Source organism: Sinohyriopsis cumingii, chromosome 3 (genome assembly GCF_028554795.1).
Source record: "Sinohyriopsis cumingii isolate HCF-2022 chromosome 3, ASM2855479v2, whole genome shotgun sequence".
NCBI lineage: Eukaryota > Metazoa > Mollusca > Bivalvia > Unionida > Unionidae > Sinohyriopsis > Sinohyriopsis cumingii.
The window spans coordinates 148,871,102-149,159,459 of NC_142963.1; the positions used below are offsets into that span (position 1 = coordinate 148,871,102).

The following is a 288,358-nucleotide window of genomic DNA, read 5'->3' on the forward strand; positions in this document are numbered from 1 at the left end:
GTCAGACAAAGGTACAAGGATGGCCAGGACTTTTGCATCGAAAAATAATGCGCAAACTATTATTTTCTCTCGACTCTAGGTTCAAAAAAGTAAATCCATGTTTCATCACCTGTGAAACCTGATTCAGACGTTCCTGTTCACTCTCTTTATGTCAGGCGAGTGGCTGATTTTGGCCCACAAGATGAAATGTATCCGTTATTCACTCGTTTCAAGCAAAAATTCTTTTTATTTGATGCTCACATACGTTGGCTACCTAAAGTTTGTGTCACAGTGAATTAGCAGATTTCTTACGGTAATGTGAGCTGTTTACCGTACATGTTATGCTGTGCTATGTGTATCTGCGCACAACATTAGCTCCACATCAGATTGATAAAGATTAACTGATATTTCCAGAATAACAAACTTCAAGTTTCAAGGATAACAGACAGGGATTATTAATAAGAAAACAACCACAAGTAATTCATCAGTGTATAATTGCGTTTTTGTTTTTTTATTAAAACAGAAAATCAAAGGGAGGTAAGTATGTTCTGACCCAAAATAGTAGTTCCTGTAGTGACAAAATAATATTTTTTCACTACAGTGAAATATCAATATTATTTTAATTAGAAAATCAAGTCATTCACTGCTTAGCATAAAATAAAGTATGCTCTTTGCACAGTAGCAACATTTTTCTCCTTCTCCGATATTGTTACGTCAGAGTCATTGATTTTTGTTATGTCACATGCATATATCATAATATGTTCTCCGTGATGCACGTGCAATTGCATCTCATCTTCATCGGCTCTATTGATCGGCGTTAAAGTCACTGGCAGGTTTAATGAAATACAAAATGTTGAACAAAGTATTTAGAACGTTTCAAATACACCTCGTACATTAGTGTCAATATTAGGAAACGGTAACAAATGTATCAGTTTTAACAACAGTCGAAGAGAAATCGAAGAGCACACGGATTTCAAAGTATGATCTTTGCGCTGTAGTAGAATCTTTCTCCTTCACCGACGTTGTTACGTCAGAGTCATTTATCTATGTTACGTTACTTGCACTTATCTTGAAATATCCGGTTGCTGAACGTGCAGATGCATAAAACGTTTATTTTGTCTGCTGACCGGCGTTAAATTCATTGAGAGCTTCAACGAAGCATAAAGTTAGAGCAAAGTATTCTCGTACTTTGTGTCAAAATTAGAACACGATAAAAATATAAATACAATTCCAGCATATTAATTTCTACATTGCACATGATGCAGCCGTCTGTTAGTAATTTTGCTTCCATCTTTGCGAGATAAGGGCTGTTGGTCGATGAAAGACAGAAAACTTGCAGTTGATTACTTCATATATAAATAACAAAGAAAATGACTGTCAAAACTGTAAAGACAAGCATTACAAACATAAAGATAAAAAACAAAATTCTATCGAGGCAAAGTGCAACCTCTTCCCATGTAGGCTTTTTGGACCTCGTGTAACCACGACATGTTCTTAGATTGCAGCCGTTATCACTAGTTTTTATTGTTGCGTTCGTTGGCCTTGTTTCAGGTGACTCTACTCTCTCCAGCATGTTTCCATCTGCTTCAACCTGTGTTTGTTGTTCAGTCCCAATTTTTCTGGACTTGTGTACTATGTAGACAATCCAATCCGAAATCGGAATACTTGGTGATCTGTTACTGACTTGCACTATGAAAACAGTTTCCATCGTTATGCACGCACTCAAGATGATTTGGATCATGAGAAATACACTTAGAAGTGACACTGGACTGGACGTTTTGGGAATATTATCCTTGACAATGGTAAGAAATACAACATATGAAAGAAGGACTGTCACAGAAAATGAAATCCGCTCTCCAGAATTTGGAGGAATCCCAAAGACCGCCATATTAATGACATTCAGGATAATAATGGGGGCAATAATGATTATCAGGATAAATTGGTATTTTCTTTTATAATGCAACGTAAAATTTGACGCTTTGTACCCTTCTTCCTCCCAGTCGACGTTGGTCCGTTTTACAAGTTCCCATTCATCGTTTCCTAGAGGAAAGTGCTTAAATTGCGTAGAGAAAGACGTAGTGTGGTTCACTTCACTCTCCATGTATCCCCATGGTGCAATACTTATGTCGCACATTTGAATGTCAAACGGATAGTTTCTGATATTAATTTTACAATTTGTTTCCATCAAGTCTCCGGCGCTCCAAACCATGGAACCATCACAATACACACGTACCTCTGTGCAATAAGTACCAAACATTCGAAATTGTTTGGCAGGGTTAATCAATACGATTCTTGGTGTCCAAAGGAGACTTGGGTCAATTAATAGTGATGAAAGTCCATCGTATTCGGTTGCATTCCATTTTAACCGTTCGTCTCTCCAAAACATTGTTAAATATCCCGAGACAGACATGGTTTCTTCAACACTGTTTATATTCAACAATGCACCAACTGTCAAACTGATATTTACATTTAATGGACAGTTAGACTCGATACCTGGACGAACTCCTTTTATGTAGTTTTGGAGAAGATCACTGTACAGTCTCTCTGCTGACTTCTGCACTGACATAATGAAATTAAAGTTTACAAGTAGCGCTATAATGAGTAATCTCTGATCCATGTTTGCTTCATTCAGAAACTGGCAGTATTGAGATTGCTGAACTATCCACGGACAGAACTGTTTGTATTCTTCAGTAGATATTTCTAAAGCGCGTGACTGGATACGAGTTGGAAAGTAGAGCAGAGTACGATATTAAATCTCTCTTCAATATGTCATAAATTAAAAGAGAGGTACAACATATTCGTCAGCAGTCATTTTAATATTTATCTTATTATTGATCATGACAGTTATATTACGTGAATTAAATGACTGGAATCCATTAGATGAAGCTAAAATCAATATCATCATACAAAAAATCGTTGGATAGTTCGTCTGACTTAAAAATGTGTACGTCGAGTTTAGTCCTATATGAATATATTAGCGCTGTTTTAAAATCTTTATTTTATTGTGAAAACGCAATGATCAAATATTTGCGAAAGAAATAAATGGAAATGCACTTTGGTTTTTAGAAAAACAGGAAGGCGACCTGAGCCGAGACTTTCATCATAGGCCTCAACCAGCTACATCAATATGTTCGGTGTATTTAATGTGTTGATTGTAATGAGTAAAGTAAAAGCGATATGTTTAAAAGCATTTTGAAACGATTCTGTTTACTCTTAGCTAACAATAACCTGAATTGATACATTAGAATTTCGAATGGCTATATATTAGGTACGATGTGTCAAAATGTTTAACACAGCAAATTGAGGAAGACGAAAGGAAATTTGCCCCCACCCCACCCCCACCCCCATGAAATACAAAGCAGATAGAAAATAAGCTTTTCCAGATGTCGTGGATTCTGAGAAACATATTAAACGATTACATATCTTAAGAAAATCAACCACAGACGGTGCCAAACGAATCCCTTTGTCAAAGGCAAACATTCACGACAATACAACAAAGGCAAAATACTCGCAACAATATGACGATGTGTCTTTTTAGTTGTATCATGTTCAATTATTTAAGGAATTATCCCCTTATTAACGAAGCAAATACACCATTTCTGTAAAATGCTTGATGCATCTATCAGTTGATTTGTTTAAGTAATCATTTCGAAGCTCAGGAAAGTAATATCAACATAAATAATCAAGCCAGTATCATGTTTCAGAACCACACGTGTAACCATGTCCGCTTGTATCAATGATGAGCACGAATAGTCCTTTTATAGATTTTATCTAAAATAATAATAATAATAATAATAATAATATATTTGTGAAGAGTCCAGTTTTTATTCATCCGGTTTCAAAACCGCTGGGGTTGATCGTATTAATTGCGGCAGTTGCAATATCATTCTTATTCATTCCAAGTTTCTGGCCTCTCTGTAGGGTTGTATTTATTCCATTCGAAATAATTTCGTTTGAAGTGTGGATAGTGGATGATAAATGACCAGCCACAGGACTTCTTTCCAGTTCATTGGTCATTGAGCCAATCAGTGGTTTTTGGTTTTATTGTTCTTTTACAACCTTCTCTTTTATCCAATTGATAACATATAAATTTACGGTATTTATGTTACACGTTTGGTGAAAGTTAATTTCCTTTATATCATAATAACTTGTTGGGGAAAAATACTTCCAGAAGTTTAAACGTTCTTTAGCTCTAATCAAGTTTTACACTTGCTCATTATTTAAAATGCGATGTTGAGACTGATCTGGTGTCAGAAGGTGGGAAGATGATGAGAGACCCTTATGGTTTTTGGTATTCGTTATCTAGGAGATGCTCGACCGCTTTGTTATTGCCCGGATCGAGGAAACTGTAAAATAAGATTTGAAAATAATGAACAGAATATTAGAGATTTCAGCAGTCATATAATAAAACAACTTCAGCACCTACCCCCAACACATGTAAAATATAACCATTTAATCAATTACACAAACAAAAGGAATTGAACTTCACCTCTGAATTATTCACTGTCTGTTAGAAATAGAGTTTTTAAATTTATGCAGAATTAAGTTAGCCAAATTACTGCTTGTGATAGGTCTTCGTTGCCGCATTTCTTATTTTTCTCTCTCTCTCTTTCTTTTCCTCTTGCCTCTTTGGGTCATAAACCGTATTCGTTGTCGACTATGCTCTTTCCAATTTGCAGTACAGGTAATGGAACTGTTGAAAAAATAATATAATACCCAACTTAAATATATGGCAGGTTTTTCTTCTGGAATCAAAAATATTCCAACAATTTCACGTCAGATACCGTCTATGGTAATTCAACATAACTAAGCTATAGTCTGTTCGCAACCTAATACACACTCACAACACTATTACTATAAAGTAATATCTTTTATATCCACTACTCGCATTCCTAATTGGAACCATGACATAATTAGACCTCTTAGGTAACTATTACTGCGCCCCAGTGGTCTGTAAATCACTGTCAGTCAACAAACTTTCATAATGCTAACACCATCAATTCTCGGCTGAAAAGAATTCACAGCTTACTTACACAATGAATTAATGGACTTCACTGCATGTCCTTATTACCTAACTTTACTATTTAGTGATTCATGGACATAAATTTCCAGACATATACAAAATAATTTTTAAGCATACATGATACAAATCTTTTAACATAGACAGTTTACCCTCCCACAATTCGTATCAGAAGAAAGGCGTGAAATGCATATGCTACATGATTTCGATTAGATACAAAACCAGTAAAGCCGTATTTTTTCATACCAATTAAATATTGTACATCATTCTTACAATACATGAATCATATGAAATTCCAAATCACGTTTGTATGGTCATTTCAATAACTTAAGAAAAATTTGAAGCATGAATTTAAACTAATAACAAATAATTACAAACTTAGATCAATGCATCTTACAAGTATTGTAAGTAGTTGAGACCATACCTTTGTGCTTCCAGAGCCCTAACTCGCTCATCATCAGAGAATTCCCTCTGTCTCTTCTCTGGTATGATTTGTGATTTGAATTTTTAACAAAGCTTTAAAACAATCGCTACTATGCCTGCAGTGCCACAGCTAATAGTGATGTCAAGCACTGAGGCATCATGCCGCAGACATCTAGCAACATGTCCCACCATGTCACATTATCCTGACACCAGGCCAATCAGTCCTAACACTAACCTCATTGTGCTGGGTGCCCAGCAAGGCAGCTGTTAGTACCATATTTCTAAGTCTTTAGTATGACTCGGGCCGAGGTTCGAATCCGGGACCACTAGCATCCAAGGCGCACGTTCTAACCACTAGGCCAAAGGGCTCTTCTCTGGTTCCCGGTCTCCCAAATTTCCAGACCCCTTTCCTTTGACAGTTTATTTAATGAAATAAAGTACTTATTAATCTTTCTCACATTAAATTGTGGCATCCCTCAGAATCTAGAATGACTAACGTCGCAAAGAACATTTAGCAAAAACCTTGAATTCCGTCTGGGAACACGCACCCCATTTAGCTAGCCTAATCAGAATTATTTTCTCTAACCACCAAAACTTGTAACACTCCCATCGAAGTCAAAATAATCCTCTCCAGTCTGCCTTTGTTAATAACTATTCTGAAAATTAACATTTTATGATACCTGTTTTAAATGGCCCAAGAGTTTTCAAACGTTTTTGCTCTGGTTAATCTCAACCCTGTCATTCACTACACTTAACACTACATTGTCATATCTCTTAGACCATTATCAAATGGGCTCTAATTAAAATTCAATTCATGAACCAAAGAGAGCAGATTCAATCTCTCATAGTCAGCAATTTACTGCGTGTCAAGGACAGTACAAAAAAATGGCTACGTGTCACACTCACCATGACAGAATTTACTGTGAAACTCTCTGTACAAAATTTTGCACAATTACACTTTGTCTACATCACCAAAGTGGTTGCAAAAATAATTTTAAATCCATATATAATATAACACTGATCGCATCTTTATTTAAAGTTTAGTTATTCTTCTGACCTATCTACAAATATTGTTGTTTCATCAGCACATTTTGTTTAAAGTTCTTTTCCATTATTAATATTCCATTAAAGTTTTTCTTTTATTTCAAAGCATTGAAAAATAGAAACCAATAGGACGAGTTTGGATACCCTTGCCTTACTCATTGCAACTAAAAATAGAATCGAAAAAATCTTGAATTTCTAAAATACACAACAGCCCAATCATAAAACAATTAATCTACTTCCATATAGATTTACCCGTATTAAAATAAACAGAACACTTGTTATATTTTTCCAGAAGATGGTACAGTACTACCCACTTATGTTGACATCACTTATGTCGACAAGACATCTATGCCACTAAAAGCGTCTGCTATGTGTATGATGAAGGATTCTTAACATTTCACATGAATCCGCGAAACTGGAATAATATTCAAATATCCAATTTAATGGATGTAAACCAAAACAGAATAAATGGTGCTAGAGAAAAGCGAAATTGTTTGGTTATTATAAAATACATATTAATACGTGGGCAGTCAAACTGATTTAGTACATCGACTTGAAGGTAGGACGAACTCCTTTTTGTTATCATGCAGGAGAATGTCATTATATAGCCTCTCTGCAGACATGCGCTGGGATAAAGTAATGAAAACTGACAAATGAAGCACAAATCAATATTAATCGCGCAATCTTTATTTAATACTTGAGCTGGAAGCTCTTCAATCTGCCATAAATTAACAGAGAGGTACAATATATATTCATCAGCAGTCATTTTCTGGGCTCATGTGACATTTATCTTATTGATCAGGTCAGCATTATTATGTTAATTCTTCGTGTTTTTAAATGACTGGAATCCATTAGATGAAGCTAAAATCAATATCATCATTAACAAAATTGATTGATCGCCTGACTTAGAAATAGGGTATGTCAAGTTTCTTCCTATTTGAATATATCAGCGCTGTTTTAAAATCTGTATTCCATAGTGATAACAAAGGGGTCAAATATTTGCAAAATAAATCAATGGAAACCCAATTTATTTTTGTATTCCAAACAAAAAACAGGAAAGTGACCTGACCTGCCACATTCCTCATATGCCTAAACCAGCTACATCAATATGTTCGGCGTATTTAATGTGCTGATTGTAATGAGTAAAGTAAAAGCGATATGTTTAAAAGCATTTTGAAACGATTCTGTTTACTCTTAGCTAACAATAACCTGAATTGATACTTCAGAATTTTGAATGGCTGTATATTAGGTACGATGTGTCAAAATGTTTAACACAGCAAATGGAGGAAGACGAAAGGAAATTTGCCCCCACCCCACCCCCACCCCCATGAAATACAAAGCAGATAGAAAATAAGCTTTTCCAGATGTCGTGGATTCTGAGAAACATATTAAACGATTACATATCTTAAGAAAATCAACCACAGACGGTGCCAAACGAATCCCTTTGTCAAAGGCAAACATTCACGACAATACAACAAAGGCAAAATACTCGCAACAATATGACGATGTGTCTTTTTAGTTGTATCATGTTCAATTATTTAAGGAATTATCCCCTTATTAACGAAGCAAATACACCATTTCTGTAAAATGCTTGATGCATCTATCAGTTGATTTGTTTAAGTAATCATTTCGAAGCTCAGGAAAGTAATATCAACATAAATAATCAAGCCAGTATCATGTTTCAGAACCACACGTGTAACCCATGTCCGCTTGTGTCAATGATGAGCACGAATAGTCCTTTTATAGATTTTATCTAAGATAATAATAATAATAATAATAATAATAATATTAAAAATAATAATAATATATTTGTGAAGAGTCCAGTTTTTATTCATCCGGTTTCAAAACCGCTGGGGTTGATCGTATTAATTGCGGCAGTTGCAATATCATTCTTATTCATTCCAAGTTTCTGGCCTCTCTGTAGGGTTGTATTTATTCCATTCGAAATAATTTTGTTTGAAGTGTGGATAGTGGATGATAAATGACCAGCCACAGGACTTCTTTCCAGTTCGTTGGTCATTGAGCCAATCAGTGGTTTTTGGTTTTATTGTTCTTTTACAACCTTCTCTTTTATCCAATTGATAACATATAAATTTACGGTATTTATGTTACACGTTTGGTGAAAGTTAATTTCCTTTATATCATAATAACTTGTTGGGGAAAAATACTTCCAGAAATTTAAATGTTCCTTAGCTCTAATCAAGTTTTACATTTGCTCATTATTTAAAATGCGGTGCTGAGACTGATCTGGTGTCAGAAGGTGGGAAGATGATGAGAGACCCTTATGGTTTTTGGTATTCATTATCTAGGAGATGCTCGACCGCTTTGTTATTGCCCGGATCGAGGAAACTATAAAATAAGATTTGAAAATAATGAACAGAATATTAGAGATTTCAGCAGTCATATAATAAAACAACTTCAGCACCTACCCCCCAACACATGTAAAATATAACAATTTAATCAAATACACAAACAAAAGGAATTGAACTTCACCTTTGAATTATTCACTGTCTGTTAGAAATAGAGTTTTTAAATTTATGCAGAATTAAGTTAGCCAAATTACTGCTTGTGATAGGTCTTCGTTGCCGCATTTCTTATTTTTCTCTCTCTCTCTCTTTCTTTTCCTCTTGCCTCTTTGGGTCATAAACTGTATTCGTTGTCGACTGTGCTCTTTCCAATTTGCAGTACAGGTAATGGAACTGTTGAAAAAATATATAATACCCAACCTAAATATATGGCAGGTTTTTCTTCTCCTGGAATCAAAAATATTCCAACACTTTCACGTCAGATACCGTCTATGGTAATTCAACATAACTAAGCTATAGTCTGTTCGCAACCTAATACACACTCACAACACTATTACTATAAAGTAATATCTTTTATATCCACTACTCGCATTCCTAATTGGAACCATGACATAATTAGACCTCTTAGGTAACTATTACTGCGTCCCAGTGGTCTGTAAATCACTGTCAGTCAACAAACTTTCATAATGCTAACACCATCAATTCTCGGCTGAAAAGAATTCACAGCTTACTTACACAATGAATTAATGGACTTCACTACATGTCCTTATTACCTAACTTTACTATTTAGCGATTCATGGACATAAATTTCCAGACATATACAAAATAATTTTCAAGCATACATGATACAAATCTTTTAACATAGACAGTTTACCCTCCCACAATTCGTATCAGAAGAAAGGCATGAAATGCATATGCTACATGATTTCGATTAGATACAAAACCAGTAAAGCCGTATTTTTTCATAACAATTAAATATTGTACAGCATTCTTACAATACATGAATCATATGAAATTCCAAATCACGTTTGTACGGTCATTTCAATAACTCAAGAAAAATTTGAAGCATGAATTTAAACTAATAACAAATAATTACAAACTTAGATCAATGCATCTTATAAGTATTGTAAGTAGTTGAGACCATACCTTTGTGCTTCCAGAGCCCTAACTCGCTCATCATCAGAGAATTCCCTCTGTCTCTTCTCTGGTATGATTTGTAATTTGAATTTTTAACAAAGCTTTAAAACAATCGCTACTATGCCTGCAGTGCCACAGCTAATAGTGATGTCAAGCACTGAGGCATCATGCCGCAGACATCTAGCAACATGTCCCACCATGTCACATTATCCTGACACCAGGCCAATCAGTCCTAATACTAACCTCATTATGCTGGGTGCCCAGCAAGGCAGCTGTTAGTACCATATTTCTAAGTCTTTAGTATGACTCGGGCCGAGGTTCGAATCCGGGACCACTAGCATCCGAGGCGCACGTTCTAACTACTAGGCCAAAGGGCTCTTCTCTGGTTCCCGGTCTCCCAAATTTCCAGACCCCTTTCCTTTGACAGTTTATTTAATGAAATAAAGTACTTATTAATCTTTCTTAGATTAAATTATGGCGTCCCTCAGAATTTAGAATGACTAACTTCGCAAGGAAGATTTAGTTAAAACCTTGAATTCCGTCTGGGACCCCCCCTCCCCCATTTAGCTAGCCTAATCAGAATTATTTTCTCTAACCACCAAAACGTTTAACACTCCCATCGAAGTCAAAATAATCCTCTCCAGTCTGCCTTTGTTAATAACTATTCTGAAAATTAACATTTTATGATACCTGTTTTAACTGGCCCAAGAGTTTTCAAACGTTTTTGCTCTGGTTAATCTCAACCCTGTCATTCACTACACTTAACACTACATTGTCATATCTCTTAGACCATTATCAAACGGGCTCTAATTAAAATTCAATTCATGAACCAAAGAGAGCAGATTCAATCTCTCATAGTCAGTAATTTACTGCGTGTCAAGGACAGTACAAAAAAATGGCTATGTGTCACACTCACCACGACAGAATTTACTGTGAAACTCTTCTCTACAAAATTTTGCACAATTACACTTTGTCTATATCACCTAAGTGGTTGCAAAAATAATTTTAAATCCATATATAATATAACACTGATCACATCTTTATTTAAATTAAAGTTTAGTTATTCTTCTGACCCATCTGCAAATATTGTTTCATCAGCACATTTTGTTTAAAGTTCTTTTCCATTATTAATATTCCATTAATGTTTTTCTTTTATTTCAAAGCATTGAAAAATAGAAACCAATAGGATGAGTTTGGATACCCTTGCCTTACTCATTGCAACTAAAAATTGAATCGAAAAAATCTTGAATTTCTAAAATACACAACAGCCCAATCATAAAACAATGAATCTACTTCCATATAGGTTTCCCCATATTAAAATAAACAGAACACTTGTTCATATTTTTCCAGAAGACGGTACAGTACTACCCACTTATGTTGACATCACTTATATCGACAAGACATCTATGCCACTAAAGGCGTCTGCTATGTGTACGATGAAGGATTCTTACATTTCACATGAATCCGCGAAACTGGAATAATATTCAAATATCCAATTTAATGGATGTAAACCAAAACAGAATAAATGGTGCTAGAGAAAAGCGAAATTGTTTGGTTATTATAAAATACATATTAATGCGTGGGCAGTCAAACTGATTTAGTACATTGACTTGAAGGTAGGACGAACTCTTTTTGTCATCATGCAGGAGAATGCCATTGTATAGCCTCTCCGCTGAAAGGCGCTGAGATAAAGTAATGAAAACTGACAAATGAAGCACAAATCAATATTAATCGCGCAATCTTTATTTAATACTTGAGCTGGAAGCTCTTCAATCTGCCATAAATTAACAGAAAGGTACATTATATATTCATCAGCAGTCATTTTCTGGGCTTGTGTGATATTTATCTTATTGATCAGGTCAGCAGTATTACGTTAATTCTTCTTGTTTTTAAATGACTGGAATCCATTAGAATCCATTAGATGAAGCTAAAATCAATATCATCATTAAAAAAATTATAGATCGTCTGACTTAGAAATAGGGTATGTCAAGTTTCTTCCTATTTGAATATATTAGCGCTGTTTTAAAATCTGTATTCCATAGTGATAACAAAGGGGTCAAATATTTGCAAAATAAATCAATGGAAACCCACTTTATTTTTGTATTCCAAACAAAAAACAGGAAAGTGACCTGACCTGCCACATTCCTCATATGCCTAAACCAGCTACATCAATATGTTCGGCGTATTTAATGTGTTGATTGTAATGAGTAAAATAAATGTGATATGTTTAAAAGCATTTTGAAACGATTCTGTTTACTCTTAGCTAACAATAACCTGAATTGATACTTTAGAATTTCGAATGGCTGTATATTAGGTACGATGTGTCAAAATGTTTAACACAGCAAATGGAGGAAGACGTAACAAAATTTGCCCCTCTCCCATCTGTATATAAAATACTTAGCAGATAGAAATTAAGGTTTTCTAGTTGTACTGAATTTTGAGAAACGTATTACACAATTACATATCTTAAGAAACTCAAACCACAGAAAGTGCAAAACGAGTCCATTTGTCGAAGGCAAACATTCACGACAACATAATAAAGACAGAAAATCTCGCAAAAATATAATGTTGTGTCTTTCTACTTGTATCTTTTTTAATTATTCATGGAATTATTTCCTAATTTATGAAGCAAATACACTGTTTCTGTAAAATACTTGATGCATCCATCAGATGATTTGTTTAAGTAATCATATCGAAGCTTAGGAAAGTAATATCAACATAGATAATCAAGCCAGTATCATTTTTCAGAACTGCACATGTGACCCAAGTCCGCCTGTATCAATGATTAGCACGAATAGTCCTTTTATAGATTTTATCTATGATAATAGCAATAATAATAATAATAATAATAATAATATATTTGTGAAGACTTCTATTTTGATTCGTCATGTTTCAAACTGCTGGGAGTGACCATACTAATGATGCAGTTATAGTATGTTTCCTATTCATTCCAAGTTTCTGGCCTCTCTAAAGGGTTGTAGTTATTCCAGTCGCAATAATTTCATTTAAATTGTGGATAGGGGATAAGAAATGACCAGCCACATGACTTCTTTCCGATTTGTTGGTCATCTAGTCAAATCTGTGGTTTTTAGTTTTCTTTTTCTTTTACAAACTTTGTTTTGTTATCTAATTGATAATAAATAAATTTACAGTATTTATGTAACATATTTGGTGAAAGTTGATTTCCTACATATCATAAAAATTTGTTGGGGAAAAATACTTCCAGAAGTTTAAACGTTCCTTAGCTCTAATAAAGATTTGCATTTGCTCATTATTTAAAATGCGATGTTGATACTGACCAGGTGTCAGAAGGTGGGAAGATGATGAGAGATCCCCAGTCCTTATTGTTTTGCTATTCATTATCTAGGAGATGATCAATCACAGTGATATTGTCCGCGTTGAGGAAACAATAAAATGAAGATATGAAAATAATGGATGGAAGAACAGAAATTTGCGCAGTGATATAGAATAAAACAATATGAGCGACTCCTCCCCCCCCCCGTGAAATATTACAATTTAATCAGTTACACAAACAAAATGAATTGAACTTCACATCTAAATTCCCTTTCTCTTAGAAGAGTTATAAAATTTATGCGAAATTCAATTAGTCATCCTGTTATACCGATAATATAATCATATAATCAAGTGAGTGATCAAACTAAAATTGCCATGTCAGCAATACCAATCTTTTCCAAATCACTGTTGGTGATCGGTCTGCGTTGCCATATTTCTTATCCTTCTCTCTTTTCCTCCAACCTCTTTGGGTCCTAAACCGTCTTGGTTGTAGACCGTGCTCCTTCCAATGTGAAGTACAGGTAATGAAGCTATTTCAAATAAAAATATAATACCAACCCAAATGCTGGTGGGTTTTTCTTCTCGAATCAACAATATTCCAACACTTTTACGTCAGATACTGTCTATGGTAATTCAACAGAACTAAGCTATAGTCAGTTCGCAACCTAATACACATTCCCAACCCTATTTCTACAAACTTTTATATCCACTACTTGCATTCCTAACTGGAACTATGACATAATTAGACCTCTTAGATAACTATTACTGCACCCCTGTGTGCTGTAAATTACTGTCGGTCAACACATTCCTAATGCTAACACCATCGATTCTTGGTTGAAAAGAGTTCACAACGTGCTTACACAATGACTTAATGGACTTCACTCCTTGTCCTGTTTACATTGTCATATTACATACAAAGCCACTATATCTGCATTGATTCATACTAGTGAAATAGTGTACGCTTACCATCAGAGATTTCCCTGTCTCTTCTCTGGTGTGATTTGTGATTTGGATTTTTAACAAAGCTTTATCAATGTTTCAGTCATATCGCTACAGTGTCTGCAGTGTTGTTTATAGTGATGTCTGGCACTGGGGTATCATGCCACAAACATGTAGCATCATGTCCCACCCAGTCAAATTATCCCGACACCAGGCCGACTAGTCCTAATACTAACCTATTAATGCGAAACACCTAGCGAGGCAGCTGTTAGTACCATTTCTGGAAGCCTATAGCATGACTCGACCGGGGTTCGAACACACAACCTCCCACATCCAAAGTGGATGCTCTATCCACTAGGCTACTGGAATCGTATTTGGTTCAGGGTCTCCCAAATTTCCAGACCATCTTCCTTGGACTAGGACAATTTATTTAAGAAAGTACTTATTAACTTTTCTCAGAGTTAATTTCTGGCATCCCTCAGAATTTAGAATGAATAATTGCACAAAGAAGATTTACTTAAAACTTTGAATTCCGTTTGGGAACACACACCCCTGTTAGCTAGGCCAATCATGACTACTTTCTCCAACCGCCAAAAATTATAACACTCCTGTAAAAGACAGAATAATCCACTCCAGTCTGCCTTTATTAATAACTATCCTGAAAAATATTTTATGACATTCAAATATCATAAAATTTCCCAAATCTTTTTGCTCTGGTTTGTCTCAACCCTATCATTCACTACACTTAACCATACACTGACATATCTCTTATGGGTCATTATCAAATGGGCTCTAATTAAAATTCAATTTATGCCCCAAGTAGAGCAGATTCCATCTCTCATAGTTAGCAATTTACTGTGTGTCAAGCCCATACATCAAGCTTAATGGTTACATGTCATACTGACCATGATGGAAATGTACTGTGAAATTATCTCTACAAAATTTTGCATCATTACACCCTGTCTAATTCACCTAAGTATTTGAAAAAAATAATGTTTAATCCAGATATAATATAACACTGATCTCATCATCTTTTAAAATCAAATTTTAGTTTTTCTTCTGACCCATCTTTAATACTATTGTGGCTTCATTATATTTTAAGTCCTTTTCTATTATTAATATTCCGCTAATGCTTTTCTTTTATTTGGAAGCATTTTCCTAAAATTTCAGCACATAAAAATAGAAACCAAAAGGATGAGTTTGGATACCCTTGTCTTACTCTTTGCAACTAAAAAAAGAATTAAATAAATCTCCATTTTGTAAAACAGAAGACAGCCCAATCATAAAACAATTAACGTACTTCCATGTTAAATTCCCCAAATTAAAATAAACAAAATACTAATTTATGGGGGGCCCTGAGTGGCTGAGTGGTTTAAAGCAGTCACCATTCCAGATCACTGCCTTCACAACTCTGAGTGGGTTATAGTCTCAGGCTTGGCTACATGAGAAAGCTTCCCAGTACCTTCTTTTGGGTTGGTAGATCTTCCCGGCGTTTTCCAGGGTTCTTCCTCCACCATTTATACTGGCTGTCATGTAAAGCCTATCTTGTGCTGAAAAGTGGCATTAAAACCTACAACAACAACACTTATTTATATATTTCCAGAAAACAGTATTAAAATGTGTTTCAAAGCTTTTTCTTACATCTACACAGGGAAGGTCTTGCTTCTTGGCTGAAATAACACTCATATTTTACAATCCTCTTTCTTCCTGACCATCAATGCTCTACCATCCTTTGTCAGCATCGGTGTTTTACCATCCTATGTTGGCCTGATCATTGATGTTTTACCATCCTGTCAGCCTGACCACTGATGTCTTACTATCTTCTACTGGCCTGACCACTGATGTCTTACCATTCTGTTGACTTGACCATCAATGTTTTACCATCCACTGTTGACCCAGCCATTGATAATTAAGCATACTCCACATGACTGACCATTCATGTTTTACCATCCTATGCAGACCTAACCAACAATATTTACCATCTTTTGTTGGCCTAACCATTGATGTTTTACCATCTTCTTTTCATTGTACCATTGATTGTCTATTGAAAGCTGGTTTGTAGTAACTCAAGAATCTTTATTTAAATGTGTGGTGGAAATAAGTACACATTTGATTTTCTATAATTTACATGACGTAATCATGTCTTAAACCACAGAAAGTTCAATATTTATTGACATAAATTTATTTTTGACTATGGTACTCTTTCTAAGAAAAGCAACTGCCAAAAGTTTATTTCCATTTTATGACTAGAAGTCAAAGTTCAAAGAAAGAAGGACAGAGCATCAACAGATATGTGGCTAAAGAAAACATTAAAAACTCCACTTGTTTAAACATCACCATCTTGTTCAACTGACATCCACACAATAAATAAAAAGGAAATTTTTTGGCAAGCATGAGTAACTTTCCCATCATTTAAATTTATTTCAAAAAGTAATTCATATATAAATATTACAAATATCAATTTTGATTAAATTCATAGCACTTTTGAAAATATAGTTTTTTAATTAAAAAAAAGTAATTAAGCAACTACGAATTTAATAATCTATTTCTCATGTCACTATCAGTATTCAATTTTTGATATCAACTATTATCCTCTTCTGGCCAGTTTATTGAAATAGTCACATTCAAGCAAGATCTCACATGGTTCCTTGAGATTTTTGCCTAATGATGGTATGGAAAAAACCTTCCTTGTAACACTTTAGCATGGCTTTCCCCAAAACTAATAAAGCGATTTCATTGACTTAACACAGTGATTTCATTGGCTTAAAAAAAAAAAATTAAGTAATTTCATTTGTTTACTAAATGAGGTCATATCTTGACAGGATTGTGATGACATGATATATTTTTTCGTATGTATGGACAATTTCATTGACTTACTGAGGCACAACTCCTTGATCTCTTTCCATTTTCAAAATAATGTTCAATGATATCATCAGATGCTATCAAGTTTTCACTGCAATTTTGACCTGAATGATCACAGAGGCTAGATTAAGAAAATTCTGAGACAGAAATAGGCGTCTTTGTAATTTGGCTCCTTCATATAACTTGACCAAAGCAGTTTCTGTCAGTAACAGAGATCTTGAGAATATTTTTATCAGACTTTATAGCAGGGGTCTTAAACTCTAACCACCCTGATGGCTGCATTAGGGCATTTTTGATGGCCAAAGGGCTGCACCATCTTTGTTATCTCTCATGCACCTTGTGACACCAATCACTTTGTGGGTCACAGGATATGGGTTGGCGGGCATTATCATTATGTGGCCTGTGGGCCATGTGAGACCCCTGCCTTATAAGGTGAAAACAACTGTATATAACACCTTTCAACTTGTATGTCTCTAATACATACTTATAACATATTCCATTTTGTATGTCTCTAACACATACCTACAACAAATTCCATTTTGTGTCTCTAACACATTCTGTAACACCTTCCATTTGGTATATCTCTAACACATACCTGTAACAACTTTAATTTTTTTATGTTTCTAATAAATAATTAATATATATTCCATTTTTTATGTCTCTAACACCCTCCATTTTGAATGTCTCTAACACATGCCTGTGACACCTTCCCCTCTGTAACACATATTTGTAACCTCTTCCTTTCATGTTTAAAACTTCTTTAAAAAAACTCAGATCTGATCACAGTAGTCTCTGAATGAATGTGGTCATCTTATTGACTCACATAAATATCTAGGTCTTGAAAATAATCATAAAACAAATGGAACAAATGTGGTAAATGTTCTGGAGAAACTGACACCTGATTAAACTACAATAATTGAAAAACAACATGTAATTCTGTTTGGTTTTCACAGTGACTTTGCCCCTACAACCAGGCAGCTACAGAACACCAAAAAATGGAAGCAGGATACACATTTCTCTGGCATGTGTTGGTTTCTTTAAAACAGTTTAATATGCTAAATATAGAGTAGATCATGGCCACCAAGTTTTGGTTTGTGAAACAGATGATTTCTTTGATGTGCCAACAAGGCAATGTTGGAAATTTGTGAAAAGATGTTGAAATTAGAGCATATGACAACATTCTCCAATAATTTGTAACAAAGCCCCAAAAGTAATCATTGTGATTCAGTTTTGTTGCATGTACTGTCTTCTTCCTAAGATGCACTCTCATTATATTTTTGTGGCAATGGGTGAGAAGGTATGGGAATATGATCAAGTATACAACTTTTAAATATCCTGAAAAACTGGGTCACAGTGACCAAGTTCTGGAGCAGATTACACATTCATGCCACAATGCACCAATGGTTAAGTTTTATGTCAACAGAAAATTTTAATAAATCCAGGACTGTAGGTTATAGAAACTCAGTTTGATTATGCAACAAACATTCATCCAAAGATGTATTTTCTTCAAACAGTTTGGTGGCATGAGGTGACAAAGTACTGGAATAAGAGCACAGGCATAACTTTACCAATTTTTTAATAAATCAAAGTAGGTCACAGTGTTCCAATTTTGGTATGCAACATAAGTTCATACCATGATCCACTGAAATTTGAATAATTGACAATAATTTAAGAGCTACAACAGATATGGAGATAAACACAATTTTTGAAGAATTCTGCACAAATCCTAAAATGTACATTACAGTGCACCAGTTCTGATGTGCAACACCAGTCCATCTTAAGATGCACCATACATATAATTCTGGTAGCAGCTGATGAAAAGGTATTAGAAGTAATGCTCACAGACTTGTTAAAGCAATTCTTTATAGACAATGAATGTGGGGCACAACAAACTAAACTTAGTAAGCTAAATATACTCAAATTGCATCCACAGTGCAAATGTAAAGTAAACAGAAGTAGTACAAGAGTTACTGCATGGACAAGGAGAATGAGAAGACATATGCACAGATCTTCAGATACATGGATTCATGGGACAGAAAGGTTAAGTGAACCCTATAAACTGCCTGTATCTCAGGGACCAGCTTATGACACTAGTCAAAAGTCTAATTTCACCCATCTTCGCTAGCCAAGGTTTCAATATCATAATTCGATCTACAACTTGGCATATCAAGCAGATATTTCTGTGCTTCAGGTCTGAGAAATTCATTGGATGCGGCAGCAAGCTACCGCATCCAATCAAAATTAAATTGTTGAAATCTAAACACTATTCATAAATTATTGAGAAGAAGGGAGCACATAACTTGAATGGACTGATAAATAAGCAATTTTCCACTGCCAGTCTGTGTTTGTACCAAAACCTTTCATTTAAATATGCTTGTAATTGCTTCTCTCTGGTACATAGTCATTCTTTTTAGATGTGAAACTTAGTATTCTTTTGAACTAAATTACCTCCACCATTTCCAGCTGATGTACAATGCACCTGTGTTACACGCTTCTGGTTAGTTGACATTACATATGTAAGGGAGGCAACTCATGATATCTAATAGATGTTGCTAGGACAAAACACTAAAATATCTGTTCGATCCACCAAGGTGTAGTTAGGGTTATCATATCAGAACCTTGGCTAGCAAAGATGAATTACACCTTCATGTGACCTTGACCTGTGATCCACCCCTATACTTTTAGGTGATGTAGAACACTGCTTTGACTCACTTCCTACACGACTCCACCCTGTGTGAATAATCGCCACATTGTAAAGTAGTACCATATTCAGACACCTTATATATATATATATATATATATATATATATATATATATATGAGTAAATGTTTCATTGATATGTCTCAAATAATTATAAAATTGCAGCACAGACACAAAATGATCACAGAAAATGTACAGTGATCTTTGAGAACTGAGAAAGGTGTCTGAATATGGTACTACTTTACAATGTGGCGATTATTCACACTGGGTGGAGTGGTGTAAAATATCTCACATTATAACAAGATGGAATGGTCATAACAAGGTTAAAAAATTATACAAAATAATTATAATTCAATGCATGCATCTAATTGTGGCTACATGCCATGTATATACAATCATTTACAAATAAAGCTAATGACAAAAATTTCATCTTCAGTGATTATATTTTCAAGAAAATTTACAACGGACAAATGAATTATACAAGGCCAGTAAGCCACAGACATATCAGAAAGACTCTATTAAAAAAGTTTAATAACTATTCACATCCATATAAAAAAATGTCTGCATCGTCAACATCATCATCACTGAAACCCCCAATAATATTTTTGATGTTGTAACCTACTGATCAGTCATGTGTTAATTTGGCAATCATCTATGAGTTTCCATCAGTCATGTGTTAATTAGGCAATCATCTATGAGTTTCCATCAGTCATGTGTTAATTAGGCAATCATCTATGAGTTTCCATCAGTCATGTGTTAATTAGGCAATCATCTATGAGTTTCCATCAGTCATGTGTTAATTAGGCAATCATCTATGAGTTTCCATCAGTCATGTGTTAATTAGGCAATCATCTGAGTTTCCATCAGTCATGTGTTAATTAGGCAATCAACTATGAGTTTCCATCAGTCATGTGTTAATTAGGCAATCATCTATGAGTTTCCATCAGTCATGTGTTAATTAGGCAATCAACTATGAGTTTCCATCAGTCATGTGTTAATTAGGCAATCATCTGAGTTTCCATCAGTCATGTGTTAATTAGGCAATCAACTATGAGTTTCCATCAGTCATGTGTTAATTAGGCAATCATTTATGAGTTTCCATCAGTTATGTGTTAATTAGGCAATCATTTGTTTCCATCAGTCATGTGTTAATTAGGCAATCATTTATGAGTTTCCATCAATGGTTTACATACGATTTACGCATACAAAAGTCTCTATTCAGAATCATCATAATATGCTGCCATTGTCAAATTCTGTATTCTCTGGGAAGATTCATTAGAACTTATAGAAAATTCAGATAATTTCCTTTCTGAAATCTGTTTCCTCCAAAGAGGATCCCCTTTAGCCCAGGGCAAATCTAACATCAGCCCTGCTTGTATTATTTGATCTACTACCTCATCTCTGTACAACAGCCCACCAAACTTAATACTCTGAAAATAAAATGGGACACATATCAGAAACAAATGAGAAAAATTTGAAAATTCTTCAAAGAGTTAGTTTAAGGTAACTGTATTTAATTATCTTAATGACAGTCTTATCTTCTTGTAATATTGTAATATTCCTATAATAATTACTACTACTACTACTACCACTATTAGTTCTACTAGTACTATCATTATTGCTACAGCTAATATAATTACTGCTACTACTATTATTATTACTATAACTGCTATAATTGCTACCACTATTACTACTTCTATAATTACTACTACTATTACTACAACAACTACTATTACTATTACTATAATTAGTACTACTTGTACTACTACTATAATTGCTATTACTATAGTTACTAATTCTACTACTACTACTATTACTACAGCTACTACTATAATTACTGCTACTATTACTACTACTAAAATTACTACTACTACTACTACTACTATAATTACCACTACTACTATAATTACTAATACTACTACTAATATAATTACCACCAATACCATAATTACTAATACTCCTACTAATATAATTACTACTACTATAGTTGCTAATTCTACTACTACTATTACTACAACTACTACTATAATTACTACTACTACTAATACTATAATTACTACTACTACTACAACTACTACTATAATTACTACTACTACTAATACTATAATTACTAATACTACTACTACTATAATTACTACTACTACTATAATTACTAATACTCCTACTACTATAATTACTACTACTACTATTACTACTGCTACTACTACTATTAATACTACAACTACTATCACTATGACTATTTCTACTATTACCACTACTACATCTACTATTACTACTATTATTACTACTACTGCTATTACTACTACTACCACTATGACTACTACTACTATAACTACTACTATGACTATTACTACTACTACCACTATGACTATTACTACTATTAATACTACTAATACTACCCCATCCTCCATCTTATTTCTGATCTTGAAAAACAGTTGGAAACTCATCAGAGACCAAACAAATGAGCAGATAAGCAAGAATACAGAAGACAATTATCAAGCAGTATATAGGTTTATTTTATATTTCATTCTTGACTAATTCAAGCTTGCTAATTAACATTGTACAAATTCAAAACTGACTTACATTTCTTCTTCCTTCGTGCTCTAAAAAAATCTCTATGGCCATTCCTTTCCCTGGAAGTTTATAAAATAATTTAACCTGAAATGGAAAAAACACTTTTACTTCATTACTGAATGAAAAGCAGTAACAAGGCACAACAACAGGCTCAATATAGGTCATACTAGAAAGAAAGCATTTTCCATCCAAAATTTTTGCTTTACTCCAAAACATAACACAAAAAACGGTCCATTTACAAAATATATTGAGAAATAAAAGCCATTTTTTTAACTATAGAACTGTGCTACTTTTACTCTCTTAGGAATGGCAAAACACTCCTAAAATCCCTCGCAAATAATATTTTACAATGTTTTTATAAGACATTATATTTTCTGGCCAACACAAACTAAAATAACTAGATAATTAATATATAGCCCATTTTGCTAACAGTTAAAATATGTTTGATCACCTAACAAGCGCAAGAAAGATACAGCAATACATGTGATGTTTCCAGAACATCATCCATTATAATTTATTTTCTTCATTTCCGGAAAATGTTCCAAATATAAGCTGTAAGAAAAGTTTTGATAACCTTCAGGGTTTCTCCCACTTTTGATGCTAAATCTGTTCAAATCAGTAAATGATCATGACAATCAGAGAAGTATCTAATGTTTGCTAAATTTGTAGTTTAATTCAGAAGTGTTCATGACAATCAGAAAAGTATCAAATATGTGCTAAATCTGTAGTTCAAATCTGTAAGTGTTCATGACAATCAGAGAAGTATCTAATGTGTGCTAAATTTGTAGTTTAATTCAGAAGTGTTCATGACAATCAGAAAAGTATCAAATGTGCGCTAAATCTGTAGTTTAATTCAGAAGTGTTCATGACAATCAGAAAAGTATCAAATGTGTGCTAAATCTGTAGTTTAATTCAGAAGTGTTCATGACAATCAGAGAAGTATCTAATGTGTGCTAAATTTGTAGTTTAATTCAGAAGTGTTCATGACAATCAGAGAAGTATCTAATGTGTGCTAAATTTGTAGTTTAATTCAGAAGTGTTCATGACAATCAGAAAAGTATCAAATGTGTGCTAAATATGTAGTTCAAATCTGTAAGTGTTCATGACAATCAGAGAAGTATCTAATGTGTGCTAAATTTGTAGATTAATTCAGAAGTGTTCATGACAATCAGAAAAGTATCAAATGTGTGCTAAATCTGTAGTTTAATTCAGAAGTGTTCATGACAATCAGAAAAGTATCAAATGTGTGCTAAATCTGTAGTTTAATTCAGAAGTGTTCATGACAATCAGAGAAGTATCTAATGTGTGTTAAATTTGTAGTTTAATTCAGAAGTGTTCATGACAATCAGAGAAGTATCTAATGTGTGCTAAATTTGTAGTTTAATTCAGAAGTGTTCATGACAATCAGAAAAGTATCAAATGTGTGCTAAATCTGTAGTTCAAATCTGTAAGTGTTCATGACAATCAGAGAAGTATCTAATGTGTGCTAAATTTGTAGTTTAATTCAGAAGTGTTCATGACAATCAGAAAAGTATCAAATGTGTGCTAAATCTGTAGTTTAATTCAGAAGTGTTCATGACAATCAGAAAAGTATCAAATGTGTGCTAAATCTGTAGTTTAATTCAGAAGTGTTCATGACAATCAGAGAAGTATCTAATGTGTGCTAAATTTGTAGTTTAATTCAGAAGTGTTCATGACAATCAGAAAAGTATCAAATGTGTGCTAAATCTGTAGTTCAAATCTGTAAGTGATCATGACAATCAGAGAAGTATCAAATGTGTGCTAAATTTGTAGTTTAATTCAGAAGTGTTCATGACAATCAGAAAAGTATCAAATGTGTGCTAAATCTGTAGTTTAATTCAGAAGTGTTCATGACAATCAGAGAAGTATCTAATGTGTGCTAAATCTGTAGTTTAATTCAGAAGTGTTCATGACAATCAGAAAAGTATCAAATGTGTGCTAAATTTGTAGTTTAATTCAGAAGTGTTCATGACAATCAGAGAAGTATCAAATGTGTGCTAAATCTGTAGTTTAATTCAGAAGTGTTCATGACAATCAGAGAAGTATCTAATGTGTGCTAAATTTGTAGTTTAATTCAGAAGTGTTCATGACAATCAGAGAAGTATCTAATGTGTGCTAAATTTGTAGTTTAATTCAGAAGTGTTCATGACAATCAGAAAAGTATCAAATGTGTGCTAAATTTGTAGTTTAATTCAGAAGTGTTCATGACAATCAGAAGTATCTAATGTGTGCTAAATTTGTAGTTTAATTCAGAAGTGTTCATGACAATCAGAGAAGTATCAAATGTGTGCTAAATCTGTAGTTTAATTCAGAAGTGTTCATGACAATCAGAGAAGTATCTAATGTGTGCTAAATTTGTAGTTTAATTCAGAAGTGTTCATGACAATCAGAGAAGTATCTAATGTGTGCTAAATTTGTAGTTTAATTCAGAAGTGTTCATGACAATCAGAAAAGTATCAAATGTGTGCTAAATCTGTAGTTTAATTCAGAAGTGTTCATGACAATCAGAAAAGTATCTAATGTGTGCTAAATTTTTGTAGTTTAATTCAGAAGTGTTCATGACAATCAGAAAAGTATCTAATGTGTGCTAAATTTGTAGTTTAATTCAGAAGTGTCCATGACAATCAGAGAAGTATCTAATGTGTGCTAAATCTGTAGTTTAATTCAGAAGTGTTCATGACAATCAGAAAAGTATCAAATGTGTGCTAAATCTGTAGTTTAATTCAGAAGTGTTCATGACAATCAGAGAAGTATCTAATGTGTGCTAAATTTGTAGTTTAATTCAGAAGTGTTCATGACAATCAGAGAAGTATCTAATGTGTGCTAAATCTGTAGTTTAATTCAGAAGTGTTCATGACAATCAGAGAAGTATCTAATGTGTGCTAAATTTGTAGTTTAATTCAGAAGTGTTCATGACAATCAGAGAAGTATCAAATGTGTGCTAAATTTGAAGTTTAATTCAGAAGTGTTCATGACAATCAGAAAAGTATCAAATGTGTGCTAAATCTGTAGTTTAATTCAGAAGTGTTCATGACAATCAGAGAAGTATCTAATGTGTGCTAAATTTGTAGTTTAATTCAGAAGTGTTCATGACAATCAGAGAAGTATCAAATGTGTGCTAAATCTGTAGTTTAATTCAGAAGTGTTCATGACAATCAGAGAAGTATCTAATGTGTGCTAAATTTGTAGTTCAAATCTGTAAATATTCATGACAATCAGAAAAGTATCTAATGTGTGCTAAATCTGTAGTTCAAATCTGTAAGTGTTCATGACAATCAGAAAAGTATCTAATGTGTGCTAAATTTGTAGTTCAAATCTGTAAATATTCATGACAATCAGAAAAGTATCTAATGTGTGCTAAATCTGTAGTTCAAATCTGTAAATATTCATGACAATCAGAAAAGTATCAAATGTGTGCTAAATCTGTAGTTCAAATCTGTAAGTGTTCATGACAATCTGGCAAGCATCTCATATTTGTTGTGTTGCTACATTGGATTATTTGGAAACTAAGTGCACATCAATCATATTTAAAAATGAGGCTGTATTAATCTTTACTGATTCAGCTAGATTTACAAGATAAAATTGTACGTCAAAGACTGTTAGTCCAAGTTTTCTCTGACCTTTCCTAACCCCATTTTAGGTATTTTGACATTCATGTTGAGGTCTGAGTCATAACAAACTGCCTCCTTAAAAGTTGGATTCATTACATAAAAAACAAGCAGCGTTAGCATAGGGTGGCCAGTTACTACCAGGTCTAGTAAACTTAAATGATCTTACACACATGAAATTGATAAGATGATTTATCTCCTCAGAAAATGCGTGTATGCCATTTATTTATTGACAGATAGGACAATACTGCTACATAGATGAAATCTGAAGGCTTCTTCCCATTTGCCTTACTAGTCATATGACCCAAATCTCACAGCCTAGACATCCAAGACCTTAGAGGTTCAGTAGTCATGTGATACTAACAAAAACAAAAAGAATTTTCCAAAGCTGTACAAAAAAGTTTGGAAATATTAAATGATAATCGCGTATTTTTAAAATAGAAAAAAGGCTAACAAAACGACATAATTTTGAAAACATGTTTATTCCAGAGACCACCAGAAACCTGTTGCCATTCCAGGAACCTGGAAAAAGCCAGAATCGTCACGTTTGGAGTATGTCGATCCAGTAGTCATGTGATACTAACAAAAAAGTCCACTGACCTGTAGACTCTGCTTGATGGATATGCAATTAACTAAACATGTAATGAATGTTATACTCACAATTTCTGAGAAGATGAATCAGCTTCCTATCAATTTCATATGGGTAGGGCTTGAGGTAAAGTGGTTTAAATTTGCTAGGCTCGTTAAAAAGTGACCACCCAATGCCAACACCACAGAGTTTCTGCGAATAACAACTTTTCGATATGCAATGTGCTCTGACCTCACCCACCAGTATAAAAATATCAAAATTGTGAAAATAAATGGGGTGGGAAAGGTTAAAGAAAATTTGTACCAAAACCTGTAAAACAGACTTATTAACTTGTGAAGCCACTGCTGTAGTGATATAGTCATCAAAATACCTATATGATTAACCATACCATCTTTAAACGATTAGAATCATGGAGACACAGATTAATATCTATTGCTAAAACCTGCACAATACCTTTACTGATATATATTGGTCCCCCTCTTATACTGCCAGCCCTTCTGCACTGGGAAAGTGGCCTTATAAGATGGATGGCCTTTCCAGAGGGGGACTAAATTTTTGTGAGAATTATATGTAATGTATATAGTAAGAAAGCTACATGCTTCAAAACATTTAATTTCTTCATTTAATATCTTCGTTTTAAAAGAAACATTAATTATTAAAAGGTTCTTCTTGTTATAATAATAGACTTATTTCAACTGAATATACATTATTAGTTCTTATTCCTGGTGTAAGCGTGATAGGCGAGCGGGTACTGTTGTCATGCACATTGCAAAACCACTCAAAAACGTAATTTAGATCTTGGTACGTACATAATTCTCTTTCCATTGTTTATTTGAGTCTTTTCAACATGAAATTGTTCAGCAAGTCCTCCTCCCCACCTCACCTGATGTCGCCAAGTAGAATAACCGACCTTCTTCTAAAATAATGTCTCCATTTATGTGATGACATGTTAATGTCTGGTAATGATTTATTTGGATGTTGCTAACTGTATGTGATTTAATTATGCAGTCAAAACTTTTGTCGAGTGGACGAAATGCCTTCTTGATAAAGGAAGCAATAAATGTGTTATCGTGTGATTTTTCAGTCTTTGTCTGGGACCTTGATCTGTTCAAGGTTAATGCACAAATCTATTTTTAGCCAATGCTAACCCTGTTATGATCTTGACAATTACGTCCTATTGTAATCATCAAAGACATGAGCTTGACAGATGTGTGAAGCCTAATACTCTATCAAAACATTTTTGAGCCCATTTCCTTTAAACGTTGGCTTTTATAGACAATAATATAATATTAATCTTACTGTTACATGTACTTTATTCAAGACTTCTTTCAGCAACGGAAACTTAACATTGGGAGACATGTATCAACGACAGAGTTAATCTGATTACTTACCTTACGTCACGATGTGAATTAATTATTGGTTTTGGATACATTTGAAGAAAAAAAAATGTGGTAGCTCCTGAGGGGAACATTTTACATTTTTGTACATATATGCTGGCTGCTGGTTGCAATAGAGGGGTAGCCATTCTCGAGGGGTACTTTTGAATACAAACTCATCGGTGCCAAGGGATCCTGGCCATAAGAAGAGGGTGGCCACTGGTCGGGGGGGGGGCATTCAAGAGGGGGACTATTGTTATGATTTATCTTCCCACCCTGCTTTCTCTGAAGTACAATGAATACTGCCTTCAATCATCTGTGCATGGAGTTACAATACATATTTACCAGTGTGAATGAGGTCCTTATCTTTATCTCTTATTAAGTTATTTTTTTCTTTCTTCTGGATAACAAGCAGGCTCTAAAAAAATGCTTACTGAGTCATCTTTTTGAAAGTCAATTTCTGGAGAATCATTGTTTTGCTTGTGAAATCATGGTGAATATTTTCAAGTAACCTTGGTAGTTTTCTAAAGCAAGATTTGTACTTCTTAGTTACATATGACTTATAATACTTATGAAATAAAAGTGTTTTGTGGGAAGGACTAGTCAAGATTCAGTATGATTAGTAAATTGTTCTGACTTTACTAGTCCTTCTGGCTACCAGGAAAATTTTGTTAAATTCTAGGCTTGACTGAACCACTTAACCCCCCCCAACAAACACACACATAAGTTGATATCCATCCCCTACTTAATGTTTCAGAGTTCCCTTGGTAACTCGCTCCCTCATCCATCCCAGATTCTATGTTTATGGACCGCATTATGTGTGAGTTATTGAGAAAGAGGTCTATATTGTTATCCTGGTGAATGAATGCAAGAAAACATTTTTCAGGAAAATATAAATTTTTACCTTTCTTATATCTATAATATCTGCCAGGGGAACAAGGATATTCTTTCGTGATGGAACTTTTGTTCTCTCAAAACATAAAAAACTGAAAATCAAAGACACAAAAATGCTAAGATTAGAACATAAGTCTATCTAATTACAGAATCTACATAAGTCTATAAATTACAGAATTATACTAATTAGCTGGTATACTTAAAAAAAAAATGTCATGGATATATGTATTTAATAATTATATTAATGATAGATTATTTGTAGCAATGGATCAAGTCAATAATTACATTATTGGTAAACTATTTGCAGCAATGGATAAAGTCAATAATTACATTATTGGTAAATTATTTGCAGCAATGGATAAAGTCTACTTAACACCTTGTCATTATTAACAATTTTGTTCATTACCACAAAGATAATTTGGTATGAAAATGTAAAGAGAAATACATTTACTGAAATAAAAAAATCTTTCAAATTATTGTACTTCACCTTCATAAAATCTGGATTATGTGAACTATTTTAGCAGATGAGAACCTCAGCAGCAAATTAGGCACTCATTCTAGACATTGCCTAAATGGCAACATGTTGTGATATTGTGACTAAAGCTGTAATTTCTTTGGATAAAAGGATAAGCTAATTTAAAGTTTAAAGAGATAAGCTAATTTAAATTTTAATGAGGTAAGATAATTTTAAAGATGTAAGCTAATTTAAATTTTAAAGAGGTAAGCTAATTTAAATTTTAAAGAGGTAAGCTAATTTAAATTTTAAAGAGGTAAGCTAATTTAACTTAAAGAGGTAAGCTAATTTAAATTTAAAGAGGTAAGCTAATTTAAATTAAAGAGGTAAGCTAATTTTAAAGAGGTAAGCTAATTTAAATTTTAAAGGTAATCTAATTTAAATGAAAGAAGTAAGCTAATTTAAATTTTTAGGCAATTAAAAGGGCTTGAAAGCTGATTTTGAAAAGAGAGATAATGTTTATTACTTTAATGTGAACTGGCTGGATGCCAGCAGCCTAGAGCTAAATATAGTGAAAGTACTAATATTATGACATGATGATTTTAAATACTCTGTCGATGCACTATTAAACTAGTTAGATTTTAGGGGTTCTAATTGTAACCAAGGTTTTTGTTTAAAAAATTATATTTTGTTATACAGCACAGCCAATATCATCTTTAAATGGTAAGAACTTGAAGGAAATATAAAATAAATAGTTATCTGTAATTCTAAGAAAAAGGAAGTGTACTGGTCTATTTACAAATTATAATCATTTACAAACTCACCCGGCAGCTGTATAATAAACAATTATGGAGATGAGGGAAAGTGCCCAAAATAAACCAAAGTGACCTTTGACCTTAATCTGAAATTAGAATACTGTATCCCTTGGGCCTTGTCCACTTTGCATTTCATGGCTATTGCAATGTGAATATTTAATTTATTTTACATTTAAAGCTAGATGTGATATACCATCAATTTCAAATACAATTTTCAGTCACTCTTATGGTTTAATTATGATCCTGGTTGATTGTTTTTTTAGAACATGTATGCACCTACTGTAAACAACAGTTCAGGTCCAAAATTTCCAAACCATATAAAGCTTTAAAAAAATCACTGTAATGGCACAAAAATATAAACAAGTCATCTTGAAATCTGCATAAACATGCATTCTAAACCATTAGTGAATTACTATTTTTAAAAATCCTGTCAGCCAAGCAAAGTATAAACAAACACTCTATAAACACCCAGTATGATGATTCTGCTGTAATTACTACAAAAAGTTTATCAAAGAGATACTCTATAAACACCCAGTATGATGATTCTACTGTAATTACTACAAAAAGTTTGTCAAAGAGATACTCTATAAACACCCAGTATGATGATTCTACTGTAATTACTACAAAAAGTTTGTCAAAGAGATACTCTATAAACACCCAGTACGATGATTCTACTGCATATAATGTTGAAAACCATTCTTCAGAAGTCATTACTATAACACATCCAAATAACACAAGAGAACTATCATAACAAAAATTAATAATTGTCATTCCATATTAAATTGCCAAGAATCAAAGTATTGAGAATACTGCTAAAAGGGTTGAAGTCAAACAAAATAAGACAAGAGAACACAAATCCAGAGATATTGCTATTCCTAGGTCTTTTTACTATCATACTGTTATAATAATCATTATATTTTCTTAATTTTCTTTTCTTCCTATTGAAACATTATTTGGGGAATTATTTGTTTTATTCGGGTGATTTTCTTTTAAAAGAATTTTCTACTCTTGTGTCTAGTAATACGGTCAATGAAACAATATAAAAGGGAAATAACTGCAATCAGGTCTAGTCATTTGCCTAATTTGTCTCCCTTGCTGATCAAAATTTACTTGAAAGGCCATTGAGGCAAAACATGATTATTAATTTTAGTGTTTCTAATTTTAGTAAGACTCTGTTACAAATTATAATAAGACCATAAAATTTGTTACTGTTATTAGTAATACAAACAATAGATAACAGACTCTATGCCATAAACATGGAAGGAATGAAATCCCTCTAAGCCAAAATACATAAGCAAACATCGGCAACAAACGACAGAATGGAACAAACATAGTTGAAACATCAACCAGCAACCAGCTGCTGGCAATACAAAATGTACTAATGAAATTCTACTGATATGAATGATCATCAATTACACCTGTTCAATAAATACAATGGACTTTTTGAGACCAGAGAAATTTTGAAGACCAGGATCCATTAGGTCATCCACATATAATACACGTAAATACAAACATACATAATTTTATTTTTCTATGTCAAGCTGTTTTGCACAATTGTGATAAAAAAACTCCTTGGGATTGATGGATCATTCTCGGCTTCAAGGTCAATCCTAAAGATAATAACCTTGAATGATTGTTGATAACTGCCATTTTGGCCCAACTCTACTATTTATGAAACCATGAAGTTTTGAATGCACATCATTATTTCATTAACAACTTTTTTGTCAGTTCAGTAGTTAATCCAATCATAGAAATAGCCATGCTGATCCACATAGACTGTGGATTTTGTGAAGACATTTTGTGAGAATAAAAATGTATGATTTTTCTGTAAATTACTGTGTCAAATATACATTTGAAGTATATTTTTTTCTCAGAGAAATAGCAGAGGTAGTCTGAATGATGGAGGGATACATGTATGGATTTCAGACAGGTCCAAATTGTGATATCACTGCTATAGGCAATCATCTCTTTCATACCCATTACATACTCACTACATACCCACTACATACTCACTACATACTAACTACATACCCACTACATACTCACTACATACTCACTACATACTCACTTATAAGTTAAGTCAAACTGCATAGACCTAGACCGGCCATCACATAAGGTGCTTGTAGATCTAGATCTATGCAGATTGTTAAAGTGCATATCTATGTGGTCATGTATATGCATTTACTCAATGTAAATATTAATTGTTGTTCTAAAATGTAATACTAAAGTCAATTCAATCCAGACTGTTGAATGTTATGCACTTTAAATCTCATGAAAATAACCTGACAAAAATGATTGATCACAATGGACTTTTACAATGGTGGCCAGGTACTAAACAAGATCAAGAAAAGAGGATGTCAGTTTTATCGTAACAAATAACAGGGTAGTATGAAATTTTTCAACATGCATAGCTTTTAATGTGGCATCACAGTGCACAATATTCAATCGAACTTGTACTGGATACTAACCTCGTTAAAAAATGTCCATGGCCAGTAACATTGATTTAGACATATGTATTTCTTGAGGTGTGTATATAATGACCTTCCAAAGGATGTGTGACAATCCATTGATTTAGACATATGTATTTCTTGAGGTGTGTATATAATAACCTTCCAAAGGAATATGGATGTGTGACGATCCAAGCAAAGTGAATAATGGCCATTTAAACGTACATGTAATCAAATTTTAAAAATGACATCCACTACTGAAATAGTTGGTACTGATCACTTACATAACCCGTATGACTTGTACTATAGTAATAATCAGTAGCACAAGTGACAAAGAACCTGATTTGCAGTGTCTATGTTGTTTACAGAAGGACTTGACTAATAAGCATGTATGTATGGTATATAATTATACATTTTAATCATGGTTTCTCATTTGAAGTGCACTACTGAAAGAAATGCCAACAACAAAACGAGCATTTTTTTGTGTCTCATTTACAGTACATTTAAAAATAGCTTTTATAATAAGAGTATTGCAAAGAAGAAACAATATGCATATCTCATTACCTCCTCCCTACTAATGACAATGACCACTGACCTGGGAACTTGACTAATGGCAATGCCATAATACACCCATCTTAAGATGAGAATATAAAAAAAATAACTTCTTTTCATGGATTTAAGTTTGAATCCAGAATCATAAACTATTTTCTGGTCCCTGTCTTTACCTTTTAGTGAGGTATAACTTTCCTGGCCCCTGTCTTTACCTTCTTGTGAGGTATAACTTTCCTGGCCCCTGTCTTTACCTTTTAGTGAGATATAACTTTCCTGGCCCCTGTCTTTACCTTTTAGTGAGGTATAACTTTCCTGGCCCCCGTCTTTACCTTTTAGTGAGGTATAACTTTCCTGGCCCCTGTCTTTACCTTTTAGTGAGGTATAACTTTCCTGGCTCCTGTCTTTACCTTTTAGTGAGGTATAACTTTCCTGGCCCCCGTCTTTACCTTTTAGTGAGGTATAACTTTCCTGGCCCCTGTCTTTACCTTTTAGTGAGATATAACTTTCCTGGCCCATGTCTTTACCTTTTAGTGAGGTATAACTTTCCTGGCCTCTGTCTTTACCGTTTAGTAAGGTATAACTTTCCTGGCCCCTGTCTTTACATTTTAGTGAGGTACAACTTACCTGGCCCCTGTCTTTACCTTTTAGTGAGGAACAACTTTCCTGGCCCTTGTCTTTACCTTTTGTGAGGTATAACTTTCCTGGCCCCTGTCTTTACCTTTTAGTGAGGTAAACTTTCCTGGCCCCAGTCTTTCCCTTTTAGTGAGGTATAACTTTCCTGGCCCCTGTCTTTACCTTTTAGTGAGGTACAACTTTCCTGGCCCCTGTCTTTACCTTTTAGTGAGGTATAACTTTCCTCTCCTTAACAGCAGGGAAATTGGGGAAGGATCTTTTCCTATGAGTAAGCATCCCTTTCCATCTTCCCAACCTGAAAAGAGTTGTTTCTGTAAAAAAAAATCTTAGCAGTGTTGGGTTGGAAGGTAGCTGAGGTTGGCACTGTGGACTCACGGTCAGGTCCATGTTTCAATAAATTTCTTAAAATTTTTTAAGTATCTTGTTTTTGTCAAGTTTTACAGAATTGTGAGTTTTATCATAGACAGGTACAATAGCAAAGGCCACTATTAGGTTGATTTTTTAAAAATAATAAACTTGGGAGTCTCTTTATTTGTGAATAAGAAAAGGTCAAGAAATTCATGAAGAATCTTTCCTAGAGAATTCAAGACATTATGACTATTTAATTTCCTGAAGTCTGTTGAATGTTCCATACAAATTTTATTGTTGCCAATCAAGCAATGATTAAAAAATGATGATAAAACATCTCAATTTGAGGAAGAAAAGTTTAGAAGTTTAGTAAACTGGTGAGTGAGATTATGAGTTATATTGCAGGAAATGTTCTTAATGTTGTGTGACAGTGTGGCACTTAACTTTGATTGTTCCAGTCAGCACAGATGTATTTGGTTGCCAGCATTGGCTAGATTGTCGTTATACAATGGAGTAACTTCCCTTGTACAAGAAGTCATGTAGTCTAAGTTACTTATAACACTGGAAATACCATGTAGTCATAAAATCAATAATAACAATAATAATAATACTAATAATAATAATAATGATGATGATGTTTAAAAAAGCCAATAATACTAATAATAGATGTACTAATAATAATTTTTAAAAAAAAAACAATAATAATAATAATAATAATAATACTAATAATAAATCATACAAAAATGTGTGCATGTGAGATGTGTTTGAAGGCTGTAGTGGGTGAGCCAATTGTACTAATTTGCATAGGAATACCCAGGACGTGAAACAACCCAGTAGGTAAATAGAAGAGAGGCTAGATGCATGTAGGAAACCAAAAGGGATTATGTATTACTGCTCTGAATGAAAATGTTTAAGCCATATGTATTAAAGATTTCTGACAAGTTTTTTAACAGTGGCAGTGATCTTGGAGTTTACTTCATATATAAAATGCAAAGAATGATCATTTCAGTTATCAAAATAGTGTTCAAGTGTGACTCCTTTTTAAGCCAAATTAGGAAGCAATTAGCTTATCAAAAGCATCAGCAAAGCCCAACAAAAATTAATTGCAAAACTGGTCGACTGATTTTTACATTGTGAAACACGCCAGAAAACAAAATATGGTGGGGGAGAGGGAATGAATTATTTGCACATACTGCAAATAACATATTGACATACATCAACTTGATTCTGACAATGAATGGCTCAGAGAATCCAGCAGAGAAGTTTGAACACCAGAACTATCCAGTTCTAGTTAATGTAGTAATGAACACTAATAACACCTTCAATGTTTTCAAGTCTCTTACTGAATTTATATTTGAATTTGTAGCATTTGTAGAGTTGAGTGACAAATAATATTAAAAAGGAAAATTTGGGGCATATGGAAATTAGAGTTTGGCCTTATGAAATTTCAGTCAAAGCTTGTGATGCATTTAGTCAGCAGCGTTGCGCCTGTGTCCAAAACAAATTTCATTGAGCACTGATTAGAGATGCAGATTATTTATTCAAATAAATTACAGTATCAAAATGAGCATAAAAAGTTAAGTTTATGACAAATAGTTTTTGTAAATAGACTTACCATTTTCAGTCTTGCAAATGTTTTTGTTTTCAGCACACAACACTGCATTTTCTTTTATAATGTTATGAAAATAATGACGTAATCTATGGCATTAATGATAGCAGTCATGTGGAATAAATATATCCCATATGCCTTTTCTCACACTGGCCACAAATATATAAAGAGGAAACAAAATATTATCATATCTGAGGCTTCTGCTGTTTTCATTAATAAAACTCATGCCATACAAGTAGAAATTTGACAATGAGTCCATCTAGGGCTAAAATTAAAAGGATAAAAGGTCAGCTCAAGTCATCAAAAGAGCAAATGGCATCATTACCATTCAGAGGAGTCTCCGTGGATGGGAGGGAAAATAATTCACAAAACTCCATGCAGTTCTCATGCACTGTGATGTCTAACTCTGTCTCGTGTATTGATGCATTGTCATCTAAGCCTTCTTCTTTAGAAACCATAATGTACTGAAAAATGTGGACATATATACTGAAAAATGTGGACATATATACTGAAAAATGTGGACATATATACTGAAAAATGTGTGGACATATATACTGCTAAAGCAATGCTAATAAAAGGATCATGCAATGCAATAACAAATGGTTTCAATAATAATAATAATAATAATAACAATAACAATAATAATGACTTTATTTAAAAAAGCTCATTTAGTCAACTGACCGATCTTCCATGAGTCCTTCTAGGGTGGCTTGTTTGCAAGATGCTGGTAAGTTGGCCATCAGTTGGCCACAAGTTTTTAGAGTTCATCCTGTTTTATAAAGTAACCTTCAATTGTATAATATATGCAATGATATGCCATATATACTCACATATATGTTAAATCAAACTGTCAACTGCATAGACCCATATCTGCTGTCATGTATTGATATGACAGATCTAGGTTTGTGCAGTTTGTTAGGATCAATCAGTTGAACAAACTATACAGACTGCCTGTGCATTATGCAAAAACAGATCAAAGTTCAAACTTTTTTATAAGCTGGATTTGACTTATACATAAGTATATATGACAGCCTAAACTCATCTATTGCCAAACAATCTTGACTATGGAAAAGATGATATAAATGTTTTAAAAGCCATTGACTGTTAACACAATGACCTTGAAAACATTCATGAATAATACTTATCAAATGCTGACTCCCTCACTATAACATAGTAGCTGGGGTCCATAACTCTCAGCTGCATCATATACAAAACTTTGTTATAGTGAGAACAGTGTGTGTGTGTGTGTGTTAGATTTTTATGTAGTTCCAACAATTTTCCAGTCATAATGCGATGATGTCTGCAGTGTGGCAATTTATAGTGATGTCTAGCATTGGGGCATCATGCCACAGGCATGTAATATCATGTCCCACCAAGTCACATTATCCTAACACCAGGCCGACCAGTCCTAACACTAACCTCCTAATACTGAGCGCCAAGCAAGGCAGCTGCTTGTATCATTTTTGTAAGTCTTTGATATGACTCTGCCTGGGTTCGAACCCATGACCTACCACATCTGAGGCATAGGCTTTAACCATTTAGGCCATTGCAGCACTCTGAGAACAGCCTTATGTACCAAACCATGATATGTTGAGAACAACATTATGTGTAAAACCATGATATATTGAGAACAATATTATGTACCAAACCATTGAGAACAGCATTTGTTAGGATTAATTAGTTGTAAAAATATCCTGATCTGACTGCATATTATGCAGAAACAGGTCGTGGTCTATGTTTTTTATAACTCGATGTTTACATGAGTATATATGGCAGTCTGAACTCTTCTACTGCCAGAAGATCTTGTCTATGGAAAAGATGATATTTCTTTGAAATTCACTGACCTTCAAAACAATGACCTTCAGATAATTTATGAATAATGCATCAGGACTTATTCAATGTAATTATTAATTTAAAATGGACATGTTATGCACCTTATCTACTGCTGATCTGACATATTTCCTGTTATACTGGGCATCAGTGGGGAGATCTAGCCACAGTCTATGCATGCTGTCATGCTTCCTTTTTAGACGAGGGTACTTTCTGTACAGGTTATGCACAAGGAAAATCTTCATCCCAAAACCAAGTCCTACGTAAAAAATAAAAAAGAACATGATTTTCTTTGGACGAAAAATTTCAAGTGACCACTTGTTATAATAATGTTAGTGCCTTAAGACTTTGAGATATGTCCTGCTATCTGTTCCTGTATAAACCTCTAACATAAATGCTTGATACACAAAGAAATGTAATTCAACTAAAATGATTTTATTTGGTATATTTTTAAGATACTGCACACAAACATTTAGTCCTATATTCCGGATTTTTAAAAACTTGTAAAATACACATACATACTAATGTTCTAGTTTTAGCAATCTTAAATGGAGGTCTCTCTCTCTCTACTCCCCTCCCACAATTAGGTAAACTGAACCTACACTTTATTATACAAAACACTGTATTGTAATAAATAAAATGACAATATTCCCTGTATCAATTAAATCAGCCACTTTTGTTGAAACTTTTTTAAAGAAATATATCACAAAACATTTAAAGTGTGATTTTGACTGACTTCAAGATATCATTATATTTTTTGGCAAAATTCCTTTTTCTTTTTCATCAGTTATGTTTCTGAGTCTGCCATGTTTTTGTTTTTGTTTAAACATGACTGATATGCTTAAAGTAATGTAAATCACAGTCCCTAATTGTTACTTTGTTAAATAGTGTCACTGTTAAATAATGTATCTATGTTAAATAGTGCGACTGTGCTACATAGTGTGACTGTGTTAATAGTTTGTGATAACTAAGTTAAATAGTGTATTAACTGTGTTAAATAATGTGCATTAGCTGTGTCAAATAATGTGCATTAATTGTGTTAAAGTGTGCATTAACTGTGTTAAAAAATGTGTATCAACTGTGTCAAACAGTGTGCATTAACTGTGTTAAATAGTGCAACTGTGTAAACTTGTGTGACTTTGTTTAGTAGTGTGACTTTACGTTTTCCAACACATTTTCTTAGTAAGATACATTAACATATATTGTTAAGAAGTAAAAAGTCTCAAAGGGAGCAACAGACATGTGTTTTGATTTATCCTAATTAAAAAATGAATACGTTATCATAATTATACTATTATATCTATGAAACACCCATATAAGTATAACCTCAATTTGTTCACCAATCCACTTCAAAGCAAACATGCTTATGTAAAGATATGTATGACTTGGAGAGAAAAAAATCACATGCATTAATTCTTCTCGATTCATATATATATATACTTATTTCTATAAAGATTTTCCTTTATGTACTTATTTCTATAATGATTTTCCTATTTGTACTTATTTCTATAAAGATTTTCCTTTTCATACTTATTTTTATAAAGATTTTCCTTTTTGTACTTATTTTTTATAAAGATTTTCCTATTTGTACTTATTTCTATGATAATTTTCCTATTTGTACTTATTTCTATGATAATTTTCCTATTTGTACTCAATTCTATAAAGATTTTTATATTTGTAATTATTTCTATGATAATTTTCCTATTTGTACTCAATTCTATAAAAATTTTCCTATTTGTACTTATTTCTATAAAGATTTTTATATTTGTAATTATTTCTATAAAGATTTTCCTATTTGTAATTATTTCCCGCAATTATTTTCCTATTTCTACTCATTTTCCTATTTATCATTATTTCCATAAATTTGTAACTGTTTTCTATAACTAGATAATAGTGAGAAATGTTTGACAAATTCTTTATCATTTTCTTCTTCAATTTCCCTATACATATTACTTTTTTAGTTTTTGCTGCTATCAGATTTTTAATATTTTCTTCTAAATGTAGCTTGTGTCCTGTACTGATTTACGCAAACGTTTATTACATAATGGTTCTATCTCTCACTCTCAAAAACACACATCCAAAGTATAAACATTCATTCACTACTGCAATGACATACTATAAAAATTTGAATTTACCAGTGACAGTCATTGTTTCTATGCAGTCACAACTGTTACATGGTAAGTATATTCATACTCTGCATAAGCCTGACAAAAGTTACCAAGTGACCTATCAATGTGACCGGCACTAATTTAATAAATAAAATGTACATGTTTTATGGTTGCTTTTTTGTGAGTCATTTTTATAATACTCCATGGGAATCCCCTTTGTACACCTTTATTCATAAATGTCACCGGAAATGTTTAACTGTTTAATGACCATGTAATATGTCTCTGTCAGTCATATCCCATAGCATGGTCTCTATGTGTCATATCTCTAAACATTGTCTGTCACCCCATAGCATAGTCTCTATGTGTCATATCTCTAAACATGGTCGGTCATCCCATAGCATGGTCTCTTTGTGTCATATCTCTAAACATGGTCTGTCATCCCATAACATGGTCTCTATGTGTCATATCTCTAAACATGGTCTGTCATCCTATAGCATGGTCTGTTTGCCCCAATTCATCAAACAGTGTAAAGCTATTCTTTGACTTATCACTATATATACATTTGATTCATTTCTGATAATTTATGGAAATGAAGGTCACAAGGTTTTTATTTACAAATGGTCTTTGGAGTTCATTAATTCTACCTATAATGTATACATGAGTTCTGTCATTCTAGTTGCAAGAAACAAAAAAAATATTTTAAAAATATTACTTAATTTTTACAAAAATATGATTTGAATTCCAGTTGTAATCTTGATATATCCCACTCTGTCCCTTCTGTTATCCTTATTACCTTCTTTCTATCACACTATCTCCATTTTCATATATGGCTAGTTTGTAACTGATGTTCTGTGAAAATATTTTATGCCGCTCGTTTTATTAAACTCAAATTCAGGTAAACATGTTTACATTCATAATGATCTGAATATTTAATCTACAATCATCGAGAAAATATTAGCCATGTATTCTGTTGTTTACAAAATAAATGTTACTGGTCAGGTACAAAATGAACTTGATTTTGGACAAGGTCAACTACAAAATATAAATGTATATAACATACATGTATAATCATTAAGAAAAGTAAACAAAATAAAACAAATTAAATATACATAACAAGTGCAATGCACCACTGTATAAGTGACTGCAGTAAAAACGGAAGTGCTTTAGCGGGAGGGATCACTATATGGAACTGCTGCAGACAGATGCTTTGGAGTGAACGCAATGGTATTCTGTAAACTGGGGTGCTTTAGAATGTGGGGGAACTGCATAAAGGGACTGCAGTAAACTGAGGTGTTTTAGAGCGAGAGACCACTATATAAAGGACTGCAGTAATCTTAGATGCTTTAGAGTGATGGACTACTGTGTAAGGGAGTACCACAAAATGAAGTGTTTTAGAGTGAGGGACAACTATATAAGGGACTGCATAAACCTGAGATGCTTTAGGGTGACAGACTATTGTATAAGGGACTGCTGCAAATTGAGGTGATTTAGAGTGAGAGATGACTATAAGGAACTGCTGTGAACTGAAACGCTTTAGAGCAGTGCTGTCCAACCCACGGCCCGCTGGCTGATTTTAAATGGCCCGCCAGAGCTCGAGCAGCTATATAGTTGTTGCTTTTCAGTTTTCTGCTGTGGCCCTCGGCTTCAAGAAAAACATTTTGCAGTGGCCCATGGTGTCAAAAAGGTTGGACAGTACTGCTTTTGAGTGAATGACTACTATATAAGGGACTTCTAAATCATTTATGCCCCTGCTGCAAACCTAAAAGTCAAAGTCCAGCAATTCAAAAGTTTAGAAACATTTGAAATATTGCTCTAACTTAGAAGTTTATGAAAATCTAATCATGTCATCTACATATGCAAAAAAATACCATACATACTCATCTATAAATTGCATCCAACTGCAAACTGCATAGACCCTGATCTGCTAATGCATTAAGCACCTGCAGATCTGGGTCAATGTAATTATTAGGAGTAGTCAGTAAACCAACCAACACAGACCCTGATCGACCAGTGCATCATATGGTGGCAGATCAGGGTCAATGTCATTTGCTGTTGTTGTTGTTGTTATAGGGTTTAACGCCATTTTTCAGCACAAGATAGGCTATACATGGCGGCCAGTATTAATGGTGGAGGAAGAACCCAGGAAAACCCCGGAAAGAACCACCGACCCACGAGAAGCTACCGGCGAGCTTTCTCACATATCCACATTTGCCGAGCCTTGGACTCGAACCCACGCAGACAGAGGTGAGATGGCAGTGATCCGTGACGGACAGCGCTTTAGACCACTCGGCCACAATGTCATTTGCATTTAGATTCAACTTACATGTGAGTATATATGGTAGGTATGCAAAATGTCATTTGTTTAAATCAGTTTTTGCTTCATCACGCTAACTAGATTTCGGTCAAATTTCAGTGCCAGAAAGTTAAAAAACGTGATTTAAAAGTTGTAAGAATCCTGTAATGACATGGAAAACTAATCATGTCATATGGATACAAATACGCCTACCTTATCTGACTTGCGGAACTCAAGTAGGATTTGCTAAATGATGCTGGAAAAAAATTCTCCAAAAAGGTCCAAAAGCTGCTAAATGTATATAAAATATTTTTAAATTTTTTGTCATGATCTGATAATATTATATGTACACAAATATGCTAGTGAAATTTTCATTTCTCTTTGTTGAGTGTTTCCTGTTCAATCTTGCTGACAAGCTTCTCTGGGCGGAGGGACAGACAGATAAATGTATGGATGGACAAGACCAAATCAAGATGACCTACTTGCAAACAGCAGGGGCACAAAAAACTCAAATGTACGACCAATAGGGAACACATGACTGATTGAATATTATGCATTAATGTCATTAATCTCTACCAGCAATATTAGTTACCATCTATACCTGCTTATAAGTTAAGTCCATCTGCAAACTGCACAGACCCAGATCTACTGTTATACAATGCACCAGCAGATATGCAGGTTGTTATTAGGAATAAGAACAAACAACACAGACCCTGATTGGCTGGTGCATTATGCGACAGCAATACTGGGTCTATGTTGCTTGAGTTGGACTTGACTTATAACTGAGCACATATGGTACAAATATTCATTGACACTGATCAGATGCAGGATATGGTTTTGGTTGGAACATCAGCCAGTGTAAGTAAGCAAACTTGCTATTGGTTGGAACACCAGCCAATGTAAGAAAGCAAACTTGCTATTGGTTGGAACACCTACCTGTGTAAGTAAGCAAACTTACTATTGGTTGGAACACCAGATTATGTAAGCCAACTTGCTATTGGTTATAAACCTGCCTATGTAAGTAAAACAAAACTTGCTATTGGTTGGAACACCTGCCTATATAAGTAAGCAAACTTGCTATTGGTACAAAGCAGGATACAATGAAGCCAACACACAGCATAGAGAAAACTTTCCTTGTCCCCTTGGGATACCTCCATACGAAGAGGCTGAAATTATAGGAGTAAAAGTTACTGATGAAAGATCTCCAAGTTACTTCAATTGACCATCAAACCCCAGCTAAAAAAATGGACTAATCCGTCATTTCTCTTAATTTCTTTGCAAATTCTGATTCGTCCATCTGAAGAATGCAAATTAAGAAATTACTTGCTTTGTTATCTTTACCTCTGAGTTGTTCTTAAAGCTGTGTATATTAAAGTCTTTGTTTTAGGGCTGTTCCATTTAAACATACATGGTACCAAGGGAAGGCATTTGTTTTTAAATGTATGCCAGAGTATTTTGATTTCACCGAGTTCATATAAAAATTATAACAAATTTCTAAATTTCATCTATGGGTGAGTACTCCACTTTAAAAGTGCCTTCCTTGGGTCCCATGTCTGTTTTAATGGAAAAGCCCTTGTCCTGTTATTATAGGTATATCATTATTATTATATCATATCAATATTTGTGCGTGTGTGTGTGTGTGTGTGTGTGTGTGTGTGATTTAGATTTTTAACGTAGCTTTAACAATTTTTCAGCCATATCACTACGATGTCTGCAGTGTGACAGTTTATAGTGATGTCTAGCACTGGAGCATCATGCCACAGACAGATGTTAGTATCATTTTTGTAAATTTTTGGTACGATCAATATTTTTGTTTTATATATCATACAGAGATATATTCTATATGTAACTTATAATATTATTCCAAAGAGATATATGCTTTATATATTATAATAATATATCATATTAATTTGTTCTATATATTATAATATTATATTATATAGATCTATGTTCTACATGTTATAACATTATATTATACAGCATTTTTGTTCATTTTAAAACACTGGATGTTGCAAACTTCTGAGGTTCAAAAGATATAAGTCCCATGATCTGAATCAGGAAGTTCCTTTCATCAGACCAACTGATAAATGACTGAGAGATACTGAATAAAGATATACAGTCAGAGAAAGAATTGGATGCTTTTTAACAGTACTTTCAATATGTGTACTGGCTATACCATGCCAAAAATATGGAAGCTAAGTGCCTTTCCCAGGATGCCTGGGCTGGTATTGAACCCACAACTCTCCTGGATTAAGAGTTTGATCCACCAGTAAGTGATCTATCTCAATTCCCTGACAGAAAAAGAGAAAAAGAAAGATGAGAGAAAGACAGAAATCAAAAGCTAGAGAAAGAGAGGGGGTGTCTCCAAATTCCACATACTTTTATCTGTAAAAATATTACATTGAAAACAAGAAAATTGCAAACAGTCTACCATAATGATACTAGTATTTCATCTTAATGTGAAATGTATGAAACAAACACAGAAATATAAACATGGCTTTCTTAGTGGGAAATACAAAGACTGACATACAGACTATATGATGAAGTGATGAACAATATTCTGACTTGCATTTTTTTGGGTTATACATTCAAAATTTTGATTAACTTCCTTGTTCTTCTTCTATTGTGGTAATACAATGTCTCTACCTTGACATGCTGTTCTTGCCAGCAATATCTTGTAACAAAATGATTATTCCATGACATGCTGTTCTTGCCAGAATTATCTTGTAATATAATGATTATTCCATGGCATGATGTTCTTGCCAGCAATATCTTGTAATATAATGACTTAAGGATGACATGCTGTTCTTGCAAGCAATATCTTGTAATATAATGACTATTCCATGACATGCTGTTCTTGCCAGCAATATTTTGTAATATAATGACTATTTCATGACATGCTGTTCTTGCCAAAATTATCTTGCAATATAATGACTATTCCATGACATGATGTTCTTGCCAAAATTATCTTGTAATATAATGACTATTTCATGACATGATGTTCTTGCCAAAATTATCTTGTAATATAATGACTATTTCATGACATGATGTTCTTGCCAAAATTATTTTGTAATATAATGACTATTCCATGACATAATGTTCTTGCCAGCAATATCTTGTAATATAATGACTATTTCATGACATGCTGTTCTTGCCAAAATTATCTTGTAATATAATGACTATTCCATGACATGATGTTCTTGCCAAAATTATCTTGTAATATAATGACTATTTCATGACATGCTGTTCTTGCCAGCAATATCTTGTAATATAATGACTATTTCATGACATGCTGTTCTTGCCAGCAATATTTTGTAATATAATGATTATTCCATGACATGATGTTCTTGCCAAAATTATCTTGTAATATAATGACTATTCCATGACATGTTCTTGCCAAAATTATCTTGTAACATAATAACTATTCCATGATGTTCTTGCCAAAATTATCTTGTAATATAATGACTATTCCATGACATGCTGTTCTTGCCAGCAATATCTTGTAATATAACAACTATTTCATGACATGATGTTCTTGCCAGCAATATTTTGTAATATAATGACTATTTCATGACATGCTGTTCTTGCCAGCAATATCTTGTAATATAATGACTATGCCATGACATGCTGTTCTTGCCAGAATTATCTTGTAACATAATGATTATTCCATGACATGCTGTTCTTGCCAAAATTATCTTGTAATATAATGACTATTCCATGACATGCTGTTCTTGCCAGAATTATCTTGCAATATAATGACTATTCCATGACATGCTATTCTTGTCAGCAATATCTTGTAATATAATGACCATTTCATGACATGCTGTTCTTGCCAAAATTATCTTGTAATATAATGACTATTCCATGACATGCTGTTCTTGCCAGAATTATCTTGTAACATAATGATTATTTCATGCCATGCTGTTCTTGCCAGCAATATCTTGTAATATAATGACTTAAGGATGACATGCTGTTCTTACCAGCAATATCTTTAAACACAAGTCAGGCAGCAAATGAATACTCACTGCACTTAAAGTTTGAAATGTGTTTGGGATGACTACTCTGTCGTTATTGTATGTGACTAAAATAATGACCAGCAACTGATGTAGGATTTGCATCCTAAAATTGCAGTAATAAAAAAAATATCAAACAAATTTTAAAACCTTTTGCGACAGTAAGGCATACAATTTTCATCATATAAACATCAATTGGGCAATTTTGGGGCATCCCTAGGTGCTAATTTCAATGTCCATCATAAAACATTGGATGTATATTATGTCAGACTTCCCTTGTTGAAGATCCTGACCATCTATCTATCTATTGTTTATAGCTTTTCACAGGGGTCTGGGACTCCAAAATTAAAAATGTTATAACTGAAAAATGTTATATCCAAATTCATAATTTTATTTTCAATATGTCCATGTCAATGTTGATGTTGTACATATATATAGTAAACATTATTCTTGTATGATTAATGTCAGAAATGATATGTAATAGTAATAAAATTTTTAAACAAGGTAATAAAATCTGTAAGCAATTCCTTTACAAGACAGTTTGCAGTTTGCCATGTATTATAAATCATACCAACTGCAGACAATTCATTTATCTTGTGATCAGTTTTTTGTCAAGGCTTAAGAGATATTTCAATTAAAACATGCTGGTATTTTAACTTATATTCCTTGTATTTTTTTTTTTGTAGCTTTGTGTCTCAATAGACGGTCTTACTTTCTCTGACCTGTAAATTTCCATCCATTTTCACAATATTCTAAATTCAAAATGAACATAGAGAGATTTATTCAAGCTGCACTTAGTCAACATACAGGTACGGAACAACAGCTAATGGATATTTCAAAATTATTCAGTCAAACAAAGAACAAAACAAAAACACTTCTTTTTATGCTTTAATTTCATGGAACCAGCATGATTATGAATGAGGTGAGATTATCACAACTTTCCTAAATGGCACTTTTGTTAGACCTTTGTTATTAACTTATTATGACTAAGGTGAAGTTATCACACCTTTCCCAAATGGCACTTTATTTATGCCTTTGTTATTAACTGATTATGAATGAGGAGATTATCACACCTTTCTTAACTGGCACTCTTGTTAGACCTTTGTTATTAACCGATTATGAATGTTGTGTGATTATTGAGTTTGTTTTTTAAATGACTGCTATTGTTTATCTGGCCTCAGCACAACTGGTGATAAAAATCTTATAATTGAGTAAAATTTCTCAGGCAGACTACACATATCACGAGCTATAACCGATTAAACATTATAAGAAAGGAATGTTATAACAATGCCTTTGGAATACATAGTAATTATAAATTTGGCTGGGGATATATATATATATATATATATATATATATATATATATATATATATTAGTATGTATGCTGAATCAATGATATACCATGAGATGTATACTTTTTTCATTAAAAGGAAACAAGGCTTGCCTCGTTTCCTTGTAATGAAAAATTTATACAATGAATGGTATATCATTGATACAGCATACATACTATAGATATATTTCATTTATATCACACACAAATACACATATTTGCACTTTGAATGGAGTTATGATATGCTCCGGGCAAATGGGTATTGACCGAGGGAATGAACTTGTCAAATCCCTGTGAATGTGTCTGCCACAAAATTTAGTTCAAATTTTGTTCTTGTTGTTCACAATCGCATATGCAAATTGAAAGCTGATTGTTTTCTTTTTGAGTTTCTATTTTTATTCACATTTATTAAATCAATATAAGACACACTCATGATTTAAACCGAATTATGGTTTTTATGAAGAAAATAGTGTACTACAAACAGTTAGCTTCTTGTACACTGAACCTGAACTGTCAGGCATTCACATACTGGCATATGGAAATTAGCATGGAATAGAAACTAAGCAAAATGGCGAACCAGCAAGAGGTAATTAAAATATTTTAATATACTGACAGTTCATCTAAGTTATTATTCTGCTTTAATTAACATTTCTAAATACTATAAAATTCTCTCTCTCTCTCTCTTTCTCTCTCTCCCCCCCACTTTGGATGGTCTGACTAAACTTTACCATCATTCATAGGTCCAGAGACATCATCGTATGACAGAAGCAAAAATCCCCAATGCTCCCCAATGCTTGTATTTTCATGAATTTTCGGCCATATCTAGCTAAGATAATCCGGGGGGGGGGGGGGGGCAGGGCAAGGCAGGACGGGGGCGACCATTTGGACATTTTTACATTACATAAATAATAATCGATTTTTAGAACATTATAATAGGTTTAAGAAACATCAATAAAACATTAAATACACTACAGTATGTGTGCCTCATGTATATATGTATCACTGATATTATGAACCATTACAACGAACCAGATTACTGTAGGTTACTTGGTACAAGTTCAGTTTTAATGTTTTTGTCCAGCACAATATGTTTTTCTCTCTCACTCCCGATTTTTGCTTATATTGTCCCTTATGCATGAGAGGGGAGAGGGGAATGGAAAAAAGAAAGGATTGTGTACCATTTTAATTTCATTTAAAAAACAGTGACTATTTATACTTTTTATCATTATTTTCGTATGTCATTTGTGATTAATGAATGAGTAGAAATTCATCACTGATCCATAGGCCTGCAATTGAAAGAATGTTTATATATTCGTATTATTGTGCCATGGGCAGATCACAATTTTACATAACAATAGTATTGGTATATCAGTTTGCTTTATACCAACACTTTACAGGCCATGTTATTTTTAATATATATATATATATATATATATACACACACACACACACACACACAAATATATATATGCCCAGGCATAAATATATGTAAAAATGCAGATTTTGTGCCCACATTCACAACAACCAATAAATTTAGAACTAATTTATTTATAAAATAAACAATTTTTAAACAGTTTCATTTTATCAGTAAGAAAAAAGTCTGTACAATACAAATAATTTATTTGGTGATACATCAACAAATGACGTGTTTCCTAGTGATAAAAACTTCAGACGAGGAACTTTGTTAGTTTATCAAGTTGATGATAATGAAACCTTCAAAAATAATTGCGTAAACAATTCTTATTAATAATTTCCTCAGACAATCGTTATTTATTTATCCCATATAAAAATAAATATGTATCTTATATTATGTCTGAAAAGAAATTACAGAATAACAATGAAGTCGATAAGCAGACATGAAATGTCAAACAGAAATAAAACTGATACTTGCCTTCACTGCTGTGGTAATTAATCTTTCCTCAATATCAGATTAAAAACATATTTAATAATTTACCTATCTAAAAATTTGTAAGGTATGGAACATACTACTTAAGGAACAAATAATTCTTTAAGAACCAAAACTAAATATGATGACAATAACTGCAGTCCTGTAGAACTGAAAATCTGATTCAAGATAAATATGTAAGCTACTGCAACAAAAACCTCATAACTCTCAATCTTTCTTTTTGAATATTTTACTACCAGAATTTAACGCATGCATTTCCATAATATGCATGAATTTATGACGCTGGTGTAAGTGTCATCTCCAACATCCACTTTTATTAGGTCTGGTGCCCTGACCTTTGACTCAAATAAGGTACAAGTGGTCTGATTCAAACGATTCCCAAACAGCAAGGCAAACAAACTGTCTCATGCTTCCAGAGCATGGCCAAATGAATTCATGAGCAAATTTAGTTTCATCTCTTATGCTATACAGTAGAAAGAAAATGCATAGGAAATGTCAATATAATGATTTGCAAAAAAAGATGTCATAAATATGAATGGGTAACTTACTTTTTTATTTTTTCCAAACTATCTGCAGCAGTGCCAAGTCCATTCTGAAGTGCAAAGAAATATGTGCTCAACAAACAATTCTCAGTGCACAGCTCCAAGTTTATAAATAACCATACTATAGTTAAAGTTTGAGTGCATTGGTGGTAGTAGCAACTGATGGAACTGGTAAATGTTTACTTGTAGTTAAAGTTTGAGTGCACTGGTGGTAGTAGCAACTGATGGAACTGGTAAATGTTTACTGTAGTTAAAGTATGAGTGCATTGGTGGTAGTAGCAACTGATGGAACTGGTAAATGTTTACTTGTAGTTAAGTTTGAGTGCATTGGTGGTAGTAGCAACTGATGGAACTGGTAAATGTTTACTTGTAGTCAAAGTTTGAGTGCATTGGTGGTAGTAGCAACTGAGGGAACAAGTAAATGTTTACTTGTAGTTCAAGTTTGAGTGCATTGGTGGTAGTAGCAACTGATGGAACTGGTAAATGTTTACTTATAGTGCATTGGTGGTAGTAGCAACTGATGGAACTGGTAAATGTTTACTTGTAGTTAAAGTCTGAGTGCATTGGTGGTAGTAGCAACTGATGGAACTGGTAAATGTTTACTTATAGTGCATTGGTGGTAGTAGCAACTGATGGAACTGGTAAATGTTTACTGTAGTTAAAGTCTGAGTGCATTGGTGGTAGTAGCAACTGATGGAACTGGTAAATGTTTACTTGTAGTTAAAGTCTGAGTGCATTGGTGGTAGTAGCAACTGATGGAACTGGTAAATGTTTACTTGTAGTGCATTGGTGGTAGTAGTAACTGATGGAACTGGTAAATGTTTACTTGTAGTTAAAGTCTGAGTGCATTGGTGGTAGTAGCAACTGATGGAACTGGTAAATGTTTACTGTAGTTAAAGTTTGAGTGCATTGGTGGTAGTGGCAACTGATGGAACTGGTAAATGTTTACTTGTAGTGCATTGGTGGTAGTAGCAACTGATGGAACTGGTAAATGTTTACTGTAGTTAAAGTCTGAGTGAATTGGTGGTAGTAGCAACTGATGGAACTGGTAAATGTTTACTTGTAGTGCATTGGTGGTAGTAGCAACTGATGGAACTGGTAAATGTTTACTTGTAGTTAAAGTCTGAGTGCATTGGTGGTAGTAGCAACTGATGGAACTGGTAAATGTTTACTTGTAGTTAAAGTTTGAGTGCACTGGTGGTAGTAGCAACTGATGGAACTGGTAAATGTTTACTTGTAGTTAAAGTCTGAGTGCATTGGTGGTAGTAGCAACTGATGGAACTGGTAAATGTTTACTTGTAGTTAAAGTTTGAGTGCACTGGTGGTAGTAGCAACTGATGGAACTGGTAAATGTTTACTTGTAGTTAAAGTTTGAGTGCACTGGTGGTAGTAGCAACTGATGGAACTGGTAAATGTTTACTTGTAGTTAAAGTCTGAGTGCATTGGTGGTAGTAGCAACTGATGGAACTGGTAAATGTTTACTTGTAGTTAAAGTTTGAGTGCACTGGTGGTAGTAGCAACTGATGGAACTGGTAAATGTTTACTTGTAGTTAAAGTTTGAGTGCACTGGTGGTAGTAGCAACTGATGGAACTGGTAAATGTTTACTTGTAGTGCATTGGTGGTAGTAGCAACTGATGGAACTGGTAAATGTTTAGAGCATCAGTCTGAGTCGGAAAATATGAAAGCTGAAATATTTGTAAAAATTTAAAGGGATAGTTTTTCAAATTTTTAAAAATGTCATGTATGAAAAATTTATGTTTTCAAATGCATACAAGAAAAAATGCATACAAATTAAATGCCACATACAATTTTTAATGTACAAGTCAATAAGTTTGCAAACAGTTTGAAGTTTCTAGATACTGTATTTAGTCTATATGTTCTGGTTAAGAAATAATTATCTTTTTCGACGTTGCAAAATTTAGGGGCATAGAAAATAACTCCTAAGGAAAATGTCAAAAAAACTCGAATAGATGTGGGCAAGATTTACTGCCAGTATGTTTCTGGAGTTGACCAATTTAAAAATTGTCTTGCAACATAGATACAATTTATCAATTTCTGTTGACATCTTTATGTAAATGCTGTTGACTCCAAACTATAAAATACATACATCAAAACAGCAATTTGTCAGTATCAGTGAAGTTCAAGTTGTCGGAAATGATACACTCAATCATCACACTGTTTATAGGATGAAAATCTTTCATCTTAATCAGCAATATTAAACAAACTGAATCATTCAAGAAAAGAAATACTACTTCCTTTATTCACATTTCTCAGTTATAATCCCTAGTAGGTTCCACTGTGAATTGCACTGCCATTTTCTGAGAGACTTAACAAATAACCAATCAGTACTTACACTTAACATACACAATAAAAAACTACTTTTGTAAATATACTCTTGTAGAATATTGTCAATTCACACATTTTGTGGCTGTCAATTTTTGTGGTTTTTTGGCAAATATCACATTTTATTCATACTGTAAATACTTGTTTATATGTCAAGTCCAACTGCAAACTGCACAGGCCTAGATCTGCCATCATATAATGTGCTGGCAGATCTGGTTCTATGCAGTTTGTTGTTAATCAGTATAAAATAACATCAATGCTGCTTTTCTGGCACATTATGCGATGACATATCAGGGTCAATATTGTTTGCAAGTGGTTTTGTCTTGTGAGTACTGACAGAATACTAGTCATAGATCAGGAATTGGGTCCTAATGTTTCAACAGAAGGAAGATTTGTTGTTGTGTGTTTAAAATCCATGTATTTAGTAGCTACAGAACCCACAAGAATAAGAACTCCATGAAAAATATAGAATGAACAGTATGCTGATCTTTCAAATCAGAGAATGCTTCAATTTTGTTGGTCTTAAAATAAGAGTACAGTCTATACATAATTCAGTTTATATTAATTTTGACTCAGCCTCTTTCTCTTAATACCTTTTAAAACAAGTCTTTATTCTATATGAGTGTAGATTCATGCATGCAATAATGTGTCAATTCATTTGTGCATGCAAAATGCCATGTATCTCCTAAAAGATTATTTGAGACAGATTTTCAGCCTTGGGATATGATTCAGGCATGCATTAATGTGTCAATTCATTTGTGCATGCAAAATGTCATGCAACTCCTAAAAGATTATTTGACACAGATTTTCAGCCTTGGGATATGATTCAGGCATGCATTAATGTGTCAATTCATTTGTGCATGCAAAATGTCATGCAACTCCTAAAAGATTATTTGACACAGATTTTCAGCCTTGGGATATGATTCAGGCATGCATTAATGTGTCAATTCATTTGTGCATGCAAAATGTCATGTAACTCCTAAAAGATTATTTGAGACAGATTTCAGCCTTGGCATATGATTCAGGCATGCATTAATGTGTCAATTCATTTGTGCATGCAAAATGTCATGTAACTCCTAAAAGATTACTTGAGACAGATTTTCAGCCTTGGGATATGATTCAGGCATGCATTAATGTGTCAATTCATTTGTACATGCAAAATGTCATGCAACTCCTAAAAGATTATTTGAGACAGATTTTCAGCCTTGGCATATGATTCAGGCATGCATTAATGTGTCAATTCATTTGTGCATGCAAAATGTCATGTAACTCCTAAAAGATTATTTGAGACAGATTACAGCCTTGGCATATGATTCAGGCATGCATTAATGTGTCAATTCATTTGTGCATGCAAAATGTCATGTAACTCCTAAAAGATTATTTGAGACAGATTTTCAGCCTTGGGATATGATTCAGGCATGCATTAATGTGTCAATTCATTTGTACATGCAAAATGTCATGCAACTCCTAAAAGATTATCTGACACAGATTTTCAGCCTTGGGATATGATTCAGGCATGCATTAATGTGTCAATTCATTTGTACATGCAAAATGTCATGTAACTCCTAAAAGATTATTTGAGACAGATTTTCAGCCTTGGCATATGATTCAGGCATGCATTAATGTGTAATTTCATTTGTGCATGCAAAATGTCATGTAACTCCTAAAAGATTATTTGAGACAGATTTTCAGCCTTGGGATATGATTCAGGCATGCATTAATGTGTCAATTCATTTGTACATGCAAAATGTTATGTAACTCCTAAAAAGATTATTTGAGACAGATTTTCAGCCTTGGCATATGATTCAGGCATGCATTAATGTGTAATTTCATTTGTGCATGCAAAATGTCATGTAACTCCTAAAAAGATTATTTGAGACAGATTTTCAGCCTTGGCATATGATTCAGGCATGCATTAATGTGTCAATTCATTTGTGCATGCAAAATGTCATGTAACTCCTAAAAGATTATTTGAGACAGATTTTCAGCCTTGGGATATGATTCAGGCATGCATTAATGTGTCAATTCATTTGTACATGCAAAATGTCATGCAACACCTAAAAGATTATTTGAGACAGATTTTCAGCCTTGGCATATGATTCAGGCATGCATTAATGTGTCAATTCATTTGTACATGCAAAATGTTATGTAACTCCTAAAAGATTATTTGAGACAGATTTTCAGCCTTGGCATATGATTCAGGCATGCATTAATGTGTGATTTCATTTGTGCATGCAAAATGTCATGTAACTCCTAAAAAGATTATTTGAGACAGATTTTCAGCCTTGGCATATGATTCAGGCATGCATTAATGTGTCAATTCATTTGTACATCCAAAATGTTATGTAACTCCTAAAAGATTATTTGAGACAGATTTTCAGCCTTGGCATATGATTCAGGCATGCATTAATGTGTAATTTCATTTGTGCATGCAAAATGTCATGTAACTCCTAAAAAGATTATTTGAGACAGATTTTCAGCCTTGGCATATGATTCAGGCATGCATTAATGTGTAATTTCATTTGTGCATGCAAAATGTCATGTAACTCCTAAAAAGATTATTTGAGACAGATTTTCAGCCTTGGCATATGATTCAGGCATGCATTAATGTGTCAATTCATTTGTGCATCCAAAATGTCATGTAACTCCTAAAAGATTATTTGAGACAGATTTTCATCCTTGGGATATGATTCAGGCTGACATCAATATGTTCAGCCGCCTCTTCTTCCCCATCCCCCACTTTTCCAGGACAAGGATAAGACAGAAAGCAGTAGAGGTGAGAGTAATTAATAATTTATTCTAAGACAAGGGTGAGTCTGCTGTTTATTACTACTGATTTGTACTTTATAAAACTGTACAGTGGTCCCACACTATAAAATCCACTCTTATAACACAGGCATGGACAAGGATATACTATAGCTAATTCCGCACAGCACTGTGAATGATATCCATCTCTGTTTCACGTTGAAATTTCACATCAGTGTTTCAAAATGTAGCTAAAATTACAGAACTTGTTTTATGCAGGAAAGTTTTAAACATAATTTATACTGATATGCAGTGCAATACCATTCATTTTCATCCTCATTCTGGAAGAGTCCATTTTCAATACTGCAAAAAAAATCAAAGAAAGGCAACTACAACATGGCAGAATAGGAAACGTATTCACCCTTTAATAAAGAAATGGACTCTTCTACAGGCCAGAGTGACATAAAAAAAGATTGATGTAAACACACCCCCATTTTAGCATGTATTTGATGACTTGTCTTATGCTCTGTCGATTTGAATGGTATTGAAATACTTCATGTGCAAACTTGATTAATTAATTTAATGATCCTAAAATGAAAATTCACTTAACTACAGATGCTGACATCATTTACAATGCTGTGCAGGATGAATATAGATGATGTATTTCCCACCATGGAACAAGTTATGTACTCACTTATAAGTTTAGACCATCTGCAAACATCAACGACCCAACTGTACTGGCAAATCATGTGATGACAGACTTGAGTCATTAAAGTTTGTTATGAGTAATCATTACAATGAACAACACTAATTCTGATGTAATGGCACATCATGTGATAACAGACTTGAGTCATTAAAGTTTGTTATGAGTAATCATTACAATGAACAACACTAATTCTGATGTAATGGCACATCATGTGATGACAGACTTGAGTCATTAAAGTTTGTTATGAGTAATCATTACAATGAACAACACTAATTCTGATGTAATGGTGCATCATGTGATGACAAACTTGAGTCATTAAAGTTTGTTATGAGTAATCATTACAATGAACAACACTAATTCTGATGTAATGGCACATCATGTGATGACAGACTTGAGTCATTAAAGTTTGTTATGAGTAATCATTACAATGAACAACTCTAATTCTGATGTAATGACACATCATGTGATGACAGACTTGAGTCATTAAAGTTTGTTATGAGTAATCATTACAATGAACAACACTAATTCTGATGTAATGGCACATCATGTGATAACAGACTTGAGTCATTAAAGTTTGTTGTGAGTAATCATTACAATGAACAACACTAATTCTGATGTAATGGCACATCATGTGATAACAGACTTGAGTCATTAAAGTTTGTTGTGAGTAATCATTACAATGAACAACACTAATTCTGATGTAATGGCACATCATGTGATAACAGACTTGAGTCATTAAAGTTTGTTATGAGTAATCACTACAATGAACAACACTAATTCTGATGTAATGGCACATCATGTGATAACAGACTTGAGTCATTAAAGTTTGTTATGAGTAATCATTACAATGAACAACACTAATTCTGATGTAATGGCACATCATGTGATAACAGACTTGAGTCATTAAAGTTTGTTATGAGTAATCATTACAATGAACAACACTAATTCTGATGTAATGGCACATCATGTGATGACAGACTTGAGTCATTAAAGTTTGTTATGAGTAATCATTACAATGAACAACACTAATTCTGATGTAATGGCACATCATGTGATGACAGACTTGAGTCATTAAAGTTTGTTATGAGTAATCATTACAATGAACAACACTAACTCTGACGTAATGGCACATCATGTGATAACAGACTTGACTTGTACCCAATACTGTGCAGTATATTTGTTTTAGTCATTATTGAAAAACATCCGTATTAATACATCCCTCTGCATGAAGTACTCTTACTTATAGTATCCCTCTGTACTGAGCACCCTTATATGATCTCTTACTTATAAGATCCTTCTGCATTTAGTACCATTAGCAGCACTAGGAAGAGAGAGTACTGTATTTCTATAACTTACCTGCACTTTCCTGGCCACTTCTATAACCAGGTTAAACTTCTCCGACATGCCCAGTTCTTTACTATCTCTTTGTGTCTGTATAACATAGAAATGTAAAGACCATAATAGTAGAACCTCATAAATCTGAACTTGTTGGTAGATATGGAGATGTTTGAATAAATGGAACTGTAGATGAAAAAAATTGGAGTTACACAAAATCTGCATAACTGGGAGACATACAGAGGCTGTCAGGTGGTTTGGTTTAACCAGTATCAGTAATCTCTATGAACAAAGTCCACATAAACAAAAATCTAATGTACACAACAACAACAAAAATTCTCAAATGCAATGGTTATTCTATGACATTATATCCAAATGTCATGTGACCTTGACTTCTGATTGACTGATAGGGAGGGGTAGGAGGTAGATTTATATGAATGTACATAGGTATGTATTTAGGTATGTAGGTTTGTATGTAGGTATGTATGTATGCAGTAGTGTTTTATGGCATATCAGCACAAACATGGCTATGTAGTGCCAAAAAAAGGTTAAGTTTCAAAAATGTTAAGATGAATTGCACAAATTATTAGGCATATAAACCCTTTTAAAAAAATGTAAAATCACAAGATAAAAAACAAAATGTAAAAATCAAATTCTGAAAACTCTATAAAATAACATAAACTATCATTAAAATTTACTGTATGTTTTTAAACACCAAGATTTACTCCGTTCTATGTTCTCATGCAATTTTCTTTAAACACCAAGATTTATTCCGCTCTATGTCCTCATACAAACACCAAGATTTACTACGCTCTATGTCCTCGTACAGTGTTTTTAAACACCAAGATTTACTACGCTCTATGTCCTCATTGTTTCTTTAAGCAGCTTATGTCAAAATGCAGGGTTCATACAACTGTTTTTAAAAAAAGATCCCATCTTTTTCAAGATGGTTTCTGGCACATATATTCAAAGTCTGTATCACTAAAAATGAGCATGTGGTATCCATATGACCTAAAATAGTATCCACCAATCACAAGTGGGTGATATGTCATGTGAGTGAAATGGTTTTCATCACCCAACACCTCATCCAACCCAATAAAAATTAACACTGGTAGAACAATTCCATACTTTTATCCACACTTTTTGTGCAAAATCTTTTATTTTTCATGCTTTTTTCCATACCTTCAGGGCAAAATCTGTATTTTTGTTACTTTTTCACATCTTTAGGGCAAAATCTGTATTTTTTAATGCTAATTATCTGATACTTTTTCTGAACCTTCCCAACTGTGCATGAACCCTAAAAATATTTGTCTCACTAGGTGCAAATCCACACTCACCAAGAATGCCCCACTGCCAGTGGGACACTGGCAGGATTACACACATCACATCAAGGTTCACCATTCAGGAAGCATGCATGAGTCAGGTATGTATGTCTGATATGCAATCAGCACAATACCATCTCATCACTCTGATTTGCTCTATACAAGGAATGCCAGTTTCCAAGGGTGGGTCTGATAGTCTGAGGACTATTTGTAGAGTTTTCATTCCACATATTTTGCTAAGTATGAACTACATGCAAACTTAAACACTATTTTACATCAGTATATGGAATTTTCCATTCATAAACAAGTAAATGCTGGGCAGCTCTGGCTGCTTTATCTGACCTTTCATTAACCCCTATGCTGATGTGACTGGGCAGCCAAAAGTACTGAATTACTTTTCTCTGATTGTATCAGAACATCATGTTTCTGTTGCTGGTGTTATTGCTGTTATAGGGTTTAATGCCATTTTTCAGCATAAGATAGGCTATGCATGGCGGCCAGTATAAATGGTGGAGGAAGAACCCGGGAAAATCCTAGGAAGAGCCACCAACCCACGAGAAACTACTGGCAAGTTTTCTCACATACCCACAGTGGCTGAGCCCAAGACTTGAACTCATGCAGACAGAGGTGAGATGGCAGTGATCCGTAATGGTTAGCGCTTTAGACCACTCTGCAACTTTGGACCCCTCATATTTCTGTAATGTCTAGGATAGTAACAGGTTGTCAGATTTAAGAATCTTCAAGGCTTTCAAAATAGTTCAAAGTTCTGAGGATAGCTGCATCTTAAAATTTCAGACGCCTCATTTCTGTTTCACTTGTGTAGCATACCTAATATTAATCCATGTATGGACACCAAAGATGATCTATTTCATAAACTTGCAACAATCAACCCAAAATGTTAAACAATATATCCTGTGACCTTATTTAGGATTCTACATCTGTCACATCCATGATAGATCCATATACACTTGTAAATCTGGTTTAGTGTCTAATCACTGTCTGTGGACAAAGAAGTTTTATTTTTCTCATTTAAAAAAACAAACTTTAAACAACTTTACACTATGACCGTAACCTTTGACATCCACAAAAATAATACTTTATAACCTATGGTAAACTTCTTTAGTATCTCTACTAACAAATCAGTAGTAGACAATACAGACAGATCCAAACTCTAAAGCCACTTACCACCCAAATAATATTTAAAGTTGTCCCTTTGACCTTGACCTATAACCTTCATGGTTTTTAATCTATAGGGATGCTCTTTCTCCTTCATGTATTTATATGCAAAGTGTTATGATAAACCACTAGTGCAAAAAGGAAATATTGCTCTTGAAAAAAATTTTAACCAAAATGTTGATGACAGAAATGACACAGATGGATATTGTGAGAATAGTCTAAGTATTTATGACATTTTGTCTCATATGAAAAACAAAAATGGCACAAACATTTGCAAAAATTCTTTTACAATAATTGTGGAACTGATTAGGTATATAAAATGATTAACAAGAGAAATACAAGTGGAAGTAGTACATGTAAATGGAGAATTCTTAGGATTTTGTGCTAATCACAGTATCAAGGGGAAATCACTCTGTCACACAGGTGGGAAGAAAACATTTTGTGTTTTAGCTTAAAAGTTTTAGCCTGCAAGGGGCTAGATTTGCAAGGCAGTAGTAGTTCCTCTAAGGTATTAAGGTCCAGTAACATATTCTAAGAATGAAGATTAGCCCTTAAATCAACCAGTAGATTATCAATATGTTACATAAGAAAAGGCGACTTGAGGTTATAAGTGAAGTAAAAGAAAGGTAAAAATTTAATTCAAGTGACACATCAAATTGATAGAGTGAGATAAATGCAACAGAAATACTTATATTCTATATAAAAAATATGTATTTTAAAAATCTTTACCCCATCTTCTCCTGCATCAAAGTAGTAGATGTTGATCTTGAAACCTCTAGCAAGGAAGAAAAAAATGACATAATCTTAATAATCATACTATGCAGTTTCTTTATTCAAGTGCCCCAATCTGAACTTCAAGTGAAAGAGATATCATATTGTAAACAAGAGACCAGAGTGGTTCATATATCACTCACCAAGGTAGCTCATCTGAGAGCCTGATGATATGAGCTTATATAACAAATCTGATTATAAATTTCATCACAAATATGTCCTCTAGAGTATCAACAAGCTCAGCTAATCAGACAAAAGATCACCTCATTTATATGTGTGGATGTCACTCATAATCAAATACTTTTGAGATCTTGATGATGCAAGCTTACATTACAAATATGATCAAAATCTAATCAGAAATATGACCTCTAGTGGGTTCACAAGTACAGTCAATCAGATATAAGATCACCTCATTAACATGCATGGATGTTGCTCATATGACTGAACTCGTTCGATGTGTGTATAATACAAGATTAAATCTGACTGAAATTTGATCAAAAATGAAAGTGATGATAGACAGATGGCCATCAACTTACTTACCTGGCCACTGGTCAGGTGATTTAAAAAAACAGAAAATTAAATCTGTTTTCAAATAGTAAGAAATGATCTGAACTCTGATTACACATTACCATCAAGATTTGTTTAACTGACTCAAGGCATGTTTCAACTGAAGTATCATAATGAGTATGATCTCTTCATTATAACATGGACTTTCATTATGATATGGACTTTCATTATGACATGGACTTTCATGACAATCCTGTTTCAGATGGATGAACACATAAAATATCATGATGTATATACCTCGATGCAATTTAAAAGAAAAATAGAAGACATTCCATGGTTCAAATGAGTAAATGCACACCAACAGTGAGACAGGCAGACAGACAGACAGACAGAGGTGAAAAGGCCCAAATTAGGCTTTAGTAAATCAGCTACTTTGAGACAAATATTGAACTAAGTGAAAAGCAGAATAAGGGGTTATTCAATATGTGATCATTTTACTTACTTTGACTGCAGGAAAGTAACACTCAGTCTAATTACACCAAGGAGAATAACAAAGGGCAAGAACCAACCTTTCCAAACAAGATAGAAATAAATCTGAAAATTAAGTAATAAAAGAACATATTCCATTAGGTTTTATTGTGTGAGTGTTTTATATTTATAGGTTACTGCATTTGTATGGGAAAATATGAACAATATTTTTTTGGATGGATACTGCACAACTTGTGGGAGTGCAGTATCCATCCAAGAAAATGAGTTCATATTTTCAAATACAAATGCAGTAACCTTTTTATTATATACTCATTTTCTTATTCTATTTAAGGCTTAATTATTGCAAAATGCACGAAAAGAAACAGAGTAACTGAATTTATGCTTTATTGCAAAACAAGTACACAACAGTAGATATACCAATATACAATTTAAAAAAATATTAATGCACACATAGCATAGCCCAGCGATCTTTAAACTTAGTCACGTGCTCTGTATCAATTTCAAACAGAATCGTCATTGTGGTCTACTTAACAATGAAATTTAGAGTCATACTGTGAATGAATGCACATGGATTTCGTTCCTACGTTGTAACAACTGAATACGGCTTTTCTGATTATGAGGGACTGGATTATTGGGTCAATTCAATGCAGTAAGGAGAATGGATTTCAGCTGGAAACATAGGCTACTCAAAATTCCAGTACAGTTCCGTTGTTTTACAGGACATGCTGGAGGATCTGAAGAGTTTTGAAAGTACATTTTGAGGAAATTCAAGATGCGTAAATGTAAGTATATGTATTACCATTCTTATTACAAGCTAAAGAAATGTTTATGCCCTATCACTTGCATCTCAATGTTGGAGGGACCCCAGCTAAGACCTGTATCATACAGTGTGTCTTCTATCACTAGCCTAACACTGTATCAAAATAGTTACATGGGAAAAATTGACATGCAGCTGTTGTGTGACACTCCATTTACCCAGCAGAAATAATACTTTTTCATCGTCTTGGATTACTGGCTCTGAGGCTCTTAGCTTTCATCCAAAAGATTCAACTGAATTATTTTCTATAATCTAGTATTCTGACAGACATGTAAAATGGTACATCTTTGATAGATGTGCGATGGCCCTTGGCCTCAATATGCTTCATCACTTACTATTACACACCCTGACTTGTGTCTCACTGAGAATGTTTGGCATTAAATACAAATCCATATTGTTCAATCAATTTAAAGACAGACAGTCACCCATCTTACTGACGGAATTGCAATACAGGACCACTATCATGATAATGATTCTATGTCTCACTCAATTGTTGTACCATGCATACTCACTTAAAAGCCAAGTCCAACTGCAAACTGCACAGACCCTGCTCTGTCATTGCATAATGCACCAGCAGATCTGGATCTATGCAGTTTGTTAGGAGTAACCTTAAGAATAAAATAATACAGACCTCATCTGCCTGTGCATAATGCACTGGCAGATCAGGGCCTGTATTTTTTTAAAGTTCGATTTAACTTATAAGCAAGCATAGATTGTAATTATTACTAAATGTCTTAGCTGATTTCTAACCAAGCAACTGTTTGCATATAGCAACCTTCATTAAAGGACAGAATTAGCAAGGGTGGTATTTATCTAGGTGTACACTTTACCTACTCAATTATAAACTAAGTTTGAATTAATTTTTTTTAACTCATTTAAATCATTATCATTTTAATTTTCCTCACTTATGCTATTCAATCAAAAGATTTCATCAAAAAAAAAATTATTTATGTAGTACATAGCTGTCTTTCATGAGCTTCTTCACATAGCACCAGATTATCCAGCTCCATCTTACCTAGCCAAGGGTTGCTGATCAATTATTTTCATCACTGTTGAATTGTGTTGATCCAAGACCCTTGGCATATTGAAGATTATGGAATTCATTTTCAAATATATTTTCATTATATATTATACATGTTTGACATCTATGCACTTTGATCTTTCAAAACAAAACAAAAATTGTCCATTTTAGGCGAGATTTGCTGCTTCTCACATAATACATCCATGACCTTGAACAACAACAGCAAATTAAATCTGCAAACTCAATATCAAATCAAAACAGCAGTAACATATGAAGTTGCTCAGAAAGCCTGCCATATGCTTTTCTTTACTACAGAGTTGAGTACTGAAGTAAAGAATGACCTGTGTGATTAGTGTTTGAACTTCTGATCTGAGATTTGATCTTGCCTTGTATAATTTTGATCTGGGCTTGCAAATTTTGATCTGATGTCATGAGGGTTGAGGGTCGAGGATTCTGGGTTAAGACTGAGTATAATGAGTATCAAGTCAACATTTACAGCCAATCAAAACGCAGTACATTCATACAAAACTGGAATTACTAGGAATAAAATAGATATGTGCAGTTTTAATTAATGGTACAGAATAGAAATTGACACACCACACAAATTATTTGTGAAACTGATGCTATGTTAATACTTACTGTAAAGACAATAAAGGTGTATGAAGGAGATTTCCATGACAACACATTCTGTATTCCTTTTATAGTGTCCATATAGGGTTTACTTGCATCCTCTGCAAAAGAAAAAAGGGTCCTTCAAAGGGATTCATCCTCTACTGGTAAATAAATATCCAGGAATCCAAGACAAGACAATTACTCCTTTTTATGTGCTGAGTGTTGAAACCATTTATGATAGTCTTGAGACATATGATTTTCAAGACTGCTACTGTGGTGGTCATACTAGATGTAACATAGGTACCATTTTCATTTAAATTCTGGTTTGGCTTGGCTCAGTTTGGTTTAGTTTTGTGGGGTTCTATGCCATTTGTCAGCACATGATAAGCTATACATGGCAGCTAGTATATCTGGTGGAAGAAGAACCCTGGGAAGAACCATCTATCCACCGGAAGCTACAGGCAACCTTTCTCACATATCCATGTTGGTCAAACTGAGAATCAAACTCAAGAAGAATGGGTTAGATGTGTGAGTGATCAATTAAGGTAAGCCTTTTAGACCACTTGGTTACATGAGGTCCCCTTTCAGATGCCTTTTGGTATAAATCCACATGTTTATAAGACCATTCACTCAGTATCAGAAGCAAAAACAATATTTTCAAAATGGCCACCATTGTTGGCCATTAAAGACATAAAATCAACGTCATTTTCATTTAGGACAAACAAAATATCATATGGAGTCTTATAGTGAATACTCCATTTCAGTATGACTATCATTTTAGGAGGGGTATCAATAAGAAATTTTTCAAGATGGCTGCCATGTTAGCCATACTGGATGTCAGCTCCACATCATTCTCAAATATACCAAGCATATATCAGAGAAGTCTTCTGGTAAAAATCCATGTCAATATGACTTTCCTTTTATTAGAAGTATTGGTTAACAAGGTTTTAAGATGAACATGGCAACCAGTTATAAGGTCAGATTGGCTCCATTTCATGCAGGACCAATGGACATTATAAGTTCATGTAGGACCAATGGACATAATAAGTTTTCATGCAGGACCAATGGACATAGTAAGTTTTCATGTAGTACCAATGGACATTTAAGTTGTCTGGTGAAAACTCCACATGATATGACTTTCAATTCATGAGGCATAGTGATATTTTCAAGCTGGCTGCCATGATGGCCATAATGGATGTCCAATCATCATCAGTTTTGTTTAGACCCAACTATACATCATATGAAAACTTTGGTGAAAACCCAACGTCTATATGGCTTCCATTTCAGAACATGTAGCAATAGCAAGATTTTCAAGCTGGTGGTTATATTGGATCTCAGACTGGTATCATTTTCATACAGGACCAACTAGACATCATAAGATTGGCATCATCTTCATAAAGGACCAAATAAACATCATAAGAATTCTCTCAGTGAAAACCTTATGCTGATATGACTGTTCATTCAAGAGGAGAAGCTATAACAAGGTTTACAAGATGGTTGCTGGGGCAGCCATATTGGATGTCCAACTGGTACCATTTTCAATCAGGAGCAACTAGACCATAGGATAAATGTGCATGTTGTTGTTGTGGGGTTTAACGCCATTTTTCAGCACACGATAGGCAATACATGGCGGCCAGTATTAATGGTGGAGGAAGAACCCGGGAAAACCCTGGAAAGAACCACTGACCCATGAGAAGCTACTGGCAAGCTTTCTCACATACCAACATTGGCTGAATCCAAGACTCAATCCCAATAAGACAGAGGTGAGATGGCAGTGATCAGTAACAGAGAGCGCTTTAGACTTCTCGGCCACTCGGAGTCCCGATAAATGTGCATGTAAAGTTTCAAGGCAATCCACCAAGTAGTTTAGGATTAGTACCAATAAAAATTATGAGCTAACCGAGAGATAGACAAAGGATCACAATTGTCCCATACTCTTTTTGGTCTATGACTAGTTGAGGTAAAAATATACATACAAATACTTAAGTTACTGTATCAACAAGTGTATTATAGTCAGATTAAATCTATACAGACTCATATCTGCTGTTGCATAATGTTCTGGCAGATCTGGGTTTATGCAGTTGGGTTTTAATCAGGAGCAAACAACATGGACCCTGATCTGCCAACTCATTATGCAATGCTCAATAATTTCTTGCATGTCAGAATATTACCATTTTTATTTAGGACCAACTACATCTCGTTAGAACAAACAACATGGACCCTGATCTGCTGATACATTATGCAAGAGCAGATCAGGGTTTATGTTGTTTGAAGTTTGACCTAAATTATAAGCAAGCAAACTGACAAAGTTAAATTTTTCATGACGACTTTCAATTCACTGACAAAGTGGGAAAGATCAGTGCTCTGAGTAAGTGCAAATAATAACTGAAATAAAAATGTATTTCGTTGTCAAGTTAAGTCCATGATATATTTATTTTCAGGAAGATAACTGAATTCAAATTCTAATGCATTTCAGAGTCTATAACTTATTTATTTGAAGTTTTGGATAATTTTTTGATCTTTCTCTTACACATAATAACTGGTAAGAGCAAAATAAATTCTCAAATAATACCTAATTTCTTGTCAAATTCAAATGACACCTCAGCAGCATCTGTTAATCAACCGTCACTTAAAAGAGAGTCAATGGACCACCGACCAATCAACCATCACATAGCAGAGATTCAATGGCACTCGGACCAATCAACCATCACTTAACAGAGATTCAATGGACCTCCAACCAATCAACCATCACTTAACAGAGATTCAATGGACCACTGACCAATCAAAAATGGCACCTGTATGTGATTCATTACATTAAAGTATTTGGGGTTGTAGTACCTTTGTGGCTGAGTAAGTACTGCCATCCATGTAAAATTCACTAGTATCTTTGTGGCTGAGTAAGTGCTGCCATCTATGTAAAATTCACTCTTTTAAATTTACTATATTTCATGTGGTACCAATCTCCATGGGAATACCAATTTTCATGGGATACCAAGTTCAATGGGGATACCATTTTCCATGGGATTGCTAATTCTCATGGGGATACCAATTTACATGGGGTTACCAATTCTCATGGATTTCAGGGTATCTAAAAACCAGAAAGTTAAAGAACCAACACGGTTTTATTGGAGGTGCATATTCCATTAAAAAGGGAACAATATGAGAACAAGATGGAGGTGCATATTCCATTAACAAGGGATCAATATGATAACAAGATGGAGGTGCATATTCCATTAACAAGGGATCAATATGATAACAAGATAGAGTTGCATATTCCATTAACACGGGATCAATATGAGAACAAGATGGAGGTGCATATTCCATTAACTGGAAATCAATATAACAAAATGGAGGTGTATATTCCATTAACAAGGGATCAATATGATAACAAGATGGAGGTGCATATTCCATTAACAAGAAATCAATATGACAACAAGATGGAGGTGCATATTCCATTAACAAGGGATCAATATGATAACAAGATGGAGGTGCATATTCCATTAACTGGAAATCAATATGACAACAAGATGGAGGTGCATATTCCATTAACTGGAAATCAATATGACAACAAGATGGAGGTGCATATTCCATTAACAAGGAATCAATATGATAACAAGATGGAGGTGCATATTCCATTAACAAGGAATCAATATGACAACAAGATGGAGGTGCATATTCCATTAACAAGGAATCAATATGATAACAAGATGGAGGTGCATATTCCATTAACAAGGAATCAATATGATAAAAAGATGGAGGTGCATATTCCATTAACAAGGAATCAATATGACAACAAGATGTAGGTGCATATTCCATTAACTGGAAATCAATATGACAACAAGATGGAGGTGCATATTCCATTAACAAGGAATCCATATGACAACAAGATGGAGGTGCATATTCCATTAACTGGAAATCAATATGACAACAAGATGGAGGTGCATATTCCATTAACAAGGAATCAATATGATAACAAGATGGAGGTGCATATTCCATTAACAAGGAATCAATATGGCAACAAGATGGAGGTGCATATTCCATTAACAAGGAATCAATATGATAACAAGATGGAGGTGCATATTCCATTAACAAGGAATCAATATGACAACAAGATGTAGGTGCATATTCCATTAACTGGAAATCAATATGACAACAAGATGGAGGTTCATATTCCATTAACAAGGAATCTATATGATAACAAGATGGAGGTGCATATTCCATTAACAAGGAATCTATATGACAAGAAGATGTAGGTGCATATTCCATTAAGAAGGGATCAATATGATAACAAGACGGAGGTGCATAATCCATTAACAAGGAATCAATATGATAAGATGGAGGTGCATAATCCATTAACAAGGAATCTATATGAAAACAAAATGTAGGTGCATATTCCATTAACAAGGGATCAATATGATAACAAGATGGAGGTGCATAATCCATTAACAAGGAATCAATATGATAAGATGGAGGTGCATAATCCATTAACAAGGAATCTATATGACAACAAAATGTAGGTGCATATTCCATTAACAAGGGATCAATATGACAACAAGATGTAGGTGCATATTCCATTAACTGGAAATCGATATGACAACAAGATGGAGGTGCATATTCCATTAACAAGGAATCAATATGACAACAAGATGGAGGTGCATATTCCATTAACAAGGAATCAATATGATAACAAGATGGAGGTGCATATTCCATTAACTGGAAATCAATATGACAACAAAATGTAGGTGCATATTCCATTAACAAGGGATCAATATGACAACAAGATGTAGGTGCATATTCCATTAACTGGAAATCAATATGACAACAAGATGGAGGTGCATATTCCATTAACAAGAAATCAATATGACAACAAGATGGAGGTGCATATTCCATTAACAAGGAATCAATATGATAACAAGATGGAGGTGCATATTCCATTAACAAGGAATCTATATGACAACAAGATGTAGGTACATATTCCATTAACAAGGGATCAATATGATAACAAGATGGAGGTGCATAATCCATTAACAAGGAATCAATATGATAAGATGGAGGTGCATAATCCATTAACAAGGAATCTATATGACAACAAAATGTAGGTGCATATTCCATTAACAAGGGATCAATATGATAACAAGATGGAGGTGCATATTCCATTAACAAGGAATCAATATGATAAGATGGAGGTGCATAATCCATTAACAAGGGATCAATATGATAACAAGATGGAGGTGCATATTCCATTAACAAGGGATCAATATGATAACAAGATGGAGGTGCATATGGAGGTGGAATATGGTGGCGCTCACCAGATAATATGTACTTTTGAGAGAGTGACGTATGTAAGGTGAAGTAGTTGGCATTTAAAACATGCACAGTGGAGAGAATGTTTGCATACCTCTATGCTACATTAATGTAATGTGGATGATATTTCTTTTTGATATTGTACTTTTGGAAATTTTACATGATTTAAGCACACTGCTAACTAAAATGACTGCTCCCTTGTGTTAAAAAATCAGTCTGAATTAGTCTAAAGTACACTATACATAGCAGCTATTAAAATAGGGAAAATGAATTTTGCCAGACTAGACAATACCAGCTTCTGAAAGTGCAATGAATGAATTACCAAATATATAAAATGTAAAAAAAGTTATCGGCTCTTTTTTATACAATTGACCTCTGAAGTTCAGGAAGTGAAAATGACCAAGTAGAGCTAGCACTTTTTTGAAAGGTGCACATTTGAAGTAAGGCCAAGCTGTATACTCTATAACCCATAGTACACCCATCAATCATACACCAAAATAAAGGGAATTAAAGGTTCTTTGCAATATACCTAAGATATACAAGGTCTTTTTTAAATAGCCAGTATAACCAGTGAGGAAAGCCGGGGACATTCTTTTTCTTTAAATTCCTAACCCTATGCAAAATGCGAAACTGTATAGCGCCACCTTAAAGAAAATAAAAAAATGTTTGCAATTATTTTTTTTTATTTTCATATAATTATGTATGATGTTCTGAATAAAATGGTACATTCATATTGCATTTAAGCATGAAAATAAGCTAATTATGATCATTTTTCTCTTGCTTACATAATTTGCCATGAGGTATGTTTGTGTGAGTAGTGACCTTAATTATGGGGAAATTAGAAGACTTAGAATATAGGAATAGAGTCAACTTAAATTTAAAACTGTTGCAATAAGTGACAGAAATATATGGTGAAAATGTTTCTTTTCATTTATTTGCAATGAAATAAAAAAATAAATGAAGAGAAAGTGAATTCGCCTCTTCCATATTAAACAATAGGCAAATATTTTACACTTTGACCTTTGACCTTTATGAAGCTGATGAGTTACCTCCCTTTTCTAATTGTAAAATTCATTGTTGATATCTCAGAAATAATTCTGGCTAGTTTCATGTTCCTGTCATTCAGCATAACATTGGTTGCTATGTTTACAAAATGTAATGTGCATTCTTAAAATAGCTCACTTTTATCATGGGGGGGGGGGGTAGGCTGGACTTGTTAGAGACTCTGACACTCATAAATACTGTTCTGTGGGGAAAAAGGCAGGAGAATTATTCATAAGGATTGTTTTGATGCTTGCGACTTAAATGTTTCAGCCATATAAACATAATTAAATCATAAAAAAATAATACCTACATCTTCTTTATGGTGGCGCTCACCAGATAATATGTACTTTTGAGAGAGTGACGTATGTAAGGTGAAGTAGTTGGCATTTAAAACATGCACAGTGGAGAGAATGTTTGCATACCTCTATGCTACATTAATGTAATGTGGATGATATTTCTTTTTGATATTGTACTTTTGGAAATTTTACATGATTTAAGCACACTGCTAACTAAAATGACTGCTCCCTTGTGTTAAAAAATCAGTCTGAATTAGTCTAAAGTACACTATACATAGCAGCTATTAAAATAGGGAAAATGAATTTTGCCAGACTAGACAATACCAGCTTCTGAAAGTGCAATGAATGAATTACCAAATATATAAAATGTAAAAAAAGTTATCGGCTCTTTTTTATACAATTGACCTCTGAAGTTCAGGAAGTGAAAATGACCAAGTAGAGCTAGCACTTTTTTGAAAGGTGCACATTTGAAGTAAGGCCAAGCTGTATACTCTATAACCCATAGTACACCCATCAATCATACACCAAAATAAAGGGAATTAAAGGTTCTTTGCAATATACCTAAGATATACAAGGTCTTTTTTAAATAGCCAGTATAACCAGTGAGGAAAGCCGGGGACATTCTTTTTCTTTAAATTCCTAACCCTATGCAAAATGCGAAACTGTATAGCGCCACCACAAGGGATCAATATGATAACAAGATGGAGGTGCATATTCCATTAAAAGGAATCAATATGATAAGATGGAGGTTCATATTCCATTAACAAGGAATCAATACGATAACAAGATGGAGGTGCATATTCCATTAACAAGGGATCAATATGATAACAAGATGGAGGTGCATATTCCATTAACAAGGGATCAATACGACAACAAGATGGAGGTGCATATTCCATTAACAAGGAATCAATATGACAACAAGATGGAGGTGCATATTCCATTAACAAGGAATCTAGATGACAACAAGATACAGGTGCATATTTGGAATATATATCCTAATGAGATGGAGGTGTGTATTCTGTTAACAAGAAACTGATATGCTACAGATATAGAAGTGTGTATTCCATTTTTCCATAGGGCCAATAACATAAAGAAACCAAAAGGTCTAAAAAATTAAAAGTGTGAAAAAACTGTAAATAAAATTAGCAGATCATCTAAGTAAGCATACAAATACATATACCAAATTTAATTTGTTAACCTTAAATTTTTCTGGTTAGTTCTGAAAGCAAGGTTGCATCAAAAAAGTGTACCAAAAGTTTTGAAAAGTGTAAAAAGAATAGAAAAAATGACTATAATGATGGCCAGGAAATCCAATCAGGTTAAATATGCAAAACAAAAATGTAATTAGCCCAATGATTATTGCTTAACCATGCTATCAAAATGTACAGATGAACTGGACCAAAACTTAGCATGCCTTTGCTGTACAGATGAACTGGACCAAAACTTAACATGCCTTTGCTGTACAGATGAACTGGACCAAAACTTAACATGCCTTTGCTGTACAGATGAACTGGACCAAAACTTAATATACCTTTGCTGTACAGATGAACTGAACCAAAACTTAATATACCTTTGCTGTACAGATGAACTGGACCAAAACTTAATATGCCTTTGCTGTACAGATGAACTGGACCAAAACTTAATATGCCTTTGCTGTACAGATGAACTGGACCAAAACTTAACATGCCTTTGCTGTACAGATGAACTGGACCAAAACTTAACATGCTTTTGCTGTACAGATGAACTGGACCAAAACTTAATATGCCTTTGCTGTACAGATGAACTGAACCAAAACTTAATATGCCTTTGCTGTACAGATGAACTGGACCAAAACTTAATATACCTTTGCTGTACAGATGAACTGGACCAAAACTTAATATGCCTTTGCTGTACAGATGAACTGGACCAAAACTTAACATGCCTTTGCTGTACAGATGAACTGGACCAAAACTTAACATGCTTTTGCTGTACAGATGAACTGGACCAAAACTTAACATGCTTTTGCTGTACAGATGAACTGAACCAAAACTTAATATGCCTTTGCTGTACAGATGAACTGAACCAAAACTTAATATGCCTTTGCTGCAAGCAATGGGGGCATAATTAAGTAAGGTGTAACTAATATGAATCAACCTAAAAGAGCACAGATGAAAATCTCTTGTTACTAATTTTTATCATCAATCTTCAGCTCAGAAGACTGTCACCTCATGTGTACACTCAAAACACGAAAGTAAATGACAGCCAGTCATTGATAGAACCTTCATTCTAGTTATTGCACCAGTTTACATACTTACTGAATCTTTTGATATTTGCCTTCAATCTGAAAAATAAAATGTATTTTGTTTTTAAAAAATGTGCAAACTTTGCAGTAAATTTTTTACTTAAAAAAAGAGGAAAATAATGGATTTCACTGACTGATCCTACTTTGGATTTAAGCCAGTTGAAATTAAAGAGCATCGATACTATCCAACTAATTGAAAAATAAGTGATTTTTGACAGGTCTATTAAAGATTTTTCAGATTTTAGCAATGATTGCAACATTTTGATTGCATATCAGCATTATTTGTACAAACCTGAAAGACCTTTCTGCAGGATGCTCCAGCATTGCATCATAAGTGTTTACAGATTTGTGAAATTTTCCACCTTATCACTAAAAATAAAATGGAGGGTGTGGGTGATGGAGCAAGGGAGTGGAGGACTAAAAAAATTTAAGAATAATTATTGGAAATGAAAACTGTATTGAGAAAAACGTTCATTATTCTGCCACCTACTGTCCATGGTACATGATTCCAGTTTCATCCTTTGCAAAGGATTTGATTTCTGAAGAAAAGCATTTCCCAGGTTTTTGTCGCTGGTTATTCTAGTTATTTAAAAAGGACCTTGTATGTCTTAAGTATTGTTAAAATAGCTTTAATTTCCTTTAATTTTGGTGTATGATTGATGGGTGTCATTTGATTACAGCTTGGCAGTACTTCAGATGTGCACCTTTCTAAAGACTGCAGGATATGCTTAGTCATTTTCACTAACTGGATGGGGCCCCGAGTGGCCAAGTGGTCTACAGCGCTCTCCGTTACGGATCACTGCCATCTCACCTCTGTCTGCGTGGGTTCGAGTCTCGGGCTTGGCCAATGAGGATATGTGAGAAATCTTTCTGGTAGCTACTCGTGGGTCAGTGGTTCTTTCTGGGGTTTTCCTGGGTTCTTCCTCCACCATCAATACTCGCCGCCATGTATAGCCTATCTTGTGCCGAAAAATGGCGTTAAACTCTATAACAACAACAACAACTAACTGGATAACTTTCTTTACCTTATATATATATATAACCTTTGACCATAATTGAGGGTAGAGTTTTGGCCTACCTGACTTTTGGCATGTAGTTTAAGATATTTACTAAAACCTGAGTTCAAGGCATAAGCTTTACAAGCTTGGTATGTTCTAGAAGCCAACTTGTTGAAAACATTTTGAATTTTCCATTAGTTTTTCAGAAAATGCTATTGTGACAGAGGTCAAATGGGGATATATAATCCAAAGCGGTTTTGGTAACAAAGTCTTCATTTCTGTTTTAATTTCAGTCTGTGAAATCATTTACTGTTGTGTTCAGATATAGCTGAGAGATATCATTTAAATTTTTCATTGGAATTACAAAGTGCTCATCAACTCTTTGGACTAAAACACAACTCTGGGATTATTCAGGACTCATTCAATGAACATTCCGGATTATATCGTTGTGGTACATTAGGCCATTCAAAATTACTGGAATTAATTAGGAACATTCTGTACTTCTGGACTTGTGATAGAACATTTAGGATTGTATGGGACTTAATTCACAATACTGTAAGTTCCTCTTAAATTTTTACATTGCAACTTTGATATATATATATATATATATATATATATATATATATATATATATATATATATATATCTAGTATTGTCTACTCAATCAAAATTAATTTTCCCTACTTTCTAACAAAGTTAGTTCTCTAGCTCAGACTAATTTTTCGAACCCATGGGAGCCACAATTTTCACCAGCCATCTGCTTTAGAAAGTGCACTGTTTCCACAATTACCACATGTAAAGGAATTTCAGTCACAGTACATGAAAGGAAAGGAGGTATGCATTGTCTCCATTGTGCATGCTGCCAATACAAACAACTTTGCTTTATATCAGTCCTTGTCTCAGAAGTGTGTTACAACTGCAGAGCATAACCTCACAGTTATAGGTCCAACTGAAAACAACATTGACCCTAATCTGCTTTCGTATAATGTGCCAAAAGATCAGGTTCCATGTTATTTATCAGATTACTCCTGACAAACTGCACAGACCCAGATCTGCTGGCACATCATGATATGGCAAATTGGGGTCCATGCTGTCCACAGCTGGACTTAATTGAAAAGGGAGTAAATAAATAATAACAATATGTAGACAATTGTTGTAAATATGCATGTAATATTATCTGTGTTTATTATCCTAAATATTTCGAACCATTGTTAAAGAATAACTACTGAAAACCATTACATGACTATTATCTTCATCAAACACATAATAGCAACTTAAATGAATAATTTTATCCTCTGTCCCAAATATCAACTGCATAAATCTTTCCTCGATCCCAAAACATTAACTGTGTAAATCTGTCCTTTGCCCAAAAATATTATTTGCATAAGTTTGCCCCATAACAATAATTTCACAAATTTATCCTTTGGCCCATAATATTAAATAAATAAATGTCCTCTGCCCAAAATTCAAATTGCATAAATCTGTCTTTTGCCCCATCATATTAATTGCATAAATCTGTACCCTGCCTCAAAATATATTCATTGTACAACTTTGTTCTCCAACCCCAGTATTATTTGTATAAATCTGCCTTCCACCCTATAACATTAATTGCAAAAATCTGCCTTTCACCCAATAACATTAATTGGATAAATCTGCCTTCCACCCCATAACACTAATTGCATAAATATGCCTTCCACCCCATAACATTAGATACATAAATTTGCCTTCCACCCCATAGCATTAGCTGCATAAATCTGTCTTCCACCCCATAACATTAACTGCATAAATCTGCCTTTCACCCCATAACATTAAATGGATAAATCTGCCTTCCACCCCATAGCATTAGCTGCATAAATCTGTCTTCCACCCCATAACATTAACTGCATAAATCTGTCTTCCACCCCATAACATTAACTGCATAAATCTGCCTTCCACCCAATAACATTAATTGGATAAATCTGCCTTCCACTCCATAACATTAACTGCATAAATCTGCCTTCCACCCCATAACATTAGCTGTATAGATCTGCCTTCCACCCAATAACATTAATTAGACAAATCTGCCTTCCAACCCCATAACATGAACTGCATAAATCTGCCTTCCACCCCATAACATTAACTGCATATATCTGCCTTCCAACCCATGCACATTAGCTACATAAATCTGCCTTCCACCCCATGTACATTAGCTGCATAAATCTGCCTTCCTCCCCATTTCATTAGTTGCACAAATCTGCCTTCCACCCCATAACATTAACTGCATCAATCTGCCCTCCAACCCTTAACATTAATTGCATCAATCTTTCCTCCTCCCCATTCCTTTAATTGCATAAGTCTGCCCTCCATCCCATAACATTATTTCATAAGTCTTTCCTTCTCCCCATAACATTAATTGCATAAATATGCTCTCCACCCCACAACATTAATTGTATAAATCTGCCCTCCACTCTATCATATTAAATGCATAAACCTGTCCTCTACCCCAAAATTGTATAACCTGTCATCTGCCCCGAAATACCTAGTAAATAATGAAAAAGAATTTAAGCATATTTAGACATCTGGCTCAATAATATTTTTCAAGCACAAATCATACTGTGAATGTCCACATCACCTGTACATATCTGTATTGATTAACAGCTGTTGAATTTTCATTATTTAGTTTTACTAAGACTCTGTTGCAGGTAGAGATCCAAAATAACAATGATCTAATTAAAACAGAAAACAGTTAACACTTTTAGTCATGTAGTATGCATCAACATCAACTGCAAACATAAAAATGATCAAAGATTTAACTAGAAAGGCTTTCAGAAGCACAAAACTTTAAATTGCCTCTGCTTAACAAGACAATCCAAAAGTAGTGATGTAATTTGGCAAATTCTGTGAGTGATTAGTCTAACAACAACAACACTGAGACATGGCATTCTTATATTACATGTTTAGGCTCGAATAAACAGTAACACAAGAAAGAGTGAAAAAGCTTTGGAAAATATAACAAATAATTTATTTCCCTGGAGAAATACTGTAAAAATTAAAAATATATGAGAAATTACGGTTTCCAGAATCAAATCCAAAATTAATACAAGAATAATCCATGAATAAAGTTTTTGCAGTCCTAATATTGAAATGTTCTAATGATTCCAAGTTCGAATCCCGACGAAGAATCCAAGATGGAAGGCAAAGATGTATGCTGTAGCCTGTACTGTTTTGACATCTACAGTTCCTTGTACAAACACAATAATTTATCCTCCGGTTTTGATAATCCAAACAGAATTTTCAATAAATGTACTTGTTCAAGAATTCTGTATGAATACAATAATATTTCCAGAGAAACTAATTAATCGTTTAGAGTCCAAATAATTTGGAGGAAAATAAACTAATAACTCAAAAACTCAAAAGTTAATTTCTGGTCACAACAGAAGAAAACAACTTGACATCAAGTGTTTAAAAGCCCTGGTCTCTGAGATCTCTCTCTCTCTAAACACCGCTATTAATACTAAGTATTTCACAATTTCGGAAATGCCTAATTGTGACATATATTGCGAAATAGAGGATGATGTGATCATGTTTACATGTAAAAGTCACATAGCTCCTGTGTGTCCTTGTTAAGAAACAATCATTTTACTCCTAGAAAAAAGCTGTTTACTTGACCCTCAATCAAGGCCAGGAACTATGTCAAAAATGGAAATAAGTGTTTCTATTATTAGGTATCTAAGTTAAAACTCAGATCAAACTGAATGTTCTGGAAAATATCAATTTCCTAGTAATCAAAATTACATTATATTGACATGTAAAGAAAATAAAAAGATTCCAAAAACCACAAACAATCAAATCGAATCAAACACAACTTAAATCAAATATAAATTAAATCAAATATATGTAATAAGTGTACAAAGCGATTCAATAAGGAATGAAAAGATGCAGGTCCAAAATTTTACATGGATCTGAGAAGAAAAAGCATGCATTTGATAAAAAAAGAATTTAATGTAACTTGACCACAGGGGCACAGGAATACTTTGAATGGCAAACTTGGGCTGAAGATAAACCCAGCTGTTGTGTATTTCCATATTAATTGGTAAGCATATGATACACACTTCTAAAATAATACATCAGTTATGCCTTCATAGGAAAAATACTCGTAATTGATAGACAAACTACTGCATCTTATCAATTGCAAAATGACAATAGCATATCACATAAGGATTACCTACTGTATCCAACATAGGGTAGTGTTGGCTATTCATGCTTACAATGATGACATAATCAAATCTTGTGTTCCAGCTTTCAAATGAAATCAGCTGACTGACAGATATCACCGATCAACATCGGATTAATTTGTACCCATGTGAAAAATTGTCAGGTTTCTCAGTTTGAGGGAGAAATTACATGGCTCATAATGTGATGAAAAGTCAATATTATCTGGTTTTAATGGAATGCAACAATGTTTAGGACCAATATCTTACTTATTTCGACTGCATGAACAAACTTAAAGACCTAATAATGTTCCCTACCTAAAATATGTACAGCATGTTTTTATGTTTTCTAATATCATGGTGTTTGTTTTCTGTAATAATATCATTATATTTGTTTTTTATGTTACAGGTGTTGTTTAATGTTGTAAAGTGCTTAGAGCTTCTAAAGATTAGGCGCTATGCAAAGTCCTCATTATTATTATTATCTTTCAACATGTGATGCACAATGAATGTTGATTCACACCATAAGCCCACTTAGCCTTTTGGCCAGGTGAGTTAAAAATTACCACAAATTAAAATGGCTACTCTTAAGTTTTGTATTTTGCAAGTCTTACTGCCTGACAGTGAGAGGCTCTCCATCAGAGTTGTCTCCTTTGGTATCTGGCTCTTCAGTGAAGTCATCCATGATTTCATAAACTGTGTGGACTAGCTTCTCCCACAAACTGTCTAGTCTGGATCTAGGTTGATTTACATTATTATCTGCAAAGGACAAATATAGAATGTGATGCAAACCAGTGCAACAGGATGTCATGTTCTGTTTGTTTTCTTAATCTGTTAATGGTGTAATACAATGCTGCATTTTAATAAATGGGAATCACATTAAGCTCACAAGACAGTTTCCAATCTGATGGTTCAAACATCAAGGACTAATATATACCCAAACTGTGTGTCAAATTTCAATAAACAAGATTTCTGACTTTGATGCTGATGATCTTAAATGCAGGAGATTTGACAACTATTGGCTTTTTAATGAACTACTGGCTTCTGACAACTTAATTACTGTCTGAAAGAATAAAACATTGTTAAAAAAGACATCATCCCTATACCCATTTCTCTAACCTAAAAAAAAATTAAAAATAGATACTAGCTGGAAAATGGTATTTACAAAACTGCTAAAATATAAATTAAATAAAGTCTATGTACTCTACTGGTCTACAAAAATTTCGGGAATCCAAGATAAGACCATTTCATTTCAACTGCTGAGTACTGAAATGATCTCTGATATCTAGAGTAACAACAAAGATTTTTAGATAGCAGCCATAATGAAGGTCAAACCAGCACTGTCTTCATTTAGGACCAATTTGACTTCTAAAGAAGTCTTTTGGAGAATGCCCCTTTCAGTTTGACCGTCTATTCAGAAGGAGTTGCAATAGCAAGATTTTCAAGATGGTCAAAATGATGGCCATTCTGGATGTCCACTCTGCACCACTGCTGCTAAGTAAATGCTTCACCTCTTTGGCAATACACTATACAATTATGTATATTATCCCTACACCAAACAGCTCAGCAGACATTAATGTATGTTAAGATTCTAAGAAAATAGTTCCATACGCTTAACCCCTTCGCTCTGTTTGTTGAGATGACTTTGTAAGTTAGTCTTAACCGTAATCTAAGTAAAATACTTCATTGAAAAAATATGTTAAGATGTGTTTTTAAAAAATGTAAACTTGAAGATGCTCACTGGAGCAATTCTGTTATCAAGTTCTTCAGTTCTGGAACCTTAGAAGTTTATCTGATCAGCATCATTTTCATTTATGACAAACTAGACACCACAGATCCATGTCAACATGACTTTCCATTTAGGACAAACAGTGATAAAAAAGTTTAAAATAGCTACTGTGGTGGCCATATTGGATGTCAAATCAGCACATTTTTCATTTAGGACCAACTAGATATCATAAGAAGTCTTTTGGTGTGAGCTCCTCATTTCATATGACCATCCATTCAGGAGTAGTAATTATAAGATTTTCAAGATGACCACCACAATGGCCATACTGGATATTAGGTTAGTGTCAATTTTGTTTAGGACCAAAAAGAACACTGTTAGGTTTCCAGTTAAAACCAAGGTGATATGATTTTACAATTAGGACCAACAAAACACCATTAGGTTTCCAGTTAAAACCATAATGATATGATTTTACAATTAGGATTAACAGTGATAAAAAAAATTTCAAGATGACTCCCATAGTGGTCATACTGGATGATAGACTGGCACTACCAAAACAACCTGAGCTTCAAAGATCTCTACATTCTAAAGCATATGTGGTAAGCTACAAGGGAGGCAAATCTGCATTTGATAGATAATAATATCTATTATACACAACTTTATTAAATAAAATACACTGTGTTAGACTGGCATTTGCAATGTAAAGGATATTTTAAAAAATAATTCTCACTGGAGATCCCTGGAAGTATCTATTAAGAACAGGTGTTTACTATAGTGAGGTGTTTGCTATGGCAGTTTAGACTGTATGTTTAAAATACAGCCCTCTCTCACCATAATGACCTTCATTAAAATGTAATTCTGGATATAAAGCAGTAACACTATCCTGGATATAAAAATAACACAGAAACACTATGGATCTGTGAACAAAACAATTGTTGTAAAACAAATTACAAAAATATATTTACAAAAATTCTAAATTTTCAGCATCCATCAGTTGAAAATTGTACTGCCAACACAAGTACTTGAATTGATCTACCAAATGTATGACAATGTGGGTTGAATGTTTATCAAATATATGACAATGTGGGCTGAATGGATATCAAATGTATGACAATGTAGGTTGAATGGATATCAAATCTATGAGAATGTGGGTTGAATGTATATCAAATATATGACAATGAGTGTTGAATGGATATCAGATATATGACAATGAGGGTTGAATGGATATCAGATATATGACAATGTGAGTTGGATGGATATCAAGTGTATGACATTGTGGGTTGAATGGATATCAAATGTATGACAATGTGGGTTGAATGTCTATCAAATGTATGACAATGTGGGTTAAAAAAATATGAATCTTGGTATTATATTTTTACCTCTTTCACAAAACATTATTCTTTGACAAAATTAAGTACACAAATACACTGAAATGAAAATATATATTTAATGTACGTAATTCAAAATTGTCACTGTTCACTTCATCCCTTTGATACACAGACTAGCATTCATATAATTTTTTAATCATTCTTACTCTACTGCGGTTAAGAAAATAATATGGTCATCAGTTATGAACTGCAACTACCCTATTATAACAAGGGTGTCTGTCTTGGCTAGGTGCTGTATTATTAGTAATATGTCTTTAAGATCTTTTTAATTTGGATCATTCTCCAGTAAGATTTCTGTATTCAAATGTCTGGAGCAATCTCCATCATGTTTCTTTAAATTTTTCATTTTTAAAAAAAAAATTACTTTTAGACTTCAATTTTTAACAAATCACTTTTATTAAATATATATAAATTTGTTACAGAACCTCACCTTCATATTGTATAGCCTCTATGGAAGAGTCAAGTCTTCTCAAAGAAGCCTCAGAATCCTCCTTTTCTCTCTCTATGGTTCCCTGCCTGTAAAATAAGGAAAGATGTTTTTCAAAGAAATGATTGATTATTGACAGATTCTTGAATCTTTATGTTCCTGAGCATGCTTCAAACTTCTACAAATACAGAAAATGTCCCTATCTGTGTGACGATTAATCAATAGCCTAAGATTACTGTGAAAACAAATTTTCTGCTTTCAGTTAATGTGATGATGACCTTTAACCTTCTGACCCTCATTTTCTTTCTTGGAGGCCCTCTGACTTTGACCTTCGAGCATTTAGTTGTCTTATTTGTCTCTAATGCAAGCCATCACAAAATTTGCTTAAGGCATGTGGCATGTGACATGTGGTTTCATGGAAACTGTTAACCATTCTTTCAGTCCCTGTGAACTTTAACCTTTTGACCTCCAAATGGACAGTTGTCTTCCTTGTCTCTGATGAAAGTCATCCAAAACGTCTTGTCAAAGAAGGTGATTAAGCATCCAAATCATTATGTTGAAACTATTTTTCTTCTTACAGCCTCTGTGACCTTTGAATATTTGACCCCAAAATTAATGAGTGTCTTTCTTATCCAACACTCCATTTACAACATTTTAGAGAAGGTGTCTGGTATACAAGTCATTATGTGAAAACAGTTTTCCATCTTTCAGCCATACAAGACTTTGACATTGGACAAGTAATTCTGATGCAAAACAACTTCTTTAATATGTGTGAATTAACCCAATGATGATCTTGTCTGAGATCTTAATGATCTAAGTCCATATTCCAAATTTCATCAAAATCAATCAAAATCTGTTCTCCAGGGTTGTGATAAGGTCAGTCAATCAAATACAAGATGACCTCATTAACATGCATGAATCTCGCTCTTTATAGAGACATATTGACGACATAAGCAATATTCCAAGTTTGATCAAAATCACACCAGAAATATGGCTTACAGGGTGGAAACATGCTACATCTGACAGACAATGGGGCCATAATGGCTACGTGAGCTAACAACTATTTTCCATCATTCACAGCCTTTTTAAGTGGACTTTTCCTGTGGCCTAGTGGTTAAAGCATCTACCTTGGATGCAGGAGGTCATGGGTTCAAACCCCGGCTAAGTCATACCAAAGACCTATAAAAATGATACAAGCAGCTCCCTCACTTGGTGCTCAGCATTAAGAGGTTAGTGTTAACATTGGTCAACCTGGTATCATGTCTGCGGCATGGGGCCCCGGTGCTATACATCACTGTAAACTGTCACTCTGCAGACATCATAGCAATATGACTTAAAATTTTTTAAAGCTACGTTAAAAGTCCAAAACACAACACACACACACACCCCCCTTTTCAAGTGTACTTAGAACACATATTTAAGTAAAGGTAATCAGAAAATGCATCTCAAATTTATCAGCTAAGTAAAAGACTGATTTTAGAATGATTCAACAATTAATGACTTAAATGAATATTCAGATCTAGTAATATTAATTAACAAAATTCAAACATATTGACAATGAATATGTAAATGATTGATATGGACTTGTGCAACTGTATCTTCTGGGGAAAGCACTGTTAAAAATGTGGGGAAAAAATTGCCTAAAATGAGTAAAATCATCAACAAGCTTATTTTTACCTTTTAAAGTTTCTTTCCATTAAATCACACTTCTGTTCAAGTGCTTTCCTTTTCTCTTTCTCTTGTTCAAATTTCAACATCAGGTCCTTCATTTTTCTACTTGTCTTGTACTCTTTAAGTTCAGCTGCTGCAAACAAAAGTAATTTCCAAAAGTACAAACCAGGTTTCTGACAAGACTGTGTGTGTAAGTGTGTATGTCTCTAAAAATATACTTACTTAACTTAGTAAGAATGAAAAATCTCCGCTTAACACCTAGACTTGTTCTATGAAAATAAGCTCAACCAAAATCATGCCCTATAAAAACCACCCCAGCACTATGAAATGGACAAACTTTTTTATTTTTGCTGATTCAACGGTGGGTATTGGAAGGTAAACATTTTTTTATTTATTTATTTATTTTTAGAAAAGAAGGATAACTCTACCCATCTTCTGGTTCTCAATCGTTATTGCCACTAACTGGTCCTGAAGTTGGTTAAGTTGCTGCTCAAATACAACTTTTTCCTGGTCATCCCGAAAGCTGGATATGGACAACTGATCATCTGACACAATGGGCTTCTTGTCACATCTCATCTCAATCACATCAAAGTCCTGGAAAACAAACACATGCAGAGGTAATCTTTTAATTCATCAGTGCAATTGTACATGTACTGCAATATTAATTATATCAAGTTCTAATAATCGGACCATAAAAGTTAAGGACTATTTCTTCAACAACCTGATTTCAAGATCGGTCCATAGGAGTGAACTATAATAACTGGCTGAACCTGAATGTGGCAGAAACTGGGGAAAAAGTGCAAGGGTCTACAAAGAAAACACTTCTTAGACCCAAAGCTAGACATCCACACCAATTTCTAACAGAATGAATTTTGTAAGATGTTACTGCAACACATAAATAAGTAAATCTTGTTGCGGTCAGTGTGATACATAACAATTAACAATGATGAATGGGCTAGGCCTGCAATAAATTGCTAGCCTGAAATGGTGAAATGTTCCTGTTTGGGGCATAACTGACTGTAAAATAATCACTACAGACTTGGACGAGGCAAGGTTAATGTGGGTTTAAGAAGCAGAAAAACAACAGAGTGGAGACATTCTAGTGACAATTTGTACATTAGAAATAGGTGTCATAAAATAAGATTTTTTCAGAAATAGTTATTAAGAAAGCATGAAATTAGAAAGCATGGTGTTACTCAAATATGGATTGGCATAGGTTAATTTCAGTAGTTAAATAAAGTTAATCCTAAATTAGCTAAGCTAAATATGGGGTGCATGTTTCCCAGATAAGTTTCTGCAGGGAGGCAAGATATTAACTCTGGGAAAATAGTATGTTCTTGGACGAGGCAAAGTTAATGTGGGTTTAAGTAGTAGAAAAACGACAGAGTGGAGACATTCCAGAGACAATTTGTACATTGGAAAAAAGTGTCATAAAATGTGATTTTTTTCAGAAATAGTTATTAAGAAAGTGAGGAAATAGATAGGGTGTATTATCTATAGATTATTATATAATCTCGATAGGCATAGGTTAATTTTCAGTGGTTAGATAAAGTTAATCCTAAATTAGCTAAGCTAAATATGGGGTGCATGAATGAATTGCAAGTTAGCAAGTAAGGTAGCTAAGACACAACATGAATTCCATTAATTAATTTAGTTCTTTTAACTGGGAATCAATGGTATTAGCATTAAGAATGCCTCGTGACTGACATTTAGTCCAGTTAGTGATTTATAGTCCACAGCAAAGGAATAGTACTAATTAGTAAGAGGTCTAGTTTATGTCAAAGTTTAATTAGGGATACCAAATAGTCACTAGGGAGAGACATTAATCTCCTGGTAACAGGGTTTTGTATAAGCTGCCAGGCTGCAAACTGATCCATGTTACCAGTAGCCTTAGTTTCTGTTGAATTATGAGATGCAGCAAGAGTGGGGATCCTGTTTGATCCCTGAAGTCCAGCCTGACAAATATTTAGGTTGCATTTTATTTATCTTAAATAGGGAAATATCTCCATATAAGCACCATACAGTGGGAAAAGACAGCAGACAACCAACTTATGGCTGATGACCCAAATGAGGCTGGAGAGATAAACAGATGGACAAAGATGTCTAGACAAATTCAATCTGGATAAAACTAGACTAAAGATGGACACCCAGACAAATTCAATCTGGATAAAACTAGACTAAAGATGGACACACAGACAAATTCAATCTGGATAAAACTAGACTAAAGACGGACACCCAGACCAATTCAATCTGGATAAAACTAGACTAAAGACAGACATCCAGACAAATTCAATCTGGATAAAACTAGACTAAAGACAGACACCCAGACAAATTCAATCTGCATAAAACTAGACTTTACTTACTTCATCACATGGATCCTGAGGACATGACAGCTGTGTCTTCTTCACCCGTTTCTTTAGAAAACTCATCATTGAATATTCTCTACAAATTAGGAAAAATACTGAAATGTCAAATTAACAAAATGAACTGATTAAAATCAAACCAAACCAATACCAAGAAAAAAGTTAAATCAAATTGATAAACAAAATCCTGTCTAGAAAGTTCCAAGGTCAAAAGGCCACATAAACATGTTTACTTCCAAGTAGAATTTAATAATGATCTTCATATATAATCTAAAATCAGAGATAAGGATTAGCTGTGTAATATGTTGACATTAGTTAGGTAAGCCCTACTCATACCCTCAATTATGGACAAAGGTAAATCACAATACAAATTAAGTATGCAAAACAAAATACGAGCTTAAACAACTGCTATATTTACACAAATAATTCCAAAGCAATTTCAATCATCATTCATCATTTGTTTATGAAGATCTGTTTTTTTTTTAAATTCTGCATTTAGCAATTTATCAACACATGTAATTACACACTTTTCACTGGATATTTACTTCCATACCCCCTCAAATTATCACTTAAACATGCCCCCTAGTGTGAAATATGATGACAAAACATGAGCATAGTCACTTTTCCCAAGGGCACACTGAGGCAGCTGACCCAGAATGGCCTGGGTGAGAATCAAATCCACGAATTGCAGTCCCAGAGCCATGGGTTTAATGTATGTGCCTTGGTTTATCTTTGGGAAAGGAACTTAATACCCATTACCTTTGCATCATATAATAATAATAACATAACATAATAACATTAAAACCAACTACCCTCCACCAAAAACACGAACATTGTAATATTTAATTTGTATTGTTTTCTGTCTTTTCTTAATAACCGTATGTTATGTATATCTGTATTTTGTTTTTGACCTTGCCAAATATCAAGTTCATGGTGTTCCTGACCAGTAACACTTTGTAAACAACGAAATACATAGCTAGATATTTCTCTATGATTGTGGATTAAATATTCAGATCAATATTAATGGTAAACATGTTTTTAAGTCTTGATTCTAACCTAAGGCACCCGCAGAAATTTGTCCAGGGGAGGGGATCAAATATGTAGCGGTCAGCAATTAAGTTTTGGATGTAGGCCGAAACATGTTTAGAGGTAAAATCCAGAGTGGGGCAAATGCCCTCTATGTCCCTATGTGCGGGTACCCATGATTCTGACCTTAGAAATATCTTGAATGGAAAGTTCCATTAAATGACAGCATTTTCAGAAAATGATAATTGCGACCAAGGTCAAGTAGAGAGGTATATAATCTTGTTTACCTAAGAATTACTTGCTCTTGCCTTAAAACCTTTAGCAGGATTGTTCTTATTCTTGTGTTCAGTTTTTTTATTTGGGTCGATTTATTTTATTCAAATTATTATTCACTGGAATTACAAAGTGCTCAATAATTTTCTGAACTGGAATATTAATTTGGAAATGTAGTGAATTCAAAGACATTCGGATGATATCATTGTGATGCATCAAAAGACTTAGCACATCATCACACTCCAGGCCAATGACACATTCAAGACTATAGGCACATCAACACATTCAATACCAGAATTTATTTGGAATACCACTGGAATTAAACTGGAACTTCATACATTTTGACATGTGATAGAACATTTACAACTATTTGGGATTTAATTCACAATACTGTAATTTGTTTATTAATTTTCACTTTGTGTTCCAGGGAAATAATTTGTTTAATTTTACAAAAATTGTTGGTACATGTACTTGCCCTTCTCTGTTGCTAAGTATATTACTTTATGACAATAGAGTCAAAACAAAATCAATTTGATTTTTGGAATCATTTATATTTTACCTGGTTCAGTTTGTTTGTCTGGCTTCATTTTTGTTGTTTGGGTTTGTTTTAAATGGCTAATTCAGGATGATTTTCAAAACATACATCTAAACTTCAATAGGCCTCAACAATTGAAACCACAAATTAAAAAAAACCTCTCTTAATATCACTGTACAGATGAAATTCTAACCAATTTACAAATGAATGACAGAAAATATAATCAACTTTGTCCATATTCAATGGAATATTTAATGTTGTGGTCTTAATCCAGTAGAAGCTTAGGTTATCACAGCATTTGCATCCTTTTTTAATTTCTACTTCTATTTTTTGCATAAATTAATTTTTGCAATGATGCTTATCAAAACATAATGGTTTCAGTATTATCCTTGATATAAACAATTTCTAAAATGTAAAGTGGATAGTGAAAATCACATTGTTATTTATACTTTCTAAAACAGAAATTCAATAATCTCTCTAACAAGTTGAATCCAACTGCAAACTTCACGGTCCCAGATCTGCCAACATATTGTGTAGCAGGATCCATGCAGTTTTATTTGGAAGAATCATTAGAATAAACAACGCAGACCCTGATCTGCTGGTGCATTATGGGATCAACTTATATACTAGTATGTGCCAGGCTTATATGCTGTCAATCATACATCATAAAATATCCAATGAGTGTCTGAAGAAATATTATGTCCTGTCTGTCAGCAATGTTATGATCTTCTCCAAGCATAAAATCGTCTGACATACAGTGTTAGTATATCATTCTTACAGCTGACAAAAGCCAATTGACATGTGAAAGAATACTTTTTAAAGTACTGAAATATTAAACTACTTTTGTTAAGTCATAATATGAGTAGTTCTACATTTTCTAACTATGAGCACAGGTATGGAGATGACTACTTTTAAGAAAGTACTCACAAGCTCATTTAAACAAGAATACCCTCAGCAGCACATTATACACCCACACTGTGTTTAATACTCATTTACTAGCAAGACATGGCAAGACATGGCTGAAAATTAATGACAAAAGGGTCTTTGTGACATGGATCTTTGGTTATGGCATGCATTCCTGTATTAAAGTAATGGTTCAGAAGCCATTATTTTCTTATGCGACTTAACTTGATTGTGACCTCAAACCTTTAGACCTTTAACCTTTAGGTTTCTTTGTTGCTCTAAGTGCAAGTCATGCATATGTTTTTTTCTAGGAATTTACTTTAGAACTACTCATCGCCATAGAAATCCTGTATGAAAAGACAACTAACATACTTCTCATCAATGGCAATGGATAGTGAATCTGCATCGAATGCAGAAGGTCGAGGGTTCAAACCCTGCCCAAGTCATACCAAAGACTTATTGCCCCACAAGGCGCTCAGCATTAAGAGGTTAGTGTTAGGACTGGTCAGCCTGGTGTCAGGATAATTTGATTGGGTAGGACATTACGCTACATGTCTGCAGCATGATGCCCCAGTGCTAGATATCAATATAAACTGCCACACTGCAGACATCATAACATCATGACTGAAATTGTATTTTTAAAGCTAAATTGAAAATCCAAATCATATACACACACACATACACAACATAGGAGATTGGTTCAGAATCACAATTGGAATCTGAAGGTCCTGGAGTGCCTTCTCTCACCCACTCTCTTTAACATCAACTTGGAAAGGATCATGTCCAGTGTCTTGGAAGACCATGAGGGCAGTGTCAGTGTTTGAGGCAAAATAATGAACAACCTGCTCTTCGCTAATGTTATTGATGGCTTCACATGAGATGAACAAGAACTGGAAACCTTAGTCAATCATCTCAGCCAAGCATCACTAAGGTACGGGATGGATATCAGCATTGAAACAACCAAGCTAATGACAAACAACCTGAGTGGCATCCTTTAGTTAATAACAGTGAATGAACAGAAGCTGGGCACAGAGACAAGCTTCAAGTATATAGTACTATACCCTCTGATCATGGTTCATAACCTAAAATTCTTTCCAGGAAAGCATAGAAAACTACACTGGTTAGGCAGAAGCAATCTGGAAGGACAACAACATTACGTTTGGGTCCAGGAACAAGCTTATGTACTCTCTTGTCCATATTCTTGTATGCATGTGAGCTATGGACCCTTAAAGCAGAACTAGAGAGAAGAATCCTGCTTTAGAGAAAGATGTTCTCGAGGAATCTCATACATGGATCATGTCTCTAATGAGGTGTGCATTGGAAGATCTGCCCACCACCATAAGGAAACACAAAATAAGATGGTATGGTCATGTCTCACACTCATCTAGCCTGTCAAAGACAATCCTACAGGGCAAAGTGAGAGGAAAGAGAAAGCAAGTTAGACAGAAGAACAGATGGGAAGATAACATCAAAGAGTGGGCAGGCATGGACTTTGCAAAGTCCCAAACACCAGTGGGGAACAGGGTAAAATGGAGAGAGATTGTCACAAAGTCATCAGTGGCACCTTATGACCAGCCAGATTATGGGAGAAATGAAATTTAAAGGACTCGAGAATGAATTTGGCAAAGCACAGTATTTGCTGAGCCACAATAACCTTGACCTTTGACATCATAACCCCCAAAAATAGGTTAATTCCACACCCTCAATGTAAACCAGTTACAAATTGTGGTCAAGATATTAGGTCAGGAACTAAACTTCTTACCTGTTGCAATGATCATTTACCTTTCAGACTAAAATCTAAAGTTTCTTTTTTTTTTTTTACAAAAACAGGAAAATCTTCCACAAACATTGCTAGATGTAGAAGGTCAGGTAAAGACATTTATGTGTAGAAACCATTTTTCTGCTTTCAGCTACAGTGACAATCACCTCTCAACTTATGATCTAAAAAATCAATATGATTTCTCTTTCCCTTACAGTGCAAGTCATTGACAAAGTTTCGTCTAGGTCTGTGATGTGAACTCATTCTGTGGAAATCCTTTTCCTTCTTTCTGTCACCATGCCCTTACCTTTGACCCTCATCATGTAAACAAGTGCAATACAGCTACAAATGTTGGTAACTGTAGATAATGGAGAACATGATTGTGTTGGTGTTTTTTTTGTTGCGTTCAATCATAGTGGCCCTGACCCATAAATTGGTAGTGTTTTCTTATTCAAGTTCAAATCACTCTCAAAGGTTGGTAACTGTAGATAATGGAGAATTTTAGTTAATATGTAAAAATCATATTTTTTCTTTCAGTCACAGTGGCCTTTATTTTAACCTTTGTCTATCACAAAATTGAAAGAACTGCAACAAACAATGAATGAAAAGGTGCTAAATATGAAGTTTTGTTCACAACTGCTACATTATCCTTAAAGTGCTCATACACTCCATTTAAGTTATAACTTTTTAATTTGTAATCTAATAGAAATATGGTTTATAACCACCAGCTTCTCAAGATCATCTCATTGTCACGTAATGTAAAATTATGTCACAGATCAAATAACAACTTTGCACATTTTGATGCTTTCACTGAAAACACATAAACCACACCAAAAACTCATGGTATAGCTTAGTATAGTTTCATTTTCTGTTGAATTACATTGCTCCAGATTCAACTACATGAAAGAAGATCAACATAAAAAAGAAAGAACAAGGTGAGACTGTCTTGTGCTCAGTGACAATTTTTTATGAAGTTTGTGGAATCAAGATTTATTTCAGAAATATCTGTACAAAAGCATGAACAACTTTTGTTCTCATGGCAGTGTTTTACAAATTGAGAATTGTGTAATTAATCAATATTATGAAATAGAATTCATATATAGACTAAAATGTGTTATCATGCCTGCTCCCCAAAAATGGTAGTTACTATGGGAACAGTTCTGTAGATGGGCCTAAGTGAAGAATAAAATGAACTAATAAAACAGATTATTTCGAACTGCCAATTTAATAGTGAAATCTTTTAAAAGCAACACATTTTGTGAAAAATTTATGGGTTATTACTGGTGGATCATTTTTGTTTTTAAATGTATTTATGTCTGTATTACAAATGTTTATTATGTTTGTAAAGTGTACTGTTATTTAGTTGTTACATACCGAAGTAGCACTACTTGTTATTTGAGATAATAAATGTATTATTATTATTATTATTATTACTATAAAATAAAACTGCAGTCCTGTCAAATTCATGGTTTAATGCAATACATTTGAACTGCGTGAATCTGTTAGACTTCCTATGAATGGAGAAAACGTAACGATCATCGGTTGTGATAGTTTTTCTCTCTGCTGAAAGCTGAAATATATTTTGCTAATCGTTGCATATTAATTGAGGTTTCAAAGTTCCAAATACAAGCTTTGTGACAAACAACAACGTTACGTTAGATTTTTATTAATAATAATTACAACTAATGAAAACAAAGCAAGATGTTTTACTTAAAAGAAAAGGTTTGTACCGTTTGCTAAAACATACTTGCAAAATGGAACTTACTGGAAATCCGATGTTTAAAATATTATGAAGTATGCGCTAGGACTATTTACCTTAGCACTGAAAAAGTACGTTTCTTCTATATCTGTCTTCACCCTAAATGTCAAAGGTACATTGATGATCTAATTAGATATCTTTACACTCAGAAAGGTGAACGATATGATTGTGACAGCGACAGTATCACATGCTTGTTGCATTCGGAACTATCTCAGTTATTTCTGCGAGACAAATGTATGATCTATAAGATTGACCTCAAGGCACCGGACATTTACATCAATGGGAATAATACGAGTTTTTCATTCGAATTGACTTCGGCTATTGCTGCGAGACAAAATTATTGGCAAAATTATTCCTCGGTTGTATATCGGCGCAGTAATTTAGAGAAAATTCATAACGTCTCGAATTACCTCAGCAAATACTATTGTCATCTCATTGACTGTAAGAATAACGAACGATTGACGAAAGAAGAAAAAAAAATGTTGGTTAATTCGTAAATTTAATCTTTATTTGATAAATAGCCGAAGTAGTCCGTATAGCAGATACGAGCGATCGGAATATCGCTGGGCCATTTTCGTCAGACAGTGAATTAGCGCCAAACCGGACTCAGATCGCAATTAATTTTCCTATATAGTCTCTGCATTAATTTATCAGCACTGAACTTTCCACGATGTCCGGATCAATACAAATCTCACGTTAATCTAAAATACCTTTAAAAATCGGTATATGTATTTACGCAACTACCGCAAACCACAACAAACCTACAACAATCCACCTTTATAAATATATTGTTATTTATATCTATGTTTTTTTGTAACTCCTGGTACATAATGTGTTTATTTGTATTCATGGCTGTACATAGTACAATATATCTTTAGTTAAATTTTGCTTACGTGAACTGAGTATCTTAAGAGTTTAGCATTGCATGGGATCTATAAATAAATGCTTACATATGTGTTGACACTTATTAATAATAATCTGAATAATAAGACTTCAATGGCGCTTATGGCTTAATTTCTCAGTGGCTGATGGGGTTTCGGCGTTTATAGAATAATTCTGTAACTTCCCATTTTGTGGGGCTCTGTCAACGCAAAATGAGTAGTGTATTTTGTAACGTAGGGTCTATTGCGAAATAATGTACTAATAGTGTATATAAAAGAGAGAACTGAGCAATCAGTTTTATTCCAATTTGGGATCATTCACATTTCTTGTGTTCCTGTTTTAAGTCTGCAGACGTGTTTTATGTTATTCTTAGATAATTTATTCGAGAGGGAAAACATTTGTTTTGACTGTTCAGTGGAAACAGAAAGTGCTCATTATTTGGACTATAATATTATTCTGGAACTGTTATAGCTTGTTCGAATGAGTTCTGGACAACGCCATCTTGTCAACGTCATGGTTCTTGGAGGACCAGTACATTTCCAGTTTTATAAGGCTTTCGTAAACCTTAATAAGAATTAGTTTGGATTCACTTCATAAGACTGTAAGTTCCTCTCACGTTTTATATTTATAACTTTAATAATTTAAATTGTTTGTTAAGTTTTTTTTAAAACTTGTTGGTTTTACTTTTTTTTCTATTACTTGTTTGTGACCATAGAGTCGTAACAATCTTAACTCAATTTTATCTCATAAAATGCGGGTGGTGGGGTTTATATATATATATATATATATATATATATATATATATATATATATATATATATATATATATATATAAAGTAGTTAATGCTACTCAAATACACTTACATAAATTTAAAAATCTCAAATGAATCTAAATATGTATATATTTTTACACCAGTTTCCAGTGTCAGTAGCAGATATAGCAGATATGGGTCATCTGGCAGTAGTTTATTCAAAACGTTTGATGATGTTTTGTTCAATCATAAGTTAACTGGCCGTATGTGAGAACTAATCTCAAAACTACTGATAAAGTATCAGATAGACTACTCTACGCAAAAGCTATTAAAGTTTATAACGAATTAATATGGAGCACGGAGCTTCAGAGGCGTAGCTGGGGGGGGGGGGGGCAGGGGGTACATACGTCCCAGGGCGTTAAGGTACAGGGGCGCCAAAATGAGGCTTACAACGTTACATTATAATAAGTAAACAAGGGTAATATTCAAAAATGTGATTAAACGGGGAGGGGGCTGGGGCGCCAATTTTATAGTTCGTCCCCGGGCGCAAAATATCATAGCTACGCCTCTGCGGAGCTTCTAACAAGTAAGGAACAAAACGCATCGAGAAGAATGTAAAGAAAATAGCAAACCAAAACATTTACTCAGAAAATAGTGCTGATGAGCTGGTAAAGATAACTGATATAATACACGCGAATAATACACGACAGAGAATAAGTGTCATCCATCTTATTATATACCGAGAAACAAATAACAGACTTATAATTTGGGAGAGAAAAAAAAAAAAAAAACACATGGGACAAACAATCGTAATTTACCGGACGTAAAATTTAGGAAGGCTTTGTCTCACAAGAATTGCGTACAAAAACCAGAGTATCATTAGGAAAAATACCAATGAATATCTAATTATTTTCGGCCCCGTGCTTTTGCACAAAGACGCAAATTATGCGACAAACAGAACATCTTAATATCCAACACTGCAGCCAAACTAGAGAACAACATCAGAAGTGTCGAAATAAGACAACATAAGCACTTGTCATTTGGTACAGATGAAAGAACTTGCCCTGTGGAGATATTTTCCCCGAATGTGTCTCGGGTGCAATGTACAACGCACATGAAGAAAAATCAAATTTGTGTATCAAAACACAGGTGCTCGACGCGAGCTTGACGTTAAGAAAAAAAAACAAAACATCTAAAGGGAAAAATCATCCAGAGTGACAACAATACCTTAGATTACCCCCATGGCCCGTTCTGACATAGGACCCTCTCTATCAAAATATATAAGATATATATATTATGATAGAGAGGGTCCTATGTCAGAACGGGCCATGGAGGCAATCTAAGGTATTTTTGTCACTCTGGATGATTTTTTCCTTTAGATGATTGTCTTGTTCTTTCTTAACATCAAGCTCGCGTCGAACACCTGTGTATCAAAACTGTCCCTTGCACCCAAAACGGGGGACTAACAATATATTTGGTATTAAACCAGTCTCACACCTGAAAACAATTATTGCAAACTGCAATAGAGTACCAGTTTCATATCCCGATTGGTTTTGAAACCTTTCTTGTATTCTACTGAAGTAAGAAACGAGAGACGTAATCAGTCTTAAAATCGCAGTCTGCCGAGTGACGTGGAAGAGCTGGAACTGTAATAAATATCGAAGATGCACATCCTACGGAGGGATAAAAAAGAAGAGGAAGATGGTTTGTCAAATAACTGTTTATATTGTATCGACTTTAATGCAGTATAGGGATCGAAGGACAAGTGATACGTAATCTGACTCCATAGTTCATGCTTTGAAGGTGTAATCTTGTGATCTAGAGCAGGGGGTTTGTTGCTTACAATTTACCCATAAATCATACACATACTATAACATACTATTAGGGAAAACACTTATCCCACGAACTATATAAGAATCAACGCTGATATTTCAAGCGGCATTTCGCGTAAAGAAATAAATTTTGTCCAGAAAGATGAGTTCTCTCGAGAACTAGGAGATTATGACACTGCATCAAAACATAGGGGATGGTATCGTTGCTCACAGTCTAACTGTCCGTCGTACACACAGGCACTTGATTCTGAGGAAAATAATGTGTACACTCACCGTATAACACAAGGTAACTAACTCTCGCCGGTCACAATCTGACCCTAATTTTCTGATACTATCTTCCCATTCAGTCAGTCATAACGTATACCACTGTAAAGAAGACACTCCACACCTTTCATCCATTACCATTTAAGCAACCTCACTGATTCTGAAGGACCAATTTTGCAAAAAAGTTTATTTGTTGCTTCGTGTCTTCCACACACAGGCGACTGTTCTAAAGATCTACTTCTGCTCTACTTCGGAGTGAATGCGAATTGCTCGTGATTGCTTCAGTGATTGATTCTTTCATTGAATGAGTCTTTTTAAACATTGCTTTCAGTCACTACATCTCAGCTTAACCCAGCAAATATTCAATTGGAATATCCACGGTATTTTTTGTCAAGTTGTTTCACTGTTCTGATCATTACATGTGCTCAAGACTATGTCACATTTTCCCGGAAAATATTTAACAACATCTCTTGACATGTTAATTACATTATAATTTTAATATGGATGTTTCTTATTTTCGATATTCATTGTTTGTAGACGTAATGTCCAATAGTCACATTCACTCTGAAGTAGACCAGAAGTAGATCTTTGGAATGGTTGCATGTGTTTGGAAGACACGTAGCAACAAATAAACTTTTTGCAAAATTGACCCTTCAGAATTGGTAAGGATGTTTAAATGGCAATGGATAAAAGGTGTGGAGTGTCTTCTTTACAGTGGTGTACGTTATGAGCGACTGAATGCGTAGATAGTATCAAAAAATTACATCGGAGTCATCGAAGGGTCAGATTGTGACCAGCAAGAGTTAGTTACCTTGTGTTATATGGTGAGTGTACACATTAGTTTCCCCAGAATCAAGTGTCTGTGGTCGTACATACAGTATAAAATAATACAAGGGAGGACACTTATATCCTTTTCATGTGGCCAATTTTAAAATCAACTCTGATATTTCTCATAGTGTAATAAATTTGATACCGATGTTTAGCTCAGGCATTCGACTTTGTATGTCTAACCTTAAGGAATGCCAGACCAATTTCCCACACTACTGCTTGACATAGCCACGATCACGTAAAAACAAGAAGTTGAATGGTATACTGCTTTTCATTGGCCAATCGAAAATAAGTTATAAATAAATGCAGGACATCATTTTCTTTTAACCAATGAGAGGACAGTTTTCCATTCAGCAGGATCTCACTTACATATTAAGTGGACACAATCAGAGCTAAAAAATCTGATAGTCTGATGCCTAAGCCCCTCTTATTTTTGTTTAGGCCCATCTTGTATTCCAAGTGAGGAGCCTGTTGGTCTTGTTGAAAAAGAAAATGGTTTGCCTGATGAAACTTTGATCATGCTGATGAAATGAGTAAATGTACTTTCAAGATGTTGACATACATGCCATAACATGACACAATCTATATCAGATTACCACTGTCCTACATGAAATTGAGATCTGATTTTAATCAAATGGAAGCTTTGCTAAACCTATGATTTTGTACTCCCAAACTCCCCTGACACGGTTGTGTTTTGAGAAAACACAATTTTCAGTAATCTTTATGAAAAAAAGAACATGTAATATGTATAAACAGTAATCTGTAATGATTGGAACTGATATAAAACTATCCCTTGGCAGCAATTAAAGGAAAAAAGGTCAGGTACAAAATCTAAGTTTCACATTAGTAATAGCTAGTGAGATGTGGGTCAACCCATTGTGCTAATTTGCATAGGAAGTGGAACAACCCATTATAGGTAAATGAAAGACATGATAGATGCATGTACAAGAACAAAAGTAATTACATATTATAGCCTGGAATGAGAATGTTTAAGCCGCTCTGTAATATATTTTTGACAAGTTTGTGAACAGCGGCAGCGTTTCTTAGAAGTCGGATTTTACTGCATATCTATAATGCAAAGCATGATTATTTCAGTTATGGGAATAGTGTTCAGGTGTAATTCATTTTTATTAAATTTATATTTGAATTGTAGCTATTGCAGCATTGTATGACAATATTAAAAAAGGGGAAATTTTGGGCATGTGGAAATTGGAGTCTGGCATACCTGTCAATTTTTCAAAAGCCAAGTAGGGAGAATAAAACTAAAATAGTGAGATTGGGACAGAAAATAGGGAGGTTTTTATGCTGCATTTTTAAGTACAGGTTTAAATATTGACTGATCTTCCAGGTCCAAAAAGGGTGAAATTCTCAAAGGACACGCCAGAGGCACCTGCAGAAACTGGGGGGGGGGGTGTCATGTAGTGGTCAGCCATGAAATTTTATGGATGTAGGCCAAAACACGTTTAAAGGTGAAATTGGGAGAGGTGACTATTGCCTTCACCCCTTGCCCCAATATGCAATCGCCCATTGGACGTGCCATTTCTCCCAGTGAGATGTCTTCTTTTCACCTAGGACAAACCCCCATTTTCATATTCTGGTCAGCAGTGGCTAAAATGCATAATTGTTAAAGGTTAAACTGAAGTACACAAGCATAAGGCCAGTGTGACTAATTAAGAATTAATCCTATCATTGACTTTATCTTGTGAAAAGGACTGCCTTTTGGACATACTTTCAAAGAAACCATGTGCTATAATGTGTGTATATGAGCACTAGCAACTGATTGGCAAATAAATGATGCCATATTTTGTTGTAACTTACGATGCCTAGGACTTCATTTTGATAGTTCAAATCTGCAGTCACAAGTTACTATACATGTGGCAACTGTTTTTCCCCACATATTTCACCTTATTTCCTTAGGTTTAACTCTTAACGCAGGTAACACTGTTTACTAAATAAATATTTACTCTGTATTAGTTCTTTGGGGGCATATATACTGTTTGGTATATTTTGTTTTATTCCTTTTAATTTAATCATGGCAATTAAAGTTTACATATATGGTAGGGGAATGCCAGGTGTTTACAGGCTGAGTTTCTTTGGTGGAAATGGAGATGAGATTTTCTTTGCAGAGAAAATTACTCAGCATTCAAGGTGATCATTCATGGGATTGAAACTAATTGGTGATAATTTTATATATAAAAAATGTATAGTACTGTTGTAGGGGTTTAACAAATCTGAAATTTACCTCAATAATGTTTGATCTTAACATTCTATTTACTGAAGAAAAAACATTGTAGTGTGATAGTAATTATTTTGTCACAGCAGTATTCACAAGTGATAAAATAAAATATGGCATCTGTGGATTCCATACAATATATCAATGGGTTGTTTTTTTTGGAAATGAAAATTGTCAGACATAATGTAATAATCAGGAGTTCTCTGTGAAAAATCAGGAGGTATGTGTGGAAATATCATCAAAATCGGGAGGTTTTTCTCCCTTCTTGTCAAAATAAATTTCTTTGATCTCTGGCGATTATGGCCATGTCGAGCAGTAGCATAGGAAAATGGTCTGGCATTCCTTAAAAGATAGGATAGTTACACTGACACTCACAATCCACTGGCAAATGAGACTAAAGTACATTGTTGAGCAAATTTGACCCAGAACTCACTGTTTGCATTGCTAGTCACATGACTACCCAAGTCACACAACCTGCATGTCCATGACATCAGAGGTCCAGTGGATATGTGATGTCAACAATAAACCGATTTCCAATTTGTTATACGCAAAATTCAAACATTTTAAATGGAAGTCATGTAATGTTTGTAAAAAGATTCAATGCACACTTAATTCTCAATATTTATTTTGAGAACATCTGCCAAAAACCTATTGGTACCATAGCACCTTTGATAAAGTCAGATTCATAATGTATTGAGCACATGTCAGCGATATTTTTTGTTGGTATCGTGCATTTACTGCAATGACATTACCTGTCTGCGTGGCGAATCAACCTTTTTCCAGGCTGCTGTGACAGTGACGGGTTTCTGGTCATGATTCTCAAAATAAATAATTTGAGAAGTTCATGTTTTTTTATTTTTCTATAAACATTACTTGACATTCATTTATATTTTGATTCGTTTTCATGCAACAACATTAGAAATGGTTTGACTAACAATGTAAATGGTGAGTACCAGGTCATATTTCATCAGTGCTGTATTTTAATCTAGTCTGCCATTGGATTAAAGACATATTGAATGTTATACTCAGAATTTCTGAGAAAATAAATCCTCTTATCAATTTCATGTATGGCTCGAAGAAAGGTTATTCAAATTTGTTAGGCTGGCTAATAAGTGGCTACCCTATGCCAACACTGCACGGTGTCAGCAAATTCCAACTTTTGATTGGCAAATGGCTCTGACCCAACACCCCAACATAAATGTTCAAATAACAAAAGAGGGGGAAAGGGTCAGAGGAAACTTTGATTACCACTTACCAGCGGGCCTAACAAACTTAAACAATGTTACATTGAGTCATACCTGCATGAAATCAATAGGAAAGTGATTTATTATAATTGCCATGTCTTTAATCCACTGACAAATGAGATGAAACTACAGAGTTGATGAAATTTGACCTGGTACTTGCTGTTTGTATTATTAGTCACATGACTGCAAAAATTTTGCACGCTGCATGCCCATGACAATAAGAAGTCCAGTAGTCATATCATACCAGCAAAAAAAAACCTTTCTAATGTTGTAGAAAAATTTGAAAATATTAAATGAAAGTCACATACTCTTTGTAAAAGAACAACAGGACAACCTACTTATTCAGAGAAAAATTATCAGAAATCTTTTGCTGTTGCAGCAAGATGGAGAAAGTCAAATTGTTGTATCACGTGACTGCTGCATTGATGTGTGCTCGCAGCATGATGACTCTGGCTTTGTAAAGGTTGCTGAGACAGTGACAGGTTTCTGTTTGTTGTTCTCTGAATAAATATGTTGAGAATTATAGGTCCTTTCACAAACAGTTTGTGACAGTTCGTTTTGTTTTGGGATATGTGGGCATAGGAACACTGGTACCATCTGTTTGTGTACATGTGCACTGAAGCAATATAGAAAGGTCAACATGACTATTTTGCCCAAATCAGTTTTAGCATTATCTAATCATGATCTAATTGACTCTTTATTCAGGTGGAGGTAATCCATTCCATAACCTTGAGAAGACCACAGTGCTTCAAGAGGTAAGACATATGAGATATTTTATTACTAAAATCTTTTTTTTTACTCAAATTTTCTTTCTTTTAAAGACAGTATGGTGTTTATAATGTGATAACTTTTTCTGTAATTTTCTCCTACATAATGAACAGGGATATTTGATTTATTTAGAATCATTAATTTATTATTGCTTGCTTGTTCTGTAATATTCCCAGTGTCTTTTTGTTTTGGTACATGTGAGCAGAAAAAACTGGTACCATTGGATAAGGGTGAAAAAAATGAGTTGCTTTCTCCTTAATGACATGCCACATTTTCTGACATAATTGTAATTTTAAATCAGGGTTTTTGCTTATATAAAGGGAATATTACATACTTATTTTTTATGCTGTACTTGTGTATTTTGTATTGTACACTCAGAAGTGTACTCATTTGCAACACTGTGTGTGCTCATTTATTGCTCTATGATATATGATGTATACTCATTTGCAAAACTGGGTGCTCATTTACTGCTCTGTGATATATGATGTATACTCATTGGCTACACTGTGTATGCTCATTTACTGCTCTATGATATATGCTGTATACTCATTGGCTACACTGCAGTGTGTATTCATATTCTACACTATGATGTCTACTTATATGTTGCACTATGTGTACTCATTTTCTACACTGTAGTGTGTATTTTTATGCTGCATTATGATGCGTACTTATATGCTACAGTATGGCATGTGCTGAAATTTAATTGTATTTCAACATAAATAATTGAAACTGCAGACCACCAGAATTGCAGCTTATAATGAATTTCAGACAGAAATCATTAACAAATCATCAGTTGCTATTTATTTTAAAAGCAAATTCCACCATCGTTTGTCAGCATAACATGGCACTTATAGAATGGTGGCTTCTAATACTTTGGAACCACCTGTACAGAGAATCATGACCATTTAAAGCAAAGACAATGAAAATTTTGTATTATAGATAGTTGACAGTATTTTGCAACAATTTGATGCTGTCTAATTGCTTATGATTTAGTTTATATTGGCACATGATCAAATGTCCAGAGACAAGACTGAAGATGTAACAATTATGGTAATGCCATTTGCTTTGTAGCTTGTTTTATCCTAATATTGAATTCTCTTATTTTTTTCAGGCTAGAACATTTAATGAAACGCCAATCAATCCAAGGAAATGTGCTCACACGTTGACAAAAGTTTTGTACTTGATAAACCAGGTATTTTGGTTGTATAGTAACTCATGATCTGTATTACCTTTATATGAAAATACAGAATGTTTGTTAATTATGTATATTAGAAGTTTTTATTTAGTTACCAATGTTCAAGGTAGACAGTTTTTAAAGAAATAATGTTGCTGCCTTTTATTAGCATCACTGATGATACAGAAAGTCAAAAGTCTGATAAATACTGCAAGTTCAATTTCCATTTCTTCATGCAGTTTTAGAGGTTAAATATGGTTGGAGATAGTTTGAAAAAGAATACCATTCACTGCTAACAAGACATTACAATGTGTATTAAACTGCAGAAATTGGAACGTTCAGAGATACCAGAGAGAGACTACATTGTTAACTTCCAAAATTTTTTTTGGGTGGGGGATATAGTATAAACTGTGTGCCTGGCAGTAAAATATAATATGACCTGATGTTTTTCAGTAAATTTGAATTGGTGATTAAACTGTGCAGAATGTAACTTGTTTTGAAGGTATTCAAAATTCTTGTATCACATTTACCAGGGCAACTAAATTTTCAAATTGGTAAGTATTAATGACCTGTGAGACAGATGAAATCTGATTCTAGTAAAAGTTATACAGGTCATGTGTGCACATTTACTTATCTTAAATATAAACTTGTTTCAAATTTAATACTAAATTTGATTTGTTTAACCAGAGTCTGTTTAGCTCTGATTGTTGAATGCTTTGCACCTTAACTGTCATCAAATAATTTCCAGATGAAAATTATCGATCACAATGGAATTTTACATTGGTGACCATGTACTAAACTGGGTCAAGAAAAGAGCATGTCAAGTATAATCTTCAAATATAGAGTAGTATGAATTTGTTTAACAATGTGTTTAGCTTTCATGATGACATCACTGCATGCAACATTCAATCTGGATTATACTGGATCACACTTTTAGGTTGGTTTTCCCCCAAAATGCCCACATACTTTGATATTGATTTTGCCATATTTACTTATTGGAGCATATAAATAATGACCTTCAAATGAATATGGATGTATGAAGATCCAAATAAGGTAACTAACTGCCCTTTAAAGTAGAACCAAATGTTAGAAAATGACACCCATTACTTAAATAATCGGTGTTGAATGCATACATGACCATTACAACTTTTACAATAGAACATGCTTAGGTAAGCAAAATGACTACAGTGGAACCTGTCTTGAAAGACCACCTCTTCTGCCAAAACATAATGGTCTCTCATGACAGGTGGTCTCTCATAGCAGGTTATAACACTATATAATCTCTAAATCTGTACATGGAGAACCTGGTCTCTCAAGACAGGTGGTCTCTCATAGCAGTGGTCTCTCAAGACAGGTTTTACTGTATTAAACAGGCAAATAGACAAAAAATTCACTTGTCCACATGCCAATGAACTACGATCTTTTTTAACAGGGAGAACAAATTGGCAGCACAGAGGCAACAGAAGCATTTTTTGCTATGACGAAACTTTTCCAGTCAAAAGATGTAAGTATTTGTGTGTGTTTCGTTTCACTCACTCCTTTAGAAAAACTTTTTTGAGGTAACTGATTGATTATTAATAAAAACAAATTTGTATATAGAAACTGATAATGAAAACAAGGTTCAGTCAGATAAAACTTGGACAGAAAATTGATTTTAACAAGCATGTACATATACTTTTCCCCATATTTCAGGCCACACTGAGGAGACTGGTGTATCTGGGGATAAAAGAAATGTCCAAGATTGCCCAAGATGTTATCATTGTGACCAGCAGGTAAGCATTGTCAAGGGCATGACTGAGTATATGGCATACCTTTCCATCATTAGGATCTTATGGAGGCTCAGGGGTTAGCATGGCAAACTCAGATTAGTGGGTTGCAGGTTTGAATCCTACCCAGACCCGACTGAGTCAGCTATTGTTATGTGCTCTCAGGGCAAGGCACTTTGTTTAATTATCTTTTATGTGCTAATTTTCAGTTAAGCATAAAAATAATATCAGTTATTCACTTTGCCAGTCTTGTTGCAAGTTCTGATGTTAACAGTCTAGCAAATAAGATCGAAACTAAGAAAAATAAAATGACTGCTTTTTGTCAGAAATAAATAACTTGGAGATACACATGCTACGCAAATAAACATTTGTTTGTGGTCAGTTGACCGTCCCTGTTTTTCACTGCCAACCTGATCTCTTTTTTTCCCACCGGGTTAAGAAACATTCTCGAAATTGATTTGTGTATCCATTTTATCTGTTTTAGCCCAGTACTTGAAGTGTTTAATACATATATCCTAATCATTATAATATAGATAACAACATTGAAAATACATTGACTAGCATTGAAATGAAGAATACAATGTTAAATGTTCAAAACATACTCATACTTGTATAACTGGAGGCCAGCATTAACAATGAACAAGTAAATTTTTTAAAAATTGAACTTGACAAATTTACTATGTTGTCATGTGATCTAGTATTGGCTATGTTGACTGCAGATGTATTTTCTTAATGTAAGTTGTTGAAGTGATCAAATTTAGTGCTATTTAGAGTATGATCCTAGAAGTGATCAAACTTAGTGCTATTTAGAGTAAGATCCTAGAAGATTTTATGAGTATTTAATGATGTGCAAGATCTAACTTGATGACACTGCAGTTGTTAACACATGACTGGCTATCACACTTGACACATAGCATGAACGATTTCATACAGAAATTAAAAATTCACTCTTTTAGCAATATGACCGCTCCGGTGGCCTAGTGGTTAGAGTGTCCGCCTTGGATGCAGGAGGTCGTGGGTTCGATCCTCGGCTGAGTCATACCAAAGACTTGCAAAAATGGTACTAACAGCTGCCTCGCTTGGCGCTCAGCATTAAGAGGTTAGTGTTAGGACTGGTCAGCCTGGTGTCAGGATAATGTGACTGGGTGGGACATCATGCTACGTGTCTGTGGCATGATGCCCCAGTGCTAGACATCACTATGAACTGCCACACTGCAGACATCGTAGCAATATGACTGAACAATTGTTAAAGCTATGTTAAAAATTCAAATCACAGCACACAGCACACTTTTAGCAAGATATATATATATATGACTTGAGAAAAATCACCCTTCCCACCAATTATATTAAAACTTTAGAGCCACCAAGTCTATTACAATATTTTTCCTGCCTCAGAGCTATCAAATTAAGGTGCATTTAGTGTTATTCAGACCCATCCATCAAATTACATGATGCTACATCATATTTCATCACAAATATGTTACAGCTCAATAACTTTTAAAGGACTTTATTGAGTTTAAATTTTTTGGTATGAGTCTTTACTCAAAGTAGTGTGTGTGTGTGTATTCAATTTGTTTCCATTTTACAACAAAAAAATTTAGCCTGATTTTTTTCTGGAAGTTTGCTCTTTAATTGCATCATATTGGTATGGACATATGAATCATATTAATACATATCTAGTTAGATTTCTGGGTGCAGTTTTATATCATTTTGTTTATATGCTTTATCTATTTTGTAGTTGAATGCCTATGGTTAGAATATAAAACACATGCAATATTTTTCAGTTTGATGAAGGACATGACAGGAAAAGAAGACCAGTTCCGAGGACCAGCTATCAGAGCTCTCTGCTCAATCACAGATGTGAGTTCGTTTTTGTTCAGCACAGTGTATTGGAAAGCAATACATCACAGTAACTTTTCTTGTGGCAGCATGCAGTCTAAGGCCCTCTTGTTTATTCATATGCCATTTCTTCACCTTAATCCACCAGTTATCCATGCCCGTCCTGCTAATTGGCATATCCACCAATCATCAATGCCCATCCTGCTAATTGGCATATCCACCAATCATAAATACCCATCATGTGTATTGGCATATCCACAAATTAGCAATACCCATCCTGCTTATTGGCATATCCACAAATCATCAATGCCCATCCTGCTAATTGGCATAACCACCAATCATCAATACCCATTCTGCTTATTGGCATATCCACAAATTAGCAATACCCATCCTGCTAATTGGTATATCCACCAATCATAAATACCCATCCTGCATATTGGCATATCCACAAATTAGCAATACCCATCCTGCTTATTGGCATATCCACAAATCATCAGTGCCCATCTTACTAATTGGCATATTCACCAATCATAAATACCCATCCTGGATATTGGCATATTCATCAATCATCAATGTCCATCCTGCTAATTGGCATATCCACCAATCATCATCAGTGCCCATCTTGCTATTGGCATATCCACCAATCATCAATGCCTATCCTGCTTATTGGCATATTCACTTTATAAAAAAGTTATTGACTCTGTCATAGGTTGCCTTCCTTGATATAGTTTGACAGCTTCTGCTTGGTACTTAGTCGTTTTGTTAGAAAATGCTCATTAGAGGTTATTGCTTATGTCTTTTGTCATAGAATATTGGTGAATTTTGTAATTAGTTTCCTGTTAAGAGATGAAGAGAAGAAAAGACTTGTTGTAGGGTTTAATGCCATTTTTCAGCTCGCGATAGACTATACATGGCGAGCAGTATTAATGGTGGAGGAAGAACCTGGGAAATCCCTGGAATAAACCACTGACCCTTGAGTAGCTACTGGCAAGCTTTCTCACATACCCACATTGGCTGAATCCAAGACTTGAACCCACACAGACAGAGGTGAGATGGCAATGATTTGTAATGGAGAGCGCTTTAGACCACTCGGCCACTCGGAGCCCCTGAAGAGAATAATAAAGAAATTTATAATTTGTATTACTTACCTTAACCTTAGATATATTGGTATTACGGTGTTGAAAAGGAACATGATTATCAGTTTCTCGTATGCTGTCATGTCCATTTGATCCTGTTTGATTTAGTATTACCTGAACTAATCAATATTGTCAGTAATCTTACTACTTTGTTTTACAGAACACCATGCTGCAAAGTATAGAACGTTACATGAAGCAGGCCATAGTGGACAAAAACCACGCTGTGTCCAGTGCTGCATTAGTATCCTCACTGGTAGGTCTTGTACTAATTAGGACTAATAACACAATATGTGTAGTTGACTAGTATTCATGAGTAATTTTTGTGTTTAAGTATATTGGAAAAGATTTAAAGATTTAAGGAAAAAAATAGAATTTGCATTGTATATTAAAAGTGAGAAATAATAATTATTGGTATTGATCTGGCCTTGACTTTAATCTGGGAAATTATTATTGATTTATTTATGGAAATTAATATTTGCTGATTTTTTGTGATTAATAAAGTGACTCCCAAATAAAAACCTTTCCCAAAACGGAATTTCTAATAATGATCGATTGATTGTGCTTAATGCCACATCTAAGCATGAAAAGATACAGAGTGAATTGGAAAGTAGTGTCTTACCAGTGACAGACTATGGTGGCTGATGCAGCCTGGCCTGATCAGGAGTCTCTTAATCTAGTTACTAATCATTTCTCCTTATTAGTAACCAGCAAACTAAGTGGAGATTTCTATTTTAATTTTCTTTTATTATTAATTTTTAAGAGTATTATTAAAGCCTTGCTAAATGTTATTGTATCATCTGACTAGTGTTATGCTGGACTTATTTACTACAGCACTTGAGCAAGGGAAGCCATGAGGTGACGAAGCGATGGGTGAATGAAGCTCAGGAGGCTGTCTCAAATGATAATGTCATGGTACAGGTGAGTTTGTCTGAAATCACAAACATTTCTTCATACATGCACGACTATAATACAAGGTCAAAGAACCATGCGGAGACCTGGGATAGATTGGGTAACCTGCTTGCTTGGTCAGTAAAATAAAACTGATTGGTCAGTTCACATACTTTTGTCAGTGAATTAAAGCTGATTGATCAGTTCACATACTTTTGTCAGTAAATTAAAGCCGATCGATCAGTTCACATACTTTTGTCAGTGAATTAAAGCTGATTGATCAGTTCACATAAATTTTGTCAGTAAATCAAATTAACCAACTCATGCAAGTTTGTGTGCACTCATTTGAAGTTTTGTTTCGTTATGGCATTCTTTCGGCAGCTGGTACAGCGTAAGACTTCAGATGTATTTATGACTGTTGATCAATTCAAGCTACTGTAACACTATATCATTGTATCTGATGCCTTATAAATTTTATGTATTAAGTGCCAAAATAAAATGCCATGTATGGGCACTCCCCTTTTTGGAATGGTGCCAAACTTGTTACAGTTAGAGGTATTGATTTTAGGACAGTATAATCAGTACTTCTTCTTTATAGTGCTGTTCATGAGAGACATAAAAGTTATTTGCACAGTAAATAAGGGGGTCTTATACAGAGGGATGTTACAATAAGGATATGTCATATATGATGAGAAGATAAAAACTATGTAAAATCACATTGTAATTGGGTCGTGTGATTGGCTAAGACTTAAAATGAAATAAATATGGCAGCATTGACAAAACAAACTTTAACCATTGTGATTTATCGATGACTATTTGTGTTATAAACAAGGCAGTTTCTGTACATGAACTGCACATATCAGGCTGAGGTTTTGTACATGATATTAATGCAAGACTCCTGTACATTTGTATGTGAGTGGGAACTCTGATAGTTGTAGAACAAATATTAATTGTTAGTAACAAATCCATGTTAGATGAAAAACTACATGGTGTTTATAAATAAACAAGATCATACAAAGTATGAAAATTTACATTTTATTTATTTTGTGTTTTAGTACCATGCCCTTGGTCTGCTCTACCACATTAGGAAACATGACAAACTGGCTGTCACCAAGCTTGTCGCCAAGTTCAGCAAACAGTCCTTGAAGTCACCATATGCATATTGTCTTCTGGTGAGTTGTGAAATATTCATATTGTGATAGACACTGTAGAAAAATGTGAAGTATTAAGAAATTAAAAGCCTGCAAGAAATGGAAATTAGTGGACTTAGCCTAGAACTTAGCAAAAAGAACTTTGCAATAATATATGCAACTCTCTACCTACTTTCTCACAACAGTACATGGTATGAAGGTTCTGTTTTCTCATTTTTACTGATACAATTGAATTGGTGATGGTAGTAAACTATACTGATTGATACGATGGTCATTCTCCATACCAATCAGGTACATTTGCATCTTCCATGACTCTCTCAAAGTACATTCTTCCAGGTTGTATTTCTTTGTCTTTCATTGGCCAGTGAATATTGTTTCCTATTGTTTCCTGAAGAATAAGATTTCCTCAATGAAAACAGTAGACCATTTATTGGTACTTAAATGCAAAAGCATTATATCATGTTTCTTTCAATTTACAGATCCGGATAGCAAGTAAGCTGATAGAGGAAGAAGGGGCAGGGTAAGCCTAGAATACTTACATTGTTATATATGTTTATTGTTATGTGCTAGATGCAAAAAACATATACCAGCATTACATATTGAAGTACATGTATTATTTTCTGATAGTGGTTGGTTGGATTTTAATGGTAGTCTGTTCATTTTATTTGGCTATATCATGCCAGGGAAATGGGAGCCTAGTACCTTTCCCAAGGACAAACTGAGGCAACCAACCTTGGATGCATAATAGTTTGGGGATGAATTTGTTTTTTAATAAGATTATTTCAAAGACAAAATAAATCTACATAACTTTATTCTCTAAATTAAACTTTATATAGGATATATTTGATATACATAGAAATGAAATAAATGTATGTTTTGACATGTCTCTACATCATCAAATGATTGGTTTTATGTGGAGACATTCTCCTGGTAAATATCTTTACTATCGAAAACAAAATAACAATATCTACAGGTTGTCTGTACAGTAACTCGATTTGAGCGCATGTATCATACCAACGACCAATGTCAAGCGTGATATAGTGCCCTTTCACAATCAAACAGGACATCATGTAAATGTACATAACAGGTTGCTGTACTGATGATGTGCTTTATAACATCCTAAACAATTTTTTCATAATAAAAAAGACAGTTGTGTGGTTTTTGTTCCATTACATTGATTCCTTCCATCTGGCCTTTTGTACGAGTCTAAATATAGCATAACTCTTACCTAACTGTTGTTTGGTGACATCCATCTTAGTGATGAATCAATATATATTTATCAGCTACACATCGGATGGGGGGGAGTACACTTATCAGGAGTTTTATATGGATGGGACATATCATAAATCAAATTTTGTTTCAAAATTTAGAGACTAATAATCTGATCTTCTATTACACAGGTCAGACAGCCCAATGTTTGAGTTTATTGAAAGCTGTCTGCGGCACAAGAGTGAGATTGTGATTTATGAGGCAGCCCATGCCATGGTGAACATGAAAGAGACCACAGCGAAGGAGCTTGCCCCAGCTGTTTCTGTTTTACAACTTTTCTGCAGCTCCCCCAAACCCACACTGAGGTTTGCTGCAGTTAGAACTCTTAATAAGGTAACCAGTGCATAACAGTTTAATAAAATGTTCTGGGTTTTTTTCCTACCCTATCAGTGTAGGGCCTAACATCAAGCTGTTTCCTCCTCAGCATATTTTTTAGTAGTTTCTCCAAACCAAAACTAGTTAGAATCTTTTGAAATAGTGTGGATATTTATTATTTTCCATGTTTTGGAAGATAATTATTTATCTTTTCCATTGGTTAGTGCGTATGTATTTAATTTCCATGGATTCACTTATTTTTATGGTTTTGCAAACAATGGCTCATTTGCCACTACTTATATTCATCGATTTGGAAAGGGATCATTGTTGCCACAAACGGATCATTGTTCGTTGTGTTTTTAAATTCAATGTTTGTAGCAAGAATGAAATTGATTAAGACATGAAACCCATTGAAAAAGTTTTGACTTAAAAGCATGCAACATCTCCTCAGAGTGGAAAATAAAGACCTTTAACCTCAGGGGATGATTGGAATTTCTCAGTATTGTGTTAAAATTTTGATGTACTTTTGGTGATGTGCTGGTGGGGAGGAATTAGTTGAATGTTGGCTGCATAACGGAGAAAAATATAGGGGTAATTCTGTCTTCCTGGAGAATTCTAGCAATAACTTGCATCTTAGTTTTAGTGTTGTCCATTTTCTGTGGGTACAATTTTCAGCTTTATATTCGTAACAATCTTTCCAAATCTGTTTTATATATATTCCTAAAGTAATATACATATACATCTGAAACCATGCCAGAAACTAAGGTATTGTGACCTAGTTTTCACACTTTACCAACTTTTGTTTCTCAAGGTATTCATTTGTTAAATGTTTTATATATTGCCCTGGGGGCCCCGAGTGGTCTAAAGCACACCTGCTATTGATCACTGCCATCTCACCTCTGTCTGCATGGGTTCAAGTCTGGCTCGGCCAATGTGGGTGTGAGAAAGCTTGCTGGTAGCTTCTCGTGGGTCGATGGTTCTTTCTGGGGTTTTCCTGGGTTCTTCCTCCACCATTTATACTGGCCGCCATGTATAGTCTATCTAGTGCTGAAAAATGGTGTTAAACCCTATAACAACAACAACAACAATATTTTGCCCTATTTTATCTACACTCATGACAGTTGGGATGTGGAAGCATCTCAAGGTGAGAAACTAAATTATCTCAAAGCTAGGTCACTGGGACCTAATTTTAATGAAAAGTGACTTTAACATTTTCAGCCATATCTTGGACCCAATTTAATGACAGTTTGTAAAAATTGGTATGTATATGGATTTAAAGGAGAATAACAACCATACCAAAGAAGGTCACTGTTACCCAAGTTTAATCTTGAGTGACTTTTGTATTTTCTAATATTCATTAGTTAAACCCTTAATATCTTAGACAAGGGACCTCAAAATGATTGGCATCACAAGATGTCATGAGAGATAACAAAGTTGGTGCGGCCCTTGGGCCATTGAAAATTCCCTCATGCAGCCCTCAGGGTGGTTTGAGATTGAGACCCCTGTCTGAGACCCTATTTCACCTACACATGAAAACCAATATGTGGATGAATTCCAGCATGAGTAACTCAATCATTCCATTAACTAGTTAACATTGACCTAATTTTCATGCACGTGTCACTACACCCGCAATATCTTAAACCCTATTTCACTTACACTTATGAAAATTGGTAGGTGGATCATGTTAGGGAGAATAACCCAAATATATCAAAAGTCACTGTGAGCTTATTTCTGGGTTAAGTGATGATTGTGTTTTCATGCATTTGTATGTTTCATCCTCATTATCTTTAACCTTATTAATCTAGGATAATAAACCTGTGTTTGGTCCCTGCACTGAGTTTGATGAATCCTAAATACTTGTTCATTACAGTAGTATTTTCTTATTTCGTATGGTGACTTAGTCATTAGCTTAGATCAGTGATTAGCAGGTTTGAATCCTGTCCATACCAACCTAAATCTGTATTTCTTTGCAAAGATCATAACTCCTATTGCCTCAGCATCAATCCTCCATTTCAGCTATTCCAAATGTGGCTCTGTTAGTGAGGTTATTTATGTTTTTGTTTTAACATGTTGTTTTTCATGTACTTGTGTTTACCTGTGACTTTTATGCCTTTCATTAAGAAAGGAATTAAGAGACAAGTAGTTTTCCATTCATGGCAGACTTAGATCATTTATAACGCTGGTGCATGATGGCAGAATAGTGGAAGGTTCTTAATTTTGGATCTTAATAAGAATTCTCTATGTTTATTCCGTAGGTGGCGATGAAGCACCCAGCAGCAGTGACAGCCTGTAACCTGGACCTAGAGAACCTGATTACAGACCAGAATCGCAGCATTGCAACTCTGGCCATCACAACACTGCTTAAAGTAAATTCTAAATCCATTTGCTTGTACAGCCCCCAAACAGCTATCGGTCACTAATAGTCCTATTTCAACATAATGCTGTTTTCTGCTTCTGTACAAAATTGATGAATGATTGGAATCAGTTTTAGTTAATATAAATGTACTTTAGAAATGGAAGGTCTCTTCATTAAAATCAAGACCTACAAATTTATTTAGAGCATTATCTGTGTTATGCTTCTCCACATTTATTGCCCCATAATAATGCATTGACACCAAAACCATTAGGGCTCGACAAATTCACTTTCCCGACACCCAGGGCAAGGTCAGATTCAGCTCAGATTTAAAAGGAATTTGCCCAGAGCAAGTGAGCAAAATTGAGAGAAAGAGGAGTGAGAGGTCATGTACAATTTGTAATGCTTTTTTATGTTCTAAAAGTTTTATGTTTTTCATTGATGCCACAGTACAGGTATTGGCACCTTTATTTAGCATTTTTATGTACCATGTACTTAAGTTTCATAAATGCCTGCAGTTTAATTATCTATCGATCCTTTATTTGCAAGATATGCTGTTAAATTCTGTCACTTCAATCTTGTACTCATTGTCAAGGTGTCTTGCATTTTCTTATACAGATGTCTTGAAACGTGAATGCTTATTATTTTGAAGCAAGTTTTGGCAAATAGAAAATGGATGTATAACTTGCCATTGGTTGCATTTTAACTTGTTTTTCCAAAGTTTTGGCATGGTCTCTAAAACTAATGTATTTACTATAAGACATTACTGATTTTAATCTAATAAAACATCCATTGCAAATCATTGCAATTAAAACATTGACTTGACCAAGAAGTGAAATAATCCCATATTCTCTTGTTTGAAAATATGAAAGGTATATTTTGTAATGAGAATTGGCTGTACATTGGACTGAATTCTTGACCAGAAGTTGTGTTATGTATCATTTTTAGACTGGGAGTGAGAGCAGTGTTGACCGGCTGATGAAACAAATCTCCAGCTTTATGACTGAGATCTCAGATGAGTTCAAGATAGTCGTTGTTCAGGCCATTCAGTAAGTATAAACACGGTAATTCTTGTTTAGATATGTTACCCTTTAAATCTTTTGGCAAGCTGTTGCAGAAAAAAACTGTCATCTGCTTGCAGAGATGTGGTCAGATAGGAGTGGTTTCCTTTAATTTGAGGAATTTGTGCCAAAGACCATTGATTGCCAGTTACTACTATTGCTCGTACCTGGTCAGTAAGGTTTTACAAGAGACCTAACTAACAGCACTTTTAACTAGCCAGAGCGATGCTGGGTGAGTTTCTCCACGGAAGTATAATTCATTTTGTCACTCATTATTGTTCATTCATCATTGTACTAAAATATTTTACACATCAGTGGGCAAACTTTTCATACAGTGAGTTAAATGGTCTATCTTAATTGCCTACCTGGAGGTCTGTAATACTAATGGTTGTTTTCAGTACTTGGTTATTTCTGTTAACTTTCAAGTAAATGATCATTAGCTTATGGAGTACAGCTGTTGTATTATTGATGACATTGGCATTTATGTCATCATGGATAAAAGCAAATACTGTGTATAGCCTCACTACATCTGAATAGTCCTGGGCAACAATCCGGAGTGCCACCATTAATACTGGCCGCCATGTATAGCCTATTGTGTGCTCAAAATGGTGTTAAACCCTACAACAACAACAACAACAATAACAATCTGGAATGGGTTTCATGGTACATACACCTTGGAGAGGGGACTAAATGGTTAACATTGCATGTGTGTTTGTGTTTATACATACATTCTTGGTAAAGGTTTTATGATTAGCTCTGATTTTTGGAACACTGTATACATAACGTTACACCTGGAAACATTAGCTTGAAATTGCTGTTTTCTTTAAACCCATGATTCCTGGGTGACTACAATACCTCATGTTTGATGTGGTACTTGAGGTTGACCTAGTCGATCACAAGAGGGATCTCTTACTTGTTTTTATCACTCTGAAGAGGAGGGGACACTATTTCTGCTTTCGTTTGGGCTGTGTTGCTCTGGATCAGTTGGGTTATCAGCTAATCCATCAGGAAACTAATCCACGTTTCTTATGTAAACCATAATTCAGAATAAAATGTTTTTTTCTTATACTGCTTACCCAAATGATAATAAGGCACACCCTCCAAGTTCACATGAAAGTTACATCCTAGAAAAGTGTATATTTCCAGTATTGTATTTGACAACATTTGGGATTAATCTTAAAACATGAGGGGACCATGCTCCTATGACTTCTGGGTTGGCAAGCAGGCAACTTTTTAGAATGTTCGATCCCAAAGCAAGCCAAAATATTTGGTGAACTTTTGGGAGGTTTTGTTTTGGTTTGGAGGGCTGGATTTGTGAGATAGTGGATGTATGCCCCTAATATATTATAATTTGGTAAATACCGTTTAAAGATGCATATTCCTTGAAAAGTAGGTTTATGTGACACATATATATGACATAATCCAGGCCACAGCCTGTGTAGTGATTTAATGATTAGGTAATTTTTGTCTGGATTGCAAGGCAGTTCCAGCTTATGGATTGATGATGTCTGGCATCATAAAATTAGGGTTTGCATTGAAGTCTTTTTCTTAGACACAATTCCTTATAGAGTCATGTGGCTTGGTATATAGATGCCTCATTAGTGCTACACTTTTCAGTCAAAACTAGGTCACTCATGAGCAGCCTTTTGCACTACAGTGACCTGCATAACCTTTTCATTTTTCTTAGTTTTTTTTAGCCACAGTGTCTTCAGAATCTTGTAAGTGGACATTCAGTTGTGTATCATGAAGAGTTGTACACCCTAAAGCAAATAATTAGGGATCTGTTTCTACCTCCATTGTGTTACATTAATGTTTTTTGTTTATCTAATTTGCTTATAGATACACTTATAGATACACTGTACCCAGTATCTCATGCTGCATTGATTGGTGGCAACCTCTTAGCTCAATTTTTCAGACACTATTACTGCAGAGTGAAGTACCTTCTCAATCCTTCCCTCATTATAGTGTGTGGTTCATATCTGCCAACTGCTTTGTGTACTGAATGCATCATCACAAACATGATAATAAATTTGATAAATGCGTGCATAAGTGTTTTGGGGTAAAAACTTCACCATTGAGACAAGAGTTTTGCAATCTACCCATATTGCAATTTGCTGTTTTCTTGTCTGAGATTTTTTAATACATGTTTATATATCATAACTACACAGACAAATTGTTCTTGTGATTTATTTTACTGAATGTTTGTAAATATTGTCTGTTTCATGGTTTGTACATATTATGATGACTCGAATGATCCTTACGTTCATGTACAGGTTACTGAAGTGTAAAGTAAGCTGGACATTTTTATGGAAAGATGTAATTAGTAACCTTTCACTTCGATAGACATTGCAAATGGTTAATGAATTTTTCAATAAAAATCCAAAATTATGATTAAAGACTAATTTTGCCCAGGAAATTCATTTTCTGGTGAAATATTCTACTTAAAATGTGACAAATGTCCCCATTTCTGTGAAATCTCACCTTCCAGAGATTTCACAGGTAGGTTGTCTGTAGGAGAACTTAGTACAGATGTTAAAATTGTAATTGTAGTATATGGTTACATCTCTGTTAATATAGAATTCCTTGCTGCTTAAGTTTGATATTACATTAATTGGTGCTTTTACAATTTCAGGTCCCTGTGCTTGAAATTCCCCAGAAAACATTCTGTCATGATGAACTTTCTCTCGCAAATGCTAAGAGATGAGGTAGGTTGTTGTAGATAACTATTAATGTATGTCAAATTTAAAGATGGGTATCTTAAATATGGGGTCATTGGGTATGAAACTAGATCAATTATAGTTGCAGGGAATGGTAAATTTTGCAGCATTTAGAAGGATTTCTACCAATGAATTCAAATGAACATGCTTTTCAGATTATATGTTACAGAGACTTTGTGCCTCATGGTTGTTGTTGTGGGGTTTAACGCCATTTTTCAGCACACAATAGGCTATACATGGTGGCCATTATTAATGGTGGAGGAAGAACATGGGAAAACCACGGATAGAACCACCGACCCATGAGAAGCTTCTGGCAATCTTTCTCACATACCCAGATTGGCTGAATCTGAGACTCAAACCAGCGCAGACAGAGGTGAGATGGCAGTGATCCATAATGGAGAGCACTTTAGGCCACTCTGGTCCCCTTGTGCCTCATGGTAATGTTGCTGTTTGACATTGATGATTTATGATCTGCAGGGTCTGTTCAAGAACTGAACATTGTGGCGAGCAGTTACTCCTTCCATTTGAAAAAAAGGGGATAAGTATCTAAATACAGAGATATCTAACAAAGATGAACACATTTTAGAATCATATATCCTAGAATAGACCTAGGTTACACAGGGACAAAAGTTTTATGTCATGTGATGACATGTAAATGTTATGTGATCATTTGTATCAGGGAATCAGCTGATTGACTTGATTCTCATCACAATGCTGTGATGAATGGAATAGCCTTTTTAGACCTTAACTTCTGAAACTAACCTTCTTCATTCAAAGATTCCAGTATTGTTTGGAAATGTCTTTAAATATGGTCGTGCATGTAATTAATGTCAGATCATTTACTTTCAGTGGACTAATCTAAACATTTTTACAAGATAATTTACAAACCCTTTTAGGGCCCCACATTTGGTTGCAGGAGTCCTATATTAATCATCTTTTCTGGCCATCCATAATCTGTTTGTAGCATAACCCTGCAGCCCTTACACATAATTCAGTGTAACTGAATGTCTATCAATCTTTGTAGCTTAGCCCTGCAACCTTACACATAATTTTGATGTAACTGAATGTCCATCAGTCTGTTTGTGGCATAGCCCTGCAGCCCTTGCACATAATTTGATGTAACTGAATGTCCATCAGTCTTTTGTGGCATAGCCCTGCAAGCATTACAGATAATTAGCTGTAAGGGCAGTTCCATTTAAACACACATGGTACCCAGGGAAGGCAGTTTTACAAAATATATATCAGGGTACTTTGATTTCACGGAGTTCACATTAAAATGATAAGAAAATTCTAAATTGCATCAATGTGTGAGCACCCAACGTTAAAAGTGCCTTCCCTGGGTCCCAGGTATGTTTTACTGGTACAACCCCAAATTAATGCCTGTTTGCTTCTAGCTTGGGTTTTCCAATCAAAGTTCTTCCATTGAAGGCCATTTAAGATGCCAATATCATCACAAGATCTAGTTTGTATCCTGAATTAACTAAACTTGGTATGTGCCTAATATTGTGATTATTTTATGTAGGGTGGATTTGAGTACAAGAAAGCCATTGTGGATAGTGTGAATTAACTAAACTGGGTATCTGCTTGATATTTTCATCATTTTATGTAGGGCGGATTTGAGTACAAGAAAGCCATTGTGGACAGTGTGATCACTATCATTGAGGAAAATCCAGAAGCTAAGGAAGCAGGTTTGTTCTTTGATATTTATATATAATGCAGTTGCACAAACACATCTGTACAATGATTTATTTTGTTATATGGTGTTGTATTTAGTCACATGTTTTATAAGGAGATTTGGGGGAGATGATGTTATGTAAGTGTTTTGTTGGATTATGCCATGAAGATTCGAATCCAGTGCATTTACAGAAGGAGAAAAGATACGACTTATTTGTATACTGTTTGCAGTCAGATAACTCCAGGAAATATAATTGTGTCTTCATTGTGCTTGCTTTTATATATTTCATGAATTATTTGTTGAATACTTCCCACAAAATATTATTACTAGAACAACTGTCTTTTACTTGATATTTTAAGGATATCAGTGTTGTCTTTTTTACAATCTCAGTTATCAGGTTAACCAGTAATACTTAAGAAACCTAATTTGCAGCAGTAAATACTTCATTGATATCAATTTAGTTGCAAGTTAATTTTTTTTGGTATCTCCCAGATATCTATGTTAATTGACAGGTGTAACTAAAATTTATGTACTTCAAATGATTACCAGTACATGGTTTTTCCTTTCACAGGTCTTGCCCATTTGTGCGAGTTCATTGAGGATTGTGAACATGCAGTTCTAGCCACTAGAATTCTGCACCTCCTAGGTCGTGAGGGACCCAGGACACCTACCCCTTCCAAATATATCCGTTTCATCTACAACAGGGTCATCCTGGAAAATGCCGCTGTTCGAGCAGGTAGGTACATATTTAAAGTAAGAGGCTTTGCTTTTAGCTGTAATCAGTCTGCCATAATAATAAGCAACATTTCTTAAAATAGAAGAAACTTTAATTGAATTTTCATGTGCATGCCTACAATTACTTGACTAATCACACAGTTGATATACATACCAACAATACCTTGAATAATTACCCACTTGATATACATACAACAGTACCTTGAATAATTACATTGTTGATGTGCATGCATACAATTACTTGACTAATCACACATTTGATACACATACAAACAATACCTTGAATAATTACCCATTTGATATACATACAACAATACCTTGAATAATTACATTGTTGATATGCAAACAGATAATACCTTGACTGATTACCCAGTTGAAAAGCATACCCAATGGGTATATAGTGAATTCAACAAGCAGATGCAGAATATGGAATTATCAGTTTTAAGTGATACCTTTTTTTCTTTAGTATTTTATAACATAATTGCAGAGGTCTAAAATGTAAGCATGTTTATTTTCCATTCTCAGCGGCTGTTACAGCCCTGGCCAAGTTCGGGGCCCATTGTGAGGAACTTCTGAATAGTTGCATAGTCCTGCTGCTAAGGTAAGTTTTAAATCTTTGTGATAATTTTCAGTAGAAAATTAAAAACATAACTTTAACCTTTCTTGGGAATAAGTGAATAAAGATAAATGAACTATGTTATGTATTCAGCTCTTAGGTAATAATGACTGTTATTTCCCATCAAATGCATGTATAATGCACATTGTAAATTTACATGTCTTAAAATATCTTTAGTGAGGGTCTGTTTGAAATTAATTCCAATCATCGCCATAAAGTTACATTTATATAATTTACCAATCTTTTTGCATGGCAATGTGTTTCCATGCTGGTACGAGTTGTAATCAATTACTCATAGAAAAGAAAATTAAAAGTTGTAATGTCTTTCCTATATGTTTTAGTGTTTCTACCACACATTGGATCATTGGAAAAATCTCAGACTTGTCATTTATACTTCTGTGTAAAGTATTTTTGTCAAGCCTGCCATGGTGAAAGCTTGACATCTTGATTACTTGTGCATGCAGGTACAGTCAGTCTGTCACTGGCAGGTACAGTCAATCTGTCACTAGCAACCACTCATAAGAAAGGCGTTCTGGTGACTTCTGTACAAAGGTTCACCTTTAAAATTGGTTTTTGAACAAATGCCACTGACAAAATAGCATGTTGTTATTATTATTACTACTACTGGGGGCCCCGACTGGTCTAAAGCGCTCACCATTGTGGATCACTGCCATCTTGCCTTTGTCTGCATGGGTTTGAGTCTCGGATTTGGCTAATGTGGTTATGTGAGAAAGCTTGCCAGTATTTTTTAGTGGGTCGATGGTTCTTTCTGAGGTTTACCCAGGTTCTTCTTCCAGCATTTATACTGGCCGCCATGTATATCTTGTGCTGAAAAATGGTGTTAAACCCTACAGCAACAACAACAACAATTACTACTACTACTACCACTATTATTATTTTATTATTATTAAGATTCTTTTATGTGCACTGTACAACAAAGTCATAAATTAAGGGTTTGTGTTGTTATCTCCCAAATTATGTCAACACAGAATTACTGTATCCTGCTCACTGTAATCCATCCTATAAATAAAAACATCACTGACTTAAAATATTCACCGATTTTAATTTGATCACAATATTTGGATATGTCATCTGCTCAGCTCAGTTGAGGTCATTGGACAGTTGGCTTGTGTGAGAAGCCTGTGATGAATAGGAAATCAAAAGAAGTCTTATATGACCATTCTTCGTGTCCCATGAATCAAAACTTCACTGCCGGTACAGTTAAGTTTTGAATATTAAATGACGCCTGACCCTAATGAAAAGGTATGTTACTCATATCTCTTCTCAGATATGAGCTTTTCTTCAGAGATAGCTTAAATTCACAGGCAGATCGATGAAGATATCTAACTATGCCAGTCACACTGGCACAGATGGTGACTTACATTTCTGCTGTAATAACACAACTACTTTTCCTCCCATCCAGCAAACGAATTGCTTCGGCCATGTACCCTGATAATAATAACTTCCTCATTTATATTTGACACCTAAGTTACACGATCAGTATGACGAGTATGGTGAATAAAGCAAGATAAGCAATGTTTACACATTGGTTCACATGATATACCATTATTTCAAGCAAAAGCAGTTACTGGTATGCGCTAGTGACTGCTTAAGGCAGGGAGAAACCATTGTTTGGTTTGGAAACACCTGGTTGCAGACAGCAGAAGGCATGTGACTATTACTACAGGACATTTATGTAGGAAATCTGCAGGGAAATTAGAATGGCCATTGTGAACAGGTGACCTCAGAACAAAGGTCACTATTGAGACAGGTTTGACACTATTTCCTTCCATAGATCCATATGTCCATTCTTCCATGCCCTAGGTTAATGTGAATAATATAGTTTTTATATAGTGAGTAGAATTGGATTGGTCAGTCTTGTTACTGTGGATGCATCTTGATGTATACAACATCAATTTACCAAAATGCTCAGGGTTGGGTTTCACATGGAATCAGTGGCCAGTGTCATGTATCCTCATTTGTAGCGGAGTCCATTCTTAAATGTGCAAGAGCAGGATACATGTTAATTTCTTAAACATTGCACAAAAGTCAACTAAATGCTTGACAATTGTTCATTACTTTTGTGAGTCCTACCTTGTTTGCTTCACTAATCTTCCATATACTTAGAAAATCCACCCTTTGTTTTATAAAGTATGGATGTGGGGGATGGATTTCCCACCCCCACATTTATTCAGTTCTACAATAAACTGCTGTAGCTTTTTCATGCTTATTGATGAACTAATTACATGATTGATCTGTATACCGTTAGGTGTTTGCTGGATACGGATGATGAAGTGAGAGACCGGGCCACATTCTATGTTGACACTCTGAAGGAGAAACAGAAAGCTCTTAACTCGGCTTACATTCTGAATGGTAAGAAAACCTGCATGAAATGCTAAAAAAATTTTATTGAAAATATTAGTTATAAATGTATGATGCAACACAGAACATACAAAGCACTAGTTTTCTAATAGTAGGTGTACTTTGCAAAAAACTTAATTTAAAAATGTGTTTAGGTTACCCAAGTTACATGTATTTAGGCCAAAATATGAATAACAGTACTATACACCAACAAGAAATTAGTAATTATTGTTAGATGTTTCCTAGTTATTGCAAACAACTTGAGTGTATTTGTGAGATCAGAACATTTCGAAGGTAACAGTAAAATCCGTCAAATCTGGCTTTTCACGTCTTTTTGATCTAATTTTTACTGGTCATTTTCCAGAAGAGCTCTTGCAAAGTTCTTTCATCCATCTGTCATCTGATATCCATTGTCTGTCTCTTGTATCGGCTTGGGATTGCCACTGAAACATTTCTTATGCAATCTAGTTGATCATAAATGAAAATGGTGTCAGCATAATTTCCATTGTGCCTAATGCAGTGGCTATATGGAAAATCTTATTATCACTAATTCTCCTAAATTGCTGGTTATATTGACCATGTGCTTTCAACATGTGTAGCTGGTCCTAAATGGAAATGTGTATATCTGATATCTGATATGGCCATGATGGCAGTCAGGTTGAAAACATTTTTGTTATTTCACCAAAATGTACAGTCATTTCTGCATGCAAACCTGCCAACCATTTCAATTTGACTGTGAGCCTTAGGAACATGGCCATTAAAATATGGACTAATGCAGTAAAATACAAAATTACTGAGATATGGTTGTTGGGGTACAATCAGATAATTGGCTTGCTCATGTTTGGTTTGGATCTGGCTTTAACATTAGATTTTGTGGAGATGGTCAGCAAACCAGACTAACTTGACAAGAGTACCTCATATATTCATATACTTTAAACTGCACATATTAGTTCATAAAAAACATGCATGGTATAGATTTTGTTTATAGAGTCTTCAAAAAATGGTATCCTACAAGTGATACATGTTCAAGATGAAAAGTGTTAATAGTCAGTACAGAAGAATGAAATATTTAGATTGGGAGGATGGGAACAGGAAGGCAACAGTTTGTTTATTGGACATGTCTTGATTTGAGCATGTCTCTTGGTGGGAGAGATAGCAAGAAACTATTTGCTCCATAGGGTTTGGAACTGCAGTTTGTGCAACTGTGTTGGAGTAATTAAGGTCTAAGTGTACTTTACAAACTTTTTAGTTGAACATAATATTTACTGTCACTGCTTCAGTCTCATAGCCATCATGAAAATCTTGTTATCACTACTCCTATTAAATGGAAATTCATTTTGACACAGGGTTTTCATCAGGAGTTCTTTTAGTGTCTACCTGTAGAATTATGAACACTGACCCTCAGTATGGCCACCATGGTTGCACTTGGATATTTGGTCTTAAGTTTTTTTAATGTAATTCTTGATTATTGATAAAATTTCTGCATAATTAAACTATTTATTGACATTGTGTAAGTATATCCTTGAATCCATTTCATATGTACTGTATTACAAATTGGTAGTATTGTTTTCAGGCCTGCAGGTGTCTGTGGTTGGCTTAGAGAGGGCTCTACATCAGTATACACTGGAGCCTTCTGAGAAACCATTTGACATGAAGACTGTACCACTTGCCAGCCAGCCTATCACAGAACAGAGGGCACCAGGTAAAACAAATTGCAGTCTTATTATGTTCCATTTAAATGAATTACCTTTAGAGCTGTTCCAGTAAAACATGCCTAGGACCCTGGAATATTTTAAGCCATCGACGGAAGAGCTGCAAGCTACCAATGCTGAAGCATTATTTGTGAGTTTTCTTGTTGAACACAATCTACCTTTATCAGCTGGAGACCATGCTAAACATTTGTTCCGATAAATATTCCTGGACTCTAAGATCGCTTCCAAATTTTCCTGTAGAAGAACCAAAAGTGTTGAAGCTCCTGTGCATTCCTCACTGCAACAGTGACAGTGAAAGAGTATTTTCTCTATTGAGGAAAATAAGACAGACTTTAGGGCCTCCATAGGTGCAGAAAATTTGTCTCCTATTAATTATAAAAAAACAAACAATCTACGGCCATCTGTAGTTTCGTCGAAGTAACAATAAAAAATGTGCTAACCGGCACATGATAGATGAGAGGCTATTACACATTTCTCTGGTCTTGGAGCAGTAGAGCTAATACAGAATAAAATAAAAGGAAAACATAAAAGCTTTTCTTTAGGTTTCTGTCAAAGGCTAGTGCACAGAAAGGCAGAGATGGTAATGCCCCAGTCATTCTATCAAATGAGCCAGGAAGATCTCTTTCTGACACTGAATTTAAATGATTTCTTTTTTCCCCACCAAACAAAACTGCTGAATGTTTATATTTACATATCCATGAACCAAAAATACCTGAAAAAGGACTCACTTATTTTTCCTGATATAAGGTTTAATGGCTCCAAATTCTTTTGTTGTAGCCAAGCTAAAGAAATCTTGAATGCCTACCTTGTGTCAAGATGTTACCTTAACACAGTCTGAATGAGACTTAATTCTTCCTGTATTATATCTTTGCATTATTTCCTATGCATAATGACAGGGACTGCTCCAGTGGCCAAGTGGTTAGAGCATCTGCATTGGAAGCAGGCAGTCATGGGTTCAAACCCTGACCAAGTCATACCAAAGACTTATAAAACTGGTTCAAACAGTTGCCTCACTTGGCGCTCAGCATTTAGAGATTAGTGTTAGCACTGGTCGGCCTGGTATCAGGATCATGTGACTGGGTAGGACATGATTCTACATGTCTGCAGCACGATGCCCCATTGCTAGATATCACTATAAACTGTCACACTGCAGACATCATTATGATATGACTGATTGTTTTTCAAAGCTACGTTAAAAATCCAAATCACACACTCATAATGACAGACGTTGTGATAAACTTTGGAAATATATAAGGAAGATACCTGTTGCAACCGTTATTGGTATACTCTTTGGTAATAATCCAATAATTTACTCATTTTTAAAGAGATCTTTTTGACATAACTCTTACTGGTAATTAATTTAGCCAAGATAACATATGGGCTATTCCATTTAAACATACATGGTACCTTGGGAAGGCAGTTTTTTAATTTTATATGTTAGGGTGCTTTGATTTCACATAGTTTATATTAAAATGATAAATTCTGACTTTTATCTATGGGTGAGTTCCCCACAATAGAAGTGTTTCTGTATTAAAATGATGATAATCCAAATTCCAAAATGGCTGTCTTGATGGCCATTATGAAAATCTTAATATGACTGCTTCTCCTGACCAGATAGTCATATCACCATTGCTAAAACACTGTAGCAATAAGTAGATGGTTATGTAAAAAAAAAAATCGTGCTTGTCTGACCTACAACATGGCACTATAGTGGCCATCCCAAAATTTTTGTTATCACCATCCCTCTTGCATGAACGATTATGTAGACATAGGGTTTTGACCAAATGCTTCTTGCAGTATGCAGTTGGTTCTGAAAGAAGATTGTGCAGATCTGACCACCAGCATACCTGTATTTTTATGAAAGACTTTTAAAACCATAATTGCTCTGTGCCATTCCTGTTAACATCTGCTGGAACTAATTTTTAGTGGTATACCTTTTATTCAGATAAATCTTACATGAAGAATTCCTTTTCCAGCTGTCAGAGAACCAGGTGAAACTACAGCTCCCAAGGCAACAGACAAGGTGGCTGCTTCAAGACAGGATGTCTACGCTGGTATGACATGCACTGCAGAAGCACCTGTGAACCTTTGCTCTTCATTTGTTTAAAACACAAGAGTGCAGTATTTGTAAATTTAAAATCCGAGATTTTTTTAAATACCTTTCTTCAGAAGTAATAACTATGAGTGTTGTCAAATCTTGAAAACTTTTTGGGTATAAACTGGTTTGAGGTTTAAAAAAAGTACAAAGTTTTGTTATCATATGGCAAAAATGGTACAAGGTTATAAGAGAAGATTAAAGATACATTTCTTTTCAGAGCATTGAATGAACGATGCAAGTCTTATAATGTGCAGGCAGATCTTATTAAGATCAGATTTAGTTTTGTTCCAGAGCTTGTTATCTCTATTAACATGTAGTAGTTTCAGATTTGTTGGTGAAATTTCTTCATTTTTGTCTTTTCTGTCATAATTAAGTAAAAATATTTGTGTATTCCTCACTTTTTGGGTACTTCAACAACTGGTATAACTAGATGATAAAAATGGTCAATGCAAAATGATGTGCATACAACTTAACCGTCCCAATTTAAGAAAAAATAGATTTATTGGATAATCTGTTGATAATATTTATGTTGTTCTCTAAATACATTATATGAATTGATCCCTTTTTATTTTCAGAACAACTGGCTCGCATTCCAGAATTTGCAAATCTTGGGGCTCTCTTCAAGTCTTCAACACCAGTTGAGCTGACAGAATCAGAGACGGAGTATGTGGTGCGCTGTGTCAAGCACACCTTCCCACACTACATTGTGTTTCAGGTAATGAGCAGTGGCTTTAGGCAATATGCGTTCAGAATTGCTGTCATTTTATTTTTAGTTTATTTCCTTAGCTTCATCATGCATCTGTAAGGAGCAAAAATCATGAAAATTCCTTTGCACAATAACTTGACTCAACCTGACAAGAATAGCTTCAATTCCTCTAAAAGAAATATGAACTTTTTACGATATTTAAAGAATCTTTATAGATTTTGTCATCTTGAATTATGTTTTGTGATCAAAATTCACTTATTTCTCCTCTCTGTGAACATTGCAAAGAACCAAATGGAAAATACCATGAACAGTACATTTTACATCCACTCCGTGTTAAAACATTCTCTGTGTTGGAACTAACAAGGCATAGTTGACTGGAGATTGTGGACCTTGGTGATCTTGACATTTGGTATATAGTCTTGAACTGACTGTGCAGAAACCATTTTTGTTTGTTTGTTAGATTTACTGTGACTGCCTTTTGATCATTGACACCAAAGGTTTATTTATTACCCCATATGCAAGCCATCAACAAAGTTTGGTCAGGGAACTTAATCTAGAACAAAAGTATATGTGTAAAAGCCATTTTTCTTTCCATCTTTTGACTGTTGACTTTATAACCCAAAATCAATAGGCTTCTTCCACTGCTGGACAGGGTTCTGATGGGTCCTGGAATCGTGGAAAAGTTCTGGAATTTAAAAACTAAATTTCAAAGTCCTTGAAAAGTCAAGAAATTTCTCAAAGCATTGCAAAATTTTGGAAAAGTCATGGAATGTCTGACAGTAAAGTTAAAAAAATTTGATAACTGCTAATTTTATTGAGTGCTGAGCACTGATTCAGGAAACTTGTTTCAAACATGGCACGGTTACGAACGATAAATGGGTTAATTTCATATAACAGTAGCAAGTTCCCCTAAAAGTAGAGCTCATGTGCTTTCTATTTAGTTAGATTTGAAAACAAATATGGCCAAATCTGCATATTGAAAATATTTGTTATTCATTTCTTAGTTATATTTCATTGATATATGTCTGTCTTTGTATTAATTTACTTGACAATGCAAGATATTGTGGTCCTCGAGTTTTGTGAAATGGCCATAGAAAAAATTTGTAAAAGTTATGGAAATTGTTTTTGTTAAGTCTGCAGGAACCCTGGCTTGAGTAAAACCCTGCACAAACTTTGGTAAAGGTATGTGGTCAAGAACTAAAATTGTTATGCAGAAACCGTTTTTCTTCTTTTAGTCAGTAAGCTTGTCCTTTGACATTTTGACCCAGAAATCAGTAGACTTTGTGCTTACCCAAAGTACAGGCTATTCACAAACTTTGGTGCAGATATGTGGTCAACAACCAACACTGTTATGGAGGAACCATTTTTTTTCTGGTTTTTTTCTTCCCATAATGACCATAATTATTGAGCCCCCAAAATCACTGAGCTTCTTCCATACTCAAAGTGCAAGCCATCTACAAGTTTTGGCAAGATTTGTGAAGTGAGATGCAAGTTAATGTGCAGAAACCATATCACTTCTTTCATTAACTTTGACCTTAACCTTTGACCTTTTAATCAAAAATTGATAGGCTTCTTCCTTCCTCTAAGTGCAAGCCATTCCAAAACTTTTGTCAATGTCTATGGTCCAGAAATAATGTTTGTATATAGAATCCATGTTTCGTCATTCACTGACAGTGACCTTGGGCTTTGACCTCAAAATTGCTAATGTTCATTATTCCAAATGCAAGATATTTACAGAATTTGGTAAATGGTGGAGAACTAGTTACCGTTTGGAAACAAACATGGTAATATTCATATGGATGCAGATCTTTATATAATACGCTCCAGCTACTGGAGAGCATGTATTAAAATAAGCTAATCCATTGTTGGTTTAAATTTTGCTTTAGACAGGACTGTAAAATCGTTTCAGGTGCAAATATTGGTCATGTCTTCCTCTATATTATTGTTTTAAAACAGATGCATGTGCAAGGCAAAAAAGAAAAAAATAGAAAATGGACAAGTAGTCATGATACCAAAAGGGCAGATAAATCCTAAATTTTTCTACTGGTCAAGAATCATGATTTTCATGAATTTGGCAGAACTTGTGATTTGTCCTTCTCTTTCCAATTCAATGCTGGACAGTATAAGTGAATTACATGCCAGACAGTATAAGTGTCCAAATGTTCAATATGTCTTGAACTGCTTGTCGATATAAATGTCAAAATTTCTACCTGTACTGGACTGCTTGATGGTATACATGTTAAAATTTTTGACCTGTGCTGAATTGTTGGATGGTATAAATAGTCAAAATGAACTGGAATTACTATTTCAGTTTGATTGCACCAACACACTGAATGACCAAATATTGGAAAATGCCAGTGTCCACTTGGAACCATCTGATGGTTTTGAGGTGATCAAGTACCTACATTGTCCCAAACTGTCATATGATACACCAGGCACTACGTACACAATGGTCAGAATGCCTGATGAACCTACACAAGGTATGTTTGTATATTTACTCATGAAACACCTGTCAAGAGCATATATAATTTGTATACTTACTCATCAAACAAGATCTATCATAGTGTATATAAATAGGTATTGTCTTATACTGAGTATTTTTTTTAAAACATCAAAGAATATCGGTGACATATTATAAAATTAATAGTCTTTTATTGTTGTTGTTACGTCAGGCTAGCACAACCTATTGCCTTTCCACATTTTTCCTGTGACCTGGTTTTATCTGGTTACATCATTTTGGTGCGACTTTAATAGTCAAATCCAGCTCACACCTTGGAGGAAGTTGCACATACCTATTATATTATTTCTCCCATGATAGATCCAGGGGCCAGCCATATGAATGCATACAAATATATGGGGTGGTCTTATGGAATCATGCTTCTACTTCATATTTGCATTTATTTGGAAGGGTTTTTCATCCCAATGTTTTTCTTGGTGATATTCCTTATATTAACTTTTTTAGAACTTGACCATTGATCAGCATGTTATAGTCATGCTGCTAAATACCAATACATACCTTTTTTCTAAAATTGGTGGTGGGGGCTTCTTACCATCAAGACATAGTTTATCATTGGAGAAATGTGGCAGTATGATATTTCGTGGAAAGACTGTAGTTAAAAAAAATTACCAAATCATAATCTAAACTGCAGTTGGTATTTTGTACAGGTATTTCAATTTCATTGATAGCCTGTTTGTTTTTTATGCCCTGCCAGAATTGTGAAAGAGGAAATAACTCATCTTGCCTTTTCATCTATCCATCACCTTATTGTTGGAATTTTTTCTGCTTAGTCATTTTATTATACACCATTGATCTTAGTGTCATATCCCTTTGTATTTGGATATATCTTAGCAAACACCTTTTGCCCAAGCTAGGTCATGTAAACATGTCTCGCTTCAGCAACTTAGTATTTTGTATTGGGTGTTATCAAGTGATTATCTATTTAAGCTAACAATTTTGGGGTTTTTTTTGTCATCTAGTCATTGTATTTGTATATGCCTGTTGTACAGTTTATGGGCTGCGAAGAATACTGTTACAATTTAGTTCAACTTTGAAAATAATCTGTTGTTGTTTATTACAGTGACTGGGACCTTCAGCTGTACTCTGAAGTTTGTAGTGAAGGACTGTGATCCAAACACTGGGGAACCAGATGAAGAGGGGTATGAAGATGAATATGTGGTATGTTATTGCCGCCTTTAGTACAATTTGTTAAAATGTTATGTTCGGTGGTGCCTTAATCAATTTATTTTGGGGTGTGGGAGATTATAATTTTGATTCTTTTAGTGGTGGATAACCCCAAACTTTTGTCATTAGCACCCCGGCCTCTTTCCAAAGAGACTTTAGTGGAATAGGCCTCACTGTGATAATGATGCAAAGCAATTCAGATTTCTAGATTACAAATCTAAAGATCTTTGTTCTAATTAGCACATATTCATGTATCTGTTGAATATGAATAAAAAAAATCTTTGATTTTGTTCAACACTGAGAGAAATCAAAATTCATACAGGAAAAGAACTTTTTTTTTTCTGGTGTCTTGAGAAAACAGCGAGATCTGAGGTGACTACTATTTCTGTCTTTCCAGAACTGTTATCAGTTGAGTTTTGTTGTAAACTATTTATTAAAGAAACGTAGGATTTTACATCAAGTTCATTTAATTTAATAAGTCTCAGTTTTCATGGTTTTGCAGAAAATGACAATTTTATTGGTACTTAAGTTCAAGGACTTGGGGAAATAGGTCCTGTCGTTTCTACGGCAAGCTCATTGTTCTTTGAATCTATAAATTGTACCAATCATAAAAGCCAAGAAAAGTATCCTTGTGAAAATTTGTGCAGTTTTCACTATCAGTGCATGATATCAGCATTGTGAATCATTTAAGCTCTAAATTGCAGTTTGCAAGACAATCAAAATTAGACTGAAATTTTGACATGGAAATGCATTGAAAACATTTTTGAAGTCAGTTTTTGCACTTTTTTATACTGCATAGAACAGGATGAGCTCACATTGTAAATCTTTAATTTCTTAATAGCATTTACTTTGTTTTCTTAATACAAGAGACATCAATCTGGAATTTTATATACATCTAGAAAATGATTATACTGTTAAAGAACATAAATGAGTTTTGATTTGATACAACCACTGTTTGTAGCTGGAAGATGTGGAGGTCGGTGTTGCTGATCATGTCCAGAAGGTGATGAAGCCAAACTTTGGGGCCTCCTGGGAAGAAGTTGGGCCAGAGTTTGAAGTTGAAGAGACTTATTCCCTATCAACTATGAAGACACTGGAAGGTTAGTAAAAAAAATTCAGTATCGTACTCTCACAAATTGGATCCAACTGCAAACTGTACAGACTCAGAACTGCCATCACATAATGCGCAAGCAGATCTGGTTCTTTGCAATTTTTTAATAGGGAAATCGGTAAAATAAACAACAAAGACCTGGATCTGCCTGCACATTTTGTGATGGCAGATCAGAATCTATGATGTTTGCAGTTGGACTTGACTTGTAATTTCTGGTATTTGAAACTTGGAAGTTACACAAGGGACTAGCTCCATGTATAAACATCAAAACAATCAGCACAAAAGTTACACTTGATAAATAGAGAATCTTGCCCGAGTGCTCATTTCATATGAAATTTAAGAAACAAGTTGAATACATTATATGATCATAATACATTAGGAGAACTACTACTACATTGCAAATCCAGCCCTTGTAAGCTAGTAATTTGTAGCTATAGGTTATCTGTCCTCCTAGGTAGCAGTTAGTGATCTCCCTTTGATAAAGGATTGGCACAAAATCCTGTGAATACTTCAATTACTACTTTCACTTGTGCCGTGATGATGAAAAAAGTATGATTTTATTTGACCAAACCACAGAATAGTGTAATGAAATCCCTTTGAAATATATCTGAATGCCTCAATTGTTATTTCTACTGAATGACATTGTGGTGTCATTTGTGACATCATTCAGTGTAACTACACTGGACATATACAAAGTATATTATGGATATTTTAAATTAAATAAAACAGTAGTCATGTGATTATTGGAATTAAGATGAATGGAGCTTTACATAGTCTTTCTCAGTTTGATGAACAAAGTAAATCTTGACTGTACGAATATGATAATACTTAGCACCATTACTATAAAATTACTCCTTTCATTGCAGAAGCTGTAACCAACATCATTCAGTGCATGGGTATGCAGCCATGTGAGCGCTCGGACAAGGTGCCTGAGGGGAAGAATGCTCACACTTTGTACCTGGCAGGAGTGTATCGTGGTGGACATGATGCTTTGGTGAGGTCCAAACTAGCCATGTCTGAAGCTGGAGTCACGATGCAGTTGACCATCAGATCAACAGATCAAAGTGTGTCTGAAGTACTGGCTTCAGCTATAAGTTAAATAGGGTCACAGTCAGTTGGAAAATTTCTCATTTTGACTGTTTATGCATAAAATTACTATAAACCAACATTTTGCTGCTTCTTAATTTTGTGGCTTCCACATGTCAAACAGTTTCACATATGGTGATTATCAACTTCCACAAATATTAACTTGTGGTTATTTAATTCTTCAACCTGATCCTTCAGTAAACTCTGCAAAACTGTTATTACATGCAAGGAAGTAGGTTTCCAATAGTTGTTAGATAACTATATTCCATGTAATTAAATTGACATGCATTTCTTTTCTTAAATATATTAATCAACTTGCATCATAATACTTGTAATTAATGGTTTGAAACTAGAACTATCGTGTTTGATAGAGTCAAAAAGTCCATGTACTGCCGATTTGAAAACAAACCTTTGGGAGTATTTTCATGAGATGTGTCTAGATATATAGGTGTTTAAGGATTATTTTTATCTTTATGTAATGTAATATAAGTAGAATATACAATCCTTAAGTTAATTAATTGGTCTCCCACTGATTTATGATTCTAGTTGATAAATGGAAACTTAAAATGAGAAATAAGCCAGTTACATGTATATTGTAGAAGCTGTGCTTAAGTTTGTGAAGAAATTGTTGGCTATTTAAGTGTATCATGCCATACCAGTTTTGAAGGGAATTGGAAAATAAAATAAAATTGAGGGTTTGTTTTGTTTTCTTTAATGTCATTTGATTTGAGATTAAGCTTAATCCCAAATAGTCCTACAAATTCTATCAGAAGTCCAGATGAACAAACTTGCAATTTAATTCCAGTGGTGTTCCAAGTAAATTCCAGTATTGAATGTGCTGATGTGCCTGAAGTTTTAAATGTGCCAATGGCCTGGAATGTGAAGATCTTAAGTCTTTTGATGTATCACAATAATATAATCCAAAATCTCCTTGACTGAATTCACTATAATTACAAATTAATGATTTTAGTCCAAGAAGTATTGATGAGCACTTTGTATTTCCAGTGAACAATTTAAACAAATCCACCCAAACTAAAAACTGAATGCAAATATAAGACTGATTCCATGTTTTGATGTTAAGGTAGGAATGAATAATCCTTATGTAAATGATTTAAAATACCCCTCCACTTGAGCTAGGTTGCAATTACCATTTTAGGGAAATACTGTCAACTTAATGGAAGATTTCCTTTTTGGAACTTCCTAAGGTCAGAATCAAGACTGTATCTTTAATTCAAACTAATGATCTTAATATTTAATCTATACTCGGAGAGAAATATTAGCTATGTATTGTGTTGTTTACAAAATAAATGTCACTGGTTAGGTAGACCATTAACTTGATTATGGACTAAGGTCAATTACAAAATACAGATATATAACATAAAATCATTGAAAAAAGCCAGCAAACAATACAAATGAAATATACATAACACTTCAAAGATCAAAGTGTACAACATTAGGCTGAGATGGATGTTTACCATACATACAAGACTGACACAGGACCGCAACTTCTCCTCAGCTAGTTGTCCACCTGAAAGATTGCTAACAATAACCAGGCTACTCTCAAAGTAGTGTAGCAACAACAAAACAGAGAAAAAATGTAAATATTTATTAAACTGATAGAAATGATAATCACATGTCAACACAATCATTCCTAATTAGACATGCTTTGTAGGTTGCATACCACTGTCACACCCGTGATTACTGCATCAACTTCAAGAGAAATTAACATACCAATCATAACTATCCTCATTTGCTTTGGGGTTTTGTTAATCCATGTGCAAAGTCGGATAATGGCTTAATGGGTTTAATTAATCCATTTGCAAAATCGGATAATGGCTTAATGGGTTTAAATAATCCATGTGCAAAGTCAGATAATGGCTTAATGGGTTTAATTAATCCATGTGCAAAGTCAGATAATGGCTTAATGGGTCTAATTAATCCATGTGCAAAGTAATATAATGGCTAAGGTTTCCAATTACATCCAACATGGATCATTTGGAAAACCTGTGCAGACTGACCTGCAGAAGACCCATATCAAATTTAGATAATCTAGGAGTTAAAAAGAGTATTTACATCTTTCTTGGTGCGATTTTAGTCACAAAAGTACTTTTCATCCTGTCTAACCCAACATTTCCATGGTTCCTCGCTAATCAAATTAACTTGAATTTAAGTAAAATATATATGTAATTTCAAATATGATGAAAAATTGACTTGTACTATTCATATTTTTCATCTTGAAAGGGGAAAAATAATTTGCCAACAGAGATACACATGGGTCGTTCTCACTGTGAAAACACAAGAACAGGTTTTACACAATGCTCAGTCACTATCTTTGTCCAATGTAATCTTGTTGGTAATCTAAGCCTGCGACTTGTATACAGCCATCACAATGTTTTCTTCTTTTTTAATAAGTACACTCCTGAAATTATAAAAAGTTTTACACTGACAGTATGCATGTATGTGTGAATCATGTATGATCAAGCCAAATATTTCTTTATGAGTCAAAATGTTTCACTACCCATTCAAAAGCATTAGTTAATGTAAAATTATCATAAAGATAACAATGAGATCCTTGATTTTTCTTGGTTTAACACTATATTGGCCATATCAAGCCAAGGAAATTGGGAGCAAGTGCCCTTCTAAAAGATGCAGCCAGACCACTGCTCTCAGTGTGATGCAAATCGAATCAAATGTGAAGTAAATTAAGTGAAAAGTAGCGGCATGCTGGTTCAACTGCAATCAGTGTGTTAAGACTAGGCTGCACCTATGCACCATTTTATCAAAGATATGATGTCCTTAATTCAAATGGGTTGTAAAACTGCATAATTAAATCTACAATTATAGTATCTTCATTTTATTAATGGTTATTAAGAACTTACTGCAAACTTTGTTGGTCCTTATCCACTGAATATATTCCTGCTCATATCAACATTAAATGAATTAAAATCTGTTTCTTCTAAAATCCAGCCCTTGTAAAAAAAGGAACAGATTTGTCTTTCCCATCCATAGATCTTGAAGACAAAGGGAAGAAACTCTTTCAAATTAACTTCCCTTTCCACCACAAAATTACAACAAATATACTGCATGTTTACCAGCGTGAGCCATCACTGACTCAATATCCATCAAGAGCATCTTTAATTCTAATCATCAATAAAAAAGTGTGATACAGTATTATTAATTAAGGTTTGTGCAAGGTTTTGGTGACCTTATTTGTGTATTTTTCTGCCACATTTATGCATATTTTCCAGTTTGTGGACTACAATTTCCTAACCTAGCAAGTCGCAAACAGTATAAATGATAATTGTGGTTGATTCATTTTAACTGCCAGCAGCTGGTAAATTTCTCTTGTAATGAGTGGTTGCTCATTCTGTTTACACTTTCATCTTTTATTCTTCTATTCTTTTTTTATAGTTTATCATCATTTGGGATATAGAGTGGTGGCAAATATGTTTTGAGAAGAGAACTGAATCTGGTAGATCCAGTGATTTTGTTTTTGGGGGTGGGTAAGAAAATACCATTCATGTCTCAATACCACTATATTAATGTCATGTGTTATGTGACCAACAGCTGTGCTGCCTAAAAATTTGGGCCAATTTGTCCCTTAAACAGGGACTACAGCCATATTTCCCTTCAAGGATACCAATGGTACAGGTTTGATGCTCATGCGTTTCCTCATATTACCCTCTTCTCCTAACTTTAATTTCCTCAGGGAATATATTTGATCAGAAAGTAAATCTTTTAGTAAATTATGTTTCTCTGAGAATTATCCCACTGCATTACTTGTTAGCCGTCCATTCCTCCTTATCATTGCCGTCTTGTTCAAGCTTGAAATGGTAAACATATTTTTGATGGGTACTAACTAGTGATGGATAGGGAAGGTAATCTGAAAGGATTTCTCCTTCATCTTCATGTTTTAGAAGCAGCAGAGCACATTTTCTTAAAGTTAAGATGATCAGGTCAGAGAAAAATATATACCTGTACTGAAGAACTGGCTGGTAATCATTCATATGTACATGAACCAAAATAAGCTTAGAGATGGACATGCCTTTTTGAGGGGTATATCTATGCAAATTTATTTCATGCGACTAAGTTCTTTGGTAAAGGCTGCAAGGTAATGAAATTAACACATGCTTGGATCATTAGTTTAATGAACCTATTCACTGACTGAATGGCCAATCGGACTTCCTCACTAGAACTAAAGAATTGACTGCTTAACATCATGGTTTTTTTGTTGTTGTGGTGGTGGTGATTCTGAATACCATTTCTTTGACAGAATTAAGAGAAAATTGATTTAAAATAAGATAATTCTGAGTCACAGTCAGCTTGGAAAAGCAATCCTGCATATAATGACTTAATTTAACATATACCAAATCATTATTTCCTGGCCCCAAAGAAATGCCCCCCCCCCACCCCTTTCAATAGCAATGTGCCAATCTTGACTCTTATAAATAAACAATGCAATCATACAATTATATTACATGTCATTTTCTCTTTAAACTTAAGCAGAATGCTGATGTTCATATCTGAAAATGTTGAAGACTGAGCAACCAGAGTCTAATCAGTTATTTCATAGCTAATCTTTGCAAAACTTGTAGCAGTCTCCAGTAGTTATTGTAAACAATAATTATCATGCTGCAAATAAATTTGTGCTAAAGTGATTTTGACAATGACTTATTGGCTCCATTTCTGACTCAAGATTTGTCTGGCAGTTTTTTATTTTTTTAAAGAACATTTTAAATTTTAAATGGCACTATACAGCCAGTATTGTGCTGACACAGTTAAACCACAAACATACATATGTACATACACATATAAAACCTCTTTCCTAACTCAAAAACTTTGCAGATTTTTAATATACATTCTAACTTTAAATTAGCACTATATAGCCAGTATTGTGCTGACATTATGTTGAACACATACAGTGACACACACAAACATACAGTGAAAAGAAAAGGCATAAAAGGAAAAATAAGTCTCTTGAGGAGAGAATAATGCTCTGCTGAAAAGAATTTCCAGGAATTCAAGATATGACAATTTCTTCCTTTTAACTGCCGAGTGTTGAAACCATCCTTGATTGTCTTCAGTAATAACAATATTTTCATACTGTGGTGGATATGTTAGATGTCAGTTTGGCACCACTGTCATTTAGGACCAGCATTGTAAGTCTTCCATTGGAAACCCCATGTTCATATGACATTCTGTTTTTGGAGGGGTAAGGATGACGAGATTTTTTAGTTTGATGCAATGGTGGCCATATTCAATATCAGATTGGCACCATTTACCAGATGTCCTTTTCAAGATGGTCATTGTGGCAGTCATATTAGAATTCAGACTGTCAACATTTTAATTTACAACCAACCTGACATCAGAAAAAGTCTTTTATTAAAAACTCAAGCTGATATGACCATTCATTCATGAGAAATAGTGATAACAAGATTTTCAATGTAACCATGGCAGCAGGCATACTGAATGTCTAAATGGCACCATTAGGACCGTATTGATGTCAAAAGAGGTTGTTTAGTAAAAATCCTATGCTGATATAACCATCCATTTAGGGGGAGTAGTCTTAAAAATATTTTCAAGATGGTTATTGTGGTGGCCATACTGGACACCATTTTCATTTTGGAGCAACTATACATCATAAGAAGTCTTCGGGTGAAAACCCCATGGCAATATTACTTTTCATTCAGGAGGAGAAGTAAAAATAAAATTTTGAAGATGGTTAGTGTGGTGGCCATACTGGACATCAGAACAACACAGTTTTCATTTAGGACCAACAAAATGAAAGAAGTCTTTAGTGAAAATCCCATGTTGATAAGACCACTCTTTCAAGAGAAGTAGGGGCAAGATATTGAAGCTGGTTCCTCTGGTGGATATACTGACCATAAGATCTGCAACTTTTCCATTTCGGATTAACCAGACATCATAAAAAGTCTTCTGATGAAAACCACATGGCAGGGCTCGAAATTAGTGGTAGTCCGCTAGCCCGAGGCTAGTAGATTTCCAGTTGGACTAGTAACTTTCATAATGTTAATAGTCCGATGGGCTAGTAAGTTTCGGTTATCAACAGTCAGTGCTTGGTTTTTGCCATTCCCTAATAAAGACTTGACTTCAGCAGATGTTCTATAGAATCAAAGCAATGACCACTGTAAACACAGTTATAAAATATTAGCATGAAAAGATGAAGTCAATTTCTGCCTCAAAAATGTGCATTAGAAGCCATCCGATTTTGTGTATTTCGCTTAACAGTGCCAATTATGGTCCCGTCAATAACAACGGGACTTGGGTAATTGATCCTAATTAGTCTGATAATAAATTAAATGAAAAATGACGTGGTATCACACTTTATTCATTCGACCACAGTGACAAACAACAAATGGGTAAACCACACAAACGAACACGGCAAAAACTATTCAAAGAAATTAGTTTGCATGTTTGTTTGTGTAATTGTCTTTAAATTCTTTTTTGGATCGCTTGCCAAACACTCAAACAGTTACAATCGGAAAACTGCATATTTTACATTTGCATCAAAATAATTATAAGAATTATACCGATTTATTATGATTACTTTATTGACACATCCTTTACATACAACTATTTTTTCTCTGGTTTTTATATTTTTTTCCTTTACAAGAATGAACAAATAATTGGATACACGTGATGATATCCAAGCAGAATGCCGTATATTTGTTGGGAATTAAAATCTCTGAGCATGGGCATCTAAGATTTGAAAATTTTCCGCCTTATTATTAATTTCAGCAATACATTGAGGTCCGATTAATTAGGAAAAATTACCAAACTTACGCTATTAATGATGAGACTGTAATTGGAGCTGTTAAATACATCGCAACGAGTCAGATGGATTTGTTTAATGGGAAAACACCTTTTCCAAGCTGAAACTAACATTAACTTCTGATGCTAATATTTTGTAACAGTGTTTACAATAGCCACTGCGTTGATCCTGCAGAACATCTGCTTAAGTCAAGTCTTTATTAGGGAGAGGCCATTTAATTTTAGGGGAAGTTTGGGCAAAGGCACGTGTTTTGAAACATGTTTCTTGCTCTGACTATCTGATATAAAGAACACTGTGCCATTCCTTTTCTCACTTTAACTAATTCGCATCAGCTATACTGTAACATCTCATATTTCAACATGAGGCACAATTCCATCGTTATAAAACAGGCAAAATGTGGCGTTTTATAAAAAGTGTTTAGCCACTGGAAAAAAAAGCAAAAGTTGAATGAAAATGACATGAAAGACAGGAGTAATTCTTATGATAGGGAATAGCATAACCAAACGTTTCAGAAGACATGGACAAAAGAGAGGGAATGGATGAATTATGATGAGGAAAAGAACATTATGCGGTCTAACTGGTGTACGAAATTCGCGAAAACAAACACAGAGAAAACATCCAGTTCTGTTGCCGGTTGTTCGAACTTTAAAATTGAATCAGTAAACGTACATGAAAGCTGTGGGCAACACAAAGAGAGTTCAGAGAGAAAAGCAGCTATGCAGATACCACCAGAAGAATCGACCGCTGGTACGATCTTGGAAAGTTTAAATCAGTATGTGTTTGACCGGCGCGACAATTTGTTTAAAATGCACATGCTATCATAAAGAACATAATAAAGACCCATCAATGATTTTGTATGAATGTGTCAGCTGGATGAGATGAAAGGAGTTGATGTTTGAGAGACTTGCAGGAATGATAAACAGGTTGCTACATTTACTCACTACATGGTTGAAAGCGAAATGCAGAAATTTTTCAAATGTGTAAATGAAACAATGTTTCTTGCAGTAGTGTGCGAGGGTTGTACTGAAACTCCAATTCAGGAGGAGGATTTGTTGTTGTTGTTGTTGTTGTTGTAGAGTTTAACGCCATTTTTCAGCACATGATAGGCCATATATGGCGGCCAGTATCAATGGTGGAGGAAGAACCCAGGAAAACCCCGGAAAGAACCACTGACCCACAAGAAGCTACTGGCAAGCTTTCTCACATACCCACATTGGCTGAATCCGAGACTTGAACCCACGCAGACAGAGGTGAGATGGCAGTGGTCCGTAACGGACAGCGCTTTAGACCACTCGGCCACTTTGTATATATTAGAATTCACAAAGGAGGAGAAACTAAATAACCGTTCCTGGCAACTGATATTGTAGAGAAGGCAGAAGTGATCCTGAAGGTGATCACTGCACTGCAATGGTTTATGGAGGTGGGTAAGGAGACTAGAACAAACCCCAAATGGACCCCGAGTGCAGGTAGAGGACGAGAAAGGAACTTGGATCCCTTTCTGGAATTGGATCCAGGTTATCTTGAGAAACAAGAAATGTGAATTGACTGATTGATGATTTGAACTGGGATTTATACTTCTGTATTTCATACGATAATGCTATTTATGAAATAAAATTGTTGTTAATCTCAATACAAGTGTGTGACTTTGTTTAGTGGACAGGACTAGTAAAGATTTGGTAGGACAAGTAAATTTCTCAGTATACTAGTCCTTCTGGCTACAAAGAAATTTGTGTTAAATTCGAGCCCTGCATGGCAACATGACTTCCAATCATTATAAGAGCAATAACAAGACCTTCAAGATGGCTGCAATGGTGGCCATATTGGACATCAGACTGGCCCCATTTTCATTTAGGACCAACTATACCTCACAGGAAGTCTTTTAGTAAAAACTCCCCATTGATATGATGTCGATTCAGGAGAAGTAGTGACATGATTTTTAAGATGTCCAAGCATCATCAAAATTAAAATCTGGAAAAAAGCGCTCACTCTCCATATGTATACAAGAACCTATAGGATATCTAAAATATTCATTTTAATAAATACAAGCGCATAAATGGAAGAAATACACTTCCGATTCAAAAATGTTCAGTGCTATACTATCATAGTGCAAATTAAAGAGAAAGAAAAAGGAAACAAAAATCATTGGTATCTCTCCTTTGCAGAAATATGGGAATATGTCCCTTGAATATTCTTACCCAGTTTCTCCTTCTATGCAGATAACAGGATTTGTATTGGAGTTGGGTATCAACTTTGCCGCACTTAGGGCTATGCTTGTTATGTGTCCTGCTGCTTCCTTTTTAGCAACTCCCTTTGCTGAAAAAAGCCACAAATACAAATTTCTTCTTTCTATGTTTTAATGTGTGTGTGTGTGTGTCAGTGTGTAAGTAATATTTGGATTTTAACATAGCTTTAAAAACAAAACAGTCATATCACTACGATGTCTGCAGTGTGGCAGTTTAAAGTGATGTCTAGCACTGGGGCATCATGTTGCAGACATGTAGCATGATGTCACATCCAATCACAATATCCTGACACCAGGCCAGCCAGTCCTAACACTAACCTCTTCATGCTTAGCACCAAGTGAGGCAGCTGCTATTACCATTTTTTGGTCTTTGGTATGACTCAGCTAGTGTTTTGAAACCACAACCTTTCACAAATGAGGCGGACTCTCTAACCACTTGGGCCACAAAAGCGGTCTTCTTCTTTTAATCAATCATTGCCAATCGGAATGTCAGTGGACTGACAGATTGATAATACATTAAAGCCCAGTATAGATTACTGTCCTTAATGGTGGACTGACAGATTTATATTATATTACAACCCAGTATTGATTATGGTGGACTGACAGATTTATAATACATTAAAGCCCAGTATAGATTATTGTTATTAATGGTGGACTGACAGATTTATATTAGATTACAACCCAGTATTGATTACTGTCCTTAATGGTGGACTGACAGATTTATATTATATTACAACGTCCTTAATGGTGGACTGACATATTTATAATACACTGAAGCCCAGTATAGATTACTGTCCTTAATGGTGGACTGACAGATTTATATTATATTACAACCCAGTATTGATTATGGTGGACTGACAGATTTATAATACATGTACATTAAAGCCCAGTATAGATTACTGTTATTATTGGTGGACTGACAGATTTATATTAAATTACAACTCGGTATTGATTACTGTCCTTAAGGTGGACTGACAGATTTATATTAGATTACAACCCAGTATTGATTACTGCCCTAAAGACAAACTGATGGATTGATAATAATTAAAATCAGTACAGATTACTTTCCTTAAGGTGGACTTACAGATTTATATTACATTACAACCCAGTATTGATTATTGCCCTAAAGGCAGACTGATACATTGATAATAAATTAAACCCTGTGTAGATTACTGTCTTTAAGGTGGACTGACAGATTGATAATACATTAAAGCCCAGTATTGATTACTGTCATAAAGGCAGACTGATGAATTGATAATACATTAAAGCCCAGTACTGATTACTGTCCTTAAGGTGGACTGACAGATTGACAGATTGATAATACATTAAAGCCCAGTATTGATTACTGTCCTTAAGGTGGACTGACATATTGATAATACATTAAAGCCCAGTACTGATTACTGTCCTTAAGGTGGACTGACAGATTGATAATACATTAAAGCCCCGTACTGATTACTGCCCTAAAGGTGGACTGACACTGATCATAGATTACAACCCAGTAGAGAGCACTGATTTAAAGGTGGACCAACAGATTTATAATAGATTACAGTCCAGTAAAGATTACTGCCCTAAATTACAACACAGTATTTCATCAAGCAAACAAATCTATACGAGACTCTTACCTTGGAATTCAGGTTATTTGAAATAAATTTATGAAGTGAATTAAATTTTCTCTTTTGCAAGCCTTGGAATACAAAACAGAATTTATTCAAAACATTTTATGAACATAACACAAAGGTAAGATTGTATTCATCCTATGAATTCAACTGGATTCTTCTTCTGACAAACTGTGATCAAGAAAACTTAATACAGCTGAATGGTTCACACTGGGAATTCACTGGATTCTTCTTCTGACAAACACAATGTTATCAGAAACAACCTAAGACAGTTGAATGGTTCACAATGGGAATTCAAATGGATTCTTCTTCTGACAAACTGTGATCAAGAAAACTTAATACAGCTGAATGGTTCACACTGGGAATTCAATGGATTCTTCTTTTGACAAACACAATGTTATAAAAAACAACCTAAGACAGTTGAATGGTTCACACTGGGAATACAACTGGATTCTTCTTCTGACAATGCACTTTCATGAAGAAAACTTAATACAGTTGAATGGTCCACACTCATAATTCAACTGGATTCTTCTTCCGATGAACATAACGTTACCAAGAAAACTTTATAAAGTTGAATGGTTCACAATGGGAATTCAACTGGATTCTTCTTCTGACAAACACAATGTTATCAAGAAAACTTAATACAGCTAAATGCTTCACACTGGGAATTTAACTGGATTCTTCTTCAAACAAGCACAATGTTATCAAGAAAATTTGATACAGCTAAATGGTTCAAACTGGGAATTCAAATGGATTCTTCTTCAGACAAACACAATGTTATCAAGAAAACTTAATACAGCTGAATGGTTCACACTGGGAATTCAACTGGATTCTTCAACAGACAAACACTGTTATCAAGAAAACTCAATACAGTTGAATGGTTCACACTGGGATTTTAACTGGATTCTTCTTCTGACAAACATAATGTTATTAAGAAAACCTAATGCAGCTGAATGGTTCACACTGGGAATTCAACTGGATTGTTCTTTTCATAAAGTTGTCAGTTATGACATCATGGCATGTCAATAGTTGAGATGTACTGAAATCCCTGAATGAGTCAAAGTAATACTGATGACAGTGACAAGCTGTAATTCAGAACAAGTCAAAGTAATGCTGATGAGACTGTGACAAGTTGCAAGTCTGAATGAGTCCAAGCCTGAAGACACTGACAAGCTGCGATTCTGAATGGGTCAAATACCGATGACACTGTGAAAAGCTATAATTCTGAATGAGTCAAATACTGAGGACACTATGACAAGCTATGATTGTGAATGAGTCAAAGTAATACTGATTACACTGTCCAGCCATAATGCATCCATCAAATAGAATCATTTATTTGTATATCTTGTTCTCATCCAAGCTTTAACGGGAATGAAATCTTCCACTTGATGACTCTGTAATTTTAGTCTCTTAGTTTTAGTGAAAGGTGGGTCTCATAAAACGTTGGATACTGCACAACTACCATAAATACTCGAATATAAGCTGAGTCCAACTGCAAGCAACACAGATTCTGATCTGCGGCTCTGGGTCTATGCTGTTTGTTCTACTGATTACTCCTAACAAACTGCAGAGATCCATATCTGCATGTGCATTATGTAATGGCAGATCTTGGTCTTTGCAGTTTCTAGTTGACCTTGACTTGTATAGGGATGGTCCTGGCTTTTAAAAAGTTGTTGCCAAAAAGAACACCAACCTCAATATTTTATCGCCAGCTTTCAAAAAATGTCGCCAGAACAAGTAGTGAATATTTTTCCAAGTTTATTAATGTAATAGGCAATGAAAATTTAAAAAGATGGGATAGTTATTACTTTACTGACAACAAGCAATACAGCCACAATATTACAAAATAAATCATTACATGACTGTTTTGCACTACTTCCATGATCTTTGAATCCCTCATAACAGTTAGTGCACAGGTATGACTGTTGTCACCTGAAATAAATGCATTATCAAATCTAAAATATCTACTTTCCTCATGTCATGTCAGTCTCTCTCTCTCTCTCGTTTTTTTAATAGAAACATCAGTTATTAAGCAAATCTATATTATGTGTAGTGTTTTCCAAACAATAGTTTTGTAAGGAACTTTAGTGAATAACATTTTAATACTAAAACACTATGACTGTACTTTGCAATGTAAGATAAGTGATGTATAATGTGACCATCTATTTCATGCATTCAAAAATTAAATGCCAACCACCTTTTTACGGCTAGCTTCACAAAGTACATCTCCATCAACCAGGAGTTCTGAAACTTATTTTTGCAGCGCTATACATGCTTTGCTTGTAGTGAATTGCTTCCTAAATCCCAAGAATGATAACTGAATGCTGTAGATTTTTTCTCGACAAGCAAACAAGGATCGCCATTCCCACCAATAAAACCTACACGAGTCAACACCTGGCATTAATTTACCGTATATAAAAAAATTAATTACCATCATTAAATTAAAAGAAGGAATGAAGAAACATATCAAAGAGCATATGTGCCCCGCAAAACTCGCTCGGAATAAATATGTTATTTAGTAAGCAGTGTTACATGCGTATAGAAGTTAACAATAAGGAAATAAGGTGGAATATAAAATGTGGAAATAGTTTATCACATGTATGGTAACTTGAGACCACATTTGAACTGTTAACATAAATTCACACTCATTTTAGGCATTATTAGTTATAACAAAAAAGGGCATTGTTTATTTATCAATTGCTAGTGCTTTAACTCTCCACAGAACAGGCAGTTTCTTTGAAGAAGTATGTCGAAGAGGCTTGAGTCTAACCGTTAGTTATTGTGCAGTTTAGGCACAGGTGACCAGAATGTGAAATGGGGGCATCTTGGGGGGGGGGGATAATGCACTCCATAGGGAGACGCGGCAAGAATTTCATGTGTATTGGACCAGAAATATCGGTGTATATTTAGTGAAAACGATGCTTAAATATGCCGCAAAAATCTTCCCGATGGTAGGTTTTCTCGGATTCAATCTCCCAACTTGGTTTGTGAAAAGATTTATTTTTTGCACGACATGCTGGAATATTTATACGGTATTAAATAAATTTATTCAATGACTATTTTCAATTCTTTGGAAATCTTTCTGTACTTTGAAACTTCAACACAGAAGGGGCATTTTTCATTGGAACATATTCAGATTTCTTGGAACTACTGGAAGTGAAAGAACATTTGGGAAATAGGAATTCATTCACCATGCTGGAACTGAATTTAATTCCTTCACTCCTGTATTTTGAGAAATGAATTATTTTCAATTATGCAAAACTTGTTTGTTTTGCTATTTCTTGTTACATAGTTTAAGTCCCTGGAGTCGTAACATGGGAGTGATGGCAAAAGTAAAAGATAATGAGTAAAATTACCATGCTTGGATTCATGTTTGGTGACAATCCTTCTTCAAAATATCACAGCCAGTTATAAATGAATTGACAACTTGAGCCTTGATACATATATCACAGAACATCTGCTTTAACTTCCTAACATATCAAGCTATTGACGCCAAAATTTGCAGCTGTCGAGACATTTTCAGGAACTTTTGACCCATTCATCATGATGTGGTGTTGCACTTTAAGCATTACTACATGCAGATGATGTTGGGCTGTCAGGTATAACATCAGGTTCAGGGACTGTGATGCCTGATGAATTTGCACTAAATCCAAATGCCGTTAATTTTGTTAACTTACTCTTAGGATGAGAAGATGAACATGCAATAGCAAACGTTTGTTTACCAATGATAAATCAGTATATTATTCTGACTGAGATCTTTTCCATTTGCTTTGTTTGGTACTTCAAAAATAATCAGTTTTCTCTGAAGTTTCAGCAAAACTATTTTACTGATACATTTAGAAAAACAACGGAAGGATTAGCCGTCATTCAATTAATTGTAGGTATAGTTCGGTAGCATGACTGAGTGTATCACAGCATACTGTACTCAGGCCAGATGTCAACATAAGCGGATTATGATGTAAGAATGCATTGTAAAGATGGGTTTGTCAATATGAACAAAGGATTTGTTTATGTAACAGATAGATTCTAGTGCATTGTGTATCCAAGTTTGTGGCTTCCTTTCGTGGTCCCTTTGAATGTCTCCACTCCAAATCCATGACTGTATGTACAAGTTAAACAGCCAATAGGTTGTCACCAAACAAAATCGCCAGATGGTATATTTTGTCACCAATAAGGAAAACAAATTGCAATTTGCAACACTGCTGAAGCCCAGGACGATTGCTGCTTAATTACAAGCATAAAGATTACCAATAACTTACTAAAGCAAATGTAAAATGCAAAGGGTTCAGAAAAATATACACTCAAATCATTCTTAATAATACTAATGTGACCAACAAACACATCAATATGCTGGTACTTTGCTGCCACTTTTTATGACATATTTCTCTTTTTTTTTATTAATTCATCAATGTATTTTAAAAATTTCTTTACCTTACAATGTACAATTTCAGCTTAGTTCACAAACTTATTCAAGAGTTTCTAGACACATAACAGCCACTGTCCTATATAAATGTATGACCCAATTAATTTGTGGAGCCTGTTTTTTTTTAGTTGTTGAAGTAAAACCTTTAACAATCAAATTAAACTTTAACATTGAGGTTAAACCAGGGTGCTGATGAACATACAGACACATGAACACCAAAATGAACCCTATGTTCAAATTCTGTCATACACCTTACAAAAATCTAGTAAGACCATGGACATAAATATGGATATGAAAAATCAAGTCAGACAATGGATATAAATAAAGATACCAGACATCTAGTCAGACCATGGACATAAATAAAGATACCAAACATCTAGTCAGACCATGGACATAAATATGGATACAAAACATCAAGTCAGACCATGGACATAAATATGGATACAAAACATCAAGTCAGACCATGGACATAAATAAAGATACCAAACATCAAGTCAGACCATGGACATAAATACAGTGGTTCCTTGACTTACGAGTGTCCCAACTAACGAGATTTTCGAGATATGAGACGTCTCTCTGCCGATTTTTTGCTTTGAGTTGAGAGCTAAAATCCAGGTTACGAGCCAGCTTCAGATAACCCACCGCTAGTTGGCGCAGTGAACGCCACAGTGAAAGTCGCAACATCCGCCCAGCATCCCATGTCTCACTCGTCCACTTTAAGTGGTTAGCTCGCAGTGGAAGCATCAGTGTTGTGCTTGCATTTGTGCTTGCAGTTATTTTGCAAAACTTCGTTTTTCCAACCATGGATCCAAAGAAAATGAGTGCGAAGGACAGTGCTGAGAAGAAGAAGCAGATGATGTGCACTGAATTAAAGAAAGAAATTATCGAAAAACATGACCTAGGTGTGCGTGTAGTCGACTTGGCGAAGCAGTACAAGCATAGCACTTCTATGATCTGCACCATATTGAAGCAAAAGGAGTCAATAAAGGCTATAACGCCAGCCAAGGGCGTTAAAATAATTTCTAAACAGCGGACATCTATCCATGAAAATATGGAGAAGCTGCTGATGGTGTGCTTGATGGAGAAGCAGCTCGCAGGAGATACCGTGACAGAGGCTGTAATCTGCGAGAAGGCACGAGCTATTTATGCTGATCTGCTGCAGCAGACCCCAGCACTTCGACGGACAAGGCATCGGGCAAGCTGTTTAAAGCCAGTCAGGGCTGGTTCGAGAATTTTAAAAAGAGGACCGGCATTCACTCCGTTGTCAGGCATGGTGAGGCAGCAAGCACGGATATGAAGGCAGCTGAGGATTACCTCAAAACTTTTGCTGGAATTATAGCCGTAGAAGGATACATCCCCCAGCAAGTCTTCAACTGTGACGAGACAGGACTCTTCTGGAAGAAGATGCTAAGGAGGACTTATATAACGGCAGAGGAGAAGAGGATGCCAGGCCACAAACCCATGAAGGATAGGCTAACCCTTGCACTGTGCGCCAACGCGAGTGGCGACTGCAAGATTAAGCCGCTGCTCATTTATCATTTGGAAAACCCCAGAGCCTTTAAGTCACATAAGATTCTGAAAGAAAAACTGCAGGTTATGTGGAGGACAAACCCAAGGGCATGGGTCACCAGGCAGTTCTTTGTGGAGTGGGTGAATTTGGCCTTTGGTCCTGACGTTAAGAAATATCTCCATGAAAATAACCTACCTCTGCAAGCCCTTCTCATCCTGGACAATGCACCTGCTCACCCACCTAACCTCGAAGATGACATCCTCAAAGAGTTCAAGTTTAAAAAGGTTCTCTACCTTCCACCCAACACCACCACTATCCTGCAGCCCATGGACCAGCAGGTGATTTCTAATATCAAGAAGCTCTTCACCAAGCACCTGTTCTGCCGCTGCTTTGAGGTGACGGAGAGCACAAACCTCACCCTTCGAGAGTTTTGGAAGGACCACTATAACATCATGATATGCCTCAGAATTGTCAATATGGCCTGGCAGGGTGTTACAAAGAGGACCTTGACCTCTGCATGGAAGAAGCTGTGGCCTGAGGTTGTGTCTGAAACGGACTTTGAAAGACTCGAACCCGAAGCAGCAGTAGTGGAGGAGACTGTATCCCTCGGCAAGTCCATGGGCCTGGACATGGACGAAGGTGACATCAACGAGCTCATCGAGGAGCACTCCAAGGAACTGACAACGGAGGAGCTAAAGGAGCTACAGATGCAGCAGCACACGGAGGTTTTGCAGGAAATAGGTGACGCGGAGGAGGCAGAGGAGGTTATCTCTACGAGATAAAGGAAATGTTGGGAATGTGGGAGAAACTTTCAGACTTCATTCAAAAGAAACCCCAGAAAAAGTTGCAACTGGACGTGCGATGGCGCTATTTAATGACACTTGCCTAACTCATTTCAGAAACAGAGGATGAAACAGACATCATTGGACAGGTTTTTATCGAAAACCCCTGCAGATGAAAATGAGGAAAGCATGGCGAAAAGGGCAATAATCAGCGAATAAGATTCATTTATTAACTTCAGTCTTTCTCCTCCACCTCCGTCAGCATCTTCAAGTCGTCTGATCTCCAAGGTAAATGCTGTACATTATACTTAATAAAACCAGTTTATTGCAGTACATTCTATTGTAGTCAGACCATGGACATAAATTTGGATACAAAACATCCAGTCAGACCATGTACATAAATATGGATACAAAACATCTAGTCAGACCATGGACATAAATAAAGATACCAAACATCAAGTCAGACCATGGACATAAATATGGATACAAAACATCAAGTCACACCATGGACATAAATAAAGATACCAAACATCTAGTCAGACCTTGGACATAAATAAAGATACCAAACATCAAGTCAGACCATGGACATAAATATGGATACAAAACATCCAGTCAGACCATGTACATAAATAAAGATACCAAACATCTAGTCACACCATGGACATAAATAAAGATACCAAACATCTAGTCATACCATGGACATAAATAAAGATACCAAACATCTAGTCAGACAATGGACATAAATAAAGATACCAAACATCTAGTCAGACCATGGACATAAAGATACCAAACATCTAGTCAGACCATGGACATAAAAATGGATACCAAATATCATTTGGCTAAGTCAAACAAATCAAGGTTCACCAAAGAGATTAAAATCCAAAAGTCACAAAAATATTGTAAAATATATATAAAAACTCCTCCAAATGTAGTGAAAATTTAAATGTCATGTATATACTAATAGGAACAGACCTATAAAATTCCAGTTGTTTTGATCAAGTGATTTTGTCATACTGACGCACAAATAAAGGTTCACATTTTCACATTGAAATTTATTACAAACTTAAAACTTAATCAAACTACATGAAAGTCCAATCAATCTATCTGGGTCAGTAGAATATTTTCTGTTGAAATTCGTCCAATGCATTTGACTGCGTTATTTTATGAAAACAACTGTTTCAAGATTTCTCAAATATTTCTATGTTCATCCATATCTGATGAGAGATCAACAGCATCTGTCTAATACTGAATGATCCCAATGCCAGGAAGCTTTGTGTGAAATTCTTTTCTGCAGTTTCTATTAAATAAATTCATGTAATGGAGTTTTTCACTTTCAATGGTGGATTGCCATATTTATACAAATTTAGAACCATCTATTCCACAATGCTTTCTCTCAAATGTTGTTTAATTCAAATGAGTGCTTTTTGAATGTCATATAAAAGTCTCTCCATTTTCTGTAATTGTTGCCATATCTGGAAAAAAGTCTTCATGTCAGGCTGATTTCTATCAAGACTGGATTTCTATCAAGACTGGTCAAATTCTAAACAGTGTTTCTGGAAAAGGTGTTTAAAGTTTTTTCTATGTTTAGTAACAGCATCATATTTGATGGGATATGTAATAAATCTGAAAAATCTTATGCCAGAAAATTTCTTCAAGTTTGGTCAAATTCTATTCAATAGCTTAGAGAAGTTGTTCCAAGGTTTTTCTATTTTTAGTAATGGGGACCATATTTAATAATATATCAGCATTTGTTGCGCAAATTTGAAATCCCTCTACAGTACAATGCTGTCAAATCTGGTCAAATTTTGTAACACAGATTTTAGAAAGCCTTTTCAAGGTTTTTTGATTTTTGGTAAATGCAAACAATTTTTATGGCAGATCAGCATCATTAGTAAATATCAACAAGATCTTTATGCCAAAGTGCTTTCTGACCAATATGATCAAATTCAGAGAGCGGTTTTGGAGAAATAATGTAAAGGTTTTTCTATTTGACCAATGTTGGTCATATTTAATGAACGACCAACATCAGTTGTATAAGTCTGAAAGCCCTTTATGTCAAGATGCTTCCTTTCACAGCTGGTCAAATTCTGTTGAGCAACTGTAGAGAAGTTGTTTTAATTTTTTTCTTAGTAGTGACCATATCTCAGTGAATTGGCATTATTTGTAAACTCTTTAAAGTTCTTCATTCCAGGATGTTTTCTATAAAGTTCTGTCAAATTATATTCTGCACCTTTGGAGAAAGTCATTAAAGGTTTTTCTATACTTAGTAACAGTTTTTTCTATTTTTAGTAACTACAGCCATACTTGATGGCTGATTGGTATCATGGGAAAAAATGTGAAAGAACTTAATGCCAAAATATTTTCCCTCAAATTCTGTTCAGAGGTTTTTAAGAAGTCATCATTTAAAGGGCCGTTTTAATTTCTGGTAACAGTGGCAATGTACAAAAATGTGAAAGCCTTTCATTCCAGGAGGCTACTTTGGTCAAAATTGGTCCAGTGGATTTTGAGAATACCAAAATAACAATTGGTAACTGACATGATCCATGATGCATAAAGGGCCATACATAAGCTCAACTGCCCTTACGCCTTAGGCCAGTTGAGCTAAAAACGGTATCTATGGGAAGGAACTCATCCAAGATATTATTATAATTATACCCCTGTGTCAATGCTATTTGACTGGCCATTTATCAGATGTTCTTCTGGCTAATCTGGAGTGATACATTAATACAGAGGACTGCATTTGCTGGGAGGAGTAGGAGAGCTTAATCATAACTTTACAGGATAGATAATCTCAGAGAAACACAATTTATAATAATAATTTCCTTTCTCTGCTGAAAACATACCCAAGCATGTTAATGTTAGGAGAATAGGTAAAAGGTACAGAGAATGAATATTAAGCATTCATGAACAAGCATTCAACCTCTACCATAATCACCCTTCAGAGGACATTATGGTATAGGATCCCATGATAAAACCTTTCCTTAATAAAAGGCAATGCAGTCATGGAATAATACCTAGTAACACATGGTTATTATGGAGCCTTAAACAAAGCTCAACTTTACTGACAAGATGGTCTGTATGACACTTTCTTGACAAGACAGTAAGTGTATGACAATTTGTTGACAAGATAGCCTGTATGACGGTTTGTTGACAAGACAATCTGCAGAACATTTTACTGACAAGACAGTCTATACAATGCTTTATTGACAAGACACCTGTATGGCAATCTGCTGACAATTCAATCTGTAAGACATGTTACTTACTAGACAGTCTGTATAACACTTTGCTGACAAGACAGCATGTATGACAATTTGCCTGCAAAACAATCTGAAATACACTTGCTGGAAAGACAGTCTGTATGATCATGTTGGCAAGACAACGTGAATGACATTGTTAAAAAGACACTCTGCAGGACACTTCACAGACAAGACAGTCTTTGTGACAAAAAGTCTGTAGGACATTTATGGGTGATATTTTCACAAATTTAATAAATTGTACTATGAAATAAATTCCTCAAAAACACTACCATGCATTTAAAAATGATGTTCACATTTTGGGTGGCAAACATTACCTCCAAGACATAGCCCATTTTCATCTGCACAAAGAACGCCGGACACACCAGGTATTTTAAACCTACAAATGAAAGAAAAACATTCTGTTAATAAATTGACTTTTATGGTGTATAAAACAGTGAATACAACTTTGAATGGTTAAGTTGTCTCACTAATTTAGCAATCATATTTTTTTCAAGGGATATTTTTATTATTAACAGCTTGTACACAAAAAAGCCCCCCCATCTATTACTAACTGGAACTGAGAACCAGTGTAAACTAGAGCTATTAGCTAACTAATACCTGTGTAAGCTAAAGCTATTAGCTAACAACAACCTGTGTCATCTAAAGCTATTAGCTAACTACTACCTGTGTAAGCTAAAGCTATTAGCTAACTACTACCTGTGTAAGTTAAAGCTATTAGCTAACTACTACCTGTGTAAGCTAGAGCTAAATTAGTTAACTACTACCTGTGTAAGCTAAAGTTATCAGCTAACTACTACCTGTGTAAGCTAAAGCTACTAGCTAACTACTACATGTGTAAGCTAGAACTATTAGCTAACTACTACCTGTGTATGCTAGAGCTAATAGTTAACTACAATCTGTGTAAGCTAGAGCTATTAGGTAACTACAACATGTGTAAACTAGAGCTATTAGCTAACTACAACCTGAGTAAAATTGAACTATTAGGTAACTAATATCTGTTCACTGGGCCTTGAGTAAAGAAACTTTTGCTGAAGAAACAAAGTTACAAGGACTAGGCATTCAGAGGTCATAACTCCAGTTTCAATTGCCTGGAATTTGATGAATGCCGGGAAAGCCAAACCAGATCAAGCTGAGGTAAGTTTCTTTGAAGAAAAAAAAAAAGAAAAAAAAATTAATATTAAGAACGTCTTTAAATAGCTTCATTTTGTTAAAGATTCTTATCATACTTTAAACTGAATTCTGTATTTCCAGCTTCCATCGCATTCCTGCCAACTGAAATGTAGGCCAATGAAACTTGAAAAAATGTCCATTTACTTGTGTGAGAATTTGAATTCATTAGAAAAAAGACATCAGAGTATGTAAAGTTTAACTAAAACATTATGACTTCAATTTGTAGAAAAGCACTGATATGGACTGCCAAGTGTGTGAGATATTCCTGAACATTTGACTTATAGGTTGGATTGGAAATCTGGGCATTTTTTTTCCACATCTGGGCATTTTTAGTGCATAGTTATAACAGCCGAGGTGAAAACATTCGCCATTATTCTAGGTGGCCTGCATATCATGTGGGAAAAAATTAAGAAAATTTGCAGAATTTTAAACATAATTGTAACATGTTTATTAATAATAATAATAATCTGATTAAAACTTTGTAACAAACTACTGCTAACTACAGTATTTTTGTTATTACTATTATATTGGCTGTGCATTCTCTTCTAAAAATTCATGTGTCAAAAAATGTTAGCAGCACAAGTGACAAAGTCACTCAATAGTCTTGTTGTTGTTGTTATAGGGTTTAACGCCATTTTTCAGCACAAGACAGGCTATACATGGCGGCCAGTATTAATGGTGGCACTCAATAGTCTGAAGATTTGACTTAATTGGTTTGGGAAACTGGCTACAAAAACTCTATTCCAAATATTTGATACTAAAATAGCACCAATCTTGATTTATGGGTCGAAAGTGTTGGGTTTCTACAAAGCAGATGATATTCAAGCTGTACATTCATCATTTTGCAAAGATACTATTGGTATTACAAAACACACACCAAACGCTTTCACCTATAATAAATTGTACAGAAAGCCAATGCAAGTAGTAAGATACATGTATACAAAAATTCTTAAGTACCGGGTCAAATTATTAAAGATGACTGATGATAGACTTCCAAAAGCGAACAATGTGATTGTTGGGTGAATAAAGTTAGGAATCTCCTGTTTTCAAATGGAATGGGATTAGTTTGGGTTAATAAAGGGCTGGGTGGTAAAAACATCTTTTATTTCTATTTTAAAACTCCTTTTCATTATAAACAAACATAGTTCAAAAGATATTGTTCAACTCGAACAAAATGGAGTGCTGAATTTAATGGATAAATTATGGTTTTGTAATATCAGAAACAGTCTGAGTTGTCAATACTTAATAGATTTGAAATCTTCGTACAATGTTAGCCTACGATGCATTTTAAAAAATGGAAGCTTTCCCATAATGGCAAATATAGGTAGGTATAACAATACCCCCATGTTGAAAGATTGTGCCTTTTTGTGCAGATATAGAAGATGAGTTTCACTTTGCTGTTAAATGTCCCATGTATGATAATCTGAGAAAGGCCTATGTACATTCATATGTTTATTGTAATACAAATAACAGAGAATCAATAATAATATTAATATCCTAAATAATTTTGATATTTATCTAGCAAAAACTTAAAGGTGACAGAATCAGTGTGTTAATCCTAGAATTGCTATGTTTTGTGGTTGTACCATATTTTAATATATGCATGTAATTTGGGCCAACGGCCTGTCAGAAATAAAGATTATTATTTTTATTATAATTATTGTTATAAAACTTTTAATGGAAAAATAGGTTAACCAAAATGGCCGAAAGTTACTTCAACAAAATATTTTTAAAAAAACTTAATATTGTATTAGTGAGATAGTTGTTGACATCAGGTCACATCCCTTTATGCCATTTCAATGAATTACTTAAATTCTAAAATTGGCTGGAAATTTCTAAGGACATTCTTTAATTTCCCCGACATTAAGTTTCTGTACATAGCATGCAGAAGCATCTTTTTGTAACTTTAAGACGCTGTAAAACTGACTAATTGATCTTATAATCGCTGTGTTTAAATTTGCCATTTTATTAATGAAAATTGTACAATATACCAACCAAACTAAACAGTCACTTAACTGTCGTGGCACTAGTTGGTGGATATTGTCGTGTACATGTGCATGACATGTTCACACCACTGCCATCCTGCACCTTCTCAACCCACAATAATAATTAGACACACATTTGTGGTTTTATATCCTGCTTTTAGAGAAGACTCCACAGTAGTTCATACTTGAAAAAGAAATAATAAACAAAGTAAAGGTAAAATAAACAGGTTTGCAATATTGAACACATATAATGCTACACTGTTACTAAGAGTTTCCACCATGCAACATGGTGGAAAGTAGGTCACTAAGCGAGTGACATCATCCCCACCTAACCTATTGCTCCTATGTTAATCGTCATCGGATAACACTCCACAGCGCCATTAATTCTGCAGTAAGATCTCAACCCCCAAAAATAAATGTCAGGGTCGATGTCTTCAATTGCTGGGCTAGTACAAGACCAGATGAGTATAAGAATTATAGAAATATGACACTGTGGTGACACAAATTTTCATGAGGAACCCATTTCTGTGGACACCACTGTTGACCCAAACCATGAATTTAACCAAAAAAATTGCCAAATCTACAACAGTATTGGAAAGAAGGTTTACTGTTGATATCATATTGAAGCCATGGACATGTAGACCGAGATTTTGGTAGTCGTGTGACTAACTACCAGGTCAAATTTCATCAACGCTGTTGTTTCGTCTCATCTGTCAACGAATCTGAGATGTAACGAATATCATACTGACACTATTGGGGAAAATAAATCATCTTCCTGTCATCATTAAAATTTGCTGGGCCTACTAGTAAACGGTTACCCTAAGCCGCAGCCACACAGTGGTGGTGAATTCCAACTCTTTGAGAGGCAACTGGCCCTGTCCCCACGCCCCAGCATAAATGTAAAACTATCTAAAATTGGTTGTGAAGCAGGGTCAGGAAACTCGTACTGAAATCCTCATCTATTTGAATATGAATTTGAATTATTGTCCAACTCTGATTACAAACTTGGGCACCATTTTTATCACCTGAATAAACTGCCTGTGACTTCTATACTTTAAAGGCACGCGACCATACTATTATAGCTTGTTTTACTTCTGATATATTTTTCTATCCATCAAGCCATCATTGACTTTTCTGTGTTGTACCAAACTGAAGTTACGGGCTGCAAAACGTGCGATTTTCGCGAAGTTTTCCTTTGTGGACACTTCCGTGCTCCTATGATAATAAGAATAACCTTTTGAGCCAATCATATTTCGGCGTTGACGTTAGTGCTGCCTATTTTGAAAATAGAGATGCATGTATACGATGTGTTGTGCAGTGAAGAAGACAATGTATAATACTTGCATGGGACAGGATTCCTAAAGTTGAATCGAGTTAATGGTAAGTAAAAAACTTAATTTTGCATCTACCGCTGTTCTGTAATTCAAGAAGGGATGCACCATAGAGTTGAAAACATTGTCCATATCGCTCTTGTCACCGGTTTTCATAGGAGCACGGAAGTGTTCACAAAGGAAAACTTCGTGAAAATCGCAAGTTTCGCAGCCCGTAACTTCAGTATGGTACAACGCAGAAAAGTCAATGATGGCTTGATGGATAGAAAGATATCTCAGAAGTAAAACAAGCCATATAGTATGGTCGCGTGCCATTAAAGACGGAAATAGCAGAAGGAAATCGAGGGTCATGGGTGGAGCGTAGTCCTACCTGTAAGACCTGACGCTGATATTTATGTTGTTGGCGTCAGGGTCTTACAGCCTAACTAAAGGTGCTGTGTAGTGTGTTTTGATGTCGACTAACATCATTACGAAAGTAAAATTTTCAGGAATATTTCACACAACTGACAACTAAAGTAATGACGCTTTTCTACAAAGTAAACTTATAATGTTTTAGTCAGACTTTACTTACTATGATGCCTTTTCTCTAATAAATTCAAATTCTCACAAAAGAAATGGACCCGTTTTCAAGTTTCTTTGGCCTACTTTTCAGTTGGCTGGAAAGCGATGAAAGCCGAGAATGCCAAAATCGGATAAAGTTGAAACATTATTTTTTTAAAGAAACGAATAAAAATATATTATGCCTATTGGAACTGTAAGCAATGGTTCGTTTCGTTCAAGAAACATATCCCAAACATCAACCTACTTGAACTTACTTCGGTATACTTCAACTACCGTTGCATTGCAACAAATTCAAATGTATGTCAACAGAACGTGAAAATGCATCAATTTGCTAGTGTCATATTTTCATTCCACCAGGATAAAGATAGCACAGTAAGTATAATAATTACACATAAATTAGTGGAAAAATGTCGATATAGGCTGCCAAATGTGTGATATGTTCCTGAAACTTTGATTACTCATTCCGATGTCAATGACATCAGAACACACTATACAAGGCCGTTATTTGGATAGTAAGACATAGCACCTCAACAAAATCAAAATGTGCTATGTCTTACATGTAGGACTAGGGTGGAGCGAAGTATTTGGAAGTTCCGTACCTTCTCTCTTATATATTATGACAGAGAGGGTCCTATGTCAGACCGGGTCATGGGGGTAATCTAAGGTATTTTTGTCACTCTGTATGATTTTTTTCCTTTAGATTATTATTTTTTTCTTAACATCAAGCTCGCGTCGAGCACCTGTGCGTCTGAAGAGGTGGAGAATCATGTGATATGCTTTTTACAAAAAATAACAAACATTATATTTCCAGCTGTACTTTAGTCCAGTGCCAAAAGAAAGGACAAAATAACTGTGTTCAAACTCAGTTGTTCATTCCATGACACTCTCAGCAGAAAAATTATAGATATCATACGTTTCATCAAGATGTTTCTCCAAAGGTCTCTCCATCTTTACACCGGAACCGGAACTTGTTCTTGCCTTCAGGTTTATTAAATTAGTCCACTATTTTAAAGGGAGATGGCATTCGATTTAGTATTACTTTTACTATAAGACTTTTATTTCTAAAATATCAAAACTAAACATACCTTCTTAAGAGATATATTAGATTTAGAAAGTATTAAAACTGATAAAAGTAGGCCATGTTGCTATGCTTCTTTTGACGATGACTTATAGTCCATCCCTAACAAGTGGAATATCCCACCCTATATATTTGTAGTTGATATATTTATGTTCGACGAGCTCAAAGAATTGCTCATGATTATGGACGACATGGCATTTTACATGAACCAAATCTATCTAAAGATGTACCATACAAGCTCTATTGAGATCAGGTATTACTTTCTTTTATGAAAATTGACATATTGTTTGAAATATAAATGTTAACGTGGGGTAATTTACTATCACACTGATTTGGTCATTTATAACGAGTGCAGTGATTGAATCTAATGAGTGTGTGCGGTTCAGGTGAATGGACGAGCAACAAGTTGTTATAAGTGTATGGCTGAATTGCATTTGTACATATATTTAAAAAAAAAAATTCAGGCTTCTGTGTGTGGACCTGGTGGTGGAAAAATAAAGATTAAGTATATGCAGGAACTTTTTTTTCGGGGAGTTGGGGTATGAAAGTGGGCCCCATGCCAATGGGCGAGATTTCGAAATCGTTAAGAATTTTTTCTTCTGCTCCACTCTTAAGCATTTTCTTATCAGTTGGTCTAATTCTTTAGCAAATTGATGGGCCCGGCCCCCTTCCCCCCATACCCAACAAAAATGACTGAAATGCTATCGAAATTTTCACCTGTTGGTTTTTATTAATTTCTCAAAAAATAACCATCTGTGTGACTGGAGATCTTGGTCTAAACATATTCGGCCCATTCTGGAGTCAGTCCATAACAAAGTCCTTTACAGATTCGGTCCTTACAAATTGAATGAAGAAATCAGGATTGTCATATTTGGCCCACACCATCATATAATAAATTATATTCAGTGTCAACGCATCAGTTTGTACTGACCTCTGTATGGAGTGTTCCAGATTTGTAACTTCAAAGCAGCATGCACTTGCTTGTGATTCCTTAATTTACGGTAACACAGAGTTTGTAATACAGGCAGGTTACAATAGTTTTTGGGTTCCCATATTTCATTTACAATGACAGTTACAGTATATTTTGCTCAGTAATTAATTTGTTTGGGAACTCTGTGCGTGTGTGATTTGGATTTTTAATGTAGCTTTAAAAAAAATTCAGTCATATCGCTACGATGTCAGCAGTGTAGCAGTTTATAATGATGTCTAGTACTGGGGCATCATGCCAAAGACATGTAGCATGATATCTCACCCAGTGACATTATCCTGACACCAGGCTGACCTGTCCTAACAATAACGTCTTTATGCTGAGTGCCAAGTGAAGCAGCTGTTTGTACCATTTTTATAAGTCTTTGGTATGACTCGGGTTTGAACCTGCAACGTCACGCATCTGAGGCTGACACACTAACCACTAGGCCACCGAAGCGGTGTTTGGCAGCTGAATATGTAGACAAAACTATTTACAAATTTACCTGAATTCAGCCTTTGATCCAATAGAATTCCAACCTGTTGTCTTTTTTTATAAATTTTATAAATTGAATGATAACTAATTTTACCAGTATCAAAGGATGGGGCTAATAAACATAACCAGTTACCAGTCAGGGCAAATTGCTAATTGCCTATGAGGGAAGATTGGTGGTTGTCTTTCAGTACAGATTACTGATTGTCTCCTGCCATAAAACTGTATCTGAGGCCAAGCGCTTTACAAAAGAGGGCAATTGCATGCACTGCAAATGATGCCAATACATTCGTGCCCAAATACACACATGAAGAATGCTACCATATCAAATGTATTTAACTTTAGAGATTTTAAAGACAAGGCAGTCCCCAAGGAAGGTCATGGTGCACGCCAGAGAGGGTAGGAGGTAACATAGGGGTCAGAGGGCAGGGCGTAACATATGGGTAACATATGGATGGCAAGGTGCACTGCATAGAGGACAGGGCATAACATGGGGAGGGTAGGGTGCAGTTATGTCTTGAACAGACTAGGGACAACACTGAATATAGCTATTGTCAGATTTGAACTTATGTCTTTAAAGTAGATATAGCAGTAGATGAAAAGGACTGATCTGAACCAGCTTTAAAACAACTTGTTTTTATGCCTAGCCTTGTTTAAACATATTTGTATAAGACTACCCTCTGTATAAGACTTCCTCTTTGTAATGCTCTCTCAGTGTAAGGCTTCCTCTTTTTAAAACTCTCCTGTATAAGGCTTCCTCTTTGTAAGATCCCTCCCATGTAAGGCTACCTCTTTTTAAGGCTTCCCATGTAATGCTTCTGTTTTTTAAGTCTCCCCTGTGTAAGGCTTCCTCTTTGTATGGCAACCTCTCTATAAGGCTTCCTCTTTTAGAAGTCTCCTCCTGAGTAAAGCTTCCTCTTTGTAAGGCTTCCCTATGTATGGCTCTCCCTGTGTAAGGCTTCTTTTTGCAAGACTTTCCATATGTAAGGCTTCATCTTTGTAAAACTCCTCCTGTGTAAGGCTTCTTCTTTGTAAGGTTCCCTCTATGTAAGGCTTCTTCTTTTTAAGGCTCCCACTGAGTAGAGCTTCTTCTGTGTAGGACTATTCCTGTATAGGGCTCCCATTGTGTAAGGTATCCATGAACAATGTTTTAAATAGAACTCCTTAAACATCTTTCCCACCTCTCCATATTCTGGACTTTTTCTGTCCTTACCTGTTGTATAATATTGTAACTATACTATCCATTAATGGCCACTGCCAAGATTGTTCTGTTTCATGGACTGTCTGGTAAAGAGAGATTGCACTTTATTTCTTTCATTGTCCTTGTGTTCTTTTCATAAAATAGCACGACATTCAAAATTTGTATTTTTTACCTGATATATAATATTCTGCATTTGACCTGAAAGTATACCTGCAAATTACCTGCCAGTCAAAGATTTGAACTCATTTTATAACTTGTACCATGACGGACTTTCAGTCTGATTTATCTGTTTGTATAAAAAGTAATTCTTCAGAGACATAGATCAGTTGCAACCCTAACCTCCTCGGATGCAGGAAGTCGCCTCTTTGAACCCTAGCAGAGTCCTACCAAAGACTTATAAAAATGGCACTAGCAGCTGTCTTGCTTGGCGCTCAGCATTAGGAGGTTAGTGTTAGGACTAGGCAGCCCGTGTCAGTATAATGTGACTGGGTGCATGGGCGCCCACAGGATTTTTACGGGGGTTGGTCAGTCCATCATGGCCGGGAGAGTTAGTTGCATAGTTCCATGCATAAGCAGTCTGAAACTAAAACTAACATTTACTAAGTATTTTTAAAAGAATCTTGTGTCATATTTTCAGCTTCATTTACATGATTAAACTTGCAAGAATATATATATATTTGCAGTATGATTGGGGGGGGGGTATGTGACCCCCCCTCCCCCCCCCGCGACCTATGCTGTGGGTGCCCATGTCTGGGTGGGGCATAATGCTAATGTCTGCGGCATAATGCCCCAGCGCTAGACATCACCATAATCAGCCACACTGCAGACATCATGCTGATATGACTGAATTTTAAAAAAAAAATCAAGCTACATTAATAACCTAAAACACACACATGCAATCCTAATCATTCTTCTCAAGTTTGTGCCTCACTGAGCCGAAGATAGCTTGGTTTCATTATTTCATCATTGGTGGCTTATGCTGGGCTTAAGTCATAATTTGTAGGCATCTGTGATTACCGTAATGCTCTCTGCAGGCTCAGGTATTACAAGCTGTCCTGCTTGTTGCAAATGCAGTTTATATACAATAATTTGACTTTTTACTTTTAGGATTTTTTCCAACTCGGCTTTATCGTTGATTTTATGTGCCTTTTTTTACTAACTGTAATCTTCGGTCATTGATGTATGACATTGCATAATACATTATTTCTGTTGATTATTCAACATATGCACTATGACAGGCCTGATGCCTGGTTCTGGTGGGTGGAAAAAATTGGGTTTACTCAGGTCTTATCCTTCATCTTGCCTTACTAGTGGCTACTTCGGCATCATAGAAATTCTGAAAATCTTGGGAATACATTTCAACATATTATTCGTTGTAAATATTTAGTTTTATAACAAAGATTAGCAAGCTAGAAAGATTTGATTTAATATCAGAGATAACAGTCTAAAAGGATAAAAACTAAGTAAATCACCTGCTCGAATGAGTCAGATAGTGGTGTTTGATTGGTTGAATGCCAATGATGGTGTCGTGTTGAAATTATCAATTCCCTTTTGAAATCATCTTACAGAGAAATAATGGTAATTATTTCAAAACTAGTCTTTGCACTTTTTGATCCAGTCTTGAGGAGCATTTGTTACTATGGAAATTGTTATGGAATCTATTTGATTGAACAAATATGTAAGCTAGATGATAAAGAATCTTGGTTTACAGAGATTTCAGGGATATATAATTAAAATCAATATCTGTCAGCCTTCACTGTGTCCAATCAGGTGGACTTTATGGACCATATTGCTTTGTTTCTGTCAGCCTTCACTGTGTCCAATCAGGTGAACTTTATGGATCATATTGCTTTATTTCTGAGTTTTACTGCACATCATCACATGACACTTATTTAGTGCTAAGACAGTTTGGAGTAAAGCACAATGCCCAGGGACACACTGAAACTGATCGAGTAGTAGGATTAAATTCTTACCCTTATTGTCTGCCACTAAGACATGCTTTTGAAAGGGGGATTGATTATAGTAGCTTGTGGACATACCCATGTGCTTGACAAATTTAGATACACTATATACTCACCTATTAGCCAAGTCCAACTGCAAATGGCGCACATCCAGATCTGCTGGTCCAGGTGCATAATGTGCTGGCAAATAGATTCTATTCAGCTTGTTAGTAGCAACCAGTAGAATGAACAACATATGGCTCATTATGCAATGGCAAATAGATTCTATTCAGCTTGTACGGAGTAACCAGTAGAATGAACAACATTTGGCTCATTATGCAATGGCAAATAGATTCTATTCAGCTTGTTAGTAGCAACCAGTAGAATGAACAACCTATGGCTCATTATGCAATGGCAAATAGATTCTATTCAGCTTGTTATTAGCAACCAGTAGAATGAACAACATATGGCTCATTATGCAATGGCAAATAGATTCTATTCAGCTTGTTAGTAGCAATCAGTAGAATGAACAACATTTGGCTCATTATGCAATGGCAAATAGATTCTATTCAGCTTGTTAAGAGTAACCAGTAGAATGAACAACATATGGCTCATTATGCAATGGCAGATCAGAGTCTTTGTTGGACGCAGTTGAACTCAATTTATAAGTGAGTATATATGGAAGTACAGGTTATATTACACATATAGTTACTTTACCATTCAGCACAGAAAGTTATTTTGTTGTCTCGCCTGCATTAGCTTTCAGAGACATTGCATAATGATTACAACAGCAATTGTAGTGACAGTATTGTTGTCAGCGTTGTTCAAGATTTTAATTGAAGTTACTGCAAATCAGATGTAGGGGAATACATTAGTAAACAAACACAAGTAAAACACCAGGTTTTGTACAAACCTTGTTTTATGTATTTGTTTATTTTTTTAAAAGGCAAGAATTATTACTGACCGAGATACTAAGAATTTAATTATACACAGTGGTGCCTACATAGGTATATGTTTCATTTGCCTTGTGTAACATTTCACAGTCGATGATTGCGATACCATATCTTCTTACATACTCTGTGTTTTGCCTCAGGTAGGATTTTATTTATCAACAGTTCTAGCTATCTTGTGAGAGTGTTACTCATATGGAAATTTAGCTTGTTGCAGAGTAACTTTTTCTGGTAGACAATAATTAAGGACCTTTTTTAATTCACTATTAACAACACTCATTATTTATTGTACTTTGAAAAAGTAATTTGATTCGTCAGGCTGAGATTGGCTGTTAAATTATATTAGATCAGTTTCCACTGTACTGTATCTATCCACATGCATGTATCCAACTACAGTGGAAATCATGAAACTCTTGACTTGGAGCTTCAGATTCTGTTTTGTCCAATCTGGGATATTATACAATGCTATAGTGTCTGGGATATTATACGATGCTATAGTGTCTGGGATATTACACAATGCTATAGTGTCTGGGATATTATATGATGCTATAGTGTCTGGGATATTATATGATGCTACAGTGTCTGGGATATTATATGATGCTCTAGTGTCTGGGATATTATACGATGCTCTAGTGTCTGGGATATTACACAATGCTATAGTGTCTGGGATATTATATGATGCTATAGTGTCTGGGATATTATATGATGCTATAGTGTCTGGGATATTATACGATGCTCTAGTGTCTGGGATATTACATGATGCTATAGTGTCTGGGATATTATATGATGCTATAGTGTCTGGGATATTATACGATGCTCTAGTGTCTGGGATATTACATGATGCTATAGTGTCTGGGATATTATATGATGCTATAGTGTCTGGGATATTATATGATGCTATAGTGTCTGGGATATTATACGATGCTCTAGTGTCTGGGATATTACATGATGCTATAGTGTCTGGGATATTATACGATGCTATAGTGTCTGGGATATTATATGATGCTATAGTGTCTGGGATATTATATGATGCTATAGTGTCTGGGATATTATATGATGCTATAGAAGTCTGGGATATTATATGATGCTATAGTAGTCTGGTATATTATACGATGCTCTAGTGTCTGGGATGTTATATGATGCTATAGTGTCTGGGATATTATATGATGCTATAGTGTCTGCGATATTATACGATGCTATAGTGTATGGGATATTATACAATGCTATAGTGCCTGGGATATTATATGATGCTATAGTGTCTGCGATATTATACTATGCTCTATCTGACAAGAGCTGAATTTACATAACCTGCATATTTTAGATTTTTATGTTAAGAAATTGACTAAAATGAGTAAAGAAATGTTAAAATGCATTTAAATTATGCAAAGCATTTTTATTTTAAGGGTTTATTTAAATGTTGCCATATTGTTCCTGCTATACTAGCATAGCATAGTTTATACTGATCCAATGCTCTATCATAAACATTGACTGTGTTAGTTTATACTGATCCAGTGCACCATCATAAACATTGACTGTTGTAGTTTATACTGATCCAATGCACCATCATAAACATTGACTGTGTTAGTTTATACTGATCCAATGCACCATCATAAACATTGACTGTGTTAGCTTATACTGATCCAATGCACCATCATAAACATTGACTGTGTTAGCTTATACTGATCCAATGTACCATCATAAACATTGACTGTGTTAGTTTATACTGATCCAATGCACCATCATAAACATTGACTGTGTTAGTTTATACTGAGCCAATGCACCATCATAAACGTTGACTGTGTTGGTTTATACTGATCCAGTGCCCCATCATAAACATTGACTGTGTTAGTTTATTATTGCAGATTTGATCAGCATAAACTATGCTATCAGGAAAAGTTTAGATGTTCTGTGTGTATATGAAATAATTGTTCCCAATCACTGGGAGAACTTTAAAGCAAGCCGTGGAACTTGCCCCCATGATAGCATTGGTCACTTTAGAACAAGCCGTGGAACTTGCCCCCATGATAGTATTGGTCACTTGACAACAAGCTGTGGAACTTGCCCCCATGATAGTATTGGTCACTTTACAACAAGCCGTGGAACTTGCCCCCATGATAGTATTGATCACTTTGCAACAAGCCGTGGAACTTGCCCCCATGATAGCATTGGTCACTTTACAACAAGCCGTGGAACTTGCCCCCATGATAGCATTGGTCACTTTACAACAAGCCGTGGAACTTGCCCCCATGATAGCATTGGTCACTTTACAACAAGCCGTGGAACTTGCCCCCATGATAGTATTGGTCACTGAGCACTTTGATGCGTTCTCAAAGGCATCATGATAATTAACACTTAGCCACGTATTGCATGTTTTGTGGTGTTAACAAAATACCATATCAGATTAAAAAAATACCATTAGCTCCAAAACCAGGGATTAAAATACCAACTTTGCCTGTCTGTCTGTTACCACATCTCCTTCTATACTGCTGGATTGAATTTCATTGTACTGTACTTTGTAGTTTTATTGCCCCTGTGGTGGCTGTCTTGTTGAGGGTGTCATTTTCTCTGCCTTCTCTGAGGTCCCTGGGATTGGGTCATAGGTCAAATATACAACAATCGCAATTACAATGACATTTTCAGATATTTTGTAACTAAACTCTTTATATGCAGTAATAGTTGAAAGACACATGATTTGTATATTTGACTGATTTTTAATTATGATGTCTGGTTGCTGTTGATGTGTTGGGCTTGAATAGCAGTGGAGTGATTGGGGTGTTAGAACATTGCAGTGAAAAGTGTGGGGATTTTTAATGGCAAGCCTTGCAGTTCTTGTTCACACATGGGAACACGTTACACAGTTTACAAGCGAACTGTAGTTGACAAAGAAGACATGCATGTTTAAATCATTGGTCAGGCCAAAACAAAAAATGAGTTCCTATTGCAATGACATTAAAATTAGAGTTGGTAGATAGAGAATTATTTTTTAAAACATATGTATGATAATGATTAGTATATATATATATATATATATATATATATATATATATATATATATATAGATATATAATAATAAGTACATCAGTATTGGTCGATGCACACATTATTTTCAGGAATTGTTTTAAATATTTTTTTTATTTTATGGGGGGAGAAAGTGCTATGGTCAGCAATGAAAAACAGGGACAGTTGGCTGACTGGAATCATACATTTTAATTTTGGCCCCATTTCTCATTACAGCAATCAAATTTATTCCCAAAATTTGTTGTAGTAAAAAGATTTGGTGATATAGATCTTGCATGTAGTTTGTCATCCTTATTGTTTTGAAACCAGCGTGTATACAAAAAGTCATGACAGGAAATGAGTCAGCAATATAAATCTGTACCTCATATCAAATAGTGTTGTAATTATTTTTAAATCTCGTAGATTTGCATTTAAAACTAATTTTTTTTATCAATAAAATGTTTAAATGTGATCCTGTTTATGAATAAAAGTAAAATGTTATTTTGATTTTGTTGGAGTTAGCACCACTTTCAACATATTGGCTATACCATGCCAAGGAAATGGGAGGCAAGTGATCCAGGGTGACACATGCAGGTATTGAACCCACAACCCCTGGATTATGAATATGATGCTTTACCAACTGAGATACCACGTCTAACTTGTGAAGGACAATATATGAAAAATATATGCACGTTTTGTTACCTGAAATTATACATGTTTTGTTACCTGAAAATATACATGTTTTTGTTTCCTGAAAATATACATGTTTTGTTACCTGAAAATATACATGTTTTTGTTTCCTGAAAATATACATATTTTTGTTTCCTGAAAATAGCTGTCAGAAGCGGAATATTCCATTCCACAGCTCAAAGCTACCTTTAAACACGTTTGTTTCCATCAATTTTCTGTTGGATCCTAAATACTCCATTGTAAAAACTGTTATAATGAGAGTTCAGTGTGCAGTGAAGGTTGCTACCTTTGTTGTAATATGGCCATCTTGAAAAGTTGGGTATATTAGATTTTGTCTATTTTATAATCAAAAAGCACTGTATGTTGGGTTTTTTTTCTTTCTTCTGTAAACCATATTACTTTTTATTTACTGGAAGAAGTATTATACTGTAACACATGTTAAAGAGATGAGAATTCCAGGCTGATAAACAGAGGATCCTAAATGATTGCTAATATATAACATGTATTTCTTATGAAATTATTCACTTAGTTTTATTGACCCTAAGCTTTTGTGTGGCATATCATGATATTCTGTGTCTTTCCACCTATTTCTCCTTATCACATATCTTAAACCACTGGATGCAAGTTAAGAAACTTTGTCGTTATGCTTTCCATGGAGTAACCATTCTTGGCTTCCACACTGGGTTCCCTGAAAGGGAATCATTGATCAAATGTCAAACAATTTCATTTGCAATAACATTTTTCAAAATTTTCTGACCAAACTTTACATACACTCTTATCGCATGAAAACATCACATACATGTTTTTGCATTATGACCCCTGGGTCAGTGTTTAGGGTGTGATGGGGGAGATATGCAGTTAAAAAAATGTGATTGATGTGGCAAGCCATTGAAGCACTCACATTAAGGTTGATTTTTTCATACATGCATTATGACACAAAAGTTTTTAAAAAAATCATAAATCGTAGCCAAAATTTAATTGAGAGCTTCTAACATTACATGCTTAACAATTGTTATTACATGACTTACCTGCCTAGTTTGACATCATATGCATTATTTGACTTGTTCAAATACCAGAATCTGAGAATCTGGAACATTCCCAAACATTATCATACTTGTGACAATTTGTGATATATATTTTCAGATCTATTTCTATGTCATGCAATTTTTGTTTGGAAATATGTATGTACTCTCTGCATCTTTATTTTCTTTCATGCCAGTATATGATCATTTTTTCCTGCACCTTCTTTTTACTTCTTTGTTTTTCTGGACTCTTTATCTTTCTTTAACATAGCCATCAATTTTTTATTTCCTCCAGGGTGAATGGAAATTTATGGTTCTGATGATGAAGTCCCTGGCTCCAGTGACAGTCAAGGTTCACCAAGGAAGAGAAGCAAAATAAACTCAAAAACACTAGAAAGTCACTTTCTTCAAAGACATCCTAAGTATGTTACAGCTAAGCAGGGGCATTGTGTAGGATACATTTTTCCAGAAGTCGTGTATCTATGGAGGACTTGAGGAAAATGAGAAGGGAGAGGCCACTGGAGGATCTTGGCATAATGTGAATTATAACAGAAATCCAGAAGAGTCTTTTGTAGGATCTGGTGCATTTAGTCCAAAGAAAGTCAAATTCATGTTGAACCCCTCTGCCTGGTTCCCTAATATGCATCTGTCTGAATCCAGTGATGAGGCCTACAGCAGTGGAATGTCCTCAGGGCTGGTTCAGAGGTCAGCTTCATCAGCATATCCTGGAGATCAGTTTCAGTTACAAAGAGTAAGCTTCAGGAGGCAAAGATCCTCCTCCTCCAGTCATGTCTCACACAGTGAAAAAAGAACCAGTAGATCCTCCAAAGTTCGGTCTGTTCATGGTGACATATCCAAGGAGATCTGTTTGGGAAACAATCCATTAACTATTTCTTCTGACCTTGACCCTGACAAGGTCAAGGACAATCCAAGTTGCCATTGTACAGCATGTTGCCATTGCCATGGCAATGGTCAAGGTAAAGGTTGTTCCCATCATCAGGTTGTGTGTGAGATACTGTCAAACTCTAGTTCAGAAAATGCTAGTTCTCTTCATGAAAATGATTTTAATCTTCCAAGTCCAACATTTATTAGCTCATGGGGATATTTCTCCAAAAGTAAGAAAAATCATTACAAATACCGCCGTAGTGACTACTCCAGTGATAGTGATGATGATGTTCCCCTTAAAGGATTAAAGAATAATGCTGATGCCAATGTGATTACAGCACAAAGATCTCATCTGCCAATGACAAAACTCATCTGTCTTAATTCTACAAACAGTGTGAAAGGGAGAGAGAAAAATGACGAAAATTCCAAAGAAATCCCACAGATTCCATTTATGGCTCTGAATGAAGGAGTGAAGCCAATAGATTTTAAAGAGAGGATGAAAGTAAGACTTTTTATTTGTATATAAAACTATTTCTTATATGTTAATTATGTAGATAATATGGTTTATTACATGATTATATGTAGATAATACAGTTTATTACATAATTATATGTAGATAATACAGTTTATTAGATGATTATATGTGCTTTAAGCTCATAACATTTTTAACTCTCAGTAGCAGAGTTGTAGTGTTTCTTGAGTTGGAGAAAACTAGAATGACTGGGAAAACCACAAAGTAAAGATGACAGTTACATAGTGGAACCAAGGATTGAACCTGGGACTCAAGAGTTACAAAGTTAGCACAATTTAATTGGCATCATATTACTGAGACTAGACAGCACATAGGAGATTGTCAATCATTTGTTATAGAATTTGAGGACATTAATGGTGGTTTTACTGTCATTGACCGAGTTTTACCATCAAAGCATTGGTTGACTCAGTAAAATTTACATTTGCAACGGTAAAACCAACTGAACATTGAGTTTATGGTATGGTATGTTGTTCAACATCCATCCATACATTAGCATGAGTTATTTATCATTACTCCTCCTAACTATTTGGGGGATCGTCTTGAAACCGTACAGGCACATTCATCACAAAGTCTGCTTGGTCCTAATGAAAATGGAGCTGCTCAGACATCCATTGTGTCCACCCCAGCAACCAACACGAAAATCTTGTTATTGCTATGATCTTGTCAGCATGGGGTTTTCACTGAAAGATTCTTTTATGATGTCTATTTGGTCCTAATTGAATACAGTTTTGCCTGAACTTCCAGTATGGCTGCCAAAGTGGCCATCATGAAAATCTTGTTAACACTACTACACTTGAATGGATAGTCATATCAAGATGGTGTTTTCACTAAAAAATTTTATGATGTCTAGTTGACCCTAAATTAAAATTGATGGTCTTATGTCCAGTATGGTTGCCATAGCTGCCATCTTGAAAATCTTATTATTGATACTACTTCTGAATGGAAAGCCAGTCAGCATACAGCTTTCACCATATGACTTTTGATGGTGTCTAGTTGGTCCCAGTGCAATCCATGGCCACTACAGGAGCCATCTTGAAATGTTTTTATTGCTACTTCTGAATGGAAAGTCTTGTCAGCATGGGGTTTTCACCTGAAGATTTCTTATGGTCTCTGGTTAATCTGAAATAAAACTTTTGTTGATCTTATATCCGCAATGCCATCTTGAAAATCATATTGCTATTCCTCCTAAATGGAAAGTCATATCAATATTTTGTTCTCAGTGGATGACTTGTGATATCAGGCTTGTATTAAATGAAAAAATGTTGCTGATCTGACATACAGTATGGCCACCATAGCAGCCATCTTGGTTAGCTTGTTTTTGTTAAACTTCTTCAAAATGGAAAGTGATATCAGTATCAGATTTCAGTGAATACTAGTTATGATATGAATGGTAATTACCTCAACTATGGCAGCGACATATTAAACATACTGAAAATATTTTCACTGTTTCTTCTGAATGGATGGTCATATCAGCATGATGTTTTCACCAAAATTCTTCTGATAGTATCTGGTTTTATTCACAATGAAAATGGTGCAGCATTAAATCTGTAGAATTCCTACACAGTGAGCCAATGAGTTACATATAAATATAAGCCTATGCTCCATGGCAAATGAGAACCCTATTGTAGAAAAGTTGTGTAAATTTTAAGTTTTAATCCAGTGGTAAGACCTTTCCCTGCTTTCTCCTTTAGAAAAAGTCTTAGGTATTCTTTAGTTAGAATGGTCCAGTCAGTGGCATAACTAGGATATTTGGGTCCTTATGCAAAGCTTACCAATGGGCCCCTGCATAATCTGTAGCGTAAAAGATAATTCGTGGGCCCCTATGCTTTGCATACTCTGACTGTATGGAGTCCAATTCTCATGCCATAGAACTAATGCCATATTTTATCATGGCCAAATATATTATCCCGTGATGAATTTTGCAATGCCACTGCTTACTAAGATTTCACGAATTTGTGCATTTGAAAGCTGCAGTTCTTGGGAACATCTGCAAAAAATGTTTCAAGGCATGTGTAGTATAATTTTGTTATGAATGCTACAAGAAAATTAGGATAATCATTTTATCACAATGCTATCTCTCCATGCAAAATAACAGTCATTCATTATAAAATAATGCTGGGAAATCCAATTGGTACATTTCCTCAAACTATGTGTATGTACAAACATTGTCTTATTTATTGCAGGTGAGAGAAATAGATCACTAAAGGCTGTGAATCATGATATTAAATTACAAATTACTTCATGTCAGCAGCAACTATTGCATAAAAAGTAGGAAAATGAGGATCATACTTTTATCCTGTGAGTCACGAAACTGGAATTTCCACAATAGTTAACATGTACTTCAAGTGATGAATTATAAATAGGTATCAGATATACAGTGTGCTGTATAGGGATTAGAGATACAGCATGCTATATAGATAGTAGAAATACAGTGTACTTTATAGGGAGTTGATATGCAGTGTGCTATATAGGGAGTTGATATGCAGTGTGCTATATAGGGATTAGATATACAGTGTGCTTTATAGGGAGTTGATATGCAGTGTGCTATATAGGAATTAGATACACAGTTTGCTATACGGGGATTAGATATACACTGTGCTAGATAGGGATTAGATATACAGTGTGCTATATAGGAATTAGATATACAGTGTGTTATATAGAGATTAGATATACAGTGTGCTATATAGGAATTAGATATACAGTGTGCTATATAGGGATTAGATATACAATGTGCTATATAGGAATTAGATATACAGTGTGCTATATACGGATTAGATATACAGTGTGCTATATAGGGATTAGATATACAGTGTGCTATATAAGGATTAGATATATAATGTGCTATTTAGGGATTAGATATACAGTGTGCTATTTAGGAATTAGATATACAGTGTGCTATATAGGGATTAGATATATAATGTGCTATTTAGGGATTAGATATACAGTGTGCTATATAGGAATTAGATATACAGTGTGCTATATAGGGATTAGATATACAATGTGCTATATAGGAATTAGATATACAGTGTGCTATATACGGATTAGATATACAGTGTGCTATATAGGAATTAGATATTCAATGTGCTATATAGGGATTAGATATACAGTGTGCTACAGAGGAATATTCATTCCAATTTTTTTATGATACCGTTAGTAGGCAAAAAGATACATATTGGAGCTGACACCATGACAAATGTTGCACTGCAGTATTTCTGAATGAAACACAATACATACTACAGTATAATACAAGTATATTAGGGACCAGCAATTTAATGTTTTGAGGCAGGGGCCTTACAAATTTCATTCCCTCAATTGCTGGGAAAATATCTTACTCTGATTTATAGCAAAATAGTACCATGTTATATCCTTTATGTTGTTTGGAAAAAATTATTTCTTATATTGAGATTTTAAAAAATTCAATATCTCTGCTTTAAAGAAAATCACACAACCCCCAACAAAGCAGTTAAATGGTCTGTGCATTTTTATAGATGAATTTGCTGTGCCCATGGTAATTGTTGTGAAAGTTGTAATTTAAAAACTGTAAGTGGGATGGTGAAGCTTACACTATAGCTGATACCCTGTAAAAGACATTGTGCTGACATTAGAGAGCTTGTTGATAGAAAAAGGAATAGATGACAGTGAAACCTTCAATTTACTAGCTACACTATTTATATAATAAACAGGGAAACTTTGAGTGGGATGCCAACACCTGGGCAAGATGTTTATCAGAGAGGTCCTGTAAACATAAAACACACTTGACAAACAAGAAAATATTTCATGGACTTGAGAAATTGTATAACATTCAAACAGAAAACAACTGTCCTTTAGGAAATCTTGGGATAATTCACTGTGTTACAAAAGAATACATGTATTTGACACATGAACATAAATTAGTACATGAGTAAAAAAAATGACATTTTGTTTTTTTTCAATCTGAATGTTTTCCAGAAGTTGGATTTGTCCCAGATACCTTTCTCAACATCCCATTTGGCCACCATGATGGTATAAATGACATAGGTCAAATATGATTAAAGAACCATCATAATTATATTTGTAATATTCAAAACTAATTTGTTAGAAATGCAACTGTTTTTAAAAAAAAAATTTGAAAATTATTTTGTCATGAAAAATGAAAACATGGTGCTAAAAAATGATTAATTTCATAACAAAATTTCTGTCCTGTGGTCATATCGACATGAATTTTCACTAAAAGACTTCTTATGATATTTAGTTGGTCATAAATAAAAGCGATGATGCTCAGACATCTAATATGGCCACCATGGTGGCCATCTTCAAAAATTTGGCCATCATCAAAATCTTGCTGTGGTGAATGATAATATCAGCATAGAGTTGCGCTCAAAAATTTCTATTTTTTGTTGTAAATGAGTAGTTATTGCAGTCCATCAGCTGCAGATACTTACTATTTACATACACGGTACAAAGTCCTACTAGAGAACAAATCTGTCTTAAATGGATCATGTTGCCATGGAACCTATTATCCTGAGATAAACATGTATGTCTGTAATTTATGTCAAACAGTTCATTCAGACAGTTGTAACGATAATTTGAAGCTGGTTATGTATGTCATAAAAATGGCTTCATTTTATATTTCAGACAATAGTTGAATGGTTTACGGAGTTCAGTGATGAGCAAAAGAATATTTTCATCAAAGAAATTTTGGTGAGTGAGTCATTTAAGGGCTTAACTGAGGTCCTCCTAATGAAAAAATCTATAGGCAGCATCTGTGGCACAAGTCTTTTGAATGTAGTACAAACAGATCTAATTCTATAGCTGACTCAAAACGACAGATTTGTTGTGATAAAGGAACAAAAAAGATTATACTAAGATTGATACTGGAACTTGGGGTTTATGAAAGAGAAGTGTACATGTACTCCGTAAATTTTGAAAAAAAAAAAATTTCCCTGTTGAGTGAAATGTTTATGCTTTTCATAATAATTAGGCTTTGCTTAATTATCGATGTTATTATTTCTGTTAATTTATCAGTAAACTGTTATTGCCCGTTCCCTTGGGAACTGTCCCCTTGTGGTGTTTTTTGGTGGGGTATAGTGCATATAGGCAGACTGTTCCCAAGGGAGAGGGCAATGATAGATCACCTACACAACATGTTATCATGCAGGATTATATAATACTAGTTCATGTCAATGGTACCTCCTAGAGGAGGTGTAACTTCAGTCAAGTAAAGGATCCTAGCTGACTGCCATTTTTAGTTGTTATTTGTCTCTGAGCACAGATTATCCAAAGGTTCAGCATTGAAAACATGTTTTTATCTGTTGAAATAGATACTGTTTTTCAAGTCATTATTTCCTAATTATCTGAAGGTTAATCTGGGTTGGAATTTTGTGTACAGCTGAGCATGTGTTATACACCAATAAATATAGTATAAAACTACCATATTGTTACAGATAGATTATAAGACTGGTACATAGGGTATAAAACTACCATATTGTTAATGATAGATTATAAGACAGGTAAATATGGTGTAAAGCTACCATATTATTACAGATAGATTGTATAGCTTATAAGATGGGTAAATATGGTATAAAACTACCATGTTGTTACAGATAACTTACATGTATAAAACATGTAAACAGGTAAATATAGTATAAAACTACCATATTGTTACAGGTAGCTTATACATGTATAGTTTATAAGACAGGTAAATATGGAATAAAACTACAATATTATTATATATAATTTATAACAGAAAAAAAATCATATAAACTACCATATTGTTATAAATTGATTATAAGACAGGTAAATATGGTATAGAACTACCTTATTGTTACAGATAAGTTATAACATGGGTAAAAATAGTATAAAACTTCCATATTGTTATGGATAGATTTTTAGACAGTTAAATATTGTACAAATCTGCTTATATTATTACAGATGACTTATAGCACAGTTAAATATGGTATAAAGCTTCAGTATTGTTATAGATAACTTTCAAGTATCTTCTCTGGTTTAAAGAAGTCCATTGCATCAAAAATCATTTGATATATCAAAGTACGAGGTGCATGTACATTTCCAGGGCATATAATAAACCTGAAAACTCGGGGAGAAATTCCACACACCCCAACCCCTTCCAGCATGTAAAAAAAAGAAGTTTTCTAAATACAATATGGATTTAACAAAGAAATAAAGTTAGTGCTTGCTAATATTGTGCAGTTTTATGCATTCAGTTGAGTTTTTAGCCTGATTTTTGTAAAATTAGCTTAATCCTTCAGTCGCTTGTCATAGAATATACTTGTAGTTGTTTGGTTCTTATATCATACTGTCAATCACATTGTCAATAAAACAAGATGTATTTTAGTTCATAATAAATGCCAATTTAACATTGAATATGCATTATCAGGGGTTGAAAACTGTTGCATAACAAAAGTGAGTCTTTGCTTGCAAGAACTATTTGATTTCCTTGTATTCTAGGAAACATTTGGCCATATGTGAAATACAGTCAGACCTGTGAATAGTGACCACCCATGAAAAAGGCCATATGTGAAATACAGTCAAACCTGTGAATAGTAATCACCCATCATAAAAAGGCCAAAATGGTCTTTTTGCACAGGTGATGTTGGAATGCATGTTTACATTTCAAACATCGTTCTGGAACAATTGTCTTATTTTGATTACCATTATTATTAATATTATTATTATTATTATTATTATTATTATTATTATTATTATTATTATCTCTACTGGTCATAGACCAGCAGTTGGCCATTTTGAAATTCTTGTTTTCACTGTTCCTGAGTTGGATGGCCATATCAGCATGGGGTTTTCACTTATAGACTTCTTTAGCTGTCAAGTTGGTCCCTAGTAAAAATGGTGACATACAGTGTACTGATTTATGCAGACTTTTCGATACTTTTTTAATACCACTGGTCAGAATCCAGAAGATATTCAGGGTGGCTTGTTGTCTGTTGTCTAATTACTTGGAGGAATGCCTTGAAAATTTCTTTATCCCAGAGTCTAGTTTGACCTAAATCAAATCGGTGCTGCTGAGACATCCAATATGGCCACCACAACAGCCATTAAAATCTTGTTATCACTACTCCTTCTGAATTTATAGTTTTCACTAAATACTTCTTATGATGACTATGTTTAGTATGGGTGGGATATTGAAACTCTTATTATCACTACTCCTCCTGAACAGAAAGTCACATTGGCATGGAATTTTATCAGAAGACTTATTATGATGTCTAGTTGGTCATGAATGCTGTTGTTGTTGTGGGGTTTAACGCCATTTTTCAGCACACAATAGGCTATGCATGGCGGCCAGTATTACTGGTGGATGAAGAACCTGGGAAAACCCTGGGAAGAACCACTGACCCACGAGAAGCTACTTGCGAGCTTTCTCACATACCCACATTGGCCAAATCCTAGACTCGAACCCACGCAGACAGAGGTGAGATGGCAGTGATCCATAACAGAGAGCGCTTTAGCCCACTCGGTCACTCTGGGGCCACGGTCATGAATGTAAATGGTGCCATCTGGACATCTAATATGGCTACCACAGCAGCCATCTTAAAAATCTAGCTTTTTCTCCTTTTCCTCAACAGAAAGTCATATCAGCATGGGGTTGTCATCAGAAGACTTCTTATGGTATCTAATTGGTGTTTTTAAAAAATTGTGCCAATGTTATATCCAGTATGTTTACCATAATCAGCCACCTTACTAATCTTGTTGTTACTCCTTGTAAATAAAAAGTCGTATCAATATTGGGTTTCCACCAGAACACTCTTATAATGTTTGGTTGGTACCAAATGAAAATGGTGCCGACTTTAGATCCAGTATGGCTGCCACAGTGACTGATTTGAAAATCTTATTGACTTAAGAATATTAGAGATGGTTTCAACACCCAGCAGTTAAAAAGAAGAAATGGTCTTTCCTTAATTCCTGGAAATTCTTTTTAAATAGTAGAGCAACAGCCCATCAATGGACTCTTTCTTGTTGGCAATTTATTTTACCTACACATCTACAATAATCACAATCCACTTGTTCCTGTTTGAAATCTGAGTTTGATTTTTTTGCATAATAAAGAATATTGTGCAGCAAATCAGGGTCGTCGTATCTGACCTGCTATCATGAATGCATGTATTGTTGTTTCAAATATTCTTTGAAATTACTAACTCGTGCATGAGCATTAGAAACATATATATCTTGTGAGGTCCAACTTAGAAACAAATGAAAATTAAGCACATTACAAAATAGTACAGTAATAGCGATACAAATGTAATTCAGAGTGAACATTTTTCAATAATGTATACACTTGTGTACAAGTCAGATCCAGCTGTGAATTGCATCGACTGTGCCAGATCTGCCATTGCTTAATGCACTAGCAGATATGAGTCTGTGATGTTTCTTAGACTTAGTATCACAAACATCACAGACTCTGATCTGTCATCACATTATGTGACATGGTAGATCAGAATTTGGTTTTTAGAGTTGGAGAAGACTTGTATACAAGTATTTATTGTAGACTCCATAGACTGAAGTTGCCACCAAAGATGGAAAGTATTTTAATGCAGGTCTTTCAGTGTCTTCATTATTAGATACACAGAATAAAAATAAAGATAATCATGGAGAAGGAAGTCTTTAGAAGTTTTGTAATAATATTAAATAATCATAATCAGCACTTTACTCTAAATGATCACTCTTTCTTTCAGAATGGTTGTGATCTTCCACAGCTACACCTCCTGTCTGTGAAAATGGAGGCTAATCTTCACAACGGTTGTCCCCCCAACTGCCAAGATATCATCACCTGGTTACCTAGTAACCTTGCTACAAAAATTATGTCTTACCTTGACCCGGGTAAATTAAACAGATGCAGAAGTCATAACTTGCTGAAATCCAACATAGAGCAATTGCATGTTTATTAAGATATATTCAGTTGTAGATACAGATGGAGTTAAGCCATTTGTTTGGTTTTATGTCCTTGGCCCCCTCTTAGAGTGATCTGGACCCCAATTTGGGGTTATTGGCCCCTAGTGCCCTGGTCTTAAAAAATATAAGATCACCACATCTTCATGTCATATTCCATCCTGGATTTGTTTCTGGTATGGCACCAAGGTTTTGTCCAAAGTTTTAAACTCGATTGGCACTGGACATTATCACTCTTGTAGGTTTTTTTTTTTTTTTCTTATCTCCACAATGCATGCTGCTTGCAGCATGGATATCTTGATTATGTTGTGTGTATCCATCCAGCCATCTCTACCTAATTTGCAGGCCATTAGCAGGAACTTTTTCAACATCATTTAACTCCCATATATGCACACACAGAAGTCAAGTTGAACTGCAAATGCCATAGACTATGATCTACTATTGCATACTTTGCTGACATTAAAACGTAGACAAAACCTTCTTAACACAATTTAGTAAAAATCATCTGAAGAAGCCAAATTAAATTGTTTATATCTGATATCTGATTCATACACATGTCCCAAGTTTGTATTTTTTGACCAAAACAGGTTTATGAACAATTAGCTTTAACAGGGTTAGAGATAACAATTTCATTTTTAGTGGATAGTCAGGAGTTCTACTTCATAAGAGACATAGTGACAGATTTTACTTAATTGAAGATAATATCTGAGTAAATGTTTCATATTTGTGAATAAAATGGTTAGGTGTGAATGAGATACTCTGCATCCCCCTGAAAATATAAAGGATGTGCCTTAGTCCACTGTTTATTATCACAAGGTACATGTATGGTGACAGCAAATCTCACAGTTAAGGACCACTCCGGTGGCCTAGTAGTTAGAGCATCTGCCTTGGATGCGGGAGATCGTGGGTTTGATCCCCAGCCAAGTCATAGCAAAGACTTACAAAAATGGTACTAGCAGCTGCCTCGCTTGGAGCTCAGCATTAAGATGTTAGTGGTATAACTGGTTGGCCTGGTGTCAGGATAATTTGTGTGGGTGGGGACATCATGTTATATGTCTGTGGTATGATGCCCCAGTGCTAGACATCACTGTAATCTGTCACACTCCAGACATCGTAGCAATATGACTGAAACATTGTTAAAGCTACGTTAAAAATCTAAATCACACACACACACACACAGAGTAAAGGCCTCGATGCTAAAACAGCCTTCATGTTTCTTTTCAGGATTATGCATATGTAGCTTGCTGAATTTACATAACAATTTGCAGTATCTCACTGGAAAATGTATCCTTAAATTTATAATTTATCTCACTGGAAAATTTATCCTTAAATTTAAAATGTATCTCACTGGAAAATTTATCCTTAAATTTAAAATTTATCACACTAGAAAATTTATCCTTAAATTTAAAATTGGTCTCACTGGAATGTTTAGCACTCACAAAATGATGCATGGGCATGAAATCTCAACTCACATTTTCCACAATTAACTTTATTTATCAAGTATACATGCATTAAATATGAACCCATTGTTTTAAAAGCAAAAATCTAATTTCATAGAAAATTCCAAACTTCCCATTGCTTTAAACCAAAAATGTACTTATTTACCAAGGATAATATATATCATCAAAATACTTGCCTGTAAGTTTTTGTATATGGCGTATATTTATATAATTTCAGAATTGCTTTAATTGCCACCCTGAGGTGAGAACTTGGAATGTTCTATTTTTTTAACACAAAAAGTGTATTGATTGTGAATTAGATCTGCTTAATCACTTATTCTTGTATATCTAAAAACTTGAATTTTTCATTTATTTCTGAACATACATTTTTAATAAGACCATCAGTGTACAGCGGGCCATAGAGTTTATCAGTGTTGTAACTTGTGACAGACTCAACTCCAGTATATTCAACAAGAAAAAAATACATATACACAATATCTTGTTTTCAATGAATTTTCTTCTCATGCAGTAGAAGTTGATAAACAGAAATGTTAATTGAAACCCATATTGAAAAGGGGACTTTGTAAAAATACGTTGTAAAATGGACAACACAAAATGCCTTCGAGGACTCTGTCCACTAATAGTAATTGATAAGGGTGCCAGTCTTAGGGTGGGATAATATTGGATACCACACATAGTACTTCAAAATCAGGCCATTAGCTGTAATATCAGCAAAAAAGCATTATGAGACTTTCATCAGTGCTTTTCGCTTCTAAATTGATTTTGTCTGTGCATGTATACAGTTTTGGTATTTTTCTGGTATGCCAAAATTATTATGTGCTTACTGGGTATGAGGTAGTTCTGATACCAATCTTGTCCTTTATGGATAACCAAAAATAATTCCAAATAGATGACCCCTGGGGTCAAGGTCACTGAGAAAATTTGTGTTAAGATTATTTTTGCAGTTTCATTTGCTTATATTTCCTAAACCCGTGGATAGATTTTCTTAATACTTAAAAATGATTTAATAGGAAGCTAAGACAAATCATTAAGTGATATGCATGCTTGCCCTTTTAACCTTATAGTCATTGTCACATACATGGAAAATTTGCATTCATAGTTTTTTGGTGTATGTTTTTTTAATTGTGTTTATGCTTCCTAAACCTCTTAACACATTTTCTTTGTACATAAAAAATAAATAATTATGAAGCTAAGAAAATGCATTCTGTGACATGCTTGCTTAACCTTTTTGACCCTGGGGTCAAGGTCACATATTTTATAGCTAAGCTTTGATCATGGGCACAACATGCACTTCTTGGCATTTTTTGTTATCTGAACAAATTGTTGTCCATTGAAGGCATGTTTAAAGACAAAACTCCATCTGTTTTATCAGTTCCATCTTTCTGTTGCATTGTAAATTGCATACTACTCCCTGTTCTCATTGACTTTGACTCATACCCAGTGTCATCAAAGACCCGTTCGGTATAAATAATATATGCTACATGATCCCAGTGAGAGATGCTTTATCCCAGACTGATCATGTAATTGTTATGACACTTTCACTATGTATGGATGTATGCAAATCTATCTTTTTTATGTCAGCTAAAAGAATTTACAATATGCTTATTGTAGATTTCCTTTCTGTTATATTCTAAGCTTGCTTGGCTTTTATGACCCAGACACATTATTTGGAGGAGTGGATAGTGCCGTACCTGTCAGTACATCCATGTCACATCATGTCCATCATGACTTTAATTTCTATGCCGTAAATTTTAACCTATAAGTTACCTTCAGACTTAAAGGGTTAAACTAACATTTAGTATGGGACTTCTATGAACCATGGGTTAAGTTCTGTTTGGATTTATTTAAGTCAAAAATGACTAAGTTATGTCCCTTGAATGACTTAGGATTTCATTCTTACATCATGAATTAAGTTTTTACTCAATAATTTATGAAAGACTTATTGGAGTGAGAACAAATTTAGAACGATGATTGATACTATGAAAGTTTGATTTTGATATATTTATCACAATTAGACTGAGTTGTGGCCCTTTTTGTAACTTGGAAAGTTTGTGTATGTCATAAATTATGTTTCTGATCAGTAAGGACTTGTAAGATAATGATAAGATTTTGTTTTCACTTATTTGCATCAAAATTTGACTGAATTACAGCACCTATTAGAAATTTGTCAATCAATTGGGAAGTAATTTCCATGTTAGATTGAAGTACTACACAAACTGAAACCAAATTTGGTGTGAAGGCCTATATTGAAAAGATTTATTGCCCTGTTTGAGAATGAAATTTGAAACTACATCAATATATCTTAAAATACACCTATTAGCAGGGCCAGCTTTGTCCTCTGAACACATATCTAGTTTATTTATGCATCATGTTTGATCTTTTAAGTTGTGAATCTAGAGTTTGTCAGTTTGGTCTGGTTTTTGTCAAATTGTTTTGGTGTTGGTAAGATTGGTTTAGTATTGGTAATATTGGTTTGGTGTTGGTAAGATTGGTTTGGTGCTTGGTGTTTGTCAGATTTGGTGTGGTGTTTGATGTTTTACAGAACATCACTACAAGTTCTGACAGTTTATTTAGTTCCAAGGCAATTGGAGTAAAGTGCCTTGCCCAAGGATACAACATAGTTGCTGACTATGGCTGATCCAGTGGTATGATTTGGACCTATTTCTGGCACACTAACCATTGAACCATTGTAGCTGCTCAAGTTTGTCAGACCAGCTGGAGGCTTTAATGATTGTATAAACAAATTAAAATATTATCTGTGGTCACATTTGACACCAGTCAAAGATTTAAAATTTGTATAAAATTGAAAACTTTTCAGTTTTCATAACAAGGTAGTAAGGAATGCAGAACTGTGAAAAGTAGTAGGAAATACCAGTAGAAAGCACTTTTAGTTGGAAAATGTAGTTTTTTTAAGAATTCTCCTCATTTTTGCATGGAACTTGCATAGCTGGAAGCAGGCAATGGAGGCATGGCAGGGCAGTAAATAATCTGGTATAGCAGGACATGATATCTAATGTCTTTTTCATGATTTACAAATGGAATAACTTTTGTGGATTTGTTTTTTCTCTCATGATTTACAAATGGAATAATTGTCATGGATTTCTTGCCTTTTCAGTAAGTCTTTGTCGAGCATCCCAGGTGTGTAAAGTGTGGTACCAGCTTGCCAATGATCAGTCCTTCTGGCGTAGATTCTGCTGTCAACCAAAATGGCGTCTCTCCAAAGCTGCAGAGCACAAGCAGGTCATCAGTCACATGACCCCTGAGGGCAGTATACAGGTCAGATTTCCTACTAAGTTGTTGAGCCTATCCAAAATTCATCACGGGGGGGTGGGAGGTGCATAAGTTTGCCTAATGAGCACATAACCTTGTATTGCTAAAGTTTATCGATAAAATGGACATCTTGTAGGCACCCTGTATAAACGTGTTGCTGTTTTATCGAGGTGACTGCTTTATTAAATTTGATTTTTCTCTGCAGCATGACAGTGGAGAACGATTGAATGCTAGTTTACTCGTGATCTCAGAAAGAAAATAAAAGTTTAATCACTTTATTTAACATGTGGTGTAAGCTTGGGCTAACTTATTGTGATACATGCATTGAAGATAATCTCTAAGCTTGGTAATGCTCATTAAGGCCTTACATTGTAATGAACACATTTTATTACTAAAACTGTTCAGGGCCATGCCTCATGATGTACACTCCAAGCTTACTTATACACTACAGGGCCATGCTTCATGATGTACGTTCGAAGCTTACTTATACACTACAGGGCCATGCATCATGATGTACATTCCAAGCTTACTTATACATTTCAGGGCTGTGCATCATGATGTACACTCCAGGCTTACTTATACTTTTAGGGTCATGCATCATGATATACACTACAAGCTTACTTATACTTTTCAGGGCTGTGCATCATGATGTACACTCCAAGCTTACTAATGTTCTTCAAGGCCAGGCATCATGATGTACACTTCAAGCTTACTTCCACTCTTCAGAGCCAGGCATCATGATGTATACTCCAGACTTAGTTATACTTTTCGGGGCCATGCATCATGATGATCACTCCAGACTTAGTTATACTTTTCAGGGCCATGCATCATGATGTATACTCCAGGCTTAGTTATACTTTTCAGGGCCATGCATCATGATGTACACTCCAGGCTTAGTTATACTTTTCAGGGCCATGCATCATGATGTACACTCCAGGCTTAGTTATACTTTTCAGGGCCATGCATCATGATGTACACTCCAGGCTTAGTTATACTTTACAGGGCCATGCATCATGATGTATACTCCAGGCTTAGTTATACTTTTCAGGGCCATGCATCATGATGTACACTCCAGGCTTAGTTATACTTTTCAGGGCCATGCATCATGATGTACACTCCAGGCTTAGTTATACTTTTCAGGGCCATGCATCAGGATGTACACTCCAGGCTTAGTTATACTTTTCAGGGCCATGCATCATGATGTACACTCCAGGCTTAGTTGTACTTTTCGGGGCCATGCATCATGATGTACACTCCAAGTTTACTAACTACTCATCATGGCTATGCATTGTAATGTACAAATTTAACAAACCCTTTCTCTTGTATAGGTATCCCCCAACTTGGATAATATCAACTTATGCTGATTAACACCATTTCATATGATTTTTCTTTTTAATTGAACTTTTTAGTGAAGACTAAAAGTAATGAAACTATTTGCCTTAAAAATAGGTTTCATACTTATCTACTATGAATGGTATTAAAGTTAATTGAATTACATATTTTTCATTGAAAATTAAAGGCAGTGAAACCAAACATTTTGAGTTATGTGACCACTTGTGGGAATACAACTGTAGGGTGAGTCATGGGTTAGCTGTATTCATCTTTTCTTATAATTGTCTGCTGCTCATTGCCTCAGTGAGTTTTTGTAAAACAACTGTTAACATTGTTTAAAGTGGTACATTAAATTCCGATGTTTGAAACCAACTCTTGATAGTTGCAGTGTAGACTTGCACAGGAAACATTGTAATAACAATCCTACCTCTGCAGTGGCCTTAGTGGTTAGGGTTTCTGTTTTGTATGCAGAAGGTCATGGGTTCAAACCCTAGCCAAGTCATACCACTGCATGGCACTTGGCATTAAGAAGTTAGTGTTAGGATTGGTCGGCCTGGTGTCAGGATTATGTGACTGGGCGGGACTTGATGCCACATGTCTGCATTGTGATGCCACAGTGTTAGTCATCACTATAAACTGATGTGACTCATATTATTAAAACTACATTAAAAAGCCAACTCTCTCACAGACACACAAACACACAAAAACACACACATACATACATACATACATACATACATACATACATACATACATACATACATACATACATACATACATACATAACAATCCTCTTAACCCTTCAGAATTTAGTTGTAAACATAATTCATATCTATTTTATGCTGTGTGTACAGTAAAACTTAAGTAACTTGTACATCAGTTGTTCAAGTACTGTCATCTCAGTGAAAAACATTTTACTCGCCAATTTGCAATAATTGACAGTTTGAACAAAAATGTTTGGCACATAGCACTTCACGTTGTACTATTTCTCCTGTACAGTGTATCAAGATGGTATATATCCCTTGTCATGTAATTGTCACTGTAATAACCATAAGTTAGTTGACATATCTGTCATCAAACAAATGGTGTTTCACAATAACTGTACATGGTTTGTTCATTATTGATTTTCTTGTTCATACCACACTTTTGAATTGTTCTAAATATTCCATATTATTCTACTTAACAACAAAAACGTTTTTTATTTCTCTTTTTCTCTTTCTTTTTTTCAGTGGAAAAAGGTATTTGCAGAACGTTTTAGATTGAGGAATAACTGGTTGTCAGGCAGATGCACAGTTAGGACTTTTGAAGGTCATTCTCAAGGTAAAGTCATAAAGACAATAAGTCCAATAAATCCCACCTTCCTGCTACTCAGTATATATTTGGTCCCCAAAATATGTAATATGCTGTCCTAATCATAATGATGTAATATGCAGTCCTAATCATAATGATGTAGTATGCAGTCCTAATCATAAGCATGTAATATGCAGTCCTAATCAATGATGTTGTATGCAGCCCTAATCATAATGATGTAATATGCAGTCCTAATCATAATGATGTAATATGCAGTCCTAATCATAATGATGTAGTATGCAATCCTAATTATAATGATGTAGTATGCTGTCCAAATGATAATGATTTAGTATGCAGTCCTAATGATAATGATTTAATATGCAGTCCTAATCATAATGATGTAGTATGCAGTCCTAATCATAATGATGTAATATGCAGTCCTATTCATAATGATTTAGAATGCAGTCCTAATGATAATGATTTAATATGCAGTCCTAATGATAATGATTTAATATGCAGTCCTAATGATAATGATTTAATATGCAGTCCTAATGATAATGATTTAATATGCAGTCCTAATGATAGTGATTTAATATGCAGTCCTAATGATAATGATTTAATATGCAGTCCTAATCAGTGATTTAATATGCAGTCCTAATCAGAATGATGTAATTGCAGTCCTAATCATAATGATGTATAGTAAATTTAGTTTATTGGTGAGGTACCAATTTTTGTTGATCTTTAATTTGCTAAAATCCACAGATTTAAAGACTTAATTCAAATGGATTGATCTATGAATAAATGAATACCTCTTCCTTCCTTATTATTATGTATACCAATTCTGGTACTAACAAAAATGTAATTTTCTGCAAAATTAAAACATGATGATACACATGAAACTTAATAAATGTATGTACGTGTGTCTCACACATAATACGTTGTTTGCGTTAATAAAAAAATTAAACTGAAAAGTTCTTCAGATTACAATTCTTGTACGAAATGCAGAATTGGCATTGTAACATATTCATAAATATTGGCATTGTAACATATTCATAAATATTGGCATTGTAACCTATTCATAAGTATTGGTATTGTAACATATTCATAAATGTTGGCATTGTAACATATTTGTAAATATTGGCATTGTAACATATTCATAAATGTTGGCATTGTAACATATTTGTAAATATTGGCATTGTAACATATTCATAAATATTGGCATTGTAATATATTCATAAATATTGGCATTGTAACATATTCATAAATGTTGGCATTGTAACATATTCATAAATGTTGGCATTGTAACATATTCATAAATGTTGGCATTGTAACATATTCGTAAATATTGGCATTGTAACATATTCATAAATATTGGCATTGTAACATATTCATAAATGTAAGTAATTAAACATCATTAACTAAAGGCAAAAAATAATAAAAGCCATTAGGGCTGTTCCAGTGAAACATATATCCCCCCCGGGGACGGCACTTCAAAAAAACTTATGTAGGAGGTTGTGTTTCGAACTATTTTGATTCTGACAGTGGAAGGTTGGTTATGAAAATCACTTCTGTTGTGGGTTGTGCTAACAAAATGAGAAGTCGCTGGTGGTGTTGTCAGAAAGAAGAAGAAAAAAAGAAAAGGAATATATATTTAAAATCGCATCTACCCCCCTCCAAGTGGTCTAACGTGAATAAAACATTGGGTCAGAAAATGATGCCATTACACGCGAGTGCACGTAATTTGTACGAATTCGTGTACTTTTAAAGCAGTGATACGCGTTCGGCAAATTACGTCAACGCCGCGGATATAAAAAAAAGTGCTTTGCGCAGTATGCAATATTTTAAAAACTTTTAGCTTTAACTTTAAAAGTGCATTTCGCGACGTAATTCGCACTGCCGCAGCTGTCTCACGGCGCTTGATGCGACATCCAGAGATCTGGATACTTCAGTTCGACATGAATGGCTGCTAAAATAAATTTGATTCGTTCATTGGCCCTGAAACAAGCATTTTATGGAGCTTTAGCCTAACTTTCATCGTAGAAGTTTTACAAATGCGTGTTTCCAATAAGGGCCAAACAGGAAACCAAAATGGATGAATCACAACACGGTTCGTCTTCAGACGACATTTTCATCAGCAAATACTGGCTGGTGATAGCTATGATGACAATGAATTTCATGTATATCGGTCTGTTGGACATTGGAAAAATGTCACTGGAAATACCAGTGTGTGATTTTGAGCCTAAAATTGATGTTGAGTGCGAGTCCGATGTACGTGTTGGATGGACAATATGCCGGTTATATTTATTAAATATACCCATTTCTAAACAAGCAGACTATGGGAATGTGGGACTTAATACCCTAATACAGCATTATGGAAGAGAAAAATCTGGCATAAGAGGCAGCAAAACACTGATTCAAGGAAGCAGATCTTTGGCAGGGTTCATGTTAGTGAAAACTGACAGAGGTCTCGGAAACGCTTATAATCACGTGTATTTGGACAATTTGTTTTATTTAGGTGGGCGGTAAAATTCAAAGACTTGCCAGTCCTGCTTCAGTCACCTGCATAGTGGGAAAATGTGTTGATCAGTTAGCTGTGATGATATTTACAATGACAGAATTCAGTGGTTGAAAGTCCCCTCCCCCACCCCCACCCTGGTCGTCAACATTATAAGAGTACATCAAAAGAACATGCTGCAATAGCTAAGCGGTGAGATTAAAGGCTTTGACTGGCAGCTGGGTGGGAAAATCTACTGATATTTACAGTGCTTGAATTCAGAGGCAGAAATACCCAGAGATGTACATGTGGTCATTTATAACAGTACATCAAATAAACAACTTTAGCTTTAATTCTTGTTTTCATTTCTGAGTGTAATGTAATAAGCAGTGCATGTGACCTCGGAATCATGACATGTTGAGACATAGACTTGAATGAGTATTTTGGGGTTCAACAGCAAACTGACGAAGATTGTGAGATTCAGGAGAGTGCTAAAGTTGCTAGAACTGATAGTTTGAAAGGGACATTATCCAAGTGTAAGAAAGTGTGTGATGCCTAGCTTAGTGCTGTGAATAAGACCTTCCTTAGATTGAAAAAATTCAGACACACTCTGATGGACAAGTAAGAGCTATGTCAGTGTTTTAAAGAATGTAGAAATCAACCAATAGTTATTAAAATTGGCATAGTTTTCTGAGAGGGGACTGCAACTTTTCCTGATGGGACTCATATTTTTACCAAAATGGAAGCCATGGGCTCTTAGTTTTAAAATCCTAATGAGACCTCTGGTGAAAAACTGTTATTTTTGGGACAGAGATATCCAAGAGAGAATACCCATGAGGCCATACATGTGAGATGTTGAAAATTGCACAACCACTAACAACAGTAACTTGTTCAAGCTAGTTATGCATATGCATTTAAGACAGCAGGCAATGAAAGGAGTTCACAGCACAGAATAATATTTGTACACCAAGGAGGAGGATTATATTAAATTCAGAAACAATTAACAGATTAATGCTCATAGGGAACATCAGAGAATCCCCATACAACATAATTAAGTGTGTGTAGATCTCAAGTTGGCAGAACCACTGAGTAACAAAAGAAGAGAAAGACAAACTTTTGTATCATGCAGATGTATGACCAAATGATGTACATGCTCTATATGTGCAAAAATTAAATGACATTAAACGTAAGAGACTGACTGATCTGTGTAAACTCAAAGCAAGATGGATAAAATTTGACCTGTTTATGTTCGGTTTTTCCATATATATAGATCATGGTGGTATTTTCTGCAGACATTTTGGCACTTAGTTCCAAGCCATCATTTGGCATTTGTATTGAAAAATGGATAACTAAAAATGTCTGTTATCTAGTACAATACATTTTTAAGCAGTATCATTAACTGATGATGAAATGGATGAAAAAATACTTGATGTCATTCTGATATATGGATTCTTTACTACACTACTAATCATCCTGATTCTTTCTTTTTTTTAACCATCTCCTTTAGTCTTACTGGTACCAGTGCTTTTAATAGAATTGTAACTTCTATTTTCTTGCAATCTAAATATTTGTAATGATGTGTTATTGTCAAAAGGTAAAATATGCTTAATGTTGTAAAATCTAAAACTATTAATTAGCAAGGGATTAAAGTAAAAAGTGGACAGAAATTATTGCCATATAACAGTGCTGTTGGAAACAACAGGATAGTTTTACAAGATGTATTTTGCACAAAGTTGTTGAACTAGCGCTTGTATTGTCACCACATATTCTACATAAATAATTATATAATTATTTCTGTATATTCCTATCAGTATTTTCCCAGTGGTAGTAATTTTCTGATCTGATGTTCATTTCTTGTGCAATTTTTACACATCAAGAATTCTCACCGTATCATTAAAAAACAATGTAATCTGCACCAAATTGAGTTGTTTGAGAAGAAATTAATTTTTTTAACCCAAAAATCACTGAAGCTACGAGTTCTTGCATTAAAGTCTCACATTAAATAACATTTGAAGTAGCCACGATAGTAGTTTAGGATGCAACTGTACCAATTTCACCTTTGGTATATCCAAATCTTGAATGTGATGGAGGAACATAGCTCCAAAATAAACACATAAATTTTAGAACCTGTTCATTGACTATGAATCGAGCATCCGAGTCCAACTGAATTGCTAGAAATTTTTTAATTCTTTTGACAACATCATAATTAGCTGTCAAATATGGAGTAAGCCTATAGTCTTTATGCCATCCCAACCAAGACCCCACCACAACCACGTGACCATGCCCAATGACATCACAGTAATAATCGCTATACAACTAGAGATGACATCTCTTTGAGAATTTTGTTTTCAGTAGAGATGTAACAGAGTGGAACAGTAAGAAAGAGTGACAGATATTTAAGTGTTAGGGAGATATTTAACAATGGCTATTCCCACCATCACCACTTCCTCATTGGAGATCACACACACACAAAACTTAGAGTACATCCTGAAATCCTGGCAGCATCCCTGCAGAGGAGATAACTTGACTATTCAATTTTATTGGTCTCTGGTTATCCCATGGTATTTCTGTTACTTGAACATTATCTTACAGTGTGTCCATTCAGCATGGTCAAAAAAGGCTTACAACCATTGAGAGTTGTTCAAGGACACACATTACTACAGATGTGAAAGAACGAGAACCATACTATAAATCAGTGAAGATAAAATAGAGTATATATGTGTTTGACTGTCCCTGATTGGTTGATAATGAAAGTAAGTTTTAGTAAAAACAATCTTTTGAGAGCTTGTCCTACTTGTAACTGAAAAAGTTTTATTAACATAATTTGCATCCCTTTACAGATCCGAGTTTGGACAACTCATTACTGAAATCAGCAGCTGACTCTTTGGTGCATTATTGAAAGCACACATTTCAAATTTGTATAGATCCAGAAAATGGTGCAGCTGTTATGTTTTTTTTTTCTTCACAAAAGCTGTCGTCATAGATGTGTCTATACTGATATAAATCTGATCATGAGCACTCAAAATTTTAAGTTACTGAATTTTAATATTGTAGTGTTTGCACAAATTTACAGTGGGAACTGAATTAGTGCAGAGTCCTGAACTCTTGAGTTTTGTGCAGAAATATGGAATCCAAGCAGAATACATCCAGAAATTTAGAGGTTTTCAATCTTGGATTTAGTCTCCCCATTGTGTTTCACACTGATATGCATATTCACAGAACATTTGTATAGTAATTAGTAGGAAAAGTAAGTGAAAAATTTAGATACATATCATAAACAAGACAAACAGTATGTGGGGGGAGAAGATCATAAGAACAGGCTGGAATGGAGAAGCATGATAAAAACAATAATGAGTAGAAGTGTGCCTCTTTTTTTATGTGTGCAACATTATTTTCTTAGCTTCAGTAAGAAATTTCATCAAAAAGAAGACAATAAAGGTGTACAGTTAACTAAACCAATATGAATTTAGCTGCTTAAAAGCTGTATCAAATTGATTTTAACCTTCTGGTCTGTTTCTGTCCATTCTGGTGATATATCCACTGAATCAGTATGGTTGGAAAAAATATTTGGCAAATTTAAAAAATTAAAAATCTTTTGGCAGATTATGATTATACCCTACTTCTGCCTGAGAGATGTGATTAATTTTATTTCTTGGTTTGTTGATTGTGGTTGTTGCTCAGTTCAAATGCATCATTGAAAAACATTGATGCATTCTCATACTTTGTTACAAATATTTAATACAGATGCATATTATCAGATACTGGTGAATATGGCTTGAATAAGGTTAACAGTTCTAGTTAGAACAATGAACATTGTTAAGAGAAAATCTAAGTGAGCTAAAATGTAAACCGTTTGGCAGTGCGTGATGCAGGATTGCTCAAGACTTTTCCATCTCATATGCTTACCATGAAAAATTATTTGCACCAACTGATGTTTTAGGTAACTGTCAGAAATGCATAACTGACGATATTCTAAGGTCTACAAAAATTACTCGAGTCAAAAGTTATAAACTCATACAGCTGTGGCAGAAATGATTGACTAGTACCTTTGCTGCTGTTGCCACGGTTGATTAGTTGGTTGATTCAGTGTGGTTTGCTTTTGTGGGTTTTGGTGATTTTTTTTACAATATATTAGGTGGAGGAAGAACCCCGAAAGACCACCAACCTAAATTGGTTGATCTGTGACACAAACTCACTCTGTGAGATGTTTAAGTGATGTAAAAGCAAGCACCTTAATACACTTGGCCACATGGAGCCTTTGTTGATTTGATGTTTATCTCCAACAACTGAAGTCATTTAGACATGAGATCTCGGGGTTTCAGTAGATCATTATGGCCTTTACACCATTTTCAGATGAAGAGAATCTATATATGGCAGCAAGTTTTACTGCTGAAGAAAATCCAAGTCCTTTTGAGACACCAAACACCACTTATGTAGAACCACTGACCTTCCACAAGTAACTGGCAACATTCTCATTTACATATTTAAGGCAAGTAATCACATGACAAGCATCTTGTACCACTGCCATGGAAGCCCCTCAGGTATAAGTCTCATATGAAAGACTAGAAGTGGGAGATAGAACCTGTGACAACTGGATTGAAAATGCAGAATGTTACTGCAAGGCCATCAGTGATGAATATGATGCTGTTGACAATACAGTTAACTGCAGTGACATTGATTTTATGAGTGCTCTGGAAAAATGATTACTTAACTTTCATCCATTTTTTAAAATCTATGATACAAAAATGTTTGACTTGCTATATTTTTTTTATAACTTTATATTAGTCTTGCAACAAGGCATAAAAATGAGACATCGATAACTGAAAAAGATGTTCTTACAAGAAATGATATAGTGTAAAAGTAGACAAATGATGCAACATCACTTCCGCAGGTATCATTGTTTTTTTTCCTGACAAATCATATAAATTTACCAAAACATTTATTGGAAAAAATAATAACAATGAATCATAGAATCCGACCACACATTTAAGGCAATACAAGATTTAACTATTATTCTGATCAAAAGCAGCATGCCTGAGAACAGAAAAATAGCAAGACATATTGATCACTTTAGGAAACACAGAGTTTAGTAAGGATACAAATTCATGATTTCTGTATTAGAATAAAAATATCTATTATAAAATCTGTATTCATGGATGTTAAATTAGTAGGTATTAAGGGACCGATGAATGACACCTACAGATAATAAGCCACCATGAGAATCTGTGATTTCACAGTATCAGAGACATACTTGGCTGACAGACAAACAAACAAAAGGACAAAAGACTGATTATAATGAATGAATACAAATAAAAATATGCAGTAGATTATATGATGTATATAAATTCAGTAGATTACCTCCAGCCAGCTGTCATTTAAATTGCTTCTGTCCCCAACCCAATATTAAAATCGCTTCTACCACCCACTAACCCATAGCCAGAAATTATGTTAAAAAATATACTTCTGCAGGGGGCAGTATTTCTCGATTAAAACACATCTGACGGTGGATCATAATTTTTTTAAATTGCTTCTGTTGTGGGTTGGTTGAATTTGAAAGTGCCTTCCCCCCGGGGGGTATATGTTCTACTGGAACAGCCCTTATGATGTCATAATACTACAGGTGATTCACAGTAGAGACACCATTGTATTGTCATAATGTTAATGGTGATGCAGAGATACCAGCAATGCCATAGTCATGATATAATATATTACTGGTGATGTAACACCACCAACAATACCATTATGATATCAAAATGCCACTGGTGATGCAGCAACACTGACAATGCTGTTATGATGTCATAATGCCACTGGTGATGCAGCAACGCTGACAATGACGTTATGATGTCAGAATGCCACTGGTAAACTTGAGACAGAATGCTATTGTGTTTATGGATAATATATATATATATATATATATATATATATATTATATAAGTGCTGATAAATAAGTATGAGAATTAGAGTTGTGGGTAGGTAGCTGGTTAAAATTGTTTGAATGATTCACGATGCTGAGTGCATTAGGCATTCTGTATTGTATTGGATATGTGTGGTGTGTGCATATATATATATATATATATATATATATATATATATATATATGTATCAGGACTTGAATTTAACACAAATTTCTTTGTAGCCAGAAGGACTAGTGTACTGAGAAATTTACCAGTCCTGCCAAACATTTACTAGTCCTGTCCACAAAACAATGGCTGTATATCCTATCCAGAAGCTGTCAAGAGCTCTCTCAGTGTGCGGTAACCAGCGTGTGCCTCCAACCCTGCTTGGCTTCACTGGTGATATGTCTAGAGCAGCAAATGATCTCTTTAAATTACTTCTGTTGAGGGGACTGTTGTGGTAGTAATAATACAGTCCCATCAGAAGAGTGTTCATCTTTGTGTAACACGAGGTTTTTGTCACTGCATCTTTATATGCCAGCTCAAGCCGGTGTGCAAAGCAGTGAATACCCTGTAAAGCTGGTTGGATGTTTTTCAGTTTAGATACAACTCCAGCATTTTTGCCCATCATTACACTTGCTCCGTTACTACCAAATGCAACAATCTTGTTCTGCCAATTAGTGATTCCAGCATTATCCAGTGCATTGGTAATCACCTTCAGGATCCCTTCAGTATCCGCCTTCTCTACACTATCAATTGCTAGGAACGATGATTTAATCTCTCCTCCTTTGCAAATTCTTATATATACAATTTCCTCCTCCTGAATTGAACTGTCAGTACAACCGTCGCACACTATTGCAAGAAACCTTGCTTCATTCACACCTTTGGCAAATATCTGTCTTTCGCTTTCAGCCATGTAGTGAGTAAATGAAACAACCTGTTTATCATTCCTGTAAGTCTCTCCAACATCAACTCCTTTCATCTCATCCAGCTGACATCCATACAAAATCAGTGAAGGGTCTTCTGTTCTTTACGATAGCATGTGCATTTCTAAACAAATTAACGAGCCGGTCAAATACATTCCGATTTAAGCTTTCCAAGATCTTACCAGCGGTCATAACGTTCTTGTCCTCATCATAATTCAGCCACTCCCTGTCTTTTGTCCATTTCTTCTGAAACATCCGATTACGCTTTTCCCTCCCATAAGAATTATTCCTCTCTTTTATGTCATTTTCATTCAACTTTTGCTTTTTTTCTGGAGGCTGAACACCTTCTATAAAACGCCACATTTTGCCTGTCATATAAGGCAGGAATTGTGCCTCGTTTTGAAATATGAGATGTTACAGTATAGCTGACGTGAATTATTTAAAGTAAGAAAAGGAATGACACAGAGTCCTTTATATAAGAAAGTCCGAGCAAGAAACACGTTTCAAAACACCTGCCTTTGCCCCCTCCCCCCCAATTAAAATGGCCTTTCCCTAATAAAGTCTTGACTTCAGCGGATGTTTTGCAGGATCAAAGCAGTGGCTATGGTAAACACTGTTATAAAATATTAACATCAAAAGATAATGTTAGTTTCACCTTGGAAAAGTGTGTTCCCATCAGACGATGCCATCTGACTTGGCACGTTGTATTTAACAGCTCCAATTACGGTCTTATCATTAATAGCGTGAGTTTAGTAAGTGTTCCTAATTAATAGGACCTCAGTGTATTGTTGAAATTAACAATAAGCGGGAAAATGTTCAAATATTAGATGCCCATGCTGAGAGATTTTAATTCCCAACAAATGTATGGCATTCTGCTTGATTATCCACGTATATTCAATTATTTGTTCAGTTTTTTATGGGAAAAATATAAAAACAATTTTTATTGTCATAGAAAAAGTAGTTGTATGGAAAGGATGTGTCAGTAATGTGATCATAATAAATTGATCAAATTCTTATAATTATTTCAATGCAAACGTAAAATATACAGTTTCACATTTGTGACTGTTGGCGCGTTTGGCTAGCAAGCAAAAAAAAAAAAGAGGAAACAAAGAAGCATGCAAACTAATTTCTTTGAATAGTTGTTGCCATGTTCTTTTGTGTTGTAGTTTGTTACTGTCGTCGCATGAATAAAGTGTGATACCAGGTTATTTGTCATTTAATTCGCTGTCAGATTAATTAGGATATAAATTACCAAACTTCCGTTGTTAATGACGGGACCATGATTGGCGCTTTAAAGCAAAATGCACAAAATCAGATGGCTTCTTGTAATAGAAGCACACATTTCTGAGGCAGAAATTGACTTCATCTTCTCATGCTAATATTTTATGACTGTGTTTACAACGGTCACTGCATTGAATCTACAGAATATATGCTGAAGTCATGTCTTTATTAGGGTATTGAGTAAACAAACGCTGACTGTTGATAAACAAAACTTACTAGCCCATGGGACTAATAACATTATGATAGTTACTAGTCCAACAGGAAATCTACTAGCCTCAGGCTAGTGGACTACAGCTAATTTCGAGCTCTGTATATATATATATATATATATATATATATATATATATATATATATATATATAGAGCAATAAATATGGGATAATATTCCAATTTCACAGATCAGGTAAAATGCTATCACTTCTCCATTTTCCAAACTCCCCACACCCATCCCATATTTATCTTTCCAAGTAAAAAAAAAAATTTTTAATTCCGAAATATTACATTAATTTTGCGACAGAAACATAAAAAGTGTTTACCTATAATATATTTGTCAACATTATAACTGTATTCGTATGAAAATCAAGAGATTTTTAGTTTGTTTAACACATTCCATGCACAATTTGACTCTTGGGGTGGGGTATGTCTAATATAGAAACATTCAAAGTTCAGAATTTTTTAAATGACAGATTTTAAAGATTGTCAATTTAATTGTAAAGATTTTTTGTAAAGATTTTCATCATTTTGTTTATTACATAATTCAGGTGTGAGCATTTGTGTATTCATGGCTAGCTTGCAGTATAGTTTAGCAGCAGACATTATATCCAATTTTTAAATGTCAATTAATTTCGGTTTACAATCAGCACTAATCAGCAGTCAGTTATCCATCATTTTCAACATAGATGTGATGGGAGTTAAAATTGTGACTTAGGAAAAGCTTATTACAATAAGTAATCAGATTTTTTCTTCTTAAAAGTGTACCATTTATCATAGAGTATTAAGGTATACAGCACTGAATGGGTGACACATAGCAACAGGTATACAGTACTGTATGGGTGACACATAGCAACAGGTATACAGTACTGTATGGGTATGGGTGACACATAGCAACAGGTATACAGTACTGTATGGCTGACACATAGCAACAAGTACACAGTACTGTATGGGTGACATAACAACAGGTATACAGTACTGTATGGGTATAGGTGACACATAACAACAGGTATACAGTACTGAGAGACCTTTTGAAGGGGAATCCTTCATATTTAAGGACACCCATATTTAAAAGATAATTTGATGTCCTGTTAATTATTTCAGGTATATCCTGTGTTCAGTTTGATGACACTCGAATTGTGAGTGGATCTTCTGATAAAACTATCAAGGTCAGTAGTCATTTTTTTTAGTCTTAAATAGCTAAAATTAATGTTAGCTATTTGATCCCATATACATATATATCTGAGAGGCAACATGGCCTGATGACCTATACTGTAGATTTGGGAGGTTTTACCAAAGTCCTACCTTGGTTCATAATTGTATAATTTGTATTTTTATTTCAACTAGATGGGTGAATCACTAGTAATCTACATAGAATGTTTCCTTTTAATGGCCCAGATTTTTGCCAGTAAAATGATGCAACACAATGCTGTTATAAACGTTGATCATTGCAAAGTGTGTAACGTTCCAACAAAAATGAAAGTTTAAAATGTTGGTCTAAATATACACTGGAGATTCTCATGATTACACAAGAGCATTATAGAGTGGTGGTGAATCACTACCCCACCCCCATTAAGGGATGGGATCACTTGTTTTATGTATATTGCTTCCTCAACCATTTTTTTCATAGTGTGATCTTATGTTGCAGACCTTTTCTAACTTCTGAATGAGTTTGGGCAATCTCGATGAAACATCCCAAGAAGATTACTTGTGTCACTGTTCATCAAGGAAAAATTTATACTAGATTTTATGAATCCATAATGAAGAAACAGCTTGGTCCTTAACACATTAACCCCTGGAGGTTTTTGTACTTTTTGCCTGAAAATCGAGTAGGAAACACTTTTTGAAAGCTAGTTCTGAATAGATCTGAAAACACCAAATCCCCGGTGATCTTTCAATAACATACTGCCTAGTTGTGTTAGAAGGGTAAAAGTTTGATTTCTTTTTTTTTCTTTCTTTTTTTTTTTCCTAAACAGAGCCATTATTTTTGTATTGAGACCATTGATTATTCCAAATTCCCATCTTATCCTACTTTTTGCAAAGGCTCATCTGTCTGTTTGCAGTTCATACCGGTTTGCCTTAGATCTGAGACCAAAAAGTCTAAAATCCGGACACAAAATCGGAATCCGACCACGGGCAAATTTTGGGTAGAAAAAAGTTGGGTCCAAAAAATGAGGTTTTTTAATCTGTATTTTGTAGTGCAACTAGATATTCCAGATTATTTGGTATCATTGTAGAGCTACATCTGTCTACCTTTCTATAATACCACCCACTTTAGTGTATCTTGCATGACCATGATGCTACAGAGCTCGGCAGCAGGTTGCTACCTCATGCCCCGTTAAGTCATCGCTGGATGTTAATGTGGTAAGCAAGGCACTTAAGGATAATCACTGATGAGTTAATTGTTTACTTTTTAACATTTTGAAAAAACATTTTTTACTTAGTTCATTGTCAAAACTATTCCAAGCCACAAATAGGTTTTTGTGGATTGGTCATTTGTAATGCTTTACTTAGTTAAGTATATTTCTGGATGTCTACAAGTCAGGTAAAAGTCAAGAAATTTTGTTTGATTGAATGCATTCACAAATAATCTCCAGTCACCATGATGATAGGGTCCCCAGGTACCCATATGATCTCAGGTTCTCGCCTTTACAGATCACTGATATATCACCTCTCTCAATGTAGGTTTGAGTCTCGGGCTTGGCCAACATGGATATGTGAGAAAGCTTGTCTGTAGCTTCCCATGGTTCAGTGGTTCATCCTGGGGTTTTCCTCCACCAAATATACTCGCTGCCATGTATAGCCAATCATGTGCTGAAAAATGGCATTAAACCCATAAGAACAACAACAACCATGATCATGCATAAGTTATGATAGGATGTAAGTTTGTTTGAATGGATGCATTTTCATTTAACCTCAAGTAGCCATAAGTAAGTTATGTTTTGTCAAGCATGAAATTTCCCAAAGCTGTGATCAGTATTTTTGTTGCTCTTGTTTACTGCAAGTTAATTTTGAAACCTTCAGGTTTGGAACATCCGGACCAATGCCCAGTGGTCAGTGCAAACTCTGGTTGGACATAGTGGAACTGTCCGCTGCCTGCATCTGGAAGGTAACAGGCTGGTCAGTGGCTCTACAGACAAAACTATCAAGGTATAGCACAATTTACATAGTCCCAGTGTAAAGATAACCACACTCTGTTAATTAGTTCAGTACTTTCTATTAAATTAATGTTTTATGAATTAGAAAGAGGAGATTTTCTAAGATGTTGGATAACTAATTTATATTTTTAAGAAGAGATCATGGTTTTCTTTTGGCACCAAGTCATATTGAATGCTGGGGTTCCAGGGAGGCAATGCTGCAGTGTCAGGAATGCATGATCTAGGAGTTACAGATAATTATAATGTTAAATCGCCACCAGTGTATTATTTTGGATGCTTCAGTTATTTCTTTCTTGATAAAATATGCTCAGAGTTGAAAAGTTTTATCTCTGAGTTGTTTCACTTAGGCTGTACAATTATAATCTGTAGAAAGACTGTCACTGTCACCACTGCAGCATTGATTCAAGGGTCAGTGCAAACTATTGATAAAAAAAAAATATCAGGTGGGTTAGGGTTCTAGTACCTCAAAATTGAAGAATTGTTTTACTTAACAGACTTAAGCTGCAAAATATATCGGTATTCAGAAGTTGGCATGAGTGTTATTGTAATTCCATCCGCAGTAGGTAACCAAGTAAACATCCCAGAAAATTACTCATCACTGCACTTACCAACTATTAGTGGGATATACAAAAACGTATCCATTTACAAATATATTTTTCTACTCGATAAAAGCTATGCACAAAGCAGATTTTTGTTATCATGTCACAAGGTTGATAAATCTATATTTTTCACAAAATTTTATTGGTTACAACAACTTAAAAATGGAGGTCACATGCTGAGTTACCATCAGGTGAGTAAATAAAAACAAATTTATATGGCCATTGGTCAGTTGTTTAAACAATTATTATGAATGAACTCCAGTTAATATTTTACACTTAGATACATTCATAAACAGATCCAGGCCTAAGTGATACACCAGTGCAATTTACTCATCTGAGTAAGTCTATCACATAAGAGTCTGTATCTTCTTTGTGCAAGTGCAACATTTCTATGTCACTTTTGACATTAATGTATACTTTATAGAAAAGTTACAAAAGTATCTCATGCCTTAAATGTTTCTTGAGACAAGGACTGTATTTCTGTGACTGGATGTGGTTTTTTGGAAGGAACCTATATTGTTCAGCTAATGTTTTATTTAATGTGAAAATTAACAGATTTCCCAATTTTGTGCATTCCAACACATACACAGATGTCCTGTCATAATTACATGTTCCCACTTTCAAGTCACATATTAAGCATTTATAAAAAGAAGTATATAATATGTGAACATGTTTGTAACTTTGCCGTTTTTTTTACAGGTGTGGGATCTGTCAACTCAAGAGAGCTGGTCCAGTATTGCTTGTAAAGTCACCATGACAGGACACCTGGACACTGTCAGATGTCTACAGGTAAATTCATTATCTGGTTGAGGTAATATACCACTGATATGTGTTCAATATCTTTGTAAGTAAAGTACAGTTTAATTTACACCAATTCTGTCACTCAGATGAAAAACATTAGCATATCCTTGTGAGTACAGTACAGTTTAATTACACCAATTCTGTCACTCAAATGAAAATCATTAGCATAACATTGTGAGTACAGTACAGTTTTGTTACATCAAATCTGTCATTGAAATGGCAACAATCACCATATCCTTGTAAATACAGTAGAGCTTAATTATATAAATTCTATCAATGAAATGAAAACAACCATAGCATATCCTAACAGTTATATTTAAACAGATTTGAACAGTTGAGCTTTGATTAATTTTAAACAGATTGATCCTTGTCAGTGTGTCAGGTTGAATTGATTGATCAATGGAAGTCATGCTAATATGGCCTAATGACCCTTTATGTCATCACATTTTGCTTTAACAGTTTGAGTGTTATCATCCAGTCATTTTAATGTTTTAATACCTTAAAAATTTTAGTCCTTAATTAGGCACCACACTAAATAGTCAGCAAAGCCCTATAATCATCACATTCTTCATCAGAAGTCTGTCTGTCTGTCCATCTGCCTGTTGAATAATTTGGCTTCTGCAATATAACTTTACATAGAAATGTTGAATTTAAACCGGATTTGGTATGGAGTCTTATATTGATGTGACCTCAAAATAAGTTGATTTTCAGCTTTTCTTGTCATCGTTTGGAAGAGCTATGACCCCTGATAGAATTTCTTTTAATTTTAGTTTCTGTGGCATTTACTGGAAGTATGCCCCCTGCTTGCCCAAGTTCATGACTTTAATTTCCATGGCTTAACTTTGCCAAGGCTTGATGGATTTTGATCAAATCTGATAATCAGCTTTCTGTTGATTATATTGATGTATCAGTTTGATTTTGCTCAATGTAGAACATTCCACAACATTTTACAGGAGTTGTGCCTCCAGATTGTCTACCCAATTGATTTTTGCTTCTGCATTTTAACTTTACCAAGTTTTGATTTTAATCAAATTTAGGATGTGACTTTACATTGATAAGACTCTGAATGAGTTTGATTTTCAGCATTCCACAAACATTGCTTATTAGAGTTATGCCCCCTGATTTCCTGTCCTCTTGGTCTTAGTTTCCACAGCATTACTGTATCAATGTATGTTGGATTTCAAACAAACCTGCTGTGTCAGAATTATGCTGATAAGAACTTAAGTGAGTTTAATATACAGTATTCCATGACATGAATTTTTGCCTGTCCCTGATTTTTGCAGAATAGAGAACAGCTGTCTTCCTATATTTCCAATCCTTCTTTGCTTTCTGCAGTATAACTTTACTAATTTAATCAGATTTATCGTTCACGTGTATATTGATAAGACCTTGAATGATTTGTATTTCTAGCATTCACTGTTTAAAAAAGTTATGTCCCCTGATTACCCTTTCCTCCATCCTGGATTTGCAATAAAATTTCATCTGTAAAGCCCAGTCAAGCACATTTTAGTGAGGATGGCCCAGTGTTATATCACCAGTAGCTCTATTTGATTGAGCAGTCAACCCCTGTAAAGAAGATCTTGACCAGAACAAAAGGGTTTATTATTTGTAACCTGTTCAGTACTATGGATCACATGTTAAGGTTTCATTGTAACCTGCCATGGATCATATGCTACAGTTTCACTGTAACCTGGTATGGATCATATGTTAAGGTTTCATTGTAACCTGCTTTGGATCATATGTTAAGGTTTCAGTATAACCTGCCATGGATCATATGCTAAGGTTTCACTGTAACTTGTCATGGATCATATGTTACGGTTCCATTGTAACCTGCTATGGATCCTATGTTAAGGTTTCAGTGTAACCTGCCATGGATCATATGTTAAGGTTTTACTGTAACCTGGTATGGATCATATGTTAAGGTTTCATTGTAACCTGCTTTGGATCATATGTTAAGGTTTCATTGTAACCTGCCATGGATCATATGTTAAGGTTTCAATGTAACTTGTCATGGATCATATGTTAAGGTTTCATTGTAACCTGCTATGGATCCTATGTTACAGTTTCACTGTAACCTAGTATGGATCATATGTTAAGGTTTCATTGTAACCTGCTATGGATCCTATGTTACAGTTTCACTGTAACCTAGTATGGATCATATGTTAAGGTTTCACTGTAACCTGGTATGGATCATATGTTAAGGTTTCACTGTAACCAGGTATGGATCTTATGTTAAGGTTTCACTGTAACTTGCTATGAATCATATGTTAAGGTTTCTGTTTAACATGCTATGATCATATGTTAAGGCAGGGGTTGACAACCTGTTTTACATAGCATGTCACTTTTTTCCGGATTAATTACAAAATTTACGAGTGCATGCCACCAGTAAGAGAGTAACACTATTGAAATCAAGATTTTTTGGCTGCCCTTCACGTGCCACACAAAACCTCTCGTGTGCCATAGGTTACTGACCCCTGTGTTAAGGTTTCATTGTAACCTTCTGTGTATCATATGTTAAGGTTTCACTGTAACCTGTTTAGTACTATTGCTTGCATGTTATGGTTTCACCATAAACTGTTTACTGCTCTTGCATGACACTGACCTGCTATTGCTTGCTCTGCATTCCAAGCAATTTGCATATATCAACATAATTCACTGCTATCTAAAAACACCCACTGTGCACTATCATTCAGTAAAATCCATCAGACCTTTTAAAATTTAGAGACATGGTTATGGTCATTGGTGAGACTAAGTTATGATCGTTGGTGAGACTAGGTTATGATTAAAGCTGTATACCTGGATGTATATTCCAATTACAGCAGAACCTAGTCAAACTGAGCATTTTTGTTTCTATCTATTTTGTTTGGATTGATGCAGAATCTGAATAAAAGAGCAAAATACATATTGAAATATGAAATTACTGCCATGAAACTTACCTTTGTTGCTAGTACAGCTATTTAAATGGATTCTGAATTAGTGGGATTTTGCTGTACAGTGTTATTAATGAGTGGGATTTTGCTGCACAGTGTTATTAATGAGTGGTATTTTGCTGTACAGTGTTATTAATGAATAAGAATTGCCCTCTCTACTTTCCTTTTCTTTCTCAGGTAGATGACATCAAGGTGATCAGTGGTTCCTATGATAAAACTCTCAAGGTGTGGGATATTCTGACTGGCCAGTGTAAAAGAACTCTTAGGTAAGGCCATCTCTTTTATATTACTTAAGTCATTTCTTTTAAAGAGTCAGGGAAACAATAACGTGAATTAATGTATTTTCATGAGTGTCAGTTTTCAAGGTTTTGCACACAAAAATATACATTTTCATTAGTTTTCAGATATTGGATATTGCCCTGTTTACCATAAATACTCGCTTGTAAGTCAAGTCTAACTGCAAACAACATAGTCCTTGATCAGCTGTCACATAATTCTCTGGTAGTTCAGGGTGTATGTTATATGTTCTACTGATTACTTTAAATAAACTGCATGGACCCAAGTCTGCCAGTACAGTTTACAATGGCATATCTGGGTCTGTACATTTTACAGATGGATTTTTCAGTACATGCAATACACCATGATTAAAAGTGAATTTGGAATAAGCATTGTCTGATTTACCTAACAGAGGTGGATGTTTAAATTTTATGGCCATTATTGAGATGGGATCAAAATGCATTTATTGGTGTCAGAACATTCAGATCCTTTTTCCAGAGTTATGTACCTTTTATGATAATGAATATGATAAATCTTGTGTGATAAAAAATCCTTCAGCATTGATGAATTGCATAAATGTTTACATTATTAACATGAGGACAACAGCACATATCATTTTGTCTTCATGGTCTGATATTTCTTCCAAAGTTATACCCCTTTATGTTGGTCAGTGTAAATAGTAGTGATAGTTCAGTTATGTGTGATTACAACCACAGCTTTTGATGAATTGTTTTGAAATTTGGCAGAAATTATGTAAATCTAATGATCATCCCCTTTCTTCTTTTATCCATTGTTAGTGGGGTTGTTATTACCTGTAAAATGCATGCATACATTTTGCTATAATTATAGCTCGTTAAAACTTGCACCACTCAATCAAGAAATGGAAAGTGGGGGTGGGGGGCATCTGTACCATCTGGTTATCCATACTGGTCATAGGCCAGAAGAGCTTACATGATGGCCTGTTGTCATCTGGTAGCACAAATTTGTTATTGCTGCTTCTTATAAAATCTTAATGTTTTCTGACCTGTCAGTGCTGTATTATTGATTCTCTGACTGAAGTAGTTGTAATTCAGTTTTGGGTCAATTAACCTAAACTCTGTACTGAAATGTATCAAAGCAATGTGCAGCACCAATATGTCAACTTAAAGCTAATATCTATTACAAATTATAATCCAATAATCCAAGTGGAGATTATCTATTATCATCTTTATTCTTTGGGGACCAGAGAGGAAATATCAAGTAAAGAAAGATAAATTGTTACTAATCTAAGGGTCTAAAATTGATTGAAAAATGTTTAAGTTTTTCCAGTATACATGTAATTCAGTGTTCCAATATATGTGTAATTTGGTGTTCCAGCAAAGGATCTTTTTTGTTCTGGATAGGTGTGTTTAGTGATAAGTACACTTTTGTTGAAGGAGGAGGGTATTGTTTGGAGTAAAGAATCAGTTTTTGCAATCAAAGACCTTCATTCCAATGATTTTTGCAGAAATAACAATTAAAGGCATGTTCTTATATTTATCTTACATTAAATAAACAGGACATAAGTGGAATAAATATAAAATCACAAAAGTTTTAAGGTGGTGATGTGGAGAGAGGAGGTGGAGAGCATGGTGCCTTTTATTTCAATCTAGCTAGAGCACTGTAATTTACTTGTAAGAGTACAGACAAAATATAAGAAACATTTTCCTGACAAATGTCACTGGACATGAAATGACTTTGAGAAACATATGCACCAATGTTTTTGAAAAGCATTTAATTAATTAAGTTTTGCTTATTAAGTAATTATCTGAAAGTTTTATGAATATATTTTTTATTTGCCTTGGACTTGTATAATTATCTGCTTTGAAAAACTATCTTCCATCTTTTAAGTTATCTGCACATTTTAGGCTAACTGGAAAAGACACATGTCAGTTGGTTAGGCTGTACAAAAGAGACTATATTGGTCACAGCAAATGTAGCAGGTGTAAGGACGATGTTGATTTTATGCAGGATTTTGATCTTCAGAAGCCTAGGTGTTTTGAAATAGAAGCCTAATTGTCATCAAACAGAAGTCTAGGTGTTGTCAAACAGAAGCCTAGGTGTTGTTAAACAGAAGCCTAGATGTTGTTAAACAGAAGCTGATGTGTCTTCAAACAGAAGCCTAGTTATCATCAAACAGAAACCTGGTTGTTGTCAAACAGAAGCTTTGGTGTCTTCAGGTAGAAAGCAAAGGTGTCTTCAAGCAGAAGCCTAGGTGTGTTCAAATGGAATTCTATGTATGTTCAAACAAAAACCTAGGTGTCTTCATGAAAAGGAAGATAATAAGTTGTATACCTAAAAGCAAGAAAAAGGTTTTTGTAGACTGATATTTTATATGTCATGGCTGTTGTTCCAAAAATGACAATTGTTCCAAAAATAACAATAATATTGAGACTGAGCCCAAAGATGTTGAAACCTATATTAAAAGGAATTAAATCTGACTGAAATGGGAAAAAAAATTTATGTTGAGAGCAACACTTAATAGCTGAGTTCAGTTAACTTAATATATATATATATATATATATATATATATATATATATATATATATATATATATATATATATATATATATATATATATATATGTATGTATGTATGTATGTATGTATGTATATATATATAATTGTTTTATCATTGTTTCAGAGGTCACCAGGCTGCTGTTCTCTGTGTGCATTTTAATGACACAAAAATCGTGTCAGGTTCCTGTGATAAAACTATAAAAGTGAGTATCATTTACAGGTGCCAGACTTCTAATTTTGTTTTGTATCTGCCAAACATAAAATCAAGCATATTATCTCTGACATATTCTCTCCTTTGGTCTGTACATCCCTTGGTATAATTAGATTAGTTCTACGTAACAGACTTGGTCCAAAACTTTCTGAATGGTGATATAGAAGAAACATATTGATTTGTGTGTTAAAAGGTCAAGGTTAATGTGATTGAAGGAAGAAAAGTGTTTTCCAGACAATGGCATTAGTTCTGAATCACAGTCTTGGACCAAACTTTGTGAATGGCATGTACTTGGTGGTAAGGAAGAAACCTATTCATTTTGGAAGCAAAGGTCAAAGACCAAGGTCACTGACTGAAAGAAAAAAAAATGGTTTCTGCACAAAGACTTTATTTCTCTATAACAGACCTAGGCTACACATTGAGGATGGTATGCAGTTAGAATATGGTTGAAGCCAACTCATTTTAGTGTCAGAATGTCTAATTGTCAAGGTCATTTTGGTTGACCAATGAAAAATGGTTTCTGCACAAAATATTCCTTTCTTTACCTTTTATCTTCACCAGTGCACAACAACTTATCATTACATTTTTCTTTTGTTATTATGATTTAAAACAATCTTATTAGCCAGGCCCTTTTCAATTTTTTTTTTCTTAAGAAAACCATGCTTACCTGTGCCACTTTTCTGTACATAATACTCATGAAGACTATATTTAGAATATAGGATCACTCAAACTCATATTTCTTAAGTAAGATTTTAATTATGAACCAATTACTGGACCTTGTTTTCAAATAAACAAGATATCTTTGCTAATTTTACAAGTAAAATACACTTTAAATTAATAAATAAACATCATCTACAAACATATCTTGATATGAAAGACACAATGGTACCGTGAGAAATTCATTAATATGTGTATGTATTAGTCTATTATATGAAATCTGTATACCATTACAATATGGAAATATGAAATTTGTTTTGTAGAATAAAAACAAAATAGAAGGAGAAGAAAATATAAAAATATTTTGTGGCCACAGGTAGGTTCAAACTGCCAATATTCGCATTAGGAGTGCAACACTTTAACCAAATGAGCTTTGCAAACACTTATCACATGAGGTATCAGATAATATATAAAAGCCTGTATGGTCTTCTTATGTAAGATTTTAATCGTGAACCAAATTCTTGACCTTTTCTTCCAATGAATGAGATACCTTTGCTAATGCTACAAATGAAATACTTTAAATGAATAAATAAACATTGTCTGCTTACATATCTTAATGTGAAGACATGATGGTACAGTGTGAAATGGCATTTTGCATGGTGATTTAGATACAGTGATGAACACTGAAAATAAAGAACAAAATTGTGTTTTGCCTGAACACAATGAAACAGTCTTTGCGGACAATGATTTCTTTTGTGCAAGTATGGATTTTGATTTTTTAACTGAAGTGGTGGCCTCACCTTCAACTGAAAAGTGGGCATGGCTTTAAAGCAATGTTTTTCTCTGATTGACTGAGATGTACATCATGAATCTCCACTGTTCTGTATTATTGTACCTTTTGAATCCATATATCGTTACATGTAGGGGATCTCAGTAGTTTCCAAGTTGTGATTCAGGGGCCTAATTCTAATCCATCAACTGCACACAACCTAGTTCATGATTGGCTGTCACATAATGCACTGGGTCTAAGTTGTTTATTCTACTAATTACTCCTAACAAAACTACATGGACCCAGATCTGTGGGTGCCATATGCAGTGGCAGATCTGGGTCTGTGCAGTTTGTAGTTAGACTCAACTTTTAAGTGAAATTATATGGTGCAGTTACTTAATATGGATGACCTTAGAGACAAGTTTGACTGTATATACAAAACATGTCCCCATCCCCTTAGTCCCAACCCCAAGAACTATCAAAATTCTAAAACCATTGTGTACATGTACAGATTTCATAAACCATATCCCAAAGTTTTAAGTTTCAACCTTGAACTGTGCAAGAGGAGTTGCATGACATTGCAAATACACACACACACACACACACACACACACACACACACACACACATAACAGTATTATATAATAGTCCCCCCATCCCTTTTCTCTAAAAGGTTGTGTGATAACTTGTGAAATATCTTGTTGCATTCAGGTGTGGAATTATGAAGGAGAGTGTGTGACGACACTGACTGGACATCAGGATGCTGTAACCTGTCTGCAGTTTGACTCCACCAGGGTCATCAGTGGCTCGCTGGATTGCAATCTTAAATTCTGGGACATCCATTCAGGGGATTGCATCAGCACCATTGACTGGAAGGCTTCTGAGGGGCACACAGGAGTTGTCAGGTAGTCTTATTTGACATACTAGAGTTGTCAGATAGTTCTATCATTTGGAACACCTCATGACTTTTCTACCGAAATACATTCATGTAGTGAATCAGATACAGTGTGAGAAAGGTAAATCATTTGGAGAATGCAAAGAATTCTGAAGTACACTAAAAAGAATAGATCCATGTCAAAAGCATTATGATACCTTTATGGAATTATATACATAATTTTGGTGGAAGAAAGTTCTCTTGTGAATTAATGCTTGAAGAAAAAAAAAACTTATAAATGTTTCAGCCAAGATTATGTTATCTGTTTCACTGGATATGTTGCCATAAGTAATGCTTCAGTTTTTTATGATGTGCAAATGACATTTTGGGGTAAACAAAATACATGTATATGCAATGGTAGCCGAGTTTTTTTTCAGATCATTTGTAGAAAGACCAGATTGATCTAAATATCTAATTGATAGTTTCATGTGGCATATTAGTAACCCTAAGGTGATGTAACACACAGGTTCGTCAGGTCGTTTTGTGTTATGTAGGGAGGGTTTTCAGGTAGTCTAATGTGATAGCCAGGTGTTTGCATTTAGCCTGATAGTGGGAAGTTAATTGGTTTTTATTATGGCATGCATACTTTATCAAATGAAGGAGTATTCCACTGTCTTAAAGTGAAATATAGGAGTTGTCAAGCAATATCATTTGGCATATTGTACTTTCTTTATCTTACAGAAATTATAAAATCTTTTTATTAGCTATACTTATCAATCTTGACGATTTACCAAAATAGAGCTTATTCATCAGTTACTGTCTGCAAACGTTTGATGGAGCAAATAGAAATCATTTCGAAGTCTTTCCTGAGATGTATAGCATACATTGCACATAGCAAGCTCTATATGATTGTTATTCTTACATATCATTTGATGACTACATCAATGTTTGGCCAGAATAAAAGAGGAAATTTTCAAAATAAGAAAACCTGTGCTAAAAAAGCAGATGCTGTTGACTGATATTTGATTATAAATGCTATTTGAGTGTGGCTGATGTCACCAAATTGCAGATGTTGAACCAGCTAAAGGTCAGACTGTACCACATGACATTATCAATTTTATTTTGTTCTGCAGATGTCTGCAAGCTGACAGCTGGAGGTTAGTGAGTGCTGCTGATGACAAAACAATAAAGGTAGGTATGCATGCAGTAGCAAGGCTTTCGGCATTGTATAGTGTTGCAGAAAAATGCCTAATCAAGTAGTGATTGAAATAAAGCAGTAACTTGTGAGAAGGTATGTTGAAACTATACCAGCTACCTATCTGGATATGTGTTAGTAAGTAACAAAGATTTCTAGTGGAAATGACTTAGGTACTGTCTTCTTATTTATGCAAACTAATTTTACTTGGGGTTGATGAATTTCAACTAAATTTGGCAGTTTAGATTGATAAGACCTTGAAATTTTTTGAATTCCTGCATGTCTTTTGCATCATTTATGTCTCCTGATTGCCTGTCCTCTTGACTGGTTTTCTCAGTCTTGTTAAAGATTGTTGAGTTTTACCTGGGCAGAGTTAAATATCAATCCAAGTGAGAACTTTGAACAGTTTTTAACCAGACCAATTTAACTGAAACTAAATTTTTATTGGTTTCAGATGATTGCATAAAACTAAAATTTCTTGGTCTTAAGTGGATAGCTGAAGATGGGAATGGGAGATGGTAGTAGGTTTGATGTAGTATGGCTGATATGTTTATTATGGATAGATGTTGAATGCTATGTTCACAAATCCTGATTAGACAAGATTACATTTTTTGTTGGAGCCCAGCTAGATGAAATTGGTAGAGCTCAATAGTAAATATTTCTGTTAATAAAATATTTGGTTTCTGCAAAGTAACTTTATTGGGACTTGTTGCATTTTAATAAAATTCAGTATATGCCATTATGTTGATGACACCTTGGAAGAGTTGCGTATTCTTAGCCTTCTTTGTCATCATTTACAGGAGTTAAGCCCACTAGTTGTCCGTCTATATAACTTTTCTTTCTGGAGCCTAACTTTACCAAGGATTGTTGGATTTCAACCATATTTCGCTTGCAACTTGGTATTCATAATACCTTGATTAAGCATTATTTCCAGCATTAAGCGATGTCATTTACAGGTGTTATGCCCCCTGTTTACTGTACCATTTGGCTTTGGTTTCCACATTGTAACTTTACCAAGGATTCATAGATTTAAACCAGAGTTAGCTTGCAACTCTATATTGGCCTTGAATTTGTTTGATTTTCAGCATTTGATAATTTCATTTACAGGATTTTTTCCTTTTGATTAATGCCACATCATCTTAACTTTTGCTTCTGCAGTACGACTCTGTCATGATTTGTTGTATTTCAACCAAATTTTGTCATGTGGCTTTATATTAAGGAGACTGAGCAAGTTGTTTTCAGCATTCCACGACACTATTTACAGGAGTTATATCCCCTGATAGTCCATCCTTCTGACTTTGGTTCTCAGTATTACTTTACTAGGCAGTTGTTGAGCTTCAACCAAAATTTGACATGTAGCCTTTTATCAGTGAGAATTTATATTAGTTTAATTTCCAACATTACTGTACTGGCATTACTATCCCTGGTTGTCTGTCCTTCTAAGTTTGGTTTCTTCATCATTACTTTACCATGGATTCTTTAGATTAAACCAAATTTTGGGATGCAGCTTGATATTGATGAGACATTAAACGAGTTCCATTTCCATCTTTTCATGATACCATTTAGAAGAGTTATGGCCCCTGATTCAGAGTAATTCTAACTTTGGTTTCCACTTCATAACATTTTCATTGATTGTTTTTTAGATTTCAAGCATTCCACATGGCATCATTTACCGGTGTTATGGCCCCATTAAAATCCATTCTCTTAACCTTGGTTTCTAAACACAGATTCTTTTGTTTTGGGACTGCCAAACATATTTTACTGATCAGAGCCCTTTCACTTCATTCCAACATTGATAGTGTTAGTTAATTTTCTAATATGTTTTATTCCCTCCAGGTCTAGAATAAATTTTATGCTCATTAAACCTTCTTCTTCTATTGTTAAACTTATAAGGCAATGGTTGCAGTAAGTTAATGTTATGTTTTTTTACCTTATTCTGGTAATTACAGGTATGGAATCTGGAAACAGGCAAGAGACTGATCACTCTGAGAAACCACACAGATGGTGTTACATGTCTCCAGTTTAATGATTTCATTATTGTGTCTGGATCTTATGACAAGACAGTCAAGCTGTGGGACTTCAGTTGTTGCTGACGTTGTCCACGGCCTTGGACATGGACATTATTGAGTCTGGATGCTATGACAAGGGAGTCAAGCTGTTGGACTTAAGTTGTTGTTGACACTGTCCACTGCCCTTGAACCTGTACATTATGGACTCCAATTCCTAGGACAAGAGAATCAAGCTTTGGGATTTAGTTGTACATTATTTGTTGCAGGTTGGAGAAAAGTGATGAGTGTCAAAACTGATGCATTGTTGCCATTAGGAAGAATAAAGGTACTATTCATATCTTTTTAAATGTTGAAAATGGACAGCAGCAGGCAAGTGGGAATTGTGAGAAATAAGCCTATAATTTAATAGTCAAAATCAATGTAAATTGGCCGCCCAGGCCATGGACTGGAAGTCATTGAAATGGACAGATTAAAGTTATATCGGGTAGATATGTATTGACTTTTAATTAAAACAAGGACTTACACTTGATTTTTTGTACACAGGTGGTTGTTGTGAGTAGGCAGTCACTGGGGGGGGATTGTACAGGAAAACAATGTTTTTATGTAGAATTTTGTCAAAACTAATGTATGCTTAAGATTAATTAGTTCCAAACTTAATGTTATAATTTCATTTATATTGCTATATTTGAGTAATACACAAGAAATACCTTAAGTACAAAAGTTACCATTTTGTTTTCTCAAAGTAATTACTTCTGAATTACTTTAGTATGATTAGATACCTTTCAGCAGTTTCTGTACTGTTTACTTGGGCAATAGGATTCAAGTTTTGTTTCTTATCGACTAGTTCTTTCATAGTCAATATCTTCATTATAAAAATTTCAAACTTGGTTCGATGCTAAGAGTAGGTATTGAGAAGAATGATGCAAAAAAATGGCATACAATTATTAAATCTTAAAGAGAGTATCAATTGCTTTTTTATTAGCATGAAACATTTTCATTTAAAGAATAAAAGATAATAATATATATGATTGATGTAGGTTTTATGTATTAATCAGATATTACCATATGAATGAAATTGTTTCGGAAAGTTGCTAAAATGAGCTATTCACAAGCATGTGTTAGAACTAATTGTACCCTCCTTCATGGAAAAACTGCTGCTGGAATTTTTATGAATATTTCCGGATTTTATTAATACATTATATTATATATTTGCAGTCAATGCAGAATCGCTGAAACCTTTTCAAAGTTCATATCAACTATTTTTGAGATTGCATGAAAACTTTAATTCAAGCATTGTATTGAATGAGTACTTGTATAATTGACAGATGGCCTCAGAGCTTATAAATTTAGATAGTATTACATTATATAGAAACAGCTGAGCTTTATTCTTGTCTCCTACTTTAATTTTGGCTGTAATTCTAGACACTATATTTGCCTAACATGGCATGTTTGCAGATTAACTTGTGATCACTGGATGACTTGTTGCACAGAAAATAATTTGATTGTTGTTGTTGTTGTAGGGTTTAACGCCATTTTTCAGCACATTATAGGCTATACATGGCTGCCAGTATTAATGGTGGAGCAAGATCCCAGGAAATCCCCAGAAAGAACCACCGACCCATATTTTGATTGAAAATGCAATTACTTTTTCCATCTGAGCACTTTTTTTCTTAAGAAAATATAGATCAACCTTTACCAGTCATGCATCTTTCTCTATCAACAAAGGGTAAAATATTGTAATTTCATTACAAATTGACCATCAGGAAAATAGACATTTTAATTTCGTTATAAATTGATGATTAGGAAAATAGATGTAATTTCATTATAAATTGATCATTAGGAAAATATACAGTTATCCTATTCACAAAAACACCACATCAGATATTTTTGTAAATTAGAGATTTTAATCTTATTTTTATGCTTTTTAAATATAATATATAATTTAATGGTCTCAGAGATATTTTGTCAGAAATTTTTCCCAAAATTCAAGCAGAATATCAGTATTTCAGGATTTTTTGTGGCATTATCAAATAGGCAAACAGAGATTGTACTGTGCTAGACTAACATGCTATTGTGACATTATCAGATAGGCAAACAATTGTGGAACTGTGCCAGAATAACACTTTGATACAGTACATTAAATAAATACTTTGGTTAGTACTAATGAAAATGAATTGTAAAAAATGTTAAATATGAAAGTCACCATGAAGATGACTACAATACCTTTTTCTTCTCTCACAGAAGCAAATGCTTTTATTTTATGCCTTGGGTTGTGATTCTAGAACCATATGAAATGAAACATGGTTGTGCCTGCTTGTGTTGTTTTGACCTTTAAATCATAAAAAGTTTGCTCATGTGGGATTTTGTTACCCCAATCCTGCTCAAATTTGGTAGCTTTATATACTTTAAAGTAAACCTGTGATACAGGCCTGGTACAAAGAATAATAAGTATAATTAGTACTATTAATAATTACAGTTTTTATTATTAGTATAACTCGTCTAGGTATGTGTATTTTATCATGTTGTCATTCATATTTTCATATATGATCATCTGTTAACAAAGTAATTATTTCTTTGTGGGACTTTTTTGTGCTACAAATATGAAAACTTGTTGCCATTAAGAATTAACTGAAAATTAAATTTGTTAATTTTGTTATATGGCTTGTTAGTGACCCAGTATAGAAAGCCATTTTTTCAGTAGGAAAAATGTTTTCTGCTGACTCGGCATAATTCCATACCAGGTTAAAATCAAACCATGCAATGAATCTATCCATCAATGACTGTAAATGATCTCATTTCATGTTATTTTTTATGATTTTCATGTGGAAATATGGCGGAGAAACAATGAGTTACTTAATGAAAAACTCACGATGTCGTGTTAATATGGTGGGTTATTTATCCCATTAATCAGTTTTAGTTTAGTATCAGCGTTTTATGCTATTCATGTTGACCAATGAAAATGTAAGAAGTTACAACTGAAAAGGTTGCTTTCTTGCTCTTGATAATTCATGATCGTTAGTAATATCCCATACTGGATAATTCATGATGATTAGTAATTTCCCATACTGGATAATTCATGATCATTAGTAACTTCCCATACTGGATAATTCATGATCATTAGTAATTTCCCACACTGGATAATTCATGATCATTAGTAAATTCCCATACTGGATAATTCATGATCAATAGTAATTTCCCATACTGGATAATTCATGATCATTAGTAATTCCCGTACTGGATAATTCATGATCATTAGTAATTTCCCATACTGGATGGTTCATGATCATTAGTAATTGACCTATCGCCAGTTGTCAATCATTCTGCTTGATTGACCAATCAGCGAGCACTATTATACACACCTCCAGTCACTTTTTACGTCTGTCATTTTTCTCCGACAAGCTGCTTCTGTTGATATTGACTCGGCAGTTGTATATATTTACAAATTTCGCAATGGTTTGGAGAAGTCGCCACACTTCACCTGGAGAAGTTGCCCCAAGGATCATATATAGTAATTCTGAGATGTTGCCACATGGTTAAGGCTTTATTTATTTTTGTTTTTCCTCAGCTTAATAACTTATTAAATTTATAAAATGTGCAATTTTTCAACTTTTCCATTTGATCAACTCTGCTTCTGTACTTTACGAAAAATAAGTGTTATCTGTCCCTTTTGCTCTGCTCTTCAGATCATTAGATGCATTTTAATAATATTTGTCGAGATAGTGTTATCAATATTTTTTATTACAGTTACATCTAAAAATGAAACGTGCGTACTAGATGCAGTATAAGTAAATTTAATCATCGGGTGAAAATGAAATAGGCAATCAATAATTTTTTTCTAGTTCTTCATTTGAATGTTTCCAGATCATAAATATGTCATCTAAAAATCTGAACCAAAGAGATAAATTAAACTTTTCGTTTTGAATAAAATCCTTTTCTAATTCACCCATGAAAGGGAAGAGTATATATGAGCCATATTAATACCCATTATCTGTATGTAATTCATATTATTAAATTGAAAATAATTATTTTCCAAGAAAAGTTTTTATTATTTTACAAATATCTTCGCTAGATAGTGTGCTATTATTAGGATTGTTATCAAGAAAATATTTGCACGCTTCAATACCATCTGCATGCAGAATGTTGGTATATAGTGATGTTACATCTAATGATACCAGGATTGTAATTATCAGATAAATGTGTGATTTCATTAAAGGTTGTAAAACACTATCAATAAATTTGGATAGGTTTTCAGTATATGAATTACAACCTGATATAATGGGTCATCCTGGAAAATTTAAAGGTAAATTATGGTCAGGATTTGTATGAGTTTTGGGTAATATGTAGAATTGAGGTGTACATATGTTAAGAGAGAAAGTAGCAAATTCCTCACATACGGAATTATTACTTTTAGCGATCTCATTAATGCATGTTGAAATTTTTTATTTAATTTCTAATTGATGTTCAACTTCTTTAACATAATCATCTTGTTTCACAATAATAATAGTGTTTGACTTATCATCCTTTTTAATCACTATACTGTCGTCATTCATTAGCTTATATACAGACTTAATTTCGTCCTTATAAAGGTTACTATGATATTGCTTTAATTTAGTTAATATCTCTTTTGTGATCGTGTATATATATAAAAATATAAATATGAATCACGTAAAGGATTACTTAATTCTGTTATAAAAAGGTTATTTGGGTGACAAGTTTATGGATGACTTCTCTAACCAATTGGGGCGACTTCTTCAACCACTCTGGGGCAACTTCTCCAGATATGTGGGGGTAAGTTCATCGCATACCGAAATAACTTAGAGAAGTGCAAGCGATGGATAAATGCTCTCGCTTTCTGTCTCTGTCTCAGTGTTGTTTCATATGGCAAATATTGCTCACCACTATCGTCTGGTATATCTTTTAATGTTATCATGCCCGCCATTTTCACAGAATGTTTGTCGGAGGTTAAGAGGTTGTCAAGTAACGTGTTCGGTAGACGGAGCGATCTACTTTTTGGCGTAAGGTCAATTTACAATACTCAGAGCATAAATATCTTCATAATTCAAAATGTTCACAATATAACATTGCCTTCATCAGTGACTAATGCTGCGACATCAATAACAAACCATACAACTCTTTCAAACAAGAACTTACACATGTGAAGGACAAAACTGAAAATTTTAAAAATGGTTTTGTTTATTATATGAAATGTATTGATTGTGAGAAGGATTACATGGGGGAAACAGGCTGAGTGTTAGAAACCAGATTAAGGAACACATCAGTAGGGAGTCATTGGTCATACATGAATATTGTAGCAGTATGGGACATTCGATCGCCCCCAACCAAACCAAGGTGATCGCATCAGAAGACAGTATATGGAATAGGAAGGTGAAGGTGGCGATTTAAATACAGCAGCAGAGGCGAACACTAAACTGGGATGAGAGGCTTGAATTACCACCCATCTACACCAGTCTCCTTGTATCACGTGACCATTATAGGTCATGTGATCGACATTAGTCGCTGCTGGCAGTGTGATATTTCTGAAAATTTCAAATTCTGAAGATATTTATGCTCTGAGCATGAGAAATTTCTAATAATCATGTAAGAAGTTGCCAGGGGTCAAGTAAAACAACACCTTGAGTGAAACAGGCAAGATAATGTCTAGCATTTTTTGTTATCAGTGTGTGTGTGATTATCCGTAATTAAAGACGATTATTCAGTTTACATGTATAAATTGTACTTGACCATTGTTTCATGCATTTAATGCATTTCATATCAAGCTATTTGTTTGCTGGAACCTATGTGATAGATTATGTTTACAGAGCAGTGAAATGAGTGCTTATCCATTTCAGTGGAATCTATGCCATAGATTCCATATGTAAAGCAGCGAAATGAGTACCTATCCATATCACTGTGGAAACCATACATAATAATTCTCAGATGAACAAGTTTGATTTGTGTGTTATGACAGAGTTTCATTAGGAACAAGAGCCAGAGATGGAAGTACTTACCAGACCTGTCAGCCAGTATGACCTACCATTAGGATTACTAAAATGGCTCTTAAATTAACTGCAAAAATATGAAAATATGATCACTGAGGTTAAGTCCTAATACTTTCTTGTCTGGGATCCGTCCAGATAAGGGTCTTTGTTTTAGACTTAATGTGGTTTGCCAGGTAACAAGACTAACTTTACTCATGTTACCTCTGACATTTTAATCTACCCGCATTCATTCAAACTCTTGCCTTTATATTATAGTATCGTGTGAAAATGTACAGTGAAAAAAACAAATTAAAGGCAGAAAGGACATTCAACTTCTTAAACACCCAAATTGCAAAGATGAATTAATGAAAATGAATATTTACATACTTGGTCATGGTTGGGAAAAATAACAATAAAGGTGACAATAACATTTATTGGACATGATGTTATGCCAATTTAAGATTGTTGATTTCAGTCACAATGTGAATTAAAAAACAAATTGTAAAGATAATGCTTTGTTGAGATCTAGCATAAACTTATTAACAAACTTGGACTTGGAACTGCAGTTTCTGAGGAAGTAATTAAGATTGAAGCATACTTTATGAATGTTTTAGTTAAACATCAAACTACACTTCTAAGCTTTTGAAATGCATGTTGTCCAAGTAGACAGTAGCAGTACATACTATTTGTTACATGAATGCTTTACTTGAAAGGCCTTTCCAGGGAGAGCAGCTCTGCATTAGTAATGGGTGCATTTCATTATTTTTGTTTTCCCACCCTCAACCCACCCCTTACAAAAATGGTACTAATAGCTGCCTCGTTTGGGGCTCAACATTAAGAGGTTAGTGTTAGGACTGGTCGGTCTGGTGTCAGGATAATGTGACTGGGTAGGACATCATGCTATATGTCTGTGACATGATGCCCCAATGCTAGGCATCACTATAAACTGCCACACTGCAGACATCTTAGTGATATGACTGAAAAATTGTTAAAGCTACGTTAAAAATCCTAATGACACACACACGCACAGACACACACACACACCTGCACCCACCCTACAAACACTATAGACACTGCTCTGCTGTCACATAAAGCTCTGGTAGATCAAGGTCAACACTGTTTGTAAGAAGTAATGGAACAAACACTAGACACTGGTCTATTGATGGCAGATCACGGTATAGTATCATGACAATATGGCTTCTCACATTTCCAAGCTTGTTAGTTTTGATTTTGATTTTGTTATGAATGGGTCCCACTTTTATTATCACAACAAGTGCAATATAGAGAGAGAGAGAGAGAGAGAGAGAGAGAGAGAGAGAGAGAGAGAGAGATTCAGTGTCCAGTGTAATATTTGTTTTTGTTTTGTTTTGATATCTTTTTTAACCATTATTGTTGATAACATGTGAAGGAAATGGGAGCTAAGTGACTTTCCTTAGGACACAATAGCAGACCTAACCCATACTAGTGTTTGCAGATATCCACCCCATAACCCTGGTTTTACCAGCTTGATACTGTACAAACTTGGCTACCATAGCTCCCTTTAGTGTAATTTTTAAATGGTTGTCTTTTTATTCACTGTCAAGAAAAAGCTGGTGGCAAACACTTAGTGGCAAGTTTGTGGTGTTTCTTCTTTGAATACATTATCCAATTTGTAATAACTTAGGAGTACCTCACAAAGCCAGCCCTCTCATGCTACTTTTAACTAAAGGGAGCTAAAAGATGACTGCCCACCCATGTTGTGGTTGGGCAGAGTGATCTCCCCTTGCCTATAAGATTAGGCGGCAATGAGTAAGAATATACCAGTTATTACTTATGCTCATGTGACATGCATGTTCTTTTCAACCTCATCATCCACTTTCATCTTGGAAGCATACCTGTAGTTGGAGTCCTTTCAATTCAAGGAAAGTATGCTCCATCTCTATTTCCAACAAGCTGACCTTTCATTCATACAGGAATTGTTGGCAGAAAAGGGGGACAAGATGACCCTCTCTCCCTTCAACCACTAAGCACCGGAAAGCAACAAGATCAGAAACTGCCTCAGTACCCAAGTCACCTCCTCCAGACTGAATGTTACTGGCGATTCCTATCAGACTTGACTCTGTTTCTCTTGCGGAGAAATGAGGGAAAGAGCTTAACCAGCAGCCATTACTTCCCTCTCAGTCTTAATTTATACAGGCAGGTTACATGGGTCAAGCATCCCATAATCTGTCCCATCTTTATGAATCAGATGATACTCCTCCCACACACATGGCCTATTTCCATTACGACCGGCATAGGCCATGTTCGAGTGATCATGAGCAGCAGCAACATCCTCTTTCTAGGGCTAAATCATACAACAGCCCTTATCCTAGTGCATTGAGACAGATCTATTTCGACATACCCAGGGATGGTTCTAACATGTTTTCCACCTCATGACTCCCTTATGGCATGATGCCTCATTTAGCTCCTCAGACTTCTACAGACATCGTATCACAATTTTCCAGACAACCTGCCACGGGAAGAGTCTCTTTTCTCAGTGACTGTCTTGAGGTCATGATTTCTAATTTGGGACATACTACAAGTTTAGTGGGCGGCAGATCTCATCACTCTTGAGGCTCACCTTGTACCTTTAACGATGATGACGCTTGTTCTCAGGGAATGTCATCGCTTCTGGACTTTGTGATGTCACAATGTCATGTGAAGATTCAGCCTTCTTGGTCTCCATTGAGGAAGTATTCCACCTTTTAGCCCTGGAGTTTTGCTCACCTCCCCCTACATCAACACAAAACTGAACTATAGTCCCAGCTTCTGTTGATCTTATGACAGAAAAGGAGGAGTCTACCTTCAAGTTACTACCACAGTCAGGGAGAGTTACAGACTTTCTGAACTGTCTTCATGCCAATTGTTGGATCCCAGCATTAACAGACCTTTCTTTACACAAACACGCCTTTCATCTCACTTCTGTCAGTGTTTCTAACATTGTCACATGCCAGCCTTTAACTTAGAAACCCCAGCAATAGATTGGGATATTGCCGCTTTGGGGATGTCCAAACCACACTCCATATATACTCATCAGATAGTGTGTAAGGATCTCTACTGGACTTTTTTCCTTGGCAATTTTCCAACAAGCAGAACATAGCCTCTCATCTCCCACTTCAACATTTACAGGGCATCCATGGGAGTTGGTATCACACATGGCCCCTGTTTTAATTAGGGTGGCACAACACACCTTGGCCAATGCTATCAATGCCGCTACCAATCTACATTTGGCCGAACGGGGCTCTGTACTCGCAACCTCTACCTTCCTAAAGAACCACCATAAAGCCAGACTGCACACACAACCTGTATCATCCAACCTTTTTTTTTGGCCAGATTGAAGAGGTTTGTAAACAGACCACCAAAGAAACAAATTTCCCTAATCTGCCACCACAGTGCCATTACAGGGATAATACAGGAAATCAGGAAAGGGATCCAAAAGCCACTCGAAGGACATGAACCTCCATAAAAAATACTGGAACTCCACTCGGCATAAGCCTCAGCCATCGCAAACCAAACCTAATAAAACACAGAGGGAAGCCTTTCATTCGACTCGGTGTTTCTCCACTTGACAGTCTCTTCCCCGTAAAAAATTATGCCATCTCCAATCTGCCCTTTCCAGATTTCCCGGTAGGAGGAAGACTTCTTGTTTTGCTGCTGAATGGAACAAAAATTGCCACAATAATACCTAGACTCTGCAAGTGGTTCACGAGGGACTCTGCATCACATTTCATACTCCACCTCTGTCTAGAGTTCAGTCATTCACCAGCGTCCCATTGGATCCACTCAAAGGCAACACATTGCAGCAGGAGATAGATAACCACCTTTGGAAAGAGGTGGTGGAACTCAGGGATTCTATTCCAGACTTTTCTTGGTTCCAAAGGCAAATGGCACTCTTAGCCCTGTCATTGACCTCGGTGCCCTGAATTGCTTCATTCATGCTCCTTGGTTCTCAATGGAAACACCATGTCACATTCTAAATGTCATCCAAGAGGGATACTTTGCCATCAGTGTGGACTTAAAAGTTGCTTACCTCCATGTCCCTATTCACCAGGCTTCCAGGAAGTTCCTGCGGTTTGCCTAAAATGACGTGATATACCAAGTCAGGGTCCTACCCTTCTGTCTCATTAACAGCCCCTGGATTTTCACTCATCTCATGAATTAAGTCATGGCGCATGTCTGGACTGTTTCTATGGTGGCAACATCAAGTTACCTGGACAACATCCTTTAAAAACATCCGGTGAATTCTATTTTATATCAAGACTTGAGAACCCTTGTCACATCACTTACCAGTCTAGGTTTTCTTATAAAAGAGGACAAATCAAACATAGTACCCTCCCAACATTTCGTTCATTTAAGTATGGAGTTCAGTACACAGGAAAACATGGTTCATCTCCCTCTGGATCAATCATTGAAAATCTGCAACATGGTGGCTTCTTTTCTCTTAAGGAGAACCCTATCAGCACCGGAATTCCTTCATTTCCTAGGTTTATTCAATGCAGCAGCGGATCTCCTCATCCTTGGTCACCATTTTATGTGTCCATTACAAATGCTTCTTCTGTCTCAATGGAGACACAAAGTTTGCCCACTGGACCAGCCTCCAACCATCTGCTCACAATTGAGGCACCATCTGCAACCTTGGAGCAACCTTTCTTGGCTTACGGCGGGTATACCTCTGCACTAACCACTGCCTGAGACCACAATTTGTACTGACCCCAGCACGGAGGGCTGGGGAGTCCACCTCCTACCATCATTTCGGGATGCTAGCAGTGCATGGTCTCCCCATGAACGACTTCTGCACATCAGTCTTCTGGAAACGATGGCCATTGTGAAAGCTTTTCACTGGTGGCAGGAGCACCTCACTGGCAAGGGAGTCCTGATTCTGTCCGACAACTTTACAGTAGTGACTTATCTCAAATGATAGGGAGGAACCAAGTCCCCAGACCTTTGAGTGATGGTGTGGGACTTTCTAAACTGGTGTGGTCAACAACAAAATCCACATACATTTTTGTGATATACCAGGATGCTTCAACGTTCTAGCCAACTTGTCATGAAACAGTCAGCTGATTCAGATGGAATGGTCTCTTCATTCCTCAGTTTTCACCAAGATCTGTACTTGATGGGAACGACTATTGGAGGACCTATTTGCGACAAGGTGGAAATCCAAACTCCCAACATTTATCTCTCCTGCCCTGGATCCAAAAGCATGGGCAGTTGATGTGCTATCCTTGGATTGGAACAACCTGAAACATATGCCTACCCTCCAACATCACTGATTCCAAAAGTGATACAGAAAGCAAGGGAATCAGCCTGTTGCCTCATTGTCATCGCACCACTCCAATGGGAGAAGTCGTGGATCAATGACCTCATCAATCTTGCATCAGAAATCCGGCGGAAGATTCAGGTCATCCCTTATCTACTCAAACAACAACAACGGCAGTTGTTTTGTCCTTGTCTGGAGCTCCCGAACCTGCACATCTAGATCATGTCAAACAGGCCCTCAGACTTAAACAGTTCTTGCAACCAGTTGTGAAAAGAATCAGACATGACAGTCCTCCACTCTAAAAGCATATGAAGGCAAATGGCACATTTTCACCCAGTAGTGCACAAATCAGCATATTTTACCTCACCAGGTGTCAATACCGCAGATAGGTAATTTCTTCCTCTTGCTCTTCAAAGAAGGAAAATTAGCTCTGAGTACAATCAAAGACTACCACTCCACGATAGCTGATAACTTTTGTTATCATGAGTGCATTACATTGAACAAAACAAGGACTTATCTGATCTACTTGAGTATACATAGCCTAAAGCATTAACCCTCTGCCCCAAGTGGAACCTATCTTGGGTATTAACCTGGCTGAACAAGACCCCCTTTGAACCAATTGCATGGGCATCTCTGGTGCACCTTTCCTACAAGACCTGCTTCCTATTGGCCTTAGCGATGGCAGGCAGAATTAGTTAAATACATGCCCTGTCCGCAGACCCCAATTACCTGCAGTTCCAACATGATGGGTCAGTCTTACTCATGACATCTTCCTCATTCATGGCCAAGAACTGTCTTCCTGTCTTCCTTCCATGGGTAACCAGACTTTTGTCTCCCTTGGACATATCAACTGAAGGCCACTTACAAGACCCAGTAAGATCTTTGAAGTGGCACCTTATTCGAACAGAGCTAGTGCATTCAGGGAGATTGCACCTTTTTCTACCTCAGAAATCAGGACAAAATGATATATCAGTTCAATTATCTCCTCCTGCATCAAGTGGGTTATTTGCTCAGCATCCAGGGAAATAACCCCAGCTCAGATGAATTTTTCTACGCATCTGAGCTCATGAGGTTAGGGCAGTTGCCACCAGCCTAGCATCTGAATGAAACTTTTCTCTAACTGGCATCATTCAGGCAGTGGGATAGAGATCTGAGTCCACATTCTCTCGCTTTTATCTCTGAGATCTCTCATCCCAAAGGGCCCAATTCAATCTGGTAGGACCTATTTCTGCAGCTCAACAGGCCACACTTCCAGGTCGATCAACAGCGTCTTTAACGTGGCTTCTTGACTTCCGGTGGAGGGGCCGAGTGGTCTAAAGCGCTGCCGTTACAGATCACTGCCATCAAACCTCTGTCTGCGTGGGTTCAAGTCTAAGATTCAGCCATTGTGGGTATGTGAGAAAGCTTGCCAGTAGCTTCTAGTGGGTCAGTGGTTTTTCCAGGGTTCTTCCTCCACCATTAACACTGGCCGCCATACATAGCCTATTGTATGCTGAAAAATGGCGTTAAACCCAACAACAACAACTTCATCTGGATCTGCAGGGGTAAAGTTTTTTCCCTTTTTGAGGCCACGCCCAACAGATGGAGTCCCCTCCAGTCTGGTTACTTAGATGCTGTCTCAATAACTTAGGGGACCAGAGATGGTATCTCCAGGATAAGGGGATGTTTCTCCCTCCATCTCTTAAGGTATTATGATTGGGTAATGTATTCAAAGAACAAACTAATTTTTTATAGTAAAATGTTTCTTTGAAAATACTTAGCCAATCATAATACACATACACCCTCACTGCCTCCCCGCAGTTACATCCTTAGGGAGCATGCCTTCCATTCCAGTAATAACTGGTATATTCTTACTCATTGCCACCTAGTCTTATTGGTAAGGGGAGATCACTCTGCCTGACCACCACATTGGTTGGCAGACAACTTTTAGTTCCCATTAGCTAAAAGTAGTATCTGGGTGGGCTGGATTTGCAAGGTAGTACTCCTAAGGTATTTTGATTGGGTAAGTAGTTTTGAAGAAACATATTTTACTTCAAAAAATTGTTTGTTTTTTGGTTGTGATGAGCATTATGTTGCTGGAAATCAGCACAAAATCTTTAGTGTTTGGGAAGAAAAAATTGATTATGGCCATCTGGTAGCCTGTGTGTAGATTAATCATTGGAGGAGTTTGCAGTATGTTCCATTTTTCATGGTTTCACATTTATATCAGTGTAATAAAATATAAATTCAGTGTCTGATGTTTTTGACACAATATACAATTAGTAATGTTTCCCTTTTTGAGATTGGCAGTAAATTGTACTGAAATTTTATTTTATTGTCCCTGTAATAGGTTGACCATTGGGTTGTGGAACAATCCCAAGGTCACCTTACAATCTCACATAATCTAGGGACAATAAATATAATGTATGAAAAAATAGCACACACACACACACATACACACATGCACACATTCTTATAGTTTACAATCTCTTTATATAGAGAAATACAATATACAGTATAGACTTTGTGATATTATAGTGATTTGTTCCTGTATACCATCAAATCGAACTCTATGAAATATTTCTTGGTTAGCTATTAGCTTATAATACAAACACATTGTATACTATAACATGATGCATTTAAACATATATTTGAATTATAAAACATCATTCCTAGTTACTGGTCGAATAATGGTTCCCAAATCAACTTAAAAGCTTCTTTCTTTTCAGATTTGGTTGCAATATATTTTTCAAGATTATACTGGTCTATAAGAAAAACTTCCAACTCATCTAATCAAGCCGTACCCCCTTTCATTTTACATGTATAGATGTAATATTTGGCTAGAAGAAAACAAAAATAGAAAGGTTCATTTTATTCCATCTCTACTTGTATCTCACACTTGGCACAATTTCTATGTTCACGCTATTCTTACTGAAATGTTTATATTTCTGCTTATAAAGTGGTATATATATTTAATCTGAGAAGAAAATCCATGGTTGCATTTGATCCATTAAAGTGCCACAGTTGTTGCAACAAGTTCATAAATCAAATGCCAAGAACTTAACATTGGGTTTGCCTAGCTGGGACAAGAGTATAGTCAGAATCCTATTGTGAAGCACCATGCCATTCAGAAAAATATGGATGATCTAATTAATGAAACGTTATCTGCAACTTAAGGAACTATTCACACTTTTAATTAATTAAATTGTATTAACTGATTAAGCCCACTCCCAACGTGAAGAAAATAATGATAGTTTTAATTAATTGAGCCTTATCCATTGATAAGCTCACCCCAAACATTGTTTGCTAAATAACTTTCACATGATAGGACCTATGATTGGGGATATACATATACTGTGTCCATTTGTTGTTTGTTAAATATTTTCATAGATATATATTATCATGCATACATGTATTATCATTGTGTTGTGAAAATTTTGATGTACAGATATTGTACAATTTTTGTGTCACTACAAATGGTTGTGAACCTAGAAAAATCATTGCGAAATCACCTGAGTGTCAGATAATGGATACCATATTTCCATAATGATCAGTTAATTTCCATTTTCATATCATAGTATTTACACCTTAACGTTTATATGTTGTTTATTATATTCAGGTAGTGTAGCTATATTGAATGGTTTTGTATGAATTATTTTATATATTTTTATTAGAAGTATTTGTTGGTTGTTGTACTCAGTTTATGTTGTAGACATGTGATCCTTGTTGTCTGTAATGTAGGAATGTTTTTTATGTAATAAACCATATATATTTATTTACAGTATAAACTCCAATTCATTTTGCAGGAAGAGGGGATGGGGGTTCAGAATTATGTAAAAATTTGTAACTAAATTATTCCTCAGAGGAAAACTGAATATAAAACTATATAATGTAGAAGTTACAATTTGGACAGTTATTCCATCTTTTATTAACTTTTAAAACAAATTTTAAACAAATAATGTGTACTATTTGTAAATTTTCGAGACGTTTAGAAGATGGTATTTAATAAAGATGACTTAGTATGTTGGTATTGCTACTGTATATGCTCACTTAAAAATTGGATCTACCTGCAAACTGCATAGACCCTGATCTACCATCATATACTGTGCCCATTGATATGAGTCCATTTAGTTTGTTAGAAGTATTCTGTAGAACAAACAACATAGACCCTGATCTGCAAGCAATTTATGCTAAAGGAGATCAGGGTCAATGTTGTTTTACAATTGGACCCGACTTGTAAGAGAGTATATACAGTATTTTAGTGCCACTACCAATTACAAATGCCATACTTTTATCTAAATTACTGCCAGTATGCGTAAGTAATTAATTTTGTATCGAAATCGAATATTTTCCAAACAGGAATAATATGAGGTTTTATCCCCAGTATACTCACAGTATGTGTGAATTATCAAACGTGATGAAATATATTTTGAAGATTTTTTTCAATAAAAGGAGTAATTATATCATCTCATGATTTGTCCTTATTGAAAGTATTTAAGAGTTTTAGAAGCTTGAGAATTTAAAATAGTAAAATGCAATTGCATTTAAATTATTCTGAGGGCAGTATAAAAATAGAAAAATGCAATTGCATTTATTCTGAGGGCAGTATGAAAATAGAATAAAAGCAATTGCATTAAAATTATTCTGAGGGCAGTATAAAAATCGAAAAAAGCAATTGCATTTAAATTATTCTGAGGGCAGTATAAAAATAGAAAAATGCAATTGCATTTATTCTGAGGGCAGTATGAAAACAGAAAAAAGCAATTGCATTAAAATTATTCTGAGAGCAGTATGAAGATAGATAAAAGCAATTTCATTTAAATTATTCTGAGGGCAGTATGAAAATAGATAAAAGCAATTGCATTTAAATTATTCTGAGGGCAGTATAAAAATAGATAAAAGTCAGTTGTGTTTAAATTATTCTGAGGGCAGTATGAAAATAGATAAAAGCAATTGCATTTAAGTAGCTCACAGGGTAATATGTATTTTTTCTTTCACCTGTAATATTGTTTAAACTATCATACTGTGTATGGCTTCAAACAGATATTGAGGACATTGACCATTTTGAAAATAATTGTGTATGTTATGTCAGCTGTAGAGTACTGAATGGCATCAGTATTTTTGGGGGTTCATTTTTAGGAAGGAATATAGACTCTCTAGTTATTTGTTTTAATGATTTCATTGACTTTAGAAGTTAAAAATAAAAACTTATCAGTAATAGTTATTTTGTTTGATTTACTTTTAAATCCTTTCAAAATATATGACTGAATGTATTTAACTATCCACATCTTTTCTCGCTTGAAGATAGTGCAAGAGTAACTTATTTGCTTTTCTTCCAGATTTTTCTCCCCCCTTCCTTCTTTTGCTTTGAAGATTTATTTATTATGTTTCCGCTTTTTATCATTCTCTTCTTGATCATCCTGCTGCCGTTTATTGGAAAAATAACACAGAAAATATTTATGTCATCTGACACAAAATGCACAAGACACCCACCCCCATTATTGTTTCACATACCCAGGGTGACCAGAGATTTTGAACATCACCCTTCTTTCCACATATATTGCACACCATCCTTTTTTGCAGATTTTGCACACCATCCTTTGTTGCACTGACTTTCCACACCATCCTTTCTGGCACAGATTTTGAGCACCATCCTTCTTTCCACAGAGATTTTGCACACCATCTTTCTTTACACTGATTTTGAACACCATCCTTCTTTCCACATATTTTGAACACCATCCATCTTGGCACTGATGTTGAACACCATCCATCTTGGCACTGATGTTGAACACCATCCTTCTTGGCACTGATTTTACACACCATCCTTCCATGCACAGATTTAACATTCTGAACACCTACCTTCTTTCCACAGAGATTTTGCACACAATCTTTGCACTGATTTTGCACACTATCCTACTTTGCACTGATTTTGCACACAATCTTACCTTGCACAGATTTTGCACACCATCCTTCTTTTCAGAGATTTTGCACACCATCCTTCCTTGCCCAGATTTTGAAAGCCATCCTTCTTTTCACAGGGTGCGCTCACCAGTTATTATGTACTTTATAATTTGCATTTCTTTCTCACACTTCTATAGTGTTTGATATCTCCGACAAAATAAGTTTTAATCTTCAGCGATGGAGCATGACAGCGTTTAGTATATAACTATATAATGGTGTCTTTTCACTCATTTAGTGTAAAAATGAACGTAAAATGTATTGTGGTGACCAATTTTATTGGCTCTGTACATGTTCTAGGTTGTACTGTTGTTGTTGTGGGGTTTAACGCCATTTTTCAGCACAAGATAGGCTATACATGGTGGCCAGTATTAATGGTGGAGGAAGAATCCAGAAAACCCCGGAAAGAACCACTGACCCACGAGAAGCTACTGGCAAGCTTTCTCACATACCCACATTGGCTGAATCCTAGACTCGAACCCACACAGACAGAGGTGAGATGGCAGTGATCCATAACGGAGAGCGCTTTAGACCACTCGGCCACTCCGGGCCCCTGTACTGTTGTATTTAGGACAATATGAATGTTATGGGTGATTCCTGTCCATGTGTCATCCTCTTTTTGGAACATTTCACGTCCAGTGTCAAATGTACACTTTTGTTAAATGTTTCTGATATATTATTCCTCAGGAATACCTCACCGTCAGTAATGATTTTAACAGTTTTTCTTTGCTTTTCTTTCCAAAATAAAACTGCGACTGTGCTATAAACACATTGGCGGCTATGAGCTGTAAACACATTGGTGGCTATGTGCTATAAACACATTGGTGGCTATGAGATGTAAACACATTGGTGTATATGAGCTGTTAACACATTGGTGGCTATGTGGTATGAACACATTGGTGGCTATGTGCTATGAACACAGTGGTGGCTATATGATATGAACACATTGTTGGTTATGTGATATGAAAGCATTGGTGGCTATGTGCTATGAACACACTGGTGGCTATATGATATGAACACACTGGTGGCTTTGTGCTATGAACACACTGGTGGCTGTGTGCTATGAACACACTGCTGGCTATGTGATATGAACACATTGGTGGATATATGCTATAAACACATTGGTAGATATGTGCTCTACACACATTAGTGGCTGTGTGATATAAATACATTGGTGTATATGAGATGTAAACACATTGGTGGCTATGTGCTATGAACACTGGTGGCTATATGATATGAACACACTGGTGGCTATGTGCTATGAACACACTGGGGGCTGTGTGCTATGAACACACTGTTGGCTATGTGCTATGAACACATTGATGGATATATGCTATAAGCACATTGGTGGCTATGTGCTATGAATACATTGGTGGCTATGTTCAATAAACACATTTGCAGCTATGTGCTATGAACATGCTAGTGGCTATGTGCTATAAACACATTGGTAGCTATGATCTATGAACACATTGGTTGCTATGTGTTATGAATACATTAGTGGCTAGGTGCTACAAACACACTGGTGGCTAAGTGCTATGAACACATTGGTGGCTATGTGCTATGAACACACTGGTGGCTATGTGCTATGAACACATTGGTGTCTATGCACTATGAACATATTGGTGGCTGTGTGCTATGAACACATTGATGGCTATGTACTATGAACACATTAGTGGCTATGTGCTATGAACACACTGGTGGTTATGTGCTATGAACACATTGGTGGCTATGCACTATGAACACATTGGTGGCTATGTGATATGAACATATTGGTGGCTATGTGATATGAACACACTGGTGGCTATGTGCTATGAACACACTGGTGGCTATGTGGTATGAACACATTGATGGATATATACTATAAGCACATTGGTGGCTATGTGCTATGAATACATTGGTGGCTATGTTCAATAAACACATTGGCAGCTATGTGCTATGAACACGCTGGTGGCTATGTGCTATAAGCACATTGGTAGCTATGATCTATGAACACACTGGTTGCTATGTACTATGAATACATTAGTGGCTAGGTGCTAGAAACACACTGGTGGCTAAGTGCTATGAACACATTGGTTTCTATGTGCTATGAACACATTGGTGGCTATGTACTATGAACACATTGGTGGCTATGTGATATGAACACATTTGTGGCTATGTGCTCGGAACACACTGGTGGCTGTGTGCTATGAACACATTGGTGGCTATGTGATATGAACATATTGGTGGCTATGTTCTACGAATATATTGGTGGCTATGTGCTATGAACACAATCGTGGCAATGTGCTATGAACACACTGGTGGCTATGTGCTCTGAACACATTGGTGGCTATGTGATATGAACACATTTGTGGCTATGTGCTCTGAACACACAGGTGGTTGTGTGCTATGAACACATTGGTGGCTATGTGATATGAACACATTGGTGGCTATGTGATATGAACATATTGGTGGCTATGTGCTATGAACACATTGGTGGCAATGTGCTATGAACACACTGGTGGCTATGTGCTATGAACACATTAGTGGCTATGTGCTATACACACATTGGTGGATATGTGCTATGAACACACTGGAGGCTATGTGCTATGAAGACAGTGGCTTGATCATTAGACTACATAGTACATTTAGTATGAGGGGCCCCGAGTGGCCGAGTGGTCTAAAGCGCTTTCCGTTACGGATCACTGCCATCTCACCTCTGTCTGCATTGGTTCAAGTCTCGGATTCGGCCATTGTGGGTATGTGAGAAAGCTTGCCAGTAGATTCTCGTGAGTCAGTGGTTCTTCCCAGAGTTTTTCTCCGGGTTCTTCCTCCACCATTGATACTGGCTGCCATGTATAGCCTATCGTGTGCTGAAAAATGGCATTAAGCCCTACAACAACAACAACATTTAGTATGATTATGAGACCCATTTATTGTTTCTGATAATGACACAGTAAGTGTTGCACCTTTTGAGCAATCATTTTCCTTCAGTGTGACTATGTTATTTATCTGTTAATCTAGTGTTGCTTTTGCAGGCATTTATTGAGTAACAGTTTTATCAGTTAATAATCAATGAGTTGCTTGGTATTCAATTGTGCACTGACCGAAAGAAACTGAAATAACAGAAATAATTACCATACAACTTTTCTAATATCCATGGTTGACAGTGTGCTAACTGTAAAATTAAGTAGCTTTTTCAAAAGCATGCTATAGTAAAGGTAGAGTTCACTATTGCATAATAATTTTTTTTATATTTGTATTGTTACTATCAATATGTGTCAACTATTTATTATCAATTTTGCAAGTGAAGTTTCCTTTTCTTTTTCCTCTACAATAATAGCAAAATTGGAAAGTTAAATATCAGGCCAACGAGTGTCTAATAAGTAAAAACGGAGTGATTTCTTGTAAAGCGTGCAACATGCGATGTTGAAAGCAGAGCTTAGTGCTGCATGCATGGTAAATAAAGTTGTTTCATTTACTGGACATTCGTATGTGGGTAAAATTATGATATTTATTAACTAAAACTTAAAGCATTTCAGGCATAGAAATGGACAAAATTTAGGTCTCAGTCTAATGTAGAGTAAAACATGTCTGGTTTTTATTTATTGGTTTTGAATTTCTTAGATTTTATCATTATAAATCATACGCTTTTTTTGCACTATATTTTTTACAATATTGCTATTTTATCAGTTTTAAGCACAGAAACAGCTACATCACTTTCTTTCAAATAATAAATCATACTATTTGAAGTTTTGGAGTTTCTTTGATGTAGTGTGCTGTGCAACGAATGCACACTTGCAGCATCTTGTGATGTTTTAGAGCCCTCTTGTTTTTCTTTAATGTTTAGCTTTGTTTTGTTGTTTTGTTTTTTAAATTCTGGTGAGGGTTTTAAATGTTGTCCACCAGGTTCATCTTTGTCTGAATCTTTTGGCTTTTGTAAAGAAACCCTATCATATTCTTTGCTAACGCTGTCTTCATTTTCATTTTTGTCACAACTACCTTCTGTTTATTTGCAGCTAGATTTGGAAAGGTAACTCAGTATAAGGTCATAAGGTCAACTTAAGTCATAATGAGAAAGACTACATGTACAGAGAACAATCTTTCAATTTTACTTTAAGTGGAAGAATTTTTTTTTGCAGTTAATTAGTCAATAAAAAAGTGATACAAAGAAACAAGTTAAATAACTGATCCAGTTAATCAGAAACAAAGTAAATTCGAGTAAACGGCACAACAAAGTAAATTGAAGCATATCAAATTAAATACAATATAAAAGTGTAGAGAACAAAAAAAACTAAATATGTAAATAAATAAAACAGTATGTGCAACATAACTGCCATGATTTTAAGCAATGATGATTCAAATTAAAGCAATGATAATTCAAATTTAAGTAATGATGATACAAATGTAAGGATTAATGATGCAAGTGTAAGCAATAATGATACAAGTGTAAGCAATGATAATACAAATGTAAGGATTAGTGATGCAAGTGTAAGCAATAATGATACAAATGTAAGCAATGATAATACAAATTAAACCAATGATGATACAAATGTAAGCATATATGATACAAATGTAAGCAATGATGATACAAATGTAAGCAATGATAATACAAATGTGAGCAATGACAATACAAAATTTAAGCAATGATAATACAAATTTCAGCAATGAGATACAAATTTAAGCAATGATGATACAAATTTAAGCTTAATTCACAAGGCGTGAAACAGTCTTTATCAGCCCTAAATCAAAACATTAAATGAAACATAAACTTGTACCAAAATTACTCAAACTTGTCAAAACCTGAAGGTCTTAATAAAGACAATTTAAACATACATCATGTTATGACACATACCTCCTTGGACACTTAAACATAGATCATGTTATGACACCTACCTCCTTGGACATTTAAACATAGATCATGTTATGACACATACCTCCTTGGACATTTAAACGCAAATCATGTTATGACACATACCTCCTTGGACATTTAAATGCAAATCATGTTATGACACATACCTCCTTGGACATATAAATGCAAATCATGTTATGACACATACCTCCTTGGACACTTAAACATAGATCATGTTATGACACATACCTGCTTGGACACTTAAACATAGATCATGTTATGACACATACCTCTTTGGACACATAAATATAGATCATGTTATGACACATACCTCCTTGGACACTTAAACATAGATCATGTTATGACACCTACCTCCTTGGACACTTAAACATAGATCATGTTATGACACATACCTCCTTGGACACTTAAACATAGATCATGTTATGACACATACCTCCTTGGACACTTAAACACAAATCATGTTATGACACATACCTCCTTGGACATTTAAACACAAATTATGTTATGACACATACCTCCTTGCACATTTAAACATAGATCATGTTATGACACATACCTCCTTGCACATTTAAATGCAAATCATGTTATGACACACACCTCTTTGGACATTTAAACATAGATCATGTTATGACACCTACCTCCTTGGACATTTATATGCAAATCATGTTATGACACATACCTCCTTGGACACTTGAACATAGATCATGTTATGACACATACCTCCTTGGACATTTAAATGCAAATCATGTTATGACACATACCTCCTTGGACATTTAAACATAGATCATGTTATGACACATACATCCTTGGACATTTAAATGCAAATCATGTTATGACACATACCTCCTTGGACATTTAAACTTAGATCATGTTATGGCACATACCTCCTTGGACATTTAAACATAGATCATGATATGACACATACCTCCTTGGACATTTAAATGCAAATCATGTTATGACACATACCTCCTTGGACACTTAAACATAGATCATGTTATGACACATACCTCCTTGGACATTTAAATGCAAATCATATTATGACACATACCTCCTTGGACATTTAAACGTAGATCATGTTATGACACATATCTCCTTGGACATTTAAACATAGATCATGTTATGACACATACCTCCTTGGACATTTAAATGCAAATCATGTTATGACACATACCTCCTTGGACATTTAAACATAGATCATGTTATGACACATACCTCCTTGGACATTTAAACATAGATCATGTTATGACACATGCCTCCTTGGACATTTAAACATACATATATATTTCTGCCTTGACAAAATCAGGATTGAAAATATTTATTTCTGTGTAATAGCTTTGTACATGTACTGTGCGATTTTGTTTGTAAGTTATAAACCATAAATTATCCTTCTACTAATTTAAAATATTATACAATTATGTTACTTCACTGATATTAATTATGACATAGATGCTTAATTAATTAATTACCATGACAAAATGAATTACGATCTATGGACAAACATACTCAAAAATAATCTCCCTTCCGTCATGTCACTGACCCTAAGAAAGGGAGGTAGCCGCTAAATTACTATGTCAAGGAGAGGGGAGATATCTCCCTTCAAGAATATGAAATTTGATTAATATATCAGAAAAAGATAATTATTATACCTTACATGTTTTCTGAGTGGGGAAACATCCATTTTCATGTAATTATAAAAGTTTCCTCACCAATGATAGAAGAAATCTTGAAATGGTAACATAATCGTTCTATCATAATTATTTTAACAATGATTATGATGATACAAACAAATTAAATTAGATAAATAGTTTAGTAAATATAACTACTTAATACCTCTACAGGAGACACACAGTTATCTCTCTTAACAATAATGGAAAATAATTTTTTGTTTATATTTCTCAGAGAGAACAGATCTGGTTATATTTTCTGCGACAAAATATACTGATTTTGATTGAATATCGAAATATTTTGGGGCTGCATACATCGGCTGGAATATTATTTCTTCGCCAGTCTCTGTATTTATAGATTGAACTGCCCTCCTTGCAACTGGTTTTTTCTTCATATTTACCAGTACTACCACATGCAGAATTTTGACTCTGCGTGATAGCTCTCAGATTAGATACATTATTTTTGGGATTTGAGTCAATATGATTGATCACAAGACCGTCCTTGATCAATCCATTGAAACATTCAAATACGAACCTATGGCAAAGATATATTTTCATTTTATTTTCTCTGACACTAAACATGAGAAAACTACGATTATTAACAAAACCGACTGCTATTTTTCGTTGACAGTGTCTAATTACACCATCACGATTTGCTTCGTAATTTTTAATAATTGGATATTTTGCAAAGTCTTGGCTTGAGTGTTTAGCAAAGTCTTTTTGCTCCATTATATATAATATTATTTGTTTAATTCATTATTTGTCTAAATCATTACTTTGCAAATCTTATCAAATAATCTTCTACACTTTTTATAACCTGTTCACTGTCATTATGTTCTTTATCATAATATCTTTTCAGTTCTCTGTATTTTTTAGCACAACAATGCGCAGATAACCGCGTATTTCCTATTACTCCAACACCGCATTTCAAACACGGTTTTGGTCCTAGACTTCCATTACGAACGCTTTGCAAATGATGTCCGCAGAATTCGTTTACGCAAGCTTTGTTACAAGGAGTCTTAGAACCTATCATTAACCACTTGCATTTGTCCTTTGTTTGTTGTTGTTTTTTTGTTCTTGTTGTTATAGGGTTTAACGCCATTTTTCAGCACAAGATAGGCAATACATGGCGGCCAGCATAATTGGTGGAGGAAGAACCCTGGAAAACCCCGGGAAGAACCACGACCCACGATAATCTACTGACAGGCTTTGTCACGTACCAACGTTAGCCCCGAGACTGAGACTGGAAATCACGCAGACAGAGGTCAGATGGCAGTGATTCGTAACGGTGAGCGCTTTAGACCACTCGGCCACTCGGGGCCACCATCCTTTGTTTGAATCCTTATATATATATATATATATATATATATATATATATATATATATATATATATATATATATATATATATATATATATATATATTTAAACATTTGTCTTAATTATAAATGGATGAATATGAGAGATTATCTACGATTAAGCCTTCTGAAGATAAATTTAATCTTGACAGAATATCCTCTTACTTACTGATAAAAACTCTGGTTGATCCGAAGAATAAAAGTTTGATTCTTTGCCACGATCAACCTGTAATAGTTGTGGCCATCGTAAGGGGTCCTCGTTGATAAATTCGCTCAAAAGCAGATACAACTTCAGTTGCTGTTTCAGCTGATAGTGGCTCTGCCGATTTATACCTACTTTCAACGTCAACGACAGTCAGCGCGTATTTGTATGTTAATTGACGGCTACCAATTTTGATAGTATCGTGTGGTAAAAACAAAATAACTGCTTGATGAACTTCATTAGGAGTGCTGACATCAAAACGTGCATGCTGCATTGTTTTAGGTGGTGGTAGGCAAATTAGCCGTATTGCCTGTCGTGCTAACCATTTTTCAGCAGTAAAATGTGTAACATTTGTTGCATCAGCGAGTTTACTAATCGCTGCTCTACCCCTCCAATATCCCCATGGACTATAATAAATCGATTCCATTATTTCAATAATTTATTGATTAATTAGTGGCTCCGAATACTAGTTTACCTTTCATTGCAGATTTTTTTATCAATCTAGCTAATTTCTCTTTAAAAGATAAATCTTTTATGGAATTTAATGCATGATTCCACATCTGCAATATGTCTTTTCGTAAATCATTGATTTTATACGCAACATCATGAATATGACACGCTTAATCAATTTCATTTATCGGATATTCTCCAGGTTTTGGTTGATCCTGGTTATCAAGTCGGGTACCAGGACCACACTGATTATATCCTGGAAGGTGTTTTTCTCCTGGGTATTTAGTGCAAGGAGTTCATGGAAAATTTGACATTCTATGAGAATAATAATAATAGGTCCATCTGGGTCCGGTAAAACGTAATTACTGTTTAATCTTATAATGAGATGGTTCAAGTGTGACAAGTTGTATTTAGTTGCACCATCAGTCGATGATCAGAGATGTTATGATGTACTTAAAGATTTTAATGAAAATGCAAAATTGTTAAATGAAGATGGTGATGACATTGTTAATTTTATAACCGATATTGATGAAGCGCCGAGTGTTGATGAATTAAATGGATTTATTAATAATCTCGTAGTATACGATGATGTGATGCTGGATAACAATAAAATCCAGCTCGAATATTTTCCAGAGACAGACATAAAAATACGGATATAATTTATGTCACTCAACGTTATGCACAAATACCAAAAGTGATCAGAGATAACTGTAACATTTTAGTTGTATTTAACGGAGCTGATACACATACTCTGGGAAATATTCACCCTACTTAGTGCAGCGGAGATATGGACTTAGATTTAAAAATTTCTTTTCAAAAGCACGTTCTGCTCCACACTGATTTTTAACAATAAATTTACACGATCCCAGAACAAGAGATCGTGTAGGTCTCGATAAAATATTTGGTTGATCTAATTACAGCAGTAGATGGGGGGGGGGGCGACCTCAGTGAGATGTCAGGCGGGTAAACGACAACATAGATACTTTTTAAAAAACACAAACGACAACGATAAAGTAACAAAATAAACAAACCCTCAAGAGAGACTGTTGGAGAGAAAGTCTTGGTATGTTAGAGGTTTTGGTTTGGCGTCAGTGACCTTATGTTTTTTATATTCTTTTTGTATGAGGTTTTAGTTTTCAAAGTTACGTTTCAGCAAAAGGTTTGTTCGTCTCCTCTGCTGCTACATTAAATAAGTATTCTAATTTTGCAAATTGTGCTTTTTTGTACATTAAATACCAATAGAAAAAATCACAACTGTGTGTTGCAATCTTATGCGGCTAAACCTACAATCCCAACACCAAAGAGAGCCTTGTCTAAATTAACAATCCTCAAGATCAGATGTGTTTAGCCCGTGACATCGTCGTGGGACGAACGTATGTCGACAAGAACGACACGGCAGAATGGAAACGAGCCTGGAAAACTATTCAACAATCGGACCGAGCCAAACAACAAAGAGAAGTAGAACTCTTGTTAACAGCAAGCGGGGCTATCCAAATACACACCCTGTGGCATTCCTGCAATGTACAATTTGCAAGACAAGCATTGCGGATGCTTAGTTTCTAAACCCTGTCTTGACGAAGGACAAGAACGAGTGCATTGCTCAGCTTGTCAGCGCACTTCTGTCAGTCCAACCTGTTACCAACAACATTTGAAGACGCAAGGTTCACAGCACAAAAGTGATTGTCAACTCCTGAGATTGTGCCCTATTTGTGGACAAGGCATACGTACTAATAATGCCAAGGCTCACGTGTGTCCAGGAAACAAACGGTGCCACATTTGCCGCCAAATCGTGGACTCGAAAGACGAATGCTTCATTCAAAAATATAATTTCAAACATCAAGAGGAAAATAGCCACAAGAAAGACAATTTCATCTTTTTCGATTTCGAATGCATGCAAGAGACCGGTATTCACATTCCTAATTTCTGCATGGCTCACCGAGCGTGCGAGAAGTGCATTCAAGAGCCTATCTTCAGTCATTTCCCTCACTGCCGCAAGATTCACGGAGGCCGTAAAAAAATATTTCGGGGACCGAACACGTTGGCCGATGTCGCCCAATGGATCTCACACCCCATCGTCGAGACGTGGATCCAAGAGGACATCGAACGCTATGGAGATTGTCATCGCCATGCCACAGTGATCGCTCACAATTTCTCGGGATACGATGGACAATTTCATCTTAGATACTACACGGAAAAAAGTACCGAAGGTCCTAAAGTGACTTTGAACGGAGCCAAAGTCATTCCCATGCAAGTGGGACAAGTGCAGATTAAAGATACAATGCGTTACTTGGCCATGCCTTTGAGTCGTATGCCTAAAACGTTTGGAATGACAGAAGTGGCAAAGGTTATTATTCCGCACTTTTTCAATACCGAATCCAGTCAGCAAGCCGTTCTACCCCATTCGCTCAAGGCTCACTACTACGTCCCCGACAAAGTGCACATCGAACAACGAGAAACTTACTACGCTTGGTACCACACTCACGCCTCGGACCCCTTCGACTTTCAGGAATAAATGTCAAAGTATTGTCGTTCTGACGTGGACATTTTACGGCGTTGTTGTGGAAAATTTGGAGAATTCTTCATGGAGCACGGAGGGATCGATGTTTGAAAGAAGCCTGCACCATCGCCAAAGCGTGTTCCTTGGTGTACCGCCAACGATTCATGCCCGAATACACTCTGGCTGTCATAAGCCCACAAACGACGAACTTTGTCAAACGTCAATACCAGGTCAAAGCCCTACGCTGGCTACATTACTTATGTGACAAGGAAGACAAATGGATCCAACACGCCCGAAACGGAGGAGGCGAAAAGACCATTGGAACGTATTCAATGGATGGCTGAGACTTATAAAACCATCAGAACGTGTACGAGTTTAATGGATGCTTATTTCACCGATGTCCCATCTGTTACCCTCAATGTGACACCAATAATCAGTTTTTACAACGGACCATGGAAGACTTGTACCAGGCCACTTATCAGTTGCGCTTGAAGTTAGAAAAGCAAGGATACCAAGTGGTGGAAATGTGGGAACACGAGTACGATCACAGTTTGAAAACCGATCCCGTGTTTAAACGCATCGTGGAAAGTTATAAGTTTGTGGATCCACTGAACCCAGAGGGTAGTTTGTACGGAGGACGGACGAATGCCACCTGTTTGCTGTACCAAGCGGACGAGGAGAAAGGAGAAGAAATCAAATACTTGGACGTGTGTTTGCTGTAACCATACGTGTACACATATTGTCACTTTCCCGTAGGGCAGCCGCAATTGCTGACTGAATACTTCGACCTGGACAACATTCGACAATACGAAGGAATGATTACGTGCAAAGTCTCGCCTCTCTCGGACTTGTACCATCCCGTTTTACCTCACCATTGCCAAGGAAACCTGATACTCACCGTGTGCCTTACTTGTGCCGAAACGTGCTACCAAGACCGACCTTGTCATCACACACAGGAAGAACGCGCCTTGATAGGAACGTGGGTCAGCGTGAAATTGTTAAAAGCTCTGGACCAGGGATACCAACTGTTTGAAGTGTACGAAATTTACCACTTTCCCAAGACAGGAAAATACCACTAGGGCAACGAGACTCAGAAAGGCTTTTTCACAAACTACGTGGATGCCTTTTTGAAACTGAAACAAGCGCCAGTGGCTATCCTTCCTGGGGCGACACGCCAGAAGGCCAAAACAAATTCAAAGAAAAATACTGGGAGCAGGAAGGCATCACTTTAGACCACATCGACATAAACGAAGGAAAGCGATCGTTTACCAAAGTGATGTTTAATTGCTTGTGGGGACAAAATGCACAACGACCGTGTTTACCCAAGACGGAATATTTGACAGAACCTTCCTGCTCCTTCCAGATGATTCACGACAAAACTAAATACATGAAACACGTGGACGTCCTTCGTGAGGACTTGATCATAGTCAATTACGAAAAAGAACTGGACTTTGTACAAGCCGACGAATTTGGAAATATCGTCATTCCGGCTTACGTGACAGCCCATGCTCGCTTAAAATTGTACGAAGCGTTACACCAATTAGGAGATCGTGTGATGTATTATGCTACGGACAGTTGCATATACAACGATCGCCTGGGTCACTGTCACCCTGACATCGAAAGAGACCTTTTAGGAGCCTGGACGGACAATCACCCCGAAGACAAGATTCTAAGTTTTGTTAGTGGCGTTCCTAACAATTACGGCTACGAATACCGAGATCCACAAGGAGAAGTGCACATCAAGTGTAAAGTGAAAGGATTGACCCTAAATTATCGCACCAATCGGCTGGTGAACTTTGGCGTATTGAAAGAAGCCTTGCAGTCTGGAGCGACCACCTGCAAACCGCATAAGATTGTACGTTTAACCACACACCAAATCGTCAGTTGGTCTTTAGAAAAAGTGTATCAAATCGTGTACCAGCAGCGAATGAGGCTTCCCAACCACTTCACTTTACCGTATGGTCACGTCGATATTGGTCAGCATATAAAAAGGGACAACGTCCAAGACCGATAGTTCATTGTGACTACCATTGCCAAGCGAAAAAGATGAATCCTTTCACACAGCAAGTATCGAGCGTAAGACTCAAGTCCAACGAGAAACTCGAGTGCGATGCTGTGCTTCACGACCTTATCGCCAATTCAATACCACATCTTAGTTGTTTATTTACTAAAACTGTGGAAAACTACGTGCGACCAGTGAGACTTCCAGACTACAAGGCTTTACCTTATGGACACGCTGATATCACCCAGTATAAAAAGGGATGACTTCCAAGAACTACATCTCAATGCGAGGACAAACGCCGGGATAGATGGATCACTCTACGCAGATTAAAAAAGAGAAAGAAAAAACATCATTGACCTCTTTCACCAATATACCGTGACAGCAAGGGTCGTCCAAGAAAGAAAGGGATTCAGTAGACCTAAAGGTGTATTTTAGCATCCAAATGACTCAGACGGGGACTTCGAGAAAATTTAGGACGACAAGTTACACCTACACGGTTAAATTTAAAGACCCTGCGTCTGACGTTCCAGCAAAGGAAGCAACAGGTTTTATTACGGACCTTTTTGACTCTCTGTTAGAGGAACTCAAACGTCAGTGTCAAGTCAAAGATCGAGGTCGTTTGCGCCTATCTATGTATCACGATAGTTTGAACTCTCCTGTATGTCTCGGGTTTAGTACACCTGCAAAATTAACCTTTTTCAAACTATTGAGGGCTATTGAAGACGTGCAGACCATGAGAGAAAAATTTGACATCACCGATGGAAAAGTGACCATTCATATGGCGTACGTTGTACCTCAATGGGAAGAAGACAATAACCGCCATTCATCTGCTAATCAATAAGTTTACCTAGCACAATGGACATGACAGCAGATTTACGAATGAAAGGGAGTACGTGATGGGAAACATCTACGCTGGGACACAAGTGGTAGCTGACCAGATTTTAAACAACGTGTGTGACGGATATAGAGAGAAACATGTACTTTGTCCTAATTGATTGTTTGTTACTTGTTTTGTTTTAGCTTTTTCTTTAAAAATGCATATTAATTGTAGTATGAAAAGTCTTTCTTTTATGAAGTGCATATAAGTTGTATATAAAGTGAATTACTTTGAAAGCATGAACTTTAATTTTTAAAAGTATTTTATTTTAAAACCAAGAAATAGATAACATGTGAATAGGTTTGTTCCATGTCCAAATTTGTATGTATTAAATGGATAGTTTTTAGACCATAGCACATGCAAGAGAGCCCGTGTATATAATTGAATAAATGTTTTGTACCCATAAAATAGACTTTTCTTATTGGATTCTCTATTCTGTCTGTGAGTCTTTCTTTGTAACATCTCTGTCCTATTTTCTGTGTTTGGACACGTTTTTCTTTGTTTCTGTATGTCTATGTTTGTCCATACAAGTACATTTCACCATATAAATAGTTATGATCCTATAAACCCCATGATGTCACCAATGTTCAATTCCCATTGACCTCATGTTGATATTCCCATGTTAAATTCCCATTTACGTCAATTTTGATATAACCATTTTTAACGTTAAGGTTCCATTGATGCTAAACTGGCCCAATCACTTGTCGCTATGTTCAATTCCAAATTCACTCCATGTTACGTTTCCCCATGTTCAATTCCCCTTGAGGCTAAAGTGGCCCACGACCTTTTTGACTGAGATTTCCATTGACGCTAAAGTGACCCACCTTACTACTCACACTGAACTCCGTATCTGTTCACAGAGTTATCATTATCAATATTGTATTCATCAAAAATATTTCAAGGTTGTAATGTAAATAATTTGTTCAGGATATCGTGTTCTATATCGCTAAATGCAGTTGCTATGTTTTAGTTGGTTGTCAGTTTATTTTGTACGTAATTGAATCACAGTACAAAGGCAAGGTTATAAAGAAGGGTTTGTTTTTCTTTATTCAGTTTCGTTTTTGTTCTATTTTTAAATTTTGTGTGAGGGACAAATCGTGCCGATCTTTTTTCGGAAGCCCTCTCATCCGGCCATAATAAGGGAGACACGATCACATTATATGTATGTTGAGTCTGTTCTTTACGACCAAGCTCTATTATGTTTTGGCCTGGGGTTTTGTGTATGTTGTAAATTTAGCTAAATGCAATGCTGTGTATATATGAACATAGATGCGAAGTGTATTTTTTCTTCATGCTGGGTTAACATTTTTTTCCATCTTGATATCGGGGTTAGTGCTGTAATATTACATGAGAATATTTTCTAAAGCGTTGACCTAGATATATGTGTACTATTTGAAATGAAGGAATGTACACATTTTTATCCAATGAATATGGTAGCTTTTTAGTTTTTCAACACAACTAGATTTGACCACACTTTCATCTCGTCCAAATTTGCAAACATTACATTTAGATACCACCACTGTTACTTTCATCTTGAACCCGTGAAATATTTATATCACCTCCTTGAAAAATGTAAAACTATAAAATTTTACATACCGTAGCTTTGTGGCTGAAATATAAAATTAGTGTCCGCTTCTTCGGTTTGCTGCACTAGCGCGCAGAAATTGTTTACTTTGCATTTAGTGCGGTTGTCCTTTATGAGTAGGCATATGTAAAACAAATTACTACTCGCTTTAAATTTTATATTTGTCTCTTCACTGCTGTGGTATTCCCACATAAGCGGGTCTGTCTAAGCAATTATATAGTGCCAGTAGACGCGTGTATTTCCAACTTCGATTTTTGGAACATGAGTCCTCCAATTCTTACTGAGCTAGAGTATTATCTTAATCTTATAGGCTGGTGTGTGTGTGTGTGTGTGTGACTCGTTTTTATGAAAATAGAACTAATATATGTGCAGTACTCCCAAAATGATACTGCTATCTTTAAAAAAAAAACAATATCCTTTTTGTCGTACTGTGGAAGTGAATATCTATTTTTTAATGTTGTTATACGCATATAAAGGTCTGATGGTGTTTTGCGATAAAGAGTTAAAAATATTGGATTTTCCATATTTGTATTTTTGTATCCCTCCCTATACGTTTGGGGTGATGTGAAAAAACTATACTGAACCAGGTAATCCTATAAATGTATACTACTCCAGGAAACCAAAAGCTACCAAAAATTAATATTATCAGTTAACATTGATTCATGAATTCCATCGGACTCATCACTAAGAATCAAAAGTCATCATCAAAATTGGGAGCCGAGGTAACTCAGCTGGTAGAGCACTGAACTCGTAATCGAATGTTTGCGGGTTCTATACCAGCTCAGGCCTGCCTGTGCTGGTTGCCCCTGTGTGTCCATGTAATGACATGATTATGTAGATAACAGGACGAATCGGTACATCAATGTTGCCTTATTCACATGCTGCCTTAGCATTAAAACCTAAATATGTAAATTTGTCACGAAGTCTACATAATCATATGAACAAATTGCAATCTGTAATTCGTCAATTTGATAAGCAACGCAACAACAATAGCTCGTAATGTTGATGGCGTTTAAAACCTACAAAAGAGGTAAAGAAAGAAGCGTTAAATACCGATCAAAGAACATTCTCTGAGTTTAAAATAAATCAATCTTCGTAAACAGCATTAGTCGTGCCACAGTGTTATTTCGTAGTTGTAAATCGTTGTACTCTAAAACTGAACTCGTATTTTCTCAATAATTTAAAAGCATTTTGGTGTTATAAAAGAGTTAGGCGTTGTTTTCTTCCACTTCTTTGTAATTAATGTTACTTATATTTGTTAAGAGCTTGTCGTCTCTTACTTTTTCGAATATAAATCATAAACCACAGCCAGCTGATAGCCTTTATTTTCCGTTTGTTATGTCTTTGTTAATTTCTTTCTACTTTTAATAAATAAAAATCGTGCTAACATGATTACGCAAATACCCTGTGTACCTGAAAGCTGGGTTTGGTATGCATGTTTATGTGCAATTGCCGATAACCTGATTAGATTGTTGTGCCATTTAAAGAGTCTGTTCGGACGTTTTAGATTTGCGGACTATCCGGACTCTTTTGTCTGCAGTTGGAGCAAACGTGTTCTACAAAATAATCTTGAATCTAATAGAATCTAAAAATGGATCTGTTAGAACATCATAGTCGGTTGTACAGGAAAAATAATTGTGTTAAATCAAAATGGTCTACAAAGAGTAGAAAATTCAGGTCAAATGGTTATTTTATCTGCGAATTTTTTTTTATGAAACCGCTTGAATAATCTGCATTCCATACGTGCTTATCAGCTAGGTATATTCATCACATCACGTTTATCTTATCTGCATTGTTTAACTCTGCAAGTTAAAGACCAGGAAAAACTTATGCAAATGCCTGTTGTCCGTATTGGTTGTCCGGCGTACGTTCGTCCATCTGTTGACTCAAGTTTGTTATCGCTACTCCTCCTAAACTGCTGTAAAGGGTTGCCATGAAGCTTTACACACGCAGTCATCCTAAACTCTACACACGCAGTCATCATATATACTACACACACAGTCATCATATACTCTACACACGCAGTCATCCTAAACTCTACACACGCAGTCATCATATACTCTACACACACAGTCATCCTAAACTCTACACAAGCAGTCATCCTATATTCTACACACGCAGTCATCCTATACTCTACACACGCAGTCATCCTAAACTCTACACACACAGTCATCCTAGGATCTATTGGGTCCTAAACGAAAATGATGCTTTCTCGGAAATCCATTATGGCTGCTACTGTTAATTATGTAAACGACTCTTGTCAATCAAATTCCTAGATCCAGAAGACGAAGAATAGCTACATTGAGTTACCATAGACCTACGCATTTGCATGTTTAAAAAATGGCATGAAAGGCAAGATGCTTCATGTACAAGCGATCTGTTGTTTTATTTTAACAAAAATATTCATCGCTTATGATGTTATATACAATCAGCCAGTATAATGAAAATGTTAACCTTCTCTCTCTCTCTCATATATATATATATATATATATATATATATATATATATATATATATATATATATATATATATATATATATATATATATATATATATATATATATATATGACTTTACTGATGTCTTCCTCCATTCACAAACACGTGCACTCACGCACAAGAATATGAGAATATGACCACAGATACAAATATATACATATTAACACCACAAAGACTGACAGACACATACATGAACACTTGATACAGCGCCACTTTTGGATTTATGCTATTTGTTTAGAGAAATAAAGCAATATCTCCGAAGGTGAGATTTTTTTAGAATCTATTCCGGATTACTCACAAGATGAAAGTTTAATGTCAGACTTTCTCTGAACTCTTTCGGATTTTCCTAACTTTTAGGAAGCACACGAAAGTAATAAAAGACAGATTAAACACCAACAAACAACAGTAACAAAATACAGCCAAAACACCATAAAATAAAAGAATGTAAGCATGATCTATCAGCATAGATGACACATTTATATGGAATGGTGTCAAAATAAGGACAACTGTAACGGCCATGGTCGTCCCATGTTTTGTTTTTAAAGACATATCATAGATTATTCTAGTTATAACAGCCGCACTTACTTTAACGTAAAATTCCATTACTCCCGATAGCCTTCACTCCAGTTATTTAATAAAATATCGTTTCTATACCCTGCTTTGATGTTAGGGTACCATCATGAAAGGTCACCTCGCGGTCAAACACGATAACGCCTTTACCGTGTCATCCATCTATCCCAGTTTTGTTTCTAATTTATCTTTTTAGCGTTATATCACGATTTTCGTCAAATTTATATGAATAATAGTTGCAAGACAATCGACTGACGAAATTAACTATCGCCAGCGCGCAATCAAGTTCAAGGGCAACTTATTTCGAGCCTAAGCATTATTATTTTGTGTATAAATTCGTGATTTAAACCCTATTTTTCATTCATTGCAAACAAGTCGGGACCGCTCCGGTGGCCTAGTGGTTAGAGCGACCGCCTCGGATACGGTTCGAACCTCGGCTGAGTCATACCAAAGACTTTTATAAATGGTACTAACAGATACCTCGATATACGCTCATCTTTAAGAGGTTACTATTAGGACTGGTCGGCCAGGTGTCAGGATAATGTGACTGGGTGCGACATGATGCTACATGTCTGCGGCACGATGCTCCAGTGCTAGACATCAATATAAACTGCCATACTGTAGACATCGTTGCGATATGACTGAAATATTGTGAAAGCTACGTTACAATTCCACACGCACACGCACACACACATACCTTTTGCCATTTCTACATGGAACACATCATACGGCTATATTTTTATTTTTGCTATATGTATGGCATTTGACGATTTATCTTCAAGAATAATTTGATAAAACAGATTTAGTAAATAGCAACATTGCTAATTTCTAAATGGCGTACCTCGTGTTGTGTTAATAAGATATGTGTGGGCAATTATCTTAGAATGTTATTTCAAAGTTTTTGCTTGTTTTCCTGTTATTGGCAAAACGTTTGGAAACATAACGCCCATCAGACTAGTTTCACCCTCGCCGAAAATGAAGATAACGCTGGTTATCGCATCATCTCGTGAATGAAATGTTATGCAAAAGTTGTATCCCGCAATGCCTGTATAAAAATGCATTTGTGTGCGACCTATCATAACGAACAGTCTATTTAATCTGTTAAATGAATAAGTTGTATTAATCTGAGAGAAAATCTTTAAACAATGAATGAATAAATACAATAATAACAACAAAGAAATATTTAATACATAACTCTGTTGCTTGGGGCTGCACGAGTGGTAGTTTTCCGACTTCAAGCAAGGCATTTTATTTAGTTCCATGGGTATGTAGTGCCACCACAAACGTGAAAATTCAGTATTCATTTTAACAATAAATTATATGTGGTACTATAATTACCTTTAATGACAGTAAATTTGTATAGCTTTCATTAATTATGTGACTATTTCTATTAGTGATGAGGATTGGTCAAAACGCTCCAGTAAAAATCGATTGCGTTTGCTACGAGAATTAAGGATTCCGTCAGAATTTTATGGAGGGATTCGTCACCAAAATACGATGGAATTTTGTGGAAGGAAAATGTATTGCTTTGTGAAATTTATTCACCGTCTTTGCTATAACTGTCAATAGTGTATTTAAACATGGGTTACAGATGCAGATTTTGTCTTAACCGGCTATCTTGTAAAGTTACCATATGCTTATAGGTCGATTTCGTCTTGCTTAAAGATTGATTTTTCTTCTTTCTTTATTTTTTTTTTCGGGGGGGGGGGGGAGGGTGATCTTCAAAATGTAAACTTAAAACATTGTGTGCAGATTAAAACCCATTGCTGGAGTAAAATTTACTCCAACCGAATTCCCTGAAATTTACCTTTAAATTGAGCGAACAGAGAGCTCAGTTCGTTATTTTGTGTGTTTTGCGTATATGGTAACTTTGTGAACTTGTTGCCTGTTTAAACACATTAACAGGCCTGGCCATATGATGTGCGAGGCCCAAGGCAGCATGCGGTGCCTAAGGCAGCAAAAACGATGAGCGGGGACCCAAGCATAAAACTGCATTGCGGAGTTGATTTCCTGAAAGCGCTGGGCCCAAGGCGGTTGACTCGTTCATTTTGCCCTAGGGCCAGGCCTGCACTTTAAGCACGACGGGCGTCAACGGTCCTATTTGCATATATGTAAGGTAGCTTTTACTTTTCTGGCCCAGATATTGAAATAAGTTTCAAAACGAATAGACCCGCGAAACACACTTTAACGAGAGCTTAAGTAAATTCTTCGTGTCATAGGGTACCAAAAGTAGTGTTGCCCAGTTTACGTTGATTCATGAATTCCATCGGACTCATCACTAAGAATCGACATTCATTATCAAAACTGGGATCAAGGTCACTTAACTGAACTTGTAATCCAATATGCGATACTCATTCAGGCCTGCCTGAGTTGGTCGCCCCTGTGTGTCCATGTAATGACATGATTATGTAGATAAGAGGACGAATTGAGAAATCCATGCTGCCTTATTGACATGCGGCCATAGTATAACAACCTAAGTATGTACATTTGTCACGAAGTCTACATAATCAGATGAACAAATTGCAATCGGTAACTTGTCAGTCTGATAAGGAATACAACAACAATAACTCGTAATGTTGATGTCATCTTAATACTTACAAAAGAGGTATAGACGGAAACGTTAAAAACGGGTCAAACACCATTCTTCGAATTGAAAAAATCCAAGCTTCGTAAAAAATAGTACGAACTAATTCCATATTATGACGAAATCGCTTCTTTTTGCATATGCAATTAGCATCTGCACAACGTGAAAGTCCTTTTACCGATCACTGCCTATTGCGTTTTGGTCTACATAATACTGCATGAGACAGATTTGTGACCAATTTCTGAATGCAAAGCTACATTTGTTTCCTAAATGACAAATTGATTAACTCATTAAATAATATGTTAGTTTATTTTACACACAGTCACAAAACTTCAAGTTCTTTTATATAAAGACTCATCGCATGAAACTAGTATCTAGCTAGCCTGAGCGCTTTCGACTCTTTAATTAGTTTTTTTTCAAAGGCAAATACAAAACGTAGACAAGACAAACAAATAAAACAGAAACACGGTTATGTTTGCGAAACTTTACATGGTTGTTTCTACAGGAATTCAAACTTTTAACTTTATTATGTTTCAACTACTTCATTTCAGCGTGCTGCTGATACTGGAAAATATTTTTATTGACCTAGAAACTGATGAGCCATAACGACATCTGTTATTCTATGCAAATTTATTTTAGGTGGAAATTGTATCCTGGATATTTCATTGTTATAGTAAACATAGGCTATTAAGCAAATTTTGAAAAAATTTTAAAAGACAACGTGTCGGCTGCAAAAGATAATTTTAATTGTGCGTGGATGTATTTTCTAGACTTTGTGGTTTAAACCGCTCGGTTTCAATGTTTTAAGTCGGCGTATCCAGTAAGATTCTTTTACTTTCCTGGTTTGGGGACTCCAGTTGGGGTTGTGAGCAATTGCAAATAAGTGTTATATCACTGAAAGTGTGGTCAGGGGAGGAAAAGTGTTCTGCCATCGGGCTTCTGTACAGCTTCTTTGTCATCCAATCAGATCAATAAAGGTTGATCCTTTTGTGTAGCTTTTCAGTTTCTCCGACATACTGAAGGCTACCGATCTTACATGTGATGAGATAAATGACATTCTCTGTTTTGCAGGTTTTGTTTGGACCATGTATGTTTAATTTTTTCTTGTCACTGTGCTAGAAAACGTCCTGGTCTCTATCATATGTTGAAAGGTTTTGCACGTTTTATCGCAACAGGGGCCATATTGACTAGGGTGGTCTTGATTAGTGTTGGATAGGAAACTTTCACCCTCGAAATCAAACTTGTTAGTCAGACACTCTGTACAGTCATTGTCTGAAATAACACTCTGACCCTCAGGTTGAATTTTCCTATAATACACTGATGCATATGCTGGATTCTATGATTCTATCAGTATCGACAGTTTACTCAGATTCTCCACAGAAAGAGATGATCTCAAACGGGTAACTATTTAATATTGAATATATGAAACTAGTTGGTGTGTCAAGTTGTCTGGTGTGTCAAGTTGTTTGGTGTGGCATATTTTAGGTGTGTCTGCAATACAGCGGATTTCTAGACTGGAGTATTTTGTTTCATATGGATTATGTTGTGATTGTTTGGAGTCTATAAATTTAAAAAAGGCGACAATGCATGTGTGCTTCGCATGTGTAGTCTTTATTTCAAAGAAATGTGTATATTTTATGCAAACTAACTCCTATCACATGTTCATCGAATATGTATTCGTATTTTGCTTGTTTTGCAGAATCTTTGAGAAAATATCTCAGTTGATTACGGTATTTTCGTATCTTTCACAACCATCAGGATCAGGAAACACGGATAACGGTTTTAATTGTTCAAGTCATGTCTACCACCAGATTTATTCGTATAGGTTAAACACATAATGCGTTTTTTTTTTTTTAAATACAGAGTCTCAAAACCTTGTTGTTTGAACCTTTCTTTCATGTATCCACACGCCTTTTCTCTTTTCATCTATTTTTGATTGTTTTTTCATAACTCTTCAGTAGATTATTATCATTCCTTCATCGTTTATATTTTTTTTTCAACTACATCTGGATTAGTAATTTGAACAGATGGTTGCTGCCTGCAAATGATAGACTGCTAATTATTGCCACTCTAACAAATATTACTACTGTTGAAACATATCAGTACCAATGGCCGTGCCTTCTGGCATACGCCGTTAGAGACAAGGCTTCACCAAAGATGCACGCCAGCTATTATTTATGAAACAACTTTGTTTATTTTGCATTAATGAGTAGTTGTTGTCTCTGTAGCAGCGGAAATTGCATCTCTTGAATTGACACCTAAATTAATCTCATACGAATACGTAGGGTTTGGTACAGTGCGAAAACCGTTTAGCAACCTACATAAATTTAGTTTTTTTCATCAAACTTCTTGTGCTACAATTACTATACTCTCTTTCTTGGCATTTCAAGCATGCACTACTTGATCTTTATTTATGTACATTCAGCGTTGTAAAACGTGTCAAGTATTGAACAGTTCTAGCTTCATTTTTGTCGTTTACCAGAAACATTGCAATATCCAAGCACAAAATCTTTTTTTTTAAATGTAAAAACACGAATATCTTAACACTTTCTGTTATCAGTTGGATTGGTAATATAAATTTATTTCTTAAGGGGAAACGGTCGACCGCAGTGTAGCTTACACACTATATAGGAAACTTATAAAGATAATGCAGTTCTGTAAATGGCTCAGGATACAACGTTAAAGATTTTCTGTTTAATTTGAAATGCACTCTTTAAAGTGTGCCGTAGTTACAACCACTGCTGTACGCTTTTTCAAAATGGACATTCTATCCAACGTTTATCCAATTTCTTTCTCAATTTTACCTTTTTCTCATAAAGATGGGAGCAGCGTTAGTCCAGCTGGTAGCGCACTGGAATCGAAATCCAAACAGTCCGGGTTTTATACCCGCCCAGACTTTCTCTGATCAGCTACCTCTGTGTGTCCTTTGGGAAGGAACTTAGCTTCCATTTGTACGGCGTGCTATAGCCAATAATGTGTTAAAAGTGCTGGTAAAGCAACTTAACGAAAACAAAAGCTTCTCAAATTCGTTTCAATTTTCCGGGCTAGGGGTGACTGTCTGGGTTTATCTTATTTTATGATTTCGTTTATGTCTGTATTCGTTGCATTCGTTAATGATTAAATACATTCCTAATGGTTTCTTTCGTTTTCATTGATTGTCTAAAGTCAATGCTCTTCAGCTTACTAATATTTTCATTAAAGCATATTTTAAACTGTATCGTAGAGACACATATTTTTTTATAAAAAAAATCATTTTGCAGCCAACAAAGTCTCCTAATGTTACAATAAACCCGCCACAAAGCGAAGAAACAACTAAACCGAATAATATACCAACAATACCATCTCCAGCTGCGATTATTCCCACACCACCTGAAAATAGTTCCATGTTTAAAAAAAAACTTAACCCGATTGCTACGTTACCTTGTATTTCCTTTTAATACTACTCTTGTATTCAGTCTCTCTGATTAAATCTTTTTAATTCTCATTAAATTGTTTTGGAACGTGAAATGGGTGCCATTATCAATTATGCCGTGCTCTTCACGTGTGCCGCAGAAGCAGTGTCCGTGTGTATCAAAGCACACTGTACACTTTGTATTGGTTCCGCCGGCCGTCGGGTTGGTAGTCTAAGGTACAAAGGGGTCTGGTTCACCTGTTGATTTTTTACTTTTATATATATATATATATATATATAAATATATATATATATATATATATTGTAGCATCTTGGAAAATTTATATAACAAATTTTACCTGTTAACTACATGTTCCTTAAACGAATAGCACAATCTAAACTATGCACCTTCTGTGGAGGTTTTAAAACGTAAGGTCACCCTTTTATTTTGATGTATAGTAAAACTCTATTTCAACATTTGGAAACGCAATGGTTTAAATTATCCCGCACCTCTTTCAATGCCTTTTACAGCTTTCTTACTTTTGGCCTTCTCCCAAAAGAGGCTTCCTTCCCTCAACCTGGATTCAATAACATATGCCATTTATTAGCAGCAGAATACAAATACATGACATGGTCTAAACGTATTAGCTCATATAACCACAAAAAATTGTCACTAGCGATGCGCTGTTATTTGTAGAATTTCGAATGACATTTTAATTTTACTGCAAAGTTCATCTTCGTCATAGTTTGTCCCTATATTTAGAGTGGCAATGAGCCAGTATTGGAACGACAGACTGATGATACCAGTTTATAACAAACGCATTTGCTGTTCGTTAAGCAATCGCGGCTCGGACCAGAAGCACTCCCTTGCGCGAAGAAGAGGTTCAATTAATGAACACTTCGTTTCCATTTCCCCATCCAACCGAATCAAGTAGTAAATCAGGAAAAAAAAATATTGTCTTATTTTTCTTGCTTCTGTACAGTAAGAACCAGCACTTAAATAATTGTCTCTATGTACCTAGAAATTATCTAGTTTCTATGAAACATTCTCCCACATTGTCATTTCATTTCTGCATTTTCTCCTTTCCAAAGGTACCACCAATTACGTTAACTTATAAGAGAAAATATATATTACTATTTCATGTGTATTGTTCACATGCGATATTGGATTAAAGAAACGAACCCCGTCAAACCGAACCTAACAATAAACCTGACAAAAATGATCGGTCTCTTTTGCCAGTGCGTAGCAAGAGCCAGTTTAGGTAATCCTTTTCTTTATAAAAATATATGCCACCCGTATCAAATCATACAACTGAAACTGTGTTATTCTGTATTAAATTGTGCATAGACATCACATTTAGAAATCTCTTGAAAAATAAATTCTTTCACATTGACAGTGTTTGGTGTCATTTATGTTATTTCGCCTTTCCAGAAGTACTATCAATTGCGTTCACTTGTATTAGAAAATGAATAATACTATTTTGTGTTTCCAATTTATATACTGAGTGCATGCCTGCACATCTGATATTGTAAATAGTGAATAAAAAATGGAACAAAGAGAAAACGATTGCTTTACAATAATTTGATCTGTAACTTTCAATTATAGATGACAACAACATATAAATATAATAAATATCTTAACACCCAGGAAATAAAGGACCACTAAGCGAGTTCACGTGAATCAAAAAAGTATGGCGGGGGGGGATTAAAGGAAACCCAACCAACAGGAAATACATGGAGGGAGAGTACGGATCCGTAACTCCTCATACTAGAGAACTTGGATATTTAGAAAAACATAAATAGAGTAACCTCGAAATTGGAATTTTAAAGCCTTCGGGTATTTGGAAAGTTATCGAAGGGACGCCTCCGAAGTTCTAATCATCCCTATAAGCTGGGATGGACTTAGATGTGTCCACAAATAACACGAGAAGGGTAGCACTGCGAGTTTTGCCAGGAAGCTGTCCGTAGGGCAAACTGTCTTACATCGGGCTCAGCCCAACCAAACCAGGATTGATTGTGTGTTGTAAAATGCATGTACCAATAACCTGAGAAAGACAAGCAAAACGAAATGAAAACAAATTATAGAAGAAGAAACAATTAATGAAGGAAAAGAAAACATAGTCACTGACCGATCCTCCTAAGAGACAAAATGACCAGCATAAATGAGAGACTTTCGGAAAAGTAGATCGACCAATTGTGAAATAAAAATCAATAGTGTATACGAATGTATCTATTCCGGATCCTGACCGGAAAACCGGTAAATATGACACATACACTTACACAAAATAAAATATAATAGAAATAGTAAACTAACTAAACCAGTATCTGAATTCTCGCACAAAACGCCCTTAAATGAAAACAAAAACTACAAAACATATAAAAAATAAAAAGTAAGCTATAGTACCAGTCAAAAGTCCTTTGGGCAAGGGTCACAATGATTAATAACTTTACATAGGGAAGAAGGGCAAGGAAACATAAGAATGTGTTTCTGACCCAATTAATAGCAACTGAAGTAACCAATTGCTATAAATGTATCTGTCATGTATTTGTCATTCATGATACAGCCTTACTGTGGTTCAAGTCCTACTTGGTCAACAAGAGACAAATTGTGTCTGCAAATGGAATACACTCCAGCCCAGTTAATCTTTTTTGTGGTGTTCCACAGAGGTCTGTTCGTGGACCTGTTCTCTTCATTCTATAAACTCAGCCACTCTCAAGTGTCATAGATCATCATCCAGTGTCTCGCATGTTGTACGCTGATGACACCCAAATATACAAATCTAGCCACCCAAGTGAAGTTGATGCTACCATCCAAGGTGTAGAGAGGTTCATTTCTGATGTAAAATCATGGATGACATGTAACAAGCTGTAGATGAATGATGATAAAACTGAGGCCATTCTGATCAAAGACTTTCTCATTCACATCCCTTACCTCAAACAATAAATATCAGCAACACCAACATTAAATTCACACAGTCAGTACGAAACCTAAGTGTTACTCTGGACAGTTCTCTCAAATTGCACCAACATATCATGAACATATGCAAGGCTGCAAATCTTGAGCTGAGACGCATCAGCTCCGTTCGCAAATATCTTCCAGTTTATGCCACTAAAACGCTTGTGTGTTCATTAGTACTTTCAAGACTGGACTACTGTAATTCAGTTCTGTCTGGTTCATCTCAATATCTACTCCAGAAACTTAAAAAAGTTCAAAACACAGCTGCTCGGATCATACTTAGAGTACCACGATCAGAGCACACCTTCCCGCTGTTCTGTACCATAGACTGGTTATCCATTTGATCCAGAATCAAACACAAAATTTGTTCTCTGTGCTATGTTTCACTGACGGACTCCAGTCCAACATACCAATGTGTACACACCAGCAAGATACTTACGCTCCTCTTCTGACAATCGTATACTCATTATTCCCACTATGAAAACAAAGTCATATGGACAATGTTCTTTTGCATACCAGGGCCCATAAACGTAGAACGAATTAACCACTGAACTTAGACACAGACACAGTGATGCCATTCAAGATTGTTCTTAAAACTCACTTATTTCGACTGCAATAACAAACTTAAAGACCTAATAATGTTTCCAACTTACATATTTTCAGCATGATATATTATGTTTTCTAATTTCATGGTGTTTGTTTTCTGTAATCATATCAGTATATATGTTTTAATAGGTGTTTTCTAATGTTGTAAAGCGCTTAGAGCTTCTAAAGATAAGGTGCTATACGAATTCATTATTATTATTATTATTATTATTATTATATACCGACCTCAGCTCTGTACTTAGCTCAGTTCCAGCTGACGACAAGATCATACTACTGTGGGACTTCAATGCCCGTGTTGGCTGTGATTATGGTCGATGGAAAGGTGTGCTTGGCAAACACGGTGTCGGCAGAATGAACAACAACGGCCTGCTCCTACTCAGCAAATGCGCAGTATTTAACCTCTTAATCACAAACTCAGTGCTCAGAATGGCGAACAAACACAAGAACACCTGGATGCACCCCAGATCTCGCCAATGGCACTTAATCGATAATGTAATAGTCCGCCAGCGTGATGCCAAGGATGTCCTCATCACCAAGGCCATGCAAGGAGCAGAATGCTGGACAGACCACAGACTTGTCCGAACTACCCTACAGCTGCACATTGCCCCTCATCACCTAAGACGTCCTAAACTTGTGCGCACAGCCTTCAACATTGTCAAACTCCAGCAGCCTTCCACCAAGCTCAATTTCCAGAAGAGACTAGATGACAAGCTCTCAACAAACGGACCGATGTGTGGAAATGCCTCCAAAACATGGAACAAGCTCAGAGACACGATAAGAGAAACAGTATGGCGACCCTGGGCCCAAAGAAGCGAATCCATCAAGACTGGTTCGACGAGAACAACGATGCCATTGAAGATCTGCTCGTCAGAAAGAACAAAGCATTCATGGACTGGCAGAATGACACAAACTCCATCAACAAAAAGACCGCTTCAAATTCTATCAAGCTGAGGCTCAGAGAGAAATCCGCAAGATGCATGACTATTGGTGGGAAAAGAAAGCTGATGAAGTGCAAAGCTATGCTGACACTAACAACTCCAAAGAGTTCTATAACGCCATCAGGTCAATCTTCAGCCATGCAAAGTCCAGCTCTGCGCCCTTGCTCGCTGCAGATGGCATTACACTAATAAAGGACAAGAATGGCATTAAGGAAAGATGGAAAGAACACTTTAGTCAGCTCCTAAACATGCCCTCATCGGTCAGCCAATCTGTTCTTGACCAAATACCCCAGCAGCCAACGCACGACCAACTGGATATTCCACCAACAATAGAAGAGTTGAGGAGGGCCATTAAACAAATTAACTGTGGCAGGGCACCTGGAAAGGATGGTATCCCAGCGGAGGTGTACAAGGCTCTCAGTGAACAGACTCTGGAGGCATTCCACGATGTGCTAATCAGCATCTGGACGGAAGAAGAGATGCCAAACGACCTCAGGGACGCATCAATCATGACTGTCTATAAAAATAAAGGCACACGTGTGGACTGCAGTAACTACAGAGGCATCTTCCTGCTGTCCATAGCTGGCAAAATACTCGCTCGCGTCATCCTCAACAGGCTTATTACGGCAGTGTCAGAAGATAACCTCCCCGAGTCTCAGTGTGGTTTTCGCCCAGACCGCAGCACCATTGACATGATCTTCGCAGTGAGACAAGTCCAAGAGAAGTGCCTTGAGCAGAACATTAATCTGTATGTTGTCTTCGTGGACCTGACAAAGGCTTTTGATACAGTCAACAGAGACGCACTGTGGGTAGTACTCAAGAAACTTGGTTGTCCTCAGAAGTTTACCAACCTCATTCGGCTCCTCCACGTTGACATGACTGGAGAGATTCTCTCAGACGGTGAACCCTCTGAGAAATTCCCAATATCTAATGGTGTCAAACAGGGCTGTGTACTTGCTCCGATACTCTTCTACCTCTTCTTCGCACAGGTACTGTTCCATGCCATCCGTGACCTTGACATTGGCATCTACATTAGGTATCGCCTGGATGGATCAGTGTTTGATCTCCGTCGCCTAGCTGCAAAAACAAAGACGCTAGAAAGACTCATCATTGAAGCACTCTTTGCAGATGACTATGCCCTCATGGCCCATGAAGAGACTCACCTACAGGCAATCATAGACAGATTTTCTGAAGCCTCCAACTTATTTGGACTCACAATCAGCCTAGGAAAGACAGAAGTCCTCTTCCAGCCTGCCCCAAACACTGTCCCCTCACAACCCTGTATCACCATTGGCGACACGCAACTGAAGAATGTGGACAGTTTCAAATACCTTGGCAGCACAATATCTAGTGACGGCTCCCTGGACAAAGAAATCACTGCGAGGACCCAAAAAGCCAGTCAAGCACTCGGACGACTTCGAACCAAGGTTTTGCAGCACAAGGACATACGCCTGTCAACAAAGATGAAAGTGTACAATGCAGTTGTCCTCACGTCTCTCTTGTATGGCTGTGAAACGTGGACACTCTACTGAAGACATATCAGTCAGTTGGAACAATTCCACCAGCGCTCCCTGAGATCCATTATGCGGATCAAGTGGCAGGACCGAATCACCAACCAGGAAGTCCTTGACAGAGCCAACACAACAAGCAACGAAGCCAAACTAATCCAGGCCCAGCTTCGTTGGACTGGCCATGTCATCCGCATGGGTCAAAGCAGAATCCCAAAGCAGTTGTTCTATGGCGAGCTAGCCCAATGAAACCGAAACCAAGGCCGCCCTCATAAGAGGTACAAAGACAACCTCAAGATGAACATCAAATGGACAGACCTCCAACCGCGCCAGCTCGAGCTCGCTGCCTTAGACAGAAGCCATTGGCGAGCGCTGACCAGAAAAGCCTGTTCCACCTTTGAGGATGACCGCCGCCAGCGTCTTGCTGCAACTCGGGAGAGACGTCACAGAACTGTATCACAAATACCACCAACCACCGGTGTCCCATGCCCCACCTGCAACCGCCTGTGTGCATCGGAATTTGGACTCAGGAGCCACATGCGCGTCCACCGTTGAATGAGATCGCACAACTTGTCTTCCTCGACTCGAGAGACCACCATTATTTATTATTATTATTATGTTCATGTATAATCTAAACCTGCTTGATAGATGGTATCCAATCGGTGAATCCACATTGTTTCTTTAAACGGACGTTTCATTTCCGGCTTAACAATGTCAATTACTTTAAAAGAAAAATCTAGTAAATCTTGGGTGAGATCATTAAAATATGCCGATACTTGAGATTTAAAAAACATGGATCAATTAAGTTCTCTATGTCAAAACGTTTATACCAAGGTATACCTGGGGATTTCTGAACCAACCGCAATATGTACTACGGTATACAGCAATAATATTAGGAATAAACAATTTAAAGTTTTGGGGAGGAAACTTGAAATTATTTTAATAAAAGAAATTCTGTCTGTCAATAGCTTGACAAAGACTTGCGATAATTTATATAAAAATTGCAGCATATTATTTCCATTACTTTATCTGGAAAAAAATAATTTTCTTGACATAAAAGAAAAAAGTATTCTGGCTCAAAAGAAAATCGAAGTTCCCACCCCAATCATTGAATAGTATATGATTTTGCTAATTGTTCTATAAGTTATCATCTAAATCTAACTAAAGTGGGATGAGTAAGCTCACTATTAATAAAATAGACACAGAAGCTCTTAAATTAAGGTCCGTATGTGCAGAATATTTCCGGAACAAATTATATGTTTGACCAGTGGACCGCGCGGGATAACACAACTCTTAACTACTGTGGTCATTTCGAATTTCGTGTTGATGTTGGACAACAACTTGAAATAGACTTGTTTGGAATTGGAATCCCGAAGAGAGAGAGAGAGAGAGAGAGAGAGAGAGAGAGAGAGAGAGAGAGAGAGTAAACATCCAGTAACCACAAAAATAATCTAGCTGAAGAAACGAGAAAATGTTTTATTGACTTCAGAAATCGTGTAACATTCAAACAGAAAATAAGTGCTGTCCTAAAAATCTTAGGATGATTCGCAGTCTTACAAAGGAATGCATGCACTTACGACATTAACATAAACGGGTAATCTATATACATGGGACTCAGTATCAAGAAAAATGAAAAAGCACATGCTGACGGTGTAGCATGTTTGTCGATTCATATATAAAATTACTGGGGGGGGGGAATTATTGTTTGTATTTCTATATACACATCAAATGTAATTGCTTTAAAATGCTTGGGTTACTACAGTCAAGTCCGGATTAAAATTGTCTTTCATGGGTAGCTGCCAAAACAAAATTATGATTTAAAGGAAATTCAACTCAACTTATGACTTTCAGTTCGTTTAGTAACTTTTTAATTTAACAGCTATATGAATCGCAAATTAAATTTATCAGCTTAAATTTTTCTGATTGTAGATTTGTATTAATCTGATTAGGTCTAAGGATCTCTTCACATATTTTTAAAACAATGTCCTTTAGAGAGGAGGAAAACTATCTTTATTCCTTACTTTTTAAAGGTTGAAAGATTTATGCTCTGAAACAAACACACATATAAACTAGATTACGAAGAATGTCATGTTCAATAATACAGAGACTCACGAATAGAGGAGAATTTAGTCACGGCCTGTCCAAGCGATATCTGCTTAGAGAATCCCACTGAAACATTGAAATTCTCTCTTCGTCCTTTGTTACAGGACAATAGTGGCCTATTATTGACCCGGCAGTATCTTTTGAATGTACCACGTCACAAATTGCTCTACAGTTTGGTAGTTTGCATTGGGTTTGATTTTTTTAGTAAAATAATCTGCCAGAGGATCCATTTGAGTCTTTATTCATTATTGTTAGGGCTTTATGGTCACGAACTAGGTAACAGAATGAAGCACACTTGGCAAGTATTATGAAGTGAATCCAATAAAATCCTGAATGAAATATTCGGTATAAGTTTCAGAACCGGAAATTTAAGTAATGGCGTTATCCATAACTCAGTTGAATAATTCACAATAATTCATAATAGTTCCAAAATGGTATTATAGTCCTATGAGCAATTTCTATTTCCACTGCACAGTCGAAACAAATGTTTTCCTTCTCAAATAATGTCTACGCACATCATAAAACACGCTTACCTTCTCGCAACAGGTAAACAAGAAATGACTACAAAATAGGAATGGAAAATCAGTGCTCAGTTATATCCTGATATACAACTTTAAGAGTCTATTAATGTACCCAACGTGACGTATCTTACTACTCAATCTATTTCAAAATACTTTTTCATTTCACCTAACTCGTCCAATAAGAATTAACTTATTTCTTCGAAGATATCACCTGTCCAAAGGGAAAAAGACAGAATCTAATAATTGTATTGCTAGTAACTATAAATACATACGTAAGCACCTATTTATAGATCGTACGCACTTTTACGTTCGTTGCATCTTAGAATAGATCATATGCAAGTACACCTAATCCAACTATTGCTAATCAGTACAATTTACAGTTCTGAGTAAAAATATTAAACAATTAGACAACAGCCTGAGTTACAAAAATAAAATGAATTTAACATGGAAACATTTATGGAGGACTGATTATTGACTTTGTTCAGGAATAAAACCAACATTGAACAAGTCCTTCACTTTTCATTGATAGTATTGATAGTACTTGGAAATAAACAGTACCTTCCATACCAAACAAAGCCATACATATGTATAGGTCTTGATACAAATCAGGTTGTTTAGGTGTTTTGAACTAACTCCGGTAAATCGAAATATTGGGTTCGACCATCAGTTGAAAATGGCTTCGTCTATGCCGATGCCAATGAATAAAGTAATTGTGCTTAGAAGCGAAATATGTCACTCAAATGCTCTGAAATTTTACAATAAATTAAAATTTTCGATCTATGTAACTAACTTTTTAAGAATAAACCTCTTAGTAGAATTTTCTTTTGTTAAACTATTCCCATAATTCATTATTTTCAACTGTAATTATTTTCGAGATAAATTATGTCGTCTTTTATTTATGCCCTACATTTGAATGATTTATTATTGACTACTCGCTAATAATCGCAGCTGGTTTTGCATATAAGATAATGATAGCATTACATATAGGAAGTTAGTTTTACACAGTTGTCCAAAAGGCTGGAAAATCAAAACAAGCATATAGTTAAAGCATGCTACAATCTATGCTATCATGGTATGGTAAAATGATTTCGTTAATTTAGTAAAGAAAACATACACTTCTCAGAGTCTATTTATAGAAATTCACATGAACATGTGTCTTATGTCACTTGTTAGGCTCGAATGAACAGTAACACAAGAAAGAATGAAAACAACAAGCTTTAAAAAATATACAATAATTTATTTCCCTAGAAAAATTCTGTAAAAATTAAAAAAATATGAACTTGCGGTTTTATAGAATAAAATCCGAAAATAATCAACAAATAATCCTAGAATAAAAATTTAGTAGTCCTAATAACAAAATGTTCTACTTATTTCGACGAAGAATCCAAGATGGAAGACGATGACGTATACTACAATCTGTAGTGTTGAAGTCTACAGTTAGTTGTAGAAATAAGAACTATCACTCCGGTTTCTGATAGCTGAATATATTTTTTATAAGAAACTGTCCTTGTTCCACAATATTACATGAGCACACGTATTTTCCAGAAAAATAACAGAATTAATCCTTTTGAATCAAAAGCAATTTGAAATAACTCCAAACAGCAGAACGTAAGACGAACAGTTTAACGGCCCAACTTCTACTGATTAGTTCTCCGAAACATGGGTTATATGGGCTTTCTAAAACGTAAACAAGTGTCACGTGATTATCTTATAGAATTGTATAGAAGCAAGTACTTGTTACAGCTCACGTTTACCCAGTGTGACCCTGACGAAAACCAGTCATTTGTACTTTAAGAAATAAAAAATAAAAATATTGTTTATATCTTATAAACAAGGTTCCACCTTCACCTTGGAAACAACCAATCATTTTAAAATAAAATAGAACTTGTTTACGAAGGTTGTTACAAATTTTTAAACAAGGTCAGGATTTAGATCAACATATGGTGTTAATAAACTAACAGTCAAGGTCAAACTATTTTCTAAAAAAATGTATCATCTCTAGTGAATACATTTACATTACAATATCATGTAATGAAAAATAACTTTAAAAAAAACTGACAAACAATTAAATTGAAATAATATATATTAAATCAGATACAATTAAATCAAATATACATAACAATGTGTAACAGGTAAGTTACTCCATACCTTTGTATTGGTATAAATACTTTTCCAAGGACGCAGTTACGAGTTCCACTGCATCTTTATTAAAATAGGCTATATTCTCGTTATTCGTCTTGAGAAACTCTAAACGCCTTATATTTTTAAACCAGTTAACATTATATTCTTTTGCGGAAGAAATATATTCTCTGATTTTCTTCGTTCTCATTGCGGAAACATTTACAAATGTTGTTTATACATTTAATCCTTCTTTCAACAGTCAAAACTATTGTCTCTAGTCATTATTTCAAAATACTGACATGTAAAATATATTTTAATTTCTGTTCAAAGTGAAAACATTTCTTGCACACTGTTTCCAGTGTCTAAGTTCTAATGTGACGGCCTAAACATAATAAATATCCTGACAATATGTGTATTTCAACTCATGTGCCCACCCAACGCACAAACTTTTTCACAAATATTTATTGCTTCCAGAGGAATAAGCTGTATAATATAGTCAGTAAAATGCAAATTATCTTAAGAGGGAAAACGTATCCAAGAGCAACGCCTAAAATATGTCAATAAATGGAAATAAAGAAGATAATGAACGACATATATGTGGATGCACATATACACACATACAGACAGCGTGTGCAAACAAATATGCATACAAACTTTTAGAAGGATATACATAACAAAATAATTATTGATGCAGACGCCTAGTTGGCAAAATTATATGTTAAGCATTTTGCTCTAGAATTGCTCATAGAAACTTTCAAACCCTTTATCGTGACCTCGCCCAAATTTAAGTAGGTTGGAGTTATAAGGGTATGGAATCTTAGTTGGGACAATCGTTCCATCGCTCTATCGTGTACTATTTGACCGGGCGATCGAGCGATGAAGCGACAACGTCGGCAGTGAATGTAGTAGAAGCAAAACATTAACGAAAAACAGAACTGGCGATGGATCTTATTCCCACCCCTGCAAGAAACACCTTGAGAAGTCTGGGACTTTAACTGGCTACAGGATGGAGCATACGTGCACAAGCAAAAACGACGACAGCATTGCACATGCGGGAGAAAGATCAACATACAGAGAAGAAGATAGACAATATAAATAGGCGAAATGGATACTGCAATGATAGATATCGTAATATGTATCAACAACAACCCGATAGAACGTATCCACAAAGGTCAAACTAGCAAAGACGGGAAACACCCAGAAGAACTGAGCCCCCACAGCCTAAACCGCCGGTTAAATCAGCACCACAAAGGCGACGAGAAAGAAACAATGAGGCTAGGGAAAGTAGTCCACCTTTTCCACCTCCCCCACCTCCACCATCTTCAAGTCGCCATTAAAGAGATGACGGCCCAGAGAGTTACACCAGCCTCCCAGGTACCTGAGGAAACAGTCGAGATAGAAGCAGAGACTGAAACTGAATCTGACCTGGATGAAGATACATTGAGTCTAGAACATAAGAACAAACTGGAACAGGATTTTAATAAAAATTTCTGACGAAATGGGGCTCAATGCACTTTTCCATGACAAAGTCGAAGCCTTTAATCATATGGCTGACCACATAACTGTCTTTTATGCGAGAAGTCATGAGCTGCACCCCACCATACCACAACCCAGCAAAGCGGCCTTGAGCAAAGCTCGAAGAGCCATCCGAATTAGAAGGTGCAATACACCAACTGTCCATTCGTGGTTGCTCGCATGATTACCCATCAACTCATCTTCCATCATGACCTTCCAGACGCATTGTCTTGGTTTCTGACTGTCGACGTAAAATTCATGCACAGCAGTGTATCAGATATGATCGACCCAGGTGACGAGAGAATCCATGTTACGGCTAAAATGGTATTCCCGACCCACTTCATGGAAAGAGTTCTGATGGAGTACGGGCACTCTTCAGTGCTACAAAGAGTGGAAACCAATTTGCATTAAGGTTTTCTATTCGGCTTGAAAACCATTTCGATATAATCTCTATTTCCATAAAAACTTAATCCATTGGATTGCCACGTCAAAACGTAGAAACCTTTAATGACCTGTTAGTGACCTAACTTTTTATATGTCGCTTAGACATATTAGTTAAATAGGACAATTAGGGCATTTTTATTGCATACTATATGTACTAGAATTAGATAGATTTGATATCAAGTAGGAAAATGTTTAGACTTGCTGGATTTGATGTAATTGCACAGGTGGCTAACACATTATTGATATTTTTACTGTCCATTAGAATAACTGGACTAGATTTGAAATAAGTACGGGCTAGCGTTTCTGGAAGTACACGACATCCATGGCCGGTTTGCTGAGTTCCTTACCTTCATTGCCTCTCTCGGACATCGTACATTGACAGAGATGTGGAACCATTTCCGCCCGTAAAATAACTAGGTGTCCTAATGTGACATCATCGCTGCTGACCAATCGTAGCGGATGTTACATACTGCTTGGGTTGACACCTGGTGCGTTCAATCGCAACTAAATACTAACTTTCTTATCATGAGTGCGTGTTGGGTTCATTCCCGCTCATGACGGCCCTACATTCAGGCCATTAGGGACTAATTAGACCCACAACATGATGGCCAAATTAATCAGTGTTCTTTGAACACATAAATGCCTGGGGGATGATGCACCCATTCCTTCCCGCAGAAGTAATTAAACATCCAGCTATGTTGGAATAAAGCGTCGCACATGCCCAGTGGGGCGAAAACGACGTAAATTTAAATAATCAAATCGATGAAGCGATGTGATGGAGCGATGACGCGATGCGATGGAGCGATGGAGAGTTGAAGCAATGCAGGATTCTATATAATGGCAAAATGCAATCACTTGTCCAGCGAATGTCATGATCTAAGTGATAAAATCGCTCCTTGAAATCGTAAACCATTTAAATGTACTACAAATATTAATCACATAGTTACATTAAATACTGTAGGATAGTTTTAAAGTATTGTACTGATAAAGGTTATACAATTCTTTGCTGAATTTGTTTTTAGAATTTTACATAAATCGTGCAGTTTTTTTCCATGTACATAGTTGTAACTTTTTATAAATGGAAGCAAGTGCTGAACTTCAGTCACAACCAAAGGTCAGAGTACAGACGAGTAGCATCACATAAACGTGAGTTACATTACATTCAAATTAATCCAATTTATTTATAAAATTATTGTATTATTTTACAACAAAGAGGCAATAATCCAATTTATCATAATCAGATAAGTAGATTTGAGTTGGATCAATATAGAAACAAAATACATGCTTATTTATTCACAATATGACTCTAAATGTAAATTTTAAGTAGACCAAAACTACAATTCTTTTTTCAACTGATGTCGAGCGCGCGACTAAGTTCAAAAATTTCGCTGGGCAGTGCCGTGTGGGCATTCATATTGTTATTGTGTATTGATGAATTTACGGTTGTGTATTTATTTGGAATACAACATAAAATTTATTACTTTGTTTCTTGTAGTGTATTTTTTATAATTATGTCTTAGGTAAGATAAGAAAATGAGTATACAATAAAAAGTTACTGTATTTGTCAGGGTAAATATGAAATCGTTTTCTCGGATGGATACTTCACTGAGAAACAAAAACACATATGAAACTATTTTAATACTCAGGTACATACATTTCAGCATAAGTCGTACGTATCATATATAAGGGACCTGAATTCGATCTGATCGATACTGCTAATTCTAGCGGTCACTTTATTGGATCGATCTCTCTACATTTTGTTCTTAACAAATTAGTGGAAACCTTTTTTTTTCCCTCATAGGTATACAAGAATTAGCAAGTACACATAACCCACAAAAAAAGCCAAAATCCTTACAATTATACTCCGAGTCATTACAATCTCTTCTTGAATGTTACGCTCTAAAGTATGTTGGAGCGCTCTGTCATGTTTGTACGATACCCCCACCCCAGCATGTTCACTGAGATCCATAAGGGAGCAACTATTTCGTTTATTGGAGGGGTTGTCGTGTTCGTTGTGGTGACTTGGGGACTGGAATTTTCTAATCAATCCGGATTTTTATCTGACTTTTTCCAAACTAACATAATGGCTAGATTTTCTTTCTAGTTTGTTGTTTGTATTATGTATCACCTAGGTTACAACTCCTACAAAGCAAAGTAAGATTAACTGATACTCTGTTTGCGAAATATCGAAACCACAAAAAGATGGCTTTACGACTATATGTCCTTGAATTAATAGAAAAGAAGCGAAACCAACAAGTTAAGTAAAATCAACAAAAACTATTTATATCCCTAGAATATAAAGTGAAAATTCAAAAGACACAGTATTGTGAATTAAATCCCAAACAATCTTAAATGTTCTATTGCAATGAATAATTGTCTACCTAAACTACTTTGTATATAGAGTCACCTGACCTATGACAAAATACCCTGGATGTGAGTTACTGCATATGGAACAATCCATAATGCCGGGTCGTTAACTTAAATTCAAGAAAACAACATGACACATATGAGCTACACAAAACCCTGAGTCATGACAAAAGTCGGGTTCGCAAGAAATCTGCCCTGAATCACGGACAAAGGTAAAGCACAAAAAATAAATTAAATATACATACCATTGGATTCTCCTCATGCGGAATTTAATTTGTCAAAGCGTTCTAAATTGTCGCGTTCATCTTCAAGACCACCCCTTCCCATACCGAAAATCTTCATGTAAATTAGCTTACCTAGACAAACTAGACATCGTCATATCATCAGGAAAATACAGGGACCTGATCAAGTTTAAACTGTTCGATACTGGTAACACTACAGATCAACGTAGTACACACACACACACACACACACACACACACACACACGTTATTCATAGATATACAAGAGGTAGGATACATACGTAACACACAAATAGAAACCAGAATCCTTGCAAGTATACTAACAATCACTAAAATATGTTGTTTAACGTCTGTTTGAGCGATTTTGTCGTATTTACACCACACCACCCCAGCGATGTTCGCGGTATCAATATGCGCCAGCAATTTGTTAAGAAAACTAAAAATCTCTTTTTCTTATAAATATATTCAATAATCTGACAAAATGCATAAACTGAAGCACGAACTATATTTGTTCAAATGTCCGGATTTAGTAATGCAGACATTAAATTGCGTGGCCACAGAATGGAGAAACAAATAGATGAAAATCGAGATTTTGCCTTAAAGGGGACAAACATGCAAAACTGAAATTCGCGTAAACTTCATATATAATTAGCTATATGTATAAGCTTCATTTTCTGAAATGTTCTATCTTTTATTCTTACTCATTATGAAGAAATTTATGAAAAACCGATCATCTCTCCCGATCCGTCTTGAATAGAACAACGCGCTTCGGCCCCCCCCCCCCCCGTAAAAATAGCGGATGTGACGTCATTTGAGACACTGTACACACTGACATTGCTGATAATGAATTATGGAGAACTCGCCCTGGGAGAACTCATTCCAGGTCTTAGGAGAAGTCGCTCCATGGTGGTCGGAGAAGTCGCCCCACTGCGCCTGCAGAAGTCGCCCCAAGGATCATATATACTAATTCTGAGATGTCGCCACGTGGTTGTTAAGGTTTTATTTATTGTTGTTTTTCTTCAACTTAATAACTTATTATTAAATCTATAATATTTGCAACTTTTCAACTTTTCCATTTGATCATCTCCGCTTCTGTACTTAACGAAAAATAAGTGGCATCTATCCCTTTTGCTCTACTATTCAAATCGTTACATACATTTTAATTGGAAAAATAGAGCGGATGTAAGCATGATGTGACATCTGCAATTTTATACATGAAAGGGCGCCAACCGAATAACTAAAGTCATCCTGAGACGACTTTATGGAATGGACCTCTATAACCCGAAATCGACTGAATTCTTGCTGACCGTCAATAATGAAAAAGGGTTATAGTATCACCTCTGTAACTGAACAATTTAATCTGATTTTTTATTGAGATTTACTAACCATTGACAAATAATACTTGAACTCGATAAAAACATCACTGACGCCTACTCAGGAAATCCGGTCGCGATTGAGTTCAACATCATGACTAATGCACAGAATTCGGACGGTTTCTGAAAGCTATCATGTATTACGCCCATCATTTAGTTTATTTCTTCTTTTTGTCAGTGTTCGTAATTTTATTATTTCTCAATAAAACAAACTATTTAAAGTTTTTCGCTACTAAATTGCCGATGCACAAAAAACATGATTACGTTATTTTATTATATATAACAATACCATAATCACGCGTACTCACGGGCTTTTGTTAGTTTAAATGCATATTTGAACTGCTCAACGTAATAAAGATATAAGGAGAAGATCATGCACGACTAACAAAACAAGTGAACATATTTACAAAGTTGATAACTTTGTGGAGTCGGAGTAGCCTGCCAGTTATCAATATCAGTGTCATTTTCCACCGAGGGACACTACAGTTTTGAACTAAATAAAATATATATTCATAATATTCACGAATCCACATTTATATTCTAACAATAAATATTCTAATTGGATTCCACGACTGCGTTGATAAAGAAAATGCACACAAACTATTGTATGAGATCTTTATAATATCACATCACTGAATTTAGTGAATAGATCTTTTCTTCTCATAAAGACATGGACATAGTTTTCGAGAGGAAATGATCCATAGTATTTTTTCAGGTTAGTAGCGAGCAGAAACCAGTATAATACTTGCTCTGGCCATCTGACTCTATTCTCTGGAAAACAGCATTCTTAGCCCTCTCCATGGCTTCGTGTTTTAATACTCTGTTATTACTTCCATCAGAGATTTGATTATTAGAGTATTAGCAGTTTGCATATAACATCACGTTCATTGTGATTGCCAGTGTGAACAGAAGTTCCACACAGAGTCTTTTCAATTTTATGGGGGTGGAAATGTTCCTCGTATGTGCCTGGGTATTGAGTAAAATCATATCCTCCTCCTCGTTTCGAAATATCGTGGATTCTTTTGGTTCCTAATTGTCCTGTGGCTTCAAGCAGAGCTTTAAACACCTTTTCTAGGCTAATGTTGGTTCACAAGGTTCAGGAACACAAAGCGTGTGGCCTTTTCTGGTGACTTCTTTCTTGGTCACGTAAACATGTTGCAATTTAAACTTATTTCCATAAAACGTTCTGTTTAAGGCAGCAATGCTGATATCAATAAACAAACGTTAATCTAGTTTTGATCTTGGAAACATAACATTCTCTATTAGATAAGACTCCAGAGGCTATGGTGAAGGGTTGACTTTCACTCGTCGTAGGGAATAAATGGCTCTTGTCATGGTCAGACATACACTGTTGTCATTCCCCCCCCCCTTCAGCTTAGACGTCCCCACATCGTTCATTTAGTCTGGCCTCTTCAGGTATTGATTTGTACTGGTTATCATTGGCTATCATATTTGATACTGTACTACTCGGATTCAGACTAAGACCCACAATGCCTTCCACTCAGGAAATACTTGGGTTTCTAACAATTATCCAAGTCTAAACCATCCATCATTTCTAAACAACACTCTTGTTTTATTTTCGTTTGGGGGTCATTAAGATTCAAGATTGCGAGCATCTGTGTCGTTGTTCTGCCTCGGAACATTCGCAAGGATCCCCATGCATCATTTTGTTTAGTAATACAAGACATGAAAATCTCAGTTCTTTTCTTGTTTTTCGGTCATGTTTGTGAAGTTTTAGGCGCTTTCGGCGCTTCTTTACGCCTTGTATTTTTTGAATAGAAATCAATGGCTTCGAGTGTAACGCGAACATAGAGGATTGTCTTGGCAATCAAGAAGTTCTTGCTCTGTCTGAATAAACACTTTATCCAGCTGCTCCTCAGTACATAGAGGAAAATCGTTTTCAAACATAGTTTAAATCGATATTTAAATGCGCTCTTTCAAAAGAAGATTTATCGACAACAAGATGAGTAGGATGCATAAATTCTGTGGTAATTTCGTGATTTTGGTAATTTAGCCGTGAAACAACATAATTTGTTATTGGGAAATATATCCAACGAATTCTAACTTGTTAATTTTAAATAAAGTTGATTATTCATAACTCAGCTGTCTTGCAACCGAATTGTCCTTTAGAGAGGACGAAAACTGGTTTTTATTCCTTACTTTTTAAAGGTTGAAATGTTTATGTTTCGAAACACACATACACATGCAACAACATTACTGGGAGTGTCTTATTCAGTATAACAAAGACTCTCTAACAGAGGAAAATGTAATCACGGCCTGCACAGACTGTATCTGCATAGAGAATCAAACTGAAACATTGATATCCTCTACGTTGACTGTCAGCATCTTCTGTTACCGGAAAATGTCGGTCTACTATCGAATGGAATGTAATACGTAACCAACTCTACAGTTTCGAAATTCGCATTGGGTCTGATTTTTGAAGAAAGGGATTTTGCCAGATTTTTATCTCTGATAATTCTAGGTGTTTAAAATAGATTTTGCATATCTTGGGTATTATGAAACAAATGTTAATTCCCTTTATTGTAGCCAATGAATAGTGGGTGTAATTAGGGTTGAAGAGCATAAAGCTTGGCCTTACTTCAGATGTGTATCCTTTCGGAAGACAGCTAGCTCTGATTGGTCATTTTAACGTCGTAGACTTCAGAGGTAAAATGGAGAAAAAGAACTAACTGGTGACTTTTCCATATTTTATAATTCATGTATTGCACTTTCAGAAACTGTATTTTGGACTAGTTCGGGCTCATTTTCCAATATACATGGGATCATCTCATTTTGATCAGCTGTATACGTTATTTTCATTGTCCCACTTTTAATGCCTGCTAAAGTTAGCGTGCTTTGGATAGTGCATGATCATTGTCCCAATGTTAATGTCTCCTAAAGTTAGTGTACTTTAGATAGTTCAGGGTCATTGTCCCAATGTTAATGTCTCCTAAAGTTAGTGTAATTTGGATAGTTCAGGATCATTGTCCCAGCGCATGAAAGCGTTCTTTTTTGATCAGCTGTATGCTTTAGATAGTGCACGAGTCTCATAATTGCCATTTGTAAAGATATTTCGGTCAAATCACATGAAAGCAGGATAGAAGTCTGCCAATAGTATCTCCACTTGAAATGTGGCATACAACTTGACTTTATACAAGTTTGGCAGTCAGAAGTACTTCCTAACTGTAGAGCAGAACTTAACGTAATTAGGCACATATCAACACCACGTGACATGTTTTATTTATCTTTCCAACCTGCAGTATATCTTATTCTGTTTTACTTTTTATTATTATATCAAAGTTGTTTTCTCAACACGACCTTATCGAAGCCTCTGTTGTAATAAAAAATGTTAATTAATTTAATCAATGACTGCTCATCTACATAATATCAATACTTCTAAAATAGGTGGAGGAGATGAAATCCATGAAATATTTTAGTTGACACTCTGCGAATAAACGCGGGAACATAGTGATCTAAACAAGTTTTTATTCATCATTAAATACAGTAAGCTGCAAATCAAGTCTTCGTGACCTTATTTGAACATCAATTTTCATTTCTATATACAAACCCTGAGCAAATTAAACAACTTTCTGATTTGCTGTTGACTACTCATGTACTAATCGCATCTGGTTTGCATATAAGATAATGCCAGTATTGCATACAAGATAAGGACGGAATTGTACCAAATACCACCACCCCCACCCACCCCAAAAAATAAAAAGACTGAAGAAGTCTGTATTTGTTTTAAGTTTTAAAAATCAGTGCTGTTGTAATTTTATATCTTTTGTTCTTCTCCTTTTTATATAGCTTTTCTCTGTTGTGAAAATGGCGGATAATTCAAAATAAGCATACAGTTAAATTATGTTAAACATTATGGTATAATGGTATGGTAATAGTTTTTCTTTAATTTCGTAAAGAAAAACATGGTTCTCTTTGACTGGTTATATATTTTCATATGAAAATATGTTAAGAGGTACTTTGTTCCATTCCTTGACATTGCTATAAAGAATTCTCCAAGGATGCAAGAACGAGTTCTACAGACTCTTTCTTAAAGTCTCCGGCGTTTCCTAGTGTTACTTGTCTTGAGAAACTTTAAACACTTTATATTTTTAAACCAATAATATAATGTTCCTTGAGAAAATACTATTGGTTTTGATTTTCTTAATTTTCATTTATTTTCATTGCGGAAATATTTTAAAAAACATTTTCTACGTTAAATCGTTTTTTTAAAGAATCATAACTATTTTCAGTCTTTAGTCTGTCATTATTTTCTTGATTTTTGATAACAAAACTCGTACAGTTTCCACTTTCCGTTTATACGGAAACGTAATAAATGTTCTGAAAATATCTGTTTTTAAATTCGGTCATGTCCCTACCAAAAGCACAAACCTTTCCTAAATTATTTATGCTTCCTGAGGGACGAGTTGAATAATATAGTAATTAAAATGCAAATTATATTTACAAGGAAGACGTATTTAAGGTAACGTCTGTGATAGATAAATACATAGGTAGAAAGTAGATAATGAACTACTTATATAAGCATACACATATGCTCGCACATATGCATACAGAAAAAGAATAGACAAAAAATAATTGTTGACGAACATGCTTATTTGACAAGAGTATTCCCAATCATAAGTTTAGTATATTGCTCGAACATTTTGCAAATTTCAGCCTCAAACAATATTTTAAACTCTCTGTAATTACTTCTTCGTGAGATTACCCTAATTTAAGTTGGTTGTAATGATAAAGGCATGGTTGTAATGATAAAGGCATGGTGTAATATCACGATCTAAGTGGTCGAAACACTCCTATAAAATGTAAACCATTTAAATTTGTACCATAAATATAAATCATATGATTACATTAAAAAGTTTAGGATAGATGTCTAAATCTGATTCTATTATGTATACACCCACATTATATACAATTAAACATAATAAAAATAATTTTTGGTTTGAACTGATAAAGGTCATAAAATTCTTTGCCGAATCAGTTTTTAGAATGATATATAATACGTGCAGTTTGGTTCCACGTACATGATTGCATGTTGCATAAATAGCAACAAGAGCGGAATTTCAGTCACAGCTGAGGGGCAAAATACAGACGAGAAGCATCACAAAACAAAAGGGTGAGTTACATTCAACATTATATATATATATATATATATATATATATATATATATATATATATATATATATATATATATATATATATATATATATATATATATATATATGTATATATAATTTAAAGTTAAATAAGTCAATGTTATGCTCTGTATTTATGGAATCATTAGAAAACAGTCACATCAAATACCTACCCAGAAATCACGTGCAAACATGCTCCACACTCCATATTCTGACGCACTATAACAATTGGGCAGAACATTATTAAAGACCTTTCTTTATTTCACAGTCAGAGAGCTGTTTGAAAAATATGTTGTGGGTTTTAATTCTTCTAGAAAACAATCAGTGACTCTGTAACTATCTAATATTCAAATATTTTTGAGAATAAATGTAATTCAAGATATACGAACGAATATTAGGAAAAGAAAATTATAAACTGGAAAATCGAAGACGTTATTTTCAATAATATCATCCCAAAATATATAATGCGGAAAACGGACTTTGTAGAGCACAAAACCATTAATTATATTATGGTCTATATACTGCTAAAATGATATCATATCTAGCATGAAACCAACAATTGTCCTATATTTGCAGCATCATGAAGCTCGCCCTGATTTTTCTAGCCGTACTCTCGCTTGTTCTCGCTGTACCCGTGGAGGAGAAGAGATTTCTTGAGTTTCTCCACCGTATGTTTATTATAATTTAGTTAATTTTTGTTTTTGTTTGGATTTTGCTTTTTTATTTCATGTTTAGAACATATTTATGCCTTTGTAAGAAGAAAATAATTCCTCAAGTAAAATTAATTTTGATTTTCTAGTGCCATACAGGTTGTAACTAAGTTCCAGTTTTCCATTTTGCATGTCACTCCCACATCAATCCCACGTCAAATCCTCACGAAAAATAAACAGCCTAGTTTTGTCTCGACATCAGTTTTAAGCAAATGTTAATTGGTGCGTATTAGTTCTGGGGACTTCAGAAGGAAATGAATGGGACCTAGGTGCAGCACAATTGAGTCAAACCTTGAGTACACGCGATCTGTTTATTGTGTTTACTAGCGACTAGGGATCTGTTCATGCTGCTTGTATTTTGTTTCTACTGTAGTAATTATTCATTAAACTGATTCTCCTTCGTGTAATAAAATAAATTTATATGAAAGGTCTAACATCACTTGTTTTCCAGGATACAACTTTCACCGATTGTTACCAGGCAAACATATATCAAAGTCGCCTGTGTGACCTTCTGGTCAAACATTGTGAAATGTGTAGGTACGCGAGCAAAAACAAATAATTAAAATCTTCCCTAATATATGAATTGTGCTTGCTGAATTTTTATACGCCTCTTTATGCCTATATACAAAACATTTGTTTCCCTCAATTTCTTTGTCTCGTACGCATATATTGTATGCATTTTGTGTTCCATCTACAGTGAATGGTCTGGTTGATCAGCTAAAGTCATTAGTACAAGGTGATACTGGACATGCTGGGTGTGTTGCACTCTGTCATGGGGTTGCAGGTGCTTTGTCTTTCCTCTGTGGTCAGGCTTGCGACTTGTAAGTCACTTCACATATTTTACTAAACATGGGTCCCGTAAGGGACCAGCCGTTTCCATTTTTGGGGGGGTGATGATTTTGGTAATGAGTGGGTGACTGGAATTGTCTTTCGAATCCGGATTTGTATCATTTTATCTTATGTAAATACACGCACGCACACACACACACACATGCACGCACGCACACACACACACACACACACACAGACACACACACACACTATTGATATATGTATGCAAGATGTAGGATACAGACATAACGCACAAATAGAATCCAACAATGCTTACAAATACTCTCGCAATCACTAAAATATATTGTATTATGATGCTCCGGAGCGTTCAGCCATGTTCGTACACCACCCACTCCTCATCAATGTTCACGGTATCAATATGTGTAATAAATGTGTTGACGAAAATGAAAATCGCTTAATTCATTTAATTTGAGTAACTACGTAATTTGAAGCATTATATGCACAATCTAAATTTATAAACAGATTGCTGTTCTAAACTTATTGCAAAATGTCATGACATTTTATTCATGAAGCAATGCAGCCATTAAATTACATGGCAACAAAGTGGAGAAACAAATCCACAGCAAACGAAGGTTTTGAACTTAGCAAATATATACGAAAAGAAACTTCACATTTTCTCAGCAGATAAGGAAATATTTCATTCGCGAAGTGAAAAAAGTTGGTATTGTTTGCCACTCATGACAATACAGTGTTTCAACTTAACTCGTGAAATATTTATATTTACTCCTAAACGTAAATAGTCTATATAATAATAATAATATTAATAATAATAATAACAATAATGAGGACTTTCTAAAGCGACTAATCTTTAGAAGCAGTAAGCGCTTTACAACATTATACGACACTTGTAAGATAAAAAACATATAACGATATGATTACAAAAACAAACACCATGAAATGTGAAAACATAAAAAAAACATGCTGAGAATATTCAAGGTAGGAAAGATTATTCTGTCTGTAAGTTTGTTCTTGCAGTGGAAATAGGTGAGTTTTGAGAGCCCTTTGAATGTGATCACTGTGTCTTTGTGTCTAAGTATAATCATAATTTTACTCTCCAATATTACGATTTTATTGCAGGGCTCTTGCCGCCGTAGGAAAGTGATGTCAGATATCGGACACAGCTAATGGAAATGTAAATAACTTTCAATAATCTGCTATATTACCCGAATCACGCATGCGTCCCAATAATATGATCTCAAACTTGCTCTTCTTACATGTCTTATTTATATAAAGTAATTCTCGAAGGCGAGAAATGCTGGAAAATAAACATTTAATATTTGGTTTAGATGTAGGTATATTTTATTATCATGTGATAGATAAGGCTTTAAATAAATATGATTAAATAAATTCAGCAGTTTGATTTAAATAGAGCTTTTTGACACAACATACATTTGACGGACACCGATATGAGGCCAAGACATGTTGACCTTTCACTTCACCAATCAGAATACAGGGAAATACTTCGTTCAGAATCGTATTGTGATATTGTGACTATTCATAACCCTTCCAAACTCGAGATGTGTTTGCTTTGGTTTGGCTTGGTGTAGTACATTAACACACAAGTAGGTTATTTGGTGTTGTTTGGGCAATTGGTGTAAAGTGCCTTGCCCAAGACCACGGTAGCTGACCAAGGGTGATCTTATGGTAGGATTCGAATCCGCACCATTTCGGTCGTAAGGCACGCCAAAAACAAAAGACCACCGAGGCTCCTTTGAATCGTGTGTGCGTGTTTTTATCAAACAGGTTGTTACCAAAGGTCATTAGGATAAAAACATGTATAGACGCCTGTCAGACGAACTTTGATCTCGAGTTTAATACAATTTATACTTAATTTTAATTTATATCGAACCACAGTTACATGGTAAAATACAAATCTAAAATTTCCTAATCAATCTTACTACATTCAATTTCTTTTTCTCTTTAAAGTATTAATTTTAAGCTATGCAATTAGTAGAAATAAATACTATCTAATTTCATTCGATTCGTATAATATATTCCGTGCTATGAGACTATGGATAATGAAAAGTTGTACAAGATTTTCGACTTATTCAATAAAAATAGAATCCAATAAATAGATCGTAGTTTATGAATGAAATAACATATTTGCGACCATGAAGATAACTTTATTATATTAGTAATTAATGACTTGATTATTAAACTAAACAAATCATAACCAGCTGCCTTGTATCAGATTTAAAATAGATATTGTATGTAACAATAGGACCTCTAATTCCATTGCGATAGTTGCGTGGCATGACAACAGAATATGATTTCTTCCTTTAATTTTCAGATAGACGGATATCTCTGATTGTTTTACCGACTGCATTTGTCCCCTCCGTCAGTAAATGTTTTCTAAATATGTTAGCTTTACAAGAGAAAATAAAAATAATATAGGAAGAAACTTTGTACTAGTTTAAATATTATGATTGTCTTGACAGTCCCTATTTACTGTTTTCCTCCTCTCTCATATCCCTATCTTCCTTTCATGGGCACCTGCAGAACTTTTCAGCCGAAATAAAAAAATACACTACTGCTGACGCCATGCTTCTAATTTTACCTTCCTTTCTCCTTCTTCTCTTCCCTTCTACATCACTTATCATGCTCATAATGTATATTTCCTGAAGGTCGGATCATACCTCGTAATGTCAACCTAATGAAACCCGGATCAAACCTCATAATATCTATTTACTGAAGGTCGGATCAAATATCATAAGCCAATAGAACCCAAAGTGAAAGTGGTACTCCGCGGAGACAAATAATAAAATAGGTGTTGGATAAGGTTCAATTCAACTTTCCTTGAACCAAAGCCGTCAATAAATTCACACTATTGTCTCTCTTCTGGCTCAGCTCAAAACTTGGATCAAGAAACAATAATATGCAAGCCACTATGTTCAGGGTGAGAATACAAATCATTAAAAAAGCACACCAAGAACACACCAATACTGTGGGTGAGGTTTGCTTGAACTTTTTGAAGGGAACCTTAATTTCGAAGAAAAACAAATTTTGTAAAGAAATTGAAATAATCATTCAAAATTAAAATGGAGTGTTATTAAATGTGGTTGTTCATGGATTGCAGAAACTCTTTTAGGTTGATTGCTAAGATGAAGATACAAAGGACATACATTTCTGGAAAATCATCACAAGTACATCTTTCTGAAGTTCGAAAGTTAACTTTTGTTCCTAACAAACAGTGGATGGAAATTCACCACTAATGCAAACAGCGGATAACGCCAGTACCTCGTAATGCAAGTCTCATTGGGATGTGATACTTACAACAATAGTTACAATCTTTGATTGATCAAACAGACGTGTCAGAAACAGAAAATCTGCAACCATCTGAAACATTATTACAACGTTTTTGGCTGTTTCGCTAGAAAGCTTTGAACTAGAATTGTAAACCGAATCTACGATATTTCAAGAAGAAAAACAGAAGAGAAAACAAACAGTGCTAGCAGGTCAGAAGTTTATCATTTACAGGTATGGACACAGATAAATCAACAATATCAGTCTTTCAAACTCTCTTTGCTCCTCCTATTCCAGTAACACAACCTTGTTTACCTCTGCTTTACTCCTAAGCGAAAACAGACGTAAGCTTAGAACAAAACAATGATGTTAGCGCAAGCAGCAACAGAAGAGAAGAAAGAAAGAAGAGATGTAATTCAAAAGAGAGCTCAAGAAAAAGTGATCACTGAACCAATGACTTCCGTGGAAACTTCATTTTCTACTCCCACTAATCGTCGAACCCGGCAATAATCGCAATCCAATACACCACAAGAACATAAGGTACATCGACTTGCTGAGAAATGATAACAATATGAAAACGTATTTATCTAGCATTTGCTCCAACCCTGCTCATGACAACGGCTATGGATGAATTCAAACGCGTGGATCGAAGAATAATTCGACGATTGTCGTTTGCAACATGTACGAAAATGGTAACAAGGACAATAAACTTACTAGTCACTCAAAAACATTCATCAAACATTAAGTCAAAAAGGTCGCATGAATCAAACATCAATTTAAAGCAGATTTATCTTGTTACATTCGAGGTTACTAATACTTGTTTATTGATATTGGTGTGTTTTTAAAATTGGCTTGGGTTGATTCTTAGAATTCTATAATAATACTTATATAAAGCGATCGACATCCGTTGCGATGGTAAACAAGCAAAAACACCAAATTTCGTAAGTAGGCTTTTCAAAAGGAATTGAAAAAGACACACAGAACTAAAGCCAAAGGCTTGAAATGATTTTATAGGACCGTACAACAACGTAGTTGGAATTATTTACCACCAAAAACACCGTAATACTATGATGTGTTATCATCTTTTTTTTTAATCATTTATGCAACTTTAACATCAGTAGTATATGGGGACGATTCAGCCTCAATGGGACTTATCATTAAAAAACACCCTGGGACCGTTTAGCCTCAATGGGAAATTTAACATTACGGAAACCCCTGGGACAATTCAGCCTCAAGGGGAATTAGCATTACAGGACCCCATGGGACTGTTTAGCCTTAATGGAAATTTAACATTAACCACCCTGGGACTGTTTAGCCTCAAGGAAATTTAACATGGACAAAAAATCGTGGGACTGTTTAGCCTCAAGGGAATTTAACATGGGAATAGAGTTTGGGTCTGTATAGCGACAAGGGAAATTTAACATGGGAATAAATCGTGGGCCTGAATAGCGACAAGGGGAAATTGAACATGGGGAATAGATCGTGGGACTGTCTAGGGACAATGGGAAATTTAACATTACGGAAACTCCTGGGGGGATATAGCCTCAAGGGAATTTAACATGGGAAAAAGTCTTGGGTAACTCTAGCCTCAAGGGGAATTTAACATATGGAAATTGAACATGGTGGGTCTGTATAGCGTCAAGGGGAATTGAACATGGTGGGACTGTCTAGGGACAATGATGGTAGAGGGTCAAACACAACAGAGACAGAGACATATCACGCTTGATATATAAAGCATTACCAAGACCTGAAATCTTGCTGGGGTGTTCAAAAATTTGCATAATTGTAATGATACTATAAATAGCTATAATCAAGGAAATGCTCAACGACAAAATGGATGTGACTAAAAGTAACGCTAAAATGACGAAATTGTGATAGAATTGTAAACGAAAATAAACATATCCCCGAAAATTAAGTTACAATGGTTTAGACTAAAATGGATAAAATTAGTAACTACTTACAATATCAACTTGTGTGACGATCGTGGATAAACACCCATGTATCTATTTATAGCTATAATCAGCTGAAATTCCTATGAAATCTCACTATCTATTTATAGCTACAACTTGTGGGTTATTCCGTTGGAAAACCCCACTATCTTTTAATAGCCTCATCTTGAGTGACGTTCCTGTTTATGAACTCTAGTACATATGTATAGCTACAACCTGTGGAAAACCCCAAGTCCATATTTATAGTCTCAAATTTTCCAGCGTCAGTGACGTCACTGTACTGGAAACTAGGGGATAAATACATACAGACGTACGCTAACGCATACAAACCCCAAATATACTATCCATACAAACGTACGCTAACGCATACAAACCCCAAATATATTATCTATACAAACGTACGCTAACGCATACAAACCCCAAATATACTATCCATACAAGCGTACGCGAACGCATACAAACCCCAAATATACTATCCACACAAACGTACGCTAACGCGTACAAACCCCAACTATACTATCCACACAACGTCACTAACGCGTACAAACCCCAAATGTACTATCCACACAACGTCGCTAACGCGTAAAACCCCAATTATACTATCCACACAAACGTACGCGAACGCATAAAAACCCCAAATATACTATCCACACAACGTCGCTAACGCATACAAACCCCAAATATACTATCCACACAACGTCGCTAACGCGTACAAACCCCAAATATACTATCCACACAAACGTACGCGAACGCATAAAAACCCCAAATATACTATCTACACAACGTCGCTAACGCATAAAAACCCCAAATATACTATCCACGCAACGTCGCTAACTCATACAAACCCCAAATATACTATCCACACAAATTCGCTAACGCATACAAACCCCAAATATACTATCCACACTCGGGAGGAAGAAGAAAAAAGAACAACCAAATATACGATCTACACACACACACACACACACACACGCACACGCACACCACAGAGGGAAGAAGAAGAAAACCGTTATACACGATCCACACGGAGTGAAGAAATAACCCTTTAGATATACTATCAACAGAGAGTGAAGAAAATAACCCATTATATTCCATCAACACAGAGTGAAGAAGAAAAAGTTTTTTGAAAGCACCTAAGCCCTCACCTGCAATGACCCACTTTGCCAAACACCTACACCCCACTCCACCCCCCATCCCACCCCCAACACTACAAAACCCATTTAACCCGTTATTTTATGGCATCAGTGTGTGATTCAGGAAACATCAAGACACAAAATGATGGATGAATAGACTGACTATTGTTTACCGACTTGCATGCCTAAAGAGCGTGCGTGAAGGAAAACATCCTTCCATTTCAATTCTAACTAAAACATGATCCAGAGGGATAGAGAGAGGTGAAAGAGCACAATTTCATAAAGTGTGAGTAAAAACAAAACACGCCATCCTTATTATACAATGTCAAGACCAAGAGATACTTACGTTTTCTTTCTGGTCTATTCTCTTTTAGAAGGTAGTATGGAATTTCACATCAGGGCCAACGCATCGGCTCACATTGTCAATTTTTCCATTTCCATGTCTTCACTGGCACAAGTTCTTCCTCATCTTCAATTTCTTCTTCTTCTGAATCCCTCTTCTCTTTTTCGTCTTGTTTCTGTTTCTTCTCTTTTCTCTTAGGGCACTCTGAATCCCAGTGTCCTTTCTCCTGACAACGACATTAGGTATCTTGTCTTTTGTCTCTCTTTCTTAGACGAAGCACGTATTTTGGAGACAAATACCCATTTACCTTTGCAGATATAGCAAACTTCATCAGCACTTACACACTTTCGTATGACTCTCATCAAATCAACGACCAAAAGAGTAAGTTTGTTTGCACTTTCGCCTGTGAATAATGCTTTCGTATGACTTTTAGCATATATTTGACCAGCAGGTCGATCTGTGCTGACTCTTCCATCTTCTTGATCGTTTGAGAGTGGAATGAATACTCTAAGGCTAAGACACTCTCCTTATATACAGGGACCTAGTCAAATGTAATTTTGCAATAAGATGAAACGATTTCATTGAGAAAGTAAAAGGCAATGACGTGCCGTGTCGCCTCACACAAGACCTGAAGTGTTAGCTCAGATCCGTGTCAGCGATTTCGAAGACGACATAACTGAGCTTTAATCAATGCTCTCCATTTATGCCACAAAACCACGAGTCCTGATTCACGCCAAAAGAAATTTCGTTCGGTCCATAAAAAATAGTATCACATCTGAGAAACGCAAAAGCGAACTTCCAGAAAACTGAGAACGACGGCTTACACCTACAACGTGAAATGTATGAGTTCAGGTAGTGCGTAAAACTTAGTCAAATTACATTTTTATAGTCAAGACGAAACGATCTCTTTTCGAAGAAGAAAGCAGACACCAAGCGACAATGGCGATCCGTGTCACACAACACTTTTCAAAATGTGTATTATTGGAGGTTTGTTCTAGCGATCTGCACGGTTAAATTAAATGTTGATGTATTTTGCAATAAGACGGACACAATTTCCATGGGATCGCCCATGGTACCATTGTTCGTGCATTAGTTTAATTTTTTAAATATTTTTTTTATATAAATCGCCTATAGGATAGACCCAGTAAAGCATGGCCATTCTCGTCACTGTGCGAATAGCTACTCAAGTCAATTCGAAGTGAACGCGGTAAGAAAATAAGTATAGCCAATGAAATGGCTTACAACGGGTGATGCATTGTTTTGTTCTAGGACTGTGTGGCATAATAATCCCTACGCTCTTGCGTTGTTACCATTACAGTGCAGACAGACTGGAATGTGAACTTACAAGCCCTCTTTGTGTATTGTACCATTTCTTCTTACCACATCAAAATACTGAGCGTCACAGTATTGGTTCGCGTGTTCAAACTGACCATTTTTTTATATCTTACTTAAACATTTTAACATAAACACTCACACTCACATTGGTAGAGTCAGAACAGACGTGTTACAGTATTGAGGGGCATGTTATCTTTTTTTTTCTTCAAACTAATAAATTTGGGGTTTGTATGAAGTAAAGAACCGAAAGTACAGTGAAACTCAAGGATGATGACCCAATCTGTCTGTCTATTGATGCGTGAATTTACTTAAGAAGAAATATGACCTCTTAAACACAAAGAGATACGTGAAGCAGAATTAGAATGAACACAACGATGTTTTCCTTCACGCCCGTGTAATTTAGAGTTTAAATCCTCTTTCAAGACAAACTTGGTCTCCTTTTGTAGGGCTTGAAATATAAAAAAATGAAAAATTTTAAGCACTTTGCTATAGATAATTTCATCAACAGACTAAACAACATAAATACCGTTACAACACCAGAAAGCCTTAAATCTTCTATCAAAAAGAAATGCATCAAAAAATTAAAGATTAACGATAACTAACCAATGAAACCGAATTTAACAAAGGCAATGACATGTGAAGAAATGTCTCTCACTTTGGAAAGGTAGGCGCATGTAATCTGTCATGCACCATCAACTTGAAAAAATTATAAACAGAGAGAAATCTGAATTCAAAATTCATTTTTTTAAAAACAATTGTTTCGTTTCTTTTTTCTTTTTTGAAACAAATCTAAGAACTAATATAGAGTGGAAAAGGGAAAATGCACATAAAAGCTTTGATATTTCTGAAAAATGAGGGGATATTCCTAACGTTCATAACCACCTATATATGCTTGGACTTGTCTGTGACTTATCCACAAAACAAGATGTACATATTTCTGGTCAAGCTGCAAGTGGGTGCGTGTTTTGGAAAATGGTAAAAATTGGATATACAATTTTCTCGTGACACTTATAAAGTGAAGAGTCTGTGCAAGTGTCAAAAGCCAAAGTCATATAAGTTTTGTATTTTGTACGGCTTGTAAAGATTTCCACTTTAGAAAATGTGAAGTATCACAAATTATTATCACAAACAGAAGTGGAACATAGGGGCTTGCAAGACAGAAAATAACCCAGACAGTTGGTGTCATCAAGAGTGCTAGAGACGGTACCCGAACTTGCTTGCTTGCTTGCTTGAATTAAAGTGATTTTCGCTCCAATGGAGCATGTATCACTGGTTTAATCACGCACCGCGTGATTTTTAATTACTCCTGGGGAAGGAAAGAGAGCCTCATCCCCCCCAGGCTTTTATGTACTCACAGACTACTTTTAAATTTAGCCACTCAAGGTGTAGGACTAACTAGTCCTTAACAACCTGACGGAAAGGCTTTAAACATGAGTGGGAATAGTCTCACCACACACTCATTTTTCTTAGTTGGTTTGAAATGCCTCAGGTGTCAACCCAAGCAGTATGTAAAGCCCGCAACGATTGGTCAGTAGCGATGACGTCACATTAGGATACATGGGCGTGTGGCAGGTGGAAATCGTTCCACATTCTGCCACGTGTACGATGTCCGAGCGTGGTAAAGGAGGAAAAAAGGTGCTCAGCAAGCCAGCGATGGATGTTAAGTACTCCTCAAAACGCCAGCCCGTACTTATTTCAAATCAAGTCGTGTCACGGAAAAAGAAGACGTGTACGACATTGAAGGCATTCTCGAACGCGGAACCCGTAAAGTGGGCAAATGACGTGTCAAAGAAGTCAAAGTACGTTGGAAAGGATATCCACCCAGTTTTGATTCTTGGATCGACGCTTCGCAAGTCATCGACTATAAAAAGAAGTGACCATCATGCCCTTTCACACAGATTCAGCTACTGCGATCACTCCTTCACCCAGTTCTTCTCTGCAAGATTTGCAAAAACAACCCTTGTGGGTGTAGTGTGGAGAACGTGTGCCTAAAACGCAAATCGTCTTTTTCTGCCAAATCTTCGTGGTGTATTGTGTCATCGG

At 35.2% G+C, this 288,358-nt stretch overlaps 5 protein-coding genes and 1 pseudogene across 6 annotated transcripts; 2 read left to right on the forward strand and 4 right to left on the reverse strand.

Annotated features, from left to right (window-relative positions):
• Positions 1-469: 469 nt before the first annotated feature.
• LOC149804121 (neuronal acetylcholine receptor subunit beta-2-like) lies at positions 470-3,225 on the reverse strand. The gene has a single exon (XM_089951482.1). The coding sequence runs from the start codon at positions 2,594-2,596 to the stop codon at positions 1,328-1,330; it is 1,269 nt and encodes a 422-aa protein (XP_089807608.1). The 5' UTR covers positions 2,597-3,225; the 3' UTR covers positions 470-1,327.
• Positions 3,226-20,129: 16,904 nt separating this feature from the next.
• On the reverse strand, positions 20,130-91,629 carry LOC149804122 (GRAM domain-containing protein 4-like). 2 transcript variants are annotated; one of them, XM_089954088.1, is made up of 19 exons: positions 91,492-91,629; positions 85,181-85,259; positions 83,246-83,411; positions 82,824-82,950; positions 81,150-81,235; positions 78,220-78,364; positions 72,431-72,456; positions 63,520-63,611; positions 61,056-61,147; positions 60,005-60,050; positions 56,799-56,873; positions 49,654-49,697; positions 42,913-43,022; positions 37,560-37,714; positions 35,951-36,089; positions 33,870-33,963; positions 28,778-28,859; positions 22,289-22,363; positions 20,130-21,135 (listed from the first exon to the last, which is right to left on the reverse strand). In XM_089954088.1, exons 2-19 carry the CDS (start codon positions 85,247-85,249, stop codon positions 20,920-20,922), a joined length of 1,839 nt encoding a protein of 612 aa, XP_089810214.1. In that variant the 5' UTR covers positions 85,250-85,259; positions 91,492-91,629; the 3' UTR covers positions 20,130-20,919. The 2 variants fall into 2 exon arrangements, with proteins under 2 accessions (XP_089810214.1, XP_089810215.1); XM_089954089.1 differs by having other exon boundaries at positions 91,442-91,623.
• Positions 91,630-94,626: 2,997 nt separating this feature from the next.
• LOC149804123 (coatomer subunit gamma-2-like) lies at positions 94,627-132,387 on the forward strand. The gene is made up of 25 exons (XM_089954090.1): positions 94,627-94,773; positions 100,176-100,225; positions 101,350-101,430; positions 102,845-102,916; positions 103,105-103,184; positions 104,963-105,038; positions 106,314-106,406; positions 106,985-107,071; positions 108,097-108,213; positions 108,672-108,712; positions 109,593-109,794; positions 112,032-112,142; positions 113,078-113,178; positions 115,823-115,895; positions 117,517-117,595; positions 118,154-118,318; positions 118,843-118,918; positions 121,203-121,306; positions 122,868-122,996; positions 124,983-125,060; positions 125,680-125,819; positions 128,122-128,290; positions 129,389-129,486; positions 130,454-130,592; positions 131,470-132,387. Exons 1-25 carry the CDS (start codon positions 94,734-94,736, stop codon positions 131,700-131,702), a joined length of 2,634 nt encoding a protein of 877 aa, XP_089810216.1. The 5' UTR covers positions 94,627-94,733; the 3' UTR covers positions 131,703-132,387.
• Positions 132,388-133,280: 893 nt separating this feature from the next.
• On the reverse strand, positions 133,281-158,351 carry LOC149804124 (ragulator complex protein LAMTOR5-like). Its single transcript, XM_089954091.1, has 4 exons — positions 158,273-158,351; positions 152,627-152,688; positions 140,678-140,795; positions 133,281-134,108 (listed from the first exon to the last, which is right to left on the reverse strand). Exons 1-4 carry the CDS (start codon positions 158,305-158,307, stop codon positions 134,048-134,050), a joined length of 276 nt encoding a protein of 91 aa, XP_089810217.1. The 5' UTR covers positions 158,308-158,351; the 3' UTR covers positions 133,281-134,047.
• A 224-nt stretch (positions 158,352-158,575) lies between these two features.
• Positions 158,576-229,638, forward strand: LOC149804125 (uncharacterized). Its single transcript, XM_089954092.1, has 14 exons — positions 158,576-158,690; positions 168,992-170,083; positions 174,728-174,793; positions 178,801-178,945; positions 183,590-183,750; positions 186,306-186,396; positions 198,276-198,340; positions 200,196-200,321; positions 201,628-201,717; positions 204,837-204,925; positions 207,597-207,675; positions 209,821-210,014; positions 211,117-211,174; positions 213,128-229,638. The coding sequence occupies exons 2-14, from the start codon at positions 169,307-169,309 to the stop codon at positions 213,269-213,271; spliced, it is 2,085 nt and encodes a 694-aa protein (XP_089810218.1). The 5' UTR covers positions 158,576-158,690; positions 168,992-169,306; the 3' UTR covers positions 213,272-229,638.
• On the reverse strand, positions 195,023-195,872 carry LOC149804126 (zinc finger protein 862-like; annotated as a pseudogene).
• Positions 229,639-288,358: the final 58,720 nt, after the last annotated feature.

Excerpts from the sequence above, each read along its gene's own strand:
- LOC149804121 (XM_089951482.1), bottom strand. The coding sequence starts at position 2,596 with ATGGATCAGAGATTACTCATTATAGCGCTACTTGTAAACTTTAATTTC.
- LOC149804122 (XM_089954088.1), bottom strand. The coding sequence starts at position 85,249 with ATGATGAGTTTTCTAAAGAAACGGGTGAAGAAGACACAGCTGTCATGT. Across the intron at positions 83,412-85,180 it reads CTCAGGATCCATGTGATGAA|GACTTTGATGTGATTGAGAT; the intron begins GTAAGTAAAGTC and ends TTTGTTTTCCAG. Across the intron at positions 37,715-42,912 it reads AAGTTTGCTTACTTATATAG|GACTTGGTTTTGGGATGAAG; the intron begins GCAGGTGTTCCA and ends TTTTTTACGTAG.
- LOC149804123 (XM_089954090.1), top strand. The coding sequence starts at position 94,734 with ATGCACATCCTACGGAGGGATAAAAAAGAAGAGGAAGATG. Across the intron at positions 115,896-117,516 it reads CGCAAATGCTAAGAGATGAG|GGCGGATTTGAGTACAAGAA; the intron begins GTAGGTTGTTGT and ends CATTTTATGTAG. Across the intron at positions 118,319-118,842 it reads AAATGCCGCTGTTCGAGCAG|CGGCTGTTACAGCCCTGGCC; the intron begins GTAGGTACATAT and ends TTCCATTCTCAG.
- LOC149804124 (XM_089954091.1), bottom strand. The coding sequence starts at position 158,307 with ATGGAGAGACCTTTGGAGAAACATCTTGATGAAAC. Across the intron at positions 152,689-158,272 it reads GAGAAACATCTTGATGAAAC|GTTTAAAATACCTGGTGTGT; the intron begins GTATGATATCTA and ends TTTCATTTGTAG. Across the intron at positions 134,109-140,677 it reads TGCATAGAAGGAGAAACTGG|GAGTGTACTTATTAAAAAAG; the intron begins GTAAGAATATTC and ends TTATAATTTCAG.
- LOC149804125 (XM_089954092.1), top strand. The coding sequence starts at position 169,307 with ATGTTGAACCCCTCTGCCTGGTTCCCTAATATGCATCTGTCTGAATCC. Across the intron at positions 186,397-198,275 it reads TTTTGAAGGTCATTCTCAAG|GTATATCCTGTGTTCAGTTT; the intron begins GTAAAGTCATAA and ends TAATTATTTCAG. Across the intron at positions 207,676-209,820 it reads CCTGTGATAAAACTATAAAA|GTGTGGAATTATGAAGGAGA; the intron begins GTGAGTATCATT and ends TGTTGCATTCAG.